At 38.0% G+C, this 288,358-nt stretch overlaps 2 protein-coding genes across 13 annotated transcripts; both read left to right on the top strand.

Moving 5' to 3' along the window:
• Positions 1 to 69,352: 69,352 nt before the first annotated feature.
• Positions 69,353 to 197,304, top strand: ERBIN (erbb2 interacting protein). 8 transcript variants are annotated; one of them, XM_061393394.1, is made up of 27 exons: positions 69,353 to 69,443; positions 113,957 to 114,004; positions 120,972 to 121,169; positions 124,674 to 124,791; positions 135,336 to 135,414; positions 137,840 to 137,929; positions 140,030 to 140,086; positions 144,739 to 144,802; positions 146,922 to 146,996; positions 148,794 to 148,938; positions 150,222 to 150,294; positions 150,601 to 150,730; positions 151,038 to 151,153; positions 152,615 to 152,684; positions 162,469 to 162,568; positions 166,203 to 166,324; positions 167,944 to 168,117; positions 169,177 to 169,362; positions 172,864 to 172,978; positions 175,592 to 175,775; positions 177,465 to 179,010; positions 182,925 to 183,068; positions 185,621 to 185,740; positions 188,187 to 188,315; positions 189,399 to 189,491; positions 189,979 to 190,053; positions 195,212 to 197,304. In XM_061393394.1, the coding sequence occupies exons 3-27, from the start codon at positions 120,981 to 120,983 to the stop codon at positions 195,317 to 195,319; spliced, it is 4,302 nt and encodes a 1,433-aa protein (XP_061249378.1). In that variant the 5' UTR covers positions 69,353 to 69,443; positions 113,957 to 114,004; positions 120,972 to 120,980; the 3' UTR covers positions 195,320 to 197,304. The 8 variants fall into 8 exon arrangements, with proteins under 8 accessions (XP_061249378.1, XP_061249377.1, XP_061249380.1 ...); XM_061393393.1 differs by having other exon boundaries at positions 188,106 to 188,315; XM_061393396.1 differs by lacking the exon at positions 182,925 to 183,068 and having other exon boundaries at positions 188,106 to 188,315.
• A 45,555-nt stretch (positions 197,305 to 242,859) lies between these two features.
• On the top strand, positions 242,860 to 287,973 carry SREK1 (splicing regulatory glutamic acid and lysine rich protein 1). 5 transcript variants are annotated; one of them, XM_061393391.1, is made up of 13 exons: positions 243,205 to 243,925; positions 253,661 to 253,794; positions 259,020 to 259,143; positions 259,425 to 259,540; positions 265,606 to 265,770; positions 265,916 to 266,094; positions 267,154 to 267,284; positions 268,156 to 268,270; positions 274,178 to 274,297; positions 274,661 to 275,047; positions 279,119 to 279,214; positions 284,585 to 284,729; positions 285,796 to 287,973. In XM_061393391.1, exons 4-13 carry the CDS (start codon positions 259,478 to 259,480, stop codon positions 285,943 to 285,945), a joined length of 1,551 nt encoding a protein of 516 aa, XP_061249375.1. In that variant the 5' UTR covers positions 243,205 to 243,925; positions 253,661 to 253,794; positions 259,020 to 259,143; positions 259,425 to 259,477; the 3' UTR covers positions 285,946 to 287,973. The 5 variants fall into 5 exon arrangements, with proteins under 5 accessions (XP_061249372.1, XP_061249371.1, XP_061249375.1 ...); XM_061393389.1 differs by having other exon boundaries at positions 256,280 to 259,143; XM_061393388.1 differs by lacking the exons at positions 243,205 to 243,925; positions 259,020 to 259,143 and adding an exon at positions 242,860 to 243,196 and having other exon boundaries at positions 284,588 to 284,729.
• Positions 287,974 to 288,358: the final 385 nt, after the last annotated feature.

Raw genomic sequence — 288,358 nt, 5'->3', positions numbered from 1 at the left:
CATGTATAAGAATTTCCTTCCTTTTTAAAGCTGAATAATATCCCATCGTATAACTATACCACGTTTCATTTATCCATTCATTTTGTTGATGGACATTTGGATTGTTTTCACCTTTTATCTATTGTGAGTAATACTCCTAAGAACTTTAATGGGTGAATATTTGCCCAGGTTCCTGGTTTTAGTTCTTTTGGTTATACATCCAGAAATGGAATTGCTAGATCATGTGTTAATTTCATGCGTCTTTTTTTTTTTTTAACTGCCGTATTGTTTCCCAGAGCAGCATTTCCCATCAGTGATGCAGGATTCCAATTTCTCCACATCCTTACCCACACTTGATATTTTGTTTGGTTGTTAGTAATGGCCATCTTAACGGGTGTGAAGTGATACCTCACTGTGGGTTTGATTTGCGTTTCCCTAACAAGTAGTGATGTTGAGCATCTCTTCATGTACTTATTGTCCGTTTATATACATCTTCTTTGAGGAAATGTCTATTTAGGTTCTTCACCCATTTTTAAATTGGATGATTTGGGGATTTTTTTGTTGTTGAATTGTAGGAGTTTTTTTATGTATTGTAGATATTAATTTCTTTTCAGATATGAGTTGCAAATATTTTCTCCTGAAAAACAATTAAGTTGACGTGTTTTAATTTTTTTTGCAAGCCAGAACATGTATATTTTATGACTAAATAAGTGACACATGCTCAAGGTGTCGTTTCAGAAAACTTTTCAAAAAACCAAAGGAATAAAAAAGTAAAAATTACTCAAAACCCCACAACTCAGAGATAAAAGCATACTTTGGTGTATATATCCTTCCAGATTTTATCCTAAGCATGTGGAACATTTTTTTACAACACAGATTACAACTCTATTGTATAACTTTTCCTTAACAATACACACAGATATTCATATTATTCTAACGCACTACAAAGTTCTCCATTGAATAGATGTATCATAAAGTATTTAATCAGTCCACCAGTGAGAAGAGATTTAGATGGCTCCTAACTCATCATTGTTGTGAACAGTGCTTTATGAAAACCTTTTATGTAGGTCTTGCATCTTTGTCCAGTTTGTTCACTTGGGATAAATTCCCAGAAGTTGAATTTCTGGGCCAAAGGATATGCATATTTAAAATTTTGGTAGCCTATACATTGCCAGTCTACCTTCCAGAAAGGCTGAACTAGCTGACGTTCTGACTGTGTCTGAGAACGCCCGTTGTTCCACACTCTTGCCAAACTGGCATACTTTCAACAATGGTAAAAATTTGTTCTTGTCTATTTTTCTCCTGCGAATCTTGCCAACGTGCATGATGTGAAACTAAATGAGAGGAATATAAAGTTGACAGATGGGAAGTATTTTGGTCACTCTACTCTTTTATCTGAAGCACACCATTTTCCCCTCAAAGCAAATGTGATAGATAAGCCCTCTCATTTTTTAGTATAAGTTCTAGGAAGTAATTTCCTAAGTGGATTGATTCCTTAGAGAACGTCTCTGAGGATGTAGAAATTACTCAAACCAAATGTGCTTTGGGTTGATAGAGGAGATACTTTTTTTTCTATGTAACAGTATCCATCTTTCTTTAAAAGATGTGAAGTGTTTTTATACTATCCAAAGTGTCATACTATAGCCTATTCTGAATGTACTCATTTGATGGAAATTCCTACAGGGGAATTTTCTCCTAACCTGGTTTTATGATTTAAAAAATTGTAAGTTGAGGCATAATTTATACTCAATGTGAATAAATTTTTCTCTTTAAAATCTGATTGTAAACAACTGCAACATTTTAAGATAGCCCTTTCACCACAAATTAAGGAGAGAGGAATATATATTTAAACATGCTGTCTTTGAGAAAGCACACAAAAAAAGGATAGAGCTTTGAATTCAGCTATTTCACATCCTGAATATAAGATCTCAAGCACATAACATGATATGCTGTTTCCTCATCTGATTACCTAGAAATATGAAATCTGTTCAGCCTTCTCCAGAGAGATGTTGAAAAGAGGGGCATGTCCCAGTACTCTAGTGATTTGGATTATACATTTAAATAAATATGTATCCAGTCAAATATATTGAATTTACTTATGTCTGACCTTGAAGTTTTGGTGCCCAAGGGAGGGTCTTTTTCAAATGAAAACATACAAGTCAGATGAATGCTTTACTACGTAAAATTGTCCTCTTGTTTTGGCATGAATATCAATTAAAAGCATTTTGAAATTGTTCAGCTTCACTGACAGCATTATTGAATATGACATGATAAAAAGCCAGAAAATAGTTAAGATAATTATAAAATGCAAACTGTATATTAATAATCCCTTTTATTTTTTCCTTTTCAGCCACTTAATAAATTGAGTGTATTAGATAATTATAAATGTGATACTCTCAATGTTAGCAAATCATGTTTTTTAAAAGGCATACCATGTATACCTATGGCTGATTCATGTTGAGGTTTGACATAGAACAGCAAAATCCTGTAAAGCAATTATCCTTCAATAAAAACTAAATTAATTTTTTTTTAAAGCCATACCAATTATACTGTTTTGAGGAAAGGAAAAGATCATTCCAAATTCTGTTATCGTAGTAACAAAACTACAAAAAGTCACAGTTTTGTATATTCCCTCCTAGTCTCTATTCTACTATGTTTTTCCTGCATTGTACTGGTTAGGAGTGAATTTGTGTCCCACTCAGATCTATCTCGGAGAAGGCGATGGCACCCCACTCCAGTACTCTTGCCTGGAAAATCCCATGGGTGGAGGAGCCTGGTGGGCTGCAGTCCATGGGGTCACTAAGAGTTGAACACGACTAAGCGACTTCACTTTTACTTTTTACTTTCATGCACTGGAGAAGGAAATGGCAACCCACTCCAGTGTTCTTGTCTGAAGAATCCCAGGGACGGGGGAGCCTGGTGGGCTGCCGTCTATGGGGTCACACAGAGTCAGACATGACTGAAGTGACTTAGCAGTAGCAGCAGATCTATCTGGGCTTCCCTGATGGCTGAGCTGGTAAAGAATCTACCTGCAGTGTAGGATACATGGGTTTGATCCCTGGTTTGGGGAGATCCCTGGAAGAAGGTATTCTGGCCTGGAGAATTCCATGGACTACAGTCCATGAGGTCACAAAGAGTTTGACTGACTGAGCGACTTTCACTTTCACATTTATCTATTCCCCAAGACAGCCCCTTGGGCCTCTCCCCCTTTACTCTCTTGCTCCTTGGGGGAAATAAAACATTTTCTTTGGTAAAACTAAGGGAAGGAATTATTGTGTTACTCAGTCCTTCTTTCTTTCAGAGTGGCCTGTCCTTGAGGACTTTGTGATAAGCTTACTAGAGTAAACCATGTCCTTTGAAAAGGCCTGATGTTTAAGGAAATTTATTTTAATTCAATGAGGTATTAGTGAGCCCATATAACTACAGATCTATGTCACATTCTCCGACTAGCTTTATTAGTAATGAAGCTGACTTTTTAAAAAATTTATTGTGATAAAAAAGTCCATAACAAAATTTTTCATCTTAACCATTTCTGAGTGACTGATTTAGTAGTTTTAATTATATTTACATTGCTGTACAGTCTCCAGAAATTATTTTGTCTCTTAGAACTGAAATTCTCTACCCATTAATCAACAGCTCCTCATTTCCGCCTTCTCCCAGCTCAGACAACCCACCATTATACTTTCTGTTTCTGTTAACCGGGTTACTCTAGATAGCTCAGATAAGTGGAGTCATATAGTATTGTCCTTTTGTAACTGGCTCATTTCACTCAGCATAATGTCCTCAAGGTTCATCCATACTGTAGCATGTGTTAACTTTACCATCCTTTTTAGGATTAAATAATAATGGAGAAGGAAATGGTAACCCAGTCATGTCTGCTGCTCTGTGACCCCATGGACTGTAGCCCACCAGGCTCCTTTGTCCATGAGGTTTTTTCAGGTAACAATACTAGAGTGGGTTGCCATTTCCTTCTCTTCCAGGGGATCTTCCCAACCCAGGGATCAAACCCACATCTCCAGTGTCTCCTTCTTTTGTCTGGCCCGTGTCAAATAAAGCACAAGTATGAACTGAGGTAAGGAGAGAATTTATTCAAAAGGATTATTGCAACACGGGGTGGAGGACTATTGCAGTAGGGAGAGTACTTTGATCATAGGCTGTCAGGTCTGCAATCATCTCAAAGGTCTCTCTGATCGGTCCTTTTTGGTTTCTTTTTAATTGTAGTTGCTTTACTAATGTGTGTTAATTTCTTCTGTAAGCAAAGTGAATCAGCTACACCTATATACCCTCTTTTTTGGATTTCCCTCCCATATAGGTCACCACAGAGCACTGAGCAGAGTTCCCTGTGCAAGGAGTAAATGAGGATGGAAAGAATCAGGTGTGGGAGATTGGGATTGTAGATAGAGTTATCAGACAGTTAGTAGGTCAGGGATTTTTCCCCAGAGATCAGCTGATTGTCAGAGGGGGCAGTTAAGGAAGGGTTATTCCCTGTTCTCATGCTCAGTGGTAGGTGGAGTTCTGGGACCAAGTTCAAGGAGAAGGAGATAAACCTGACTAAAGTCTATTCAAGTTGAGTTAGCAGGTATTTTGCCCAGCTTAGCTGGGAACTAACAGCTCAGCTAATCAGTTTGAGACAAAGAATAGGAAGTTAGAGAGTCTGTGTCTGGCCTTGTCATAGGTAGACAAGGGGGTCCTGAGTCCTGTCTAAGTCATGTGGGTAAGGGTTCTTTGCCGTAAAACGTTCCCTGCAACACAAAGGTGAGTGGGTGTGTGTATGAGGAGATAGTGTTCCAAGAGCAAGGGGCTTAGGTGATTTCAACACTGTCACAATACTCTTGGCCACTGCATATGGTAACAGAACATCCCTTGTGGTGAATCCACTTCTTCATTTGGTTTGAGTGAAGTGGATCCCACTTGGTTCCTTATATGGAAGGGTGTCCAGCCCAGGCTTTACCCATGCCCTGCCAATTCAAGTATGTTATTTTTTGGTTACCATCAGTGATCCACAAAGCCAGTGGAGGTGATGGAATTCCAGCTGAGCTATTTCAAATCCTGAAAGATGATGCTGTTAAAATGCTGTAGTCAATATGCCAGCAAATCAGGAAAACTCAGCAGTGGCCACAGGACTGGAAAAGGTCAGTTTTCATTCCAGTTCCTAAGGACAGTACCAAAGAATGTTCAAACCACAGTACAGTTGGGCTCATTTCCCATGGTACCAAGGTTATGCTCAAAATCCTTCAAGCTAGGCTTTAGCAGTACATGAACCGAAAACTTTGAGATGTACAAGCTGAATTTAGAAAGGGCAGAGGAACAAGAGATCAAATTGTCAACATTCAATGGATTACAGAGAAAGCAAGGGAGTTCCAGAAAAACATTTACTTCTGCTTCATTGACTATGATAAAGCCTTTGACTACATGGACTACAAAAAATGATGGAAAATTCCTGAAGAGATGGCAATACCAGACCTCCTTACCTGTCTCCTGAGAAATCTGTATGTGGTCACGAAGCAACAGTTAGAACCTGACATGGAACAACTGACTGGTTCACTATTAGGAAAGGAATACATCAAGGCTGCAATATTGTCACCTTGTTTATTTAGCTTATACGCAGAGTACAGCATGCAAAATGCTGAGCTGGATGAATCACAAGCTGGAATCAAGATTGTGGGGAAAAATATCAAAACCTCAGACATGCAGATGATATCACTCTAAAGGCAGAGAGTGAAGAGGAACTAAAGAGCATCTTCATGAAGGTGGAAGAGGAGAATGAAAAAGCTGGCTTAAAACTCAACATTCAAAAAACTAAGATCATGACATTTGGTCCCATCACTTCATGGCAAATAGTTGGGGGAAAAATGGAAACAATGACAGACTTTACTTTCTTGGGTCCAAAAATCACTGCAGACAGTGACTGCAACCATGAAATTAAAAGATACTTGCTCCTTGGAGGGAAAGCTTTGACAAACCTAGTTCAGTGCAGTTCAGTCGCTCAGTCGTGTTTGACTCTTTGTGACCCTATAGATGGCAGCACACAAGGCCTCCATGTCCATCACCAACTCCTGGAGTTTACTCAAACCTAGACAAACTTAGACAGAATATTAAAAAAAAAAAAAAAAAGACATTACTTTTGCAACAAAGGTCCATATAGTCAAAGCTATGGTTTTTCCAGTAGTCATGTATGGGTGCAAGAGTTGAACCATAAAGTAAGCTGAGCACCAAAAAAATTGATGCTTTCAAATTGTGGTGTTGCAGAAGACTCTTGAGAGTTCCTTGGACTGCAAGGAGATCTAACCAGTCAGTCCTAAAGGAAATCAACCCTGAATATTCATTGCAAGGACTGATCCCGAAACTGAAGCTCCATTACTTTGGCCACCTGATGTGAAGAGAAGACTCACTGGAAAAGACCCTGATGCTGGGAAAGGTTGAAGGTAGAAGAGGTGACAGAGAATGAGGTGGTTAGATAGCATCACTGATTCAGTGGACATAAATTTGAGCAAACTCTGGGAGAGAGTTAAGGACAGGGAAGCCTGGCATGCTACAGTCCATGGGGTTGCAAAGAGTTGGACAGGACTTAACTGAACAACAGCAGCATCAATGATCCAGCATAGAGTACATGATCCAAGCAAGACCGTGGGTCTCCTAGACTTGATCACATGCATGGAAGTAGAGAGAACCCTGACGTTATGAAAGCCCCTGTACCCAGAGTCCAGTTTAGTTCCTCCTTCAGTCTTTCCAGTTATGTGAACCAATAAAACCCCCTTTTGCTTAACTATGTAGCATTTTTTTTCCCCAAAATAACTGCACTGTAGCCTCTGGAGACCTTGGTTGCCTTGGAATGGTTGAAAGGCCCTGCCTACCTCTTATGAAAAATTGCAAGGGTCTCATTTTAATTCCAAGCGAGGGAATGTTGACTACAGAATTCTGGCTACACTTCAAACTTGAGTAATTCCATCTGCCCTCTCTAAAAACTTTTCCTACAAGAATATTCAATATTCTTAACTTCCTTTACTAGACTTCTAAGCATCATCTTCGCCATCATTTTTCACTCTTCAAAGACAAGTCCTAAATATGGGAGGAGGGTTTGGAATATAATATTCCAACTCAAATTTTGGAAAAGAAACCCTGGTTTTCAAGAAAAATGCAGCGACAAAGCCCCAAATGTTAAATTGGTTTTTAATAAGTTTTGTGGGCAATAGATTAACCTAAGGAACAGAAGGGATTGTTTCATGAGTATTCAGGGAGAGTGCACGTTAAGGCATCACAGAAGAAATGTAATGTGATATTAATATGAATAATGAAGTTTTGCTTACATTTTCCTAAACTTCAAAAGACATTTTCATTTAATAACTGGCTTGTTCTGATAAAGTCATGACAGAACATGAAAAGGATTTTAACTGCTTTAATAATTAAGGGGAAAAAATAAGTAGCAGCTACTCTTCATAAGTAAATGTGGAAAAAAATATCTAATTCGACAAATATTTCTGGAGTGTGAGGCACCAGGCTACAGCCATGAACAACACAGACAAAAATCTCTGCCCTCACAAAGCTTCTAGTGAAAAAATGCACCAGTAAAATAACAGTGACAAAGCTCCAGTAATAAACTCATCTGGGTTCCTAGGGCAGGAGGACCTCCAGTCTGCTCTTTTTTTGCATCTCTCTGCCAATTAGAAATTGTCCCACACTGAAATGTTACAGTGATCATCTCTTGAGTAATTTTTGGTTTCTCCTTAAATTTTTTTTGTATTTTCTAAATATATGACAATGAGGCTTTTTATTTATTGGCTGCACTGGGTCCTGATTGCTGTGCGTGGGCTTTTCTCTAATTGCGGTGAGTGGGGTCTTCTCTTTCTTGCATTGTGTTGGCTTCTCATTGTTGGGGAGCACAGGCTCTAGGTGCATGGGCTCCAATAGGTGTGGCACTCCAGCTTCAGTAGTTGTGGCTCGAAGGCTCTAGAGAGCAGGTTCAGTGGTTGTGGCTTGCCCGTGGCCTTAGTTGCTCCAAAGCATGTGGAATCTTCCCAGACCAGGGATCAAACCTGTGTCCCTTGTATTGGCGGGCAGATTCTTATCCACTGTACCACCAGGGAAGTCTGAGGCTCTTTTTAATTAAAAAAAAAAAAAGATCCTTATTAAAGGAGAAAAAAACCTGACAAATTAGGTGTTCAGATTATTAAATCTTGGCAGGGGGAGGCTGACCTAAACACCTTCTCTGGGCACCTTACTGCCTCTCCTGAACTGAAAAAGACTCTTAAAAAAGCAGCAATGTTGCTTTCACTTTGGGATACTCTCCCCCTCCCATCTCTTATTCTTGAGCCCACCTGAAATATTCTAAAGCAGCCTCTTTTACAGCTTCACATACCTTTTAAAATTCCTTTGTAAATATTTAGAATGCCTAAAGACCTATCTCTTCCTTGCTTCTTTCCCTTTGTCTTATCTACCTGGTTCTTCTGTCCTTTTACCTACAGAGATCACCGGCTGTTCTGCCTCTCGGCAGACCAGATAAACCTTATTTACTCAGTATTGCCCCTGTCACTTCCATTTCTAGCTTCCACTTTCCCTTAAATTGAACTCTTCACTCTGAGTTACCATGGCATTTCCTGATAAAATGCCAGTCTAAATTGAATCATATCGCTTATGTTTATAAAAGCTGCTTAATAAATTTGTAAAAGAACCTTTTGCCCCTGGTGGGCTGAAGCATTCTGTTATAGACTTTGAGGCCATACGGTCATCAGAGAAAATTCTGGAGTCTTTTTGTTTGTTTTACAATTGCTCCCCTGGTAGTTCAGCTGGTAAAGAATCAGCTTGCAATTAAGGAGACCTGGGTTTGATCCTGTGTTGGGAAGATCTCCTGGAGGAGGGAATGGCAACCCACTCCAGTATTGTTGCCTGGAGAATCCCCATGGAGAGAGGAGTCTGTGCTGGCTGTGCTGAGTCCCTCAGTGGTGTCTGACTCTTTGAGACCCCGTGGACTGTAGCCCGCCAGGCTCCTCTGTCCACAGGGATTCTCCAGGCAAGAATACTGGAGTGGGTTGCCGCGCTTTCCTCCAGGGGATCTTCCCAACCCAGGGATCGAACCTAGGTCTCCTGCATTTCAAGCAGATTCTTTACCGCCTGAGCCACCAGGGAAGCCATTGGGTTGCAAAGAGTCGGACATGATTGAGGGACTAAGCACAGCACACAATCAAAATTTTATTCTTAAAATCAATTATTGCTTCAAACCTTTCTCTTTTCTCTTAGTTTAAAGAAATTTTTACTCTTTTCCCTATTCTTTTTTTTTTTTTCGCTTAAATTGACCCCCACTATGGAAGTTGTGGCACCCCACTGCAGAACTCTTGCCTGGAAAATCCCATGGATGGAGGAGCCTGGTAGGCTGCAGTCCATGGGGTCGTGAAGAGTCGAGTCAGACACGACTGAGCGACTTCACTTTCACTTTTCACTTTCATGCATTGGAGAAGGAAATGGCAACCCACTCCAATGTTCTTGCCTGGAGAATCCCAGGGACAGGGGAGCCTGGAGGGCTGCCGTCTATGGGGTCGCACAGGGTCGGACACGACTGAGGTGACTTAGCAGCAGCAGCAGCATAGAAGTTGCATTGACTTTTATCAAGGCAAAGGGAGAATTCATTTGACATTTGGGTGAGATTTTTTTTTTAATTATTTTATTTACTTTTTTCAAATTGTTTATGTATACTTATTATGCTTTTTTAAAACTTTGAAAATGTTATCAATATACAGTATAAAATATGCTAATCTACAGTGTAGAGCTCAATTATTTTTTACCTAGCTCCCTATGCCCCACCTTTGCCTGAGGTAATCACTTTTCTGGTTTCTATTACAATTGATTAGTTTTGCCTGTCTTTGAACTTGAAATAACTAGAATCATTCATTATTTACTTTTTTACGTTGGATCTTTTAGCTCAACACTCTGTCCCTGATGGATTATATCATTGTTCTCTTTATTGCTATGTGGTTATTTCATTAAATAAATATACTTTAGCTTATATATGCTTTCTCTCATTGAGGTTGTTTTCAGTTTTTGTCTATTATGAAAAAAGTGGCCATGAATATCCCTATACATGTTTTTTGGTGGACATATGCATTCATTTCTCTTGGGCATATAGTAAGGAGTGGAATTGCTTGGTCACAGAGTGGACATATCTTCAGCTTTAGTCAAATTGTTGGTGTGTTTAAATAGCAAAAAAATTGAAAAGGCACAAAAGATTATCCAGTGAAAATTATCTCTCCCATCCCTATCTCAGTTTCAAAGTTCTCTTTTCCAGAGGCAACCAATATTACCAGTTTATTGTGTATTCCTCCAGAAATACACTTTGTGTATAGAAACATATATATATATATATATATATATATATATATATATATATATATATATATATATATAGTCTCCTGTTTACACCAAAAAATGGCAACCAACTCCAGCGTTCTTGCCTGGAGAATCCCAGGGACGGCAGAGCCTGGTGGGCTGCCATCTATGGGGTCGCAGAGAGTCGGACACGACTGAAGTGACTTAGCAGTTACACCAAAACCACAACACCATACTAACTCTTTGGTCAACAACTGTGAATTAATCAACCCCAGAAAAAATGGTCAAGGTATTTCAGGCAGTAATTTGTTCAGAGTGGACTATAAATCTGCAGCTAGATAATTCAGGTAGCTCGGTGGACTGACTGAGGTGAACTCAGGCAATGTTCAGGGGCTGCCGACAGAGGATGCTGAAATGGTGACTATATGCCAGATCCTAAAAGGCTTTGAATGCCGTTCTAAGAAGTATGGGTGTTATCCTGAAGAAAATAAGGAACCAGGGAATGATTTTGAGTGGAGGGAGATGGGACAGGGGGATGGAAGAATTGGATTTGTGATTTTAAAGATCTTTGTGGAGGATTAAAGGGAGGAAGAGGAGACTGCTGACTATGAAATGATAGTCCAAACATCACTTGTTATGGTGGTTTAGTCCCTAAGTCATGTCTGATTCTTACAACCCCATGGACAGTAGCCCACCAGACTCCTTTATCCATGGGATTTTCCAGGCAAAAGTACTGGAGTGGGGTTGCCATTTCACAGTATGAGAATGGTGACAAAAACATGTTAAGACTTGATTACTAGTAAAGGTGGGTGGTAAGGAAGAATTGAGAGATATGGGTGTATTGAGTATACAACTGTTTTGGAAAGGGGAAAATAAGGAATTCAGCTCAGACATTTTGTGTGTGACTCCCAAATATGATTTTCAGAGATGCTGATTTTAATTTTCCTGAAGTAATAACAAACCATATTGATATAGTTAATTAAAACTGATTTGGGTAATTTCTAAACCTTCTCTTCAATGTTCACTGATTTCCTGGGAGCCCTGTTGCACCAGCTCTGACCCAGCCACACTTTCACATGGATGTTCATAGGAAAATTCCATCCAGGATAGGCAGATTATTGTCTAATTTGATTCTCATATCTTTTTCTCCCAGCAGAATTAAGGAGGAGATTAATGGTCAAAATAGAAACAGCTGTAAGAGAGTAAAAAATAATTTGAAGCACACATAATTGACCTTAGAATAATTAGATTATTAGAAAAAATAAGCTTATTTATTTCTGAAATATAATTTTACCCCAAAATGGAAAAATTAAGGCATGAGGGGTATTATAACCCAGTCACTTCAGTGCAACCACTGCAAACATCATGAAATACTATATTCTATCAATTTCTTTCCTAGCCCCCTTTTGACATAACTATAAACCATACTGTAATCATTAATAGAATAAAATATATAGTGGTATCCTAGTGGCATAAGATAATATTTTAAAGGCCTTAGAGGAAATTGAATATAAAGTAAATTATCATTGTCCTCTCCTTAACCTGGTATAAAGTGTTACTCTCTTTAAGGAAACAGAAGAAAATGTGGGTACAGTTGCAGTTAACTAATATATAAACAGGAAGTAGCATAGTCCCTGAGACAGCTAGGCTTATTAGCACTGAAATGGAACCTACAACAGTTTTTTAAGTTAGTAAGATTTTTTTTAACTTGTATAAGTTATGTGGTATCATAATATGAAAAGAGCATTGGCCTTGGGGTACAGTCCTAGCTTTGGCATCACCTGTGTGGTCTGGGGTTTACTTTAACCTCTGTGTTAAATCAGGTCAGATTCTGCCTTGTGCTGTCCCTGCATGCTCTGGTATCACCCCGTTTGTCCACCCCTGCTCTGTGCCCACCCCTGGAACTAGGGGTGTGATCACCCCTCTCCAAACCCAAAGATCATGAGTCAAGGAGGTGCACCAAAGAAAATTCCATGGGGTGGATTATTACCAGAAGGGGAAATTGATTCTGGGTGGAAGAAAACACTAGATGTCCATCATATCCAACTGGGGTCTTAGTTTCTTTATCTGAAAAATGATGGGTGTGTGCATGCTTAGGGGTTTGGTGTCGAAGGGTCTATTCCTTCATCTGTCTAGATCAGTCTTCACAGGATTGAAAACACAGTGTTGTTGAGGTTATAGTATGAGAAAAACTGTGTTCCTCTCTTTGACTTCTAATGCGGGGTACCTCTTCCTTGTGACTTTAGGGCAGTTTCACGAGTTTAGACCAGGAGTTTTATAGCAGGTTCCTGAGTGACTTTCCTGTTTTTGTGAGCTGTCTGTGTATACTTCCTGCAAAGAGACTGCTTTATTATTAGCAACACATGCCCTGAAATAACATCCTTCTTTGACCCCATCACCGTTTTTATCTTCAGACAGGCTATAAAGTGTTACCAGGTGTTAAGAATAGTTTATTCTTCAGAGTGCAGTTGCCAAACTGAATTTATTTCTACTCAAACTGGATAGGGCGTGACTAATACAATGACTCCCCCAAATTCAAGTTTTCCACAAACTGTCTTTTAATTTACAACTCTGGGAGGGGGGATTGTATCAAAGGAATGTGCAAACACGATTGAAACATAATTTTAACCAACAACTGTTTCTTTCCTATCTCTACCTCAATGATTATTTTTAATGGAACTGGGTCTAGCAAGATAATTCTGGCAGGACCTTTAAACTCTATAATACACAGAGATGATGTCTCATAAAAAGTTTCCTGCTCTAAAATTCTAACAGCAAATTTGTCTATTTATTATCTTTATTGACAAACTACAATACTAATAACAATAGTGGCTCCCTGTCTCAGAAGTTTGTTGGGTTGGGTAAAATGAAGTTTTTGTTGTTGTTTAGTCACTAAGTCATAAATGAGATTAATGGATATAAAATACTTGGCACAGTATCTGTCACAGACCAAGTGGTCATAAATGCTAGCTCTTGTGATTATCTGTGAAGGGAATATAAAACCTACCATAGAGGGTTGTTCTAAAGTTCAAAAAGGATGGAACATATAAAGTGCTTAACACAGTGCTTGGTACACAGAAAACACTTGGAAATAGTTTCTGCTGCTGCTACTAATAAGTCTGTGGTTGTTTTCAAGGTGTAATAGTGTTGCCCAAATCAGTAGCTAGCAATATTTACCCTGTTCATGAATGAAAAAATCTTCTGACTAGAATATCAGTTTTGATCTATTTATTATAAATAACACAATGAAAAACACACCCAAACTCTGCCATGTAGCTGCTAAGAAAATTCTTAATTCAATTTCTTATCTTTAAAAGGGGCTATGATGCTTTTGAACTGTGGTGTTGGAGAAGACCCTTGAAAGTCCGTTGGACTGCAAGGAGATCCAACCAGTCCATTCTGAAGGAGATCAACCCTGGGTGTTCTTTGGAAGGAATGATGCTAAAGCTGAAACTCCAGTACTTTGGCCACCCCATGCGAAGAGTTGGCTCATTGGAAAAGACTCTGATGCTGGGAGGGATTGGGGGCAGGAGGAGAAGGGGACGACAGAGGATGAGATGGCTGAATGGCATCACTGACTCGATGGATGTGAGTCTGAGTGAACTCCGGGAGTTGGTGATGGACAGGGAGGCCTGGGGTGCTGCAATTCATGGGGTCGCATAGAGTCGGACATGACTGAGCGACTGAACTGAACTGAACTGATCATAATGCTTACATTACATACTTAGCATGAAACTATTGTAAAAGATCGTGTAACATTGGGTTAATTAATGAACTTTGCAAAAGGTCAGAAGAATAACTATATAAAAATAATAATTTCTTGATTATTGTGCATCTACTAAACATTAAACCTATGTTAAGTGCTTCGTTTACATTATCTCATTTAATCCTCACAATAATCCCATGAAGTAGTTACTATTTTTATTTTTATTTTACAAACAAGGATGAAAGTTGATAGTTGCCTGCAAAGCTGATATGCATACCTGATGTGTAAAGCCAAGATGTGTTGTTAGAATAAAGTTCTTTGGAATTCTTAGGATACAATAACTTGCTTGGCTGAGCAGTGTACAAAACATGCTGTTGTTTAGTCACTAAGTCGTGTCTGACCCTTTTGTGACTCCATGGACTGTAGCCCACCAGGCTCCTCTCTCTATGGGATTTTCCAGGCAAGAACATTGGAGTGGGTTGCCATTTCCTTCTCTGGGGGATCTTCCTGACCCAGGGATGGAACTCGGGTCTCCTGCATTGCAGTCAGATTCTTTACCGCTGAGCTACCTGTGGAAGCCCACAAATGTGGGTACTGATTTACAAATTGAGGATGCAAGTGAGGATACAAATTAACATCTGTTCAGACTCCAGATTGCTCTTAATGTCTCTGCACATGCAATGTATTATTATTATTTTGTATGTTAATAGCATAAGTGAGTTTAATGACATGGTGATATAGAAAGAATATCTGTGTAATTACTTCAAAGTTATTGACTGACATGTTTTACATATTCATTTCTGATATTTTTAAGGGAACAGTACTAAATAAAAATAATGACTACCTCCTACACATGTGTGTATAAAAATGATCATTTTCTAGGAAAACATGGGACTGACTCCTTTTCCAAACAGAATCCGTGTCAACCAGTGGCTCTTGTATCTAGTCTAGAAGCCATCCATTTGATGGACATAGACTTTCACAGGAGAAACAGAGGAGCCCTTTCTTCCAAGGAGATTACCACTCTTATTTGGGTCAAATAAAATGGAGTCTGGAAGAGCTACTCACTCCTAACTGGGCATTTAAATCTCATGAGAAAAGGTGGAGCGTGGTCAAGCATGTGGCAACTTTCTCATTACTGCTGAGAAAATTGATTTAGTTATTATGTTAAATATCTTTTAATTTTCAATCCATCTCATTGGTGCCAGCCCAAAATAACTATTTTGGTTTAGACTATAATTCTTTCTTTTCTTTTTTTTTTTTTTTTTACTTTCTGACCCCCAACCCTCAGATGTGTGATCTTTGTTCCCTGACTAGGGATTGAACCAGAACCCCAGCACTGGAAGCACAGAGTCTTAACCACTGGACCACTAGGGGAGTCCTTAGACTGTAATTCTTATACTCTTATAAATAAAATAGTCCAAAGTGCTAATGACTGAGCTTTCACACTGCTAGACTCTTAGAGTCTTTGGAAGCAGATGCTGTGAAACTTGTGATCTAGGTGGGTACTGAGCTTTGCTGCTCGCTTAGGCTGAGTTTTGAACAACAAACAATCTCAAATCTAATAACTATACTATATTTTAGCTGTCAATCTATAATTACCCACCAGAAAACCAAGACTGTTAGTTTTTAACGAGGTAGAACCAGTAGCAGGCTTGAGCAGCTGGAGAGAGACAATTGTTAAATATTCAGCAGTTTGAGTGCAGATTTTTACAACTTGGTAGCGGAGAAGGCAATGGCACCCCACTCCAGTACTCTTGCCTGGAAAATCCCATGGACAGAGGAACCTGATAGGCTACAGTCCATGGGGTCGCTAAGGGTCAGACACAACTGAGCGACTTCACTTTCACTTTTCACTTTCGTGCATTGGAGAAGGAAATGGCAACCCACTCCAGTGTTCTTGCCGGGAGAATCCCAGGGATGGGGGAGCCTGCTGAGCTGCCGTCTATGGGGTCGCACAGAGTCGGACACACTGAAGCGACTTAGCAGCAGCAGCAGCCTAAAATTAGCCACAATGGGAGTATTTACACCACAGAAGTTGGCAAACACTGCAGATTCACCCCCTTACAACTGGTTTCCACCCCAAAGTTCTGGTTTGCCTTCACACCTTGGGTCGAGCCATCCTGTGTCCAGTGAAATGTCAGGAAACCAACCCCAGACCTGATGTTCTGTTGCCATTTATCAGCAACCTGCTTTTCATCATACCTAGAAAATTAGCAACCCAGGTAAATGTGAAACTCAGAACACCAATATTGAAAGCTCAGTTTTCATCTCTGAAAGGCAGAAGTTCACTTTAAAGTGTCAGCTGCAGCTTGGCAGTGCTGGCTGACATGGAACACTAAAATATCCCAAGGTCTATGGGAAGTGAATGACTCATTCCCCTGGTCAGCAAAGTGAGGAGACATTCATCCCTCAAAGTATTATGGGATTTTCCTTCCAGTATTATTAATCACAATGAATATGTTTAAAGATTATGTTTTACTAAGACGGGAGAAATTAGACCTCATGCAACTGAAATAACTGAAGAACAATTCTCCACTGGACTGGGTTAGTCATTATTCTGCTAATACTGCCTCATGTAAATCCTGCCTTCTCTGTGTATCAGCCAGGCCAAAGCTGCTCTAACTTGTACATTTCATCTTCCAGAGAATGTTCTAAGAATGATGTTTATTTTATTTGTTTTCTGCAGACTTACCGGGCCTCTATTTAATTCACTTCAGGCTTACCTACTGTTTGACTCAAGTCCATGAATACTTATGTTTCTTTGTCTTTGTGGTTTAAGGTATAGAAGTGGAATTAAGCCCTGGAATACAATCCAGTGTCTTTGCCAAGAAAAGAAGTAAAAATTCTTTCAGACTAGTACTATAACACTAGTGAGACATCCCCCAAACATAGAATCCATATCATGCTTTCAAGGAGCCTCAGAAAAGCAAGCTACCTCAGGCATCTTTATGAGATGGATGGGCATGGAGTTCAGGAGCTTTTAAAAATTAACATTTAAAGCAGGAACTCTTTCTCCTCCACAGTGACATAGATATTCTTATTTGAGCTAAGTTTTTCTGTTGGTTTGGTCTGGGTTTTGGGGTTTTGTTTTTGAAGTATAGTTGATTTACATACAATGTTGTGTCAATTTCTGCTGTACTGCAAAGTGATTCAGTTATACATAAAAATATATACATTTAAAAAATATTCCTTCCCATCATGGTTTATCATAGTATATTGAATATAGTCCTCTGTGCTATACGATAGGACCCTGTTGTTTATCCATTTTCTATATAATGGCTTACATCTCCTAACCCCAAACTCGCAGTCTGTCCCTTCCCCAGCCCTCTAGCCTTAGCAACCACAAGCCTGTTCTCTGTCTCTGTGAGTCTGTTTCTGATTCACAGTTAGGTTCGTTTGTGTCATATTTCAGATTCCACATGTAAGTGATGTCACATGGTGTTTGTCTTTCTCCTTCTGGCTTACTTCACTTAGGATGATAATCTCTGGGTCCATGCATGTTGCTGCAGATGACGCTAGTTTTTTCTTTTGGGGCAGAGTGGCCTTCCCTCCTGCGTATGGACCACATCTTCTTTATCCATTCATCTGTCAGTGACATTCAGGTTGTCTCCCCGTCACGACTATTGTGAATAGTGCTGCTATGAACATAAGGTGCATGTATCTTTTTGGATTATAGTTTTGTCCAGATATATTCCCGGGAGTGGGATTGCTGGATCATATGGCAACTTTAGTTTTAGTTTTTTGAGGTACTTCCATACTGTTTGCCAGAGTGGTTACACTAATTTACATTCCCACCAATAGTGCAAGAGGGTTCCCTTTTCTCCATATCCTCTCTAGCATTTGTTATTTGTAGAGGTTTTTTAAAAATATATTTTATTTATTTTTAACTGATGGATAATTGCTTTACAATATTGTGTTGGTTTCTGCCACACATCAATATGAATCAGCCATAGGTATACATATGTCCCTTCCCTCTTTACCCTCCTTCCCACCTCCCACGCCATCCCACCAAGGATAGCCATTCTGAACAGTGAGAGGTAGTACCTCATTGTAGTTTTGATTTGAGTTTCTCTAATAACTAGCCAGTCCATTCTGAAGGAGATCAGCCCTGGGATTTCTTTGGAAAGAATGATGCTAAAGCTGAAACTCCGGTACTTTGGCCACCTCATGCAAAGAGTTGACTCATTGGAAAAGACTCTGATGCTGGGAGGGATTGGGGGCAGGAGGAGAAGGGGACGACAGAGGATGAGATGGCTGGATGGCATCACTGACTCTATGGACATGAGTCTGAGTGAACTCCGGGAGTTGGTGATGGATAGGGAGGCCTGGCGTGCTGCGATTCATGGGGTCCCAAAGAGTCGGACACGACTGAGCGACTGAACTGAACTGAACTGAATAACTAGCAATGTTGAGCATCTTTTCATGTGCTTATTGGCCATTTGTATTTCTTTAGAGAAATGTCTATTTAGGTCTTCTGCCCATATTCTGATTGGGTTGTTCTTTGTTACTGAGTTGAATGAGCCTTTCGTATATTTTGGAGATTATGCCCTTGTCAGTTAAAGTAGGAATTCTTGATTGTGATTCACATTAGAATCATGTAAGAGGGCTTTAGAAAAGAAATCTCAGGCTCAGACCAATTAAAATGAGAATTTGGGGCATGGGACTCAGACATTGATAGTTTTTAAAGCTCTCTAGATGATTTATATGTGCACCAAGGTTTGAGAACCATTGACCTAAAGCAATAAGATTAGTTTTCTGCCAGGTGAGATTTGTTCTGTTTAGTCACCTTCCTAATACACGAGAAACCTTTATTTCCTTAGTGTCTGATTACCCAGTTGTTGGCTTTAAGACTTTAAATAGACAATGAATCATGCATTACAAAGAATGATCTAGAATTAGCCAGCTACTTCACATACCACAGCTATGATCATGTCACATTCTAACTCAAAAAGTTTCTTTGTTGATAAGATCTGGTATTGGTGAAGGTACAGAGAAAAAAAGCATTTAAACATCTTTTTTGAAAGCATGAATTGATACAATTTTCTCAGAAGAAAATTTGAAACTTTATATCAAGTTTTAATATGAGTATATTCAGCAATTCCACTTTTAGGAATTTAGCCTAAAGGAGTAAATTGGTAAGTGTAAGAAGATAATTAAAGATATTTATCACAACATTGGCTATGTTAATGTATATTTTCTAGATTTTTTTTCATTTAACTGCATCCAAGTTTTGAAAAGCTTGAAGGTGTACAAAGGTCTTCATGGCATGTATTAACATGCAAAAGTATTCATGATATATTACTCAGTGAAAAAAAAAAGCAAGTAACCAAAAAGTGTGTATAGTGTAATCCACTAATGTTCAAAGTAAATCTACGTTTTTATTAATTTTTAAAGGTTGGAAGGTAATACCCTAACTAGTAACAGTGATTATTTCTGATAAGTAAAATTATGGTCTGATGCGAGGGAGGAGAACTTATGCCTCTTCTTTCTACACTTCTGTATTGCTTAAGTTTGTTTTAATGTACATGTTTATCATAATTTAAATAATTTAAACGTGTTAAATCATTTATGACTCACCATTTTCTGTAAAATAAAGTCTAAACTCCTTAGCTTTATAAACACTCAACAATTTGTCTCCGAACCACTTTTGCCAATCTTTAAGAAAGTTTGTGGGTAGAATTGAGTTTCACCTTCCCTCTCCTGCTTATACTCACTTAAGCCCAGCTATTCTCACCAAACTGGCATTCATGTTTTCAACCTTTGGGAGTGCCCCTTTCTTTGCTTGGAATGCTCTCTCGCTCTTACTCTCCATTCACTAAAATCCAACTGAAAATGAAGCTCAGATCAAGTAGAACTCCCCCTCCTATGAATTCCTATATTATGCAATATCTGATACTCAACAAAATTGTTATTGAATGAACAAATGGATCTTCACAGCCAAGTTTCTGTTTAGTTTTCTCATTTGTAACATGGGTACATACTACCCATTATATTAGATTATTGTGAGGATTATGATAATTATGAAAAGTTCTTAAGACAACACCAGAACATAGTAATTCATAGTTCAAAAACTGTCATTATGATTATCTTTTTTTCATCTACTGACATGTCCTCTCTCCATCTAGATGGTCAAATCCCGGATGGCAGAAACTGCATATCATGTATACTAGCTTCCTTCTCCAAACTCTATGTAGTAGAGCTCCATATGAAACACACTTCATATTTACTGTTAATAGTGACAAAGAAGATTATGAAATATACATAACCTTCTAACCTTCAAAGAAATAAATCTCTTAGTTTGGAAAATACTATGACTTCAAGGCACCAAGAATAACATGGTAACATGGAATTATCACAGTAAAACATTACTGAGATGAAATATACAAATAAAACAATATATTCTTTCTTCAGTGAAATCACAGAAAATAGAGATAGATCATTCTTTGAACTCTATTTTCACAAACATAGTCAATACACACAAGATGCTAGACAATACTAGTGAATTATTTACAGAAAACACCAGATGAATTTGGTTTATTTAGTCTCTTGTTGGCAGATAGCACATTGTGCTTCTGCAGAAGGCTCCATGTGTTCTAGAATTTTAACATAATGGGACTTTATACACTGTCATAGAAATAGAATGCTCTAGTGCAGAGACACAGCAGGAATGACCAAGTCTTGCTATGTTTAGTTCCTCACATTGTCCACTTCAAAATCACTGCTAGATTACAGCCTTCAAATTTCAGTCAAGGTACTGGCAGCTTGATTGGAACAGTTTCTGTTCCCACTTAATCCCACCGGACAGATATGATCTGCGTGGCGCGGCACAGTGCCATTGAAACAACTGGAGTCACCTGATACAGTACATTAGCCTAGAGCAAATAAAGTCAGATTGTTATTTTCTCTTTGGAGGCCTAAAAAATATTTTTCTGAGCACGGCTTCTTATTTGGTTTGTGTGTTTGCTCAGTACTTTATAGTTAAACGGACTTTGTCCCTCAGCAGTGTGTAACTCCAATTATGTCCAGTAATCTAGAAAGTCAATCAAACTGTGGAGAAAGGATACAAAGAAGCCTTAAATATTTTGTTTAAACTTCAGTCTTGGACATGTATGTGTGTGTGCTCAAGTCGTGTATGACTCTTTGCGACCTCATGGACTGTAGCCTTCCAGGCTTCCCTGTCCATGGAATTTTCCAGGCAACAATACTGGAGTGAGTTTCCATTTCCTACTCCAGGGGATCTTTCCAACCCACGGATCAAACCCACATCTCCTGCATCTCCTATCTTGGCAAGTGGATTCTTTAACTTGAGGAGAGGGATAAATTGGGAAATTGGGATTGACGTTTACACACTGCTATATGTAAAAAGGGGCTTCCCCGGTGGCTCAGATGGTGAAGGACCTGCCTGTAATTCAAGAGACCTGGGTTCAATTCCTGGGTCAGAAAGATCCCCTGGAGAAGGGAATGGCAGCCCACTCCAGTATTCTTGCCTAGAGAATCTCAAGGACAGAGGATCCTGGCAGACTACAGTCCATGGGGTCTCAAAGAGTCAGACACGACTGAGCAACTAACACACACATATATAAAATGGATAACTAATGAGGACCTACTATATAGCACAGGGAACTCTGCTCAATACTCTGTAATAATCTAAATGGGAATTGAATCTAAAAAAGAGTCGCTTCAGTCATGTCCAGCCCTTTGTGACCCCATGGACTGTAGTCTGGACTGTATATATGGACTGTGAATACACACACACACATGTGGGTGGGTATATATATCATTAAAACTGATTCACTTTGCTGTACACTTGACACTAACACACCATTGTAAATCTGCTACACTCCAATAAAAATTGAAAAAATAACTTGAAACTTACATTTGTAACTAGTTCAGCAACCTTTTGATTGAGAGTCAAAGCCTTCATAGTTGGTCTGCTGATTATTCACAATCATTTTTTTGTTTCTTTAAGAAGTGAGGTACTCCAACCAACCAATAAAATAATCAGGAAACCAAAACCCCAGCCAGCATATAGGATTTGAGATAATTTATGTAAAATGTATATACTAGGAAAAAAGGCAGAGTTAGGGAAACTCTTAATTGGCGGGTTAAAAAAAAAGTTTGCAGAATAATGTTTATTATAGTCTATTCCAGTAAAGGCCAACAACCCACAGACCTACCCCTGCCTACTGGTACACATAGTGAATAAACAGGGAGACAAGCACAGAAGGCTGGAAACTCAAGAAGATGAAGAATATGGAGTATGGCAAGGGAGGATGAAAATAATCAGGTTTTTTTTTTTTTTAGGTATTTTTGTATTATAATGGGCTTTCCTGATAGAACAGTTGATAAAGAATCTAACTGTGATGAAGGGGACAAGGAGATTTAGGGTCAATCCCTGGGTCAGGTAGATCCCCTGGAGGAGGAAATGGCAACCCACTCCAGTATTCTTGCCTGGAGAATCCTATGGACAGAGGAGCCTTGTGGGCTACAGTCCATGGGGTCGCAAAGAGTCAACACAACTGAGTGACTAAACATGCACTATTATAATGAATTATTATTGAAACATATTGTCAGTTTGACAATATGGAATAGATAGATTGCATTACTAGAATACTAAAAAGAATCTACAGGAAAGTTATTAGAATTAATAAAATAATTTAGTAAGATTGCTAGAGAAAAATCAAAATATGTTGTATTTGTAAACACCAGCAGCAAGCTGTTGCAAAACACCATTCACAATAGCAGTAAAAATTATAAAATACCTGTACAGAGGTGATTATAAACTTACTGAGCGACATTAAGGAAGATTTCAATATCCAGAGAGATAAACCATCTTCTTAGGTAGAAAGACTCAATATATTAAGAATATTCTCATAAAATTGACTTGTAGCTACAGTGCAGGAATACTATTATGACAACACAGTGTTGGTAGATAGACAAATTACAGACCAGTGGAACAGCCTGGAGAGCCCGGAAACAAAACTACACATTATGATAAAATGTCATAAAACAGCTAAAAAAACTTGTCTTGCTCTGAGTTATGTACTCTCCCTGATCAAGTGGGATTATAAAGATCTGGCCCTCTAGTCCAAATGGGTCAACTCTGAAGCGTCTCAGCTTTCCAGTTCCTTGCCTGGTGACCTGAGGCTTTTCTTGAGACTGTATCACAGTCCAACTTCTCCCTCTATCCTATCCCACCTCATTCCTTTCCCTTCCACACGTGCTGATCCTAAGAGTACTCCCTAAGAAACTTTCCACACAAAATCTCTACTTCCCTGGTAGGATGTACATTTATACCAGTATTTTATAAAACCGTTTGAAGTTAATTGATAAAGCTGCAGTTGCATATGCTTTACAATTTATTCCATTCCTAGGTATATACTCTAGAGAAACTCTTCCACAAAATTTTACTACAGGGTTTTTCTTAGTGGAAAGAGATAGCCATATGGGGTTTCTCAGGTCCTGGAAAAGACTACCTCAAACAAGAACAAAACCCAAAGATTGTTCCCATAAAATGAAGGGTTAACTTGTCTGGGAAGGCTAAGGGCTGAGAGATTTGATGAATTCAATGAATGCTGATTGAATCAAGAATAGTTGCACGTCCATAGAAGGGGAACCTAGCAGTGGGTTCTGCAGCCTGCTCAGGGGTTGAACGGGTGAGTGAGAAGGAAGCCGAGAGGTTGGTCCAAGTAAGGAAATGGCAACAGCAAAGGCTTTCTAAACACTGGCCAAAGCAGAGGAGTCAAGTAAGCAGTTAGAATATTGCTACAGAGAATAAGGCCGGAAATGGAGTATCCCAAAAAACATTTAAAACGATGCAGACTTGATATGTCAGAAAGATGAGCCTTGAACAATTGTGAGCAGAGGAGGAACTTCCTGGAAACGGTATTTCAGGAAGGGAAATCCAGCAGCAGTTCCTGGCGTCCCTAGGCAAAGTATTTTCACCTTCATAAACAGGTACTCTTGGACAGGCTAAAAAGAAAAATGCTTCCCAATAAATGGCATTGACGAATAAGACCAGTAGGTAGCTTGGGGTAATTTCTAAATTAATTACTGGACTTCTATTTGCTTGCCCAGTTTGGTGCTGGTCTCTGCTGAGTAGTGTGGTCTCTAAGGCAGCTGCTGTTTCCGACAGCATTGTTCTCTCTGCTTGCTAAAATGGTTAACGTTGTCCTTAAATGACTGCACTTAAATGAGAGCCACTCTGTCCTTCTGGTTACAATAGCATCTATGTCTGACCTGAGACAAGCCTTGCTTACATTCATGTGTCTACCGATTGCCGTGAGGGTCCATCCAGCCCTCCTATGCCAGTGACACATGTTTTTCTCAAAGCTAAAAGCTATGAAGGTAATGAACAAAGTCTCAGATCCTAAGAAGGTTCAATATTGCTTTTGTTTTGAGTGCCTATTACCTCTTTGGAAGACACTTGATTAAAATACAATGTAATGGGTCTAGGGTTTCAGGTTAATCCCTTGGTGAGAGTTAGTTTGCTTTGGTCTCTGTGGCTGCAGATGGTATTTCTAATGACTACTCTGGCTCCTTTCACAAAAATGGGGCCACAGAACAATTCTTAGCTGTAGTCTAATTCCACTGAAGATTCTGGAGCTAATCCTGTTTTTAGACCAGGGGAATCACAGAACCTGGCCAATTAGCTTCATGGTATTCCACAAAAATCATTGCTATTTCTGATCCTTTTTTGTTCTGGCAACTTCCAGGCAAGAAAGAACTCTGGTCTAGCTTTTTGTGGCCAAGTCTCTTTAGTCTCTATAAGTACCTAGTCTCGTCTCTGTAGATAACCCTTTGCTTTTGGGCTCCAGATATGCCCCTCTCACTCCCAAATTTCAGGAAATGGAGTTCCGTCTATACCCAGCCCCCTTGCCTGGGACTGTCTTATGTGCCGCTGCATCCCTGGCACCAGACACCGTGGCAAAGGCAAGATTGCCGCTCCCTACACTGTTTCCTGAGGAAGAGGAGTGCAGACATAATCTGGCCAGGGTGTTTGGGCTGTATAACTTGTGTGCTATGAGTGTACATGTGTGTGTGTGTGTGTATAAAAGAAATGGGGTTAAAAATAAGTAGATTCTTTTTCTACTTCTTTTTGAAGTGTCTCATATATAAGGGGCTTCTCTGGTAGCTCAGCTGGTAAAGAATCTGTCTGCAATGCAGGAGACCCCAGTTGGATTCCTGGGCCAGGAAGATCCCCTGGAAGAGGGCATGGCAACCCACTCCGGTATTCTTGCCAGGAGAATCCCCATGGCTACAGTCCACGGGGTCGCAAAGAGCTGGACATGACTGAGCAACTAAGCACAGCACAACACATACATAAAGTATGGCACAGTGATAAAGAATCCACCTGCCAATGCAGAAGAATAGGTTTGATCCCTAAGTCAGGAAGAACCCTAGAGAAGGAAATGGCAACCCACTCCAGTATTCCTGCCTGGAGAATCCCATGAACAGAGGAGCCTGGTAGGCTACAGTACATAGGGTCACAAAGAGTCAGACATGACTGAATGACCAAACACGCATGCATGCATACATAAAGCATACAAGTTTAAATGCTTGGTTTAATGAATTTTTGCATATTGGAGACACCCAGGTAATCCCTACGCAGATCAAGATGTGGAATCCTTCCCACACCCCAGAAGGATGTCCTGAATTCCTTCCCAGGCAGTGTCTAACACCCTCACCGGCCTGGACTCAGAGATGACTGCTATTCTGACTTTAATCACCATATGTTAGTTCTGCTGTTCTTGAACTTGATATAAACGGAGTCACACAATATGCTCTTTTTATGTCTGGCTTCTCTTGCTCACTGTATGTCTGTTGAGATCCATGTTGTTAGTCTATATTATTTTAATCGGTTAATTTTCCTTGGGCTTATCTCCCCTTGGCTCATTTCCCCACTGGGGTGGTGAAACCAAGATTCATCTCTGAAACCAGAGGAGAGAGCATGCTTTCAGGGTAAGACTTTAGGTCAGAGGAGAAGTGGTCTCTGGCTCCCCACCATTTACCCAGCTGTAGGACTTGTGGTTGCAATGTAGACTTTAGGACCAAAGCTTGATAGTGATTTTCCTGGAGTGTTGGAGAAGGTGCATGGATGGTAAGCACATTTTCCATCTTGCCTTGATTAGACTGTTTCACTTATCTTCCCTTATTGCATTCCTCTGAATGTGACACATGCTCATGGTTCTCCCCAGAGCATGTGATTTTCTGTGAATGTCTAACTATAGATCCTGCTAATTCCTAACCTATTTACTGTTCTCATTCCTGACCAAGAAATCAAACAGGATAACTGACTTAGATAAAATCCCCTATTATTCATCCAAAAGCAAGTCCTACTGAAAGGGAGTGGTGCATAGCATCCTTATTGTGGACAAAAGGCAGCACACTAATTTAGCAAAAAATTTATTATCTTGATGTCAGCTCTTGTGCTAGTTTTCCAGAAGAAGCATTAGCTTTCTGCCACTTTGTTCTTTCTCCATGTGTAAGTAATTAATTCAGATCCTGGTAAAAAGCTTTTTATTCCTCCTATCCTATGCATTTAAACACTGTTAGATAAAACTATTTTGATAGCTTCTCATTTTATAAGATGGAACTACGATTCCAGTCTTTTCTCTGTCTATCCCCTGATTGCACATCCCCCTCAAAGTGGAGCAGAGAAAAAAAGAACAGAGGCCTTCTGGCATCTTCTATTCAGCCTTTAGTTCATCTTTGGTTCAATCTTCCTAGAGCTTCTGTTGCACAAATCCCTCATTGTCACTTCTTCATTGAGTTTCTTTTCCCAGTAAGTAACCAACCTTTTCTACAACTATTTCTTCTGGAAAGGTGACTCCTTAGCTACTTACTTATGGAGAAAAATGTATATGTGTTGAGGAGGTGGGGGATGGTTGTGGGTATGTGTGTGTCTCCAATGGAACTCTAGTTATTGTTGGCTTTTTTTATTTCATTTTGAAGAAACCTTCACATTTCACTTTCATTCTGGTACTGATGTTGTCACAGGTGATTTAAGAAGAACTTGGCTAATCTACACCCAAGTTGTACAATATTTATTCATCTGTCTTCCTCATTAGCCTTCCTAGAATAGGACTGTCTTTCCTGTCTGACTCCTGACCTAGCCGTGTACTTGGTGAAAAATCAGCTTCTCAGTACAAGACAGCTTCTTGTGTCAGCAGAAACGCAGAGACTTCCAGGACATGGACCAGAGGAGCAGACAGAGCTCATTTACCCTTTACCCTGGCTTGGAAAATCTATGGCTGCTCTGCTGCCAGTAGCCATTTGTCACTTGATTCATACCCAACACGAAGGGAAAATAAATTCAGTATAACTTTCCTTGACACAGAATCAAATAGACAGGATGTTCTAATGAATTTTTTTTTTTTTTTTGGTCACTGTTTCATAAAGAGCTTAGGACTCCCAGAAGGAGTGAAATAAAAGCCTTGTTGAACGATAAGGCTCTTCCCTTCATTCATTACTATTCAGCCACATTGTCTGAGAGCTGATTATGCGCTGGGCACTGGGAAGACAAAGGTTAGTGAGGAAAGGATCCTTGGTTTCAAGAGGGAGACTGACAGTCTGGAGAGGCAGACTGACATGCTGACATAATTGACAATTCAGTACGACGTAGTGAGTGCTATAGTGAAACGAATAAACTCAGAGCTATGGTGACTCAGAGAGGCCAAGGGCCAACTCTGCCTGGGCCATCTATGGACACACGTGGGCACAATTAGCAAAAGAAGTTGGCAGGGACTTCTCTGATGGTCCAGTGGTAAGATTCCGAGCTCCCAATGCAGGGGGCCCAAGTTCGATCCCTGGTCAGGGAACTAGATTGCACATGCCAAAACTAAGGCCTGGCACAGCCAGATAAATAAATAAATTTAAAAAAAAAAAGAAGTTGGCAGGGACTTCCCTGGTGGTCCAGTGGCTAAGACTCCACTCTCCCAACGCAAGGGGCTTGGGTTTGATTGCTGGTCAGGGAACTAGATTCCACGTGTTGCACCTAAGAGTTCACATGCCGCAGCTAAGGATTCTGCATCCTGCAGCGGAGACTGAAGATCGTGCATGCTGCAACTAAGACCCAGCACAACCAAATAAATAAAAATAATTTTTTTTAAAAAAGTAAAAAGAGGTTTGTAGACCGAGGAAGACTCAAGAAAGCAGGATTCCCTATAACCAGTATTCACAGTTTGGGAACACTGGGAGGTGCACTCTGGGACAGAGCTTAGTGCTAGGGATGTTCACTAGCAGAGAGAAAGGAAGATTGGGCAGAGAGGGAAGGTCAAGCTGTGATGCAAGTCTGGCAGCTTTAGCCCATTCCTTGGGGAGCTCTGGAGCAGAAACCATTTCCCCAAGTTGTCCCACACTGGGCCACATTAGCCAGGCCTTGATCTCCCCTCCATCAGTTACTGGATACGGGTACCCCAGAAGGATGGGGGAAAGTGGATCTCTGCAGCCGACGCAACCCCTACAAGATCTGACAGTTGCATGCCCAGACTACCCCTTGTGCTACTTGGATCCACCGCATCCTGTGTGTCCAGTGGGCCTCTCTCCCTTAAAAGGGGAAAGCTGGTGGAACAAACAATACCCCTTGCTGCTAAGACTGGTCTTGGTCCTGTCGCTGATATTTTATTTTAATTTCTCCTCCACTAACCTTTATAGAAAACCCTGGATCTCAGCTAGCATCTCTGATGGTTTGGGTGACTTTCATGGTGGCATGATCCAGTTCTCATTCCTGAGGAGAGTGAGACCTTCATCTCTACGCCCTTCTCTGGCTAAGGATACTTCTCTCGTCTATTTTCATCATACTTTGGTGAGAGTATAACAAGAGGTGCTCAAGGAGATCACCTAAGCTCCACAATATGTTCCTCCATGCCCTGGTTGTATAGAAGCGGCCCTGTCTCCTCTTGACCATCAGAGTTAATTGGTGGTTTAGTCGCTAAGTTATGTCCAACTCTTGCGACCCCATGGGCAGAGGAGCCTGGCAGGCTACAGTCCATGGGATTCTCCAGGCAAGAATACTGGAGTAGGTCTCCAGTGTTCATTACGCTTCCTAAATAGGGACTCTTCTTCTTACTTGCTGGTCTCTCTGCACAAGGAGCTTAAAATGCTCAGGCATAGCCTCTGTCTGGTTCAATGGGACTCTCACTGTGTTTCCTAGGGGAACTGTTCCTCCTTTGGGGATCAGAAGCTCTGACCCTGCAGAGCCAAATGTAATGAGACTGAACAGCATGAATTCTCTAGGTGGGTTATTGTGAGTGATGGTGACTAGGGTCATTCCTGCTTTGATTCCTTGGTTCCCAGCGCCATGAATTTTCCTAGTACAGATGTTGAACCCTGGAGGAAAATGCCCCTCTCTTATAAAGTGTTGACTCTGAATTGGCACTCAAGCATATCTTTACAAACCATTCCAATTCTCTTTCTGGTCAGCACCTTCTGGTTGGTGTTGTAAGTGACAAGTAGTTTGGAGAATTCCATGGTCATGGGCCTACTCTCGCATTTCCTTTGCTGTAAGTGGGTTCCCCTGATCTCACAACTGTTACGAGGGATCTCGTGTTGGTGGAACAAGCACTCCATAAACTCTTGGAGAGTTATGCTGACAGAGGCTGTGTAAGTAGGAAAAGTTAACATATATCCAGAATATTTGCCTCTTATTAACAGGAAAATATTGAGTAGAAGGGGCCCAATGTATTCAACTTCTTACTGAGTGGCTCTTCAGTCTCTTTGGGGATAGTCTTGCCCTGGTGACCCTGTTGGCTTCTGTTGCTGACATGTTGCCCATTTGTCAGTGACACTTAGATCAGATCTGGCAAGTGGCAGCCCATGAGATTGGGTTCCCCCATGACTCTGTGTTCATGTGCCCGTTACATCAGCACTGGTTTGGCAGATGAAGTAGACAGACTGACATCAACCAGCGAAGCCATCTTATCTCTTTGGTTGCTTAGAATCTCTTGCATGGTGAATCGTCCCCAGTGGGCATTAATGTGTGGTACAAAGATCTTTACATTCATGCCCATTCTCATCTGTCCATTATGTATGGATGAGAAATACTGTCAGTTCAGTTCAGTTCAGTTGCTCAGTGGTGTCTGACTCTTTGCGACCCCATGAATTGCAGCATGCCAGGCCTCCCTGTCCATCACCAACTCCCAGAGTTCACTCAGACTCATGTCCATCGAGTCAGTGATGCCATCTAGCCATCTCATCTTCTGTCGTCCCCTTCTCCTCCTGCCCCCAGTCCCTCCGAGCATCAGGGTCTTTTCCAATGAGTCAACTTTTCACATGAGGTGGCCAAAGTACTGGAGTTTCAGCTTCAGCATCATTCCCTCCAAAGAAATCCCAGGGCTGATCTCCTTCAGAATGGACTGGTTGGATCTCCTTGCAGTCCAAGGGACTCTCAAGAGTCTTCTCCAACACCACAGTTCAAAAGCATCAATTCTTTGGTGCTCAGCTTTCTTCACAGTCCAACTCTCAAATCCATACATGACCACTGGAAAAACCATAGCCTTGATTAGACGGACCTTTGTTGGCAAAGACACCCCAAATCAATTATTTCCACTTTAACCTCTGGAAACTCATTATTCAAACTTTCCCAATCTAACCTTTGGATACTTTCGAATTGTGCTTGAGAAGACTTGGATAGCAGGGAGATCAAACCAGTCAATCCTAAAGGAAATCAACCCTGAATATTCTTTGGAAGGATTGATGCTGAAGCTCTAATTAGCTCTAATACTTTGACCACCTAATGCAAAGAGCCGACTCATTGGAAAAGATCCTGATGCTGGGAAAGATTGAGGGCAGGAAGCGAGGATGTGGGTGACAGAGGATGAGATGATTGGATAGTGTCACTGACTCAATGGATATGAGTTTGAGCAAACTCCGGGAGATAGTGAAGGGCGAAGAAGCCTAGTGCGCTGCAGTCCATGGGGTCGCAGAGAGCTGGACACGACTTAGTGACTGAACAACAACAACAAACCTTCGGATAACTTTCTCCACCAGAGCTAGAAGAGCAGAATTGAGTGTCAGGATAGCAAAATTGATGTCAAGATTCTTTTCAACTGTTTTTAGAAAAAACACTGTTTAAGCCTGTTCTGTATAAAAGGTCAGTAATTTACTACTTCTACTTTGTCTTCAAATATTCTAAAACCTTTGTCCCTAATGTTGTTTATCTTTGAGGAATGTCAAACTGTATTTGATTTTAAGAATGTGTAACTTGGCAGGGCAGACAAAAGTATTACACCTTAGATTAATATCCATTACAGGAAGGTGAGTGAAAAACCAAGTGTTCTTATTCTTTTTTTTTTTGGGGGGGGGGGGACTAGGGACCTGGCCCTTCGGTGAAAACTTCCGGCAGAACTATCCCATGGGAATGGGGGTGTTCTTATTCTGAGGGAAGATTTTCAACTTGAATTTTTGGGCCATTCAAAAAATACTGTGAATCAACCTTACCTTTTATGTTTTTATAGATATCTCATATTATGTAAATATCTCTAATATTAAAACTATTAAAATGTTATAAATTTCATTTCTGAAAACTAGTCTCCCATCTCATTTTGTATTCTAACAAAAGATAAAACTATCTGTGACACTTACAATAAAAAATATATTCTTGTAGAATAAAAGGTTGTTTATTAGAAAGAAGTTATCTAACCAGTTAGGCCTGTGGTGGTTGCATAAACAGGACCATGTTCCCTTTTAATGTCAGGATCCTACAAACCCTGTCGCCCATGGGGAAACCAAAAGTACAATCCACCTTGGCTCATGGATTTATAAGGATAGTCTCCCTAGTAATCTTGTTTTGATGTATAAAATGAAAGATTTCGCCATTGTCAGAAGTCTTGATGATCAGCATCTCCCCATTTTAGCTACTTTCACCAATTAATTCTATAATTATTAAAGCAAAATACTGATAAAGCTCACTATATATGCCTTGAACAGAGGTATAAAGAACTTTCTGTAGCTGTTTATTTCCTTCAAGAGATCCTGGGTAGTATAGAAGTATTTTCTGAAATGCTTGTTTAATTGTATTTCTTTTGTCTTGGTTTTGGACCATTAATCACAATACTCCCCCTCTTGTTTCTACCTGACTTTTTTTTCTGTTTTTCTCTCCTCTTTGGTTTCTATATCCCATTCATACCCCTAAGTTGAAGAAAGCCCAAGAAAGCAAAAGAAAAGGTTCAGTTGAAATGGTGAAATACTTTGTACTAGAGACAGAGGTCTATGTGCTGTTTCACTGATATCCCCTAGTATTCCACCTGTATTATTCTCTTTTACTATTTGCTGTTGTTAGAAATAAAAATTCAGTGCATGAATTTCAGCATCAAGAAAAATCATGAATGCGCTTCATTGAAATTTAACCTAGTTGGACACCAATGAATGTATCTAGGATACCAATCGCTTATCAAATAAAAAGAAAAAATTAAGAATTAATTTTCTTTAACCCAGTAGGCTTAGTTGGAGAAGGCAATGGCACCCCACTCCAGTACTCTTGCCTGGAGAATCCCATGGATGGAGGAGCCTGGTAGGCTGCTGTCCATGGGGTCGCACAGAGTCGGACACGACTGAGCGACTTCACTTTCACTTTTCACTTTCATGCATTGGAGAAGGAAATGGCAACCCACTCCAGTGTTCTTGCCTGGAGAATCCCAGGGACGGGGAAGCCTGGTGGGCTGCCATCTATGGGGTCTTACAGAGTCGGACACGACTGAAGTGACTTAGCAGCAGCAGCAGTAGGCTTAGTTGATGAAGAAAGGTTCTTCTTCACAGAAGAATTTCTATTAATAAATGTAGAAGGAATAATAAGAAATAATTATTTGAAACCCATGAAAAACTAGTTCAGGCAAAGATCATCTGTGGTTACTACCATTAGTTGAAAAGCTGATGGGGAACTTTACCACGGAGGAATCAGGCTGTCACCGCATGAACCCTTTAGTAATCTTAAGAGGCATTATTAAGAGTGGAACAATCAGGCATCGTGGGCCTCCTCGTATGACGTAATAGAAGACTCCCAGTATTTCCCATGTTGTGTTCGTGCAGCAACACTTTTTTTTATTGAAGCTGGATATAAACAAAGCTCTACAAGTTAGGAAATATGGGAGACAGAGAAATAAGTTGAATAATATCACAAAGGAGCAAACACATAATTTCAGAATGTGCAATATTCTTCACAGCAACTTAACTCATTTCTGAAATTACAGTCTCTTGGTATCTTCAGGGGATTGGTTCAAAGATCCCTGCAGACACCAAAATTTAAGAAAGCTCAAATCCCTTATATAATATAGTAAAGAATTAGCATATAACCAACTTATATCCTCCTGTATAGTTTAATTCATTTCTAGCGCAAGGTAAATACCAAGGCCAAGACAAATGCTATGTGAATAGTTGTAAATGCTATGAAAATAGTTGCCAGTGCATGGAAAATTCAAGTTTTGCTTTCTGGAACTTTCTGGATTTTTTTCCTAGATAGTCTTGATCCATGGTTAAATCCAAGAATGCAGAACCCACAGATATGGAGGGCCCACTGTAGTTAACAGCAATGGATGAAGATAAAGGGGAACAGCTAGAACAATAAACAAATGCCACGTGTCTGGGAATTTTATTAAGGAATGGATTTTAGATAATATGAAGGTGCAATTTTTAAGTTTTTGGTTATGATTATGATTTTAAACTTTTATTTTTAGAGTTTCATAGGTAAAGCACACAGGAGTGAGACTTACTTTATGAAAGTTTGGCAGACACAAAAAAGATCACAAAGTTTTTATCATTATAATTACATATAACTGTAATCAAGGTGTAAATGGAGGTTTATTGTACTATATTGCTATGCTTCTCTGTGTTTGGAACTTTTTTACAATAAAGGTTCAGATGTGGAAGAGAGAAAAAGACAAAGTATGAATATATACTAATATGAAAGAGCATATAAACTTTGAAAACTGAAAACCTAAGCTTAGACAACTTTAATTTTTTCCAGGAGCTCGCAAGTTCCAAATATTCTATTATGGAGGAAAAGCATTCCATGAGAAAATGATACAATGAAATTTGTGTGTATGTGTATATTTTTATATCTGTAAGTCCTTAAATAGCAGGCAACAAATGCAGTCTTCAGCAAAACTATAACGATCATATAGCCAGATAGGTTCCTAGCAGACAGCCCACATGCAGTATATGAAATAAATATTTTAATCTTACTGCATTTTTTAAGATCCCTCAAATGTAGTCATTTAAAAATAACTCAGTCCTTGCCAGTGTAAACACCAAACAAATATAGAGATATATCCCAGAACAGATGTCTTATTATTAGTTCGCTATAATTGTATACGTGGAAATGTAAATGTACCAAACCGAAGAACTGGTTTGGTACCTTGCCCTACATTACAAAATGCCAGATCCCTGGGAATTAGAAGACCTGAGATTCATCCCTCCCATGCCTCTGACGTATTCTATGACCTTGGGCATGTTCATTCATTTCTCTTGGCCTTGTTCCCCCATTTTTGAATGTGCGTAACACTTTCCATCTACCTACCTTGGGGAAATGATGAGGACTAATGAGAAAACACCAGTGAAGTGCTTTGAGCTCCTCAGGAAAAAATACATTTTTTCAGTACATCAGTATATTACATTTTTATTCTGACAGAACCATACAAAGTTTCTAAATTATAGATAACAAATCAAGTTTTATAATCATCAACAAACGCTGTGTTGATAACATTTCCTAGCAAGGAATGCTGTCCAAATAACTTTAATTGCACTCAGATTCAATTCACTTTTAAACCTCACAGTTTCACTAGAAAGGCTGTATAAATTGTAATTAAACAGAGAAGATTTGCAAGATTTCAGATGTTCACCTAAAGGTCTAGAGTGAAAGGTTTTAAAACCTGAGTTCTGGTTGGATGTGATTGTTATAAATTCTGATGTTAATTGTGATAACCACCTGGGAGCAGAATAGGTTAAAATTTGTAATTAACTTTAGTTCTTAAACAAAATTACTTTCTAATCTCCCATTGGGTAGGAACAGTGAAAAAATAAAAGTGTGCAGGGAATATTGATTCTTTGGCTAGACTCACTAATGCAGGGGATGTTTTTAAGTTTCCTTCAATTAAGGAAATAAAATGTATAATAAATGCATTTTAATAAGTCAGCAATTCATTGTGAGTATTGAAATGCTGCAAAGCACAGATGAATGGTTTTAATTTAAGGAAAAGAAGTTAAAAATCTTTGTCTTTTTTTCCCACTTTTAACTCCTTCCTCCTCAGTCTATAAGTTTAAGGATATTTAGGTAAAGTCAATTACATGTGAGAACCCTCCATTGTCTTCCCGGAGCGCTGATGATTAAACCCAAACTCCCTGGCACTGGCCATAGGCCTTACATAGCCAGCCCCTGCCACCTCCTTGCTCTCATCTGTACCTATCCCCCTTGTTCCCATTGTTCTTTCTTCTGTCCCTTGAACTTGCAGATTCAGCCTTTTACTTGCTATTCCTTCCAACAGGATTATTCTTCCTTCCTTTCTTTACATGCCCATCTTCTTTTCACCATTCAGTTCTCAGTTCAGATGTCACCTTAGTTCAGAGGCCTTAGCTGACCCCTTATTGTCAGCAGCCACTTCCCACCCCTACCTCCTAGCACATCGCCATACTCAGACATCATAGCATTGATCATTTCTGATTTTATTTTATTGATTTATGTGTTTGTCATCTGACCCTTCTCTTTTATTCAGTAGGGGCATTGTCTCTTCTTCACCTCTGTTTCTGATATGTTCCTGTAAAAATATTCTAACTATTCAATCTGTGCATTCAACAACTCAGTCACTGCATTGTTCTCTACCAGTAATCTTTATCTCTTCTGACCTATCTGTTTTTGTGGAATCTAAGGTTGAAACCATCTAATCCCTAGAAGAATGCTCCAAAGAAGAGAACATTAGGAAACTCATTTTACCTAGTTACTAAGCCATTTTAAAGATGAAGTTTCTTCTGTCAGAATCAGGAATTAAGGGAAAGTAACATGTTTCAGACTGATACGGGAACTTAATCTAGATTAGGCCCTCCATCAAAAGTCAGAGTCCTGATTTTCCCCAATCTGGACTACGTCTGAAGGTTTACTTGCTAATGTAAGTAGTCGGAGTAAGTGTGTAGTTGCTCAGTCGTGCCTGACCCTTTGTGACCCCATGGACTGCAGCCCACCAGGCTCCTCTGTCCATGAGATTTTCCAGGCAAGGATACTGGAGTGGGTTGCCATTTCCTTCTCCATGACAAGCTTTATTTACAAATGTTCTAGTAGCCAGGGAAACTGTTACTCCTACTTTATTCATTAGCTCAACAAATGTTCAGCTCAGTTCAGTTCAGTCGCTCAGTCATGTCTGACTCTTTGCGACCCCATGGACTGCAGCACGCCAGGCCTCCCTGTCCATCACCAACTCCCGGAGCTTGCTCATACTCACGTCCATCGAGTCGGTGATGCCATCCAACCATCTTGTCCAATGTTGTCCCCTTCTCCTGCCTTCAGTCTTTCCCAGCATCAGGGTCTTTCCCAGTGAGTCAGTTCTTCACATCAGATGGCCAAAGTATTGGGAGTTTCAGCTTCAGCATGAGTCCTTGCAATGAATACTCAGGACTGATTTCCTTTAGGATTGACTGGTTGGAGCTCCTTGGAGTCCAAGGGACTCTCAAGAGTCTTCTCCAACACCACAGTTCAAAAGCATCATTTCTTTGGCACTCAGCTTTGTGTATGGTCCAACTCTCACATGCATACATGACTATTGAAAAAACCATAGCTTTGACTAGACGGACCTTTGTCAGTAAAGTAAAATACACTGTCTATGTTGGTCATAGCTTTTCTTCCAAGAAGCAAGCATCTTTTAATTTCATGGCTGCAGTCACCATCTTCAGTGATTTTGGAGCCCAAGAAAATAAAGTCTGTCAATGTTTCCACTGTTTCCCCATCTATCTGCCATGAAGTGATGGGACCGGATGCCACGATCTTTGTTTTTTGAATGTTGAGTTCTAAGCCAGCTTTTTCATTCTCCTCTTTCACTTTCATCAAGAGACTCTTTAGTTCTTCTTCACTTTCTGCCATAAGGGTGATGTCATCTGCATATCTGAGGTTATTGGTATTTCTCCTGGCAGTCTTGATTCCAGCTTGTGCTTCATCCAGCCCAGCATTTCCCATGAGGTACTCTGCATAGATGTTAAATAAACAGTGTAACAATATACAGCCTTGACGTACTCCTTTCCAAATTTGGAACCAGTCCATTGTTCCATGTCCAGTTCTAACTGTTGCTTCTTGACCTGCATACAGATTTCTCAGGAGACAGGTAAAGTGGTCTGGTATTTCCATCTCTTTTCCATAGTTTGTTGTGATCCAGGGAAACTGTTAAGGCTTTGGCATAGTCAACAAAGCAGAAGTAGATGTTTTTCTGGAACTCTCTTGCTTTTTCTATGATCCAACAGATGTTGGCAATTTGATCTCTGGTTTCTCTGCCTTTTCTAAAACCAGCTTGAACATCTGGAAGTTCTCAGTTCATGTACTATTGAAACCTCACTTGGAGAATTTTGAGCATTACTTTGCTACCATGTGAGATGAGTGCAATTGTACAGTAGTTTGAGCATTCTTTGGCATTGCCCTTCTTTGGGATTAGAATGAAAACTGACCTTTTCCAATCCTGTGGCCATTGCTGAGTTTTCCAAGTTTGCTGGCATATTGAGTGCAATACTTTAACAGCAAATGTTAATTGAGATCTTACTGGTTGCAGAACTTTACTGGTTTCTTTGTAAGACAAGATCACTTTACAAGAAATAAAAAGGTAAAAGATACTGTATTTGTCCTTAGAGGGCTAAAAATCTAGTAGGGGAACACAGAGAAGTAAAAAAATATATATATATGTTAGTATGGAGTAAGTATGGAGCGTCAGGAGTAAGAAGGGGCCCCTGACTAAGTCTGCTGCTGCTGCTGCTGCTAAGTCACTTCAGTCGTGTCCGACTCTGTTCGACCCCATAGAGGGCAGCCCACCAGGCTCCCCCATCCCTGGGATTCTCCAGGCAAGAACACTGGAGTGGGTTGACATTTCCTTCTCCAATGCATGAAAGTGAAAAGTGAAGGTGAAGTCACTCAGTCCTGTCCGATTTGTAGTGACCCCATGGACTGCAGCCTACCAGGCTCCTCCATCCATGGGATTTTCCAGGCAAGAGTACTGGAGTGGGGTGCCATTACACCCCCCTAGACTAAGTCTAGAGGGGTGTAATACTAAAAAGGCTTCCTGGGGAACATGGCACTTACACCAAGCTCTGAGACTGAGTGTAGTTGATAACCAATATTAGATGATACAGAAAAGCCAGAGTGTTCCAAGTGGCAAGTGTAGTATATACAAAGACCAGGAAATTATAGAGCCAGCGAAAAAGAAACCCACTAGCTATATAGCAAGGCCTGAGAGGAGGAGAGATAAGAAGGGATGAAGCTCAGACATAAGTGGGGACCAGATTATGAAAATTTTATAATCTGGTGTGTGAGGTGTGTTGGCATATCCAAATTGAGATGTCTAGCCAGCAGTTGGTCATCTTGGGCTTAGAAGAGATGTAGATCAGGAGCCCCTGGCATAGAGATGGTGGCTGGAGCCATTGAAGTGGATAAGAGTTACTGTTCTTCATGGAGGCATGTTGGAAAAAGGAACTGGTTAATTTTTTAAACACCACTCTCTTTCATGAAAATGGCTAACAATATAAATGTGTTATCAAAAAGACAACACTGAAGCAGTGTACCATTATTGCTATCAGAATTTACAGTCTTTTAAGTTCAAGGCTAAGTGCCCAAGATTCAGCAAGTATAAAATGACCATGTGGCAAGTAGGTAAGAATATTTTCTTGCACAGAGAATATAGCCAATATTTTATGATAACTATAAATGGAGTATAATGTTTAAAAATTATGAATCTCTCTGTTGTACATCAGAAACTTATACAATATTATATGTCAATTATACCTCAATAAAAGAAATCAATAAAAGTGCACTTCAAAAAGACACATACACCCCTATGTTCAGCCTAAATATGCATTGACAGGTGAATGGATAAAGAAGAAGATGTGGTGTGTGTGTATATATATACATATATATGTGTATATATATATAAAGTGGAATGTTGGCCATCAAAAAGAATGAAATAATGCCATTTGCAGCAACATGGGTGGAACTAAAGATTATCCTACTAAATGAAGTAAGTCAGAAAGAGAAAGACAAATACCATATTATATCACTTATATGTGGAATCTAAAATAGGATACAAATGAAAATATATACAAAACAGAATCAGACTTAAAGACGTAGATAACAGCCTAGTGGTTGCCAAGGGAGTGGGAGGTGGGGGAGGAAAGGAGTGGAGTTTGAGATTAGCAGATGCCAACAATTATATACAGGATGGATAAACAACAAAGTCCGTCTGTATAGCACTGGGGACTATATTCACTATCATGTGACAAACCATAATGGAGAAGAACATGAAAAAGAGTAAATATATATGATTAGCTGAGTCACTTTGTTGTATAGAAGAAATTGATATAACATTGTAAATCAACTATACTTCAATAAAATTTTTTAAAAATCATTAAACAACAAAAAAACAGTTTTTTCTTTTTGAAGAGTTCTATATGGCAACCCACTCCAGTACTCTTGCCTGGAGAATCCCTTGGACAGAGGAGCCTGGTGGGTTATACTCCATGGGGTCGCAGAGTTGGACACGACTGAGCGACTGGCACACACATACATACTACTAATTGGGGCTTCTCTGGTGGCTCAGATGGTAAAGAATCTGCCTGCAACGTGAGAGACTTGAGTTCGATCCCTGGGTCAGGAAGATTCCCTGGAGAAACAAATGGCTAACCACTCCGGTATTCTTGCCTAGAGAATCCCATGTTCAGAGGAGCATGGTGGGCTACAGTCCATGGGGTCGCAGAGATGGACACAACTAAGCGACTCCTCATACATCATACGATACATTACTAAAGGAGGGAGTCCATGTTTCTTCTACTTAATTAGCTTTTCTAAAAGTGCTTTGAGATGTTCGAATGTTGATTGTATTGGCTCTTTCTCCCCAAGGTATAACCTCTGTCCTGTCCCTTCAGGGAATTAAGTGCTCCTCTGAACCAGTAAGGCAGCTCTGAGGCAAAACTGTCAAGAACTGAAGTTAACTTAGCTTTACTCAAAGTGCCATTTTCCAAGATGCTTGTCTATGTGTTTATAAAGAAAAGGGATCCATAAGATCTGGAGAATTTTGTTTGCACAAGAAATGTTACAGACAAAAGAAACATAAGGAAAAATCTATTCTTGGGTCATTTTGTTTTTTCTCGGGCACCATGAGCCTGACAAGGAAAGAACATTTACTGAACACCCCCTAAGCAAGTTTCCCACCATTAACAAATAAATTTAATTAGTCACCAAATCTAGTACCATCTGCCGACTCTCGGAAAGTGATTTCTGTAATGTTCTATTTGTGTTAGAAAGGGCAGTTATGTCAGAGACACTAATTCATTTTCTGATTATACGAAAACACATAAGGACAGGTGAAAACAAAAGGAATATAGCCTCTATATATTCTTAAGGAATATAGCCTTCCAAAGGTTTCTATGGAATTTCATCTGGAAGGAAGACTGGCGATATTGTGCAAAGACTAGAAGCAGAGTCATTAATACTAGGCTCAAAGAGATAGAGGATGGGCCCCAAAGTTAAGACAAGAATGTGTTGACGCATTTCATAAATTGAGAACTCAGAGACTGCAAGCATCTAGCAGAGAAGCAAAAATGTGTTCAATACAGCATATTTTTTAAAAATGTGTTTATTTATGGCTGTGCCGCCTCAGTTTTCTCTAGTTGGGAGGCGGGGGGTGGGGGGGATATTTCCTAGTTGCAATGCATGGGCTTCTCATTGCGGTGGCTTCTCTTGTTGCAGAGCACCAGCTGTAGGTGCGTGGGCTTCAGTAATTTAGTGTGTGGGCTCAGAAGTTGCACCTCCAGGGCTCTAGAGCACAGGCTCAGCTGTTGTGGCTCACAGGCTTAGCTACTCCATGGTATATGGGATCTTCCTGGATCAGGGTCCAAACACGTGTCTCCTGCGTTGTCAGGTAGATGCCTAACCACTGAGCTACAAGGGAAGCCCCACAACATACTTACTTTTTAAAGATTATTAATTTTTGTTGATGATATAAAAAATATAGCCCTCCCTCTTGTAGAAACACTGGGGAAAAGTGAAAGAAGAAAAGAAAAATTAATCATAATTCCGCATCCCAGCAACATTAACATTTTACAGTATTTTCTTTCATTTTTTTTCCTTCAAACAAATGCATGTTTTTATGTGTATGCATGTACTTAAGACACAGCTTCTTCCATATTATAATGTATCCAAAATTATGATGTTTTCAAATTGTTGGCTATTATATTTTCATGTTTGCTTCTGCCTTGTAAAGAAAAGATAATCTTTGTCATCTTAAAATTGAGAAACTACAAACTTACGATTTTATAGGAATTGAGTTTCAACTATTTTATTCAGAGGTAAAAGTATGTGCTCATATTAGGACAAAATATGATAAATTGGAAAAAGTTTATTTTGGAGTATTTTGGGGAGAAGTAGGAACTGTAAGAAAAAGAGTGATGAGCAGGGCTAGACTGGGAGTTTGGGCTTGACATGAACACACTGCTAAATTTAAAATAAATAATAAGGACCTACTGTAAAAAACTTTTTTTTCAAAAGAAAGAAAAAGAATGGTGGAGAGTAAAAGGTAATTTCAGGAAAATTTCATGAAGTTCTAATCAAATACAATTAGATGTCCAGGTATTCTTATACCATAGAATTCTCTAACGGCAGAGCCAGCCTTATTAATACATGTCCTGGACACAAATCTATTCTCAGCGGGGAGGAAGCATTCTAATGCTTTCCTTCCAGGAATTCACCAAAGACAATATTCATGAACAAAACTATATTAACACAATTTAATAAATTAAACTGATAAGATCCCTCTTATCTGATGTTCCTGGCAGGCAAATCTCCGTTACCAAATATGACAATCTTATTTTTCGACACATAAGAAAGAATAGTTCCTCTCTCCCGAATAGTCCTCTAATTGACTTAAGTGTTTATCCATTCTGAGATTTGTGCTAAGGTCTGGGGGTATAACTGTGAGCACAAGCATACAGCCCCTGTCTTCATGGAGGTGATAGTCTTGTGTGGGAAACAAGAAAAGTAAAATAAATCCAGGGTAATGAAAAATAGACAACGAAAGGAAGTACAGAGGACTCTGGAGATACCTGGGAGGGCTTCTCAGCCCAGAGTTTGGGGGTTGAGAGGCTTTCCAGGGGAGGTGATATCTATAGGAGCTCAAGAATAGGAATAAGCCAGGCAAAATGGTACAACAGACCCTTCCAGGAGAAAGAGAGGGCCAAGGATAGGAAGACTGGAGCACAGAAGTGAGGGTGGCAAGAGATGATGATGAAGAGGTAGGACATGCATCCTGAAAGACTTGGGTCTGGACTTCTTCCTAAGGACAATGGTGACATGATTACATCACTGGCCACAATGTGGAGAATAAATTGGAGAGAAAGGAGACTGAAGGTAGACCATTGAGGAGTCTGGGGAGGTAACCACGAGAGGTTATCTGATACCCCAGGTTAAGGTAGTCGCAATGGGAATGGAGAAAATTGGACACATTGAGAGGTCTTCACTTACATTGTTAGTCACTCAGTCGTGCCTGACTCTGTGACCCCACCAGGCTCCTCTGTCCGTGGAAATCTCCAGGCAAGAATACTGGAGTGGGGACTTCCCTCATTGTCCAGTGGCTAGGGCTCTACACTCCCCGTGCGGCGGGGCATGGGTTTGATCCCTTGTTGGGGAACTAGATCCCACATGCCACAACTAAAACCCAGCACAGCCTAATAAATGATCTGAAAAAAAAGTTGTTTTTTTTCTTTTTTTAAATAAGAATACTGGAGTGAGTTGCCATTCCCTTCTCCAGGAGATCTTCCCAACCCAAGGGTCAAACTCACATCTCCTGCATTACAGGCAGATGCTTTACCATCTGAGCCACCAGAAAAGCCTTGTCAAAAGGAACATGTTAAAACAGGATCCAAATTATGTGGGAAAGGAGGGAAATTAAAACAGTCAGATGGATGGGAAGATGTATATACAGCCTTTCAAACTTTTGATATTGATTTAAACAGGAATAAAAGATTACCATTTTATTAATAATTTTAAGTTGAGTAAGTAATGCATACACATGTTATAGAATTTCAAGTAGTTTCAAAAGGGATAAAATGAAAATTCTCTTTTCCACCCCAACACCTGCCCTTTAGGTCTCCCTCCTAGGCAATTACTACTAATTTCTTGTATCTTTTCCCAAAGATATGTTGTACATAAAGAGACATATATTATAGCATAGTATCTTGATATTTAGTATTTTCTTTAGAAATTTCAGGTCTATGAATATCCTCATAAAATTTTTGGCAAATTATTCAATGATATGTGAAATTTTCATAACATATCAGTATATTTTTGACAACAATATAATTCTTTTCCAGATAAGCAGATCTTATTTTACATTTAAATAAATGTTTAGGAGCTTTTAGGAGTCTATGACCTAAAATGTTTCATAAATACCTTGAGAGCTAGAATAAGACATACTTATCAGTTGTCCCGCCACTGTCTCGAATTTCCTATTCTTTCACTATTCTGTACACTTCTTGTTCAAGTCTAGTCAAACAGAGGACCCCTCACTACACCCAATATTCTCTTCTCTCAACCCCAGCCGTGTTGTGTGAAACAGTGTGCAATTTTTTCCCCAAAAATCATCTCTGTTCTTTTCTTCAAAGTACTTACAAAAAAAAAAAAAAACTCTTTCAAGAAATTGACCCTAAAGCACCCCAACCTTTGGAGATCATTTAAAGTGACTCATGGATATTGTGGATTCCTTATCTTTGTTGTATTTTTGCTCCGTTTTCTTCTCAAGTCCAAGAACTCTGAATTTTTTGAAGAAAAGTACCTTCTCTTCAGTGTGTAAACACCACTGCAATAGATACCTCCTAATGGTTGAGTTCTTCCTCTCAGTAACCCAAAGTGCCCCCTACAAGTTTCCACCCATTTGCATGTCTTCTTTACAGAATGAGTAATTCCTTTTTCTGTATAACAGCTGTTCACGTGCAGCCCACAGTCATGCCCCACACACATTATTGCCTATTCACGTCCAGGTAAAACTCTTCTAGTTTCTTCACCTTTTTCTTGGATAATACATTCTTTTTTAGTCTTTCGGCTGACATCAGTTGTGTTCAGGTGTTTCTAGATAATTCATTGTCTTGATTATCTTATATTTTTGCTTATCAATATCTGGCCTAGCAGGACTCCCATAACCAAATAACAATGTTCCATCACAGAGTAAATCCCCTTTCCTCACTAGTAGTACCCAGGGCTGGATCCAGGCCAGGATTTTTAGGTTGGCTGTGGGAGTGAACCTTGCTGGCTTGTGTCTCTGAGTTACAATCAGACATTCAATGGCCACTTCCCATGTAAGTATGAACAGAAGTAAGAGACAATCCAAAATGTCAAGGAAGGGGAATAGTCAGAGGGTGAGAATTGGACCTGAAATAAAAGATTAGTAATTCTGAATGGTTAAATGGGAGGTCCTTAATCTGTTCACTTCTTGTCTGTATGAAGTGAACCCTATAGGTGTCCAGTGACAATAAAACACAGAAACACAGGGACAAGGAGCTGAATCTTTTTTACAACATCCTGTCCAAGACATTGGTCAGGGAGTGAAAAATGAAAGGTGCTGAGCTGGTTTGAACAGGACTTTTACTACTTCAAGCAAGATATTCTACGTTGATTAATGTAGCCTCAGATGGTGGTCACTTTTTAGTAGTACATCACACAACGGGCTCAGCCGAGATTGTGGTCAGCCAAAGCTCTCAGGTCTCTTGTATGAACTGTGGCTATCAGCAGTACACAATCCTGCAGTTTTGCAATTTCTTTTTCCTCTTAAATTCAGGAAATTATATTCATCCTTATTAGCATTTCTTTTCTAATCATTCTACCTGGTTTAGAAGTAAAGTGCTTTGAAATTAAACAGCCTGAACTCAGAACTCAGCTCATCCATTATCTGGCTCTCTTTCTTGGGCAAAATACTTTACGTTGCTAATATTATTTTCTTAAATAACATTTATTTCTTACTAATGGTACTGACTTTGTTCCGTTTTGCCATCCATCCATTAATTTACTCATACATTCAACAAATGTGCACTTTCCTTGCACCAGGTACTGTTAGGTGTGCAATAGATGCCCTTTCCAGAGGTCTTCATTAATTCACACTTAAATTCAAGGATCAACCTCTTGATATGGTAAGACATATCTCTTAACCTCAACTTTTTCTCTAGGTGGGTAAGTAGATAGAAATCTGTTACTGAACATGCAAAGAGTATGATTGCTGGATCTGATATAAATACAACTGAGTAAACATTTTCCCAGTCCACATCTATACAACATTTTGTTAAATGTTTTACACATAACAGAGTTTAGGACCAGTCAGTGTGATTAATGGAAGAATGAGAAGAAATGCATTAACATATGTATTCTCCTAAAGAATGTGTATTTTCTAGCCTGTGTTGTGTTCAGAGAATCATTGTTTTTAATAGCCTTAAACTTGAAACAACTGAACAGTAGAGAAATTAATTGAGATATATTAACTCATTGAAATAATACATAACAATGAAAATAACAAATTACAGTTACGCACAACAACTTGGATGAATTTCACAAAATAATGTTGAGTGAGAGAAGCCAGACACAAAGTGTGCGTGCATGCTAAGTCACTTCAGTCATATCTGATTCTTCGCGACACTCTGGGCTGTAGGCAGCCAGGCTCCTCTGTCCATGGGATTCTCCAGCCAAGAATACTGGAGTGGGTTGCCATGCCCTTCTCCAGGTGATCTCCCAACCCAGGGATCAAACTCTCATCTCTTACACTCTTGCATTGGCAGATGGGTTCATTACCACTAGTGTCTTGGGAAGCCCCAGACACAAAATAACACCCATTAAATTTTTCCACTTAAAGCATAAAAACAGGCAAAAGTTATCTGTAGGATGGAAATCAGTCCAGTAGTATCCTTGGAGGAGGTCGTGACTGAAAGGAGCCATGGGAGGTTTAGCCTATATTTTGTGGTAGAGGTCTTTAGAGTACTGATTCGTATACCACCCTGCTTAAGACTTTCAGATCGAAATAAGATTTTTTTCCACAAAATATATTCAAGAAATGTAAAGAAGACTAAACCATATTTTGCCTAAATAAGTCAGCAACACCACCCAATTTATGTTTAAGTTAGATGTGATTATCGCTTCTTTTTAAAAATCCTTTCTCGTCATCAATGTATCTTCTCAGGCCCAATCTGCTTTTTGAGATTTGGTTGCATGACCAAAGCATCTGGCAGCCTTTCTGGTAGACCAGCTGTCAATGAATGAAAAACAAGCAAGCTCTCATTGCACAATGTGTATCAAGTCATTCCGTTCTATAAAGGGAATACTGATTTGATCTTCAGTAGCTGGGGTCTGGTGGCAGGATGGTGATTGTAACTATGTCTGGTATTTATATCAACCTTAATAACTCACTGTGTACCAGTTGAGAACCTTGGTTCTAATAAGTTGGTCCCAGCCCTATATTTAATTTCTGTAAATTACTTGTTGTCTCCACTGCAAATTAACGGCAATAAATTTTCTTTTTCCTGGGCCAGCTTCTTGTTGTAGTCTCTTAGGTCACTCTCCCTCCCATCTTGCTAGTATGTGCCAGCAGAAATAACACACTAATTTTGATATTGCTGTAAATCAGTGCTTTTTAATTGGGACTGACTTTGTCCCCCTGGGGGACATTTTTGGTTGTCACAGCTAACATCTGGTGATAGAAGCCAGGGATGCTGCTAATATCATATAATGCACAGAGTACCCATAAAGAATTATCAGTTTCAAAAGGTCAATAGCCTTAAAGCTGAGAAATTCTGATAAATAAGGATAAAATAGGGAAGTGATTACAATTAACAAATACATGTCAAACTGAAGTATGAGTAACAGGAGTTATCTCTGTGTTCGATTCTCTATTCCATTGCTTTCCTCTATGAACAAGGAAAATGAATACTGACTATATGTTCATCATTCCTTGTGCACACCTTTTAGTGGGAGATACCCCTTCTTTTCAAATGAGAATGTCTAATGCTGGGCATTTGCATGATGGCTGAGGCATATTTATGGGCAGTGGAAATTCACGTGAACATTTCATAGAGCCTTAACCAAGACTGTGGAAAATATTCTCAACATTAAGTCTTTTGGACTTCAAAAAGTTCAATTCTTGGATATTTTGGTTTCTGAACACTCATCCAATTTTTATGTGTTCGTCCTACACCCCCAAAGACCTGTTTCAGTCTCCTTCCTCTTTTGACCCTGATTAACTGAGTTTCTTGCATGCTCAGACTTCAGTTCTGCATGACTGGACAAATTCCTGAAATGAACCTAACCTTCTCATCCTCCTTCTAAAAGTGTTGTTAATATTGAATAATTTTTAATGACTTTTCACATTTCTTTCAGAAGTGAGCTTGTAGTGCTCTTAAATGGACATTTATCTCAACGGTTCTAGAAAGAGCATTTCTTCTTTTAAATGAATACATCAAATTTTATTTGGGAAAATTAAGTCAATACAATGTAAAAGTATAAGCGGGCTCCTTGTAGAGACATTTTTTTTCATTTGTGGCTGTTTGCACTTCAAACCCTAAGTAGCTTACTGCATCGCAAAGTTGAGTCTTCAGTGTCTCAAGGTCAGTGAAAAGTCCCAAAGAAATGTGCTGCTATTAATAGTCCCCGCAGGACTGGTTCAGATTTGACATTTATAACGCCATCTAAAGGAAGGGATTGGTTCTAGGATTCTTGAGGTGGTGTGTGTGCTCAGTCATGTCCAACTCTTTGTGACCACATGGACTGCAGCCCACCAGGCTCCTCTGTCTATGGGATGTTCCAGGAAAGAATACTGGAGTAGGTAGCTATTTCCTATTCCAGGGGATCTTCCCGACTCATTGAATCCCCATCTCAGGAGCACTAAGCCATGCCTGGAAAAAAAAAAAAAAAGAGGGGGCCCACATTTTACAAACTCTTAACCGGAACTCACATCTGATGATTTTGGAGTAGGAGCAAGAAGTAGGGAGTAGGTTTTAGAGCCAGCGTGTTGCCCTGGGAATATGCTAACAAACCTCAATTTAAGTTTCTAAGTTGGAAGGAGAATATGTGAGTTGACTATGTTTGTTTGTTTGTTTGTTTAATTTATTGATGTATATATAGTTGATTTAAAATGTTTTGTTTCTGCTGTACAGCAAAGTGACTCAGTTATACATATGTTAATATGTTTTTCATATTGTTTTCCATTAAGTTTTATCACAGGATATTGTAATAGAGTTCCATGTGCTAAATAGGACCTTGTTGTTTATCCATCCTATATATAAAAGTTTGTATCTGCTAATTCCAAACTTCCAGTCCTTCCCTCTCCCATCCCACCTCCCACTTGGCAACCACAAATCTAATCTCTATGTCTATAAATCTGTTTTGTTTCATAGATATGTTCATTGGTGTCACATTTTAGATTTCACATACAAGTGATATCGTATGGTATTTATCCTTCTGATTTTCTTTTCTTAGTAATCTCCAGGTCCATCCGCGCTATGTTTCTTAAACTCAGGCCTAACCTGAACCCTGGTCCTCTCCCTAGACCCTGGAGACGCAGAAGGTACTGGGTATAGAAAAATAATGACGTGATTTTTTTTCTCCAACATTTCCAGAAAACTGCTGATTCCACCTTGGAAAAAATGTGTTCAGAATCCTAAATTGTACCTTCTTGTCGACATTTTCTCTAACAGAAATAGAGTAAGTGTACCATGATTATCATTATTTGACATGACTATAAAAATAATTATAATCACGGCAATGATTTCCATGAAAGCTCAATTAACCAATTTTAAACATAGCAGAAACACAAAAGCTTAATAAAGTAAACGTGGGAGACTTCTTAAGTAAACTTATAGCTGGAAAGTTTTGAAAGACTTTTTATAACCACAGAGATGCTGTGTTGTAAGTTCCATATGGCAATGCAGAGCTAGTAGAGTCAAACTGTTATCACGTGGTATGAAGGGCAGTGATTGGGTGTCAAATAGACCTTGGGTCAAGCCTTGATTTTGTTACTTACTATCTGAGTGATCTTTTATAAATGACTTCAGCTTTCTGAGCCTTAACTTCACATTCAAAATGGAGACAATAATGGTACTATCTCAGGGACTTTTGAGAATATTAAATGACTTATTGTGTATAAAATCCTATTCAGTCCCTTAGTATTAGTTTATATTTATTTCTCCTAGATACCAAGCAAGTAATCATGCTTTGGATACCTGTTAACAGAACATAAGTATGACAAGATCATGGTATTTAGTAAGTTTAATTTAATGACTAGAGATAATCTGGAGTAATATTTTTTTTACCCCATTTATTTATTTATTGTAGTAAAATATACATAAAACTTCCTATTTTAACTATTTTTAAGATTACAATTCACTGACATTAATTACATTCACAATGTTGTGCAACCATCACCACAATCCATTTATAGAAATGTTTCATCATCCGAAACAAAAATTCTATACTGGTGACAATAATTTGGGGATTCCCTAGTGGCTCAGACAGTAAAGAATCCACCTGCAATGCAGGAAACTCAAGTAAGATCCCTGTGTCTCGAGGATCCCCTGGAGAATGGAATGCCTACCCACTCCAGTATTCTTGCCTGGAGAATTCCATGGACAGAGGAGCCTGGTGGGCTAAAAGAGTCAGACACAACTGAGTGACTAACACAACAATGGCAATAATTTATGTATTCATTTTAAAGTGATTTTTAAAATATTTTATATAATGGTAATCACATTTTCTTTACTACTGTGTATGTTCAATTCAGTTCAGTCACTCAGTCATGTCTGACTCTTTGCGACCCCCTGAACTGCAGCACGCCAGGCCTCCCTGTTCATCACCAACTCCCGGAGTTTACCCAAACTCATGTCCATTGAATCGGTGATGCCATCCAACCATCTCATACTAACCATACATACATACATACATTCTAACTAACCATACATACATATATACTAACTAACCATACATACATACATACTGTGTATGTACGTCATCACTATAGAAAGTTAGGAAATATAGGTAAAAATGAAAAAAATCATTGGAAATTTCATTCTTCACAAACACATAACATTAATATTTTACTATATCATATCACAAATTTTCCTCTTGCAAGCATATATATAATGGAATGCTATTATGAATTCTATTTTCTAACCATTAAAAAAAATCTTTTGGCTTCATGATACACAGCACCTGGGGCAAATGACCACTGAGAAGAGAAGCAGAGAATTACTTTTCCACTTCAAAAAAGACTGACAGGGAAGCAATGAGACAAAGGCAAAAATGACTTGTTTTTATGAAGACTGCTTCATTTAGAGACTAATTATTCCTCAATCTACAGCTGTTGTGATCCTAAGAATTCCTGTAGTAAATCAGCCTGAAGTCTAATTGCCATCTCTCCTAGTGTTTCAAAGCAAGTAAATAAATGAAAATCTTTTAAAAACCTAACATTCAAACCCTACCTAATAATGATTATCTCAAAAAGGAATGAACAGGGTGGTGGGAAAAGAAATGAAATTACTTCTCTGAAAGTATCTTGTTATATAGTTTAGCCATGTAATGTACATAAATATTTAACATATTTGAAAAAGAAAATTTAAATCGATCTATAAAAATTAAAAACAGACTGAAATAAACAAACCAAACTCACATGAAGTAAATTAATGAATCAAAACAAATAAACTCAATATCCAATCAGTAACACAAAGTAACAACTAAAAAGATACAAGAAAAATAATTATTTCAACAGTATACCTTAACAGAACATGTTCTAAGAACAAATAAAGGTACAAAGAAAACACAAACTGCATTATGCATTTACTTGTTAGACGCAAAATTGTTATTATTATATTGAAACTATTTAAAATATACTATCAGTTCAGTTCAGTTGCTCAGTCGTGTCCGACTCTTTGTGACCCCATGAATCGCAGCACGCCAGGCCTCCCTGTCCATCACCAACTCCCAGAGTTCACTCAAAATGATGATGATCACATCCATCGAGTCGGTGATGCCATCCAGCCATCTCATCCTCTGTCGTCCTCTTCTCCTCCTGCCCCGAATCCCTCCCAGCATCAGAGTCTTTTCCATTGAGTCAACTCTTCGCATGAGGTGGCCAAAGTACTGGAGTTTCAGCTTTAGCATCATTCCTTCCAAAGAACACCCAGGGCTGATCTCCTTTAGAATGGACTGGGTGGATCTCCTTGCAGTCCAAGGGACTCAAGAGTCTTCTCCAACACCACAGTTCAAAAGCATCAATTCTTAGGTGCTCAGCTTTCTTCACAGTCCAACTCTCACATCCATACATGACCACTGGAAAAACCATAGCCTTGACTAGACGGACCTTTGTTGGCAAAGTAATGTCTCTGCTTTTGAATATGCTATCTAGGTTGGTCATAACTTTCCTCCCAAGGAGTAAGCGTCTTTTAATTTCATGGCTGCAGTCACCATCTGCAGTGATTTTGGAGCCCAAAAAAATAAAGTCTGACACTGTTTCCACTGTTTCCCCATCTATTTCCCATGAAGTGATGGGACCAGATGCCATGATTTAGTTTTTTGAATGTTGAGTTTTAAGCCAGCTTTTCATTCCTCTTTCACCCTCATCAAAAGGCTCTTTAGTTCCTCTTCGCTTTCTACCTTAGAATGGTATAATCTGCACATCTGAGGTTGCTGATATTTCTCCTGGCAATCTTCATTCCAGCTTTTACTTCGTCCAGTCTGGCATTTCTCATGATGTACTCTGCATAGAAGTTAAATAAGCAGGGTGACAATACAGCCTTGTTGTACGCCTTTCTCAATTTTGAACCAATCCATTGTTCCATATTCAGTTCTGTTACTTCTTGACCTGCATAGAGGTTTATCAGGAGGCAGGTAAGGTGGTCTTGTATCCCAGTTAAAGGCTTTAGCAGAGTGAATGAAGCAGAAACAGATGTTTTTTTGAAGTCCCCTTGCTTCTTCTATGTTCCAACGAATGTTGGCAATTTGATCTCTGGTTCCTCTGCCTTTTCTAAATCCAGGTTGTACATCAGGAAGTTCTGGGTTCATGTATTGTTGAAGCCTATCTTGAATGATTTTGAGCATTGCCTTGCTAGCATGTGAAATGAGCACAATTATACAGTAGTTTGGGCATTCTTTGGCATTGTTATTCTTTGGGACTGGAATGAAAACTGACCTTTACCAGTTCTGTGTCCACTGCTGAGTTTTCCAAATTTACTGACATATTGAGTACAGCATTTTAACAGCATCATCTTTTAGGATTTTAAATAGCTCAGCTGGGATCAATCTTAGCATCACTAAAAGTGAAACAACCAGAGAATTCCCTGGTGATCCAGTGGTTAGAATGCTATGCTTCCATTGTAGGAGGCACAGGTTTGATCCTTGGTCAGGGAACTAAGATTCCATAAGCCTGGTGGCATGGCCAAGAGTAAAAAAGATGGAACAACCAGATATTGCATGCCTCCTGAAGTGATACATTGCTAACAATACAATACTTATCAAGTATCCCTGTGGAGGGCAAAAAATTGACTCAGAGTCTAATCAATCCTTTTGATCTAACTTTCATTTATAGGACTACAGGGGATAAAGGAGCCAGTTAAATGACACTGCAAGGAAACAAACATTCCTGAGACTGCTTATCTAATTTCTGCAACTAGTTAATGGCAGAAGGGAAAGGGGAGGAGTGGGAGTGACTGTTTAGACAAAAAGAGGCAAAGAGGCACAGCAACCAAACACTGTGTGTAGACATTATTTGTATCATTATTCTAAGAAATCATGTAAAATCATGTTTTTGAGGCAATCATCACATTTGATTATGCTCTAGATTTTAAATGATCCCAGAAAATTATTGTTAATTTTGTTAAGTGTGATAATGACATATTGGTTATGTAAGAAAATGTCTGTTTTTAAAGATATTCTTACTGAAGCATCAGGCTTCCCCAATGGCTCAGTGCTAAAAGAATCCACTTGCAATGCAGGAGACGCTGGAGAAGCGGCTTTGATCCTGGGTTGGGAAGATCCCCTGGAAGAGGAAATAACTACTCACTCCAGTATTCTTGCCTGGGAAATCCCATGGAGAGAGAAGCCTGCTGGGCCACAGTCCATGCGTCTGCAAAGAGCTGGATACAACGGGGTAACTGAACACACGCACACACACTGAAGCATCATATGACACTTGACATGACACAATATCTGTGATTAAGTTTAAAATATTTCAGCAAAGGAAAAAATGGGGAGAAGCAAGTGAAGCAAGTGTGGGAAAAATTTTAATGTGTTGAATCTGGGTAATTATACATGAAAGTTCATTATATGACCTCTAGAATGTATTTGAAAATTTTCAATACCCCTGGCCAAAGTTTTTAACTAAAAAGTTTTTATATGTTTTGGTTACTGTTGCTATGTAATATATCATCCTCTGAGCCGGAAGTTTGGGAAGAGCTGTCTGGGCAGTCCTGGCTCTACAGTTTCTCATGTGTTGATGGCTGGAACTGCACCAGAATTGGGGTGGGAGACAGGGGCAGTGCAGGGCAGAGTAGTAAGAGAGGCTGGAATAGCTAGAGACTGGCCAGGCAGCTCTCCCTCTTTCTCAATTCCTATATGTCACCACAGGGCCTCTCCATGCGGTCTCTCCATGTAGGTGAATTTGACCTTTCTCACACTTCATTAAGTGTGAGGGCAGATAGAGTATTTACTTGGTAGCTGATGTTTTCAAAAGCCAGTATTTCAGTGAGCACAGTGGAAGCACACTTCATTTTACGCCCTCACCTGGGAAGTCTCAGGAGTGTCATTTCCTCTGTATTCCAGTGGTTGAAGCAGAAGAAAAAGCTAGCCCATTTTTAAGGAGAAAGTTCATAGATTGCATTTTTTGGTGAGAGGAATGTCAAAGAATTTGTAGACGCATTTAAAAACTGCCACATCATCCCACACATCTGGTGAACAGTCCTCAAAGCAAAAGACCACAAAAGAATTGACAGTCTCTTTATCATGGTTATTCATAAATAGGGACTTTTTCTGATTCCTGAGACCATGGAACAACTGATTCCTTCTGAAATTCCCATATAGCTGTCAGAGTAATCTTAAAACTTCATAACTTGGTATCTTTTAAATTACCTTATGAGGTACCACATGTGAAATATTCAGCCCACTACTGGGTCCACAGATGCCGGTCACATCTGATACATGTTTAAATTACTTGGAAGTTTTTACTGAATTTCTTAATGGTGAGCATACCATCAATGAGTTATAGTTGGGGTGATGTGATTCTCTGAAAGGCTTGTCATTCTTACAGTTTGTAGGAGAAATGGAACCTCTGTAGAAACTAAAATTCATTCTAAAATGTTGCAGTTGGGTGATAGTTGGAGATAACAAGAAGTGAGCTGTTGCACAGGCCAGAGTGCCTATTTTCTTTTCCATTTTGTTTTTACTTTTTATCCGTTTTCTCCTTTCCCTGATTGCCTTTTTATAAACTTTCCCAAGCTACAGAAAAATAGGAGCATCTCCCTTATGCGAAGTATGAATGTGTCACGCCCACGCTTTTTATAGAATACTAATGATGTTTGGAATGCAGTCTGTTTTAAAATATTTCTGAACATTAAGCAAAACATATGCCAGATTTCTGTGTCTATAAGAAGCTTCAGATTTTCTTTTTAAATTTTAAAAGTCAAAGATGACTTTAAATTATTATGAAATGCATTCATAATATAAATTAATGTACAATTCCCAAACTGATAGAAGCAATACAGATAATTTTTATAGCTATGCAAGGAAAGAAAATCTAATATTCTCTTTCCCTTAAAATTTAATATTCTAATATTTTCTTTCCCCTTAAAGTTCCTTTAAAATTATAAGTCACATAAGAAATGGGCTAATTGTAAGTTATGACTATACATTTATTAAAATACTTTGTTAATTTTCATTGACATTACTGTTTTACTTAACAATTACATTGTGTGTTCATACTCTTCATTGATATAGACTGCCTAGCCTTTCAACCATTATATAAAATTCAATGCCTTCACTTTTCCTATTTAGACAATTTTATTTACCTAGAAATATTTGTGTAATTGATATTTAGTTCCACATATCTTGGTCTGATAAGTTTAAGAACTCCATGCTTCCAATCAATGATGTATCATACGGCATAAAATTTCAGAGGGTCAAAGCCTTCTGACTGAATTCAGTTGTGATTTTTATATTGCACGCAAAACTCTCTCTATATATATATATGTATATACCTATATGTGTCAGACACGACTGAGCGACTTCACTTTGACTTTTCACTTTCATGCATTGGAGGAGGAAATGGCAACCCACTCCAGTGTTCTTGTCTGGAGAATTCCATGGACAGAGGAGCCTGGTGGGCTGCTGTCTCTGGGGTCGCACAGAGTCGGACACGACTGAAGCGACTTAGCAGCAGCAGCAGCATGCATGCTAAGTCACTTCAGTTGTGTCCAACTGTTTGTGACCCTATGAACTGTAGCCCACCAGGCTCCTCTATCCATGGGATTCTCCAGGTCAGAATACTGGAGTGAGTTGCCATGCCCTCCTCCACGCTATCTTCCTGCTTTAGGGATCGAACCCAAGTCTCCTGAGGCTCCTACGTTGCAAGCAGATTCTTTATCACTGAGCCACCAGGGAAGCCCATGTACATATATATACATGTATATATATAATTGCAAGCAGATGAGTTTAAAATGATCTAAAAGTCTCTCATTCTCTCCAAAATGTCTTATTTACCTTTGAAATCATGTTCTATGAGAAAAATGCATTTTTGTAGATGACATTTTATTGAAATAAAGGGTAGACCCAAAAAAAAGGAGGAGTGCTACATATATTTTCTTTATTACATTCTTTGTAGGATATGTTCTGGCAAAATAGAAAGCACTACAGAAATCATTTAACTGAGGAAGAAATTCTACTCTGCACAAAACGCTCATTGATGTCAGTGGGAGTTCTGTGAATGGAACAAATGTTGAACTTGACCCTGTAATGTTTAAACTGCAATCCTCCCTACTCTTGGCAGAGCCTGGCTTCCCACTGAAAAGCCTTGTAGACTGTGCAGGGATTACACAGCGGGTTAATAGTCTAGTTTTTCGCTTCTTTTGGAACAACAGATGAAACACATAATACCTTCTTTTAGGACTATTATGAACTTTTCAACACAAAAGACTTTAAATGAAGTGATGTGAGAAAGTAAAAGGTAGAGTCTGTAGATGAAAATTTACATTGATAATGATTTTTAAACTATCTTTTCTACTACTGAATCAGAAGCATCAATGAGTCATATATACACTGCCGAAAAAGAGAACACCAAGATGCTGGACACCACTTAGCATATCAATATTGAAGCCATGCTTACTCTTTGTTTTATTCCATTAGACATATGTAAAGAATGATTATCAGTAAGATTCCAATGCAAATGTTTTTGGTAATATGAGATGGAATAATTATAGATGAGGTCAAGAGAAAACACAGTCTGATAAACACATCAAGGTAAATTACTGTAGTATCAAATTGGAATGGCTCATTTTTAACTCAGTCTCACAAATAAAGAATGTGTGACAACTCTAGTTATGGGTCTAGCACACTCATTTATTGATGCTACAAAATAATGAGCATTATGTTCTGGAGAAAAGTCTTTGAAATCACCTAGCCTTTAGAGTGGAGAAGGCAATGACAACCCACTTGGCAAATCCCATGGATGGAGGAGCCTGGTAGGCTGCAGTCCATGGGGTCGCTAAGGGTCGGACACAACTGGGCCACTTCACTTTCACTTTTCATTTTCATGCATTGGAGAAGGAAACGGCAACCCACTCCAGTATTCTTGCCTGGGGAATCCCAGGGACGGGGGAGCCTGTTGGGCTGCCGTCTATGGGGTTGCACACAGTCGGACATGACTGAAGCGACTTAGCAGCAGCAGCAGCAGTAGCCTCTAGAGTTATACCCAGGCAGTTGAATAACACCATTATCAGGTTCTTATTTTTAGTAGTCTGTACTTGATAGGATATTTTCCACTTATTTTGTATGCTTTTCAGCAATACGTACACATTGCCTTTATAAGAGAAAGAAGAGAAGAAAAGCAAGAGACCAACTTTTGTTTTAAAGGAGCAGAGGAAGAGGAAGACAAAGAAACAGGAAGTATTTCGAGATGAAATTAAAGCTGCTTTTGTTTTTATTTTACAGAAGGTTGTGAATTACAAGAGAAAAAAAATCCCCCATGACTAAAAGTGAAAATGTTGGCTTTTATATGATGTGGAAAATCTATTGGTACAGGTATTAAAAGTACTTACAGTACTGCATAGAACTGAATAGTTGGCACTTAACACTTTAGTCTCAGATTGCAGGGTTCATATTCCAGCTCTACAACTTCCTATGTTATCTTGCATAAGGTTATCTACTAACTAGATACATAATTTATTATTCTGATAAGGGTGTATTCAAGAAGAGGAGGGAGTGGAGAGCTTGGGAGAAGGTTTCGGAGGCCAGGCTGTGCTGCCTGGACCAGCTGTAGGAGTCAGTAATAGTCACCCCTCGGTGTCTGCCAGGAGCGGGAGGCGGGGGTGGTTGGTTCCAGGCTGCCTGCAAATACTCAAATCTGCGGATGCTCAAGTCCCTTATATAAAATGGCACAGGAGAGTCAGTTCTCCCTACCCACAGATGTGGAACCACGGATGACACTGTACTTGCTTCCACAAGTAGCTGAGAAGGACACTTGGGAGCCATAAGCCTCCAGGTGTCCCAAGGCAGTTTCAGAGTATCCCTTGGTTCCAGGACTTTTCTACCCGGGGCGCTCCTGGTGCGGTAGGACCCCATTTCCTGGGAATATCAGACTCACTCAGAAACGGAATGGTCTCTATAAGTTTTTGTTCTTTTTTAACCAATTCACAACTGTTGATTGATAGACAGATAAAGGGATATATTATAGTTTTTTTTTTAATTCTTTTGGCCACACCAGTGGATTGCTTGTAGGATCTTATTTCCACCACCAGGGATTGAAGCCCTGCCCCCTGCAGTGGAAGCTCAGAATCCTGGACTGCCAGGGATTCCCTAGACTCTATTTTAGTTTATCCACACTCCTCTTACTGTCCGTGTGATTTTTTTTTAACTACCCCCTCCATATATAATATATTGAAATGAATCTGATTTTCTGGCTTTAGGAGAGTTTAAACAAAATTTTTTTTATCTACTTGTTCTTTCCAGTGGTTTTTAACTCTCATTTTTCTTCTCCCTTAATCTGTTGTGTTTCATACAAATATTTCAATCTTTTAAAAATATTTTACTTATTCCTAGTATTCCTAGTTTTAGGTGTGCATTTGTCTTTTTTTTTTAATTATCTATTTATTTATGGCTGTGCTGGGTCTTCATTACCTTAAGCTTTTCTTTAGTTGTGGCGAGCGGGGGCTACATCTAGTTGCAATGTGCAGGCTTCTCATTGCAGGGGTTTCTCTTGTTGCCGAACGTGCACTCAGTGGTTACAGCTCCCGGGCTCTAGAACACAGGCTCAGGAGTTGGTGCACGGGCTTAGTTGCTCAGCAGCATGTGGGATCTTCCGGGACCAGGGATGGAACCCAAATCTCCTGCATTGGCAGACAGATTCTTTACCACTGAGCCACCAGGGAAGCCCCTGCATCAGTCTTTTTTAAGAAATTATTTTAAGCCTACTTTTTTCTCAATTACTCCTACCTGATTCCATATTTTGTCTCTATTACTTGTCTTTATAATTGTTGGCAGGAAGCAAGTTCAAGAAGTGTGAATGGTTGAGAGTCCCCCTTACAGAGCAGAAGAGAGGCTTCCTTTTGTTCCTTTCCTCTCTCCTGTGCTATTTTTGCACTTGATCCTTCACAGGGTTCTCCAGCCCCAACAGAACCGTATTCCAGGGACCTAGGGGAACTGGGGATTAATTTCTTTCAGGGCCTTAAACTCACTACACAAACAGCATTTGAATTTTTTTTTTAATTGAAGTATAGTTGACTTATAATATTGTGTTAGTTTCAGATGAACAGCAAAGTAATTCGGATATGGATATGCACATATATTCTTTTTCCCTTTTCAAATTCTTTTCCATTATAGCTTATTACAAGATACTGAGTATAGTTCCTTGTGCTCTGCATGAGGTCCTTGTTGATTATCTGTTTTATACATAGCGGTGTGTATATGTTAATCCCGTGTGTTTGTGTGTGTATGTGTGTGTGCTCAGTCATGTCCAGCTCTTTGCAACCCTATGGACTGCAGTCCACCAGGCTCCTCTGTCCATGGGATATTTCAGGCAAGAATACTGGAATGGGTTGCCATTTCCTCCTCCAGGGGATCTTCCTGACCCAGTGAACAAACTCACGTCTCCTGCGTCTCCTGCATTGCAGACAGATTCTTTACCACTTGAGCCACCTGGGAAGCCTGTTAATCCCAAGCTTCTAATTTATTACCACTCGCCCAAACAGCACTTTCAATTTGCTAGGACAATTTGCTACCATCTCACCATGTTCCCTGGTGGCTCAGAGGTTAAAGCATCTGCCTGCAATGTGGGAGACCTGAGTTCAATCCCTGGGTCAGGAAGACCCCTTGGAGAAGGAAATGGCAACCCACTCCAGTACTCTTGCCTGGAAAACCCCATGGACAGAGGAACCTGGTGTGCTGCAGTCCTATGGGGTCACTAAGAGTCAGACACGACTGAGCGACTTCCCTTTCACTTTTCACTTTCATGCATTGGAGAAGGAAATAGCAACCCACTCCACTGTTCTTGCCTGGAGAATCCCAGGGACGGGGGAGCCTGGTGGGCTGCTGTCTATGGGGTCACACAGAGTCGGACACCACTGAAGCGACTTAGCAGCAGCAGCAGCAGATTGGTTCAAGGTCAAGGTCATAGGAGCACCCTTTGATGCATCAAACTGGAGTTCCTTTAGCTCACTGAAAATGAGCTATCACCCCAACTACAGTAACAATAGCAAGACCTAGCTAGGGTTTCAGTTATGCTGGTTTTTAATTGGAGTTTCTCTTCACCTGCTTTTCAGGGCCCTTACATGTTTCAAAAGTTTATTCCTTTTCGTATTTTGTGTGTATGTGTATTGGTGGGTTTATATATTTTGTAAATACTTCTATATTGGATTGTTACCTTCTTCTAGAATTGTAAGAACTCTTTACATATTATGGATATTAGTTATTCTTTCTTATATATATATTTTCTCTCAAACTGCCATTTGTCTTTTAACTTTGTTTACAGTGTCTTTTCATGTTGCAGTTTCTATGTGCTGCCAAAGTGATACACACTAAACACATACTGGCAGGAAGAGAACTGGGCTCTAATTATGGTTCTGCTGCTGCTGCTGCTGCTGCTGCTGCTGCTAAGTCGCTTCAGTCGTGACCGACTCTGCGAGACCCCATAGATGGCAGCCCACCAGGCTCCCCCGTCCCTGGGATTCTCCAGGCAAGAACACTGGAGTGGGTTGCCATTTCCTTCTCCAATGCATGAAAGTGAAAAGTGAAAGTGAAGTTGCTCAGTCGTGTCGGACTCTTAGTGACCCCATGGACTGCAGCCCACCAGGCTCCTCCGTCCATGGGATTTTCCAGGCAAGAGTACTGGAGTGGGGTGCCATTGCCTTCTAAGATCTCAGTTCAGTTCAGTTCAGTCGCTCAGTCGTGTCCGACTCTTTGCGACCCCATGAATCACAGCACACCAGGCCTCCCTGTCCATCACCAACTCCCGGAGTTCACTCAGACTCACATCCATCGAGTCAGTGATGCCATCCAGCCATCTCATCCTCTGTCATCCTCTTCTCCTCCTGCCCCCAATCCCTCCCAGCATCAGAGACTTTTCCAATGAGTCAACTCTTTGCATGAGGTGGCCAAAGTACTGGAGTTTCAGCTTTAGCATCGTTCCTTCCAAAGTACACCTGGGGCTGATCTCCTTCAGAATGGACTGGTTGGATCTCCTTGCAGTCCAAAGGACTCGAAAGAGTCTTCTCCAATACCACAGTTCAAAAGCATCAATTCTTCGGCACTCAGCTTTCTTCACAGTCCAACTCTCACATCCATACATGACCACTGGAAAAACCATAGCCTTGACTAGACGGACCTTTGTTGGCAAAGTAATGTCTCTGCTTTTGAATATGCTATCTAGTTTGGTCATAACTTTTCTTCCAAGGAGTAAGCATCTTTTAATTTCATGGCTGCAGTCACCATCTGCAGTGATTTCGGAGTCCAAAAAAATAAAGTCTGACACTGTTTCCACTGTTTCCCCGTCTATTTCCCATGAAGTGATGGGACCAGATGCCATGATCTTCATTTCCTGAATGTTGAGTTTTAAGTCAACTTTTTCACTCTCCTCTTTCACCTTCATCAAGAGGCTTTTTAGTTCCTCTTCACTTTCTGCCATAAGGGTGGTGTCATCTGCATATCTGAGGTTACTGATATTTCTCCCAGCAATCTTGATTCCAGCTTGTGCTTCTTCCAGCCCAGTGTTTCTCATGATGTACTCTGCATAGAAGTTAAATAAGCAGGGTGACAATATACAGCCTTGATGTGCTCCTTTTCCTATTTGGAACCAGTCTGTTGTTCATGTCCAGTTCTAACTGTTGCTTCCTGACCTGCATACAGATTTCTTAAGAGGCAGGTCAGGTGGTCTGGTATTCCTGTCTCTTTCAGAATTTTCCACAGTTGATTGTGATCCACACAGTCAAAGGCTTTGGCATAGTCAATAAAGCAGAAATAGATGTTTTTCTGGAACTCTCTTGCTTTTTTGATGATCCAGCGGATGTTGGCAATTTGGTCTCTGGTTGCTCTGCCTTTTCTAAAATCAGCTTGAACAACTGGAAGTTCATGGTTCATGTATTGCTGAAGCCTGGCTTGGAGAATTTTGAGCATTACTTTACTAGTGTGTGAGATGAGTGCAGTTCTAAGGTCTACTTCCTGCATATTCAAACACTACTGAAAGTTCTTAGATTCTAAAGTTTCAAAAGCTTATTTTCTTTAAGTAGGCCAAACATTCTCCCTGAAACTATCACTTCTAATTTGCCTAGCGACATTTTCATAATGTAAAATCTAGCCAGTGTTTAAACTATTAAAACTGAATTTTTGGCATCCGAATTAATGTCTTAAATTTTTATATAAAATTTGATGAGTTTATATCTACCTGCTCTTACACGATATAGACTTTTAAAGAGAATGTGTGTTTAGTCGCTCAGTCATGTCTGACTTTTTGTGACCCTTTGTACTGTAGCCTGCCAGGCTCCTCTGTCCATGGGATTTTTCAGGCAAGAACACTGGAGTGGGTTGCTGTTTCCTTCTCCAGAGGATCTTCTTGACCGAAGGATTGAACTTGCATCTCCTGTGTCTCCTGCATTGCAGGTGAACTTTTTATAGAGAATAGACACTGCATTTAATATGTAATCTAAAATATGCATATCATAGAGCTACTAAGTCAATGGACACTGAATATGGCTTATGATATTTTATTTGATGATAACGATGAAATGTAGCACTATAGATGTAAGAGAAAAAAACAGCTTTTGTTTATATAGTATGCTTTCAAGTCCATCATCTCATTTGGTGCCCACAGTAACCCTATGAGGTAGATAAGACAGAGCTTTATTTTCCATTTGATAGATCATGAACTATTGCACATGATTAAATGATTTTTCCAAGGTCACCAGCTAGTAAATGCTAATGCCTCTGCCAGAACTTTTCTGAAAGATGACAATATTGACAAGAAAGAATCTATAGTCTAGGTTTCATTATTAAGGAAGACAAAATAGAAATATCAGTTGTCTATGACTAAGGGTGGCTAGAAATCAGGTAAATGAAAGAAAATGTCAAGAATGAAAAAGAAAAATTACATTGAAAATTATAAAATATTTGAAGGCTATTTCTTCTCAATATATTTACTTCTTCATAAAAAAGTGCAAACCTTTTAAAAAGAAATGACATTTTTATTAGTAGTTTGGTATGTGGTATAGCAGGAAATATGAAAAATGTACTATATAAAGTTTTATATAGGAAAACAAAAACCCTCAAAGGGAGGTTCCCCAAGATAGAAGGAAGAGAAATATAGCATCTGTTTTAAAGGAAAAAATGGAAGAACAAGAAAATTAAAAGTAATTAAAAACTAAGAGCACTAGAATACTCTATGATCTGACGGTTGACATAAATTTAATGGCATAAAAACAGAGATTGGACAAGGAAAACAGAGAAGAAACATTTTAAACTATGCTATCCAGATCAGCATTTTTGAAGGATAGTTGCAGTCAATTCCCAGAAAATAAATTTCTTTCCAAAGGAAGAAAGTATGTTAAAGTATATTCAGAATTATTATAGAAAATTCAATTGAGATACATTATTTTCCAAATACTGATTAAGCTAGATTTAGGTGAGATTTATTCAGTATTCTGATTATATGGCCATCATCAACAAAGAGAGATGATATTTTACTTTGATATAGGAATAATTTGCTGCTTAACTGAAAAACAAATGAAAACAAGGTTTTATGAAACACAGTTGGCATTTCAGAGCAGGGCATTTAGCCTTATCCTACATCTCAAGTTATGCTTAATACCCATGTACTGGCTATTTTTTTTTTTTTGGCATATTTGATGTTAAACAGTTTTTTTTTAAGTACTATAGAAAAAAAGGGCTTCCCCAGTGGCTCAGCGGTAAAGAATCTGCCTGCAATGTAGGAGTAGCAGGAGACACAGCTTTGATTCCTGGGTGGGAAAGATCCCCTGGAGTAGGAAATGGCAACCCACTCCAGTATTCTTGCCTGGAGGATGTACAGAGGAGCCTGGCAGGCTACAGTCCATGGGGTTGCAAAGAGTCAGACACGACTGAAGCAACAGCATGCACACATGCATAGAAAAAAATGTAAAGTTATAAGTGGCCTTAAAGGAGCAGGAGAACAGCAATTTCATTACCCAAAGGAAATACTAAGTGAAAGCCTGCATGGAAGGACAATAAGCAGCAGTATTTAATCTTTTCTTTTGTTGACACCGTTAACACTTACACTGTTAGCATTTAGAAAGAAGTGTGCATATTGTGATATAATTAAAACAGATTGTGATTCATATCAGGGAAGACCTGAGAGGGGAAGTATATCAGAATATGGTAATAAAGTTGGAAATTATTAAGGTGACTATTTGCCTCAGTTGGCCCAGAACAGTCCTGGTTTTACATTTCTTGTCCCCGTGTAATTATTATTGTCTGTTTTCACTCTCAAAAGTGTTCTGTGTTGGATGATACACTGTATGGTCACCTTAGAAGTGGGGGCAGCATGGTAAATATTATCAGTGCATTTTTATTGCACTACTAATAACACCTAACACATTTGAGTCTGCCTAGCAATTTATGAGCACTGTCTTACATAGTCCTTCCAATAGTCTATGAGACAGTTAGTATTATAGTCCCCATTCTAGAGATGAGGGAGCTCAAGCTTATGTTTATAGATATTCAGTAACTTGGCCAAGGTTATACAGTAGCCATTCTTAATTCAAGCAGTCTTGTTTCAGAGGTCACAAGAATAATCACCATGCACCATTTATTTTCTCCATACTTTTAAAAATTTCATAAGACATCTGAAAATTTAGATGTCTGAAAAAATAGGCTACCAAATGTATAAGATAGAAAAAAATTATCAAGCACATATTGGGGGGAATACTTCAAAACCTTTTCATAAGTTGAGGCAGACTTCCCTGTGATTCATAAAATATTATTGAAAATAGGTGTGAAAGAAAGAAATATGCTATTGGAGGGATGATTCCATTCCCTGTATATTATAAAATCCTTAATTTTGCTTCCTGTATGTACTTCCTCTTTTGAGCCCAAAGTCCTTTCTCACACGCTTGCCACCTTAACCTCTTGCCCCCTCTATCTAGGCACTAAGATGGAAGTGAAAATAGGAAAGTCAGTTCCTACTAAAAATACATGTTATAATGCATTTTGATCTACTTCATCTAAAGCTTCTAGACATTTTTTTCCCCAAGTATAACACCATTCTAGCTCAAAAATTAATTTTTCCCGAAACTGCTATGATAAAAACTTTGGTTTTTAGGTAACCAATTATTTACAGTTGTTGAGAACAGGAGAAAAGAAGAACGAGCACCCTAAACTTTTCCTCACCTTCTGCTAACTTTGTGCCCACAGTGCTTTTGCACAGCTGCTGGCCAGGCATGGGGGAAATGACAGGGGAATTCTTTTTAAAACAGTGGGTAGGCTCTCTGCATCTCCCCCAAACCCCTACCCCGCCACCACATGCAGGCTATGTGCATTCCCTGGAAGATTTAAGGTCTTACAGCTGTCCTTCAGATAGGTGGCTTATCTCTAATAGACCTTTCCTGAGCCCAGCCATTGGGAAGAGGAATCTCTAAGAAGGAATTCCTGCTTTCACAGAGAATTATTTAGAGAATCACAATGGGGAAGATTGAGCTATACTATCAACAAATATTTATTAGTTTACTCTCTAAGGCGGTCCTGGAGTTCAGTTAATTATTACCGAGTCACAGGCACTCTTATTTAAAGTGGGGTTTAAGTTCTCCTTTTAAGCATAAATTGAAATGTTAAGTCCATCTTAGGTCAACTATAGTAGGATTTTCAAAACAAACTAATCTGTATAGCACAGAACAGAAATGCCTTGTATAAAAAGAACAAATGGAAGATTTAGCTCTATCTGTATGTGCTGCTTATATGAGTTAGAACTAAGTAGTCATTGATGAATAATAAAGATGAATCATTATTTTTGATTATTGAGTACCCTGATCATAAGACTGTCTTTTCACCTTTCTGTGTGAATTTCTGCTGAAGAAACTTTGCAAAGGGGCTATTAAATATGTCAAAATAGGTGTTTTTTTTTTTTTTTTTAATTTGTCTGTACCACATGGTTTGTGGGATCTTAGTTCCCCCACCAGGGATGGAACTCAGATCCCTGCAGTGCAAGTGCCAAATGCTAATTACTGGACTGCTAGGGAACTGCCCCAAATGGGTGACATCGATAAGTGCGTCCTGGCTTCCATTCTGTTAAGGCCGGTGTTTTGGGGCTCATTCTAGCAGTATGAGTAAGTAGGACTTATTTAACAATCATTTGGGAGGGGGGCACTTTATTGTCTCTACCACTCTACTCTCTGTGGATGGCCCCAAAGAATGAAACCACATTTCCCTCTCCTGTCTACTCAGCATCAGCATATGCTATCTCTATATTCCCTTCCATCAAAAGCTGCTTTGGGGAAACAATCTGATGAATTGGTATAAATGACTAATAAGGCTTAAAATATTACCTTTCCCCCGGATTATGTCTTTGTGCTAGAGAAATAAACCACTCAAAGGGATTAAACTCTAGTGGCAAAACTTCAGGTGAATTGGAGGAGGGGTTTTGGGTTATAGGTACTTTTCTAAGCCTCATAGTAATCACCCAGATAGGTCCAGATTGGAACCTATTGGAACCAGTAGGAGTCTAAGGTTAAAAAAAAAAAAAGAGGCTAGGGGGACAGGGCAGGTTCTAGCCCACAGACTGGTCTGGTCCTATTTATTTAGGTTGAGGATTGGGACCAGGAAGGGGAAGTTAGGTCTACCTGAATCTATGAGGCCACATTCAAAGGAGTCTTGAACCAACCTCAGACCAGATGCAACACTCGAATCCCAGAAGCCATCCGGTCTCGCTCTGATCTGGGAGACTCTCCATCCTGGCTTGCTTTAGGAGAGAGAGCTCTACCACAGTCTGGGCAAACTCAAAGCAGTTTTTGAAAGTGGGGTAGGAGATTTTTCCTGTGGTGATTAAAATTAGCTTATATAATACGCTTACTTTTATACAATGGCCAAAATGGATAACTAGCTTGGTATTACTAGTATACCCGGCTGCCGTTTCTCTTCCTAACTTCCAGTTTAATGCTTTTACCTTCAGTTCAGCACTGAATAAGCCCGAACACTTTGGCACTATCTGTGAACCTTCTACTTCTGCTCTTAGGCTAAAGCCCTAGGTCTGTTAATTCTTGCAGTCCTGAAGTAGTTAATAGCTCCCCACCCTCATAGAATGTCTTGAACGTCTCCCAGGTTATTTCAAGTGTTTGTCACTAGAGTACACCTCACTTTGGTAAATAATTCTTTGATGGACTTCATCAACTCCTTCCTTTGGATCCAAGCCAAAATCATCTGTAGGGCATACAGCTCTTTATTCAAACTTGGTTATAAATAATTATCTCTGGAACACAGAAGGAAGAACTGAAGCAATGACTTCAGGGACACAGAGTTAGACTAATTACCATCCTTGTACGCTGTTAAGTACAGCAGAGACTGGGGGCGGGGAATGGTTTGTTTCGTATCTATTGCGTTCCTTCTCGGGGTAAAACAAGGCCGTCTTGTCTGTTAACATATGTAAGGCAGTAACTGCAAAAACTGTGCAATGTTATGGTTGAGGCGTTTTATGCCATATGTGTTGATAGAATGCCTAAGCAGCTCTCTCCGCAATAAACGCAAACGCTGCCAGGCTGAATCACTAGGGCCAGCGAAATTCAACGACTGCACCACCGAAACCTCCAGGGTTGGAAGCCTACGTCGCGTATCGGAGTGTATCCAATATTTCCTCTAACAAAGGCATTATCTTGAGGCAATTTCGAGGGCCATTTTCCCCCTCCCAGGGCTAGCTTTGTCTCCCCACCCGTGTGAGGCTGAGACTCGGAGGAGCTGCGTTGCTGAGCGAGCAAGCTCGGAGCAAGGGCCGGCGTGGGAAGCTTCTCCGAGCTGCCGCTGTGGTTTCCTGCAAACCGAGCGTGCCATTAGAGGAAGTTGGAGTGCTGCAGTTGAAAGAGATACCTGCAGCCTTGAAATCGGGGTTGGACTTGAACCGATCACTGTCGTACAAAGAAACTCAATCGGCCGGGGTGGCGGAGGCCTGGAGACTCTCGGTCTCCCAAGCTAGGCACCGGGCAAGCCGGGCTCCACTTCGTCGGAGTCCCCCACCCTGAGGAGCCGGGGAGCGGCAGGCAGGCCTCTGGGGCCTGGGCTGCAGCGGGCCTCACCAGCGAACCCCCGGCCGCCACCAGCCCCGCCCCCCGGTCCCCGGCCCGCCGCCCCCCGCCGCCGACGTCGGCCCGCACCGCCCCCGCGCGCGGTGACTGGCTCGCGCCGGCCTCCAGCCTGGCTGTTGGCGGTTGGGGCGAAGCCCGCGGGAGGCCGCCCCGCCCCCGCCGCGGAGCCGCCGCCGCGCGCTGCTCTTCCCCCCTCGCCGCCGGGGCGGTGGCGCTGTTGCCGCCGCGGCCTGTGAGGCAGTGACTCCCCGGCGCCCCAGCCCCCTTCCTCCTCCTTTCTCTCCGCTCCCTCCCTCCCCTCCCCGCCCCTCGCAGTCTCTCGCTCGAGTGAATGTGGCGCGGCGGCGCGGGACGCAGCCTCGGCCCCTGCCGCGGCCCCGCGAGCTCCTGAGGAGACGAAGCAGCCGCCTGCCCTCAGCCTTTGCGCTTCCCGGGGGAGCCACCGCCGCCTGGGAAGAAGAACGAGGAGGGGCGCGAGGGGACGGCGGCGGGAAAACGGGAGGAGGAGGAGAAGAGGGCTTGAGGGCGAGGAGGGAAGGCGGGGAGGGACGGACGGAAGGACGGACAGCCCGACGGACGGCCCGGGTAGGGGGCCGCCATCGAGCCAGCCCGGCCCCTCGGCTCCGGCTCGGGGCGGCCGCGGCGGCGGCGGCGGCGGCGCAGGCGAAGGGCGCGGCAGGCTCTATCGAGACAATAACCCCGCCGCCCGGCTCCGGGGGCGGCGGCGAGGAGGAGGTGGCGGCCTAGCGCGACCGCGGCTCTCCCAGCGCCGCGGCGACGTCTTCGCCCCCGCCGGCCGGGTTCGGCCGCCGTCGGGTATCGGGGCGCGCGGGTCGCCCGGAGTCCCAGGCTCGGGGCGGACGCCCCCTCCCCTCGCCCTCCCCGGCGCGCGTGGAGCTGGTTTTCCGGGTTCCCCTGGACCGAGCTGGATCCTGCTGTTCGCCAAGGCAGGAAGTGAGTTTCGCACGGTAATTCCGGGCGGTGTCACGAGTGAAAAGTTTTTTTTTCGGCGGGGATCCTAGTTGGGGCTGGGAAACTCCTGCAAAACTCGAGACCGGGAAACCAGCCCGCGCGTCCCAGCCCCCACCAAAGCCACCTACTCTTCCTACTGCGGGAGGCCACTCCACATCCGCTCTCACCGGAGAGAGAAATTGGGCTGGATCCGAAGTGACTAATGAAGGGAAGGAAATCATGTCAGGCGAAGCCTTGAAAAAGCTGCCTTGAGACACTGCCCGACCGAAAGGTAAATTTCACGAGAAGTGTCTACGAGCCACAAAGCTCCCGGGCCAGAAAAGAGAGGAAACTTTAGTATTTTTCGTTTTTTTCTCAAGTTCCCCTAAATTCTTTTCTCATGTCGAACGGAAAAGTGTTTTAGGTGCTGAGTAGTAAGATGTTACTCCCTCTTTGGTTATTTTAGAAGAGGTTGTAAGAATGAGGTGGGACGAAAAGTTTTAAGCAATCCGAAGGAAGAGTGCCTTTGTTTGGCACAAGGTCCAGAAGTCTTAGATTCCTGGAACATATACACTGTGTATATTTCTGATTCATTAAGTTTGTGAACCTGGCAACTTTTGTTTTGGAAGAAAGTTAGGTCCCTGCGGGGAGCGATTTGCTGCTGCTGAGATGGCTGCCACATTTGTTTATACTGTTACCGATTAGTTGGCCTTCGCGTTTAATTGTATCTATATGGATTTGTTTTTAGTAGCAGTCTTTATGGATATATTTCATTGAGTTTTATGAAACAGAAACCTTTGCCATTCTTAGGCGTTTTTCTAGGTGGGTAATAAGTAGATTTCTTCAGTAACTTGTTCCTTTCAGACATTTAGAACTTGATCATATTTGTTTGGTTAATCAATTGAAAACAACGGTCGGCTAGATTTTTCTTGTTAACTGCGAGTAGAAAGAAAAAGGAGGGAGGAAGTATTGTCGATAAAGAGTGTTAACAATTAAAAACACACGTAAACACCTGTGAAATAGTTTGGTTTGTTGGGACTTAGGTGCAATTCAGAAGAGGACACAGAGGAAGGAAAGTAAAACGCTTACAATTTTCATGGGCATCACAGTGATTGTGATAAACATCTGTGCTTTTGGAATAGTACAGTATTTACATTTTTGTGTTGGCCCGAATGTTTTGGCCGCCTAAGAGCTGATGAGTATCTACGGTGGGGCAGGGGTTATTGAAGCATGGGAGACATTCCACCAGTCAGTCATAAATACAAACACTTCTGAACCAATCGGTAGTCTTTATAGATCAAACCAGTTTTGGTCGCAGCAAACACAAAACGGTTTCTTCAGTGGTGTTTTAATGTGTCTTTTTAAGGTTGGTTTTTTTCCGTTTGTACTTTTGTGGTAAAGGGAGGTGAAAGATTATACTATGCTTTTGAATAAATATTAAATAAGTATGGTATTTGGTTGGTAGGCATATCTTAAATATAAACGGATGTTTAATTGCCCATGCTACCTCAGGAAAGAATAGTTGGCTTTCTTTAGTTCAAAGGAGAGAAAAGTTAGGTCATAAAGGACTGGATCAAATTATTTCACAAATACATTTCAAAATGGGAATCTTTCACCTCTGTTTTGAATTTTTCCCTAAAGCTTAATCTCTAGAACGCCTTTAAAATTTTTTTAAATTGTTGCTAAGATTTGTGAACCATCAGGTAATTCCTGTTAAGTCAAAGTAACTTTATCAGGAAATTTAAAGTAGTTAACTGATCTACTTTATGATTTTGGAACATATCATTAGGCAACGAAAGAGGTTATTCTTGGGCATCTGAAAGAGGGGAACAAAATAAATGGCATTGAACTTCAGTCTCCTTATATGGTTTATACTTGGCTTCAGAGCAACAAAGCCATAATAGAGCAAGTCTTTTATAGAGAGCTATCACTTTGCAAAAATGTTTCTCTGCATTAGTAAATTTTACTTATAGAAAGAGTTATAGCCCTGGAAAATACCTACTTAAATCCCTGTTTTTAGATATAGTTCTTGATTTTTCTTTTTCCCTTGGGGGACCAATAGTATGTTTAAATGCAGACTGAGTTTGGTATTGAATTAACTTAAAGGAATTTTAGGTTTTAATATATTATCAAACTATATTTTTCAAAATCTTGTTTAAAATGTGACAGTGGTTTAAAAAGATTAAAAAAATGATAATTAAAATATTTTAAAATGGCTTCAAAATTTGGATATTCTTAATAATCTAAGAGTTTTCTTGATTAAATTGGCAAGTCTAGAGTACTTCCAAGGTGTCTGTACAAAATGCACACTGAGTGGCACTGTTTATTGAAGGCACTCAAGAGTTTTCCATGTTGATAAACTTAATCTTTCAACTAATTGATTCAAATATTATATTATGAAGTCTGCCTATTGTTTGAGAACAAGCTATTGCAAATTTTTCATGTCTAAAAAGCTTACAGAGGTTTAGATATAGAAAGCAAATTTTTTATTGCATGTTTTTTCTTAATAAAGTGGTAACTATAATTAGTGATATTTCATATGTATTGTTGGTAAATCTCTAAAATTCAGCTATTTTAGTGATATTGGTATTGAGCTCTTGGTAGAAACAACACCTTACTATAAGACAGACATGAAAATTTCAGAACATTAGGTGCATATTTGGCCATTTATTTTAAATAATTGCTTATAGATGACACAGTTTAGAGTTTAAGTTGTTTTTGGTTTAGAAATAGATTATGGCAGTGTTTATTAAGTATTTGGGCTAATGCAGATTTTAGTAATGGTGGGTAGGAAAGTAATTTTTCCTTTTGTAATTGCTACTTATCTAGATTGTCTTTAAACAGACTTTGTTGACTGCATTTTTATTTTGACTCTTGCTCATCCATTTCTCTATCACGTCGTGTTTTTTTGGGGGGCGGGGAACACATATGTTATAAATTCCTAAAGAAGCCTTTCTCTTTTCCTTTCCTGATAACATATATTGTACCTGTGTTTAGTTCTTCATAAGAAATTATTCAGTTTTTGAATGCACACTATTTACCACGAAAAAATCTGTGTGTGAATTATGCTCTATAATACCTACTTTCGAATTGTCTAAGGAAATAAGCTCAACATTTCTGCTTTCCACTTTTTCTGTAATTTTACTCCCTATTATTTTTTATTTCTTTGTGCCTGTAATCACTTGAATGGTAGTACGCCCATCAGATTTAACTTTTAATTTTTTCTGTCTTGTTTCCTAATTGTAAAGGAGAAATCTAGCTTTACTCAGCATTCTTCTGTAATTCCTTTATCTTCCTATTTTTATAGTTAGCTTCATTTACTTCCCCTATTCACTCCATGTTCAGCTTCTGTTTTTTTAATTATACTTTGCTCGTCTCCCATTTCTGAACTTTACCAGTTTATGCTGACCGCTTCAAAAATTGTTTAAAAGATGAGTAGAAGACATTTATTTGGTCAGTTCCACTGAACTTTCAACATCCCTTTTCATTCCCACTCAGTTTACATGCCAATATTTAACCTAATACTCCTCAGTATATTTTAATTTTACTTTGTTTCTTCATTTCTTTTTTCTCTTCAATATCCCTAAAATTACCTCTGTTAAGATAATATCATGTTATTAGGTATTCTTACGTTAATTAACCCCCTTTACCTTCTTGCTTTATTATGCTTTTGGCCTCTTAGAGCACTAAAGCTTATACTACTGTATCTCCCTTCTCTATTCCTTTCCTTCTTCTCAGATTAGGTGTCATATTTGTCAGTGTCTACATTTTTGAAATTGCCTTCTTTTATCTTGTTATGAAATAGCATGAAATTCTGTCACTTACTTTATTCTTCTCACTTCAAATTTTTCCAGGTACCATTGGATGAAGGCCATGCCAGGCTTTATAATTGACAGTGTATAGAAAAAAAAAGAATAGAATATCTAAAAATTAAGTTAATAAAAGAAGATTCTACTTATCTGGAGATTATTTACTTGTAGAATGTGGTATAAAAAATTGAAAATAACAAAGATATTTAAGTAATCAAAATAGATGTAATAAAATCTGGGGGCTTCATTCCTAGGGGCATCCTTATTCACAGCGCATTTGTTTTTGATTATACTGAGCTGTTTCTTGCCTTTCATGTACTAGAAGAGGTGAGAAAGCACATTGACAACATCATGAAGCTAGGGACTATGCTACAATGAGAGAATAGAAAAGTGGAAAAAAGATTAACTTAGAAAACAGAGTAGTCTCACATTGCAAGGAATATAGCCTATGTTTTGTAATAACTAAATGGAAAGTAACCTTTAAAAATTGTATAAAAATAAAAAATTTAAATAATCTCAGCTTGCCTAGAGTGCCGTATACATTTTATTTGTCGTTAGGAGGATTCACTCAATTATAGCATAGTAAAATTACAAGTAATAGTAATTAGCCCTAAAGCAGCTGTTTTCAAACTTTTTATTCTTAGGATTCCTTTACTCTTAAAATTTGCTGAGAACCACACAGAGCTTTAGTTTACATGGGTTATATTTATTTTATTTCCTGTATTACAGAGTTTAACAAATTAAATAAACCATTGTGTGTTAGTGTAACACTTTTAACAAAAATATAACTGTTTCCCAAAACAAATAGTGGCATTATTATATGTATTTGTAAGGCTCTTGTGTCTGGTTGAATAGAAAACAGTTTGATTCTCATATCTGCTTCAGCATTCAATCTTGCAGTATACCGTTTTGGTTGAAGTATATGAAGAAAATCCAGTATCATACAGACATATGGTTGGAAAAGGGAGAGAGATTTTAGCCAAAACTTGGCAAGTGGTAGTTGGTTCAACCTGCAGTGTTGAATCTGAAATCATGTTAATGAATTTCCATTTCTTGTTTCCTGAAAGTCCATGGTGTAGCTTGCACTTAGAATGAATCTTTTACCTGTTTACGATTTTGTAACACCATGTATTGGTTGTTTGGGAAATATTGGTTCGTTGAGTTAGTACATTTTTCCCCAAAAGTTGACACATTTCATTTTGCAGTAATAAAATCAGAAAACTTGTTAATGTCACAAGTGATCTCATTAATATGAAGCTGTCAAGCTCAGGGTGGCAGATACAAGTTTTCCACAATTCTGAATTTTCACTTGGAAGCTCAAATACTAATCATTGGTAACAAATACTGTCAGTGTTTTCCCCTTGAAGTTACAGGCTTACTTGGTTTATTTTTGAGAAAATGTCTGCCAAATTCTTAAATCTGTATAACCATAGTTTCTCATTCTCTTTAAGGTCAAAATGTTGTTCCATTTAAAAAAAAAAAAAAAGGCTAGTTTACTTTATAAGTCTAAGTCCTTTTCCTCAAGATTGCCAATTCTCTACAGAATATGAAGAAGACATATATTGAAGAGTTGAGAATAAAATTATTATTTTTTTTGGAGGGGAAATTCTGTGGCAGTCCAGTGGTTAGGACTCCATGCTTTTACTGCTGATGGTCCAAATTTGATCCATGCCGAAAAAGTTATTTTTTTATTGCTTCATTAAAGATATCCTTGAGTGTTTGAAAAGAAATCTGTGAGTATATAATGCTGCTAGTCTAGCTTAATTTCACTGCCTGTGTGCTAAGGTACTAGAGATTTTACCTACCATTGTGTCAGTATAGTGGGAAAGGGTAAATGATGTTTTAATATTAGGATGAAATAGTTTAGACCTTGAAAATTCCTTGAAAGTGTCTCAGGACTTCCCTGGCCCATTGCTCACACTTTGAGAACTTAGGTGGATGTTGGGACTGTGGAGCTCTTGTTATTTGATGTTTCCCCATCCCCCCATTCTGGGAGACTCCTCTGGCGTGATTGTTTAGTTCATTAATTTGGTCTTCAGTTCTTTTTAATTATTACATTACTTTTGGGGAAGAAAAGTAGAGTTTCTAAGAACTCTTGCCTTTTTTTTTTTTTAAATAGGAATTGATTTTTATTTTTTAGTTTATTTTTGGTCGACATGTATTTGAATCTCTGCTACGTATATTGTGTGTGTGTGTGTGCGCGCGCGCGCACTCATCTGTGTCGGTCTCTTTGTGACCCCATGGACTGTAGCCTGCAAGGCTCCTCTGTCCTTGGAATTTTCCAGGCAAGAGTACTAGAGTGGGTTGCCGTTTCCTCTGCCAGGGGATCTTCCTGACCCAGGGATTGAACCCAGTCAAGATATATATTACTTTTACATTATCTTGTTTTTGCTCTATTAAAAAATAGGAAGTTTGTTCCTATTGTGCTTGGAATTTATATCATGCTTTTGGTCTTTCCTCAGATGTTAGATTTTTCAAAGTTTTATATTACGGTGCAGACTATACTGTATTGGTCATTTAAGTATTTCCCCAGGCCAAGTGAGTCCCTGTTCTTCTGTCTTTGGTCTGGTTAGCTAATGGGTTTCTCCTTAGGGTAGCTTGTCCTCTTACACGTATTTCCTGTCCCTTGGGAAATTATATTCCCCTATTTTCACAGTTAAACTGTCCAAGTGTCGTAAACCCACAGTATAGAGAGAGCTCCATGGCTGGAGGCCTTAGCCATGCAGCTGTTCTACTATGGTTTTATTACCTGGCTCACTGCCCAGGACACACTTCTCCCAATTCTTCTTGCTAAGAAAAACTTACCCTTTTTGGAGATCCCACTTTATGCTTGTTTTGTGTATCTGGTTCTTCAAATGTGCTTGTTGTCTACCCTACCCTCCCACCAACTCCATGTCCCAATCCACTTTTTCTTTTGTGCAAATTCCTTTCTGTTCTTTTCTGAAGATGTACCGCTCTTAGGTTTTTACTTTGCCAACAAAGGTCCATCTAGTCAAGGCTATGGTTTTTCCTGTGGTCATGTATAGACGTGAGAGTTGGACTGTGAAGAAAGCTGAGTGCCGAAGAATTGATGCTTTTGAAGTGTGGTGTTGGAGAAGACTCTTGAGAGTCCCTTGGACTGCAAGGAGATCCAGCCAGTCCATCCTAAAGGTGATCAGTCCTGGGTATTCATTGGAAGGACTGATTCTAAAGCTGAAACTCCAGTACTTTGGCCACCTCATGCGAAGAGTTGACTCATTGAAAAAGACCTTGATGCTGGGAGGGATTGGGGGCAGGAGGAGAAGGGGACGACAGAGGATGAGATGGCTGGATGGCATCACCGACTCCATGGACATGAGTTTGAGTGAACTCCGGGAGTTGGTGATGGACAGGGAGGCCTGGCGTGCTGCAATTCGTGGGGTTGCAAAGAGTCGGACACAACTGAGCGACTGAACTGATAGACATTTTTAAGCTTTTAAAAAATTTTAAACACGTCTTTATTAGTCAAAATAGGAACCATTGCAATCAACATATTTTTGCCAGTGAGAAATAAGTTTGTTTATTGCTGTCCATGCTTTGGGAATTGGCAGACTCTTGGAAAGCATTTTCTTTCTTTTTTTCCTCCATACTTGAAACTTTTTATTTTATGTTGGAGTACAGCTGATAAGCAGTGTGGTTGTAGTTTAGGTGAACAGGGAAGAGACTCAGCCATATGTGTACATGTTTCCATTCTCCCCCAACCACCCTCCTATCCAGGGATTTTTTTGGTAATTTTTTTCGTATTTTAAAATTTGGAACAATGACAGATACACAGAAAAGTTGGAAGCATAGTGCAAATAACTTTTTTGTTCCTGTCTACCTGATGCCTCATCACCTCTAAATACTTTAATGCTTATTTCCTACAAATAAGGGCATTCTCCTACATAATAACATCATAACTATCAAAATTAGGAAGTTAATAATCCATTACTAACATCTCAATTTGACAAGTCACTCTAATGTCTTTTAGATTAAAAGTATCCAGTTTAGAATCATACATACATATAATGTAATCATACATTACATTTAGTTATATTCTTTAGTCTTCTTTAATCTGGAACAATTTTAATTGATCTTTACTTTCAGGGGATTTGATACTTTAAAGATTATAGATCTTTTTTAAAAATAAACCTTAATTTGCATTTTTTCTGACATTTAATTAGATTTTGATTAGAGTTTCATGGCAGGATTATCATGGAAGTGATTTTGGATTCTTGTATCTTATTAGGTGGCAAGCAATTTCAGTTGTCCCATTACTGATAGGAATTGGTTATGTAACTAAGATTGTAACTGCTAGACATCTATGTCAAGGTACTCCTTCTTCATTTGTAATTATTTTTATTTTTTTTAAATTTAATGTATTTGATTTTATTTTTTTAATTTTATTTTATTTTTAAACTTTACATAATTGTATTAGTTTTGCCAAATATCTCATTTGTAATTATTAAATATTTTGGGACTGAGTATTGAAACTATGTAAATATTTTGTTCCTCATCAGATTTTTAATTTATTTATTTACATCTGTCTATTCATGATTACCTGTTATATTCACTGATTTATAATCCATTATCATTTATTGTGATGCTCAAATTGTTGATTTTGCTGGTGAGAACCCCTTCCAGCTGGTTTATTTTCTTTTTGACTTAACTTTTATTTTCTTTCTTCCTTCTTTGAGCACTTTTTTTGTATCTAGCGCAATATGCTGTTCCAGACTTACCTTCTAACCTGCTGCTTCAGTTATTTTTGGTGGAAAGTGGTACTTAGAAGCCAAAATCAGGGCACTTCTTGTACTTGCTGCTCTTGGGGTGTTGCTGCTCCTGGCCTTCTTAGTGTATAGAACTAGGGAATATTTTTATGTGCACAGACATTCATATGTATATTTCTGTAAATACAGAATGATTTCACAATGATACTGCCAATTCTAGTCTAGCACCGCAGAGTTCACTCTAGTGTTTTCCCTTTCCATATTTGTAACCTTTCTCTGCTAGTGAGAACTAGTTTTGTTTCTGTACTTCTTTTTTTGGTGAGTGAGATGAGGTAAGCATTTGATAAGACAGACATTTTTAGCTACAAGGCCCTGTAGTTCAGTTAATTTTTGAAGTATTTATAAAGGGATAAAATTCTAAAATGTAGCACATTGTAAAATACACTTGGGCAAAATATATCATTCCATAGTAATTCCAGGTTACTGTATGAAAGGGGGATGGAATGAATCAGTACTTTTATAGTGTAGATTGAATAGGTTACTTGTGGAGATAATGTTGGGGCTTGATTTTAGTATGAATGCAGTGATTTTGGTGCAACTGTGTTTTTCCATATGAAAGTTTTATTTTTACATAATTCCAAAGTTTGGACTTACCTTACCTTACCTTCTTGATAATTGTGTCCTTGGAATTTCAATCTGTAGACCAGTAGACCAATTCTAGAATCCTGTGCGGTGGGGTGAGAGAAAGTTGTGTCATTTGTATTAGGGCTAACACAAGAAACCTGTAATCTCAAAATGAATCTCCTTACCAAGGCTGTCACCTAGTCTAGAATAACTTAGTTTGACTTGCTCCATCTCTGAAGATTATGGAAGTGATTTTAGAGGTATATTGGGATATTATTTTGTGACTAGAATAGATTTATTCTCAGTCTTCTAGGAAAAGATAAGAATCCTGGCAGCAACAAATGGATTCTTTGGGTGCCCTGTTAATTTCTGGAGACTTCAAAAGATTTAGTTGATTGTCCTGGGGCTAACTGCAGAATATTAGCATGTGTATAGTAGATGCAGTTCAACCCATCAGAGATACCTGATAGCAACATAATGTCCTGTCTGCTCTTTCTTTTGAAAACTGTTCCTAAACCAGAAACAGTCTGGGAGTCTGTCTTCTTTATCTCTTTGAACTTGATTACCGAAATGAGTACCATTTCTATCAGTTCTGTCTTTTAGGTATGTGTAGAGTGAAATACTTCAGGGTAGGGCTTCCCTAGTGGCTCAGATGGTAACGAATCTACCTGCAATGCAGGAGACCCAGGTTTGATCCCTGGGTCAGGAAGATCCCTGGAGAAGGAAATGACAGCCCATTCCAGTATTCATGCCTGGAAAATTCCATAGAGGAGCCTGGTGGACTACAGTCCGTGAGGTCTCAAAAGAGTTGGACACAACCGAGCAATTAACACTTTCAGGCTTGGAGGGCTGGACAAGGTACAAGCAGTGAGAGACTTTTGTTAGGTAAAGCACTAAAACAGTTACCTTAATTTTTTTTTATTGTTTATAAAATACAGAAATTTATAATATAGAAGATGAAAATTCCATATACTTCTATCTCCCAGAGATTCCCAGTGTGTTGTGTGTTCTTCTGGAGACTTCTATATGTATTCTAACATGTAAGTGTACATATATGTACATGTTTAAGTATCTTTAGATAAAAATGGAAGATGAAGTATTTCAATGTAAGAGATTATAGTAGGTATGTATGTATACGTTAATTAGCATTAATATTTCTAGGTTGTTACACATGTCGATGAAAAATTAATCAGTTGGTTTAAGAATTGGAAAATTTTATTCATGCCAAATTTAAGGACTATAACCCAGAAAGAGCATCTCAGAAAGCTCTGAGAACTGTCCCGCCCATTAGAAGTCAACACATGGTTTATATAAGCTTTTTTGAGACAGCGGGCTGTACATTAAATGAAGTATTATTGGCAGTTTACATAATCCAAAGTTAAGCACCATCGTGGTGGGTCATGTGACCCTTTATAAGATCAAGAAGGAATATTACCCTTTGAGTTGTCCTGTTGTTGGGAGAATGGTGGTTTTTTTGGCTACGCTGGGCCTTCATTGCTGTGCATGGGCTTTCTCTGATTGTGGTGAGTGGAGGCTGCTCTCTGGTTGCAGTGCACAGGCTGCTCGTGGCGGTGGCTTGTCTGGTTGCCAGCACAGTCTCTCGGGCTCGCAGGCTTCAGTAGTTGCAGCCCATGGGTTTAGTTGCCCCGTGGCATGTGGAATCTTCCTGGACCAGGAATCAAACCTGCATTGTCAGGCTGATTCTTAACCACTGGGCATCCAGGAGAATGTTGCTGTTTATGGTTGAGCAGGTATGCCTGTTGATAGGGGAGGTTTGGTCAAAATGCAAAATGAGGATACACAACGTACAGAGACTAAAGGGTAGAGAAAGTTTATGTTTAAATTTTTCTTGGCATAAATATGAATTTTATTTTATATTCATGACAGCGCTGTACAAAATATAGGTTTATTCTTATACTCTTTTTAAAAATAATTACACTTACTTTTGGCTGTCCTGGGTCTTCGTCATTGCGCAGGCTTTTCTGTGGTTGAGGCAAGCAGGGACTACTCTCTAATTGAGGTGCATGGGCTTCTCAGTGTGGTGGCTTTCCTTATTGTGGAGCATAGGCTCTAGGCACACAAGCTTCAGTACTTGCAGCACATGGGCTCAGTATTTGCTGCTCCTGGCCTTCAGAGCACCGGCTCAGTAGTTGGGGCACATGGGCATAGTTGTTCCGCAGCATGTGGGATCTTCTGAGATCCGGGATTGAACCCATGTCTCCTGCATTGGCAAGTAGATTGTTTACCCCTGAGCCCTCAGAGAAGCCCCTATTCTTGTATTCCTTGTATGTAAGTTTTTACACTGTTATATAGATTTTTTTTTTTTTTGGTGGATAAATACCAAAAGTGCATTTGCTGTATGTATAGTTGAAATTGATTGATAGATTCTCTCTGAAGAGTTTGTATCCGTTTATACTTCACCTGACCTGCCTCTTGAGAAATCTGTATGCAGGTCAGGAAGCAAGAGTTAGAACTGGACATGGAACAACAGACTGGTTCCAAATAGGAAAAGGAGCACATCAAGGCTGTATATTGTCACCCTGCTTATTTAACTTATATGCAGAGTACATCATGAGAAATGCTGGACTGGAAGAAACACAAGCTGGAATCAAGATTGCAAGGAGAAATATCAATAACCTCAGATATGCCGATGACACCATCCTTATGGCAGAAAGTGAAGAGGAACTAAAAAGCCTCTTGATGAAAGTGAAAGAGGAGAGTGAAAAAGTTGGCTTAAAGCTCAACATTCAGAAAACGAAGATCATGGCCTCTGGTCCCATCACTTCATGGGAAATAGATGGGGAAACAGTGGAAACAGGGGCAGACTTTATTTTTCTGGGCTCCAAAATCACTACAGATGGTGACTGCAGCCATGAAATTAAAAGATGCTTACTCCTTGGAAGGAAAGTTATGTCCAACCTAGATAGCACATTCAAAAGCAGAGACATTACTTTGCCAACAAAGGTCTGGCTAGTCAAGGCTATGGTTTTTCCTGTGGTCATGTATAGATGTGAGAGTTGGACTGTGAAGAAGGCTGAGCGCTGAAGAATTGATGCTTTTGAACTGTGGTGTTGGAGAAGACTCTTGAGAGTCCCTTGGACTGCAAGGAGATCCATCCAGTCCATTCTGAAGGAGATCAGCTCTGGGATTTCTTTGGAAGGAATGATGCTAAAGCTGAAACTCCAGTACTTTGGCCACCTCATGCGAAGAGTTGATTCATTGGAAAAGACTGATGCTGGGAGGGATTGGGGGCAGGAGGAGAAGGGGACGACAGAGGATGAGATGGCTGGATGGCATCACTGACTCAATGGACGTGAGTCTGAGTGAACTCTGGGAGTTGGTGATGGACAGGGAGGCCTGGCATGCTGCGATTCATGGGGTCACAAAGAGTCGGACACAACTGAGTGACTGAACTGAACTGAACTGATACTTCACCAATAGCATATGAGAGTACCTCATGATAAGTATTCTTGAACAAATTGAATATTAGCTATCCTAAAATATTTGTATAAATCTGAGACAGGCAGTGTAGTATGGCTTATATATAATTTAGGCTTCGGAGTCAGATTGCTACTTACTGATTGTGACTGCCAAGTTAAATGTAAAAATTATTTTAGAAATATTACATATTTGTATGTCATTTGTGTTGTACATGAATTTAGTTGATTTGTTGCTTATATACTTTGGTTGTGTTGTTTGCTATATAGTAGTTTAAATTTTAATATAGTCAAGTTTGTCAGTTTTTATGCATTTTTGGGTTTAATGGTATTCTAGGAAGGATTAATGCCAGGATTATAAAAATAATAACTTGTTTTCTTACTTTGGCTTAAGGAGTGAAGTAATTATCGAGATTGATTCTCTCCACATTTCTAACCAGGTGAAACACCATTTGTTGAATAAATCATCTTTTTACTTCTAAAAATTCTATCTTTATCAATAGTAAATTCCCAAATACACTTAATCTTTATCAAGGTCTTCTTTTTTATTTTTTAATATTATGCTATCTTGATTCTCCCCTCCCCCATTATAATATTCTTAATATCTGGAAGTGTCAGTTTATTACTCTACTTTTGAAAAAATTTGCCAGGTGGACTTGAATCATTAAGTTCTAAAAATACTTCTTGTGTTCATCTTGATTGAGAATGCTTGAATTTATACATTAGTTTAAGAAGTAATTGATACCATTAGAATAGCATAGCTCTTTCTAGGAAAGTAAATTTTCCATTTATTTAACACTTTATGCTCTTCAGTTGATTTTACGATTTTCTTCTTGTTATATCCAGTGGTTTGTTTGTTGTTTTTTTTTTTTTTAGTATGTGTAATACTGTGAGGAATTATGTTGGTTTTTGTTGTTAAGCTTATTTCCAAAAAACTTAATGGAGGGGAAGGTGAGAGCTGCTGTTGCTGTGAATGGGGCTATTTCTTTAATTGTATTCTTATCTGGATACTTAAATAGAAGGAGGAGATTGATTTCTCATGTTTATTACCTACTGCATTCTACTGAAGACTTTAAAAAATCACTAATACGTTTTTAGATGGTATGCTTGGATCTTCTAGGTATATAATTATAAATGAACCAGTAATAGCACCTTTTAAAAAATTGAATAATTATTAAATTGTATATTCTCATGTTTCATAAGTTAATATGGATACTCACAAGTATTTAATAACCTGTCTTTTTTAAATGAAAAATTCTTCCCTTGTTTTCTTTCATTGTTGAGATCATCCTCCAAGATTAGGATAACAGTCTGATTAATCTTCAAAAGGGGGATTTTTATTATTGCCCAGGAGTTTCCATTTAATCATACTACACTTTCTTCCTCTAGCATTGTCTGACTGAGTGAATGGGAAAGGGAACAAGAAAACTTGCTAAACTCTTGAGGTTGATTTAAGTAGAAGTTGGTTCCTTCTATCACTGTTCTGCCCTTTAACTGCCTGTTGACAGTAATTTCAGTGGTATGAGAATGGCTTCTTGAATATTGTTTTTCCTTGACTGCTTTTTGATTTATTTCTGAGAAAAATGCTACTACTTACAAACATTTCCCTTGAACTCTTAGTATGTTACTGTGATGCACAGTAGTAATTATGTATATCTTTTAATGATAGTTATTTTGGTCCTTTATTTGATTGTAATATTAAACTCCAGCTTTGTAGTTTATACACATAGTAAATGTTTCCCAAGAGATCTTTGCCACTGCTTACTGCACCCTAGGGCAGCAGCCCCCAACCTTTTTGGCACCAGGGACCAGTTTCGTGGAACACAATTTTTCTATAGACTGGAGGCCGGGGCAGGGTGGTTTCAGGGTGATTCAAGGCATCACATTTATCGTGCACTTCATTTCTATTACTATTAAGTTATGCTATATAATGAAATTATTATACAAGTCACCATAATGCAGAGTCAGTGGGATCCCTGAAGTTGTTTTACTGCAACTAGACGGTCCCATCTGGGGGTGATGGGAGACAGTGAAACAAAAGTGTGTCCAGTCTTTGTCCAGTCTACTCTGTAATCTTGTTGTGGTTGCTTCACTGCAGAAAACCCTGCTTCACAAAGATAGGGTGTTGAAAGTGGAAGCAGGCTTTTCTGTGCTTTTGTGGAAATCTAAGGTATTCTGCCTTGATTTTAGAGTGGATGGAGATTTGAAGTCGTCTCATACTTTTAGGGGAGAAGGCAATGGCACCCCACTCCAGTACTCTTACCTGGAGAATCCCATGGACAGAGGAGCCTGGTAGGCTGCAGTCCATGGGGTCGCGAAGAGTCAGACGACTGAGCCACTTCCCTTTCACTTTTCACTGTCATGCATTGGAGAAGGAAATGGCAACCCACTCCAGTATTCTTGCCTGGAGAATCCCAGGGACGGGGGAGCCGGGTGGGCTGTCGTCTGTGGGGTCGCACAGAGTCGGACACGACTGAAGCGACTTCGCAGCAGCAGCATACTTTTAGGACCACTGTTGTTTGCGGTCTCCAGCAGTTGATCTTTTCTAGCTTGGACAAAGTAAGTTCACCTGACTCATTCACAAATGGGTTGTGGATCCATTCTTTTCCAGTATTGGGGTTGTGGTTGAGAAATAATGGTCAAACTCTTTTGAAAGCTGACATAGGTGATAACATGGCTTGGGAGAAAGAAGGCCCAGGCTCAGTCTCTTTCACAATCTCTACTAATGTTTGAAACGTGAAAAATCCCAATGTCCACTCATCGCCCCATAATTCTAGTTTAGCTTTGAGTACAGCCACTTTGTCTGCCAACTGGAACACAGTTGTTCTCCCTAAAGTGACAGATAGAGTTCATTGAGCAGGTTGAAAATGTCACACAAGCAAGTTTTGCGACCCATTTTGTGTCACTGAAATGTGCTGCAGTGGTGACTGTTTTTCTAAAACAAATCTCTGGAGTGGCTCTCGTAATTTAGAAGCTCTGGCCAGTGAGCCACTTTTAGAATGCCATTTCACTTCTGTGTATAAGAGAAGATGTGTGTGCCCTGCATCCATGTCCTCTCAGAGCTGCATGAACAGACGTGAGTTAAGGGCATATACTTTAAGGTGGTTGACAATTTTAATCACATCTTGCAAAATGTTAAGTTCAGGTGACATTTTTTGGCTAGCCAGCATTTCTTTATGGATGACACAGTGCATAGACTCTCATTCTGAAGCTACGTCTTTGACCTGAGTAACTGTCTAGTCATGGCAGCTGGTCAGTCTGTGCATATGCTGACACAGAATGACCTATTCAGTTTTCATGATATCTAATCATTCAAAGACTGCAACTGTGGTGGTGTTGGCAACAAAAGTGCATATAACATATCCTCGTGCACATCCTCCTGAAAATACAGCTCACAGAAACAAGTGTTGTTGCCTTGTCAACCTGGATTGCTTACTACAGTGACTCATTAATCCTCTCTAACAGTTGTGCCTCAGCATCCCCTGCTATTTCATCAGTTCATCTAGTTAACGGTGCTAGCCAAAAGAGGAACGCATGCCACCTTTTGAATTGCAGTCTCTCCTAAAAAGTTCTCTTCGCTAATAGTAAAAGCTTCTTTGCTTTGATAAGGTGGTTAGGCAGTAAGAATGATGCTCTCAGTGTAGACGCAAGTAATGAAGTGGTGGACTTCAGTAATTGCTTCTGTTCATCATGTTCATGTTTCTTTATTTTGAGAAGTTCTTCGTAATTTTTTACTTTTGAAAAATTCCAAAGGCTTGTCTTTTAATGTAGAGTGCTTGGTCTCCATGTGGCAAAGCAGTTTTGAAGGTTTCATGGCTTTGTTGGATAGTTGGTCACCACATATTAGTCAAAGAGGCTTGGAGAATGTGAATCACCTGTTGCAGTGAACCCACAATTAAGTAGGACTCTTGGTATTTTCCAACTTTCTTTTTGTTGGCAGTCTTAGAGTCTTTTGCTGTCTCATCATCAGATCTTTCCTTCTTTTCAAAGAAGCTTTGTTTGTGTTTTGCTCATTTTGGCTAGAGTTAGCTTGTGGGCTTACAGAAACTGTGACTGAGATAAGTATGCAGTGCAGGAGAGAGGCATGGACAGAAATGGTAAATAATTGGCGGGCCACATGTGGACTAAAGTAAGTGTTGGATTCTGACTTAAAGCTTGCCACCAGATGTAGCTGTATAATTGAAGTACGTCAACTCACTTGCCACTATAAAGTCTGCCACCAGATGCAGCTCAGTTATGACTTGCCATTCGTGGATATAATTTTGGTAGGAGTCTGCAAGCAATTGATTTCTTATGGTCTCTGTGCAGTCAAACCTCTCTGCTGATGATAATCCATATTTGCAGGTGCTCCCCACAGTGACTCACCTCCACCTCAACTCCACCTCAGATCATCAGGCATTGGCTCCTCAAAAGGAGCATGCAACATAGACCCCTTGAACGCATAGTTTAGAGTAGGGTTTGTGGTCCTGTGAGAATCTAAGGCTGCCACTGATCTGATAGGAGGCAGAGCTCATGTGATAATTGGAGTGATGGGGAGCAGCCTGCGGCTCACCTCCTGCTGTGTGGCCTGATTCTTAATGGGCCACAGACCAGTACCAGTCATGCCCAGGGGTTGGGGACCCTTGCCGTTGGGTTTATTTTTGTTAGTTTTATGTATCAGTGACCTTGATCTAATGTGGAAAATTCTGAAAGAGATAGGAATACAAGACCACCTGACCTGCCTCTTAAGAAATCTGTATGCAGGTCAGGAAGCAACAGTTAGAACTGGACATGAACAACAGACTGGTTCCAAATAGGAAGAGGAGTTCATCAAGGCTGTATGTTGTCACCCTGCTTATTTAACTTATATGCCGGGTACATCATGAGAAACACTGGACTGGAAGAAACACAAGCTGGAATCAAGATTGCCAGGAGAAATATCAATAACCTCAGATTTGCCGATGACACCATCCTTATGGCAGAAAGTGAAGAGGAACTAAGCCTCTTGATGAAAGTGAAAGTGGAGAGTGAAAAAGTTGGCTTAAAACTCAACATTCAGAAAATGAAGATCATGGCATCCGGTCCCATCACTTCATGGGAAGTAGGTGGGGAAACAGTGGAAACAGTGTCAGACTTTATTTTTCTGGGCTCCAAAATCACTGCAGATGGTAACTGCAGCCATGAAATTAAAAGACCCTTATTCCTTGGAAGGAAAGTTATGACCAACCTAGACAGCATATTCAAAAGCAGAGACATTACTTTGCCAACAAAGGTCCGGCTAGTCAAGGCTATGGTTTTTCCAGTGGTCGTGTATGGATGTGAGAGTTGGACTGTGAAGAAGGCTGAGCACCGAAGAATTGATGCTTTTGAACTGTGGTGTTGGAGAAGACTCTTGAGAGTCCCTTGGACTGCAAGGAGATCCAACCAGTCCATTCTGAAGGAGATCAGCCCTGGGATTTCTTTGGAGGGAATGATGCTGAAGCTGAAACTCCAGTACTTTGGCCACCTCATGTGAAGAGTTGACTCAATGGAAAAGACTGATGCTGGGAGGGATTGGGGGCTGGAGGAGAAGGGGACGACAGAGGATGAGATGGCTGGATGGCATCACTGACTCGATGGATGTGAGTCTGAGTGAACTCTGGGAGTTGGTGATGGACAGGGAGGCTTGGGGTGCTGCGATTCATGGGGTTGCAAAGAGTCAGACACAACTGAGTGACTGAACTGAACTGAACTGAATAGGTAATTTGGTGTAAATAAAAGATGTCCCCAGAATGGTGATATTTTCCTTAGATTCAGTGGATTTTATCACTGAAAGTGGCTTGCTGCTTCTGCTAAGTCGCTTCAGTCGTGTCCGACTCTGTGCACGGCAGCCCACCAGGCTCCCTCGTCCCTGGGATTCTCCAGGCAAGAACAGTGGAGTGGGTTGCCATTTCCTTCTCCAGTGCACCAAAGTGAAAAGTGAAAGTGAAGTTGCTCAGTCATGTCCGACTCGTAGCGACCCCATGGACTGCAGCCTACCAGGCTCCTCCGTCCATGGGATTTTTCAGTCAAGAGTACTGGAGTGGGGTGCCATTGCTTACTAATAGTCTAATCTAAGTAACCATTCTTTTATCTTTAACAGAAGAGGAAACTTTTGATCCAAAGAGGGGGATAAAATCCTAGAGGTCATGTAGTTTATTACTGACATAATAATGAGATTCAAAAAATAAATCTAGGGAAATCCCTGGCAGTCCAGTGGTGCTTTCACTGGTGTGGGCCCAGGTTCAGCCCGGTTAGGAAACTAAGATCCCACAGACTACTTGGCACCAAAAAAAAAAAAAAAAAGAATCCAGGTTCCCTGACTCTGTGGCTTTCCCTTATATCAGAATTTTCCTAGATGTGTTCTGAAATAGTCTCTGTAGAAGAACAGTATTTTTAAAAAATTTGCCAAATGTTTATTTTTGCCTTCTTTCAGTTCTCATCTTCCCTGTCCCTTCCTCAGCTTTACTGAGATATAATTAACATGTAAGCGTTTTGATTTGATACACATATATTGCAATATGACTACCATCTTGGAGTTAGCTAATACCTCCATCACCTCATGTAATTACTTTTTCCTTTTTGTGTATTTAAGACCCACTCTCAGCAATTTTCAAGTATGTAGTGTTTGTCAGTTATAATCAATCACAGCGCTGTGCATTAGATTGCCCCAAACTAAATCCTTCCTTCCTACTCACTAACCCCACCTGCTCCCGAGAGACCCTGCTTTCAGTTCTTCTGGGTGTATACCCAGAAACAGAATTGTTGAAACATATAATAATTTCATTTTTAGTTTTTTGATGAACTGCCATATTTTACACAGTTGGCTGTACTATTTTACATTTCAGCCAGCAGAGCCCAAGTGGTCTAATAAGAGGTTTAATTTCAGTTCATCCTTGTCAGCACTTACTTTCTGTTTTGTTTTACTTTTTGGATAGTAGCCATCCTAATGTGTGTGAAGATGGTATCTCATCTTTTTGATTTACATTTCCTTAATGACAGCAATATTGAACATAGTTCCAAATGCTTATTTATGTTTTCTTCGGAGAAATGTCTTTGTCCATTTTTGAATCATGTTGTTCTGTTGAACTTTGAGTGCTCTGTATTCTGGATGTTAATCCCTTATCCAGATGCATGATTTGCAGATACTTTGTCTCATTTTGTTGCCTTTTTTTTCTGTTGATAGTGGCTTGAGGCACAAACATTTTTTTAATTTTTGTGAAATCCAGTTGTCTGGTTTTTTCTTTATTGCCTCCGCTTTTGGTGTCATAGCCAGTAACTCATTGCCAAATCCAGTGTTGGGAAGTTTTGCCCCATTTTTTCGAGAGTGTAGTTTGGATTTGTAACATTTAACAAGGGTTTAGCTTAAATAACATGGACTGTTTCGTATTGTTTTCTATTTATTTTTGGATATTTTGGTTTGCTTAACTAAATTGTCTCTTTTTAAAATCAAAGTAAAAATGCTAGCGTTCTTCTCTCTTCCCCTAGTTTATAGATAGTGCATTTCAGGTTTCTCTTTGAATTAAGCCTTTTATTTTGAAATAATTGTAAATTCACCTGCAGTTTTACAAAATAATATAGTGAGATTTTCCCCTTGAGACAGTATCTTCAAGAATTTGTAACTATGGTATCACAACTAGGATTTTGAAATTGATAGGATACAAAATAGATCCATTGTCACAGGAATCCCTGTTGTTGTCACCCTTTTATTATTACTATGACTTCCTCCTCCCATTCCTCTCCCTCCATTTTTGTCTTTTCAAAACTGTGTAAGTGAAATCATATATAACTTTTGGGATTGGCTGATTGCCTAATTCCCTGGAGAATTCATCAGACTTGTTGCTTATAGCAACAACTCATTGATTTTTATTGCTGAGTGGTATTCCACAGTATGGATGCCCTGTTGTTGATCAGTTGTTGAGTCTTGAACGATTCTTTGCGACCCCATGGACTGTAGCACGCCAGGCTTCCTTGTCCTTTACTGTCTCCCAGAGTTTGTTCAAACTCATGTCCATTGAGTCAGTGATGCCGTCCAACCATCTCATCCTGTGTCATCCCTTTCTCCTCCTGTCCTCAGTCTTTCTCAGCATCAGTGTCTTTTCCAGTGAGTGGGTTCTTCGCATCAGGTGGCCAAAGTATTGAAGCTTCAGCATCTGTCCTTCCAATGAATATTCAGGGTTGATTTCCTTCAGGATTGACTGGTTTGATGTCCTTGTGTCCTTCTCTTTCTCTTGAGAGAAGACTCTCGAGTCTTCTTCAGCACCACAGTTTGAAAGCACTACCAGTTTGTTTAACCATTTCATGTTGAAGGACGTCTAGGTTGTTTCCAGTTTTGGGCTATTATGAATAAAGTTGCTATGAGTATTCGTGTATGGTTTTTTCTGTGAAGGTAAGTTCTCATTTTTCTGGGATAAATGTCAAAAAGTGTAATTAATGTGTTGTTTTAATTTTATAAGAAGCTGTCAGCGTGTTTTCCAGAGTGGCCATACTGGTTTGCATTATTCTCACCAGCAGTGTATGAGAGATCCAATTTTTTCCCACTTTTTTTAAAACCAGTATTTGATGGTGTTACTGTTTGTTCCTTTCTTACTGTTTTTGTCTTAGCCATTCTTTTTTGGTACATAGTGGTATCTCATCATATCTTACTTTTAGCCTAATAGCAAATGATGTTGAATATTTTCCGTGTGATTATTCATCATCTGTGTATTTCTTCAGTGCAGTGTCCATGATTTTTGTCCACTTACTAATTGGGTTTTTTTTTTTTTTTTTTTACTGTTGAATTTTGAGAGTTCTTTATAATTCTAGAACTGATCCTTTCTTAATATGTGGTTTGCAAATATTTTTTCCCCCTTTCTATAGCTTGTCTTTTCTGTTTTTTTATAACCAAGCCTTTTGCAGAGCAGGTTTTAGTTTCACGAGGTCCAATTTATCACTCTTTATAGTTTGTGCTTAATACACTTTGCCTATCCTTATATTCTGAAAATTTTCTCATGTGTTTTTCTGAAAGGTTTATCATTTTACATTTAAATCTGTAATCCATTTTGACTCAGTTTTTTTTTTTTATAAGGTATGAGATTTAAGTCAAGGATATTTTTTTGGCCTCTTGGTGTCTAACTGCTATAGCACCATCTCTTGAAAAGGCTGTATTCTTTCTCTCTTGAATTGCTTGGGAATATATGTGTGTGACATAAGGAGAGGTATGAAATAGATAATAAAAATCATATGCAGTTTTACCACAAAGATAATTACTGCTAATATTTTTATGTGTGTGTTTCTAGTCTGTTCTTAAGCCTGTGTATATGTTATACTTTCCGTTTAAAAAAAAAAATTGTTCCTAACTTTGTTCTCTTTTAATTATGAGTTGTTTTCCATTTCTGCATAAAAAGACACCATTTTAATGATTGTATAATTTTCTTTTATGTGACTCTGGTGTAGTGTATCACTGATTGGATTTTATAGTGTTTCCATCTGTTACTTTCATAGCATACTATTTAAGACATAATAGATTCTCAGCATATACTTGATAAATTAATTTAGCCCTACTCATCATACCTTAAAAAGACAAAACAAAGTTCTACTTTTTAAGTTACTGTCTTATGCCATGCATTGGATTATAAAATAGTTTTGAGCCCTTTCTTCAGAATAGTGTTTATTCTTTGAATTGTATACAAGGTGAAAAGGTTCCAGTGTATCACTTTATGGCATACAGTTTTTGTCTGCACTATACTGCTTCTCCTATAGAGTCTGCTCACCATGTAGGAGCAAGAATTTGAGGTAGATTTTTGGTCGATAATATAAAGTCTAGATTATATTTTCTTCTAGCTTCAGATATTAGATATAACTACACACATGAGCATCTACTTTGTGCTAAGAATAAGAACTGTTGTAAGCTCAGCAGAGGACAAAGAACAGATATTTGAGGTCCTACTTTCCTAGTCTGTAAGTAGCCCTGCCTTTGATCTGGTAAACAAGTGAGCTGAGGCACATAGGCATTCTTTGGCCTGATTGTTACGTCATCAGCTTCTGTACGTAGGCCGTTAGTTTTCTTTGTGACTTTCTAGCATTTTGTGGATCTGTTTGGGGATCTTGTCAAATGATAATTCAAAGGCAGCCTTAACATTTTTTCTTTTATTTTTTTCACTGTATGATATAATTATTTATTAAGATCCCTGTCTGTTTAGTTTAACCTTTCTTTTCGTTTTTCTTTTTTTACTGTTTCTTCTTAAAAATAAGATTTGAGGTGACTTTTAATAGCATGTGAATACTAGTTAATAGAAATAAAAAAATCAGATACAAAGAAAGGAGTGAGTTATATATACCTTATATAACTTTTAGGTAATTTAGCTGTGATAGAACATCAGGTTTAGCTAAGCTTCCTGGGAGCCAAGGTTCTCATTATCCTAAATAAATATTGGATTGGCAAAAAAACTCTTTTGGTGTTTTAAGTATAAATAAAAGATACATTGTTCATTTTCATCAAGAACTTTATTGAATAATATATTCAGCATTTTGTTCTACATTCTGCCATTTTTCAGACAACTTTATAATTCCTTCTTCCCAAAACTTTTTATCATTTTGAGCAAAGAGCTCTTCCAGGTGTCAAATTTTAGAGTCTTCTGGGAATTGAAATTTATTCCATTAAGAGAATTTTGTAAAGACCAAAGTAAATGCATATCTGAAGGTGCAATGTCTGGTGAATATGGCGGATGAATCAGAACTTCCAGCCAAGGTGTAACAGTTTTTGCCTGGTTGTCAAATCAAAGGTCTTGCAGTATGGTAATGGAATATTATGTGTTTTCTGTTGACTACTCCTAGATGCTTTCATCACATACTGCCTTCAGTTGATCTAATTGAAAGCAGTACTTGTTGGACTTAATTGGTTTTCTAGAAGGAACTCATAATAAAGGACTCCCTTCCAATCCCACTATACATCATCATCTTTGAATGAAAACTGGCCTTTGGTGTGGTTGTTGGTGGTTCATTTCATTTTTCCCATGATCTTTTGCAGTCCACATTATTGTGCCCACTTTTCATCATCCATCACGGTTTTTTGTTTTTTTTTTTTTAATGGAGAGTTTTCATTACGTTTCACTAGAGAATCGCATGTGGAAACACAGTCAAGAAGGTCTTTTTCACTTCCCTTACATGGAACCCAACCATCAAAGTGAGTAACATAATCAAGCTGGTGCAAATGATTTTCAGTGCTTGATATGGATATTTTGAGTGTGTTGGCTATCTCCCTGCATGGTATAACGTTGATTGTTCTCAGTTAATCTCTCAATTTGATCACTATTAACTTCAGCTCGCCTACCCAACCATGGAGAATTGTCCAGTGAGAAATCTCCCAAGAAATTTGGCAAAACACTTGTGACTTGTATAGTCGGTAACAGCACCTTCTCCATACATTTCACAAATCTTTTATTTTTTTTTTGCATTTCACTTGTGTTTTTACCTTTCTTGAAATAATAAAGCATAATATGCTGAAATATTGCTTTTTCCCATTCCATCTTCAATATTAAAATGGCTATACAAAAAATTCACCAAGTTGATAAGTTTTTTTAAAAAATGTACACTGCTGTGACAGCTGTCACAATACAGTCTTAATAAAGTTGTTTTGAATAAAGTTTTAGACAACTAAGCACTACGAGAGCCATCTTATGGGAAAAACCAAAGGCAACTTCTGGCCAGCCTATCACAACCCAACACATCACAAATTATCCAGATGATTGGAAGATTTTCTTTGCGTTAACTTCTAAATGATTTTTAAAATGTGAATTCTCTTGAGTAAGAGCTATTGAGCAATGACTGTACAGTATCATTGACAGTAATTTAATAGCACATATTCTATAGCTCTCAGACTCTTTTATTAAATATATATTTTAATAAAAATAGGATAATATACCAAAAAATCTTAGTAAAGATGGATCATATATGAGAGTGGGCTAATGTGCTTCAAGATTTTATGTGTGCATATGTACACAAACACACAGAGCATATACATACATATGTATTTATACATACGTATATTTTTGCTACTCTTATTTGATAAGGTCAAAATATACATAGGTGCAGACAGTATTTCTTATACTCTTCTTACCATCATTGTTCTAATTTGTAGTTTTGCTGGTTGAGTAGCAGACAATTTCAGGATTTTTCTTTCTAATGAATGGTATATCAGAATTCTATATTCTTATTTATTTAGCTTCCGAAATCATTGAGAAAGTGGTATGTTTATTGTCAGATTAAGAAAGTTGGTAAGCATTTATATCTGACTGGCCAGTGTTCCTTCTTTACAAGGGGTACTTGCTATTATAAAGCTTGTAGTTTCCTCAGGAGGCAGGTTTAGAGCTGTTACTGGCATCTAATGCAGGTGCTTTACTGAAACCACTAAAATACCAAACAGTATGGTACAGATGATTTTGACTAACGGATTTTCAAGATTCCTGAGTATAAACAATCACGTGTCTACTGTAAAAAAAAAAAAAATCCTTATAGTCTCAGGGAATGTCAGATTTGGGGCAGCATGGTGTCTTGTTTGTTTGAGTTGTCTTTAAAAAAGGGACAAATTTTTCAGGTAGTTGAAAGACTTAGAGTCAGGTGGCATTACTATGATGGCTTTATTGACTACACTAAAGCCTTTGACTGTGGATCACAACAAAGTGTGGAACGTTCTTAAAGAGATGGGACCACCTGACCTGCTTCCTGAGAAATCTGTATGCAGGTCAAGAAGCAACAGTTAGAACTGGATGTGGAACAACAGACTGTTTCCAAATCAGGAAAGGTGTAAGTCAAGGCTATATGTTGTCACCCACTTATTTAACTTATATGCGGAGTACCTCATGTGAAATGCTGGGCTGGATGAAGCACAAGCTGGAATCAAGATTGCTGGGATACATCGCTCATTATTCAGTTCAGTTCAGTTTAGTTGCCCAGTCGTATCCGACTCTTTGCGACCCAGTGAATCGCAGCATGCCACGCCTCCCTGTCCATCACCAACTCCCAGAGTTCACTCAGACTCACGTCCATCAAGTTGGTGATGCCATCCAGCCATCTCATTCTCTGTCGTCCCCTTCTCCTCCTGCCCCCAATCCCTCCCGGCATCAGGGTCTTTTCCAGTGAGTCGGCTCTTCGCATGAGATGGCCAAAGTATTGGAGTTTCAGCTTCAGCATCAGTCCTTCCAATGAACACCCAGGACTGATCTCCTTTAGGATGGATTGGTTAGATCTCCTTGCAGTCCAAGGGACTCAAGAGTCCTCTCCAGCATCACAGTTCAAAAGCATCAATTCTTCGGTGCTCAGCTTTCTTCACAGTCCAACTCTCACATCCATACACGACCACAGGAAAAACCATTGCCTTGACTAGACGGACCTTTGTTGGCAAAGTAATGTCTCTGCTTTTGAATATGCTATCTAGGTTGGTCCTAACTTTCCTTCCAAGGAGTAAGCGTCTTTTAATTTCATGGCTGCAGTCACCATCTGCAGTGATTTTGGAGCCCCCAAAAATAAAGTCTGACACTGTTTCCACTCATTAGGCAAATCAAAACTACAATGAGATAACACCTCACATCAGTCAGAATGGCCCTCATCAAAAAGTCTACATAGAATAAATGCTGGAAAGGGTGTAGAGAAAAGGGAACACTCTTGCACTGTTGGTGGAATCTAAATTGATATAGCCACTATGGAAGACAATATGGAAATTCCTTAAAAAACTAGAAATAAAACCACCATATGACCCAGCAATCCCACTCCTAGGCATATACCCTGAGGAAACCAAAATTGAAGGAGATACATGTATCCCATTGTTCATTGCAGCACTATTTACAATAACTAGAACATGGAAGAAACCTAGATGTCCATCAACAGATGAATGGATAAAGAAGTTGTGGGAAATATACACAATGGAATATCACTCAGCCATAAAAAGGAACACATTTGAGTCAGTTGTAATGAGGGGGATGAACCTAGAACCTCTTAAGAGTAAAGTGAGTCAGAAAGAGAAAGATAAATACCATATTCTAATACATATATACAGAATCTAGAGAACTCATCCTGAAGAATTTACTTACAGGGCAGCAATGGAGAAACAGACATAGAAAATAGACTTATGGACATGGGGAGAGAGGAGGAGAGGGTGAGATGTATGGAAAGAGTAACATGGAAACTTAGATTACCATATGTAAAATACATAGCCAATGGGAATTTGCTGTAAGGCTCAGGAAACTAAAACGGGCTGTGTTTCAACCTGGAGGGGTGAGATGCCGAGGGAGGTGGGAGGGAGTTTCAAAAGGGAGGGGAATATATGTATACCTATGGGAATTGATGCTTTTGAACTGTGATGTTGGAGAAGACTCTTGAGAGTCCCTTGGACTGCAAGGAGATCCAGTCCATCCTAAAGGAGATCAGTCCTGGGTGTTCACTGGAAGGACTAATGTTGAAGCCGAAACTCCAGTACTTTGGCCATCTCATGTGAAGAGCTGACTTATTTGAAAAGACCCTGATGCTGGGAAAGATTGAGGGCAGGGAGAGAAGGGGACGACAGAGTATGAGATGGTTGGATGGCATCACCGACTCAATGGACATGGGTTTGAGTGGACCACAGAGTTGGTGATGGACAGGGAGGCCTGGCGTGCTGCGGTTCATGGGATTGCAAAGAGCTGGACACGACTGAGTAACTGAACTGAACTGATGGCTGATTCATTTTGAGGTTTGACAGAAAACAGTAAAATTCTGTAAAGCAATTATCCTTCAATAAAAAATGATTAAAAAAGAAAACACTATGGTTAAAAAAAATTGCTGGGAGAAATAGCGATAACCTCAGATATGCAGATGACACCACCCTTATGGCAGGAAGGGAAGAACTAAAGAGCCTGTTGATGAAAGTGAAAGAGGAGAGAGCAAGAGTTGGCTTAAAACTCAACATTCAGAAAACTAAAATCATGGCATCTGATCCCATCATTTCATTGCAAATAGATGGGTAAACAATGGAAACAGTGAAAGACTTTATTTTGGGGGCTCCAAAATCACTGCAGATGTTGACTGCAGCCATGAAATTAAAAGGCACGTGCTCCTTGGAAGAAAAGCTGTGACCAACCTAGACAGAATATTAAAAAGCAGAGATACTACTTTTGCAACAAAGGTCCGTCTAGTCAAGGCTATGGTTTTTCCAGTAGTCATGTATGGATGTGAGAGTTAGACGGTGAAGAAAGCTGAGCGCCGAAGAATTGATACTTTTCAACTGTGGTATTGGAGAAGACTCTTGAGAATCCCTTGGACTGCAAAGAGACCCAACCAGTCCATCCTAAAGGAAATCAGTCCTGAATATTCATTGGAAGGACTGATGCTGAAGTGGAAACTCCCAATTCTTTGACCACCTGATACAAAAAATTGACTTATTGGAAAAGACCCTGATGCTGAGAAAGATTGAAGGCGGGAGAAGGGGACAACAGAGGATGAGATGGTTGGATGGCATCACCAACTTGCTGGACATGAGTTTGGGTAAGCTCCAGGAGTTGGTGATGGACAGGGAGGCCTGGCATGCTGCAGTCCATGGGGTCACAAAGAGTCAGACACGACTGAGCGACTGAACTGAGAGTTGGGTATTCTTTAAGTGGTTGCATGTTGGAATGAGGACCACTGACGGAGATTGTAATTGTTCTAGTTAATGTATTTCCATTCTTTTTTCCATAGTAAGTAAAACATCAGGACTAGTTGTTCTTTTTTAAGATAGACTTTTTTTTTTTAAGAGCAGTTTTATGTTCACAGCCAAATTGAGCATAAGGTGCAGAGATTTCCTATATACTCCATGTTCCCACACTTGCATAACCTCCCCTATTATCACCATCCCCCACCAGCGTGGTACTTTGTTATGGTTAGTGAACCTACAGTGACACATAATTATCACCCACAGTTCTTAATTTACATTTGAGTTCACTGTTCGTGTATCGTGCATTCTAGGCATTTGGTCAAATGTATAATGGCATATGGAGAAGGCAATGGCACCCCACTCCAGTACTCTTGCCTGGAAAATCCCATGGACAGAGGAGCCCGGTAGGCTGCAGTCCACGGGGTCGCAAAGAGTTGGACACGACTGAGCGACTTCACTTTTACTTTTCACTTTCATGCGTTGGAGAAGGAAATGGCAACCCACTCCAGTGTTCTTGCCTGGAGAATCCCAGGGACGGGGGAGCCTGGTGGGCTGCCATCTATGGGGTGGCACAGAGTCGGACACGACTGAAGCGACTTAGCAGCAGCAGCAGCAGCAGCAGCAGCATAATGGCATATATTCATCAGTATGGTACTATGCAGGGTAGTTTCACTGCCCTAAAAATCCTCTGTGTTCTGCCTTTTCATCCGTCTCCCATGCCCCATCCTTGGAAACCTCTAATTTATTTACTGTCTCCCTAGTTTTCCCTTTTCTGGAATATCATGTGTTTGGAATCACATGTATGTGTATGGTCTTTTCAGAGTTCTTTGCAGTACACCTCTTAAGGTTCCTCCATGGCTTGATAGCACATTTCTTCTTAACCTCTGAATAATCCATTGTCTTTGTGTACCATTCACCTGTTGAAGGACATCTTGGTTGCTTTCAAGTGGTGGCAGTTACGAAGAAAGCTGCTATAAGCGTCTCTGTGCAGGTTTTTTTTTTCTTTGTGGTCATAAGATTCCAGTACCTTTGGATAAATACCAAAGAGCATGATTGCTGCACTGTATGGTAAGAGTATGTTAAGTTTCATAAGAAACTACCACACTCTTCCACAATGGCTGTACTGTTTTTCACTTCCACCAGTATTGAATGAGAGTTTCACATCCTCACCAGCATTTGGTATTGTCAGTGTTGCAGATTTTGGCTATTCTAAATAGGTTTACAGTGGTTTCTCGTTTTAATTTGTATTTCCGTGATGACTTATGATGTGGAGCATCTTTTCATATGCTTATTTTTCGTCTGTATATCTTCTTTGGTGATGTGAGAATGTTAGGATCTTTGGCAATTTTTAATCGGGTTGTTTGTTTTCTCTGTTTGATTTTCAGAGTTCTTTGTGTATTTTGGATGACAGTCCTTTATCAGGTGTGTCTTTTGCAAATACAGTCCTCCCACTCACATATGCTGTGGCTTGGTTCCAGAACCCTCCCTTGCCCCAAGATACCAAAATGTGAAGGTCGCTTATGTAAAATAGCACGGTATTTGCATGTAACCATGGCATATCCTCCCTGTATACTTTAAATCATCTTGGGTTACTTATAAGCCTAATACAATGTAAAAACTGTGTAAATAGTTGTAAGTACAATGTAAATGTAATGTAAATTGTTGCCAACTTGTGGCAAATTCAGGTTTTGCTTTTTGAAATTTTCTGGACTTTTCTTTTTTCAAATATCCAAGGTTGGTTGAATCTCAGAGTACAGAAACTGTGAATATGAAGGATTAGCTCTATTTTCTGCCAGTGTTTTGCTTGTCATTCATTCTCTTCACATTGTCTTTTGCAGAGCAGATTTGTAATTTTAAGCAAGTCCACCTTATCAATTATTTCTTTCATGGATTGTGCCTTTGATGTTGTCTTGAAAAAAATCATCACCATACCCTAGGTGGTCATATAGGTTTTCTTCTATGTTATCTTCTAGGAGTTTTATAGTTTCATATTTTACATTTAGGCCTGTGATCCATTTGGGGTTAATTTTTGTGACAGTTCTAAGGTCTGTGTTGAGGTTCACTCCTTTGCATGTGATTGATCGTTCTGGTACCATTTGTTGACAAGACTGGTGCCTTTGTATCACCTTAAGGGCCATATTATTTAAATTGCATGAAGGTAATATTTTATGGATTTGTGGTTGCCTTTTTTTAGAGAAAGGAAGGGTCATTGTGAACTGTGAGGTTATTTGGCGTCTGCTGTGTCATTTCTTCCATCATCCATTTTGATAGAGAATATTTCTATTGAAATTTTAGAATTGTTTCTACCCTTAGGCCATGGGGTTTTATTGCAAAAGACTCCCAAACTCATATGCCTGTAAGTATTTTCTTAAGAATATTGAAAGTGTGATTCTTATGTCTGTCCTTGACAGTTTTGGACCGAAGGTGTCCTTACATTCATTGAGAATCATTGATGAAATGGAACACGATTACACTTGGAGCTTTCAGATTTGCCTCTTATTTGTCCTGTAACCTTTGTTTATATTTAAATGTGTATATAATACCTAATTTGGAGGGATGTCAGAGTTCAGTATGTGAATGAACTTGGTACAAAGCACCTGGTAGTCCTTAGCTGTTCTAACAATATTTTCCCACTTTCTTTTCTACAGAAAATTTTAAAGAAGTTTGTTACTTAAAACAGTATTTTCAGAACTTGCCTGGTTGTCCAGTGGCTGAGACTCTGCACTCCCAGTGCAGGGGGTCCCAGGTTCCATCCCTGGTCGAAAAAGATGCCACATGCTGCAGCTAAGACCTGGTACAGCCAAATAAACAAATATTTAAAAGACAAAACAAAACAGTATTTTCAAAAGTAATGTTTGAAAACCTAAGGCTAATTTCACACATTATATATTAGATAAGTCCAAGAGGATTTAGGTATAGGTAGCACAGTACTTTCAAAAGTAAGTAAGACCTTAGGTCTCCTGCATTGGCAGGCAGATTCTTTACCACTAGTGCCACCATATTAATAATTAAACTTAAAATCCTCTGTTACAAGGTGTTAAGACTGATCTGATTTTCTTTGAAAGGTTTGTGGTGGTTATAATAATAATCAGGCTAAGTTAAACACATTAGCTTTACAGAAAAATAATGATTTCATTCTGGCCTCGTGTGTTTATAGGTGTGTATATTTGCTGATTTCTATCTTTTTCTGCTCTTTGCTCATGGTTCCTTCTCTAAAGCTTCTTTTCTCTTGAACTTAAGAAAGAATATAAAGAAATTACCTTAAGAAGTTAGGGCCTTGTCTTCACTAAGTAGGTTGCATTCTAATAGAGATTGTTTGGAGAAAGTCCAAAAATATAATAAATAACTAATGGTGGACTTTCAAGCACTGTGGCACTTGTGTGCCAGGATTCACAAATCAGGTCACGCTTTTCAACAGATTTGACTCTGTTTCTAGGGCAGTGTACACATTGCACAAAAGCATTTTATTTATAGACAGCTTTATTTAAAATGGACTTCCCTGGTGGCTCAGACAGTAAAGTGTCTGCCTACAGTGCGGGAGACTTGGGTTCGATCCCTGGGTCAGGAAAATCTTCTGGCGAAGGAAATGGTAACCCACTCGAGTACTCTTGCCTGGAAAATCCCATGGACGGAGGAGCGAAGTAGACTACAGTCCATGGGGTCGCAAAGAGTCAGACACGACTGAGCGACTGAGCGATTCACCTTATTTAAAACACCACTTAAAGAACCAGAGAAGTAATTAGCATAGTGAAGTATTAGGTGGAAAAGAGGAGTCAGTAGTAAGGTAAAAGTACTGAGCAAAGCTTTGACTCAGTAAAGTTATAAATTGGGATTCGATTAGGGGGTTGCACAGAAGTAACTTAAGTTTTTAAAGGGAGAAGGAAGGTAGGAAAATAAATTTCTGTGGAAAGAAAGATCCGTTTCAGACCCAGGGATCAAACCTAGGTCTCCCACACTGCAGGCAGATTCTTTACCGTCTGAGCCACTGGGAAAGCCCAAATAATAAATGATAAAGTTCACCTGTTTATAAAGTGTACACTCCAGTAATTTTTAGTACATTTGCAAGGTCCTACAGCCATCATCATGTGGTTCCAAAAAATCTCATCACTGCCCCAAGCCCCATACATGTTAGCAGTCACTCCTGTTTTCCTTTGCCCCTAGACCCTGGAACCACAAATCTGCTTTCTGTTTCTATTAATTTGCCTGTTTGAACAGTTCATAAAAATGGTTTTATAAAATATATGGCCTTTGTATCTGGCTTCTTTACCCTGGCATAATGTTTCCAAGGTTCATCCATGTTGTATCATGTATCAGTAGTTCATCTCTTTATATAATAGCTGAATAATACATATTTCATTGTATGAATATAAAACATTTTGCTTATCCATTCATTGCTTATGTGTATTAGATTATTTCCCCTTTTTTGTCCACTATGGATAAAAATCCCATGGACAGAGGAGCCTGGTAGGCTGCAGTCCATGGGGTCGCAAAGAGTCGGACACAACTGAGCGACTTCTTTCTTTCTTTCATGGATAATGCTGTTATGAACATTAGTTACAAGGTTTTCTGAAAGCAGATGTTTTCAGTCCTCTTGATTAAATACCCAGGAATAGAATTGCTGGGTTATATGGTAACTATGTTTAACTTTTTGGAAGAATTGCCAAATTGTTTTTCAGAAGTGACTGCAGTAATTTACATTTACATCAGTGATGTATGAGGGTTTTAATTTCTCCACATCGGTCCTGATACCTGGCTTTTTTATTAAGCTATCCCTAGTTGGTGTAAAATTTTAACCTCTTTGCGGTTTTAATTTCTGTTTCCCTAATAACTAAGGGTGTGGATCATCTTTCTACGTGCATATTGGCCATTAACATATCTTTGGAGACATGTTTCTTCAAATCCTTTGCTCATTGTTAAGTTTTGTTGTTTGTATTTTTAGTGAATGTGAACAACAGTAATTTCTGTGCTGTGGGAGGCCAGCTGGACCAGAAAGCAAGCAAGAGCTAGTAGTTTGGGAAAGTTAACGCCCATAGAAGCAGTGCTTAACCAGTAGGAAACAGGAGCAGATGTATAACAGCTTGCCTCTCATCTTATGGACAGACAATTTTGAGACCCCCATGTACTTCTCAGAGAATTTAAAGAGAATGAACCCCAGTTATCCCTAGGTTAGGGATGACTTCAGTAATATACCGTTTCTTATATTGGCTTTTCCTCCCCATCACATACTCTAACTGCTGTTTAGGTCGTTTCTTAGATGGACTATCTGCATTCAAATCCTTATCTTAACCTTTGTTTTTGATAGAACCCAAACTAAGACAGGTATCATTAGAGTGCTTAGTATTGAAAGACTTGGTAATATTTCAACATTTGAAACTGGATCATCAACAAGAGCGTGAGTATAGATAGAGAAGAGGGTGAATATCTGCATTCTTCATCACTCTAATGTGTTGACGTTGATATAAAGTGGAGTAATTATCAAAGGATACTGTGATGTGGCCAGTGGTGTAGGAACAAAATCAGGAGGATGTCATGTCTTGGAAGCTAAGTGAAGAAAATACCTGAAGTAGTGGGAAGTAATGCTACTACTAAGTCAAGGGAGAGAGGAGCTTAGAGTTGTCTGTTGGATTTGGCAATAGGTAAGCCATTAATGTTTATTGCACAGACTAAAAAAACAATAAACACATCTACAGAAAAACATCCATTTCTGCTTTTTTGACTGTGTGGATCACAATAAACTGTGGAAAATTCAGAAACAGATGGGAATACCAGACCACCTTACCTGCCTCTTGAGAAACCTGTATGCAGGTCAGGAAGCAACAGTTAGAACTGGATATGGAACAACAGACTGGTTCCAAATAGGAAAAAGAGTACGTCAAGGCTGTACATTGTTACCCTGCTTATTTAACTTATATGCAGAGTACATCATGAGAAATGCTGGGCTGGAGGAAGCACAAGCTGGAATCAAGATTGCCGGGAGAAATATCAGTAACTTCAGATATGCAGATGACACCACCCTTCTGGCAGAAAGTGAAGAAGAACTAAAGAGCCTCTTGATGAAAGTGAAAGAGGAGAGTGCAAAAATTGGCTTAAAGCTCAACATTCAGAAAACAAAGATCATGGCATCTGGTCTGATCGCTTCATGGAAAATAGATGGGGAAACAGTGGAAACAGTGTCAGACTTTATTTTGGGGGGCTCCAAAATCACTGCAGATGGTGACTGCAGCCATGAAATTAAAAGACGCTTACTCCTTAGAAGGAGTGTTATGACCAACCTAGATAGCATATTCAAAAGTAGAGCCATTACTTTGCCAACAAAGGTCCATCTAGTCAAGGCTATGGTTTTTTCAGTGGCCATGTATGGATGTGAGAATTAGACTCTAAAGAAAGCTGAGTGCCAAAGAATTGATGCTTTTGAACTGTGGTGTTGGAGAAGACTCTTGAGAGTCCCTTGGACTGCAAGGAGATCCAACCAGTCCATCCTAAAGGAGATCAGTCCTGGGTATTCATTGGAAAGACTGATGCTGAAGCTGAAACTCCCAAAACTTTGGCCATCTCATGCGAAGAGCTGACTCATTGGAAAAGACCCTGATGCTGGGAAAGATTTAGGGCAGGAGGAGAAGGGAATGACAGAGGATGAGATGGTTGGATGGCATCACCAACTCAATGGACATGGGTTTGGATGGACTCTGGGAATTGGTGATGGACAGGGAGGCCTGGTGTGCCGCAGTTCATGGGGTTGCAAAGAGTTGGACATGACTGAGCAACTGAACTGAACTGAGGCCATTAATGACCTAGGAAGAACAGTTTCCATTGAAGTGATGGGGGACAAAAGTGTGATTCCAGTGAGTTTGAGAAAAATTGATGAAATAGTTGGTTAGAGTGTGTATAGACAACTTGTTTGGAATTTTGTTGTAAAGGAGAGCAGAGAAATGGGTTGATAACTGGAGAGATACCTTCAGAAGAGATCCTTTTTAAGATGAGAGGGAAAATACACCTACTCAGTGTCTCATATTGCTGTGTGTGGTCAAAATCAGTTGATTCTTAGGATATGTTAGAGAATTAACATTCTCTTTGGTTTATTTGACCATCTTGTTCTGTACCCGTCAAGGCTTACAAACCATGTGTCAAGAGTCTGCAAAGGAAATTGTTATAAGTCATTAGCAGAATCTAAGAAGATTGGGATTTACTCTGGCATAGAGATGAATACCAGGAAGTAAAGAGAAATAAGGGAATACGTACAAGGAAGTTAGTCCTGCCACAGGATTGTGTTTGGGAATAGTTTAGAATCTGGTCAAGGCTATATGAGAAAGTATTTCTAGGTTTGAAATAATGCCAAGATTTAATTTATTACATTAAGTGCAACATCATTGTGAATATGTTTGTGGTGCATATTTCTACAGTGTCTCTGTGCACAGCTTTTATTGACCTGTTGTTGAAAGAACCAACTGTGTGTTACAAAAAGTTGAAATCTCCTCACAGACCTTCAGTATTCCTATTTTTGGCACAGTTTTCACCTTCTCTAAGTTTGGTTCTGAGCCATACTAAAACCTCCCTCTACTTCCTCCCTCTGATTTTAGAATGATCTGATGTTAGGTTTTCAGAGTTAAATAAATCAATTCTGTCTGGGATGTTTGCATTTGTAGTCTTATTTCTAATTGTGGAATGAAGATCTTTTTGTAAGAATAATTAGGCCCTCTTTCTGTTTTGTAAATTGTAATTCCTTCTAAACTGAGATAGAGGAGAATTTTGAAGATTTTTCTTCTACCTTTACCAAATTTGTTTCACAGAAGGGTGAAACAGACTGAATCTCTTCCATGGGAGTGTCTTATCTATAAACAGAACTATGTATCTACGCTGGGCATCTCCTTTCCTGCTTCTAGTTAGCGTGTTGTTGTTTAGTCTCTTGGTCTGAGTCTTTGCGACCCCATGAAAGTGCATGCGAGTTAGCATATGGGAGCGCACAAAAACTTTCTGGTCCCCTGGTGAGAATAAGAAAAACAAAAATCGCATTAAAAAAAATTAGAGGTAGCAAAAAATCAGTGGAATCAAGGAAGCCTTGGTGAACTGATTTCCAGAGATACATGAACTTCTCATAGGTGAGTCAAGAGTGTGGCAGCTTCCCAGCCTGGTTTCAGTATAGAATGAAGCAGTAAATGGAAAGACTGAAGGGCTGAAGATAAATCATCCAATCTTCAAGAGACACTGTGGGCTTTTGGGGAAAGGGTGGGTATCTGACAAAGCCCCAAAGCAAAATTAAATCATTGAGCCTGATAATTTTATCTACCTTGAATTTTGCTTAAAGAGGAGTACAGGAGGGGTTGAAAAACCTAAAGAAATGTATAGTTCTGCAAATTCTAATGGTTCTTGAATTATGGGACACTGCTGGCGTTGAATCTAAAGGTAAACCAAACCCAAAATATGCAGAACTGTAGCCCAATTTCTTCCTATCTCAGATTTTGACAAGATCAAAAAGATATGACTGGTTGAGGATGAGAAGTTGGGGATTGAATTGATCACAGAAAAATTCACTCTGATTGAAGGCAGGAGGAGAAGGGGACGATAGAGGATGAGATGGTTGGATGGCATCACCAACTCAATGGACATGATTTTGAGTGAGTTGATTTTGAGTGAGTGAGCTCTGGGAGTTGTTGTTGGACTGGGAAGCCTGGTGTGCTGCAGTCCATGGGTTGCAAAGAATCAGACATGACTGAGCAACTGAAGCTGCAGTCTGAAAGCTGCAGAACTGAAAGCTGCAGCCAGTTTCAGCTCAAATTGAATCTGCTAGAAATCTGAATTATCCGTGACTCATTCTAACTAGGGGTTTCCCATGTAGCTCAATGGTAAAGAATCTGCCTGCCAATACAGGAGACACAAGGGTAGGAAATGGCAAGGCACTCTAGCATTCTTGCCTGGAAAATTCCATGGGCAGAGGAGCGTGGCGGGCTGCAGTCCATGGGGTTATAAAGAGTCTGACATGACTGAGCGACTGATTGAGCATGCATGCATACATCCTAACTGAGAGAAGAGCATAATTCTCTGAGAAATAAAGAAAACTTAACAGTTTTACGCTCATTTCTCAACCCTCATTTTATAAAAAGGATTTAGAATACTATGAAAAAATATGAAACATAAAACAGGAAAATATGATTATATAATTAAGAGAAAACAGTGAACAGACTTCTTAGATGACCCAGAGTTAGGAGTCAGTGAGTTAGGAGACAGTTATTTTAAAGCAGGATAGCATGTGAGGGATTGAGTATTTCAGGAGAGTGATGGAAACTTTGGAAAAATGCCAAATGCATATTCTAGAACTAAAAAATGCAATATCTTTAAAAACATTGCTCAAATGGCCTTGATAGCAAATCTGTTATAAGAAATAGACCGTAAGAAATGGTGAGTGTGTGAATAAATACAGATGTCTGTTTTCTGGTCTTTAAATTTATATAAGTGACAGTTAATGTGTGTGTGTGTGAGTGTGCATGCGTGCACACTCAGGTGTTTCCAACTCTTTGAGACCCCATGCACTGCGTCACCATCAGTCCTTCCAAAGAATATTCAGGACTGACTTCGTTTAGGATTGACTGGTTTGATCTCCTTGCTGTCCAAGTGACCTGACAGACTTATCTGACATGAAATTTTCCAGGCAGCAATACTGGAGTCGGTTGCCATTTCCTACTCTACACCTCCTGTGTTGGCAGGCACATTCTTTACCCCCGCACCACCTGGGAAGCCCTGGGATTTATAACATATGGAAGTAAAGTTTATGACCATAGCATGAAACATGAAAGTATAAACAAACACATTATACTTTTTTGCATTTGTTATATATAAAATTATATATGTAATTAGAATAGTATAATATTATTTGAAGGTGGACTATGATGAATTAAGAATATGTGCTGTACATTCCTAGAGCAGCCAAAATACATGTGTTGTGTGTGTATGACTTAAAAGTCCGCACAATGAGATTATATAGGGAAATAACTATATTTGGAGGCAGGAAAACAGGAACAAAGAACAAGTTAAAAATAAATAGTAATGCAATAAACTTAAATTATACAAGTAATTATATTAAATACAAATGGTCTAAGCCAAGCATTGAAACATAGAAATGGTCAGGTTGGATAAAATAGCAAGAATCAACTATATGCTTTGTACAAATGGGCAATTTGAAAACAAATTTGGTTAAAAGCAATAGTGGAAAAAGGTATACTAACACTTATCAAAAGAAAGTTGTTATAGCAAAATATACTTTAAGGATTATTAGTAGAGTAAAAGGACATTTTATAATGATAAAAGGATCCATTTATCAAGAAGATATAAGAACCCTAAATGTATATTTACAAAATATTCAGAATACATGAAATAAAATTTGATAGAAATAAAAGGAGAAATGGACATTTATACTTAGAGATTTCAGTACTTTTCAGTAATTAGTAGAAAAAGAATACCATAAATTAGGAAGGGTATGGAAGATTTGAACACCACTGTCAATCAGTTTCACATGACATTTTTTAAATACTAAGCCCAAGAGATGCAGAATGTGACATTTAAATATACATGAAACACCAAGGTAGATCTCATGTGAGGATGTCAAAACTTCAACATACTGTGGAAGACTTGAAATTATAATATTTTCTTTGTCTACAGTGAAATTAAGTTAGAAATCAATAACAAATGAGAATTCAGTTCAGTTGCTCAGTTCTGTCCAACTCTTTGTGACCCCATGGACTGCAGCATGCCAGGCCTCCATGTCCATCACCAACTCCTGGAGCTTACTCAAACTCATGTCAATGAAGTCGGTGATGCTGTCCAACCATCTCATCCTCTGTTGTCCCCTTCTCCTCACGGCTTCAGTCTTTCTTTCAGGGTCTTTTCCAAAGAGTCAGTTCTTTGCATCAAGTGGCCAAAGTATTGGTGTTTTCAGCTTCACCATCAGTCCGTCCAAAGAATATTCAGGACTGACTTCCTTTAGGATTGACTGGTTTGATCTCCTTGCTGTCCAAGTGACTCTCAAGAGTCTTCTCCAGTGGCATAGTTCAAAAGCATCAATTCTTTGGCACTCAGCTTTCTCTTTATAGTCCAGCTCTCATATCCATACATGACTACTGGAAAAACCATAGCTTTAACTTGACAGACCTTTGTTGGCAAAGCAATAGCTCTGCTTTTTAATATTCTGTCTAGGTCGGTCATAGCTTTTTTTCCAAGGAGCAAGAAGAGTCTCTTAATTTCATGGCTGCAGTCACCATCTGTGGTGATTTTGAAGCCCCCCAAAATTGTCTCTCATTTTTTCCATTGTTTCCCCATCTATTTGCCATGAAGTAATGGAATTAGGAGATCCCTGAATGGTGGTGTTTTTTGTTTTTTTTTAGCCATACCATGAAGCTTGCGGGATCTTAGTTTCCTGGCCAGGGATTGAACCCTAGGCACTTGGCAGTGGAAGCTCAGAGTCCTAACCACTGAACTCTTAGAGAATTCCCAGTCTGAATGTTTTAAAATTAAGGTGATTCTGAATAACTCATGGTTAAAAGAATAAATCAAATGGAAAATGAACATTTTAAACAAATGGAAAGACAACATATCAACATTTATGAAGTGAACTTCAGAATTCATAGCTTTAAATCTTGAAGAAGAAGAAAATATTAGAATCATTACTTAATAAGTTTTAGCCTAAGAGAAAAAGACAAATTCAAAACAAATAAAAAGGCAGAAAATATAGAGAAAATGGAAATGAGCGAAATGGAAAATGTCCCATGTAAATGAACAAATTGTAAAATTTTCTCATTGGAAAAAAATCAGTATAATTGGTAAACTTAATGTTTAGAGCAATTTATATAACTCTTGAACTTGTGAATCAGCATGTGGTCTTTTATCCCTGGCTTCTTTATGGCATCATGTCCTCAGGGCTGCATTCAAGGAAGGTAAAGCAGTAGTAGTAAATCTTCTTGAGGCAGAGGCACTGTTCTTTGCTTAACTTCTGCCACACTGAGTTGGCATAAGCAAGTCATTGTTGTTTAGTCACCAAGTCACTTCTGACTCTCTTGTGACCCCATGGGGCTGTAGCCTGCCAAGGCTCCTCTGTCCATGGGATTTCCTAGGCAGAAATACTGGAGTGGGTTGCCATCTCCTCCTCCAGTCAGCCCAATTTCAAGCAGTGGGGAATAGACTCTGGATCTCTTAATCTTGGTGGTGAAAGGCATTGTGGCCCTGTTTCTTGATTCATAGTGGTTAAATCTCAGGTCAGAGGTCTGGGATTTTACCCTATTTACAAGGTACTGTGTTAACTTGCCAGAAAACACAAACCAGAGACAAAGGGTTTATTACTCCCTGGAAAGCAAGCAGCCACCAGGGCAGTACTTGTTTTGGTTACTTGAGCCTGAATCTTCATAGGGCTTCACAGTGAAGGTCAGATGGGACCTGCACAGGTAGTAGTGTGCACTGAAGAAGGGAACCCTGAATTGGGAAACCTGACCACACATAGGACCACTCATGACTTGTCCTGTCCTCAGGAGAGTGAGAAAGAGAAACCTTACCTTTACTCTGGAATTTAAACAAATCTTCTCTGGCGGCAGGGGATGAGATGATTAGATAGCATCACCAACTCAATGGACATGAATTTGGGCAAACTCCAGGAGACGGTGAAGGACAGGGAAGGTGTGCTGGTGTGCTGCAGTCCACAGGGTCACAAAGTGTTGGCCATGATTTAGCGACTAAACAGTGAACAACGATCTCTGGAGAGAAGACATTGAACTGCCTCAGTGTTGCTAAATGTTATTATCTGGAATGTATCCTTATATAAACATCTTAAATTGGCTGTAAATGACATTGTTCAGAGAACCCAGGCTATGCAGAAATGTGAGATGCTCATGGAGAATTATTTTCTTATATAGTGTATCTGCTTGCACAATAATATGCATTCTTCCCATATACAAAATCTTATCACTCTTCTCACTAGAGTGTCATGTCAGACTTGAGTCCAGTATCTTTATCATCTAACCAAGGTCCAAATACAGATAAGGCTCTGCTATGCCATTTTGTAATTAGAGAAATGCAAAACAAAAATACAGTGAGATACTGATCTTTACCTACTACATAGATTAAGAAAGACTGAGAATATCAAGTGTTGGCGAAAATTTAATTGGAACTCTGGGAGTGGTAAGTGGTAAAACTACTTTCTAAAATGATTTGTTTATTTTTTAAGAATAAAATTAAACGTGCCTATAGACTCAGTTCAGTTCAGTCACTCAGTTGTATCCCACTCTTTGTGACCCCATGGACCGTAGCATGCCAGGCTTCCCTGTCCATCACCAACTCCTGGAGCTTGCTCAAAGTCATGTCCATCAAGTCGGTGATGCCATCCAACCATCTGATCCTCTGCCATCCCCTACTCCTCCTGCCTTCAATCTTTCCCAGCATCAGGGTCTTTTCCAGAGTCAGTTCTTCACATCAGGTGGCCAAAGTATTGGAACTTCAGCTTTAGTGTCAGTCCTTCCAATGAATATTAAGGGTTGATTTCCTTTAGGATTGACCGGTTGCAGTCCAAGGGATTCTCAAGAGTCTTTTCCAACACCACAGTTCAAAAGCATCAATTCTTTGACACTTAGCTTTCTTTATGAACTGTGATCTAGCAATTTCACTCCCCTTTATTTACCTGCAAGAACTGAAGCCTACATTCTCATTAATACTTGTACACAAATGTCATAGCACTCTTATCTAGGACAGGTTGTCTTGGTGAGGGTATTGACTGGAAAGTGGCACATAGGAATTTTTCTTGGATGAGGAAAGATTTTATATCTTGATTGCTGTTGGTTATATGGATGTATGCATTGCCAAACTATACTTTAAAGGTCTATTTTATTATGTAAATTATGTAAAAATATAAAAGTGGAAATTTCTGCAGCTGTGGGAACTCCTTATAACTTCAATATGTATGTCAATTGCTTTATTCGACCTTAAGTTTTTTTAACATATATATGCTAACCATTGTTTGATATAAAAGTTTGTTTGGTTAACGTTGCTGGCATTGACGAAACTTTCTATCAGCATTCAGAAAACTAAGGTCATGGCATCTGGTCCCATCACTTCATGGAAAATAGATGGGAAACAGTGAAAACAGTGTCAGACTTTATTTTTGGGGGCTCCAAAATCACTTCAGATGATGTTTGCAGCCATGAAATTAAAAGACGCTTACTCCTTGGAAGGCAAGTTATGACCAACTTAGATAGCATAATTCAAAAGCAGAGACATTACTTTGCCAACAAAAGTCCGTCTAGTCAAGGCTATGGTTTTTCCTGTGGTCATGTATGGATGTGAGAGTTGGACTGTGAAGAAGGCTGAGCGCCGAAGAATTGATGCTTTTGAACTGTGGTGTTGGAGAAGACTCTTGAGAGTCCCCTGGACTTCAAAGAGATCCAACCAGTCCATTCTAAAGGAGATCAGTCCTGTGTGTTCATTGGAAGGACTGATGCTGAAGCTGAAACTCCAATACTCTGCCACCTGATGAGAAGAGTTGACTCATTGGAAAAGACCCTGATGCTGGGAGGGATTGAGGGCAGGAGGAGAAGGGGATGACAGAGGATGAGATGGCTGGATGGCATCACTGACTCGATGGACATGAGTGTGTGTAAACTCCAGGAGTTGGTGATGGACAGGGAGGCCTGGCATGCTGCGATTCATGGGGTCGCAAAGAGTCGGACACGCCTGAGTGACTGAACTGAACTGAACTGAGCAGGGGTCAGACAGCAATGCTGACCTTAAGAGACATGTAGCTATTTCATCAGCCTTCTTTCCTCACCTCTTGCTGTATGTGCTGTAAGGCATAGCACATTTTATACATATAATTATTTTTATCCTTCAGGATCAAGTGCTCCTTTACAGTATTTGTTTTTTTCATTACATAAGTTTCTTACCTTTTTATTCTTGTTCTTTTACATATAACTATTTTCATTGTTTACTAGCATGTACTTATAGGTAATGGGTTAATAATGTTCATAAAGTTCCTCAGAAGTAAGCACAGTTTGTATCAAATACAGATTAGTAAATATGATAGCCATAATTAAACTAAAATCTTTCAGAACAACTAAACACCATCTGATAGCTATGGGCATGCCTGAGGAGCCTTTGTTGTGCATTTTAACTTCTGAACTCTTATTTAAAAAGATCATTCCAACATAAGATTTCTCTTAAATCTAGCCAAGTATAACTTGTGATCTCTTCAGATCCATAGGGAAGTATACATACTATATTTTTTAAAACTTTTACAGTGATTTCACTTTTCAGTTACAAATATTTCCCAAATGAGAGTTTATCAAAAAAAGAATGGGAAGGGGAAAAGATGGTAATTTGAATATAGATATACGACTGTGGATTATTGTTGAAACTGTTAGGGGGAAAAAAATCACATCAGCATTTTCTTTATGATAAAGAATCTTCAATTATAGCTAATCTTCTAAATCTGAATCTCTAAGGGAGAAGCTACAGTAATCTGTAGTTTTGAAAAATAACCCTAAGGTGTACCATGGCACCCAAGGTTTTTTTTGGGTCCATGAGCAACTTTTTTCTTTTAACTGGCTGGAAACTTTGTTGGGATGGTCTATGAATGGTTTTCCAAATCTGTTTATAAAAATGTATCTTTCTTTTACTAGATTATTCCCTACACATCCACTATTGTGAGTCTTGACTTGCCATCTATTCTCACTCCTCCTGTATTTTTCAGTGTCCTTAATAACTGAACTACCTGGGTTGTCTATATTTGCTATGATGTTATCCTTCTCCTATTTCTTGAATCCCCTACAAACAGCATTTTGTCTCTATTACTCCTCAGTAAGATAATCAGTGACCTTTACCTTATTAAACAGTGGCAATTAAAGTTCTTACTAACATAGTTGATAACTTCCTCCTTGAAATAATTTTTTCCATTTAGCTTTTAGAATATACTTTGGGTGAATGAGGGGTGCTTTCTCTTGACTCACTGCCTCGTTTCAGTGTCCTTTGCTTGTTCTCTTCTCTTCTTTATGACCTCTATTTTTATAGTATCTCAGGGTTCAACCATTGAATTTGTTTTCTTCCTTCATTCCTTTCTTTTTGAACCTGTACTCTTCTATCCACGTTGATGCCCTTGATTCTTTCATGTAATTTATAACTTTGTTAATTTTTTAATATTTATTTAGTTATTTGGCTGTGTCAGGTCTTAGTTGCAGCACTCAGGATCTGTGGGTCCCAGAGCATGTGGGCTTAGTTGCTCAGTGGCATGTGGGATCTTAGTTCCCTGACCAGGGATTGAATCTCTGTCCCCTGCATTGAAAGGCAGATTCTTTACATTGCACCACCAAGGAAGTCCCTAATTTCATTACTTTAAATATCTCTAAACAGATAACTTCCAAAAAACATCTGTTTCCTTATCTAGGGACGGGCGTGAACATGATGACTATGAATCAACAAGCATGAGGATTAAAAGCCTACCAATAAGGCTGATAAAATAGAAAGACAAAGCAGGCTGGGGTCTCTTAACAGCACAGCTGAGCCAAGATTATTTTTATTGTTAATTTTGTTTCTTTTTTTCATTTTCATAGAATGTTGGCTCAATTAAGAAACATCAGGGAGATAAATTCAACCCAGTGGTAAGTAGTTTTAATTTCTTTTGTTAGAAAGTGTTTGCATTATTACTATGCCTTTTATTTGGTTGGTGCCTCTTCCTCCACTGTTTTTGTATCTGCCGTTTTAAGCCTGATTTATAAAGTGGCTCTTAAATCACAGCACTAAAAGTTTAATGAACAGTCCCCATGTGGATCACTTCCTGTTCAGATCAAGTCAGTCTTTCTCCCTGTGCTTTACTTCCTTGCAGTATTGTATAAGGGAGGATCTCTTTGAATTTGGTTACTCATTTCTCTCTCATGTGGTGCTTTCCTCCTCTGACGTCAATAATTAAGGTCCCCCTCCTTTCTTATCAATTAGCAGTTTTAGTCTGCTAAATTAGGATCCATTTTTGTATTTGTTCAAGGACCACTGAATTTATTCTGAGGTCTCAATTGTCCTTTTCACTGCCTCTGTCCACAGGAAGTTCTGTTTTGTTTTGTTTTTTAATTCTCAAAGTTTTCATTTGAAATATAAACTCTTTGCGGTTTCCTAAAGCTAGGTATCTAGTTTTTTTTTTTCTGAATTCACATTCTTTTCTGAGAAGTTCTGCAGTATTATTAGGACTACAGAAACGTCTTAGAGGTCATTTTACTTCCATTAGCAATTATTCTGCCCTGTAAATTGCCTTCTACCTCAAGTGCCCTGCACATACGATTTAATATACTAAATAATATACTAAAATAAATATACTCTTCTTTTTTTCTGACCACTCTGTGTAGCACAGGAGATCTTAATTTCCAGACCAGGGATTGAAGCCATGCTGTCTTTATAAGGAGTGTGGAGTCTTAAGCGCTGGACCACCAGGGAAATCCCCCACTCTTAAATCATTGTATTTGGTAACAGTGTGTCATGTTCCATTATTCTCAGCTGGGAGTTACGCTTTCAAATCCATTATGATTTCTGGAAAATGGATTTTTTTAGGACATATTTTGCAAATTATTGAATACTATCATATATAAGTATAAGCATATAGTAGTTATAATATGAACCAGAGTAATAGTTTGAAGTATTATATTAGTGCTGTCTCTACAGTAATAGAAATGTTCCTTATCTTTTTTTACTCAGTATGGTATCCATTAGCCACCTGTGAGTATTGAGCATTTACAATATAGTCAGTGTGACTAAGAAACTAGATTTAAAATTTCATTTGATTTAACTTGAATTTTCAGGTTAAAATGCCACTCTGTCTACCATATTGGACAAAGCAGATAGTTTTTTCCCCACTTTTCTTAAATGTCCCCCCTAAGTCATTATCAGTTGAAAAAGAAAGTGTATATTCATTTTTAGAATCTTTTTTTCATTATCTCATTAAACATACAAGTATAAGCTAGATTCCCCTTTAGTGATTAAATTCTTATTAGGTCAATAAAACTGCTTTTTCTGAGTAAAATGCACCTTCATAAAACTGTGGTGTGGGAGAAGACTCTTGAGAGTCCCTTGGACTGCAAGATCAGCCCTTGATGTTCTTTGGAAGGAATGATGCTAAAGCTGAAACTCCAGTACTTTGGCCACCTGATGCGAAGAGTTGACTCATTGGAAAAGACTCTGAGCTGGGAGGGATTGGGGGCAGGAGGAGAAGGGGACGACAGAGGATGAGATGGCTGGATGGCATCACCGACTCGATGGACATGAGTCTGAGTGAACTCCGGGAGTTTGTGATGAACAGGGAGGCCTGGCGTGGTGTGATTCATGGGGTCACAAAGAGTTGGACAGGACTGAGTGACTGAACTGAACTGAACTGAAGCATATTCAGTAAACTTTATTGACAAAGTAACTTTTTTTTTTATTGAGGTATAGTTTATATATAACATTACATTAGTTTCAAGTATATGACATAATGATTAGTATTTGTATATGTTGGACGAAGAAGGCAATGGCACCCCACTCCACTACTCTTGCATGGAAAATCCCATGGATGGAGGAGCCTGATAGGCTGCAGTCCATGGGGTCGCTGAGGGTCTGACGCTATTGAGCGACTTCACTTTCACTTTTCACTTTCATGCACTAGAGAAGGAAATGGCAACCCACTCCAGTGTTCTTGCCTGGAGAATCCCAGGGACGGGGGAGCCTGGTGGGCTGCCGTCTATGGGGTCGCACAGAGTCGGCCACAACTGAAGCGACTTAGCATATGTTGGAAAATGATCCTTATAATATGTCTAGCAACCATCCATCACCATACATAGAAGCAATTTGTGTGTGTGTGTGATGAGAGCTTTCAATCTACTGTCTTAGCAACTTGCAGATATGCAGTACAGTATTATTAGCTGTAGTCACCATGCTGTACATTACATCCCCGTGACACAGAAATTTTAGATAGAAACATTTGATGTTTGACATTATTAGTGTAAGGAAGGAAAAATTTTCCCTTCCCCCTGTTAGGGTTCCTGGCTGGGTCTGAAAATTTAACTGACAAAGACAGATTAACAGGAGAAAAATGTATTCATTTGTTTAATGTAAGTTTTAAAGGACACAGGGAGCCTTTGTAAGGAAAGGAAGACCCAAAGAAACAGTTAAACAAGTATTTTTATGTGATGTTTGATGAAGTGGACTGTTGTGTAGAAATACAATAGGTCAAAGAGTAAATGTAGTAAACGGGGAGATTTAGCAGGCCCTGTTCATTAGAATTTCTCTCCCTTCGTCTTTAGAGATACCTTCTAGTATAAAGAGGACCCCTTTAACAGAAACATGTTTATGACCTGTTTCGGGGGGAAAGGCACAGAGATCAGAGTGACCTTCCTGCTTCTGCTATTTTCTCAAATTCCTTTAGGTTAAGATACTAAGTATTCCCTGAGTACCGTATTTTGTCCTGAACTCCCATCAGTTGTTTGTCTCTATAAACCCTAAAGGAGAAGTATGTAGTAAAGACCAATTGATGTTTGATTTCTGAGATGAGTATATCCTAATATATTGAGAAATAGTATAGTGCAGTATGAGTACAGAATCAGTTTCTTTATGGAAAATGGGGATGACAATAGTACATGCCTTAAGATACATGAGGATGAAATGAGAATAAGCATATAGTTTATATGAAGAATTTAGCACAGTGCCTGGTGCACATGGTGATTAAGTAAGAATAGTCAGATTTTTTTTTCTTTACTTGCTAGGGAAATACTTAACCCTTACTGTCAAACACTTTAAGAATATGATATAATTTGAAGAGTTAGAATCAATGCCTTGCAGATTCATGTTGGAGCCTGAGGCAAAAGAGAAAAATTAGTCATACTGATTCTGTCTTTACTTTTAAATTAACTGTGGATTAATGAATTATTTTTCCAAGAGTTTGATTTTTTACAAAAATGTTGCATTAAAATAGTTTGATTACTGAAGGGTTTTACTGTGTCTGAGGCATTTGCCTCACTGGCTTTAACCTAGTCTTGGCTCTGGGTAGAAGTAATCTAATACTTTAATGGAGTCTTCTGCCTAGGGCAAGAATATATTATTATTTTGCAAAGAATTGATAACATTAATTAGAAGTCATTCTTATTTTATTGAGATGGGCTTTTTCTTTTAGTAAATTAATGTTAACCTCCTAGTTGGAATTAACCTCTGTATGTATGTATGTGTTCTTAATAAAACTAGCCTTGAAAATTTTCACTAATTCAGAATTGAATCTTTCCCCCAGTTAGATTGAAATGAAGTCTGCACTGGTGGGCTGCCGTCTATGGAGTTGCACAGAGTCGGACATGACTTAAGCGACTTAGCAGCAGCAGCAGCACTTTATTGAAGCAAGTTTCTTCTCTAGTGTGTAACCTTAAGCAAATATAAAATCTGTACACTTTAGAAAAATTAAAAGAACAGCATTAATTGAAACAAAATATACTTCGCATAGATAGGAATTCTGATGTGGGAGAGTTACAGGAAAGTTAAATGGCTGGTTAGGGAGACCTGAAAATATCTTTGCACTCCCACTTTTCTACTCAGAATTGCATATAGTCAAGTTCTTAATTAAGAAGCAGCTCTTAATCAGAAGTTAAATAAATTTCTTTGTTATATTAGGGTTTTTCTTGTTGATGAGCAGACTTATAAAGCCTAGTTCTTTTCAGTTCAGTTCAGTAGCTCCGTCCTGTCCGACTCTTGGCGATCCCATGGACAGCAGCACTCCAGGCTTCCCTGTCCATCGCCAACTCCCGGAGCTTGCTTAAACTCATGTCCATCAAGTCAGTGATGCCATCCAACCATCATCCTCTGTCATCCTTTCTCCTCCTGCCTTCAATCTTTCCCAGCAACAGCATCTTTTCCAATGAGTCAGTTCTTCCAAGGTGGCCAAAGTATTGGAGTTTCATCTTCAGCATCAGTCCTGCCAATGAATATTCAGGGTTGATTCCCTTTAGGATTGACTGATTGGATGACCTTGCAGTCCAAGGGACTCTCAAGAGTCTTCTCCAACACCACAGTTCAAAAGCATCAATTCTTCAGTGCTCAGCTTTCTTTATGGTCCAACTCTCACATCCATACGTGACTACTGGAAAAACCATAGCTTTGACTAGACGGACCTTTGTCAGCACAGTAATGTCTCTGCTTTTTAATATGCTGTCTATGTTTGTCATAACTTTTCTTCCAAGGAGCAAGCGTCTTTTAATTTCATGGCTGCAGTCACCATCTTCAGTGATTTTGGAGCCCAAGAAAATAAAGTCTCTCACTGTTTCCATTGTTTCCCCATCTGTTTGTCATGAAATGATGGGATCGGATGCCATGATCTTAGTTTTCTGAATGTTGAGTTTTAAGCCAGCTTTTTTACTCTCCTCTTTCACTTTCATCAAGAGGCTCCTCAGTTCTTCTTGGCTTTCTGCCATAAGGGAGGTGTCATTCTGAAATGGTTCTTTTAGAAGCATATAAATGGTTACTTTGAACTGTGGTGTTGGAGAAGACTCTTGAGAGTCCTTTGGACAGCACAGAGATCAAACCAGTCAATCCTAAAGGAAATCAACCCTGAATATTCATTAGAGGGACTGATGGTGAAACTGAAGCTTCAATACTTTGGCCACATGATGTGAAGAGCCAACTCATTAGAAAAGATCCTGATGCTGGGAAAGATTGATGGAGGAGAAAACGACAGAGGATGAGATGGTTGGATGGCATCACCAACTCAATGGACATGAGTTTGAGTAAGCTCCAGGAGGTGGTGATGGACAGGGAGGCCTGGTGTACTGCAGTCCATGGGATTGAAAACATTTGGACACAACTGTGCGACTGAACAAACAACAACAACAAATGGTTACTTTTAGGATCATTTTGTGAAGTACAAAAGTGCTTGAGTTTATTTTTAAATTCACTATAAATTTGAGTGTGAAGTGAAATGGACCTTAAAAAGCATTACTATGAATAAAGATAATGGAGGGGATGGAATTCCAGCTGAGTTATTTCAAATCCTAAAAGATGATGATGTTAAAGTGCTGCACTCAATATGTCAGCAAGTTTGGAAAACTCAGCAGTGGCCACCAGACTGGAAAATATGTTTTCATTCCAATCCCAAACAACATTCAAATTACAGTTTAATTGTGCTCATTTCACATGCTAGGAAGATTATGCTCTAAGTCCTTCAAGCTAGGCCTTAGCAGCAGTACGTGAACTAAGAGCTTCCAGATGTACAAGCTGGATTTAGAAAAGGCAGAGGAACCAGAGATCAAATTGTCAACATTCATTGGATCATAGAGAAAGCAAGGAAATTCCAGAAAAACATCTATTTCTGCTTTATTGACTATGCTAAAGCCTTTGACTGTGAATCACAGCAAACTGTGGACAATTCTTAAAGAGATGAAAATACCAGACTACCTTACCTGCCTCCTGAGAAACCTGTATGCAGGTCAAGAAGCAATAGCTAGAACCGGACATGGAACAACAGATTGGTTCAAAATTGGGAAAGTAGTGAGACAAGACTGTATATTGTTACCCTGCTTATTTAACTTCTCTGCAGAGTACATTATGCAAAATGCTGGGCTGGATGAATATCAAGCTAGAATATCAAGCTCGATTGCCAGGAGAAATATCAACAACCTCATCGTATGCAAATAATACCATCTTAATGGCAGAGAGTGAAGAGAAACTAAAGAGCCTCTTGATGAATGTGAGAGAAGAGAGTGAAAAAGCTGGCTTAAAACTTCAACATTAAAAAAGCTAAGATCATGGTATCCGGTCCCATCACTTCATGACAAATAGAAGGGGGAAATGTGGAAGCAGTGACAGACATTTTTTTCCTTGAGTTCCAGATTCACTGTGGACAGTGACTGTAACCATGAAAAAGACGCTTGCTCCTTGGACGGAAAGCTGTGACCAACCTAAACAGCATATTAAAAAGCAGAGACATCACTTTGCCAACAAAGGCGTGGATAGTCAAAGCTATGGTTTTTCCAGTGGTCATGTGAGAATTGGACCATAAAGAAAACCGAGCACTGAAGAATTGATGCTTTCGAAGTGTGATGTTGGAGAATACTCTTGAGAGTCTCCTGGACTGCAAGATCAAACCAGTCAATCCTACAGGAAATCAGCCCTGAGTATTCATTGGAAGGACTGATGCTGAAGCTGAAGCTCCAATACTTTGGTCACTTGATGCAAAGAGCCAGCTCACTGGGAAAGACCCAGCTCACTGGGAAAGACCCTGTTGCTGGGCAGAAGGAGAAGGGGGCGGCAGAGGTTGAGATGTGTGGATAGCATCACTGACTCAATGGACATGAATGGTTCTGAGTAAACTCCAGGAGATGGTGAAGGACAGGAGAGCCTGGCATCCTATAGTCCATGGGATCACAAAGAGTCAGATAGGACTTAGTGACTGAACAACAACAACAAATATAAAAAATTTGATAGGAAAGCAGTGTAAATGCATTCTGTTGAGTGTGTTTACAGAAGGGAATATTTATCTGTGAGGTATAAACTCTGAGAATTGAACTGGAATAGTTTGTTTTGAAAAATTGTTATAATGCTTTTACTAAACTTATTTTTGTTTGCATATTTCAGTGTCTAAAAATGACTACAAAACGAAGTTTATTTGTGCGGTTGGTACCATGTCGTTGTCTTCGAGGAGAAGAGGAGACTGTCACTACTCTTGATTATTCTCATTGCAGTTTGGAACAGGTTCCCAAAGAGATTTTTACTTTTGAGAAAACTTTGGAGGAGCTCTACTTAGATGCTAATCAGATTGAAGAGCTTCCAAAGGTATGTTAATCTGATCTTTCAAGAATTGCCTTTGGTTATTTTTATGCCTAGAAATATGATATTCCTAGTGTTGCCATAATGCTGATACATATGTATATATTATTGCCCCTGTTTTGGTTTAATTTCATCTTTAGGATATGTAACACAATTCAGGTTTTTTAAATTGAATTTTTAACCTTTATCTCTTGAAGTTAATTGCTTTATCTTTTCAAGTTAATGGCTTATTTATGCAAATAATTTAAAATTTTATATTTAATTCCAGGCTTGTTAGAGCCACTAAGGTAGATAGTAAAGTGAAGTGAAAGTCACTCAGTCATGTCCAGCTCTTTGGGACCTCATGGACTATACAATCCATGAAATTCTCAAGGCCAGAATACTGGAGTGGGTAGCAGTTCCCTTCTCCAGGGATCATTCCAACCCAGGGATCGAACCCAGGTCTCCTGCATTGCAGGCGGATTCTTTACCAAATGAGCCACCAGGGAAGCCCAAGAATACTGGAGTGGGTAGCAGTTCCCTTCTCCAGGGGATCTTCCCAACCCAGGAATTGAACTGGAGTTTCCTGCATTGCAGGCGGATTCTTTACCAGCTGAGCTACCAGGGAAGCCCAAAGTAGATAATAAGACTCTATAGTTTCTGCAGCCAACAGATTTACCTAGACAAAGAATTGAAATTAATGTTTTTCTAGTTTTCATGAGTTTTTGGTCTAGTAATTGAGGATAAATTGTCCTTTTAGTTATCACATCAGAATTTTGTTTTTTTAACAGCTTTGCAGAGGTACTATTCTGTTTTCCCCATTTCAGTTTTGTTTGGAAGGGCTTTGGAGGACCTATTGTTTCTGAAATATAGGAACAACTAGCAGGAGAAAGTTGGTTTGTTGCCATGAAACATCCTCTCCCATTAACAACTTGCTTGCTAAGATATTTTAGTTGTTACTTCTTTTTTTCCCTTAAATTCTAACCTGACTTCATCCCCTACTCAGTTTCTTATTTTTGCAGAGAAAGTTGCAATAGTTTTACCACCCAAACAACAGTGTTTTTTAAGCTGTGGGTGTAGACTCATTAGTGGCTCATAAAAATCAATTTAGTATATGGGGCATTTCCAAAAAATAAACTCTTATTTGGACTGGCAGATTTAGAAGACAAAAAATATAAGACATCCAATTAAATTACAAATTTCAAATAAATAGTAATTTTTTAGTGTAAGTGTGTTTCATGCAGTGTATAGGACACCTCTCTCACTAAAAAAATTATTGTTTATCTGAACTTCAAGTTTAACCAGGCATCCTGTATTTTATTTGGTAACCCTATCTATCATAGAGTAAAAAATAGGGAGTGTTGCCTGTATCTATTGTAACATAAAACATTTGTTTTAGATTTATGTGTGTATTTATATATATCCCGGATTGCAACATTGTTTTGAAAGAGTTGCTGTTTGGGTGGCTAGTATAGTAGTAAAATCATTCTGAAAGCCAGCACCATCTGAGATTGTCTTATAAAGAAATCTTTATATAGCTATGGATAAAATATTAGAAGTTGTGGGTTGCGTGATCATGAATTTCTTCCCTAGGTTGTGATAGGGTGCTTTGTAATTGACTGTTTGCTTGCGTGTTATTTTTCAGCAGGGAATTTATCTTCCTTAGCTAGGTCTCCTAGAGAAAATGGAAGACCAAAATTAGTCCCATTTTCTAATGACCACCAGTGAGGTCTCATTTTGGGAACTGTGTTGAAAAGAGAGAGGGATGCTATGATAATGCAAATAACTGAATCACTTATCATGCCTAGCAATTTTCCATTTTTGGAAGAATGCTCTCCTTAAATAGGATTTATTCAGTGCCATCCTGCACACAGTTTTGTTTTTTCCTAAAGATTTTACTTTTTAAAGCAATTCTAGATCCACAGCAAAACTAAGAGGCAAGTATAGAGATTTCCCAAGGCCACATAATGGCTCAGATGGTAACGAATCTGTGTGCAGTGCAGGAGACCCAGGTTCAATCCTTGGGTCATCGGGAATATCTTCTGGAGAAGGGAATGGCAACCCACTAGTATTCTTGCCTGGAGAATTCCATGGACAGAGGAGCCTGGCCAGCTACAGTCCGTGGGGTCACAAAGAGTTAGACATGACTAGGTGACTAACACATGCACATAGATTTACCAAATATGTAACCTGTCCCCACACATGCATGGCTTCCACCGTTATCAGCATCCCTGCTTTGGTACCAGAGTGATTAAACCACCATAGTACTTAGAACTGATGAACCTGTGTTGAAAAATCATAATCACCCAAAGTCCATAGTTGACATTATGGTTTGCTCTTGGTGTAGTGCAGTCTGTGGATAGCACAATGCATATAATGACATGTATTCATCATTATGCAATCAAACATAGTATTTTCAGTACCTAAAAATCCTCTGTACTCTGCAAAGGTTTTTTTTTTTTTTTTTTTTTTTTTTAATATGAAGCTTAGAAGTAGCCCATGTACTTACTGCTGCTGCTGCTGCTAAGTCACATCAGTCGTGAACGACTCTGTGCGACCCCATAGATGGTGGCCCACCAGGCTCCCATCCCTGGGATTCTCCGGGCAAGAGTACTGGAGTGGGTTGCCATTTCCTTCTCCAATGCATGAAAGTGAAAAGTGAAAGTGAGGTCGCTCAGTCTCGTACGACTCTTCGAGATCCCATGGACTGTAGCCTACCAGGCTCCTTCGTCCATGGGATTTTGCAGGCACAGGCAAGAGTACTGGAGTGGGTTGCCATTACCTTCTCTGGTACTTACTGCCTTTGGTTAAATATATTTAAGTCCCATTTTCATTATTGTGATTTTAGCATAACACTATGTTTGCTCCCTTATTTTATTTTTCTCTCAAATCAGAGTTCTATGTTTTAATTCATTTAAAACCAATTTTACATATTTGAATTTATATAAATTCAGCTTATAAACTTACATTTTGGAATAAGGATACTTGAAACATAAGATCCAAAGTGAAAGTGAAAGGGTTAGTTGCTCACTTGTGTCTGACTCTTTGCTATCCCATGGACCATAGCCCACCAGGCTCCTCTGTCCATGCAGCTCTCCAGTCAATAATACTGGAGTGGGTAGCCATTCCCTTCTCCAGGGAATCTTCCTGACCCAGGGATTGAACCTGGGTCTCCTGAATTGCAAGCAGATTCTTTACCATCTGAGCCATTGGGGAAGCCCTTTTAGTTTACTAGATTTAGCAGCCACTTATTTCTCATGACCCTAACAGAAAATACACCATATGCTAGATTTTGTTAAGTGCATTTTGCCCAGGGTAGAAGTATGAGGATGTAAATCATTCTGAGTAGTCCAATTGTATTCAAATATATAATAGCATAAAATAATAAGAGGTCTTCTCTGGTATGTGTGTAGGTATAATTCATTCAGTTTTAATGATGTTAATAATATTTGTCTTTCTAACGGTTAATAAATGAAATATTTAAGGAAACTGAAGGAATAATCAACATCCTTCTCTACCTTGTTTCAACAGCAACTTTTTAACTGTCAGTCTCTACACAAACTGAGTTTGCCAGATAATGATTTAACAGCATTACCAGCATCTATTGCAAATCTCATCAATCTCAGGGAACTGGATGTCAGCAAGAATGGTAAGATTCTTTCTTTCTAAATTTTTGTGCTTGGGGAACATGTTAAATAAATAAAATTTCTTTTGTATTTTACCAGATAAAAAAGAATTTTAAAAGTCAGATTGCAGTCTGTTATATTAGTTTTTTTATATATATGTATAAATCTATGAGAATTTAAAGCAAAGTGAAGAATAAGTATAAACGTTTTTAAATAGCTTTAATCGAAATGCTGTGGATATGTGCATGCACATCTGTGTCCTTAAATCTTTTTTCATATATATATTTACTGCCATGTTTGTGATGATGAGAAACTAGTAACAAGTAGCTGTAATGTCGATTGTTAATAACACATTTTGAATCATCTGTAAGCATGGACTGTAATGTAGCTCCTAATGATACTGACGTAAAATATTTACAGTGTAATGTTAAAGTTTAAAAAAAAGTTGTGCTACATTAATGAATTGAACATCAGCAAATACTTATTGAGAGACTACTCTGTGCCAAATACTTTATTAGGAGCTTGGGTTACAAATTAATGATGAAAAGTAAAAGGACATAGTCACTGTTCTCTTGGGGTACATTGTCTTGGTTTTGTGTGCTTAGTTTGAACATTAAAGTGTGGAAGAGATGTTCCAAATTGTTAATTCCTTACCTTGAAGTGAGAGAGAAGTAACACTTAAAAATTTTAGAGTGAGCATATTACAATATATTGGAATAATATTAGAATAAGCATTTCCCAAGACCAAGGAAATCCTTATACATAACCACAATATCATTATCACTCAAGAAATTTGACACCATATTTTCCCCTGTTGCCTAGTAATGCCCTTTTTAGCTATTTGCCCAACCTACACCAAGTTAAAGATCACATGTAGCTTTCAGTTGTGTCTCTTTGATCTTTTAAAACCAGCTTGTCCATCTTTTTGTGACATTGTTGTTTTTGTAGAGTTCAGATCAGCTGACTTTTAGTTGTTAAGAGTTTTCTTCTCATGATTTTATTTTAGGTTAATTAATTTCCTCAGCTTCTTCAAGGGCAGTTTGAAATTTGTCTCCATTCCTCATGCTTAATAGAGTGGCAAGTATTGCGTAAATTCCAAAGAAAATGAACTTGATCCATTACCATTGTAGCTGTACATACACTGACAGTTAAGTAGCATTGTAGAAATTTGGAATTGTGACATTAGAAGTCATTAAGTGTAACCTTCCACTCTGAAGGGTTATCTCTTCTACTTTTTGGTGTTAAGGGTAAAATCACATATACAAAGGCTAGTAACCAATGTTATTAGTCTTCATAGTATGAAACTGTTCCTTGGCTCAATAATGTACATGCTTTATTCTCCTCCTGAAAATGCAGTAATTCCAGACTTACTTCTCTAAACTTGAGAATTGTGCAGTTTACGCCCTACAACATCATTCAATCAGTATCTTAGACTTTCATGCAAAGAATAACGTGTTTGAGTTATGACAACCCATTGGACTGTAGTGTTTCTTTTTTTTTCATTCTAGCTTCAACAGTTCTTTGTGGATTATTGAAAACCTGCTTTGTACAATTCTGTCAGCTTGTGAGTGTTTTTTGAAGAGTTAGAATTTCTATGTGACCAAAAGATTTAGGATAAGCACTTAAGTATTCTTCTCTGAAAGAGAATGGCATTAGTTATTGTTATCAGTAAAATCTTACAATTTATTTCATTAAAAATTAAGCTGATTTTGTCTATTCTTTTCTTCTCTTTCTATGTGATCACATCTATTTTTTAAATGGCAGAATCAGTCCCTTGCCTTTTATTTGTTTTCTTCTCTTCTTAGTCTTAAACTGATGTCTAAATGCAACTGCATTTCATTGATGATGAACAAAGTAAGTGAAGAGAGACAAGAAACTATGATTATGTCAGAACCATTCCTTGACTGACAAAAATTCTAGTACTTCTAATTCCTAATCTAATAGTCATCATTACGACTGATGTAATTAACCCATTTTACTTTTATAGAGTTGAGAGTATTTTAATTAACTTGTGTAAGCCTCAAGTATATGCTTATACGAGTCTACATTATTATTACTTTTTGGCTGTGCCTTATGGCTTGTGGGATATCAGTTTTCTGACTACAGACTGAACCCAGGCCACAGCAGTGAAAGCCCAGAATCCTAACCACTAGGCCACCAGAGAACTCCAAGTCTGCATTATTGAAAACAGGAATATATTACACATATTACAGCATGATGTGGTTGATTATGAGAATTTTGAGTTTCATTATTTGTACATTTAAGTTAACAGCTTGCTTAAAAGAAAGGATAGCACGTTAAATGAAAGCAGTGTTTATCAAATTTTGGAATTACTTTTATTTAGTATTAAGATGGCCATTATGTTAGAGATGGATGAGTTTCATCTTTTATTCTGAATGAGAAAATTGAATTACCCCTAAATATACTCCAGTGTTCTTGCCTGGAGAATCCCAGGGACAGGGGAGCCTAGTGGGCTGCCATCTATGGGGTCGCACAGAGTCGGACACGACTGAAGCGACTTAGCAGCAGCAGCATACCCCTAAATATTTTCTCTGTTACAACATCTCATTATGTTAAATGTTGCATAAGATTCTTTAATCTTGTATCCAAGTTCTAGTATTCTTATCCTTTTAGGTGTTTTTATCAGTTCAATCTAATGATATTCTATCTTAATATAACAGGTATTTTTTTCATGTTTACTATCTATATGACCCCTGCTTGGAAGGAGGCAGGAAACATTGTGGCATGCTTTATTAGTGTTTCAGCAAGCTGTATTTATTTAAAAGCACTTGTTTTAGGATTCTTTACTTTCATATTTTCTTAGTTTCTGATATTCTAATATTTCTTCCAGTGTTTCTCACTGGCAAGTAATATGGCTTAGTGATTAAAACATTTGTTTAGAAAGAGAAAAATTGAATTGTATTCTGATCATTATTTCTTTATTTGCCATGTTGCTATATTTGGAAATTAATCTCATTCTCAGTTAGACTATACATAATTTCATCAATATTACCACTTCCCGTTCTGCCTCATGAGACTGCTAACCACATTGTGGACCAGTGTGTATACAGGAAGTATATAAATTTAAGGTGTTGATATTTGTCTTCATTTTGTAAGGAATTCACTTTTTATCATTTGATAATAAAACTAAAGTCTTAATTTATGAGTGTTAATTTGTCCTTTTTCTTGTCTAAAGTTTTGGTATTGTTAGCTTTTTAAAGAAAGGAAAATCTCACCAGGCTACTATGCCAAGTCACTGCAAATAGCAACTGGTGTTAGAGAAATTAACATTTAACATCCATTGTGTTCATGTGGCTTCTTCTTTTTTTTTTTTTCTTTTTTGCTGCCCTGTGTAGCATGTGGGATCTTAGTTCCCTAATCAGGGGTTGAACCCCCACATCTCCTGCATAGCAAGATGAATTCTTAGCCACTAGACTGCCAGAGAAGTCCTGGCCTGTTTTCTTGAGCAGACTATTAGAGATGATGATTAAAATAATTTGCAAAAGGGGTTGATAGAGAAAGCTGATGGAGAGAGAAAAGAAACGAAGACTATCTAGCTATCAGTTCTCTCTATAAAAGCACACTGAATAAAAACTAGGAATTTTAATGCAGAGAAACCAGAAAGAGTAGTTCAGATCTTTCTGTCTGATACGGGAATGCTGGAGAGGTTAATTATGCCTTTTTAAAACTGAGTCAAAACATTCAGAAAGAATGGGTTGAACGTTTATGGGTCAAAACAGGAAGCATTTCCTTGAATCTGAGAAAATCTGATGATTGGGGACAAAGTATTGGAAAAGGCTCTTCACTTTTAAGTTCAAAGAAGTTATATTGATTACAAGGGATTATTGATTACTGGGGAAATCACTGACTTTTTTCTGTTTTAAAATTTCTAAAGTTGTTGATTTGCTTAATAGTTAATGTTGCTTAAATTCAGCTGTTTTAATAAATCAGATTATTTAAGATAACGAAAGAAGAAAAATCATGTGTTAAACTGACATGGAACTTAAAAAACATAGTCTGGTGATCACTGGTCACTGCTAAGTGTGTTGTTAATGTAGACCATAAGTGGGGTGTACAGTCACTGTGCCTTACCATAGGCCTTAGCACTCACTGTGTTATACCTGGTGCTAACCATACATCTGTTATCCCCTAGCCAGTATAGTCATTTAAGTTTGCAATTTCTGGTTCAGACTCTTGACTGGAAATCAGTGTTACATTCTGTACTATTTGTTACCATAGTCTTTAAAACACAGAAACAGTAAAGAACCACTATTAACTTACATTGTACATTTGGGTCATTGGAGGGATATTGATGCCCTCCAAACAAAGATCCCCAGGATTACCTGTGATTGAGCCATGGGGATGGAAGGCGAGTCGCAGCGGGTGCTAAAAGACTTTATTACAGGATTTGGGCTTGTACTTGATGATTGGAAGAGGATTTAAGAATATGAGCATTTGCTATGGATGGAATGCCGTCAAGAAGTATAATTCTGTGACTGAGAATATTAATAAATGTTATCTATAGGGAGGGCAGATTAGAGCAAAGCTAAAGCTATAAGCACTAAAGCAGCAGCAGTCACACGTTAGAAGAAGGGATGGCTTGGACAAGATTCACATTTTGTCTTTGTTAAGTCGTGATTACAAATACACTTTTGTCTTGATCTCTTGTGGTTAAAGAGTGGCCTCCTTTAATATTGGTATTATGTGAAATTGCTTAGTTCAACAGGGAAATACCAAGGTCTCCCTTTGATTGCATCTTGTTCATAGAAAGACCAAGGACTAGCTGATGGTACCAGGCTAGTTCTTCGATTAGATTTCAGGAGGTATTTTCTCTTTCTCAGCAGTAAAAAGAGAACTCTAATGTATAACCAAAATAGATTAATCTGAGCAGGATAGCCATGTTTAATAGTATCTTCATTTTATTAAATTTCAGCCACAGAGTCAAATTTTTATGACAAGAGTATATGACAAAGAAAGAATACTGTTGAAGTCAAGTGAGAATGAAAAAGGAACAGGTAGTTGAAATTGCTAAAGAATTAAGTAATTCATGATAAAATTCAGGTTATGCATGCTTTATGTATGAGGATGAAAGAGCCATCTTTGGAGACAAGCTAACACAAGCATTGAGCTTAGGCCTCATTGAGAAAGTGAGAACAAGAATTTGGTGGAAGTGAGGAAGTTAGTGATGCAGATATCTAAGGTAAGAATGTACCAGAAAGAAGAAACAGCCAGTGTACAGTTTGTAAGGTGAGAGTGTCCATGGCATGTATGAGAAACAGAAGACTATAGTAGCTAAAACATAGTGAGCAAGATGGGAGTGATAGGAATAGAGGTCAGAAAGGTAGGGATTTGGAGCAAAAAGACAATGTAGAGCCGTAGCTTTGACATTTACTCTCATTCAAGTGGAATCACTTGGAAGGGTTTGAGTCAGGTCATTCAGAGCATAATCTGACTTGCATTTTATTTTTATTTTTTTATGTTTTTTAAAAATTTATTTTAATTGGAAGCTAATTACTTTACAGTATTGTAGTGTTTTTTGCCATACATTGACATGAATCAGCCATGGATTTATGTGTTCCCCATCCTGAACCCCCCTTCCACCTCCCTTCCCATCCCATCCCTCTGTGTCATCCCAGTGCACCAGCCCTGAGCACCCTGTCTCATGCATTAAACCTGGACTGGCGAGCTGTTTCACATATGATAATATACATGTTTCAATGCTGTTCTCTCAGATCATCCCTTGCCCTCTCCCACAGAGTCCAAAAGACTGTTCTATGTCTCTTTTGCTGTCTTGCGTATAGGGTTATCCTTATCATCTTTCTGAACTCCGTATATATGTGTTAGTATACTGTATTGGTGTTTTTATTTCTGACTTACTTCACTCTGTATAATAGGCTCCAGTTTCATCCACCTCATTAGAACTGATTCAGATGTATTTTTTTTAATGGCTGAGTAATATTCTATTGTGTATATGTACCACAGCTTTCTTATCCGTTCGTCTGCCAATGGACATCTAGGTTGCTTCCATGTCCTGGCTATTATAAACAGTGCTGCGATGAACATTGGGGTACATGTGTCTCTTTCAGTTCTGGTTTCCTCGGTGTATATGCCCAGCAGTGGGATTGCTGGGTCCTATGGCAGTTCTATTACCAGTTTTTTAAGGAATCTCCACACTGTTCTCTATAGTGGCTGTACTAGTTTGTGTTCCCACCAACAGTGTAAGAGGGTTCCCTTTTCTCCACACTGTCTCCTGCATTTATTGCTTGTAGACTTTTGGATCGCAGCCATTCTGACTGGCGTGAGATGGTACCTCATAGTGGTTTTGATTTGCATTTCTCTGATAATGAGTGATGTTGAGCATCTTTTCATGTGTTTGTTAGCCATCTGTATGTCTTCTTTGGAGAAATATCTGTTTAGTTATTTGGCCCATTTTTTGATTGGGTCGTTTATTTTTCTGGAATTGAGCTGTAGGAGTTGCTTGTATATTTTAGAGATTAATTCTTTGTCAGTTGCTTCATTTGCTATTATTTTCTCCCATTCTGAAGGCTGTCTTTTCACTTTGTTTATAGTTTCCTTTGTTGTGCAAAAGCTTTTAATTTTAATTAGGTCCCATTTGTTTATTTTTGCTTTTATTTCCATTACTCTGGGAGGTGGGCCATAGAGGATCTTGCTGTGATTTATGTTGGAGAGAGTTTTGCCTATGTTTTCCTCTGGGAGTTTTATAGTTTTGGTCTTACATTTAGATCTTTAATCCATTTTGAATTTATTTTTGTGTATGGTGTTAGAGAATGTTCTAATTTCATTATTTTACATGTAGCTGTACAGTTTTCCCAGTGCTGTTTATTGAAGAGACTGTCTTTTCTCGATTGTTTATTCTCACCTCTTTTGTTGTAGATGAATTGATCATAGGTCTGTGGGTTTATTTCTGGACTTTCTGTACTGTTCCATTGATCTGTATTTCTGTTTTTGTGCCAATACCATACTGTTTTTATTAACGTAGCTGTGTAGTATAGTCTGAAGTCAGGGCGATTGATTTTCCTCCATGGAGGGGAGAGGGACCAATTAGGGGCATGAGAGTAAGAAATATAATCTACTGTGTGGTGGTGCTAGTGGTAAAGAACCTGCCTGCCCTTTCAGGAGACATAAGAGATGTAGGTTCAATGCCTGCGTTAGTAAGGTTCCCTGGAGGAGGGCATGGCAACATACTCCAGTATTCTTGCCTGGAGAATCCCATGGACACAGGAGCCTGGCAGGCTGTAGTGGATAGGGTTGCACAGAGTCGGACATGACTGAAGTGACTCAGCGTGGCACACACATGTATAAAACAGATAAGCATCAAGGGTATATTTTATATTACAGGGAATTATAGCCTTTATCTTGTAATAACTTTTAATGGAGTATAATCTGTAAAAAAATACTGAATCACTATTCTGTCCACCTAAGATGTAATACAGTAAGTCAGCTATACTTAAGTTTAGATAGATCAATAAATGTGAAAATGTGTTCATCTCTAGGAAAATAGCTCAGTTGGCAAAGAATCTGCCTGCAATGCAGGAGACCCTGATTCGATTCCTGGGTCAGGCAGATCGAATGGAGAAGGGATAGACTACCCACTCCAGTATTCTTGGGTCTCCCTTGTGGCTCAGCTGGTAAAGAATCCACCTGTAATGCAGGAGACCTGGGTTTGATCCCTGGGTTGGGAAGATCCCTTGGAGAAGGGAAAGGCTACCCCCTCTAATATTTTGGGCTGGAGAATTCCAGGGACTGCATAGTCCATGGGGTCGCAAAGAGTCGAACATGACTGAGAGACTTTCACTTTTACTTTCTAGGAAAGATCAGTAAAGTATCTAGTTTTAGTTAATGTCTTGTTTATATCTGTGAGGTTCAACCCTCTCAGAAAGTGTTTATTGGGAAAAAGTAAAGATATCATCAAAAGTTGACAAGATATGAATAGGTATTATAGTATGAAAATTGTTATTGCCACCTTGGTAAAGAATTTGGAAGCTATTGAGTGACACTGATAACTATGTACCATGTCCTATTCCAGTAGTGCACAAGAGAGGCAAAGATTCTCCCCTCACACAACAAGTACTTCTAAAGATAAATACGTTAATCTGCCTGCATTGTCCCAGGTATCACTGGGTTTCTTTACTTTTTGCCCTCTGTGTTTCATAATGGCTAGTTTCTGTTACTGTGTCTTCTGTCTCATTGACATTTTCTCCTGCAGTGACTAATCTTTAAATCCTATCCTGTGGTTTTTTCATTTAGATGTATTGTTTTTATCATTTGTAAAGTTTCCATTTCTTACATTTAACCTTTTCCTCCCCATCATTTTGTTCATTTTTTCCCTTTAAGTACCATAGCTGTTTTAAAGTCATTTTTTAAAAATCTTGTTATCTAAGTAGAGAATAATACAGTAAACCTGATGTGCCTATCAACCAGAACTGTAATATACCAATCAGTATGTTACATGTATACCTCATACTTTGCCAAACAATCTCTCTCATACATAAATATTTCAAGATGAAGCCACTCTACTATTAACCACAATTTATAGAAGACAGCTAACAGTAATTCCTTAATATTGTTAGATGTCCATCAGTGTTAACATTTTCTGATTTGAATCTTTACATGAACTCTGTAAATTCTAGCAAAAGTTCTTTAAAATGAACCATCTTGAAACTTTTAGGGAAATTGACTTTTAATAACAACAACAATGATAAAAATCTTTCCTTAACCATTGAGCCCAGATTTTTGAAGTTGTTATTGAGATGATTGTAGAGTTACATGCATTTTTAAGAAACAGTACAAATTGGTACTCTTGTACTTACCACCTAGTTTCCCCCATTGGTAATAATTGCAGTTATATAGAACAGCAGTGATATTGACTGATAATGGTATGGCCTCCCAGTCTTACTCAGCTGTCTTCCGTTTGTGTGCCTGCATGTCTGTGTGTAGTAGTGATGGTAGTAGTAGGTTTAGATGTTGACCATAGGCAGTTCTCTTTGGTCTCCTCTTATCTGGGTGGTTATTCAGTTTTTCTTTAACTTTTTTAACCTGGATAGTTTTGATGATTACTGGCCAGTTCTGTAGGACTGCTCTTCATGTGGATTTGTTTGATATTTGCTGATGGTTAAATTCAGGTTGGTGTCTGGGGAAGGAATGTGACATAGGTGTTGTGCCCCTTCTCAGTGCATCTGAAGATGAGTTGCTCTGTGATGATACTGGTAATTGCTGCCTTTTAAATCGTTGAAGTGGTTGGTGCCTGTGAGAGTTCTTTACTCTTTCCCCTCTTAAAAAATAATATGTGTTTTGGGGGAGAAGCTTTGAAACGATATCGATATATTGTTTTTCTTCATTCTTTTACCCACTAATTTTAGCATCCATTGCTAAGTTTTGACTGATCAGTTATTGCTGTAGTATTTGCCAGTTGATGATTTTGTATTATTTCATTTTTCATCATCTGAAATTCTGTGGTTGGCTCTGTAATAAACTTGCTTAGAATAGTACATTCATGAGGTTGACAGAGCCTTAAGTGATCCTCCAGTGTCAGCCCTTTGGAGTAATCATGTGTTAGTGAAGGAATGAGTTTTCTATTAATAGAATTTTGGGAACATTTTTTTTTTAAGTTATTAATTTGCATTCCTCTAGTCTGGATTACAACAGTACTACTTAAAGTTGGTCTGTGGATTGTTGCTAACTCAACTATTGTTGCTATATTTTTGCTGAGACAAGTTGAGGTAAGATTAAGTGCCTAGAAACTTCTACCATAATTTGACTTGTCACGTTCGTGTTGTATTTTGCAGAAGTATTGATGTATAACTGCCTCAGGCATGTCCATTGGCATATCTGATGCACATTCTCTATCATACCTCTTCTATCTTCAGCTTTGCCTTCAGCTTTGTTACCCTATATGTATTAGAGGCCAGCTCAATCTGGAACCCAGGATTTAAAAAGTAATGCCTCTTTTATACACTACTATATAAAAATTTGATAAATAATAAGGACCATAAGGACCTCTTGTATAGCACAAGGAACTCTTCTTAATATTCTGTAATGACCTATATAGGAAAAGAGTCTTTAAAAAATGAATATATGTATATGTTTAACTGATTCACTTTTATTGTACAGCAGAAATTAACACATTATAAATCAACTATACTCCAATGAAAATTTTTTTAAAGTAGTGCCTCTTTTTATGTGAAAACACAGAAAGAATGCTGATTATTCTGAATTTTGTGTCCCTAACACCACACAGAGAAGGCACTGATTTTCTGATGAACAGCGAGAAGGAAAGGAGGGTAAAACTAAACGAGATAGTTTGTTGTTCAGTTTCTTAGTCATGTCTGATAATGAGCAGTAGTCATAAAGAGGCGAAACAGAAGAGAGAAATTGTTGTGGAGGTGATTCTGTTTGGTTGACATTGGTGTTGCCAGTTTATCGAGATTCTACTCTGTTGATAAATTTTGAATCTGTAAAGTGTACATTAATTATTAATATTGTTATGATTTTCTCCTTTGTAATTAATAGATTCTTTACAGTTAATGATTATTTGTTCATTTTCTAGGAATACAAGAGTTTCCAGAAAATATAAAAAATTGTAAAGTTTTGACAGTTGTGGAGGCCAGTGTAAATCCTATTTCCAAGTAAGTTCTTCTCTGTTGAATTATAGTATGTCAATAAAGCAACTATGATAAAGTAGAATACTACTTTCTACATTTTAATCAACAGTTAATATCAGTCTTAAATCTATACAAAATTTTAGTTTTAGATTAAAAAGGAGCCTTTTTAATACTCTTCCCAACCCCGTATATTACAAAGGTAAATTTGACATCCATACAGATAATGCAAGTGGTGTTCTCCAAGTCCTGTGGTTAGTTAATGTCAAAAATGAGACTAGGATCTAGGCCTCCTTAGCTCAGTGTTACTTGTGCAATATAAGAATGTCTTCACTTGCACATCCAATGTGTGGCACACTCAAAATTTTGAAAATAAGAGAAACTGAAAAGTCAAAAAGCTAAAAACAAAAAAGGAAAAAGCTAGGTGATTGGTTGTATTATATACCAAAGGTCACACATATTCTTTTGTGATCATAATGGCTTGAAGCAGAATGCTTTCCTAGTAACAGAGCTGTTAAATTTTGAAAAAATAGAATGACAAAGCAAAAGATGAATATTGTAAAGCATAGCTTAGTATAGCTAAAATGAAAGTTGAAACCAGCTTTCTCATAATTACAGCAAATCCCCTACATATGAACGAGTTGCTTCTGAGAGCACATTCATAAGGCTAGTTTATTCATAAGTTAGCCTAGATACCCAATTAACACAATCAACTATACAGTACTATACTGTAATAGGTTTATAATACTTTCCACACATAAATACATAAAAAACAAACAAAATATACAGATAACATTTTTAATCTTACAGTATAGTACCTAGAAAAATACAGTCCTACCAGCTCCGTCACTGCTGCTTTTATGCTTGCTTCTGCACATCCTGGGCTTGAAATAAAGATACCATACTACTTCTGTACTAAATATCATACTCTTCAGTAAAGTACACAGAACCATACCAGTTGTAGAGGACGCATGCTTATGACAGTGTATTCCAGACACGTGAACTCTTAGGTTTGAACCTGCAGATGCATGTTCACATCTTTGAAAGCTCACAACTTCAAGGTTTGTATGTACAAACTTAAAAGGTTTTTCCAAACATAGACAAACATGTAAAGGCAAACATGTAAAGATGATGTTTTACCTTTACCTGAAAATACTATTCTAGCATCAAGTTCTAGATCTGTAATTTATTTTGTTAGCCAGAGGAAATAAAAGCAAAGTTATTTATAGGTTCTTATATGACCCTAAATGTCACTCAGCTTTTAATATTAGTTCTCATTTGGTCATTATAAAATTATATGATCTTTATTTGATTATTTAGGGACTACATATTGAAATGGAAAATAATTGAAACCAGTAGTTCTCAAATGGGGACAGTTTTGCTGTTAACAGTCATTTGGTAAATTCTGAAGACATTTTTTGGTTTACACAACTTGTGGTGGGCAGTGCTAGCTAGCTTCAAGCGATTTAGAGGTTTACACAACTTACGGTGGTGGAAAGTGCTAGCTTCAGGTGATTTAGAGGCTAAGGTGCTAATGCAGAAGACAGCCTCCTGGCAACACAAAACTATCCGGCCCTAAAAGTCAGCTGGAGAAGGCAATGGCACCCTACTCCAGTACTCTTGCCTGGCAAATCCCATGGACGGAGGAGCCTGGAAGGCTGCAGTCCATGGGGTCGCTGAGGGTCAGACACGACTGAGCAACTTCACTTTCATGCATTGGAGAAGGAAATGGCAACCCACTCCAGTGTTCTTGCCTGGAGAATCCCAGGGACGGGGGAGCCTGCTGGGCTGCCATCTATGGGGTCGTACAGAGTCCGACACGACTGAAGCGACTTAGCAGCAGCAGCAAAAGTCAGCTGGCTTACCAGGCAGCTCAGTGGTAAAGAATTCACCTGCCAGTGTGGGAGTTGCAGGTTCAATCCCTGGGTGGGGAAGATCCCCTGGAGATGGATATAGCAGCTCATTCCAGTTTTCTTGCCTGGGAAAATCCCATGGACAGAGGAGCCTGGCGGGCTGCAGTCCATGGGATTACAAGAATTGAACACGACTTAGCAACTAAGCAACAACAAAAGTCAATACTGTCAAAGTTTAGAATTCTTTATCTAGTCCTTTCAATTTATGTTAGATAAGGTGAGTTTCAAGAGTGCCTGCTGATGTCATAGTCATGTCCTAAATACATTTCTCTGTGTTGAGGTTCATTCATAGTTGACTGTTATGTGCAGATTTTATCTTACTGAGACAAATACTGCTTTACTTCCTTTTTACAAAATGATAAAGAAACAAACATTGAAGCTGTAAGTTATTATAAAAGGTAAATCTCAATTTGAGGATCACTCATAAAAGAGATAGCTGTTATCTGTTAAGAACATGTGTTGGTTAGACTGTTTCTTAGATTTTAATAGCTAAAATTCTGCATATGAATTAAATTTAAATCCTGGTTTATTTTATATAGGCTTCCTGATGGATTTTCTCAGCTGTTAAACTTAACCCAGTTATATCTGAATGATGCTTTCCTTGAGTTCTTGCCAGCTAATTTTGGCAGGTAAGTTATAGTTTCTTCTAAAACCTTCTCTTGTTAGCTGTTAACAAAACTTTTGCAAAGTTTACCAGACTACAGGTTGCTTTAGCAATACTGTTAATTACAGTTTCTTGGGCTCTTCTTTTGTAATTATTTCCAATCATTGTAGTTTTTATAGTTTCTTCAGCACTTGTTATTTTGACTTTAAATTTATTTTCCCAAATAAAAATAAGCAGTGAAAATTTAAAAGAAAAAAGTATTTTAAGACTTGGTTTTAAAGTACATAAAAATAAGGAGTTTAAATTGGAATAATTTTTGTATATTTGAGATAGAATGCTTTATTCTCAGCACTTACATATTTTTAAAATGATCTAATTATTGGTTTATCTGTCTTCTTCACTGGAATCGAAGTTCTAGAGAAAAGAAAAATGTGTTTCTGGGATCCAGCCCGTTGCTCCCTCCTTAAATTTGTGCTTCTTGCTGTATTATATTCCCTGAGTAATTTTTCTAATGAAAAGATGAATCAGTAAATGAACAGTAGGTATTAAATTATTATTGTGTTCAAATTAATTACTAGAGAAAGTGCTATCCAAATATGTGTTAATATGGCAATGTTCTTTTTTTTTCTTAAAGAGAGATATATCATATGGTCTCACTTAGATGTGAAATCTAAAATAACCACCGAAACCCCAACCTCATAAATACAGAGAAAAGATTGGTGTTTGCCAGAAGTGGAGTGGTGGGTAGAGATGGGCAGAATGAGTGAAGGTAGTCAAATGATACAAACCTCCAGTTTATAAAATAAATCATGGGGATGCAAAGTCCTGGTGATTATCGTTAACCATACTATATTGTGTATTTGAAAGTTTCTTCAGAGAATACATCTTAAAAGTCATCTTAAGAAGAAACATTTTTTTTTTATATAATTAAGTATAGTGACAAATGTTAACTAGACTTGTTTTGGTAACCATTTCACAATGTAGTTGACCCTGGAACAATGCAGGGGTTAGGGGTGCCGATCCTCCCAACACCGTAGAACTCTGCATATAATTTACAGTTGGCCCTCCACAGCTATAGTTCCTTAGTATCCAGGGTTCCAAATCCATTAGATTCAACCAACCACAGATTGTGTGGTACCATAGTATTTACTGTTGGGAAAAAAATCTGTATATGAGTGGATTCACACAGTTGAAACCCATGTTTTTCAAGGGTTAACCGTGGGTTAACTTTAGCTCAAGTGGTTACTCCATCTTCTGATGCCATGTTCAACGATGTATATACAGACATCAAATCATTATGTTATATACCTGAAACCAACAAAATGTTGTTTGTTAATTGTACTTGAATAAAGTAAAAAGAATTTGGGGCATTGTTGTAGCCCAGTGAACTGTGGGACCCACATTATAATGCTTTATATTTTTATATATATACACATATATATGGATCTATGTACACACATATATACACATACACATATGTGTATGTGTATACATACATACATTTCATGTACTTGTTAGATTTCTGTGTCTGGCATTTGGACCACTTTTTTAAATTGAAATATATTTGGCATGTAACACTCTGTAAGTTTAAAGTATACACCCTGCTGACCTGATATGTTGTATATTTTAATATGGTTGCCACTTGCAGCATTAGCAAGCACTTCTGGACCAGTTCTTCTGCTCATTTATCCTCTAATTTTATTGGAACGTGCATCACTGAAGTGCCAGAGGATTTCTCCCTATCCATGTCCTGTTCTGTTTCTTTATTTTTCTCTCTCAGACCTAAACTATAGACTTAAATTATTGTTCTCTAATCTACTAATGACTAATAATTTGGGGGAGGATTTCATTAAAATGCACAAAGTTTATTACGATTGACATTAGGGGACAGTTATTTTGGCTATGTTTAGAAATATTTATTGCAGCTTCTCCCCCATTAATTCTGAGGAGCAAAAATAGTATTTTCTGTCTTTGTATTTTTGTGTAATTTTTAACACTAAATTCTACACATTGTAATTACACAATGAATATTGGTTACTTTAAATCTTTAGAGGATGACATTAATTCATTAATTAAATTCTTCATCTTTGTCATAGATGCTTGATTTATTTTATTTATTTTGCAGATTAACTAAACTCCAAATATTAGAACTTAGAGAAAACCAGTTGAAAATGTTGCCAAAGTAAGTAAAGGTGTTATCTTTTCCAAAATTTAGTTCGGCATTTTAAATTCTTAGAGAAATATTAATTCTCTATTATCTAAAATATGAGTACAAATTATTTTAAAAGACTTACATTTGTGGTCATTGTATTTTAATTAGTGGTGTTCAATATAACAATCTATACATCTCTCAGTATTTCTTAGTGATTTCATAGCTTTCTAGAACTCAGTCTTATGCAACAAAAGTCAAAATAATAAGTATGTAAAGCTCACCTGAGTCCCAAATAAAGGTCCCCATTTCTATACTAGAGTTCTTTCTTAGTACTCCTTAAAGAGATCCATCAAGTCTTCTATGTGAAGTCTGATTAGTTCTCAGAACTTGTATGGTTTTAGTCAGTTGTAAATTAGAAATGGAATGGAAGGCCCCCTACTGGTAAGCTAACATCAGGAGGAGATGACAGTCCAAGAGCAAAAAATAAAATGAAAATAGATCTACAGACTCAAAATGCACTAGTCTACATCCTTTATTGAAGATATGTCTTAAAACATCCTGATTCACTACTCTGTTTTTATAGTTTCAGTTCAGTTCAGTCTCTCAGTTGTGTCCAACTCTTTGCGACCCCATGAATTGCAGCATGCCAGGCCTCCCTGTCCATCACCAACTCCTGGAGTTCACTCAGACTCAGGTCCATTGAGTCACTGATGCCATCCAGCCATCTCATCCTCTGTCGTTCTCTTCTCCTCCTGCCCCCAATCCCTCCCAGCATCAGAGTCTTTTCCAGTGAGTCAGCTCTTTGCATGAAGTGGCCAAAGTACTGGAGTTTCAGCTTTAGCATCATTCCTTCCAAAGAAATCCCAGGGGTGATCTCCTTCAGAATGGATTGGTTGGATCTCCTTGCAGTCCAAGGGACTCTCAAGAGTCTTCTCCAACACCACAGTTCAAAAGCATCAATTCTTCGGCGCTCAGCCTTCTTCACAGTCCAACTCTCACATCCATACACGACCACTTTTATAGTTTGCTGCTAAGTCACTTCAGTCTTGTCCGACTCTGTGCGACCCCATAGACGGAAGCCCACCAGGCTCCCCCGTCCCTGGGATTCTCCAGGCAAGAACATTGGAGTGGGTTGCCATTTCCTTCTCCAGTGCATGAAAGTGAAAAGTGAAAGTGAAGTTGCTCAGTCGTGCCCAACTCTTTGACTCTTTGCAACTCTATGGACTGCAGCCTACCAGGCTCCTCTGTCCGTGGGATTTTCCAGGCAAGAGTACTGGAGTAGGTTGCCATTTCCTTCTCCATTTTATAGTTTAGGCAGTGGCAAACTACAGACTGGTTAAGTTTGGCCCAGTGCCTATTTTTTCCTAAATAAATTTCATTAGAGTCGCATTCATTCATTCACTCACATGTTGTTTATAGCTGCTTTTGCTCTACTGTGGTAGAGTCAAGTAGCTGTGACAGAGACTATATGCAGAGCTTAAAATATCTGACCCTTACAGAAAACTTCCCAGTCTCCTGTTGCAATTTATTTGTCAAGTGTTGTCACCTCTTGATAGAAGCATCTCCCATTTTCCAGGATTTCGTTGTTCTGTGTACTCAACTTTTGTAGCATCTTATTTATATCAGTTAAGATATTTACCACATTAGTCTAATTTTTAAAATACATTTTCCTCTCTTTCTACCTGGCTAGCATATTCTCATGTGCACATGTACTTGGTCCTTCTTCCCCACTCCAGCCCGAGTATAAATCTCTGAGGGCAAGAAGCGCACATGGTTTTGATTCCCAAAAGACTGAGATGATTACAGTGTATGTTGTTAGTTGTTAGTATAAATTAAAATGAGAATTATCTTCATTAAAATTCAAAAAGGTTTGACTTTTTGGAGATTTGGTATTGGCATTGATGAATCCTTAGCTCAGAATTTGACTGTTAAGAGATTTGAATAATCTGGGTATAAATTGTTTACTGAAATAGCTAAGCCTGCAGTTAATATGGTGTCTTTGATATCATAGGTAATTCACTTATTTTATCTCCTTATATTTTAATTTTAACCTCAGATTGGACTCTCTCATGTATTTGCAAATGTAATTCTTTATTGCTTTTTTAAAGACATGATTATAATATTTGAGGCCTCACAGATTAAAAAGAGGCCATGGTTTTATGTGTCAGGAAAGTCATGGGCATCAGGTTATGTGAGTAGATCTTTTTATGATCAAAGATTTGAACAGTGAAAAAGCTATTTTAAATATATAGTTCAGTGAAATTTAATACCATGTTAATCCTGGAGGGCCCAGTACCAAAAACACAAATGATGTATATTTCCCCTCTGAGACAGGAGAAGAGAAGGTAAAAATGAGTTAAATACGAAGAAAGTTTAGAGATAAGCAGAAGGAAATTTGAGGGATGGTTGCTTTTACTTTCTCCTTGAAGTAGGAAGCTGGATCTTAAATGAAGTAGGACCAAATACACCCATGTTAGCTACAGCAAGTTGAGATGGAGATGCTTTTAAAATTTTACAATGTATTTCATCTTTTTTATTACATATCTGTCATTTATGTTTTCCTAAATCAGTTTTAAAACTTAGATTTTTAAGGATGTTGTTTATAATTGAGTTTTCCAGTGTAAAGGTTTTTATACCCTTAAAAAAATAAAAATTACCCTTGTTGATATAAAGTGAATTGCTACATGTGAATTTTCTGTGTTATCATTATAACAATATTGAATTAAGAAAAATAAGACCATATTTTCTTTTTTCAGTCTTACTCCCTCCGCACAGCTCTCTTTACCTTTCTCACATATGAACCTGGTGTAGTATTATGGATGTAGGAATTAGTATCTAATCTTTCTTGAGAAAGATCCTGGAAACACCTTTTCACTTTGTAGTAAAGCAAATTGGAACTGAATTACAGGTTTTCTGGACAAAGACAGATATGAGTAAAGGAAGTCAAATTTTTATACTTCATAGAACCTGAAAATAGGCACTCAGAGAATCAAAGTTAAAGCAACTTTGAGAAAAATTGGTACTGGGAGATGAATTAAATTAAAGGAGTGTTGATGAAATGGCATATTTAAAATGAAAGGGTTTGGGAAAATTAGCTTTCTGTAATATTAGGTGAGTAACATAATAATTGGGCTTCCCAGGTGGCGCTAGTGGTAAAGAACCTGCCTGCCATGCAGGTAGACATAAGAGACCCAGGTTCAGTCCCTGGGCCGGGAAGATACCCTGAAGAAGGAAATGGCAACCCATTCCAATATTCTTGCCTGGAGAATCCCATGGACAGAGGAGCCTGGTGGGCTGCAGTCCATGGGGTCGCACAGAGTGGGACACGACTGAAGCGACTTAGCACACATGCACAACATAATAAATTACTTTACAATTATTATATGCTTTTTTTTTTTCACTAAAAAACCAGGGAGATTTAAGCTGATTTTATTTTACTTTCTATTACTAATTTGTTGAATGTCAAGAGAAGATAGAAATAATGTGTTCTTATGTCATAATTTAAGGAGCCTGTTGGTTTTTAATGATGTTAATTTTCCAGTTAACACATTGATAATATTGATGATATGATGATTCTATTTTGCCATATGCAAAAAAGATTTAATATAGTTCCTAAGGAGTTCCCTAGTGTGGTCTGTTGGTTAGGATTCAGCACTTTTACTGCTGTGTTCAGGGTTCAGTCACTAGTCGGGGAACCTCCCCCAGGTCACGTGGGATGGTGTGCCCTCCGATTTTTTTTTAATTTAATGTAGTTCCTTATCTGGGTACCTGGTAGCAATCTATTAAATAATAGGTTTTTCTAAAAATAATAATTTTAGAGTATAAATATATTTGAATTAATTAATAGTTCACTTTAAGAAGCGCCTTTATTGAAGGAATATAAAATACAACTTAGTTTATTTCATCATGAAATTAGTTTGTATATTCAAGTTTCTGTAATGGCAGAGAACTGTTGGTATTGAGTTGAAAGTTTAAAAATGGTATATTGTAGCTTTAATTTAAAATAAATACAGTCTCCTAATTATATTTTTGATTCATGCAAAACGTTGTTGTGAATTGTATTGAATTTAATTTGAAAGTGTGGAGAACAATGTAATATCTACTGTTCTTGGAATTTTCAGTTAATTATCTTAAAGTTTTTTACAAATACACCATCAGTCTTGAAAAATGGTAGTAATTAATATGAAGCTACCTAACAATCTAATCATTAGTTGATTTATACTATCTAAGAAGTTATTCTCTGAAAAAGACAAAAAATGCAAAGTGAATTACTGGTATTCTGGTCTGTGTAATTACTGCAATTACATCTTAAGAATATAAATAACCTGGGATTTCCCTGATGGCTCAGTGTTTTAAGACTCCACACGTCCAATGCAGGGGGCGCAGGCTCAATCCCTGGTTGGGGAACTAAGATCCCACATACTGTGGGGCATGGCCAAAAAGTAAAATAAAAAAGAATAGAAATAACCTGGAGAGAAGCCAAAATCAGAGAATAATTAATAACTTATTTCATTTTTATTTAGAAATTAAATGTGACTTGTTTCTTAGAAAATCATTATTTTTGTTTTGTCAACATTTGAAAGTCTATATGTTATTAGGTAATACATAAGAATATTTTACAAGTTTCCTTTTAATTGTTTTTTTTTTGTATACTTAATACCTTATTACTCCATTGTGCATAGAACAATGAATAGACTGACCCAGCTGGAAAGACTGGACTTGGGAAGTAATGAATTCACAGAAGTGGTAAGTTCTCACCAACCTTACTATCCATAAGTCATTCATTTGATCAAGAAAAAATGTGAAAATTAAGGTATTTATTTCTTTGCATTTTTAAAGTATAAAATCAGATAAAGATACACACATATTTTGGAGAGACAAGATATAAAAATTTTTGACAGGATAATTGAACAGATAACATCTAATAGGAGTGAGGGTAAAAATGTAAAATTAATGAGAAGCCCATGGAAAAGGTAATTAATAGTTTTGGGCACAGAAAGTAGAAATTCTGAAAGATTATAAGGGAAAAGCTTTCATCAGACTAGAATGCATCAGGAAAATAACTTGAGTCAAAAATAACTTCATGGGAATATTGCTTAGGAATTTATTCAGTAGTAGCATACTTCTCTATAATTTTACTTAATAGCTAAAAGAAAAAACATTGAATGAAACAGCTGTTATTTTCGAGTTGGTAATGAGACCTCTGGATTGCGTTTTTGCTTTGTTTTCAAAGTAGTATGATGCTGAATCGAAAAGAATATAAGCAATTTGTTGTCTTCAGTCATTGCTCCAAGAGAACTCAGATAATAAGCTAGATATTTGTTTTTTGAAGAGAAGCTCCTTAACTTGAAAAATCATCATTGAAATTTTTACACTGTGTTTACAAGTTTTTTTTTTTTTAATTGTTGCAAGTTTCAAGTGATAGTCACAAACAAGAGTTTCTCAGCACTGTTGCTGCATAATTGTCCTGTGGAAATTGTATTAGCTCACTAAATAGCTTTTCAGCTGAAGTCACTGGAGGAGCATGGTGGTTTTGGGTATCTCATATTTTTTCTAAAATAGTCTTTCATATTCTGTATTTTAATTGAAGCTGGTATATGATGAATCTTACTGTGTTTTGTAGATGTTTTACTCTTTTTAAAAAAATGCATATTCTGTGCTTCGTAAATTATCTGTTACATATTTTCTCAGTATTTGTCTTTACATGTATGAATCTATTGCCATATTAACTATTTTAAGTTTCTAAATTGCTGTTAATTTTATAAATCAGAGCAGAATTCAAAATCATTAAATTTTGGACCATTTCCTTCTTCCAGTATTACACATTTTTAAAAAAATTACTTTACAGTTGTAACAGGTAATGCACAAAAGGGGCTTCCTAGGTGGCTCAGTAGTAAAGAATCTGCCAGTACCGGAGACGCGAGTTCAATTCCTTGGGTGGGAACATCCCCTGGAGAAGTAAATGGCAACCCACTCCAGTATTCTTGCCTGGGAAACCCATGGACAGAGGAGCTTGGCAGGCTACAGTCCATAGGGTCGCAAAGAGTCAGATACAACTGAGCATACACATGCAAAGCACAAAGAGACTTTTTTAATCCAAGTTACACCTAGAATTCTTACTTATATGTTAATAGTAAATCTGAGTGACATGCCTTGTATGTGTTACTCATGTTATAGTAATGAGATATGATGACACCTCAATGCCATCATAATGTCAATGATTGGACACAGGTTTGTGGGTTAATGGAAATATCTTTAAAGGATTCATTCAGAAGAGCCTCCAAGGGTGAATAACCTAAGGGTAAATTTTGCCTGAATACCAAGTCCATTAAGTCACTTTAATTTTTTGGTCCTCAACACAAAACAGTATTCTATGTAATTACTAGAAGCTTAAAATAGCACAGTAGGTTTGTTATGCCTTGGTTTACATACTTTTCCTTATGATTGGGTTTTTAAGATGTAGCTTGCCTTCTTTTTTCCTCCCTCTTAGTCATCAGGGAATAACTTTTCTTTAAGATTTCCTAAAATTCTACATCTTTTTGTGGATAATGATTGAGAGTATACTTTTATTGTATTCTTGAAAGTAATGGATCTTATTAATTGTGTAAATACTTTAACCTGTTATGTAATCAAAAGCTTAATTTATACAATCTGCTATTATGGAATGTCTTTAGTAATATTTGTGTAATAACTATAACACAGTGGAAAGACTTGAGTTTTGGCTCTGCTTTTTTCCCCCTCGTAATTTAAAAAAATGTCTTTAAAACTGAAAGTTATTATTAGAAATACCCAGGGGAGCTTCTTTTGCCAAATAAATATATTCAAATAAATTAATGTATCTCCTCCTCCACTTCCATTTAAACAGCCTGAAGTACTTGAGCAGCTAAGTGGATTGAAAGAATTTTGGATGGATGGTAATAGACTGACTTTTATTCCAGGGGTGTGTATATCAAATTTTAAAGACTTTGCTTATTGCTGTCTGTCCTTTGCATTTTTACGAATTATACATTTTAAGTACGTTTAATCAGTTTAAAATGATTATTCTTAATACTGTTAAATAGAAGCAAATTACATTTTTTTATTGTCAATACTTTTTTTTTTAACAATGTGTTTTAGGTGTACAGTAAAGTGAATCAGTTATACATATTCATATATCCACTCTTTTTTAGACTCATTTCCCACATAGATCATTATTGAGTAGAGTTGCCTGTGCTATACAGTAGGTCCTTATTAGTTACATGTTTTATATATAGTGGTGTGTATATGTCAATCCACATCTCCAGATTTATCCCTTGACCCCTTTCCCCCGGTAACCATAAGTTTGTTTTCTACATGTGTAACTCTATTTCTGTTCTGTAAATAGGCCATTAGTACCATCTTTTTTTTTAGATACCACATACTAGTGATATCATATGATATATGTCTTTCTCTAACTTACTTCACTCATTGTGACAGTATCTAGGTTCACCCACGTTGCTGCAAATGACATTATTTCTTTCTTTTTGATTGCTGAGTAATATTCCATTGTATATATGTACAACGTCTTTATCCATTGCTCTGTTGGTAGACATTTAGGTTGCTTCCATGTCTTGGCCATCGTAAATAGTGCAGTAAAGTTTGGGGTGTATGTATCTTTTTGAATTGTGGTTTTCTCCAGATATATTGCCAGGAGTGGGATTGCTGGATCATATTGTAGTTCTATATTTAGTTTTTGAAGGAACCTCCTTAGTGTTCTCCATAATGGTTGTACCAATTTACATTTCCATCAGCAGTGTATGAGGTCTCCCTTTTCTCCATGCCTTTTCCAGCATATATTATATATAGATTTTTTATTTATAGATTTTTAATGATGGCCATTCTGACTATATGTGAAGTGATAACCTCATTGTAATTTTCATTTTCATTTCTCTGATAATTAATGATGTCAAGCATCTTTTCATATGCCTTATAACCATCTGTATGACTTCTTTGGAGGAATGTCTATTTAAATCTTCCACGCATTTTTCGATTCGGTTTGTCAACACATTTCTTGATTAAAATTTTTATATTTCTATAATAGATTTTTGTAAAACACAGTTGACTTGTGTACAACTCAGGGATTAGGAGCACCAACCCTTTACACAGTGGAAAAAATCTGTGTAATTTATAGTCAGCTTTCCCTATTTGAAATTCCTTCATAACAAGGATTCGTCCTCAGGGTCTGATGTTCTGCATCCACAGATTGAACCAACTACAATGGAATACTGTAGTATTTACTGTTGAAAAAAATCCATGTGTAAATGGGTCTGTGAAGTTCTGTGTTGTTCAAGGGTCAACTTTAAGTCTCTTTCTAATGTCATGGAGTATGTCCTTCCCAGGGGTTGCAGTTGACTTTGTATCCTGTTTCATTTTGCCCAGGGAATTGTTGAAATAGGCTATTTTCCATGTAGTTTCTTAGCAGCTGACATTGTGTTTATTCTCAGACCTAAAGCCATATGCATCCCCATATGTACTAACTCCCTTGCAAATGATGGGCAGCTAAATTCCCAAAGAAAATTATGTACTTGTCACTCTGCTAGGCTAAAATAGTAGGAGCTTTTAGCTTTTACTGATTGTATCACTAATGGCATTAAAAATTATGAACCTATCATATAAACATTTAATTATAAATTATAATTTGTGACTAAGTTTCTTATCTAAACTTTTCACAAACTGCTATTGACAGAGTCCTTAAATTTCCTTTTTTTTAAACTTACAGTTTATTGGTAGTTTGAAACAGCTCACATATTTGGATATTTCTAAAAATAATATTGAGATGGTTGAAGAAGGAATTTCAGGATGTGAAAACCTTCAAGATCTCCTGTTATCAAGCAATTCACTTCAACAACTGCCGGAGACTATTGGTTTGTACTGATTTCTAATTCATGTGATTAAAATTTGCTAGTATACAATCTGAGAAACTTATTGCCATTGCTTGATTCAAAGCTTCCATATATCAAATTTTATTTATAAGATAGTTTCTGAAGTCACAGATCCTATTTGAATTTTTCCTGTTGTGATCAGTTACTCAGTTTACTCTTTTGTTGACATTACTGTTTTTCTTTAAGGAAATGTCATTTTTGTCACTGTAATAAAGTTTGAATCCTTTAAAAGATTACCCAAATTCTCTTTAACTCTTGATCATGGCCCTTACCTAGTAACTTTTTCCTGTCTTAACTTCATTTTAGACTTACAAGAAGACAGCTGTATGAGCAAAATCCTTTGAAAATTATACGGTTGACCCTTCAGCAATGATGGTGGTTAGGGGGCCAACCTTCTGCAGTGGGAAAATCTCATATAATTTATAGATGTACTTTTGTATTCACATTTATTTCCTCCCTATCCATGGTTCTGCCTCTGTGTATTCAACCAACTGTGGGTCATGCAGTACTCTAGTAGTAAATTGAAAAGTTCACATACATGTAAGTGGATCCATACACTTCAAAACCTGTGTTGTTCAAGGGTCAACTGTATTTATATAGTTACTTATCTGGTGGTGCATCAAGGGAGTTGAATTATCTTATCAATACCCAAAAACTTACATATTGGCATCTCCATGATGTTTGAATATAAAAATCAGAAATATTTTTACATATTTTTCAATTGAATTACATAATTGTTATAGCTCAGGTTGTGTTTTGCAAATTCTCCTATAATTTTTCCAATGCTTTTTATTTTAAATTAAACCTCATTTTTATTGTTTTAGTATTTAGTATACTTACAGTATGTAGAATAGCTTGTTATACTCTTAGGAAAAAACTACCTTTGGACTACCACTTCTTTAATCCTTTGATACCATAAGTCTGTGCTGTGTATCTTCACTGTGATGGCACAGAATTGCTTCAAGGAGCATGGCTACAACAGTGAGCAAAGGAGACAAAAAGGACATACTCTTATGAAGCTTACATTTTAGTGAGGCCTAAATGGATAAATATATACTAATGTTAAGAGGTAATATGTATGTGAAACTTGTAAATACAGGGTAAGGGCATGGAGAGATGGTAGGGTTGGGGTGGTGTCTCTATGAGATAGCTTGGCTTTTTAAAAGTTCTTTATGATACATGTCAAATGTAATATGTGCTCACTTGACTGTTGATTGACTTCTAGTTCAAGATGAAAAATTGTTTATTATTTCTTCCCTTAATAGGTTCATTGAAGAATGTAACAACTCTTAAAATAGATGAAAATCAGTTAATGTATCTACCAGACTCTATAGGAGGGTAAGATTTTTGTGTATTAAAAGAACTAGAAGATTTTTCTTTCAGTTCAGCATCCTATATAATTTTTCAGATAATTATTAACATCAATAGGAGATTCTAAAAACATTTAAATAAGCAATTGGCTGCAGGTTGGATTTATTTATAATGAAGATAGGTCAGTTTTTCTACAGGTGAACTTTAGCTTAGTAGAAATAGATTTTTTTCTAGGTTTGTTAAAGTCAAGTTCAAATGGTCATATGTTCTTGAGTTTTGGATTATATACAGGAAATTTTTTGTTAAATTATGTGTTTTCTTTTTTAATTAAAGATTAGTATCAATAGAAGAACTGGATTGTAGCTTCAATGAACTTGAAGCTTTGCCTTCGTCTATTGGGCAGCTTACTAATATAAGAACCTTTGCTGCGGATCATAATTACTTACAACAGTTACCCCCAGAGGTACTGTATTTAAATTTTATTTTGAATTTTTATTTTTTCTAATTATTAATTATAGGTGTCCAGTGTGGTTTTCTTTAGTTTATTTCAGAGATAATTATGTAACTAAGTTATGTATTTTCTGGGTAATAATTATATTGATTTGCTAATACTTTTGTTCATATGTGAAAGTTAATAATTGAAAAGGAAAAATGTAATTACTTTTATACATGAGAAGAGTATTTTTATTACTTTTGAAAATGATACTTCAGTTACATTTATTAAGCAGTAGGCTAAAGTTTTAATCCATAATTCTCTGTTTCTCTTTCAGATTGGAAGTTGGAAAAATATAACTGTGCTATTTCTCCATTCTAATAAACTTGAGACACTTCCAGAGGAAATGGGTGATATGCAAAAATTAAAAGTCATCAATTTGAGTGACAATAGGTTTGTAACAGTGTAATTCACCATTTGGCTTATAGAAGACATCTATTGGATGAAATTAAAGTTCCATTATATGTGATAGAAAATCTAATACATGTTTTTCTTTGCATATATAGTCTTGGGTTTTGTGTAGAATTTTTATTTGAAAGAATAATTTTACCTGATATTAATTATGATACAGTGGTTGTTTTGGTTTATTTTATGTTGACTTTTGCTGTATAGTCTTAATTATCTTCTTATGATAGCCATTTTTATTCCTAAAGTCAGATTTTTGCTCTAATACAGCTGTTGAACAAAGCAGCTTTTAATCTTACCTACTCCTTGTATTAATCTGGGCAGACGTGTGATTAGACACCCACTCAAATAATTTGGACAACACAGCCAAGGTACAAAGCAAATAGATCACTAGGGATGCTAAATTGAAGCAATGGTTAAGAACAAATGTCTATAATTTTTTCTGGTGTAAAGAGACTAATAGTGATAAAAGAATATTTGTAGAGCATTTTTACATTTTGTTTTTGTTGTATCTTAAAAGTATTCAAAATAATCCTAATAATAAAACAGGTATTCCCATTTTATGGAGGGAAAAAAATTAAGACTCAGATTTAAGGTGATTCACATTGCTTATAAAATAGAGCTTTTAGTGTAAATTTGGTTTTCTGACTAGGGTATTCAGACTGTTCACACCTTCCTCCTTTTAAATTGTTAATTATAGCTATGCAGTGTGGTTTCAAACTAAATCCCTTTTAAAATTAAATTCTTTCAGCTCATACTTTATACCCTAAAACTAGAGCCCTAAGTTCCAACACCTTGAGTTTCAGAGACCTAGATTCCCTAGGTTCCTTTGAAATTAGGCATAGAAGAATAAACATAAGATGGAAAATTTAAATAGTCATTTTGTTTTAAATAGGGTCCTGTTTCAAGTTAGCATTGTACTAAGTATCTCTGTTACTTAATTTTCACTCATTATAATGTTAAAATAGTCTTGAGTATGAAAGTGCTGGCTCACAGTGAAATAAAAAGAGTACAATATTTATAACATAACAAACTCTTATTAAGAGTGGTTCCTATAACAATTTGTTCTCTCTAGCAAATAAAACACCCAAAGCAATTTTATGAAATATTATTTGTTTAATTTGTCCTTGCCTTTGCATTAAAGTATGGATAGTTGCTAGATTTCCCTAGGTAATTTTTTTGAGGTTATTAAATTATCCAATTTTCCCCCCAACCAAATTGATTCAACAGAAGATTTGTATTTTTAAAATTAATTCTTATAAAACTGGATAGTATTATGTCTTATGTCCTGTTCAAAGACCTATAATTGATTTTCTCCTGAATTAAATATTTTTTTCCTATTTTCATATGCAATAACATAACATTATGTAGAAGACCATTAGATCCAGTTCTCATTTTAACATTTCTCATTTTTAAAGTTTAATTTTCGTTTGCATTTTTTTCCCACAGATTAAAAAATTTGCCCTTTAGCTTTACAAAGCTACAGCAATTGACTGCTATGTGGCTCTCAGATAATCAGGTAGGCATTCTGATTTTGTAAATTGATTATGCATTCTAATTTATTTAGGACTATTTAAGAGTAGTTCTAATCTGATACACATGTAAAAACATACAGATACAGATCATTTTTGTGAAATATGTGTATTCATGAAGTCCTTTTTGGCCTGACTTTTCCTAAATTTGTAAAAGAATACATTAGGACAAAATCTTCCCTAAGTTTTTAATGTTTTCATAGAGACTCTCTGTAGTTTACATCTGTATACATTTGGTAATTTAAATTATGTTTCTAATCAAACACTTTGACAAACCTTAGAGAGGTATTTCTAAGGAATTAAGAGTTGTTCCTTGAAATTTTCTTTGGCAGACATTTATTAAAAGCTTATAGTAGGATGTGAACAACTCTGGGAGCCAGTTAGACTGATGAAGCAGATAGAATCTTCTTAGGTTCTCATTGAGTTCACATTCTCATGGGAGACACCCGAGATAAATTAATAACTAAGTAATAATGTTTCAGAACTACAGAGAAAGAGTTTGCTAGGCATCGGAACAGTAGCAGGGTTGGAGTAAATATACTATTTTAAATTGAGTGATTTAGGAAATACCTGTCTGAAGAAGGGAACAGTAGAGCAGTTTCTCAAATGAAATTAAGAGCGAGCCATGATGTGAGTTGGGTGAGGGGTGCATTTAAAGAATACTAAGAATAAAGATCCCAATATTGGAATGAGCTCAGTGTGACTGAGGAACAAATGAAAGCCCAGAGGACTGGAATGTAATAAGCAAGGGAGAAAACATATACAGTTAGATCCGGAGAGGAAAACTGAGAGTAGATCACCTAGGACCTTGTAGGCCATGCTAATCCCTTGGGGTTTTACTCTGAGGTAGAAAGAAATATTGGAGAAGGCAATGGCAAACCACTCCAGTACTCTTGCCTGGAAAATCCCATGGACGGAGGAGCCTGGTAGGCTGCAGTCCATGTGGTCGCTAGGAATCAGACACGACTGAGCGACTTCACTTTCACTTTGCACTTTTATGCATTGGAGAAGGAAATGGCAACCCACTCCAATGTTCTTGCCTGGAGAATCCCAGGGACGGGGGAGCCTGGTGGGCTGCCATCTCTGGGGTCGCACAGAGTCGGACATGACTGAAGCGACTTAGCAGCAGCAGCAGCAGAAAGAAATCTGTTGAAGTATTTCATTCTAGGAAATAATGAGATATGATTTACATTTTTCAAAGATCGTTCTGGCTGCTTTGTGAAGAATGGACTGTGGGTGCTGAGGGTGAGGGTGGGATATTCTGTATTGGAAGCAAAAGTTAAGTAAGAAAGCTGTTGCAGTTAGTTTAGAAGGACATGTTGCTGGATTTCACCTAATACGATAGGAGTGGAGATTGTGAGGAGAGCTTCGATTTGGGATGCATTTTTAAGAAAGCTATCGCCAGAGGGACTTACTGATGGACTAAATATGGAACTTCAGAGAAAGAACTGAAACAAGTATGACTTTTAGGTTTTTAACCTCAGGAAGTACAATATTGGAGTTGCCATTTTCTGAGATAGAAAAGATGGGAGAGGAGTAAGTTTGGGGATAAAGTTAATAGTTTGATTTTATGAACGTCAAGTCATTAGTTGAGTATCTATAATTGCAACTCAGGTATTGGCTGGAGATAAAATTTGGGAGTCAGCATTGTGCAAAGGGAATTTTATACCATGGAAGTACATTCAGTTACTAGAAAAGATAGAGAAGAAGGTCAAACATTGAACTCAGAAATGAAAAGGGATCCCAGAAAGAAAATAAAAAGCAGCAGCCAACAAGAGAATGTGTTATCTAGAGAGACATATGAAGAAAGTACTTCAGGAAAGATGAACTAAGTCAGGTGTTTTTGATGAATTAGGTATATGAGGACTGCTAATTGGCCATTGGGTTTATTAAGATAGATGTAGTTATTGATGTTGAAGAGTAATAGTTTTAGTGGAATGGTGAGGGTTAAAGTTTGATTTAAGTGTATTATAGTGCATGGAAAGAAAGAAGGCTGGGGCAATGAACATATCTTAGTAGCCTAGCTAAGTTTCATTGTGTAGACTGTTGTTAAGCTTGTTTTAATGGATAAGAAATCTCTTGTATAATGTCACCATAATAATGGATTGTAGGTCCTGAACAAAAAGAAAAGAATAAGGACTACCTCATCTGTAATTATGAGGAAACCATTTTTTCTGTATCTATTCTCAAGTATTTCTTACTAGTAAATGTTTTTAAACAAAACAGAATATAAAATTTACTGATCCATTTAATAAGTTAATGCTTAGTGTCTGAGCAATACTTTATGATTTATCTAAAGCTGTGTTTTCCCATGGAAGGCTTAGATACACAAGTCTCATATGATAGTCCTAAATTCCATCATCAAATTTGCTTGGGAGACATGTTATATCCCTCTTTTGCATTATGTTAGCAACCCTGATGTGTTCTGATAGTAAAGAAACCCTCTTGTCTATATTTCAGAATTCTCTAAACTTCCTAACTAAGAAACCCTTTCCCCCAACTCTTAATAATATCTTAAAAACCTTAAGTTGATATTGCTCCACATTTATGAATCAGTCTGTATATCTATTTGTTCTATGAATTAGAAAAAGAAGTATTAAAATGATACTTTTGTTTTCATTAGAACTTGAACACAAGTGATTACTACATCTATTAAATGTGTCAGTTCATGTATATATACATGTGTGTGTATATATGTATATCTCTTTTACTTGAATATTTACATTTTAAGTCTGATATGAAGTTTAGCTGCTGGACTCACAAAATGTTTAAACATCTGCTGGGCTCTGGCTCAAGTACCTATTACAACAATATGAATGAGACATGGCTCTTGGTCTTGAGGACTCTGAACTGTTAGTATATTAGAACTGCTATGGATAAATTGTGCCAGATGACTTATTAAGGTGAAATTAATAGCATAGTGTGTGTACAGTGTTCTCTCATTCACCTCTTCTTGTACCTCATTTGTAAATTACTTTTAAAATTATGATATGGGGCTTTGTTTTCCTTAGTCTAGCAAAGTAATAAATAGTAAAACATATGTGATGTGGCTATAAAACCTCCCTTACAGTATGAGGTAGTCATTTCCATGTAAAAGGTTGAAATGTAGGGGAGAAAAATATGTGAAAGTTGTTTGATTATAAATTATGAAAATAAATTGCTTCTGGACATTTCACTGACCATGAAGAAAATAAACCTATAGGCAGTACATGCAGTAACATAATCTTTCATAAGTCTCTGCTGCTGCTAAGTTGCTTCAGTCGTGTCCGACTCTGTGCGACCCCATAGACAGCAACCCACCAGGCTCCCCCGTCCCTGGGATTCTCCAGGCAAGAACACTGGAGTGGGTTGCCATTTCTGTCCCCAATGTGTGAAAGTGAAGTTGCTCAGTTGTGTCTGACCTCAGCGACCCCATGGACTGCAGCCTTCCAGGCTCCTCCATCCATGGGATTTTCCAGGCAAGAGTACTGGAGTGGGGTGCCATTGCCTTCTCCGTCATAAGTCTCTAGAAGGTCCAAACAAAACAGTTGATCGTTCATCCCTCATTCATTTTGTCATTCTTATTCAGGAACCATTTATTGAACAACTACTCTGTGCCAGGCAAACTAAGATGGGCCAAATAAGGGTATTAAGAAAGTTGTTTTAATACAGTATGGTAAAAGACTTGATAGGCTTCAGGATCAGAGAAGGGGCACGTCACTTGGGGATATAAAGGCCAGTTTCCCAGAGGAGGAAATGCCTGCTGTGCCTAAAAGAAGAATAAATCTTCTCAAGAGAGTAATAGTATTAAACGATGAAAGAGGAAGAGTGTTCTGGTTAGAAGGGATATCAGCAACCTAAGCACTTATTAGTAAAGCAGTGTCATCAGTGTCTCTACAAGTGGTTTTATGACTAGAGCATAACCTGTAAGGTGGAAGAGTTGGACATGAGGCCCCAGAGGTAGACACAGACCAGGTCATGGAGGATCTTATATGCCATACAAAGGAACTTGCATTATGTATCAAGGATGACAAACAGATTTTTTAAATTTTACATGTCAACTTTGATAAATTATAATTTTTAAAAGGATTCTAAAGCCATATTTAGGCTCAGAGGAAAATTGTTGTGCTTAGGTTCAGTGTAATTTATTGGCTTTACTAGGACACTTGATAGTGAAAAGGTCCTCTATGATAATTGTCAGAATGAATAGTAAGTGTAAAAATAGGAATGTCCCAGGCAAATTGAATGTTTGATCATTATAGTTAAAATCAATTATTCATATATGTAATCAGTTTAAGAGAAGTGATCCTGGGATACATGCCAGCACTACTATAGGAGATAAGGAACCTGTGTAACATACAGGCAGGCAAGTGGCATGGTCAGATGGATCTATTAGAAAGGCTTTGGGGTCTGCATTATGGAAGATGGATTTAGCAGGGGTTATGCCAGTGGGAAGGCCTACTGAAGGCCATTGCCATACTCAGGTCAACAGAAAATGTTGGCTGAAGTAAAGCGGTGATGACAGAGCCAGTGAAAAGACTGTATTTAGGACATAACTTTAAACATCACATCAATAGAATGTGTGGAAAATGCATGTATGTGAGAAGAAAAGGAGTAAAGGCAAACATCAGCCTCAGAGGTATACCCTGAGTGACTAGGTGGATACTGATTCCATAACGGAGAACCACAAGAGAAGGAAATATGTTTATATAAAGGTATTAAGTTCTAGTTAGGTTTATTGGGTTTGAAGTACCTTTGGTATATTGAGTTGACACTCAGAACAATTCGAGTGACCTTGAACCACTACCATGTCCACCACCTGCCACCTTGTTTTAAACTAAGGTTTCTGTGCTCTTGGTTTCTCCATTCTTTTAATTTTTAACCTCCAAGGATTTCTTAAAATTGCTCTTGAAAACCTAATTTCTTTTTTCACAGTACTGCTATATATTTATTCCTTTTATTTGTAAGATTTATAGAAGACTTGTAGCATAAGAAGAGATATCAGCCCATCATCTTAATCACTTTTTCTTGGGAGTGGTTTCATAGCTTTTTATTATTTTCTCAAAGGGGATTGTTGTCAAATTATTTTTTTAATGTTGCTGCTGCTGCTAAGTCACTTCAGTCGTGTCCGACTCTGTGAGACCCCATAGACGGCAGTCCACCAGGCTCCTCTGTCCCTGGGATTCTCCAGGCAAAAATACTGGAGTGGGTTGCCGTTTCCTTCTCTTTTTAATGTTAGGGATGGATTAATCCTGTGGAATACTAACATTTAAGTGGCAAACAGGTTACTAGGCTTTGAAGGAGTGGCTATAGAGGTAGAAAGAGAACTATATGACAGTGTTTTTTAAGATAAGGATGAAACAGCTGGCCTGAAGAAAGGAGTTGCAACAGGATAAATGCTAATGAGAGATTAGTTCAAATGAAGTCTGAAAAACATCAGTTATATTTTGGCAAGTCATACCTATCTTGCCAACTTACCTTGGCTATAGCTAATGCAGTTTTAGAAGTATATGTCAAATACCAGATTGAAGTAGTTTAAGGAATAAATAAATGACTGAATGGAAGTCTATGGTTATTGATTAGTCTTTTAAGAAGGTTGGATAAGAGAAAAAAGGAATAGAACAGAAAGAAATTGGTAACTAGGGGCAAGGTAAGAGAGCATGTTTATTAGTTGTTGGAAAGAGGCTGTATGGAGATTGGGATTAAGGATATTAGAGAGTGATGGATAACTGGAGTGGAAGCTGATGGAATCAAAAGCTCTGGCAAGTATTCGTACATTCTTGAAGGGATCTTGGGTGTGAAGTTTGTGAGAGGAAGGGCTAAAAATGTACGTGGTAAAATTCTTAGAATGTAACATTTTCCAAACTCTTAGGAGTTCTTGAATCCTATTTTCATTAAAAATTGTTTTCAAAGATACTATCTTCTTCAAAATTCAATTTAGGAAGTGTGGAAGAATTTTCAAGCAGCATTGGGAGTCTTAAAGTTTTTACCACAACCTTGTTAATACGAATTTGCTCAACCGTGTGATATAGAGAAAGCATGCAGTTGGAATAATTCTGGGTTGTACTTTGTCAACCCAGGTGCAAGAGAAGGCCAATGCAACAAGGAGGTCTTGGTAATTGGCAGGAAATTGGTTATAAAGAGATAAGGTGAGGTATGGAAAGAGAAGCCAAGACAGGAAAGAATGATAGTGATAAAGTTGAAAGTTGAAGAGAGTGACAGTCTTGGTGGGATTGATGAGCAAGTAGGTAGGAGCAATGAAATGAGGAGTCTGCATGAAGTCTGTGTTACATGCTCTGCTGGTTGTCTTTTGACTGAGCACTCCTTAGTTTCCTTTTCAGGAATTTTTTTCTGCCAGTATCTTTTATGTTGAAGCCCCTCATGGTGCTCTAGGCTCTGGTTTATTTACTTTCTCTATACCAGTTACTGACTCTCTTAGTAGTGTTAGTGGCTCTGTCGTGTTTGACTCTGTGATCCCATGGACGGTAGCCCACCAGGCTCCTCTGTCCATGGGATTCTCCAGGCAAGAACACTGGAGTAGGTAGCCATTCCCTTCTCCAAAGGATCTTCCCAGCCCAGGGATCGAACCCAGGTCTCCTGCATTGCAGGCAGATTCTTTACCATTTGAACTACAGATACCAGTTACTGACTATATCATCATTATTTTTAATAATTGTCTTCAGCCCAGTTCTCTTTCCTTAACTTCACACTCGCTGCTTAACACTGCGCCTTAGATGTCTCAAATTCAACCAGCCTAAAACTGAATATTTCATCTTCTGCTTCAGATCTTTTTCTTTTCCAGGGTTCCCTAGGTCAGTAAAAAGGACTTGCTGGAGACAGAGATCTGAGAATGTAATTTTTAACTACTGATTCTCCCTATACTTCAGTGCAGTGAATCACCAAACTGTCTAGGCTTAACCATTAAATATTAATATATCAGATGTTTCTGTGCTTTGCTTTATCCCTGCTCCTCCTTCCCTTAAATAGAGTCCACCATCATCTTTCGGTTAGACCTGCACTGTCCAAAACAATAGTCATTGTGACTAGTCCAAATTGAGATGTGCTATCAGTGTAAAATACACATTAAATTTTCTACACTTAGTATGAACAGAGTGTAAAATCAATCACAATTTTTATTATTGATTACACATTAAAATGACAGTATTTTGAATAAGTTTAGATTAAATACATTGTCAAAATTAATTTAATCTCTTTTTAGAAACGTGGCTACCAGAAAACTGTAAATTATCTATGGTTCTCATTTTTTATCTCATATTATATTTCTGTTGGATAGTGTTGCCTTAAGATCATTGAGATAGCTTCCTGAGAGGTCTCTTCCTCCAGTGTTGCCACAGCGTCTAATCTTCTATCACCCTAGTTCATTCAGAACCACACTATAACTCAACTGATCTTTGAGTCTTGTTATTGTCTAGTTTTATCTCCTCCCCTCACATCTTTATTCTCATTTCCCCAAATGAGTTCTGTGCTCCTGGAGCATTCTTCCTTCTTCTTCTTACCTGTTAACGTCTATTCATCCTCATCGAGGAGAGCTTTCTTTCAGGAATGCTTTCCTCATCACTCAAGACTGGTAAGCAAATACCTCCTTCTTTGTGTTTTCTTAGCACCCTGTACCCTCTCTACCTAGCTCTTACATTGTATTGTAGTTTATTTTGTTGTCTCTGTCCCTCCTCTCATATACTGTAAGCTCTACAGAATCAGTAAAGACGGTTTGCTCACCACTCTATACCTAGTGCCTGTCATAGTGCTTTGCATATAGGAGGCACTTAGAAAATACTTGTTGAACAAGTAATTTTAGATTTCAGAGCAGGAACATTTAACAGGCTATATTAGAGAAATTATGACAAAGGAGTAGAAGGATATAACTGGATAACTGGATAATTGGAAATAGATCATTGGAGTTAAGTATTTAGGGAATGGAGAGTTAAGTATTTAGGGAATAAATAGTTCTCAATCTCTTTCTGTCTGCTCTCAATAAAAGATGATTCGTTTTCTTATAGTGCATTTATTGAAATAAAAATCACGTACTGTACAGCTCACCTAAAGTGCATAATTCTGAGGTTTTAATATATTCATAGAATTGTACAACCGTTGCCACAGTTAATTTTGAACTTTTTTAGGAGTGTGATTAGTTTTTTAGAAGCCTCTCAGATAATTTTTTAACATAAATTTTACCTTTAAAAATTTATTTATTTATTTAGTCACATCACATAACATGTGATATTCCCCAACCAAGGATCAAACCCAGAACCCTGACCACTGGACTGCTGGAGAATTCCCATCCCAGATAATTTTTTTTAACTTTGTCTTTTATGTAACTACCTGTGTAATTAAATTTAGTTGTGTTCTTTTCTTTTTTTTTGGCCATGCCACACAGCTTGCATGATCTCAGTTCTCCAACCTGGGATTGAACCATAGCAGTGAAAGCCCAACATCCTAACTACATGGCCACCAGGGAATTCCCTCCCAGATAATTTTGATATTTCCACCTAAGTAGATTTCTTTGCTTCTTCCAACCCACTTCTCATCTACTGAGAAATCATTGGGCTAACAGTATGGCTGTGTCATTTTTATATCTATAGAATTACACATTACTATTGAAGGATTTGGCATAAAAGAGTCAGAAGAAGTTGGATACTACTAGAAGGTCATTGAGAGACATATATTAGGAAAGGAGCTTGAGTGAAGCAGGGCTTAATCTTTCTCAAAAGAAGGGGTGTTTATACTTGAAAGAGAAGTAATGATCTTGTAGCATTTGTAAACTATCTCCACCTACTGAACTAGGATTTATGCAGTGTGGGAGAAGCAGCAACTTGTATCTGAAAAGGCTATAGGGCAGTGCTGTCTTTGGGAAGGGAGTACGTCTACCATTGCTATTATCTGAGAAGGCCAAGAAAGTTCTCACTGATGATGTTTGAGACACAGGGCAGTATCTTTACTGTGAAACAAGGATAGGGGCACAGAGGAAATAACTGAATGGAAGTAAGATTATAGGATGACATTAGCTAGTGGCACAGTTTTCACAGGAGTAAGTCCAAAGACTTAATTGGTGGAGTGGCAGGTTGAGGGGAGAATTGGATTGTTCCTGCTTGTCTGGAGTTAGCCAAGGCTTAGATTGGTAGAATGTTAGGTCAATAGGCTGGCAAAAATATTAGTTATTTTAAGAAGTAAATTGAGAACACTTAATAACTAGTTAGGGGAAAAGTCGTAAGGAAAAATGAGATCTGAAATAATTGGAGTTTCCAGCTCTGCCCGTGAGTAACTTGGTGTTGAATCAATGGAGAAAGGAGACACAGGGATAAGAGAGAAAAGAAAAGGTTACAGCCTACTGTTTGTACTCTGTTTTCAGCTAAAATAAACCTGCAAATAACTAGACTAAACCTCTTAACTCGTTTCTGCAAAAGCATCTTCTCCAAGGGGAATGCTAGTAGGGGCAAAATAACATAAAATGAAGAGGCTTAGTTTTTGGTGTTATTAAAATCACTGTGATAAGTAATTATTGGACTGTGGATATATGTAATGTACTTAATATATGAGAACTTTTAAAACTATTGATAGTGATAATTGCAATACAGTATGAGTTTGCTTTGTATTAAAAGCTAAATTTTATTTTTTAGTTTTGTAAAAGGTTTCAAATCAATGTTTAAAGTTTTATTATGTATATTAAAATTTTTTGTAACCTAGAAAAAATGATGAGTACTTATTCAGAAGTATTGCTCAATATGTATTTGTTATAGGATTATTGAAAATTAAATATTTATTTTCTTTTCCTAGTCCAAACCCCTGATACCTCTTCAAAAAGAGACTGATTCAGAGACCCAGAAAATGGTGCTTACTAACTACATGTTCCCTCAGCAGCCAAGAACTGAGGATGGTAGGAATTTAAGAATCTCTTTTCTTTAAAAAAAAAAAAAAACTAATAACTGATAAAGTATAGCAAAGATGTGAATTGAATTTTAAGTCTCAAAGACTTTTACTAGTTTGAAGAAAATTTAGAGAATTGGTTAATGAAGTTCTCTGAAAATGGGAAAATAAGGCAGCATCTCAGAGTTATATATAGTTGAATTTAGAGGTATATCTATACCATGTTTCCTTAAATGATTCCTTTGATTTTGTTAGATGCATTTTAGTGTGGGGAGACTTCAACAGAAAAGTATGAGATAAGTTCATAATATTCTGAGTTCCCTTAGAGTTCATGTGTAAAGTATTTCACTATGGGTATAATGAGAGCACTATAACTAGTATACTCAGAGTACTGAATCAGAAACTACATTTTGAATGGTCAGGCAGCTGAATTTCTTTTTAACTGAAAGAGAAGCATTTTCCTTTATCACAGTGTCTGAGAAATAAATAAGTCAGAAAACATAATGTGCTTAAGGTGGAATTTTTCATACTTTGAGAGTAGACACTTCACATTTAATTCATTCTATTTTTATTACCACGCATGTGCCAGGAATTGTGTTAGATCTAAGTATTTAAGATCTTTGCCCCACCCCTGGCTGCTTCTTGAGGCATGTGGGGTGTTTGTTCCCCAACCAGGTATTGAACCCATGTCCTGTGCATTGCAAGCACAGAGTCTTGTAACAACTGGATCGCCAGAGAAGTCCCAGATCTAAGTATTTAAGATCTTAAATACTTAATTTCAAGAAGCTCATGATGTGACAGGGGGATAATGATGGGTAAATTTGAAAGAGAAGGTGTGGTATCTTGAGCCTGGTTAGAGGAATCAGTCTTAAACAGGAAAATCGGAAAGAATGGATCCATATAACAATGAATTTATAACTAACAGGATATTGGGGAGCAGCATCAGTCTGAGGGTTTTTATTATATTTACTTTCTCAGTGAAGTCAAAGAGAAAATTGCCTGAAAAGGTTGGGGGAAGGGCATTTGAGGTAAGTGGTGGTGATTTTGTGTGGGAGAGCAGGCTGACTTGGAATGAATTCCTGAGCAGTGTTGAAGATGGAACAAAGAGTAAGGAATACCATAAATTTGTAGTGGTTCTAAACCACAAGGTTATATCATTTTTCTCTGGTTGAATTCCAAGGCTCAGAAGGTAGGTGATTGAAATACCATGTTACAGGATTTACTGGGTAGGTATGACTTAAGGAAAGGGGGAAAAAAGATGAGAGTGGTACAAATAATATGTCATGAAATCTAAGGTGAATAGAGAAGGGAGTAAAAGAATTCTTTTACAGGAAGGAAAGGAAATGAGGTTAAGGAACTCAACACTTACCAGCAATAATAAGTGAATGATTTAGAAGGACAAATGGAGTGGTCAGGTATTACACAAGCTAAGGTCTTGAGGAGTACCATGATTTTGAATCACATGGGTGAGATGCAGATGGACACTGAAATTGAGGACATCAAGAAATTATGAAATTGTATTGTATTGTGTTATTGGGGTCATCACACATTTGTCATCATTCAGGATTTTGGCAGGTCTTAGGTAGATAGGGCTTTCCTGATAGCTCAGTTGGTAAAGAATCCGCCTGCAATGCAGGAGACCCGGGATCGATTCCTGGGTCAGGAAAATTGCTGGAGAAGGGATAGGCTACCCACTCCAGTATTCTTGGGCTTCCCTGGTGCCTTATTTGGTAAAGAATCTGCCTGCAGTGTGGGAAACCTGGGTTCAATCCCTGGGTTGGGAAGATCCCCTGGAGAAGGGACAGGCTACCCACTCCAGTATTCTGGCCTAGAGAATTCCATGGACTGTGTATAGTCCATGGGATTGCAAAGAATCAGACACAACCGAGTGACTTTCACTTATGACATATAGGTAGAGAGAAACATGCTATGCAAATGCTAGAATCCCGAATGAATATGCCAGTGTGATCAGATCTAGTGGCCTCTAAAATGCAGAAAAAGTAATGTTACTGCCTGATGCCCTGAATCTCAAAAGATGTGAGATTTATACTAAAGGGTAGAAAGTATAGGTGAACAGAAGTTGACAGTAGTGAGAGGAATGGTAAAAGTTACTTTCCTTGGGGTTCTGAAAAAATTCTGATGTAAAATTGCTTTGATATAATCTAAAACTCTTAGAGATCTTTGGGCTGGGCTGAGGATTGGGAGTCTTAACCCTCATCCTCACCTCTAGTACATAACGAACAGTATTGGAATTAGGAAGACAAGTTCTGAGTGCCAAACCTTGAATGAAATATTTATATAATTACCATGTTACTTTTTGTAGGGAATTGCACAAAGTCACACATCTGTAGTGTTTTATTAGATTCTCTTCAAGAATGCTTCTGGTAGCAGAACAACCCTAAGATGGGAGGGGAAATCCTCTCTCTCAATCCTGGAAGTAGACTTTGTTGGAAACTGCTTGGCTCTGCTTGCTTTTCCGAGTATACCACAGAAAGTATGTCAGGAAGGCTTCCCAGGAATTTGAACCTCGTTGCACAAACAAACACTGTAATTCATTTAATATTAAGCAACAACACAAAGCAAGTAAAAAATTTTGAACTGAGTAATTAAAACAAATAAAAAGGTAAATAAAGTTTTATTCCTGTTGTTAGTATTTGGTTTCATGGTATTCTTCCTGTGGATATGAGCTTAAAGAAGGGTAGGAAGCCCAAAAGAAGGATTAAAAATAAATAATTATGCCGGTTTTGTGGAAATAATCAAACTGACTGTATTTGGATTATCTGTTTTTCTATTAACTAAAAAGGTGCTTTTAATCTCTTTTGTTTTCTTTTAATGGGCAGAAAATAAGTTGTGATTTTTTTTTTTAATTGCACAAACTTCTTTAAGGTGATATATATTAATCCATAATGACTTTGTGCAATTAAATGGATTTGTGCAATGGATTAATGTATAATGATATATATTAATCTGTTGGTCAAATGGATCGATTTTTTAAGCCTTACCTTTTGTTTTCGTTGCCTAAGAGGAAACAAAAAACTTTGACAGCTGTTAAGTCTTTAATATTGTATCAGATAGCAGGCAGGATATGTAAGTGTTGAGTTTGTTAAATTTTAAATTTTCCTTAGTTTTGATATAAAGAATATCTTGCAATCACTTTGTTTACATAGTCAAACTATGTATAATGTTTAATGCAAGTAGGGGCCATCAGGGTAGTCATTTTTTACCAAAATATTTCCATTTTTCTGTGTTAACTCCCTTCCTCTAGTACATAATAAACAATATTGGAATTAAGATTTCTGAATGCCAAAACTTGAATGAAATGATTTGTGTATTACCATGTTATTTTTTGTAGGGAACTACACACAATTACGTATCTATAGTGTGCTAATTATATTGTATTCTCTTCAGAAATCTTTCTCATAAAAAAACAAAACAAATCAGCTTTAAGAAAGAAAAGATGTGTGACTGCTGTTGTGAAGAAATGTTAGAAATACAGCCTAGTTGTTAGTGTAGCATTTATAGCTGCTGACATCGACAGTCTTGATTTATTATAATGAACATCTCATAAAATTATGAGCAAGTAACAGTTTTTCATAATTATAGTAAAATATAGTGGGGTTTTGTTTGTTTCTGTTTTTCTCTAGTTATGTTTATATCAGATAATGAAAGTTTTAATCCTTCATTGTGGGAGGAACAGAGAAAACAGCGAGCTCAAGTGGCGTTTGAATGTGATGAAGACAAAGATGAAAGGGAGGCACCTCCCAGAGTGAGTCTGTTCTTTTTTCCTTCAAATTTTAAACAGATCTCTTAAATTTTAAATAAGTTGCATGTATGCTAAATCGTTTCAGTCCTGTCTGACTCTTTGCGACCCTGTGGACCATAAGCCTACCAGGCTCCTCTGTCCATGGGATCCTCCCAGCAAGAATCCTGGAGTGGGTTGCCAGGGGATCCCTCCTCCAGGGGACCCCACCTCCAGGGGACCCCTCCTCCAGGGATCCTTTCAACCCTGTGTCTCCTACTGTATCCTGCATTGGCAGGCGGGCTCTTTACCACTAGCACCACCTGGGAAGCCTGCATTTATTAGGTACTATATAGCTCATCTGTGCTATTTTCAGAGAAGGCAATGGCACCCCACTCCAGTACTCTTGCCTGGAAAATCCCATGGATGGAGGAGCCTGGAGGGCTGCAGTCCATGGGGTCGCTGAGGGTCGGACAGGACTGAGCGACTTCACTTTCACTTTTCACTTTCATGCATTGGAGAAGGAAATGGCAACCCACTCCAGTGTTCTTGCCTGGAGAATCCCAGGGACCGGGCATCCTGGTGGGCTGCCGTCTATGGGGTCGCACAGAGTCGGACACGACTGAAGTGACTCAGCAGCAGCATATAGCTCATCTGTGCTATTTTCAGAGATACAAAGAAGTATTTGTTTCATTCCTTACCCTCAAGGCGCTTGAAATTTTATTGATCCACTACATTTATGATGTGAAAGTATTTGAGAATAATATAAAATTGTGTGAATAAAAAACAAATTTCATAGTGTACATAAATAAAAGAGCAAAACAGATTATTGTTTCCCCCTTTCCTTTCTTTAATTATTTATTTATATATTAAAGGGATGAACAACTCTTTGAGGGGAACATTTTGTTTCTTTATGAGACTGTGTTGTAGTAATAGAAGTAGCAAATACACATTTCCAAGTTAGTTATGGATGTGATTATTTTTCCCTTGTATAATAAAGCTGGCTGAATTCTAGAAAATGATGATTAGGCTGATCTTAGAGTTGTTTGGTTTCTGGCACATAAGTCATCATAATGTAGGAATTTTATGTCTGTTTGCATAATTATCTAGCTGGAAAACATGTATCTGTTTCAAAGCCAAGTGCAGTGTTGGCAATATCCATACCATATATCTCCAAATGGAATATATTTAAGTCTACTAAAAAAAGCTTTTAAAACATTGAAATCTGTAACTGTGAAGTTTTTTTTTTTTTTTTACTATCAATAAAACCATACATTTATTGATCTAAAATGCTTTCAAAGGCCTATCATCTGTCTTCACAGTTACGTTATGAGCTAGGTATGTAGTATAATTAAGATGGACTATAGATTAAATTTTGAGATTGGTGTTAGAAATATTTATCTGTAGATAACTAATAGGAACCTTCTGTATAGAGAGGGACCTCTACTCAATACTCTGTAATGGCGTATATGGGAAACCTGAAAAAGAGTCCATCTGTGTATAGGCGTAGCTGATTCAGTTAGCTCTACAGCAGAAAATAACACAACATTGTAAATCAACTATACTCCAATAAACGTTTTTTTAAAGAAATACCTGTATTTTGAATTGTGAGATAATTTAATTTATCTCTTATTTTATTTCTGTAGGAGGGAAATTTGAAGAGATATCCAACACCATATCCGGATGAGCTTAAGAATATGGTCAAAACTGTTCAAACCATTGTACATAGATTAAAAGATGAAGAGACTAATGAAGACTCTGGAAAAGATTTGAAACCACATGAAGATCAGCAAGTTGTAAATAATGATGTGGGTGTGAAGGTTAGAAAGCTCAATTTAAAAACATTGACTAAAGTCTATTTTCAGTTCTTTAAAATTTTTAAATGATAATTGATACAATGATCCTTTTTGTATACACCAAAATACACTCCCAGACTTGGGGAGTATTCTCAGATTGTTGTTGTTGTTCAGTCATATCCAACTCTTTGCATCCCCATGGATGGCAGCATGCCAGGCTTCCGTGTCCTTCACTATCTCCCAGAGTTTGCTCAGACTCATGTCCATTGAGTCAGTGATGCCATCTAACCATCTCATCCTCTGCTGCCCCTATCTCCTCCTACCCTCAATCTTTCCCAGCATCAGGGTCTTTTCCAGTGAGTTGGCTCTTCACATCAGGTGACCAGAGTTTTCACATACCTGAACTAAAAGCTATCATAGTGAGCAAACTGAAATGCTATTATTACCACTTCAGTTGTGGTTACAGACTGTCCAGATGGGCAGGAGAGTGTCAGCATAGCTTTTGAACTAACATTGCCTGAACAAAGAATAAGATAATGAATGTCAGAAAGTTCATGGTTATAGGAATGCTTTTTCCCCTGGTAATATTTGATCCATTCTACCCAGTTTTCATTTTAAATGTAATTACTGTGACAGATCATTGACGTTTCCCTAGGATGTTTCCGAAACCTACACAGATCCCTAAATTGTGTGTTCCTTTAATGAACTTTCCCCTCTGCATCTGTATCACAGAAACAGAAGTTTTATCCTGTCACTGAAGTTTCTATTCGTTCCACAAAGAGCAGGAAAAAATCGAACCTTCCTGAGTTTGCACATGCCAAGTGACTCACTCATAAATAGCAGCTTTGCACCTTCTAGGATGAAATGGAACCTTAGCTAAATTGTCAAGTTTAATGTGGCTCATGGACCTTTGTGACTGCCTGTTCCCACAGTGAGCGTTTTCTCTCTCAGTGCTACAGATTTCCGTGTTTAAAACTTCTTCAGTTTACCCATAATAGGAATATACTTTTAAATTTTCATCTGAACTTTAATATAGTAATAGGTGTAAAGAATGTGAGTTCTTTTATCTTTTCTTTTGCTTAGACTTCTGAAAGTATCACTCCAGTAAGAAGCAAAGCTGATGAAAAAGAAAAGTATATAGTAGGAAACTCTATACAGAAGACCAATGAACCTGAAGCTGAGGTCAGTTCTGGAAATCTGCCAGTGACTGCAAATGTGAAAGCCTCTGAGAACTTGAAGCATATTGTTAATCATGATGATGTTTTTGAGGTATGGCTTTATGATTATTCTGGAGTAATGTTAAATGATAAGAATTTAACATTTCATTGTTGCTAACTAAAGGTAGGGGAAACCTGATACCAATAGCAGAAAATATACTAATACAGTTTTGCCATTGAGAAATTTCATCGTATTTGTTTACCACTCATTTATCACTTAAGCTTCAACATTGGAGTACAGAGGTTATAAAAATTTTTACTATTTAAATTAGATTGTGGCAGTTCTAATTCTGTAAAATTTATAATAGCAATTGCTTTAATCTCAGTAACTTAAAAATGAAAAAGTTGCTGTTGGTTTACCAAATAATAAGTCAGTTATTTGACTTATTTAGGCATTTATCATTGATTGTAAAGTTTTTTTTTTTTTCCTTGAATATCTGAGACTTTTAAAAGAGATTTTTCCCTTGGATCAATAAAAGCTTTTTTTTTTTTTTTTTTAAAGCAGCTTTATTGAGGTATAACTCATATACTATACAACTCACTCATTTAAATAAAGGGTGCAGTTCAGTGGCTTTTAGTGTACTGAAAGTTGTGCAATCCTCACCACAAACACTTTTGGAACATTTTGATTACCCTAAAAGAAAGCCCGTACTTCTTAGTTGTCTCCCTACAATGTCTATATCCTCCTCCCCAGTCCTGAGCAACTAGTAGTCTTCGCCTCTAGATTTGTCTGTTCTTGGCATTTCATATAAATGTAATCATACAGTTTGTAGTCTTTGTTTCATTTAACACAATATCATCAAGATTATTCATATTGTAGCACAGGTCAGTACTTCATCCATTTTTTTTTAATGTCTGTATATTTCATTGTCATTGTCCATTATGAACATTTGAGTTATTTCCACATTTTGTCTCTAATGATGAGTGAGGTTCCTTTGAATATTTGTATAAAAGTTTTTGTGTGGATATATATTTTCTTTTCTCTTGGGTATAGTTTATACCCAAAGAAAATACATCCTCTTTCTTCTAGAGTTGATTTGCTAGATTGTATGGTAACTCTATGTTTAACTGTTTGAGAAACTGCCAGTTTTCCAAAAGTGATTGCACCATTCTACATTCGCCTCATAAACTGCTGGAGGTATTAAGTTTTATAGAAATTTAGAAAGAGGTATTTTCTGGCTATAAAGAACCACAGATGCTTTGAGGTGAAGGAAACGTTTAACTTGTATTTTGAAGTATTTCAGTTAACAGAAATAGGAGAATTGAATGAAATGTGAAAAGAATATGAGAGCAAAAGAACCGCCTTTAGAAAATGTAGGAAAGAGCATTGGTCAGACCATCTGACCAAATGTATCAGGGGATATAGTTAATGAAATAAAATTAGTAGAGTAGATTGTTTCCTGATAGCTATGCTGAGAAATCTGGACTTAATGTTCTATACTATAGTCTTTGGGGAGCCACTGAACATTTTTTAGCGGAATTATCTACATTAAACATAATCATTGTAACTTCCCTGGTGGCCTAGTGGTTAAGACTCCATGCTTCCAATTCAAGGGACACAGGTTTGCTCATTGGTTGCAGAACTAAGACCCCACATGGTGTGGGGCATGGTCAAAATAAATAAAAAGTTTTAATTAAAATAAACATAATCATTGGGGAAAAAATGCAGTAGCTATGGGGGAAAGAGAAAGGAAAGAATATGAGCAAACTGCAGGAAAATTAATTGACATGAGCAAAGGAAACAGAAAGGTGGTGGGAGGTTTAGGAGACTAGAGTTCGCAGAAGCCCAGGTATAATATAGTCTCATGGAGAAGAAGGTCTGGTCAGCAGTTTAGATGCTGCAGATATCAAAAGGCTGAGACAAACCTCCTCGTCCTGTTATCTCATTGTTTGTATTCATTGTACCAGTCAAGTTCTGTTAATGGTAATAAAATTTCTGCCCAGTTCTTTTTTTTTTCTGTACTAGCTATTACTGCCATTGCAGGACAGGTGTAGTCTTTTTTGTTCAAGACTATTGCTATACCCAGTTTTCTTTCTGCCAGTCTCTCTTTCTATAAACCTTTAATATCAGAGTTATTATTTTAAAAGATAATCTGCCTTGTGAGTTTCTAGCTTGGCAACTTTCAGTAATGTACTTTCAGTAATTGTACTTTCAGTAATGTACTTTAAGCATGTACTTAATTGAGTTCATACTCAGAGCATAACCTTTTACTATGCAATCCAGTCTGCCTTTTCTGTTTCTCCTGCCCCTTTTCCTAAATTTCAGCTTCATGGAGCTGACTTGCCATACATTTTCTTATTTCCATGTTTCCCTCTACTCAGAATGCTATTTACCTCTTAACTTACCCTTGAAGACTAAACCCAATTTACATTTCTCACCCTTAACTACTTAGCAGTCTAAATCCATTGTAGTAGAGTCTGGAACAGGGTTGGCAGACTATGGCCTGTTGCCCCAAGCTGGCCCACTGCCTATTTTCATATGGCTTGCAAGCTAAGAACAGCTTTACATTATTGAACATTGAATAAAGGTCAAAAGAAAAAGCATATTTTGTGAAATATGAAAAATTAGATGACATTTAGTTTCACTGGCACACGGCCATGGTAATTTGCTTACATATTGTCTGTGGCTACTTTTATGCCAGAGCAGCAGAATTGGTTGGTTGAAACAGAATGTGTGGCTTGCAAAGTATAAAATATTTATTATCTGGCCTTTTTATTGAAATAGTTTTCTGATTTCAGTTCATATTTTATTATGACACTTAAACCACTTAGAAATCTTAGTATTTTTAATAGAATACTGTTTTAAGACCTTTTATTTATTTTCATTATATTAGCTAAAAATAAACTGCAGAAGATCTGATTTTATGTCTATTATATACAATGTTAAAATCTTGCTATTAATACTTGTTGACCGCAGAGTCTCTTTGTATGTGCTAACAGCACTCAGTGGTAAATTGCATGGGACAATTGCCAAATATCAGAGAAAAAAATCATGGAGTGTAATAAAAGATTCTGTCTTCAAATTGGACAGAAATTGCCATTAATTTATCTTGGTGGAAGAGCATCTCAGTCCTTCTGATTCCTTGGAACCTGGTGGTCCTTGAAGGAATAAATTTAAGAACTAGGAATACACTTTTTGTTAGAGCATTTTCACTAAACTGCTCTAACAAATGCTAAAACTAGCACTAAAACAAATGCTAAAACTAGCATTTTCACTAGTTTTTCACCAGCAGGGATTGTGTTTTACTCATTTTTGTTTCTCTGGCACTTGATAATAGTACCAGGTACATACTAATCATTAATACAGTTGAATTAAGGACCACACAGAAAATTATACCTTAGACACTTTGGTGTAGTGTTAATAATTTCCATAGTTTTATTGCCATGTCTTGAAAAATTTAAGTCACATACTAGTTTTATTCAGTTACCGTAAAAAGCTTTTATGCCTGTGTCAAGTATTTTCTCTTTGAAGTTCATATAACTTAATATTTATTCATTTAAAGAAACCAAAATTTATTTTTGTTAATATTTTTCTCTTTTTTCTCCAAATTAGGAATCTGAAGAACTTTCTTCTGATGAAGAGATGAAAATGGCAGAGATGCGACCACCATTAATTGAAACCTCTATTAACCAGCCCAAAGTGGTAGCACTTAGTAGTAACAAAAAAGGTTAGATGTCAAAAGATAGCTCGCTAGGAACAGAAATGGACTGAATAAAATTTATAAATTTTTTTTTCAAATAAATTTTCACTAAATTTTACTATGTTATTTAAAATACTTTTCAGAAGCAATTTTTAAAACATGTCTTTGTAAAGGGTCTATTCCTTATCTCTCGTTTTTAAAGAAAAATCTTGGTGGATCTCTTCCTTCATTCATGCAAGTTTACTTACATGACATGGATTTTTTAGGCAGATAAGCCTGGATTATGATTCCATCTCTACCACTTGTTTGCTGTATGATCTTTGAGCTCCTTAATTTTTTCCATGTGTATACATCTAACTGGGCTTCCCAGATGGTGCTAGTGGTTAAGAACCCACCTGGCAAGGCAGGAGACATAAGAGATGTGGATTTGATCCCTGGGTCGAGAAGATCCTCTAGAGGAGGACACAGCAACCCACTCCAGTATTTTTGTCTGGGGAATCCCATGGACAGAGGAGTCTGGCGGGCTACAAGTCCATTGGGCTGCAAAGAGTCAGACATGACTGAAGTGATTTAGCACGCATACATCTAACTAGACATACAATTAAGCTAATGAAAGATTTTGAGAATTTCAAATATATTGGGTTAGTGTACTCAGATCTAGCAAAGTACCTTATGTATAACAGATGCTTGTTGTTATTTTATCTGTTAAGGAACTTTTTTTTTTTAATATACCCCCTCACCTCTATCGAACATAGAATCTCAGACTCTCAGAAATGAAAGACAACTCGGAGAGTAGCTATCCCTTCCTTTTATCCTTCCCTCACTCTTCTCCACCAAATGTCTGAAAATGTCTACATTATCTCCACCAAAGATTTATCCAGTCTGTACCTTTATATCATTGATGAAACTTACTGGCAAGGTGGCCCTTTAAAGGATAGCTTGGGGTTTCATAATAATGGTAGTGATATTTGTTACTAATTGTTACTATGCTAAATAGTTTACATATTATTATCTAATTGTCACAGTTATCCCATGAGAAGGAAGTCAGTTCAGTTCAGTTTAGTCGCTCAGTCGTGTCCGACTCTTTGCGACCCCATGAATCGCAGCACTCCAGGCCTCCCTGTCCATCACCAGCTCCCAGAGTTCACCCAGACTCACGTCCATCGAGTCGGTGATGCCATCCAGCCATCTCATCCTCTGTCATCCCCTTCTCCTCCTGCCCTCAATCTTTCCCAGCATCAGGGTCTTTTCCAATATTAGTCAGCTGTTCGCATGAGGTGGCCAAAGTATTGGAGTTTCAGCCTCAGCATCAGTCCTTCCAACAAACACCCAGGACTGGTCTCCTTTAGGATGGACTGGTTGGATCTCCTTGCAGTCCAAGGGACTCAAGAGTCTTCTCCAACACCACACTTCAAAACCATCAATTCTTTGGCGCTCAGCTTTCTTCACAGTCCAACTCTCACATCCATACATGACCACAGGAAAAACCATAGCCTTGACTAGACGGACCTTGTTGGCAAAGTAATGTCTCTGCTTTTCAATATGCTATCTAGGTTAGTCATAACTTTCCTTCCAAGGAGTAAGCGTCTTTTAATTTCATGGTTGCAGTCACCATCTGTAGTGATTTTGGAGCCCCCCCAAAATAAAGTCTGATACTGTTTCCAGTGTTTCCCCATTTATTTCCCATGAAGTGATGGGACCAGGTACCGTGATCTTCGTTTTCTGAATGTTGAGCTTTACGCCAGCTTTTTCACTCTCCTCTTTCACTTTCATCAAGAGGAGAAAGAAGTAGGAGAATGTAAATAGGAGAGAACTTAAGTGCCATGTAGTTTAACAGTATATTAAAAATTCAGATTCTCAGACCCAAACACCTTAAAGCAGAAGTTATAGAGACCCATGTGCTACCAGGCCTATAGGGTTGTAAATATACTAAGTTACTATCTTTTTATCACTACTTTAAAAAAATGGTACTTTTTATTACTACCTGCCTAAAGTGGAATATGAATATTATCTGTTTGTTTATATAGTTGTTGCAAAACCATCTCACATATTGAGAATTCACTATTCATATATAGTTCTTTGAAATGATATTAGAAAGGGGAAAGCTGACCTTGGGAAAATTTCTGGATTTGTGTGGTGTTTCTTTTTTGGTTAACTATGCTGCTCATTTTTATTATCAGAATAGGTAAAAACAATTCCATACATGTATGAAATCATTTATACCCCAGATAATAAGTTTATTGAGATTATGAACTATAGTATATATTTCTTACTGTTACAACTTTTTAAAACTAAATTCATGGAAAACAATATTCACTAAAACGGCCTAAAATGGCCTTAAAAACATTATGTAATAACATTTGTGTCAGTAGTTTAAATCAGCTTCTGGGTAACTCTATCGTTGTTCATATTTAAAAAAGAAACTATAGGTATCACTAAAAACTAACTGAAGGTATCACTGTTTTTAAATTCTTGAATCTTTGTATGTATTAGGACTGAATTTTCTGAGGTGAGCCTCTGGTTATCTTCTATCCATATAATTCCTTATCTTATATATTGAGCCAAGACAATATAAATGCCATTTTTCATTACTGGAAATTCTATGTGGCTTTATCAGTAGCTTTATTTTTTTTCTTACAGATGATACAAAGGATACAGATTCTTTATCAGATGAAGTCACACACAATAGCAATCAGAATAACAGCAACTGTTCTTCTCCATCTCGGATGTCTGATTCAGTTTCTCTTAATACTGATAGCAGTCAAGATACCTCACTCTGCTCTCCAGTGAAACAAACACATATTGGTATTAATTCCAAAATCAGGTTTGTGACCATCTTAACGAGATAATTTATTTGTATAATACATAGAGATGGCAAGGCAAATAAATATATACTATTTATATTATATTATTAAATATATATTATTAAAACATAAAAGACTTTACAAATTACAGAAGTGGTTCAGACAGTATATAATTTCTTCCCCAGTTTATTTACTAATTGCTTAGCTTTTATACATTTCCCTGGATTGGGAAGATCGGCTGGTAGAGGGCATGGCAACCCACTTCAGTATTGTTGCCTGGGGATTGTCCATGAATGGAGGAGCCTGGCGGGCTACAGTCCATGAGGTTGCAAAGAGTTGGACAAGACTGAGTGACTAAGCAGAGCACAGCACATACATTTTCATCTTAGTCTTTTAAATGAAAAGACTTAAAATATATTCTAATTCTCTTCATTAAAAGGTTGAACAGTTTTATAATGTTTTTTAATATAGCCTGTTTAGAATAATTCAAGTTAAAGGGTTATGCTTGATAGAAGGATTTGGATTACTGCTGAATCCAAACCTTATTGTATGGATATTATTAACTGAATTTTAGAGTTATAGAGTACTTAAATTCTGGGTATATTTAAGTCAGATTTTTCTATATATTGATTTGCATTACTTTAAAAGGAAGATGAATTTTATGTCTCACATTGAGTTTTAACTCTTATGTAGTTATATTTAAGATTAATCACTTACACCCTTCCTCTGAATTTGAGGCTAAAATCTAGTGTGGTAAAATATTACTTTTATAACCTCTTGGATGTTAAAATAATGGTTAATTTGTTGAAAAGTAAAATTTGATATAGTTGGCAAGTAGTTAAGTATTTTCTAAATCATGTGTTTTGTAATGAAATAAAGGCTAAGAAAGGGATATAGCCATACCTTCTTTGGTTGTATTTCTAATAATATTTTCTGTTATCTAATCAGAAGGTCAGTATTAAAAAATATTTGTTGAAATGTAACTTACATATTTACACAAAAGAATACAAATATGTTTTATTATTATCAAATAGAAATAAAATATCTTCTATAATTTTGGAATGTCATGTTTTATAAATATTTGCTAAACACAATGTAGTCACTTAAGAAAATAATTATATTTAGTTTCTTTTTTGATCTTCATACTTTGTAGATCTTTGAGTGATTGTTTAGTTCTTTGTATAATTTCCTTATATATATTTGGATATAATAATACTTAATATAATTGATCAATACTGTGAGGTTTTGAATTATTCATAAAAATATTCTGTGCTCTTACTCAGCTATTCAACCTATTGCCCTTATCTCCATGTATGTACCTATCTTTCAAGCATTTCGTATTTTAGAACATTCATGCAAAGGTGCAGCAGTAGAAGGGAATTATTTCATTATAAAATATGCACATTTTTCTTCATTGTTTAGCTCTATTAAACTGTATTGTGTTACAGTGATTATGGTAGTGGCAATAATTAATCTTATCTGCACTTTGATTAGTATGTTTTACTTGTCTCTATTTAATATAAATCTCTTATTATTTGACTGTTACAATAGTATTTTAAAATTACATGCTTGATACTAAAATGTCTTTTATCTGTGACTCCCATCAACACTCTTATCTCTGTGTATTTACACAGTAGCTTGTTGTTAATATTCCCCATGACTAAAAACTGGGCTTTATGATGTTTGTGATAAAATTATCTTTCTTTTAGGCAAGAAGATGAAAATTTTAACAGTCTTTTACAAAATGGAGATATTTTAAATCATTCAACAGAGGAAAAAATCAAAGTTCCTGATAAAAAAGATTTTAACTTACCTGAGTATGATTTGAATATTGAAGAGAGGTTAGTTCTTATTGAAAAAGGTGTTGACTCAACAGCCACATCTGATGAATCTCACAAATTAGACCATATCAATATGAATCTAAATAAACTTGTAACTAATGATACATTTCAACCAGAGATAGTGGAAAGATCAAAGACACAAGATACAGCGCTTGGAATGGGCTTTTTAAGCAATAATGCTAAAGGAGAAGCTGAGCACTTGGAAAATGGAAACAAGTTTCCTAATGTTGAATGCATAAATAAGGTAAATGGACATTCTGAGGAAACTCCCCAGTCTCCTAGGAGGACCGAGCCACATGACACTGATTCTTCTGTTGATGTGGGTCATTCCAAAAGCACTGAAGACCTCTCCCCTCAGAAAAGTGGGCCAATTGGACCTGTTGTGAAATCTCATAGCATAACTAATATGGAAACTGGAGGGCTAAAAATCTATGACATTCTGAGTGATAATGGACCTCAGCAGCCAAGTGCCACAGCTAAAGTAACATCTACTATTGATGGAAAAAATATAGTCAGGAGCAAGTCAGCTACGCTTTTATATGATCAACCATTGCAAGTATTTACTGGTTCTTCTTCATCTTCTGATTTAATATCGGGTGCAAAGGCAATTTTCAAGTTTGATTCAAATCACAATCCTGAAGAACCACACATAAGAGGTCCCACAACAAGTGGCCCCCAGTCTGTGCCTCAGATGTATGGTCCTCCGCAGTATAATATTCAGTACAGTGGCAGTGCTGCAGTCAAGGACACTTTGTGGCACTCCAAACAAAATCCCCAAGTAGATCCTGTCAGTTTTCCCTCACAGCGCTTTCCTAGATCAGAGAGTACAGAAAGTCACAGTTACGCTAAACATTCTGCCAATCTGAATTTCTCTAATCATAACAATGTTCGAGCTAATACTGGGTATCATTTACACCAGAGACTTGGTCCAGGAAGACATGGGGACATGTGGGCCATCTCACCAAATGACCGACTCATTCCTGGAGCAACTCGAACTACAATTCAGCGACAGAGCAGTGTGTCCTCAGCAGCCTCTGTAAATCTTGGTGAGCCAGGTTCCACGAGGCGGACCCAAGTTCCTGAAGGAGATTATTTGTCATACAGAGAGTTACATTCAGTGGGACGAACTCCTCCAATGATGTCAGGATCACAGAGACCTCTTTCTGCACGAACCTACAGCGTTGATGGTCCACATGCCTCAAGGCCTCAGAGTGCTCGACCCTCTGTTAGTGAGATACCAGAGAGAACTATGTCAGTTAGTGACTTCAGTTACTCACGGACTAGTCCTTCAAAAAGACCAAATACAAGGGTTGGTTCTGAGCATTCGTTACTAGATCCTCCGGGAAAAAGTAAAGTTCCTCATGATTGGCGAGAACAAGTACTACGACACATTGAGGCCAAAAAATTAGAAAAGGTAATTAAACATGAATTTTTCATTTGCCTCTTCATGAATTTACTAATTTTCCTTTAAAATTTTTGGCGTACTTTGTTTTTTAAGCAAGATGAAATAAGATACTCTGAATTATTGAATACATACTTATTATATTCTAGAAGTTTTTCCTTGGTAGTGAGATTAGAGGTCCAAGTTGAGACCCAGGCTCAAAATAGTTGCGATAGTGATAGGAACTTCTTTCCTGTTACTCCTTAATGTTTTCTAATGGGCTTACATTCTTTTGTGTATCTTAGATTGCGCCGCACATACTACAAATAATACATGTATATACATGTTTACCTCTGTTCAGTATTTCCTGACTTCCTGCTCATCTATTAATAATTAATTATGTAAATATGTGTATAAAAACAGCAATTCACTATATAGTTAACAGAATAACAAGAAATGTATTATAAATGTATATCTTTCCCCTAAGATTTTTTTTCCCAGTTCATGTTGTATAACTAACACTGTCACTGACTCAGATGGCTTCTGGCATGGCATTTACTATTGACTCTCCTATATTGCATTTCTGGCCTGTTTGAACTCAGGTGTCTGTGGCTCTAATATAGTTAGGAGATTGTTGTTAAGTAACTTAAGCTCATGTAGATGAGCTTTTGTAACTTTATATGTAGATATTACTCTTTTGAAAAGAGAGAAATGTTTTAAAAAAAAATTAACCTTAAAACTGATATATTAGGACAGTTCTGTGGCCCAAATATATATGGCATATTCATTCTGCAAGATTCAGCTTCATATCTCTCAGCGGATTTTACCCAAGAATTATTTCAGCTTTGTTTATTGATATAAGATATTTTAATAGGAGCTAGTGTATAGAACCTCAATAAATTCTTGAAGTCAAAATGTTTGGAAATCAATGCCTAAAATTAGGATTAATACCTTATATCAATTCACATTGAACCTTTGTTTCTAATAATTAGCTCTTTTAAATTCTGTAGCTTTAAATAGCTGAGCATCTATAGCATTAGGCAGCTTCATTGTCATATATCCATTTTGTTTCAGCTGTAATTCTGTACATTCTGTTGAGGCTCTTGAATTTGTGTACTTTATCTGAGGAATTTGGAAGTTTCTTAAGTAAAGGAGTAACATAGCTGTTTTATAAATAAACTTCTGGTGATGGTGTGTAACTGGATTTGCGGAGGAAGAAGCTATAGTTATAGTTAAGTTGATTGAGTTATGAGACTGTCTTACAGTCCTGAGAATAAGTAGAATGAGAAATGTATCAGTGGAATTGAGACAAAATAAATTCAAGAGGCAGTTCTGGGATAGACTTTATAAGGGTTTTCTCTGATGGGAATATTCCTGTAATCATTCATTGAGGAAAATGGATTAAACTTGAGGTTGGTACCTTCAATAATTGTTTTTTGGGGAATTGATTTTTGGGGAATGCCATTAACTAGATATTGATGAGGAATAGCAGATTTGGAGGACTAGATGAGTTTGGTTATCTTAATGTTGTTGTTAGTTGACATCTCAGATGGCTATTCTCCACTATTTTCCTGTCAGAGATTTGTCTGGACTTTAGTAATTAGGAAGCAAGGATTAGCCATCTCATTGTTCTTGTACTTTTCTGCTTTTTATGTTTAGAATTTACTGTATGATTGCTTGGAGAATACATGGCAGTTGTTTCCCAGTTTGCCCACTGGTAATTTAGAGATGAGAATTAACTCATTGAAATTAGGAAAAAGCTTTAGAGGACACAGGGCAACATAATTTAGACCCCAGACTTGAAAGCATTGGCTGAAAATGGTGGATGGTGATGGGAGATCTCTATTTGTTCCTCTGCATCTCCCCCTCTCTTCCTTAAACATAATTCTAATGGCACGGTGGGCATTTGAAAATTTTTCTCAGGGGATTTCACAATGCCTGCCCTACCTCAAGAGGAAAAGGTGCTGCTCTGCCCAGCTGGGAGTTTAATAGTAAAACAGAAAGCAATTAGTTATTGAAGCTCACTTGGCTTTTTTAAGTAGTAACCCCTCCTTCCCAACTTCCCCCAAAACTGTACCTGGAACACAAACATAGAAAATAGATCTTACCTCAGAAACCTCAAGACTGACTGAGTTAAACTTAGCAACAGATAGTGCAAAGGAATAAAAATTTGTAAAATTATTCCTAATGTCAATATTTGTCAGTATTCCTTATTATATTAAAAACTGATAAGAAGCACTCCATATGATTAACAACATGATAATTTCCATTTTTACTTGCTGTTATACAACTATTAACATGTAGCAAACAACGTCCAGGACATACGTTCAGCACTTAATTGAACGTTGCACAATGTGTTGATCTGTTTTGATAGGGTGCAGTTTTATGTGGGCGTCTCTCTCTACAGGCCTAAATTCAAAGTCAGACCTATTCCGAACTTTTAGCCTTCTTACTCAGTGAAATATTTACAAAAACCTCATATATGTTCAAAGATGACAGCAAAGACTTTGTTCCAAGATTAACATATTATTAAAGAGAGTTAATCGGACCACTCAAGTTAACATGTAAAACTGAGTTGTAATGCACGAACGTGTGTTTTTTTCATGTTTCTGTGTGCGATTATGTGTATAATTTATTTTTATTTTTTAATCAGATGTTTGGGGAACCTATGACTTGCCTCTGCCAAATCCTTATTCTTTGTGAAATGCTTTGAGAAAGTACGAGCCTGGCCTATTCAGCTTTTCCCTTGGTCTTTACTTTAGAATTCACAAAACACCTAAATTTGTTCGTGTAGTTTTATAGATTCTTTTCATTCTGAAATGTCATATTGCTTCTTTGTATAAGAGATCAACTTCATAATCTGGAGAAAGTAAATTCTTCCTTTCTTCCTTTATTATGGCCATAACAAGCATTTGTGTATTTCTTACTAAGAAGCCATGTTCAAAATGAGGTTTCTCTTGGTTTGACAATCAGACCTTCAGTGTTTAGGGACATGACTAAAAGCATCCACATGTGAAAGTACAGTAGTGAACTCTGGGAATAACCAAGCAAGAACAGGGAGAATCAGGCAGTGCTTTTATTGAAGTACATTGTTCAGGCAACTCTGGGATTGGCGATTAGGCATTTATATAAACTCAGTCATGGAAGGCGTCTGTCAGTGAAACTTGAAGGCTTCTTGAAGGTTAAACAGCAGAGCCACTACTGACTTCAAAAAATACAATCACCTTTAATATCTATTTGAATGGGAAAAGAGTTTTGCATGTACATTTTCTAGATTTATTGGAATTTTTTTCCTGATAATTGCAGAGCAGTAGGAGGAGCCTTTTAAATATTATACCCTAAAAGTCTGTGTGTGTGTTAAACTTTGCTTTAAGACATTTTTTTAAGTGTGGAAGGTAATTTTTATTAGAAATTACAAGAGCCAAGTATTTTTTTGCAAATACATTTTGTGCTTTATTATGTATTTACTTAAGACAATTTCTATAGAATGAAGCATTCTTTCTATAAAACCATTTTGACTTAGAAATAACTGAGTGTTGGTAAAGTTTGTCTTTACAAAGAAATTAGTTTGTGTTCTGTGTGTAACCATATACATACAAATACATCTGGATGTGACATCAATTCCTATTTTCTGATGAACTTCTAATAAGATAGGTTAGGAGTAAAACATAATAGCCTAAGAGCAGCTGTATGTTTGCACTTTCTTTTTTGGTGTTTAAACATGTAAATGGTTGGGTTTACATATAATTTATGTGTGTATACATATATGTTTTCATGTAAATATATGGTAAATAGTTCCAATTTCTTTCAATGTCTCTGAAAATTCAGTGTTGCATGGTATTCCTGCGTGATCTGGGGGTTACTTATATATGTCTATGTGTATAACGTGTCTTGTGAATTTTGCATGCTACACTAATCTCTGTTAAATCTATCCCCTCTTTATTCAGAGCATGCTGTCAAGGTCCTTTAATTCCAATTTTACTGCTGTAAGCAACTTTCACTATGGCAGCTCTAGGGATCTGCATGGCAGCCAGGGCAGTCTCGCCTTGAGTGTTGCAGACGGAAGAGGTTCTGGTGGGCACACTTTTCGAGTGAGTACCTGCAGTAGATCAGTACTTCAGTACATAAATGAGAAAGAAGCCCACATTTCATGTTACCCAAGTGTTGTTGACCAGAGTGTTTGAATATCCACTTACATAACAAATCACCTGCCACTGGCATTAGTTTCTGCAAAAATCCCTGGGTCAATAATGTTTAACAGTTCTAGAAAATAAATCTGTACTGTGGGTTAATAAATACCTTGATTACCTCCCAGTTCTTCCATGGCTTAGTTGTAAAGCTCTGCAAAGCTGATTTAGGCTTTACCTCTTAAGTTTCTGTGGTCATAACTAAAGGTGTAGTCAGCTCTTATTTATGTAAAAAGGGGTGAGCAATAGGAGTTGAAGAAGTTTTTTAAAAATTCTTTTTCTTTGCAGCGCTCTCTTAAAATTAGCTTGCTTTCCCTAACTCAGCGTTTTAATGCTGTGCCATGCATAATACCTAGAGGGGTTGTAGGAAAGAATAATTTTCACTTTAGTGACTGAGAGTTGGCAAATAAATACCTGGAACTAAGTTTAATCATAATTTGCAGAATATGATTAAATGTGAGGCTGGAGAAATTGCAATAAGTACCAGTGAAAAGGCAAAACCCAAATCCATTAACACCCACCTAATCATTGTGGGAAGAAGGAAGGTTTATTCTTAATGAAAGTTAAGGGTAGCAGATAAGAAGGACAGAAAAGGAGAAAGAACAGAACAACTCTGGCTGTTATAAAACTTTATATGTCTTTCCATAACAACTTGAGGTGGTAGCATGACCTCTGAGTAAATACTTCCTCTGCCCTTCTTCCATCCTGAAAAGACCTTTCTCCCTTTGTAATGCTTACTCTCTCCCACACAGTTTTATTTCCATACTGACCCTGCTTCTGGGTCCTTTGCTTTTTACTTGAGCGTCCCCATTCTCACCACCCCCAGTCCCCTACTACTTTTTCATACACTCCTGGCTTTAGTCTGTTGTTTTCTCGGATAGGGGCAGTATCCTGGGTTCACTTTGCTCTGCCTGCACCTCACTCAGCTTGCTGTCCTCTGTCACCTGCTGACACTTGGTTTCTGTGTTACATGTTAGTGGCAGCAATCATTTTGTAACTTAGCAGCTTGAAACAGGGAGAGAGGAGATGATGGCTAGTAAGCCCTGCATTTCTGGTGCTCTTTGCAGCTGAAGCCATGGGGTTATTAACTCAGGGATAATCTTTATAGTCATCTAGAGCAATTGTTTTTTACAAATTCTTGATCAGTAATATCTTTTGCTTGTTATTATTAAATTCAGAGTCTTTGAGTCTGTTGCACTTTAACTTTTTATCCATAATGTACTTGTTCATTTAAAGATATAGTTGTACATTCACACTTGAGTTTAAACTTCAAGCTGTGAGTTAAGTTGATGATTACACATTTCTGAAAACACATCTCAAAAATAGAAAAGGCAAATAAAGTATTCACTGTATAAATACGCAAAATCAGATCAAACTACATCTAAAAATACTAAGCCAGGACTTCCCTGGTGGTCCTGTGGTTAAGACTCCAGGGAACTAAGATCCACATGCTGTACAGCACAGCCAAAAGAAAAACAAAACAACAAAAAACAAACAAAAACCCACTAAGCCATAATTTGAACTAGTAACAGACTGCACATGATAGCTTTGTCACAGATATGGTTCCTAAGACTAAATTACAAACACTTAGATTCGTATGTATCCTGTGGCATATAATAGTGAAGTAGATTTCACATTATTTTTCAAAATGCTGATATATTGAGTTGGCCAGAAAGTTTGTTTGGGTTTTTACATAACGCCTTTTGTAGAAGTTTGCATATCTGTGTTGCCAGCCATAACACTTTTTTGAAGGTAACAATACTGCTATTTATCAGAATCTGTTTAGTTTTCTAAAATATAGCTTTGTGTGTTTAGAATTAAATTAAAGTGAAAAATAGACACGTAAGACTGTATATTTATTGATATTGCTCATCATTAAGAAGTAAATCCTGGATGATACTATGCTGTTAAAAGAACAGCAGTTAATTTTTTTCTTTTTAACTAAAACTTTTTTCTGTACTCAACAGGAGTACATATATTTTAGCTGCTCTTAAAATTTGGGCGTCTTAATTTGGATTAATAACTAAACTTACTGCTGCAAATGTTAAAAGCTAGGTATTACTGTAAATAAAATCATAAAAGCATCATGAATATCTTAACTATATATTCAGGTGTACTTTTTACACATTATAAGAATAAACATTTTGCCACGTAACTTTGAAAGACTGTTAAAAGTACTAATTTTTTTCCAGTTTTAGAGATATAACTGACATATAACCTTGTGTTAGTTCAAGGTATACATGATGATGGTTTGATGCATGTATGTATTGTACAGTGATTACCACAATAAATCTAGTTAACAGCCCTTATAAAGGTGCAGTTGTGATGGTAATGTTTGATTAAGTTCTTCGTCTTTCCATTGTCTATCAGTATCTCCTCTTAAGTGTCATCACTGTTTTGGTTTCACATCTTAAAGATCATTATTTGTTTATTTTTTATTTCCCCCTCATTTGAAGCATCCCCAGACATCTTGTCCAGGAGATCCTTGTCAAGATGATATATTCATTTCAGGACAGCAGAACTACCCATCAGCTACACTTAGTCACAAAGATGTTCTTCCAGACAGCCTGATGAAAGTAGGTGCTCAGGGAATGAAGTAGTATCTGTGAGCTTACTGTGTTTTACAGCTTTTGAACTAGAAATATGCTTTAACAGTGAAAATGCTTTTGTGAGGACCTTTCCCTCTTGATTAGTAAGTTTTTTTTTTAATAATTGAGAAATAATATATAAAATTTCACTCTGCTGTTAGTTTATTCCATGATTTTGTCCACACTGAAGAATCATTTTGTTAATGTTGGATTTCTGTAGTATCATCTTGTCTTTTGAATCAAAGGCTTTTGGGCATTCCTGATAGTAAACTGTTTGGAGAGTTAAACATGAACCTGTCTTAAGCTCGTCATTGGATGGTGAAGGCGTTTTAACAGATAATACTTCTAATGCAACTGGAAGTCACCTTGAAAGACTTTTATATATGATAGAATAGATGATGGTTGTAGTCTTATTACTTTTAAACTAAAGCGTCACTCATTTAGAGAGTACTTTTTTGTCTCCAGTGCTGGATACGTAATTCTTTTCTTTAGTATTTTCCTCAGTTGTTCTTTTATCTTAACTAAGCCTATATCCCTAGTATAACCAGATATAATTGTGAAGCACAGTTATATATTATATAAACTTTGGCATTGTCCTTGAGAGTAGGAACCCAGCCATTTAAGTTTGCACATATTTATTTATTTTACCCTTTCTGGTTGCTTTTCTTTTAATTGAGCTCTCCTATCCAGTTGCTTTTTAATATCCATTTTGTAGTTTTGGTTCCCGAGTTTGTTTTATGTGTTTTATTCTCCCGAGTAATCTGCTAATCACAGTTTAGTATGTTCCTTGGCAGTGTTTAACACTGATGTAGAATGTCAAGTATGCCTGAGTTCTATGTGTCAGGGAGTCTTAAGAATGAGTCAGAAGCAGTTATTGTCTAGAGGATTCTCCCTAGGAGAAAGGTATTGAATCTGCCCATAGGAGTAAATTGTATTAGCATGGAGAAAAGCAAGTGCTATCTACAGAGTGTGCATAAAAAAATAGCTGCAATCTCATGGACAGAGGAGCCTGGAGGGCTATAGTATGTGAGGTTGCAAAGAGGCAAATACAACTGAACACACACACACAGTATTTAAGTGCTCCTGGACAGATTAATTGCTTCAGGTCTAGTGACCAAGTGGTAAACAAGCACAGTTTAAAAAACAGAGAATACAGCACTTCTTTCTCCTCTCTAACCAATATAAGATTTGTGATAGAGGGTTATCTTTGTGCCCTGTCATAAAATACCCAGACTTCATATTTTACCAAGTTCTCAAGTATAATACAGTGAAAAAGAGAACTTTCTGTTTAAGTAAAAATATTCTTCACCAAAACCAAACTTTGTGTTCCTCAGCAAGATGCACATAAGATAAATAGTTGTGAAATTGTTGTCTTAATCTTTTCCCAAACTTTTCTACTTGGGGCAATTTTAGGGAAACAGGACTCAGATAATTTCCCTCGCAGTTTTTCTGTAATTTCCTTATGGGTTAATAGTTAACAGTGAAGTTTTAAATGATTGAATAGCTTAAATGTATTTATTTTCTCTTCTACACAAAAATCTCTTTATATGCATATATTTATAATGTAAATATAACCTTTTTTTTTTCAGATAGATTCCTTACACTAACAGAATAAGCTATTATCACATTTCCACGAAGATTATTTTTAAGTCTAAAAGACAAGAGTCTTTAAAACAAAGATAATTCTTTAACAGCAACAAAATAATCTGGACTTTTTTGTTTAGTCTGTGAAAAGTAAAATGTCAAGGTTTAACTTTTGTGGCTCACGCTCTATGGAATTAGTATTTAGAGAGTTTAAAATTTCATAACTTGAGACACACACACACACACAAAAGGAATAAATCAGTTTTCTATTGCATTGCTGGATTGGCTTTTTAATTCTGGAAAGGAAAGAATAGAAGTAGAAGAATATACTCAGATTATGAAAAAATTCTACCACAAAAAAACAGCAAATGCATCTTTTGAGTATATGTGAGAGACTAAGTATAGGAAAAGATTCCCTTTTAATGGGCTTACTTAAATTCTAAAATTTTGGCATACTGTTTTATCATTTTAACACTGGGTTACGGTTACAGAAAAGCAAACAATTTTAAATGTAGATGTGATTAATTTGAAGCTTTAAAAGAGTGAATCTATCAGCAAGCATCAGGCAGACTTAGAATTAAGACATTAACAGGGTTTTTCTTTTCCTTTTAAAAGTGTAAAATCAGAACAAAAAATGGCATACATGGCATGATAATGTGATTTAGAATGTTAAACTCAAGTGCTTTTGTAATGCTCCAAGAAGAAAATCCAAATATTTGTTATAAGACATTATTATTAGTCATTTTAAGACACTTCATGTTTTTCTTAGATGCCTTTGAGTAATGGACAGATGGGCCAGCCTCTCAGGCCTCAGGCAAATTATAGTCAAATACATCACCCCCTTCCTCAGGCATCTGTGGCAAGGCATCCCTCTAGAGAACAACTAATTGATTACTTGATGCTGAAAGTGGCCCACCAGCCTCCATACACACAGCCCCATTGTTCTCCTAGACAAGGCCATGAACTGGCAAGGCAAGAGGTAAGAATGATCAAGACTGTTTGGATTATGAGACTAAGCTTTTAATGTATTTTATAGGCTATTTAATTATAGCAATAAATCCATATAGAATTTTAACATAGTTTTTACCATTTTGTTTAATAGTTTGGTTTCATGTTAAGTTTATAAGGTATTAAACTTTGTGGTTTAACTTGACTGTATGATTCCCCCGCCCATTCTGATAAATTGACATGGGATATAGCGTTGACGGCATGATTTATTTTCCCTAAGGTGGTTGTTTTTCCAAACTGGTTGATGATGTTCCAATAATCAAATGTTCTTCAGGAATATAAATAGTAGACCTTTAAACTTTAAAGGTGTATTATATCTGCTGATTGTTATTTGATACTTGGTTTCTGAAACTGGACTATAGTCTCCAAAGAGCTTTGAGAATTAAATCTTAGAAACTGCTTTCAAAGTCAACAGTCATATATTCATGTATTTTGATAGTTTATTAATAAAATAATATCATTAGAAACTTAGAGAAATGTATCATTCATTTTGTTTTAGTTTCTGGAGAAAGAGAGTGTTTTACAACAAAATTTAGCTCTTGCCTCTTTTTCTATAGCTTGGTTGTAAAAAATAATACTAATTGATCATCAATCCTAGCTCCTTTGAAGGGTATAAACAGATTCAGGAAAGAAGTTAGCCTCCTAACAACCACCCAGGGATCTTTTATATGTCTTATGAAACATAGTCAGAAATATTGTGTAATTTAGATGTTTGCAAATGGAAATTGATAATAAAGTACATGTTTTGTGTGTATGCTCTATGTCATTAGAGTCTGTGATGTCCAAAATATATAAAGTCAACATTAATTGGTTGCATAATCCTCATAAGATAGCAATAGATTGATTTAGGAGCTATGCTTTATAATCTTAGCTGTGCCTTTAACTCACTAACTCATTAACATATTATTTCACATTGTAGTTTCATTTCATCTGCCCAAATATTTATTTTTGGTGAATTCCTACATATTTATGTTTTCTTGAACTTAATTTACCATATGAATATCATTGTAACTTTTCCTGATACAGCAATAAGTTTATTTTTGTGTTAACTCAGATTCGAGTAAGAGTTGAAAAGGATCCAGAACTTGGATTTAGCATATCAGGAGGGGTTGGGGGAAGAGGAAACCCATTCAGACCTGATGACGATGTGAGTTTTGTTTATATATCCTTGAAATGCCCATTAATTTTTATTCTCTAAATTAATGCCTTTTATGCATAAGTAAAAATCTAACATATTTATTTAAATCTAGATAGATGTCACCATATGATTTCCCTGTTCAGCTTTTAGTTTTGAAGTGTGATCAGTACAAATTAATTGTTTGAGGAATACAAATTTAACTCCAAAATATTAATCTTCTTTATATTGTGAAGTGACATTTTAATTGTTAATACTTTTCTACACATCTATATATGTACTTTTTTTTTTATCACTTTAACAAAAAATCACTGTACTACTGTAAGAATCACCAGAAGCACAAATAACATAGCATTATCACAGTATTGGAGAAGACAGGGAGAAACCTTGTACCACAATTCAAATATTTGCATACTATAAAAAAGATTGCTCCTTGTTACTCTTCTTTTTATGCATACTTCTTTCCAATAAATAATTATCTTTTTTGTTGTTATTAAAGGGTATATTTGTAACAAGGGTACAGCCTGAAGGACCAGCATCAAAATTACTGCAGCCAGGTGATAAAATTATTCAGGTAACTTAAGACACATCTTTCATTATATTCTTTTTTTTTTCTTTATAATATCTGAACTCATCAAATGCCAGAGTAGAAAGTAAGCATTTTATGAAGTTATCTTTAGATATTTGTGATTGAACAGAGGCATTTTTCATAGGCTGCTCCCTAGTGCTTTCATAGCTTAAAATACTTCTGCCTTATACCTTGGAAAATCATACTAATCATTTTAAATACACCTTAGCAGTTTTGAAATATTTCCTAGCCTTTTGATTAAGTTTATGAATGTTGTAGTTCAGTCGTGTCAGACTCTTTGGGAATCCATAGACTGCAGCACAACAGGCTTCCCTGTCCTTCACCATCTCCTGGAGCTTGCTCACACTCATGTCCATTGAGTCGGTGATGCCATCCAACCATTAATGGCACGAACAAGTTGTGCAAGTTATGAATGTTTGCTTGTTCTAAAATAAGATGAGAAAGAATCCCTTTTGTGGGTTATGAGAATTAAAAGATTTAATTTAAGAAGTATTGAGAGGCATTTAGAACGTGTATCTGGTGTACAGTAAGACCTCATTAAATGTTTAACCTATCACAAGAAGTATAGTGTTCTTGCTTTGATGGCTCCTAGGCAAGTGGGAAGACTGGACCTCAACCTCTTCTCAGTTCAGTCAGTTCAGTCAGTCATGTCTGACTCTTCGAGACCCCATGGACTGCAGCACGCCAGGCCTCCCTGTCAATCACTAACTCCTGGAGTTTACTCAGACTCATGTCCATTGATCAGTGATGCCATCCAAACATCTCATCCTCTGTTGTCCCCTTCTCCTCCTGCCTTCAACTTTTCCCAGCACCAGGGTCTTTTCAAATGTGTCAGTTCTTCAAATCAGGTGGCCAGAGTATTGGGTTTCAGCTTCAGCATCAGTCCTTCCAAAGAATATTTAGGACTGATTTCCTTTAGGATTGACTGGTTGGATCTCCTTGCAGTCCAAGGGTCTCTCAAGAGTCTTCTCCAACACCACACTTCAAAAAGCATCAATTCTTCAGCGTTCAGCTTTCTTTATAGTCCAACTCTCACATCCATACATGACCACTGGAAAACCAGTAGCTTTGATTAGACAGACCTTTGGTGGCAAAGTAATGTCTCTGTTTTTTAATACTGTCTAGGTTGGTCATAACTTTTCTTCCAAGGAGTAAGTGTCTTTGAATTTCAAGCTGCAGTCACCATCTGCAGTATTTTGGAGCCCAAGAAAATAAAGTCTGTCACTGGTTCCACTGTTTCCCCATCTATTTGCCATGAAGTGATGGAACCAGATGCCATAATCTTCTGTTCAGTTCAGTCACTCAGTTGTCTGTGACTCTGCAACCCCATGGACTGCAGCACATCAAGCCTCCCTGTCCATTATGAACTCCCGGAGTTTACTCAAACTCAACGTCCATTGCGTCAGAGATGCCATCCAATCATCTCATTCACTGTTATCCCCTCATCCTCCTGCCTTCAACATTTCCCAACATCAGGGTCTTTTCAAATGAGTCAATTCTTCGCATCAGGTGGCCAAAGTATTGGAGTTTCAGCTTCAACATCAGTCCTTCCAATGAACACTCAGGACTGATCTCCTTTAGGATGGACTGGTGTGATCTCCTTGCAGTCCAAGGGACTCTCGAGAGTCTTCTCCAACACCACAGTTCAAAAGCATCAGTTCTTTGGTGTTCAGCTTTCTTTATAGTCCAACTCTCACATCCATACATAACTACTGGAAAAACCAATGCCTTGACTAGACGGACCTTTGTTGGCAAAGTAGTGTCTCTGCTTTTTAATGTGCTGTCTAGGTTGGTCATAACATTCCTTCCAAGGAGTAAGCGTCTTTTAATTTCATGGCTACAGTCACCAACTGCAGTGATGGCTGCATCTCTACCATCTGGAGCCCCAAAAAATAAAATCTGCCACTATTTCCACTGTATCCCCATCTATTTGCTGTGAAGTGATGGTACCAGATTCCATGACCTTAGTTTTCTAAATGTTGAGTTTTAAGCCAACTTTTTCACTCTCCACTTTCACTTTCATAAAGAGGCTCTTTAGTTCCTCTTCACTTTCTGCCATAAGGGGGGTATCATCTGCATATCGGAGGTTATTGATATTTCTCCCGGCAATCTTGATTCCAGCTTGTGCTTCATCCAGCCCAGCTTTCTCATGATTTACTCTGCATATAAGTTAAATGAGCAGGGCGACAGTATACAGCCTTGACATACTCCTTATCCTATTTGGAACCAGTCTGTTGTTCCATGTCCAGTTCTGTTGCTTCCTGACCTGCATACAGATTTATCAAGAGGCAGATCAGGTGGTCTGGTATTCCCATCTCTTGAAGAATTTTCCACAGTTTATTGTGATCCAAACAGTCAAAGGCTTTGGCATAGTGAATAAAGCAGAAATATATGTTTTTCTGGAATTCTCTTGTTTTTTCCATGATTCAGCGGATGTTGACAATTTGATCTCTGGTTCCTCTGCCTTTTCTAAATCCAGCTTCAACATCTGGAAATTCACAATTCATGTATTTCTGAAGCCTGGCTTTGAGAATTTTGAGCATTATTTACTAGCATGTGAGATGAATGTAATTGTGCAGTAGTTTGAGCATTTGAGCACTTTGGCATTGCCTTTCTTTGGGATTGGAATGAAAACTGACCTTTTCCAGTCCTGTGGCCACTGCTGAGTTTTCCAAATTTGCTGGCATATAGAGTGCAGCACTTTCACAGCATCATCTTTTAGGATTTGAAAGAGCTCAACTGGAATTCCATCACCTCCACTAGCTTTGTTTGTAGTTTCCTAAGGCTCACTTGTGGAGAAGGCAATGGCACCCCACTCCAGTACTTTTGCCTGGAAAATCCCATGGACAGAGGAGCATGGTAGGCTGCAGTCCATGGGGTCGCTAGAGTCGGACACGACTTCACTTTCACTTTCACATTTCGCTTTTCTTGCATTGGAGAAGGAAATGGCAACCCACTCCAGTGTTCTTGCCTGGAGAATCCCAGGGACGGGGAAGCCTGGTGGGCTGCTGACTCTGGGGTCGCACAGAGTTGGACACGACTGAAGTGACTTAGCAGCAGCAGCAGCAAGGCTCACTTGACTTCACGTTTCAGGATGTCTGTCTCTAGGTGAGTGATCACACCATTGTGATTATCTGCGTTGTGAAGATCTTTTTTGTACAGTTCTGTGCATTCTTGCCACCTCTTAATATCTTCTGCTTCTATTAGATCCTTACCATTTCTGTGCTTTATTGAGCCCATCTTTGCATGAAATGTTCGCTTGGTATCTCTAATTTTCTTGAAGAGATCTCTAGTCTGTCCCATTCTGTTGTTTTCCTCTATTTCTTTGCACTGATCAATGAGGAAGGCTTTCTTATCTTTCCTTGCTATTCTTTGGAACTCTGCATTCAAATGGGTATATCTTTACTTTTCTCCTTTGCCTTTCGCTTCTCTTCTTTTCCCAGCTCTTTGTAAGGCCTCCTCAGACAATCATTTTGCCTTTTTGCTTTTCTTTTTCTTGAGGATGATCTTGATCACTGCCTCCTGTACAATATCATGAACCTCTGTCCATAGTTCATCAAACACTCTTGTCAGATCTAGTCCCTTAAATCTATTTCTCACTTCCACTGTATAATCATAAGGGATTTGATTTCGATCATACCTGAATGGTCTAGTGGTTTTCCCTACTTTCTTCAATTTAAGTCTGAATTTGGCAATACGGAGTTCATGATCTGAGCCACAGTCAGCTCCCGGTCTTGTTTTTGCTGACTATATAGAGCTTCTCCATCTTTGGCTGCAAAGAATATAATCAGTCTGATTTCGGTGTTGACCACCTGGTGAATGTTGAGTTTTAAGCCAGCTTTTTCAGTCTCCTCTTTCACTTTCATCAAGAGGCTCTTTAGTTCGTCTTCGTTTTCTGCCATAAGGGTGGTGTCATCTGCATGTCTGAGGTCATTGATATTTCTCCCGGCAATCTTGATTCCAGCTTGTGCTTCATCCAGCCCAGCGTTTCTCATGATGTGCTTTGCATATAAGTTTAAATAAGCAGGGTGACGGTATACAGCCTTAACATACTCCTTTCCCTGTTTGGAACTGGTCTGTTGTTCCGTGTCTAGTTCTAACTGTTGCTTCCTGACCTGCATACAGATTTCTCAAGAGGCAGGTCAGGTGGCCTGGTATTCCCATCTCTTGAAGATTTTTCCAGAGTTTGTTGTGGTCCACACAATCAAAGGCTTTGGCATAGTCAGTGAAGCAAAAGTAGATATTGTCCTGTAACTCTCCTGCTTTTTCTATGATCCAGCAGATTTTGGCAATTTGACCTCTGATTCCTCTGCCTTTTCTAAATCCAGCTTGAACATCTGGAAGTTCACAGTTCACGTACTGTTGAAGCCTGGCTTGGAGAATTTTGAGCATTACTTCACTAGTGTGTGAGATGAGTGCAATTGTGTGGCAGTTTGAGCATTCTTTGGCATTACCTTTCTTTGGGATTGGAATAAAAATACCTTTTCCAGTCCTGTGGCCACTGCTGAGTTGTCCAAATTTGCTGGCATATTGAGTGCAGCTCTTTCACAGCATCATCTTTTAGGATTTGAAATAGTTCATCTGGAATTCCATCACCTCCACTAGTTTTGTTCGTAGTGATGCTTCCCAAAGCCCACTTGACTTCACATTCCAGAATGTCAGGCTATAGGTTGGTGATCACACCATCGTGATTATCTGGGTCGTAAAGATCTTTTTTGTATAGTTCTTCTGTGTATTCTTGCCACCTCTTCTTAACAGCTTCTGCTTCCGTTAGATCCATGCCACTTCTGTCCTTTATTGTGCCTCTTCTACCACCCTTGTAACTTGGCAACCTCAGTTTCACCGTAGTGTATACACTCAACGCTATGTCTGATACTATGTCTTAGACAAGTGCTTTCTAATATCAGGATTGCTACATAAGAATCATCTGAAAAAGTGGACGAGATCCAGGTTCCTCGGTCCTGCCTTTTGAGCTTTTATTTCCATAGAGATGGGGTGGAGCCCAGGAGTGTAGATGTTGTTTTAAATTGCCAAAATGATTCTTATTTTCTGCCAGATTTGTGGACTATCTGGCAGGAATTTAAATGTGCAAACACAAATTATTATGAAAAAAAATTTTAAGTCTTTTTCTTCTCTCTTCTAGGCTAACGGCTACAGTTTTATCAATATTGAACATGGACAAGCAGTGTCCTTGCTAAAAACTTTCCAGAACACAGTAGAACTCATCATCTTAAGAGAGGTTTCCTCATAAGAGCCGTGGACTTAAAAAACAGAGAGAGAGCAAGATTTATTGGAAGATACTTGCAGGGGAAATTAATATTTTGACTATTTTTATATATAAAGAAGAACTCAAAAATATTATGTTCAAATTTGTACATTAATGAAATAATGGAACTTGTGATTAGAGGGAAAGAACCACTGTACAGTATATGGGGGAGACTATTGAATTCATACCATATAAAACTTCTCGTTAGGTTTTTAAACATAGCAATCAAGGCTACAAAAACAGATGTATGTTGTTTTTGTATAGAGTGTAGGTTTATTTTTGGATTTCATACTCATGATTGAACTCTGTGCAAGGCTCTAGTTAGCCTTGATTGTAGCCCAGAGACAGATGGCAGAGCTGTCTATCTCATAGCTTTTATGCCCTTATTTTTATTCAACTTGTATTAATGTTTTTCTGCTGAAACTTTTCTTTTAATGTGGGCAAGAGATTCGAAGTGTTGGCTTTTGCAATGTGCATATTGAACTGAAGAGTGAGTAGGTGAAGGTGGCGAGGTGGGTTCCCTTTCCAAGGCCAGATTAAAACAGTGATTTTCTTTAAAAATCTGGAAGCAAAGAATGAAAAAACAGTTGTTAATGTGTTCTTATTAATAGAATAATGCAATAAAATGTGATGTCTTTTTAAAGAAAAAAGACAATAAATTGTGTTTTATGAGCTCTATAGGATTTGTTCTTGTCATAGCCTTTGACTATACAGTTGCTACTAGTGAATCAATTTTCAATTTTTTAGTCAAAGGAAATTTTTAACTCTACTGTAGATGCATGTCCATGCATTCTCTTTCTTTCTTTATTTTTGGTCCATACATTTTCTGTGTTGCAGAAATCTCTTGATTTTTTTTTTTTTTTTTTTGCAAATGGTGGTACTTGCAATCTGTTTTATAATTAGTACTCCATTTTAAAGTTAATTTATAATTTTTACTTTAAGCAACAAATGAAACTAAAATGGCCAGTTTTGAGATTGTGTTGCTGTAACAGAAAATGTGAGAAGATTTTGGAAGGCCTCTTGATGTTGTTTGGCCTCACATTGCCTTGGTAAAGTAGAAGGAAAGAGTGTGCATGGAGCTAGGAAACCAAAGCGAGTCTGTGAAACTGGCATAGTGATAGAGAACTGCTGTGGAGAATTGAGAGCAAAGGGGTGGGCCCCTGAGGCCTACCAGTGTGTAATGGTGTTCAAAAAAAGGGCTGTTCCTACAGGTAACATTAAATGTGAACTCAACACTTCAGAGTCTTTGAAGGGTTTCTAAATGTATGTGTAATAGTGTTTTACCACCAACTGCCTTTGTTCCTCGTTAAGTGTAACAAATATTTGATAGAGTTTATGAATTTTGTTCAGACCATTACTTTTATTTCTTTTTGTTCTATGTAATCAAATAAAATGTGGATAACATGCAATGGTGAGAATTAACGCATAGTTATTTGGACCAGAAAAAAGTGCCATAGAAGACCAAGAACTGTTTTAGTCGAGGCTAGTCTGGAGCCTTTCTTTAGAGCAATATTCAGTTATTACAATCCATTTTTAATTACTAAGAATATAATTTTGGAATTTTTAATCTGTTATGCTTTGTTCTTCAACCTTGTTTGAAGGTAAAGTCTTTTATAGGACTAGCAAAAATAGTAATCTACATTATTTTTGCAAAAGTGAGTTGAATTCGTTTGTTTCTTGCTAGTCATCGTAAATAGGCAGTACTTTTTAAAAGATGTGAACTCCAATACTGCACTTCTTTCAAGATGTTATCAATTGATTATTGTACTGTATAGTTTTAATAATATTGATTGAAACCCTTTAACAGCTCTTTGTAAATTTTAACTCATTTTAGTTGATTTTCAGTACTATTTGCATAGGAATTGATTTTTATGAATATAGTAGAAAAATGTGCTGTATTTTGATAAAATTCATTTATTGTATGTGTGTTGTAATCTCTAAAAAAATGACAAACAGCTTCTTTAAGACAAGCCTCGGTGTCCCCTTTATTCATAGTTTATTTTAAAATACTAATTTTGGCATTCTAAAATTATTCCCATCTTGTTTTGGTTTCAGTCGATTTTTCACAGTCTTATTCTGTTTCCTGGTAACTCAGCTGGTAAAGAATCTGCCTGCAGTGCAAGAGACCCCAGTTCAATTCCTCGGTTGGGAAGATCCACTGGAGAAGGGACAGGCTACCGACTCTAGTATTCTTGGACTTCCCTGGTGGCTCAGCTGGTAAAGAATCTGCCAGCAATTTGGTAGACCTGGGTTCGATCCTTGGATTGGAAAGATCCCCTGGAGAAGGGACTGGCTACCCACTCCAGTATTCTGGCCTGGAGAATTCCATGGACTGTGTGGTCCATGGGGCTGCAAAGAGTTGGACCCAGCTGAGCGACTTGTGCTTTTCATAAAAATAAGTATAATTATGATATTTTTTTACTTCTTTACCTTGAATCAGATACACAGGCTATGATTTTGGAAAGGGAAATAGACCACAAAGAACAATTGATTTATCAGTGATCAAACTTAAGTTAGTTCTCTGTATATTATACTGAAATACTACAAGTGCAACAAGTAGTATATGCACTAGTATTCTAGTTAATTAAAAAAAATTTTTTAATGTTCTCATAACACTAAGTCAAAGAAGAAAGTTTGTTACCAAGATAAGTAACATGACATATAAAAAACTGAAAATAGTTTTGTACTTAAATGGATAGCCAAAGTTTTTTCTAAACTACTGGAAAATTAGAATTAAATAATAACGCTTCATTAGAATTTCTGTTTTGATAGTGATAAAATTTAAATATTTGAATAAAAGTAAAAATTTAAATCTTCTGAAGAAATAGGATGAGTAATTTGTAGTTAAAGCCCATGCCCATAATTGACATACTTATTTTTAATAAGTATTATGTAGCAAGTCATTAAAACCAAAACTATCTTATTTTTAGTAAGAGTTTAAAATTGACCACCCTAAAATTTGAAACAATTAAAAATTATTATATGTCCATAATAGAATTGTTTACACAAACTACAGTTTTATGCTGATTAAAGAATCATTGGTTCCTCTGAGTCCATGAAATTCTAAAATTCCCTACATACTTATTTTGTAAATATTTTTCTGATCTCTTTGGACTTAAAGATGTATATATACTTGAAAAATTCTTCAAACACAAACATCACCATGAACAGAAGTAAAGTTTTAGATATTTGCTGTGCTTAAAAGAAAATCCTATTAGCGTTTGTAAAACATTCTAAACTTTTGTTATACATCTAGATTGTTAGAAATAGCACAGTGAATAGATAAATAAACTAATGCTATTTAAAGTGTGATTTAGAAATTTCAGGGTGAGAAAAATTGTCATAAAAAGACAGCTATTTTCTTTAACCATTTAGTCCCATGTATCCCTGGGTTTGAAGGAAATACAGATTTACCTTACTGTTGTTAACTTCTGAAGGAAGCCGTAGGTGGGACTGGAGTGTTTTTTACTTAGTTCAAGGTTGGTGATCAATCAGTCATATCTATTTGAAAAGATTTTTTTTTCATTATTTGAAGTTCTTATTAGCTATCCTTATCTAATGTATAATAAATAGATTTCTTATGAAAGAGATTAAAGTTAAAATTAATTTTGTTTTGTCAAAAGCATTAATAAATACACATAGTTGATGATGTACAGAGAACAAGAAACTACTTTTAAAAGATACACTAGATTATATAAACAGCCAGCCCAAACCTTTAGGTAATCCCTTTGATTCTAAAAGAGAATTTAGACAAAGTTGACCATCTTAACATCTAAAGCTATAGTTTCTTTACCTCTGCAGAAATTTTAAGCCCAGGGGATAGCAAGCACAGTCATTTATAGCTTTAGAAAATGTGTAAGAGAATGCTATCTTCTTTTTAGGACTTTGCATTCTCTTTGTGAAGCAGTTTGCAAAATTAAAATTTATAGTCCCCAAAAATGTTCACTGGTGGCTCAGATGGTAAAGAATCTGCCTGCAACATGGGAGACCTGCGTTTGGTCTCTGGGTTGGGACGATCCCCTGGAGAAGGGAATGACTACGCACTCCAGTATTCTTGCCTGGAGAATTCCATGGACAAGAGGAGCCTAACATGCTACAGTCCATAGGGTCACAAAGAGTTAGACATGACTGACTAATGCTTTCACTTTCAAAAAGGTACAGTCCTAAAATTTAAGCAGAATTCTCAACTGTGAAAGTTTATTTGGGAAAAATACCTCAGTAGAATCTACTCAGGTTTTATTTTAGAGAACGATTAAGGTACTCCTGAACCTTTCTGTGGGAGTCTTAAGAAAGAGGCTGAAAAATGGTATTACTGATACCATTCCCACTTCAATTAAAACAAGGAGGGACAATTACAATATCTCGTGGGCTTTCATCTGGCCAATATAACTTCTAAAACCGTCCTCAGTATAATTTCAGAATGAAGTATGAGAAGCTCATGTATCACTGGTGAATTAAAAAGTATAAGCTATAAAATTATGCTTTCTTCCCCACCACCCTGTGACTTAATAGAGCTATTTTTATTTTCTATGAAGAAGATTGTTGACAAATAGTTTTCCACTAACTACCTTCCTTAAATCTAATCAAACCAATTTTGTTCCTCCAAGAAAGAGCTTTAGAAGAATCTTTTTACGTGTTCATCCCAACTAATTTCCTTGACAGAACACTAAGAAAAATAAACTAAAGTGAAGAAATCAAATAAAAATTAAAGTCAAAGAAAAATTAGTATGTGGAGCATGAGTTTTTAGGATGGATAATTGTAGGGCTCCCCTTCTTCATGAAGGGCAAAACCTAATGCTCAGAACTAATGCCATCCTGGAATGGATGATAAAACATTTCTTTCATATTAGGATCATCCTTCAAAAGAGCGTTGGTTTCCCCTAGAACCATGTGCACGTTTATCTCCCAAAGGAAATTGTTCAAGGTTGCATATTGATTCATGCTTTTGCTTCCCTTCCCATGCACACCCCTAGAAGTCACAAACATTATTAATACTCTGATAGGTGAAGGTATTTAAATTTCCAAAGTTTGGGGAAACAGGAGTGCAGTGGACAGATAAACTTTGAAGAGTTGTTGGAAGACCTAGGACAGATAGGGACAGAAGACTACCACGGAAGGTGAATTTGACTTCAAGGAAACCTAAAAAGTAGAGAAGGACAATGAAAGATTTCTTGTAACGATTGGGTGCTGTATCATGAGACTGTTCAGGATAACAACCATTTTTATGGCAAGCAGTGTGCAGGAGATGTCTGACTCAGGACAGCAGCAGCAAGTGTGGGTGCATAGATTAGAAAGAAACAAGTGCGGTCATTTTGAAGTGGCAGTTTAATGTCCCCGTCACCCACCATCAGTGCGGGTATTTTGAGAAGGTTATTCACTTATCGCAGTCAGATACTATGATGACAACAATAGTTAGCAAACAATTGAAAAACAACATCGTGAAGAAAGCAAAGAAAATATTTGAAAGCAGTGTCTTCTGATGGGTAAGTGAGTATGTTGAATTTACAAAACAAGCTTAGGAACATTTAAATATCTTTATATGTAAAGTAGAATTTACCACAAATTCAACAGTTGTGCTGAGAAGTAGGAAGTATACATCTAAAGAGCAAATCACCCCGTCTAGATTTGGATCCCATAGAATAGGAGGCAAAATAATTAAATAGTGTGATGTGAGATGAGAAGTCTTCATGCTCCAACTTGGATCCAATAGGAAAGAGAGGCGATACATACAGAATGAGAAATCATTCTCACTTGAAATTATTCAAAAGTTTCCAAGTTCTGAAGCACAACATAGGTCCGCAGATCAAATTTGGTCCATTCATAACTCAACAAAAACTGTAACTTGCATACACTTCTAAATACATCTTCATGACATTCAGAGCAGGTATAAAGGACACCATGCAAAGTTCCAAAATGTTAAAGAAGTTCCTTGCAAATTGAACAAAATCAAGTTGACTTTAAAATTTTTCATCAGCATATATCCAAAACTTGTAAGTTGTTTCAGCCTGAGAACAAAATACAGTTTCAGAAATCCAAGGTTTCAAAATTTACCTCCCATATAACCTTTCCAAAAGGTGTACCAGAAGATTGGACTTCGTGGTGGTCTCGTGGTTAGGACTCTGTGCTTCCTCTGCAGGGGGCATGGGTTTGATCTCTGGTCAGGGAACTAAGATCCCACATGCTACATGGTACAGACAAAAACCATTTTTTTTAATGTAAACGAAAAAGATGTACTAGGGAATATATTGGAATAAAGTGAAAATTTAATCTCAAAAGTAGATTGGGATCCAAGATCTAATGGAACCAAAACCTCTTGTAGTAGAGCAGAGATAAGTGTACTTAATATTGATAATAATGTGGATATGAAATAGAAGATTCTAAGTTGGAATTCATGTGGTGAATAGTGTTAACACAAAGAATAGACATTTAGTATTATGCGTGTTTGTGTTTTCTACTTACACAAGTAAATGCAGCAGGCTCTTGATCTTTTCTGTCACACATGATGTGTATACATACAGTTTGATTCCACTACCTTTGGCTTATCCATTTTTACAGTGAAGGACGCTTCTGATGCCTCCACATCACCTCCCTCCTGCCATAAACACCACAGTGGTGAGTATCTGCATTCATTTCATTCTTTTGAAACTGAGAATTTGTCTAGAATATATACCTAGGAGTACAATGGCTTAGTCATAGATACTATTAATTTCACAGAATACCGCTAAAACCATCTTCCACAAAGTCTGCATCAGTTGATACTCTCACTAGCTAAATATGGATCTCATTTCCCTGCATATTTGCAAGTAGTATTATGTGACTTTCTAACTTTTGCATGTTTGATGAATATAACATTCTATTTGACATTGGTTTAAATTTCATTCCTTTAATTACTTGTGAGTTTGACAAGTACATATACTTGTTAGCCATTAAGGTTTGCCATTATATAATCATCCTATTCCTGGTGCCCATTTTTCTTTACAAGGCTGATTGGTAGTAGTTCCTTGTCTATTCTAAATATTCTCCTTTCATTTTAGGCATTGCAAATATCTATTCCCAGTCTAGATTGTTTAACTTTGTTAATGGTGTGTTTTAGAAAAAAAAGTTTAATATAGATGAAGATAAATTAGCATGCTTTATTCTTAAGTTTTCCCTGTTGCTGTATCAAAAAGCTATTTTCTCACATTTACTTCTACTAGTTAGCTATTTATTATTAATATTCAGATTTTAATCCTTTGAAGTCCATATGGTATATGATCTAATGTTGGGATCAGCCTCCTTGTTTACATCATGTACTAAACAAGCTTATTTTCTATTGATCTGTGTTGCAGTCATTATTATATATCAGATATATCTCCATGCACAGACTTTCCAAGCTCTCTGTAGTATTCTTTTGGTTTGTTTTTCTGTTCTTATACCTACACTTTTTTTTTCCCCCCAGCAAGTGTAAAAGCTTTTAAGGAACATAGATCATCTAGATTTTTCCATTAACATTTTTCTATTATTAGCTTTTATTTTATGTACTGCTGCTGTTGCTGCTGCTAAGTCGCTTCAGTCGTGTCCGACTCTGTGCCACCCCATAGATGGCAGCCCACCAGGCTCCCCCGTCCCTGGGATTCTCCAGGCAAGAACACTGGAGTGGGTTGCCATTTCCTTCTCCAATGCATGAAAGTGAAAAGTGAAAGTGAAGTCGCTCAGTTGTGTCCGACTCTTCGAGACCCCGTGGACTGCAGCCCACCAGGCTCCTCCATCCATGGGATTTTCCAGGCAAGAGTACTGCAGTGGGGTGCCATTGCCTTCTCCCATTTTATGTACTACATTTCTTTATTAACTAAAACTATACATATCTATATTAGTTTCAGTCCCTGATAAACCCAGTTAATATTCTTGGATTCTGGGAATTTCCTCTAGATCTACACTAAAAATCCTCTAATGTTTTCTGAAGCTCACTTGAGTAGGTTTCTGTTTTGTGCAACTCAGTGATACATAAAACTTTCCAAACAAAGGCTCAGAGATGTAGGACATTCAGGGAACAATGGAGTGAAGCTATTGGGTTGTGAAACACCAGAAAATTTAAATGTAGTCATTTACTCGAAAATAAAATCTTTGGTAAGAGCCTGCCTCGTGTACTCTTAGCCTTTGTCACATCCTTAGCTAATGAGAGAAGAGACTGGCATTAGAACAAGAGTTCCATTTTTACCTTTAAGAGGGGTCAGAGAACACTTCTATGCCAAGATTTACTATAGGTTCTGGAAACACTTGAGGTTAGACTCTAGCATCTCTGGAAGTACCCATATCACCAACATAAGATATGACTGGTGTGGTAGGCAGAATTCTCACAAAGTATCCGTGATTCTGATCCCTGACATATGTATCTTTGTGTAATTCCTTCCCCTTGAATATGGGTAGAACCTGTGATTTGGCTTCTAATTAATCAAATATAGCAAATTGTAAAGGTTTTGTGGATGAAATTAAAATACCTAATCAGTTTCCTTTAAATGAATCAAAAGGGAGATTATCCTTTATGGACCCAGCCTAGTCAGATGAGAACTTTAAAAGAGGGTCAAGCTCAGAAGTAATGGGCTTCCCAGGTGACCCAATGGTAAAGAATCTGCCTGCCAATGCAGGAGATACCAGAGACATGGCTTCGATCCTTAGGTCAGGACGATGCCCTGGAGGAGGAAATGGCAACCCACTCCAGTATTCTTGCCTGGAAAATCCCATGGACAGGGGAGCCTGGTGGGGTCGCTCAGAGTCAGACATGATTGAGCACACACACATACAACACCAGAATAATATCAGTAAGGTGGTGGAATAGGGAGCCCTAGACTCTCATCCTTTTGTGGATGCACAACAGTACACAGACCAAACACTTACATGAGAGAGCAGAAAACAAGTTAAAAGGCTCCTGCACCCCAGGCAAGGTGCAAAGATAACCACAGCAAACCCTGGTACGAAAATCTGGGACACTTACTGCAGAAATCAAAGAACTAAAGCCTCTTAATGAAAGTGAAAGAGGAGAGTGGAAAAAGTTGGCTTAACACTCAGCATTCAAAAATTAAGATCATGGCATCTGGTGCCATCACTTCATGACAAATAGATGGGGAAACAATGGAAACAGAGACTTTATTTTCTTGGGCTCCAAAATCACTGCAGATGGTGACTGCAGTCATGAAATTAAAAGACGCTTACTCCTCAGAAGCGTTGTCTATGACCAACCTAGACAGCACATTAAAAAACAGAGACATTACTTTGCCAATAAAGGTCCGTCTAGTCAAAGCTATGGTTTTTCCAGTGGTCATATATGGATGTAAAACTTGGACTATAAAGAAAGCTGAGCGCCAAAGAATTGATACTTTTGAACTGTGGTGTTGGAGAAGACTCTTGAGAGTCCCTTGCAAGGAGATCCAACCAGTCAATCCTAAAGGAAATCAGTCCTGAATATTCATTGGAAGGACTAATGCTGAACCTGAAACTACAATACTTTGGCCACCTGATAGGAAGAACTGACTCATTGGAAAAGACCCTGATGCTGGGAAAGATCGAAGTCAGGAGAAGAAGGGGACAACAGAGGATGAGATGGTTAGATGGCATCGCTGACTTGATGGACCTGAGTTTGAGCAAGCTCTGGGAGTTGGTGATGGACAGAGAAGCCTGGCATGCTGCAGTCCATGGGGTTGCAAAGAGTCGGACACGACTAGTGACTGAACTGAACTCAACTGAATTTGCCAGAGCCCTTTATGCTGTGCAGTGTGATTTGGAGAAAACCCTCAGATCCCATCTACTGCATGGGGAGAGAAAAGAACAGAACATACGTCTAACATTCTGACTTTTATTAACCTTTTAAAATATCTATTTGGCTGTGCTAGTTCTTAGTTGCTGCATGTGGGATCTTTAGTTGTGGTATGTGAAATCTCAGTTGCAGCATGTGGGACCTAGTTCCCTGACCAGGGACCAAACGTGGGCCCCCTGCATTGGGAGCTTGGAGTTTCAGCCATTGGATCACCAGGGAAGTCCCTAACATTGTGACTTTTAGTGGGTGCTGTATGAGGGACTGATTACTGTCTTGCCTGAATCTAAGGCAGGAACAAGGTGCAAGCTTGTGCGTCTTAGAGAACAATCAGTATACACCAGAGTGCAGTACCACAGACAGACATGTGGAACTGCAATAAGCAATGATATCTCTGCTTACTGTAGCACTAGGGAGTCCCTAGTGTGGACAAATGCGAGAGAACTGAGTAGAAACCAGCTCTCTCCTCATTTAGGAGATTACATAGATAAGCCCAGAGAGAATGCATCCACAGAAAATGCTTGAGAGGTCTTCAGAACCTCTAATCAGTTTGAGTAGAGAAAATCCTCTCTATACAGAACCAAACTGCAAGTCTAAAAGAGTTTGTTGGTTTGTCAAATGCCAAAATCCCAACAAGAAACATGCAGAGAAACAGGAAACATGGCACATTTAATGGAACAAGTGGTCTTCACAAAGTGACCTTAAAGAAACGGAGATATACAAATTACCAGACAAATAACAAACTATCATTATAGGGGTGCTCAATGAATTAAAAGAGAGCACAGGGAGACAGCTAAATAAAAGAAAAATGATTCATTAACAAAATGAGAATACTGAGCAAGAGAAACAATGAAGAAGACAAATATTCTGAAACTAACATAACTGAATTAGAAAATTCACTAGAGGGACTCAACAGCAACTTTGACCAGGCAAAAGAGTCAGCAAATTCATAGATACAATATTGAAATTATTGTGGCAGAGCAGAAAAAAAAGAAACAATAATGAAGAAAAATGAAGAGAGCCTGGGAGACTTATGAAATACCATCAAGCAGAAAAACATATGCATTATTGGAGTGCCAGAAGGAGAAGAAAGAGAAGAGCAGAGAATCTATTTTAAGAAATAGTGGCTCCTAAATTCCCAAATCTGACATAGAGATGGATATACAGATTCAAGAACCTCAAAGAACTCCAACTAGGATAAGTCTGAAGACTTACCAAGACACATCATAAACTGTCATAGGACACTGACAAAGAATCTTGAAAGCAGCACAAAAATATGATTCATTGCATACAATTCCTTTAGATTGTAAGCAGATTTCCTAACACAAAACTTGCAGGCTAGAAGGGAGTGGGATAATATATTCAAAAGTACTGAAAGAAAAAAATCAGCAACCAAGTACTGTCCTTTAAAACCAATGGAGAAATTAAGACTTTCCCAGATAACCAAAAGCTGAGGGAGTTCGTGGCTATTAGACTGGCCTTATAGAAAATGCTTTAAGTGAAGTGAAAGCCGCTCAGTCGTTTCCGACTCTTTGTGACCCCATGGACTGTAGCCCACCAGGCTCCTCTGTCCATGGAATTCTCGAGGCCAGAATTCTGAAATTGTAGCCCTTCCCTTCCCCAGGGGATCTTCCTAACCCAGGGATCGAACCCAGGTCCCCCACATCGCAGGAGGATTCTTTACCAGCTGAGCCACCAGTTTAGTTCAGTTCAGTTAAGTCGCTCAGTCATGTCCGACTCTTTGTGACCCCATGAATCATAGCACGCCAGGCCTCCCTGTCCATCCCCAACTCCCGGAGTTCACCGAGACTCACGTCCATCGGGTCAGTGATGCCATCCAGCCATCTCATCCTCTGTCGTCCCCTTCTCCTCCTGCCCCCAATCCCTCCCAGCATCAGAGTCTTTTCCAATGAGTCAACTCTTCACATGAGGTGGCCAAAGTACTGGAGTTTCAGCTTTAGCATCATTCCTTCCAAAGAAATCCCAGGGCTGATCTCCTTCAGAATGGACTGGTTGCATCTCCTTGCAGTCCAAGGGACTCTCAAGAGTCTTCTCCAACACCACAGTTCAAAAGCATCAATTCTTCGGCACTCAGCCTTCTTCACAGTCCAACTCTCACATCCATACATGACCACAGGAAAAACCATAGCCTTGACTAGACGAACCTTTGTTGGCAAAGTAATGTCTCTGCTTTTGAATATGCTATCTAGGTTGGTCATAACTTTCCTTCCAAGGAGTAAGCATCTTTTAATTTCATGGCTGCAGTCACCATCTGCAGTGATTTTGGAGCCTCAAAAAATAAAGTCTGACACTGTCTCCACTGTTTCCCCATCTATTTCCCATGAAGTGATGGGACCAGATGCCATGATCTTCGTTTTATGAATGTTGAGCTTTAAGCCAACTTTTTCACTTTCCACTTTCACTTTCATCAAGAGGCTTTTTAGTTCCTCTTCACTTTCTGCCATAAGGGTGGTGTCATCTGCATATCTGAGGTTATTGATATTTCTCCCAGCAATCTTGATTCCAGCTTATGTTTCTTCCAGTCCAGCGTTTCTCATGATGTACTCTGCATATAGGTTAAATAAGCAGGGTGACAGTATACAGCCTTGATGTACTCCTTTTCCTATTTGGAACCAGTCTGTTGTTCCATGTCCAGTTCTAACTGTTGCTTCCTGACCTGCATACAGATTTCTCAAGAGGCAGATCAGGTGGTCTGGTATTCCCATCTCTTTCATAATTTTCCACAGTTTATTGTGATCCACACAGTCAAAGGCTTTGGCATAGTCAATAAAGCAGAAGTGCTTAAATGAGTCCTTTAAGTTGAAGTGAAAGAGTTGATAAGCAACACCACAAGACCATATGATAATATAAAACTCCTGGTAAAGTAAAATACATAGACAAATACAGAATCTTGTAATATTTAATGTAGGTGTGTGAATAACTTTACTATCTGGTAAATACTTAAAAACAAATAGTCATTATAAATCCCTGTTAATGGATGCACAGCATTTTAAAGAAGCTAATTTTGTCATCAATAATATTAAGAAGGGTGACAGAAATATACAGGACTGTGCGTGTGTGTGCTCAGTGTTATATGATTCTGTGACCCCCACGGACTGTAGCCCACCAGGCTCCTCTGTCTATGGAATTTTTCCGGCAAGAATACTGGAATGGGTTGCCATTTCCTACTCCTGGGGATCTTCCTGACCCAGGAATCAAACTCTTGTCTCTTGCATCTCCTGCATTGACAGGTGGATTTTTTTTATCACTGTGCCACTTGGGAAGACCAAGTTTTTATATACAATTAAAGGTGTTATCAGTTTAGGGACTTCCCTGGTGGTCCAGTGGTTAAGAATCTGCCTTCCAATGCAATGAACATGGGCTAGATCCCTGGTTGGAGAATTAAGATCCCACATGCCTCGAGGAACTAAGCCCATATGCCACAACTAGAGAAGCCCATGCGTCGCAACAGAAGAACCCACCATGCTGCAACTAAGACTAAACACAGCCAAATAATTAATAAACGAATGAATGAATTTTAAAAATGGTGTTATCAGTTTAAAATTGATTGTTAACACTTTTATTTTATTACAATGGTGATCACAAAGAAAATATCTAAATAGTATACATACAGAGAAATGAGAAGAGGATCAAAACATAAAAAATTAAAATCACTATAAAAAATTAAAATCGATGAAACAGAAAAGGTAGCAAGGAGAGAAAGGAGGGATAAAGAAGCTATAGGATATATGGGAAGCCATTAACAAAGTGGCAATAGTAAGCCTTCTGCAAGTAGTTACTTTGAATGTGAATGGATAAAATGCGCTGTTAGGGAAATTAAAAAGGAGAAAGTCTTGTTCAGGCTTCAGAAGCAGGAGAGTGGGCCTCTGACCTGCTCACCTGCCCAGACACTGCCCATATTCCATGCCTGCCTGCACGCACAGTAAGTCAGTCAACACTTTAGATAAGAAAGGGAGTGGTTCTTGAGCCCCAGGAGGTCTGGCCGAGCCCCTGGGGTCTAACAAAATCCTATGACTCACAAGGTGAAAGAAACAACATTGTAAAAAAGGTTAAAGTAAAACCAGAGCTGCATTTTTGCTTACAAGCTGGTAATATCATTCTACAATCTGGGATTTTAAGCAGGAGCCCCCAAAACTGCAGTTTGAGTGGATGCACCGCCTAGGACTCTTTCTCAACTGGGGGTCCAGATTAAACCAAATAACCTTCTATAAAAATTGAAATTGTCTGTGTATGTAACAAGTGGTTTTTTGATGAATCCTTCGAACATAAAAGTAAATCTTTCAGCAATACGTGCACCAGTTAAAAGATGTAGACGGATTTATTGGATAAAAAAGATACAACCACATGCTCTTTACATTTTAGATCTAAGGACGACACACATAGGCTGGAAGTGAAAGGATACAAAAAGATATTCCATGCAAATGGGAACCTAAGAACAGGAGTCAGTTCAGTTCAGTCACTCAGTTGTGTCCAGCTCTTTGTGACCCCATGGACTCAGGCACACCAGACTTCCCTGTCCATCACCAACTCCCAGAGCTTGCTCAAACTCATGTCCATCCAGTTGGTGATGCCATCCAACCATCTCATCCTTTGTCATCCTATTCTCCTCCTGTCTTCAATCTTTCCCAGCATCAGTATCTTTTCTAGTGAGTCAGTTCTTCACATCAGGTGGAATCAGGTGGCCAAAGTATTGGAGTTTCAGCTTCAGCATCAGTCCTTCCAATGAATATTCAGGACTGATTTCCTTTAGGACTGACTGGTTTCAAAGAAGAAAGAAAGCATGAGAATTTTTTTTTTTTACAGTATGAAAAGGCAAAAAAAAAAAAAAACAGGACTGGCAATACCTTTATCAGACAAAATAGGAAGAACTTTATATAACCATAAAAGGGTCAATTTGCTAGGAAGCTACTGTAACAATTATAAATAGATATGCCTGTTATTCAAGCTCCCAAACATTGAAAGGAGAAATAGCAAAATAATCAGAGTAGACCTCAGTACTGTGCTTTCATTTATAGATAGAACAAGATCAATAAGGAAACAGAAGAGATGAAAACCATCACTATGGAACCATCAGACCTAAACAGACGTAGACAGAAAAATGCACCTAACAACAGAATACACATTCTTCTCAAGTGCGTGTGGAATATTCTTCAAAACAGAACACAAGTTAAATGATAAATCTGAGAAGAAATGTTCAGAAATCAGATAAGTGCCTTCCCTGACCACAACGGAATCAAGCTAGAAATCAACAGCAGAAGAAAAACAGGAAAATCCACAAAAATGTGGAAATTAAACAGCACACATTTAAATAACCAGTGAGTTAAAGAAGAAAGCATGAAAAAAATTTAGAAAATATCTGAAGTCAAATGAAAACAAAAACACAACATATGAAAACTTACAGTAAAATCAGTACTAAAATGGAAGTTTATAACAGTTAATGCTTACATTAAAAAAGAAGAAAACCCCAACCTAATCTTACACTTCAAGGATCTAGAAAAAGAACAAACTCAAAGTTAGCAGATGGAAGAAAATTAGAGCTAAAGATTAGAGCAGAGACAAATGAAATAGAGAATAGAAAAAAGGAATAAAGGAAAAAGTCAATGAAACCATGAGTTTTTTTTTTTTTTTAAGATCAATGAAAACAGCAAACCTTGACTAAGGGAAAAGAAAAAGATTCAAGTGACTTAAAAATGTAAGAGGAGACATTACAACTAATGCCATGAAATAAAAAGGATCATAAGATAATTTATAGGGGCTTCCCAAGGTGGTGCAATGGTAAAGAATCTGCCTGCCAATGCAGGGGACACAGGTTCTATCCCTGGGTCAGGAAGATCCCCTGGAGGAGGAAATGGCAACCCATTCCAGTATTCTTGCCTGGAAAATTCCATGGACAGAGGAGCTGGTGGGCTGCAGTCCATGGGGTCGGAAAGAATTGGACATGACTGAGTGAGTACGCACACATGTAAGATAACTATGAACAGTTATACAGCAACAAATTCAATAACCTAGAAGAAACAGATAAATTCCTAGAAATATACAATTTATCAAGATTGAGTCATGAAGAAGCAAAATCTGAACAGAGCTATAAACAGTAAAGAGAGTAAGATTGAATTAGTAATAAAAACCTCCCAGGAAAGTAAAGCCCAGAACCAGATGGTTTTACTGGAGAATTCTAACAAACATTCAAAGAAAAATTAACACCAATTCTTCTCAACCTCTCCCAAAGATTTGAAGAGGAGAGCACACACCCAAACTCATTCAATGAGGCCAGAATTATCCTTATACCAAAATCTAAGATACCAGAAGAAAAGAAAACTACAGACCAATCTCCCTGTGAATATTGACACAAAAAATCTTAACAAAATAGTAGCAAACAAAATTCAACAACATTTATAAGGTTTATATACCATGACTAAGTGGGATTTATACCTGGAGTGAAGGATGTTTGAACATATGAAAATAATCATTGTAATATACATGTAATTTTATAAAACAGATCAGAACCATGTGGTCATCATCATAAATGCAAAAAGAGCATTTAACAAAACTCAACACTCTTTTGTAATTAAAAAAAAAACTCAACAAACTACAAATAAAGGAAACTACCTCAATATAATAAAAGCCATATATGAAAAGCCCACAGCTAACATCATACTCAATGACTCAAAGCTTTTCATCTAAGATCAGGAATAAGACAAGGATGCCCATTCTCACTATGACTAATCAGCATAGCACTAGAAGTTCTAGCCAGAGAAATTGGACAATAAAAATATATAAAAGTCATCCAAATTATAAAAGGGAATTACCTCCATTTGCAGATGGCATAATTTTACATATCGAAATCTGTAAAAATAACACACACAATCACAACTAACAATTTCAGTAAAGTTGCAGAATCCAAAAGTCAGTCACATTTACTAAAGTATCAAAGGAAAAAATAGGAATAAATTTTAACTAAGGAAGTGAAAGACTCATACATTGAAAAGTATAAAATATGCAGATTTCTTTTGGTGATAGGCTTTCTTTATGGTCCAGCTCACTCAGCCATTAAAAAGAATACATTTGAATCAGTTCCAATGAGGTGGATGAAACTGGAGCCTATTATACAGAGTGAAGTAAGCCAGAAGGAAAAACACCAATACAGTATACTAACGCATATATATGGAATTTAGAAAGATGGTAACGATAACCCTGTATACGAGACAGCAAAAGAGACACTGATGTATAGAACAGGCTTATGGACTCTGTGGGAGAGGGAGAGGGTGGGAAGATTTGGGAGAGTGGCATTGAAACATGTGAAATGTCATGTATGAAACGAAAAAAAAAAAAAAAAAAGACTGTGGACCAACATAAAGATAGATATAAAAACCAACGGAGGAGAGCAGAAAGCCCAGAAAAAAAAATACTGCATATGTGACTAAATAATATCTGACAAAGATACAAAGACTACACACAGGGAAAGGACAACAAACAGTTAAGGAAAAAGTGGATATTTACATGCAAAAGAAACGAAGTTAGATGGTTTACCTTACACCATATAAAAATTAACTTGAAGTAAAGACCCAAATAAAACACCTAAAACTATAAAACTGCTAGAAGAAAATAAGGGACAGCTTAAGGGTATTAGATTTAGCGATGATTTCTTTGATATGACTCCAAAAGTACAGTCAACAAAATAAAAAATTGACAAATAGGACCTCATCAAACTTAAAAACTTCTTTACATTAGAGCAAACAGCAGAATGAAAAGGCATCATATGGAAGGGAAAAAAATAATTGCAAATCATGAATCTGACAAGAGGTTAATATCCAAAACATATAAGGAACTCCTACAAACTCAATAGCAACAAAAACAACCCAATGGAAAAATGGACAAAGGGCTTGAATAAACATTCTCCAAAGAGAATATGCACATGGATGCTGAGTGCTTAGCTGAGCTACTCCATGGTACTGCTGCCTCAGCATCCGTTGTGTTTAGTCAAGTGGCCCTCAGAGACCATAAATTCTGCTTGCCTATGCATGCAAGCCCATGCCCTAGATTGGACCACAAAGTCACAAGCAAATACAAGGCCTAATATAATTTCCCCAACAGCCTATGATTAGGTCTGTGTACCAGCGTCTGTATGCTTTATGTGCCCCTTACATACAACCCCTGAGAGGCTTATAAAAACCACATTTCTTTGGTTTGAATTAATCAACCCATCCTTAGCCAAAGAAACCCAAAGCACTTTCAGTTCACTTCAGTACAGTCTGTCAGTTGTGTCCGACTCTTTGCGACCCCATGAATCGCAGTACGCCAGGCCTCCCTGTCCGTCACCAACTCCCAGAGTTCACCCAGACTCATGTGCATCGAGTTGGTGATGCCATCCAGCCATCTCATCCTCTGTTGTCCCCTTCACCTCCTGCCCCCAATCCCTCCCAGCATCAGAGTCTTTTCCAATGAATCAACTCTTTGCATGAGGTGGCCAAAGTACTGGAGTTTCAGCCTCAGCATCAGTCCTTCCAACAAACACCCAGGACTGTCGGTCTCCTTCAGAATGGACTGGTTGGATCTCCTTGCAGTCCAAGGGACTCTCAAGAGTCTTCTCCAACACCACAGTTCAAAAGCATCAATTCTTCAGCGCTCAGCTTTCTTCACAGTCCAACTCTCACATCCATACATGACCACAGGAAAAACCACAGCCTTGACTAGACGGAACTTTGTTGGCAAAGTAATGTCTCTGCTTTTTAATATGCTATCTAGGTTGGTCATAACTTTTCTTCCAAGGAGTAAGTGTCCTTTAATTTCATGGTTGCAATCACCATCTGCAGTGATTTTGGAGCCCCTCAAAATACAGTCTGACACTGTTTCCACTGTTTCCCCATCTATTTCCCATGAAGTGATGGGACCAGATGCCATGATCTTAGTTTTCTGAATGTTGAGCTCTAAGCCAACTTTTTCACTCTCCTTTTTCGCTGTCATCAAGAGGCTTTTTAGTTCCTCTTCACTTTCTGCCATAAGGGTGGTGTCATCTGCATGTCTGAGGTTATTGATATTTCTCCTGGCAATCTTGATTCCACTTTACCCAGTTCTTAATAAAGGCATGTGCTCCAAGTTCTGCCTCCCTGCACACAGCCTTGACCTCCCTCTGTGATCTCTGGGGGCATGCAGTGTACTTCCCCCAAAATCTGTAATAGACTTTCTGTTTCAATTTCTCTTGCTGAACCTTGGCTCAGCATTCTGTGATCCACTTTAAAAATGTTGATTAAACAAAGTTGTAACAATGGCCAATGAGAACATGAAGAGATGTTCAATGTTGCTAATCATTATGGGAATTCAAAACAAAAACACAATGAAATAGGCCTAATGACCTATCCAGTGAACACTGTCAAAAGAACAAAAAATAACAAGTGTTGAAGAGGATGTGGAGAAGTTGGAATTCTGTTTATCTGTTGGTGGTAATGTAAAATTGAGGAGACATTATGGAAAACAGTATAGAAGTTTCTAAAAAATTAAAATAGAATTACCATATGATCCTGCAATCTGGGGGAGATATATATATATATATATATATGCGTATGTGTGTGTGTATGTGTGTGTGTATATATATCCCTGGATATATATCCTAAGGAACTCAAAGCAGGATTTCCAAGAGATATTTGCACACCCATGTTCATCACAGCATTATTCCCTGTAGCCAAAATGTGGAAGCAAGCAAAATCTCTATAGACAAAAGAATGGATAAGAAATGTGGCATATACAACAATGGAATATGATGCCACCTTTAAAAGGAAAGAAACCCTGTAATACCATGGGTTAATTTTGAAGACATTAAGCTGAGAGAAATAAGCCAGTCACGAAAGGACTAATACTGTATAATCCCACTCATATGAAGTTTCTAAAGTAGTCAAATCATTCAAATCATAGAAACAGAAAATACATTAATAGTTACCAAGGGCCACATGAAGGGAGGAGGGCTAATTTAGTTCTAAGGGAGTATAGCATTTCAATGTTACAAGTAAAATTTCTAGAAACCTGTTGTGCAACCATGCAAGTAAACACTACTTAACTGTACACTTAAAGATGGTTATGTGTTTTAATTTAATCTTTCCACATCCCATTTGAATGCAGAGTTCCAAAGAATAGTAAGGAGAGATAAGAAAGCCATCCTCAGTGATCAATGCAAAGAAATAGAGGAAAACAACAGAATGGGAAAGACTAGAGATCTCTTCAAGAAAATTAGAGATACCAAGAGAACATTTCATGCAAAGATCGGCACAATAAAGGACAGAAATGGTATGGACCTAACAGAAACAGAAGATATTAAGAAAAGGTGGCAAGAATACACAGAACTACAATAAAGATCTTTATGACCCAGATAACCACAATGGTGTGATCACTCACCTAGAGCCAGACTTCCTGGAATTCAAACTCAAGGGGGCCTTAGGAAGCATCACTACGAACAAAGCTAGTAGAGGTGATGGAATTCCAGTTGAGCTATTTCAAATCCTAAAAGATGATGCCAGCAAATTTGGAAAACTCAGCAGTGGCCACAGGACTGGAAAAGCTCAGTTTTCATTCGAATCCCAAAGAAAGGTAATGCCCAATAATGCTCAAACCACCACACAATTGCACTCATCTCACACGCTAGTAAAGTAATGCTCAAGATTCTCCAAGCCAGGCTTCAACAGTAGGTGAACTGTGAACTTCCAGATGTTCAAGCTGGTTTTAGAAAAGGCAGAGGAACCAGAGATCAAATTGCCAATATCTGCTGGATCATGGAAAAAGCAAGAGAGTTACTGAAAAATGTCTACTTCTGCTTTATTGACTACGCCAAAGTCTTTGACTGTGTGGATCACAACAAACTGTGGAAAATTCTGAAAGAGATGAGAATACCAGACCACCTGACCTGCTTCCTGAGAAATCTGTGTGCAGGTCAAGAAGCAACAGTTAGAACTGGACATGGAACAGTACACTGGTTCCAGATTGGGAAAAGAGTATGTCAAGGTTGTATATTGTCACCCTGCTTATTTAACTTATATGCAGAGTACATCATGAGAAATGCTGGACTGGATGAAGCACAAGCTGGAATCAAGATTGCCAGGAGAAATATCAATAACCTCAGATATGCAGATGACACCACTGCTGCTGCTGCTGCTAAGTCGCTTCAGTCGTGTCCGACTCTGTGCGACCCCAGAGACGGCAGCCCAGCAGGCTCCCTCGTCCCTGGGATTCTCCAGGCAAGAACACTGGAGTGGGTTGCCATTTGCTTCTCCAATGCATGAAAGTGAACAGTGAAAGTGAAGTCACTCAGTCGTGTCTGACTATTAGCGACCCCATGGACTGCAGCCTACCAGGCTCCTCTGTCCATGGGATTTTCCAGGCAAGAGTACTGGAGTGGAGTGCCATTGCCTTCTCCCAGATGACACCACACTTACGGCAAAAAGCAAAGAAGAACTAAAGAGCCTCTTGATGAAAGTGAAAGAGGAGAGTGAAAAAGTTGGCTTAACACTCAGCATTCAGAAAACTAAGATCATGGCATCTGGTCCCATCACTTAATGGTAAATAGAGGGGAAACAATGGAAACAGTGAGAGACTATTTTGGGGGGCTCCAAAATCACTGTAGATGGTGACTGCAGCCATAAAATTAAGAAATGCTTTCTCCTTGGAAGAAAAGCTATGACCAACCTAGACAGCATATTAAAAAGAAGAGACATTACTTTGCCAACAAAGGTCCATCTAGTCAAAGCTATGGGTTTTCCAGTAGTCATGTATGGTTGTGAAAGTTGGACTATAAAGAAAGCTGAGTGCCAAAGAATTGATGCTTTTGAACTGTGGTGTTGGAGAAGACTCTTGAGAGTCCCTTGGACTGCAAGGAGATCCACCCAATACATCCTAAAGGAGATCAGTCCTGAATATTCATTGGAAGGACTGATGCTGAACCTGAAATTCCAATACTTTGGCCATCTGATGGGAAGAACTGACTCACTGGAAAAGACCCTGATGCTAGGAAAGATTGAAGGCAGAAGGAGAAGGGGATAACAGGATGAGATGGTTGGATGGCATCACTAACTGGATGGACATTAGTTTGAGTAATCTCTGGGAGTTGGTGATGGACAGGGAAGCCTGATGTGCTGCAGTCCATGGGGTCACAAAGAGTTGGACACCACTGAGCTACTGAAATGGACAATTAAAAAAAGAGGTCAAGTCCCCAGGTAAAACATTATATTTATAAATATTAAATTTCTCTTTGTAAGCTGAGGTTTATCACTTGTACCTATTGAGATCTTTCTGAGTCCTTCTTCTGCAAACGAATGATGTTGCTATTGTTAACCAAATCAGGTCCAGTAACTCACTGCACTTGTTGCTTGAAAATCAATACCCAAGAGAGAGAAAAATGTTAGGAGAAAGGAAAAGTGAAAGTGAAGTTGTGATCCCATGGACTGTAGCCTACCAGGCTCCTCTGTCCATGGAATTTTCCAAGAAGAGTACTGGAGTGGGTTGCCATTTCCTTCTCTAGGCGATCTTCTTGATCCAGGGATCAAACCTGGGTATTCCGCATTGCAGGCAGATGCTTTACCATCTGAGCCACCAGGAGAAAGGAAAGTTGCTTTTTATCAGAATACGTGAAAGTTTTTGAAGGAAATAAGGGAAGCAATCTCAGAGTCATCTCCATCCCCCACTGTGTGCAGTCTTGTCAACTTCTGATTTTTCTTTGTATTCTATCTTGTTTTACACTGTTTGTTCACAAGATTACTGAAGGGGAAGCCAGGAAAGCTTTCTGGTCATCTGTTACTTATTTTTCATTTCTACTTCTTTGATCTATAGAAAAAACCAACTTATTAGACAAAGTATTGTGTGATCAAAAGATCTGAAAGATGCATTAAGGGTGGAGATGAGTAGAGCATGAGGGTACCTGGTTTAAGGTTTAGTGAAAAGACAAAAAGAGCGCCTCCTGCAGGGATCTCTTTCCTACAAAGATCACTTGGCTGCAATGCCTGCTAACAATGCACTCCACAAGGATGATGTACATGCCTTTTTTCCCTCCCTAGGTAATGTGAAAAACGCACTGTTTTGGGCTTCCCTGGTGGTCCAGTGGTTAAGAGTTGATCTGCCAATGCAGGGGATGTGGGTTCAATCACTGGTATAGGAAGATCCCACACACCATGAGGCAATCAAGCCTGCATGCCTAGAGCCCGTGCTCTGCAACAAGAGAAGGCCCACATGCAGCAACAAAGACCCAGCACAGCCATAAATATATAAATCTTTTTAAAAATGCACCGTTTTGTGCTTCATAGTCCCTCTTTCATTCCAAAAGGTGGGCTTCTAGATCCTTCATGGAACAAGAGCCTCACATTAGATGTGAACTCAATCTCTCTGTCATGTAGATCCTGTTTGAATGGCAAGCACCAGTAACAGTTAGTCACATTTCAAAGGAAATCCCAAGCAGACGTTATTCCTGTCAGTGCCCTCTCTCCTGACACCCACATATCCCTCTATGGAGAAAGTCAAGTTCTGTCTCCAGTTACTTCTTCCCAAGCATTCTTGCAGAGCCACTGTGAGCAGGACGTAGGTTACCCACTGTCCCCTTTCCAGCTGTCTTGAATTCTAGAGCTACCATTTAGCCAACACTGGCTGTGTGAACCTAGGGAAATTCTTTAACATTTCTGTACCTCATTTCCCAGCCTGTGAAATAGGAATAGCAGTACTTAATGGATGACATGTTATCAAGAAAGAAAGGAAAGCAAAATTTTCTTTTCATAATGTATTTTTATAGCTAGTATGAGATAGATAATGAAATGGAAGTGTTACAGAATTGAAGAGATTTGTTAGAGACAGAAAGATGGATTGACAGGCAGGTGGACACCAGGCCTTCTTTGAAAAAGAGACATGAAGCAAGAGAGGCTCTCCTGTTGACCTAGAAGGGGCCACATTGTGAGCTGCCTGTGGAGAGGGGCAGCCTCTAGGAGCAGACACCTTAGTTCAACAGTTGTGAAGAACTGCATTCTGCTAGGAACCTTAATGAGCTTTAAGAGGACACCAAACTTCAGATGAGAAGAGAGCCCAGCTGCATTGACTGCAACCGGTGGGACTCCTAAGCCATAGGAACTGTGAGATAGTACGTGTGCGGTGTTTTAAGCTGCTAAGTTTGTAGTCGCAGCAGGAGAGACTTAATACATCTGGCAGTCGTTCAGTTTCTACGTCTTCTTTCCAAGAGCTGGAGAGGAGCCTGTTTGAGAGCCTAAGCCCTGGCCTTAACTTTGTGCCTAGAACCACATTTGCAAAGTCACCCACCCCTCCCCACTCCATTGGATCAGACCCTCTTGACTGATACTAGCTCTGGCAGGCCTTGTTAGGTGTGTTGATAGGGAAAGCACCCTTCCATCAGACATGAGAGCATCCAGAATATCACCCAGAAAAGATATATATAACAAGCAGGACCATTGATGCTATGCAAAGGATTTTATTTTGAGAACAATAGTGAGTGACATAAATAATTTTATTTGAACTTTAGAAAGTTTACTTTGCTGTATATAAAATGGATGTAGTAGCAGTGGTAAAGAACCCACCTATCAATGGAAGAGATGTAAGAGACGCAGGTTCGATCCCTGGGTCAGGAAGATCCCCTGGAGAAGGAAATGGCAACCCACTCCAGTATTCTTGTCTGGAGAATTCCATGGACAGAAGAGCCTGGCAGGCTACAGTCGATGGGGTCCCAAAGACTCAGACACGGCTGAAGTGTCTGAAGCATGCCACAGCATCTTAAAGTTAGTGACATGGATAGGTGGTTGATGTAAAACCCAAAACAGAGATGACATTGGCACCAGCCAAGGTACTGGAAATGGAAGTTACAGGAGGGGATCTCTATATACAACATACTTAGGCAAGGCCAGGTTAACAAATGTGGACGGGGAGATGAGGCAGTTAGAAGGCAAAATCAAGGGACAAGTTCTGACTGCAGTTGGAGGATAGGTGGTAAAGCCACTAACTGAAACCAGGAATAATAGATTGTCTTGCACTTGCTTAGTTTGGAGCATTTGGAAATGCCACCTGGCACTCAGGAAAAGTAGTAGGAGAGAGAGCGTGTTAGAGGCCTCCAGTTTGTTACTGTCATCACAGTGTCAGACACAAGGAAATAGTCCTCAGCATGCCTTATCTGAACTCTGACCTTTCCAAGAATTTTGTATTTAAAAGTTATATTACATAATTTAGTAACAACTTATTTATTCTCGTATTGTCATGTGTATTATTTAGTCCTGTTTCCAAAACTATCGGAAACCCCTTAATGGAAGAATCTTTTATATCCACTCTGGTATTCTGGCACTGCAGCGGGTATTGCAGTGGGTACTGTGTTTCTACTTCTACACAGTAGAAAAGACTGTTGTTGCTCCACAGTGGATTTTACACTTTATCCATGCAAGAGAAGAGTCAGAGATAGAGAGAAAAGAGGTCAAGAGATCAGATGTATATGGAATGTTTGTGTAGGACCTATTAGGCCATTGTAAAGATGAGTTTGGTTTTTACTGAGGGAGAGAGTATGAAAAGAAAGTGATAAATGCCATGAGGAGAGATGTAGGAGAAAGAGCTATGGGCATTCACTGGAAGCCCCAAGTTGACTTGCAGCACGATCAGTCATGCTTTGAAAACAAAAATTTTGTTATGTACATATTAAAGCACTCCATGTTTCAGTTCAATAAATATTTGTAGATGATGAGTAAATTATGCGGGTGCTGTTCAGATGGTGGCTTGGTATCATACAAATTGCAACATTTCACATTAGCAACATTTCCAAGCATGAGAATACATTCATGGAAAAACTGCCATCAGCCGACTGTCAAAAGTGAATCCAAAATTGGCTGCTGAGCCCCAGAGAGGGTTATAATGAATCTGCTCTTGGCTTTAAGAAAAAGTAGTTAAGATGTCTTCTGACAGGCAAATCCTGGATGGCACTTCTTTAACTGATTGAGGTATTATCAGCACCGTATGCTAGAGCATTAGCCAGCTCCTGCTGCCGGCAGTCAGACTTGCCTACGCTGTGCCAAAAATCCCATCTGTTCTCGATCCTCAGTTTCTTTACAACCCAGTAGCATGTTTCATTTTCTTTAGGAACAAAGGCAAAGACTCTCTAACTACTATATTCATGGTTTAAAAATGGATTGGATTTAACTGGTTACATTTTTCAAGTATTATTTACTGATACAGATGCTAGGGTACAGAATATCAGCTTTTCTCCCTCAATAAGGTTTGTGTGTGTGTGTGTGTGTGTGGCTGCGCTGGGTCTTTGCTGCTGTGAGCAGGCTTTCTCTAGTTGTGGGTGGGAGCGGCTCTGGTTGCAGTGTGCAGGCTGCTCCTTGCACTGGGTTCCCTCTCGTCGTGGCGCATCAGCTCTAGGGTGCGCAGACTTCAGTAGCTGCAGCACACAGGCTCGGTGGCTGGGGTTCCTGGGCTCTAAAGCACAGGCTCAGCAGTCGTGGTCAACAGACTCAGTTGCCCCAAGACATGTGTGCTGTTCCTGGACCAAAGCCAACTGGTGTCCCCTGCATTGCAAGGCAGTCTCTCAACCACTGGACCACCAGGAAATCCCCCTCAATAGTTTTGAACACTTTCTTGCTACTGTGTTACGAGCATGTTATAAAGAAGTACGTAATCTTCCTTTTCTTTTTTAAATTTTTTCAAATTTTATTTTATTTTTAAACTTTACATAATTGTATTAGTTTTGCTGTAATCTTCCATTTTTAAGTATCATTATTTGTGCTACCACTTTGAAGAGATACTACTAAGAAGCTAAGAATTTCATTTATCAAGCATTTATTATAAAATACAACCCTGGATCGGGAAGATCCCCTAGGGGAGGAAATGGAAACCCACTCCAGTATTCTTGCCTGGAGAATTCCATGGACAGAGGAGCCTGGCGGGCTACAGTCCACAGGATCACAAAGAGTAGGACACATCCGAGTGACTAACACATAATGTATATTGAAACATTTTATTTTATTTAAAAAAAAATTTTTTTTGAAACATTTTAAAAGAGGGAAAGATTCCACTGGATTAGTACATTAGAAAAATAAAACGTTTGTTTATTTGTATTTAATAAATTCCCTGGGCATCTTTTATTTTGGTTAGTAACAACAAAATTCTAAATTCTTCCATCATTCTGAAAATCCAGAAAAAGAAGTATTCTGTAACAATCAGAAATAATCTAGATATTATTTATTTCTAGACAATTTTCAAAAACTTTTATTGCCTAATTTGCTTTAAATTCTGCTGAATGTAAAAGAGACAGGTTACAAATTAGCATTTTGTGTTTTAAACTGGTTGTTGTCAGACAAAAGTGAGAACCATGATGTCACTGAACCTTACGAAGTCCTTTTGGTGTTCATGGCAGTACTATATGTGAAGCAAAATACTGTAGCAGCCCAAGTGGGCCATAACATGAGAATAATTAAATAAAGCAAGTACTTGGTCTATTGAATAAATCATTAAAATGATAATCAGGAAGACAAGAAAACAGCGTAGAAAAATAGGAAGGCAACATAGATAAATATCATGTTAAGTAGGAAAGACAATTTATAAAATTATATATATCCCATGATTGCCCACTACATAAATGTTATATAAAGGTCAGAATGTGCCTTTGTAGAAAGTCCTTCCCCTATTATCATCAGTTCAGTTCAGTTCAGTTCAGTCGCTCAGTCGTGTCCGACTCTTTGGGACCCCATGAATCACAGCACGCCAGGCCTCCCTGTCCATCACCAACTCCCGGAGTTCACTCAGACTGATGTCCATTGAGTCAGTGATGCCATCCAGCCATCTCATCCTCTGTCATCCCCTTCTCCTCCTGCCCCCAATCCCTCCCAGCATCAGAGACTTTTCCGATGAGTCAACTCTTCGCATGAGGTAGCCAAAGTACTGGAGTTTCAGCTTTAGCATCATTCCTTCCAAAGAAATCCCAGGGCTGATCTCCTTCAGAATAGACTGGTTGGATCTCCTTGCAGTCCAAGGGACTCTCAAGAGTCTTCTCCAACACCACACTTCAAAAGCATCAATTCTTTGGCGCTCAGCTTTCTTCACAGTCCAACTCTCACATCCATACATGACCACTGGAAAAACCATAGCCTTGACTAGATGGACCTTTGTTGGCAAAGTAATGTCTCTGCTTTTGAAATATGCTATCTAGGTTGGTCATAACTTTCCTTCCAAGAAGACAGCGTCTTTTAATCTCATGGCTGCAGTCACCATCTGCAGTGATTTTGGAGCCCCAAAAAATAAAGTCTGACACTGTTTCCACCGTTTCCCCATCTATTTCCACCGTTTCCCCATCTATTTCCCATGACGTGATGGGATTGGATGCCATGATCTTCGTTTTCTGAATGTTGAGCTTTAAGCCAACTTTTTCACTCTCCACTTTCACTTTCATCAAGAGGCTTTTTAGTTCCTCTTCACTTTCTGCCATAAGGGTGGTGTCATCTGCATATCTGAGTTATTGATATTTCTCCGGGCAATCTTGATTCCAGCTTGTGCTTCTTCCAGCCCACCCAGTGTTTCTCATGATGTACTCTGCATATAAGTTTGGAGAAGGCAATGGCACCCCACTCCAGTACTCTTGCCTGGGAAATCCCAGGGACGGGGGAGCCTGATGGTCTGCCATCTATGGGGTCCTGAAGAGTCAGACAGGACTGAAGCGACTTAGCAGCAGTAGCAGCATATAAGTTAAATAAGCAGGGTGACAATATGCAGCCTTGACGTACTCCTTTTCCTATTTGGAACCAGTCTGTTGTTCCATGTCCAGTTCTAACTGTTGCTTCCTGACCTGCATACAGATTTCTCAAGAGGCAGGTCAGGTGGTCTGGTATTCCCATCTCTTTCAGAATTTTCCACAGTTTATTGTGATCCACACAGTCAAAGGCTTTGGCATAGTCAATAAAGCAGAAATAAGATATTTTTCTGGAACTCTTGCTTTTTCCATGATCCAGCGGATGTTGGCAATTTGATCTCTGGTTCCTCTGCCTTTTCTGAAACTGGCTTAAACATCAGGAAGTTCATGGTTCACGTATTGCTGAAGCCTGGCTTGGAGAATTTTGAGCATTACTTTACTAGCCTGTGAGATGAGCGGAATTGTGCGGTAGTTTGAGCATTCTTTGGCATTGCCTTTCTTTGGGATTGGAATGAAAACTGACCTTTTCCAGTCCTGTGGCCACTGCTGAGTTCTCCAAATTTGCTGGCATATTGAGTGCAGCACTTTCACAGCATCATCTTTCAGGATTTGAAAGAGCTCAACTGGAATTCCATCACCTCCACTAGCTTTGTTCCTAGTGATGCTTTCTAAGGCCCACTTGACTTCACATTCCAGGAAGTCTGGCTCTAGGTGAGTGATCACACCATCATGATTATCTGGGTCGTGAAGCTCTTTTTTGTACAGTTCTTCTGTGTATTCTTGCCACCTTTTCTTAATATCTTCTGCTTCTGTTAGGTCCATATCATTTCTGTCCTTTATTGAGCCCATCTTTGCATGAAATGTTCACTTGGTATCTCTAATTTTCTTGACGAGATCTCTCGTCTTTCCCATTCTGTTGTTTTCCTCTATTTCTTTGCATTGATTGCTGAGGAAGGCTTTCATATCTCTTCTTGCTATTCTTTGGAACTCTGCATTCAGATGCTTATATCTTTCCTTTTCTCCCTTGCTTTTCGCTTCTCTTCTTTTCACAGCTATTTGTAAGGCCTCCCCAGACAGCCATTTTGCTTTTTTGTATTTCTTTTCCATGGGGATGGTCTTGATCCCTGTCTCCAATTGTTGTTTTTCTAAATGTTCCAGGGAAAAAGTCTCTAGTCGTCATTATCAAACGTGATAGCAAATATTTGAGCACCAGTAATTAGCAGAGGAGTTGAAAGCAGGAATTATAGGCCCAAATGATGATGTGGGCAACTCCATCCACAGGCTCCCTGCCTCCCCCAACCAATCCCTCAGCAAGAGAGTGCATGCACAAGGAGAGCCCTGGACTTCACTTCAGAAATTTTAGCAACACACTGGAACAAAAGACCTGAGAATACCCCCCATAAGGGGGAGGAGAGATTGCTTCATTTTGCCTGCATCATTCCCTCCATCAAGCCAGCACAGCTGACCACCAAGAGGGAACTGGCCAGCTAGAAAGAGTTCCTCTCAACAGGCCAGGAAAAAAAGAACAGGGTGAGCCCCCTGCTCCCCCAGACTTTCTGGACACTACAGTTCCCTCTTCCAGTCTCTATGAATTGACTTGGGAAAGAGAAGAATAATCATATGCCAACAAATTGGGTAACCTAAAATAAATAGATAAACTTCTAGCAACATAGATACTACCATGACTGAATCATGAAGAAACAGAAAATCTGAACAGACCTACGACTAATAAGGTGATTGACTTAGTAATTCAAAGCCTTCCAATACATAAAGCTCAGACCAGATGGTTTCACTGGAGAGTACTACCAAACATTTAAAGACGAATTAACATCAGTCCTTCTCAATCTCTTCCAAAAAACTGAAGAGGTGGAAACACTCCTAAATTCATTTTGTAAGGCCAGCAATATACTGATACCAGAACCAGACAAGGACACTATAAGAAAAGAAAATTACAGACCAATATCCCTGATGAGCATAGATGCAAAAATTCTCAACCAAATATCAGTAAACCAAATTCAGTCCAAATTCAACACATTAAGAGTCTCCTATACTATGATCAAAGTGGGATTATTCCTGGTATGCAAGGATGGTTCAACAAACATAAATTAAACCCACCACATTACAGAATGAAAGATAAAAATCATATGACTATCTTGATGTAGAAATAGCATGTGACAAAATGCAACATCCTTTTATGATAAAAACACTCAATAAAATGGGTATAGAAGAAATGTATCTTAACATAATCAAGATCATGCATGACAAACCCACAGCCAACATTATACTCATATATAATGAGTAATGATGAAAGGTTGAAAGCTTTTCCTCTAAGACAAGACATGAGTACCCAAACTCACCACACCTATTCAGCACAGGACTAGAAGTTCTAACTAGCACAATCAGGCAAGAAAAAGAAACAGAAGCTATTCACACCAGAAAAGGAGAGGTGAAATTATTTTTGTTTGCAGATGGTATAACCTTAAATATGGAAAATTCTAAAGATTCCACCAAAAAACTGTTGGAACTAAATACTGAATTCAGTATAGTTGCAGCATACAAAATCAACATACAGAAATGAGTTACCAACAGCCATACATCTTAAAAAGAAATAAAGAGACCAAGCTCACTCACAATATCATCAAAAGCAATAAAATGTTAATACTTAGGGATAATTTTAACCAAGGGTATGAGAGATCTATACACTGAAAAATATAAGACTTTAATGAAAAAAAGGAAGACACAAAAAATGGAAAGATTTTTTCAAATATTAGAAAAATTATTTTATTTAAAATAAATATTTAAAATAATATCTAAAATATTCTAATATTAAATATTAGAAAAATTAATCTTGTTAAAATGTTCATACCAAAGTCATCTATTGATTAATGTAAACCCTATCAAAATTTTAATGAAATTTTTTGACAGGAATAGGATAATCCTAAAAATTTGAATTGAACCACAAAAGATTCCAAATAGCCAAAGTAATCCTGAGAAAGAAGAACAAAGTTCGAGCCATCACACTTCCTAATTTCAAACTATACTCAGAACTATTGTAATAAAAAGTATGATGTTGGTACAAAAATAGACACCTAGGGCACTTCCCCCAGGGTCCTGTGGTCGGTAATCTGCCCTGCAACGCAGGGGACATGGGTTTGATCCCTGGTCGGGGAACAGATCCTTCGTGCCTTGGGGCAGCTGGGCCCATGTGTTACAATTACTGAGCCTCCACACCACAACTAAGACCTGACACAGCTAAATAAATAAACATTAAAAAAAAGACACCCCGACCAATGGAACAGTATCAGGAGCCCAGAAGCAAATCCTCACAGACTCAGTCAGTTAACATTTGACAAGGGAGCCAAGAACACACAAGAGGGAAAGGAAGATCTCTCAATAAATAGTTTTGGGAAAAGTGGATACTGTCATGCATAAGAATGAAATTGGATCCTTATCTTACACCACTCAAAAATTAACTCGAAATAGATTAAATTTATTAAACATAAAACCGGAAATAATAAAACTGCAAGAAGAAAATATAGGAAAAACCTTTTTATATGGGTCATGGCAGTGATTTTTAAAATATGAAACCTAGATCATAAGCAACCAAATAAATAAATATATGAGACTACATCAAATTAAAGGGTTTTTACATAGAAAATGAAATGATCAACAAAGTGAAAAGACAACATACAGAATGGGAGAAAATCTTTTCAAATCATATATCTGATAGGGGTTAAAATGTACAATATATAAGGAATTCATACAACCCCATTACTATATATATATATACTATACACTATATATATATATATATATATATATATATATATATATATAAGATTAAAAAATGGGCAGAGGAACAGAATAGACATTTTTTCCCAACAAGACATACAAATGACCAACAGGTACATAAAAAGATGCTTAATATTAGTAATCATCAGGGAAATGCAAACAAAATCACAAGAGGATATGACCTTACATCAAAAAGATAAGAGATAATTAGCGTTGGTGAGGATGTGAAGAAAAGGGAATCCTTGTGTGCTGTTGGTGGAAATGTGAATTGGCATAGCCACTATGGAAAACAGTATGGACATTCCTTAAGAGATTAGAAATGATCCAGCCATCCCTTTTCTGGGTATACACCCAAGAGAAATGAAATCAGGATCTTGAAAATGCCTGAACTCCTATGTTCACAGAAGCATTATTCACAACAACCAAGATATGGAAATAACCTAAGTGTCTGCTAATGGATGACTGGATAAGGATGTGAGATAGTGTGTGTGTACTGTATGATATCACTTACACGTGTAATCTAAAAAGCTGAACATGCAGAAAGAGTAGAATGGTGATTACCAGGGACTGAGTGGGTGGAGAAGTTGGGGTGAAAGTCACTCAGTTGTGTCTGACTCTTTGTGACCACATCGACTATAGTCTGCTAGACTTCTCTGTCCATGGGATTTTCCAAGAATACTGGAGCAGGTTGCCATTCCCTTCTCCAGGGGATCTTCCTGACCCAGGGATTGAATGTAGGTCTTCCACATTGCAAGTGGATTCTTTCCTGGGCAAGCCACCAGGCAGTTTCGCTGGAAATGGGGAGATGCTGGTAAAAGGGTATAGACTTCTAGTTATAAGACAAATAAGTTGTGGAGATCTAATGTTCAGGATGGGCTTCCCAGGTGGCTCAGTGGTAAAGAATCTGCCTGCCAAGCAAGAGACAGAGAAGATGCAGGTTTGATCCCTGGGTCAGGAAGATCTCATGGAGAAGGAAATGGCAATTCATTCCAGTATTCTTGACTGGCAAATCTCATGGACAGAGGAGGCTCCAGTCCGTGGAGTTGCAAAGAGTTGGACATGACTTAGCAACTACACCATCACCACCAATTTTGCTGTTGTTCAGTTGCTAAGTCATATTCAACTCTTTGCAATCCCATAGACTGAATAGCAAGGAGAGATAAGAAAGCCTCTCTAAGCAATCAATGCAAAGAAATAGAGGAAAACAACAGAATGGGAAAGACTAGAGATCTCTTGAAGGATATTAGAGATACCAAGGGAACATTTCATGCAAAGATGGGCTCGATAAAGGACAGAAATGGTATGGACCTGTATAGAAGCAGAAGATATTAAGAAGAGGTGGCAAGAATACACAGAAGAACTGAACAAAAAAGAGCTTCATGACCCAGATAATCACGATGGTGTGATCACTCACCTAGAGCCAGACTTCCTGGAATGTGAAGTCAAGTGGGCCTTAGAAAGCACCACTAGGAACAAAGCTAGTGGAGGTGATGGAATTCCAGTTGAGCTCTTTCAAATCCTGAAAGATGATGCTGTGAAAGTGCTGCACTCAATATGCCAGCAAATTTGGAGAACTCAGCAGTGGCCACAGGACTGGAAAAGGTCAGTTTTCATTCCAATCCCAAAGAAAGGCAGTGCCAAAGAATGCTCAAACTACCGCACAATTCTGCTCATCTCACAGGCTAGTAAAGTGATGCTCAAAATTCTCCAAGCCAAGCTTTAGCAGTACATGAACCGTGAACTTCCAGATGTTCAAGCCGGTTTTAGAAAAGGCAGAGGAACCAGAGGTCAAATTTCAACATCTGCTGGATCATGGAAAAAGCAAGAGAGTTCCAGAAAAACGTCTATTTCTGCTTTATTGACTATGCCAAAGCCTTTGACTGTGTGGATCACAATAAACTGTGGTAAATTCTTCAAAAGATGAGAATACCAGACCACCTGACCTGCCTCTTGAGAAATCTGTATGCAGGTCAGGAAGCAATAGAACTGGACATGGAACAACAGACTGGTTCCAAATAGGAAAAGGAGTACGTCAAGGCTGCATATTGTCACCCTGCTTATTTAACTTATATGCAGAATACATCGTGAGAAACGCTGGGCTGGAAGAAGCACAAGCTGGAATCAAGATTGCCGGGAGAAATATCAATAACCTCAGATATGCAGATGACACGACCTTTATGGCAGAAAGTGAAGAGGAACTAAAAAGCCTCTTGATGAAAGTGAAAGAGGAGAGAGAAAAAGATGGCTTAAAGCTCAACATTCAGAATACTAAGATCATGGCATCTGGTCCCATCACTTCATGGCAGATAGATGGGGAAACAGTGGAAACAGTATCAGACTTTTTATTTTTGGGGGCTCCAAAATCACTGCAGATGGTGACTGCAGCCATGAAATTAAAAGACGCTTACTCCTTGGAAGAAAAGTTATGACCAACCTAGATAGCATATTGAAAAGCAGAGATAGTACTTTGCCAACAAGGTCCGTCTAGTCAAGGCTATGGTTTTTCCAGTGGTCATGTATGGATGTGAGAGTTGGACTGTGAAGAAAGCTGAGCACTGAAGAATTGATGCTTTTGAACTGTGGTGTTGGAGGAGACTCTTGAGAGTCCCTTGGACTGCAAGGAGATCCAACCAGTCCATTCTGAAGGAGATCAGCCCTGGGATTTCTTTGGAAGGAATGATGCTAAAGCTGAAACTCCAGTACTTTGGCCACCTCATGCGAAGAGTTGACTCATTGGAAAAGACTCTGATGGTGACAGGGATTGGGGGCAGGAGGAGAACGGACGACAGAGGATGAGATGGCTGGATGGCACCGACTCGATGGACGTGGGTTTGATTGAACCCCGGGAGTTGGTGATGGACAGGGAGGCCTGGCGTGCTGCGATTCAGGGGTCGCAAAGAGTCGGACACGACTGAGCGACTGAACTGAACTGAACTGAGACTGCGGTGTGCCTGTCCTTCACTGTCTCTCGGAGTTTGCTCAAGTTCATTTCCATTGAGTCGGTGGTGCCATCCAACCATCCCATCCTGCCCTCAGTCTTTCCCAGCATCAGGGTCTTTTCCAGTGTGTCAGGTGTTCACCTTCCGCAAGTGGCCAAAACACTGGAGCTTCAGCTTCAGCATCAGTCCTTCCACTGAAATTCAGGGTTGATTTCCTTTAGGATTGACTAGTTTGATCTCCTTGCTATCCAAGGGCCTCTCAAGAATCTTCTCCAGCACCACAGTTCGAAAGCTTCAGTTCTTTAGCACTCAGCCTTCTTTATGGTCCACCTTTCACATCCATACATGACTACTGGAAAAACCATGGCTTCGACTACATGGACCTTTGTTGGCAAAGTGATGTGCACCAGTGTACAGCATGGTGAGTCTGATTAATAAACTGTTCTGCATACTTGAAAGTTGCTAATTTTTTTAAATGCTAAGTTCAAATGTGTTTTTTGATAATATAAAAAAGTAATCCTTGAAAATCTGAATACTTACCAGGAAAACACACAATAACTTAAGTATTAAATATCTGTATGAAATAACTGTTGCAAAAAATAACTGTTGATAAAAAATGTACATTTAGGACATGTGGTTATTTAAAGAAAACAAAAAAGGAAAAAATAAAGAGGGTCGATCTTAAATGTTCTCACCACAAATAGAAAAAATAATTAGGTGATACTAGGGAGGCGAGAGCTAATGCTATGGGAGAGAAATGACACAATAGATGTGCATTAAATCAATGCTTTGTACACTTTAAATGTACATAATGTTTTATGTCAATTGTAACTCAGTAAAGCTAGGAAAAATGAAAGCAGGCATTGTGTATAATTCAAAACCAAATATGATATTTGAGGCAGTTCTTTTGAAAAGGATTGAAATATTAACATAATTATGGTTTTGAATTTACTGTACAAGAAAGTTATTTTCTATACACAACGATTTCTCTTAATTTCTCCAATATTCTTTGTCTGTAAGTTAATAAATATATCCATTTTGAAATTCAGTGTGATCATCTTGAGTGTTTCCACAAGCACCCTTTTTGACACAAAAGGTGACCTTCGCTTTTATTATGGTCTAATTATAACCCCGAGGGAGCTCTGCCATATGTTATTGGGAAGTTGTTTTCCTCCAGACTTTGACTAGATCCCAGATCCTATCTGACCCGATTGTTTGTAGTAAAAGTTTTCCTGAGGTTGTTTCTAAACTTTAAAAAATGTAATTTATTTTATCCTAATTGTGCTTCATAAGATTCTAGAACACAGCTAAATACTAAACGAGTATTTTTCTTTTTCTTTTTGGCTGTGTCCCATGGCTGCAGTGAAAGCACAAAGTCTTGACCACTGAACTGCCAGGAAGTTCCCTAAATGTGTATTTAAACTCATCTTAAACACTGAATTAAGAGATCTCAGTTCGGACACAAGTTTTATAAGCAAACTGGGGATCCATTCCACCTTTGACACAGTATTTAGCTTGTGTGCATGATAACCATAAATTTCACAGATACCTAAGTTGTCAATTTAATAAACTAACAGTGGAAAAGCATTTCGTTGGTAAAACATTTCCTGAGCTCTCCTTATTTTTGCTTGCTTTAGATGATTTTTCAAATTTGTAACAAATTTCTCCTTAGCAAAAACATTTTTAAAAAATTCACTGAAATGAGGATCACAGTAATCAGACTCATTTTTTGTTTTTTTGCTAACAACAAACATAGCACTGTCATATAAAAAGATAAATTAATGCTGTTAAATTGTGTCTTTGAAAAAAGATTATCTCCTTGAGATTAGTTTATTGACCAAGACTGTCCTACAGGACTTACTGAAATTATACACATATTTATATCTGTGCTCTGCAGTATGGTAGCCACAAAGTGGCTGTTGAACATTAAAATATGGCTAGTGTGACTGGTTGGAGAAGGCAATGGCACCCCACTCCAGTACTCTTGCCTGGAAAATCCCATGGACGGAGGGGCCTGGTAGGCTGCAGTCCATGGGGTCTCGAAGAGTCAGACATGACTGAGCGACTTCACTTTCACTTTTCACTTTCATGCATTGGAGAAGGAAATGGCAACTCACTCTGGTGTTCTTGTCTGGAGAATCCCAGGGACGGGGAGCCTGGTGGGCTGCTGTCTATGGGGTCGCACAGAGTCGGATACAACTGAAGCAACAGCAGCAGCAGCAGTGTGCCTGGTGAGCTGAATCTCTTATATGTATTTAATTTTAATTTATTTACATTTAAATAGCAGTGATGATATTGGATCGGTCTAGATCAATGAGAGTATTTGTGTTGAGGAACAGCATGGGCTTGTCTCAAATGCTGAGTGCAATTGGGCAAGTTCCCTGTATTCACTTCTCTGTTTTTTGAAACAAATGCTGAGGATTTAGCTTGTTTTCTTCTCCTATTTGGGTTTCCCCAATGGCTCAGCAGTAAAGAATCCGCCTGCAATGCTGGAGACACAGAAGGCTCGGGTTTGATCCCTGAGTCAGAAAGATCTCCTGGAGTAGGAAATGGCAACCCATTCTAGTATTCTTGCCTGGAAAAAATCTCATGGACATAGGAGCCTCATGGGCTACAGTCCATGAGGTCCCAAAGAGTTGGACACAGCTAAGTGACTAAGCACAAGCAAGCCTCTCCTATTTAAATTGTCCTGGGCTTCCCTGGTAGCTTAGATGGTAAACAGTCTGCCTGCAATGTGGGAGAGCTGGGTTCAATCCCTGGGTAGGGAAGATCCCCTGGAGAAGGAAATGACAACCGCCTATAGTATTCTTGCCTGGAGAATCTCATGGACAGAGGAGCCTGGCAGGCTACAGTCCATGGGGTCACAAAGAGTCAGACACAACTGAAGGACTAACTCACTTTTTTCACTTTCATACTCAATTCATTCATTCAAAGAGCAAATATTTATTTAACATTAATTATGTGCTATGCACTCTGCTAGATGCTAAGGGGTGAAAAATGAGCAAGACAGGTCCTTGCCCACAAGGAACTTATAGTCTAATAGGGGAAGAAAGATTAGAAAATACATAAATAAATGTGATAGAGGTAGCACAGGGCCCAGTGTGGCCACAAAGGAAGGGATTGTTCAAAGTCCCCGGAGAAGATAGGAAAGGCTTCACAGAGGATGTTGTGAGCCATGAAAAATGAGCAGGCATTTATAGGTGAACAAACGAGGGAAGGCATTTGTTATGTGTTGAACCATGTGCCTACTGAATTCGTAGGTTGAAATCCTCATCTCTAGTACCTCAAGGTGTGACCTTGTTTGCAAATAGGGTCACTGTTGATGTAATTAAAATGAAGTTACACTAGAGGACAAACCCCTAATCCAATATGACTGGTATTCTTTTTCTTTAACATATTTTTAAAATTCTTTAAAAAACAATTTTAAGTTTTTAAAAATATTTATTTTAATTAATTGATTGATTTGGCTGTGCTGAGTGTTAGCTGTGTGGGATCTTCAGGTGTGGCACGTGGGATCTAGTTCCCTGAACAGGGATGGAAACTGGGGCCCCTGCTTTGAGAGCATGGAGTCTTAGCCACTGGATCACCAGGGAAGTCCTGACTGGTATTCTTATAAAAAGTAAAAACTTGGACACACAGACACACACAAGGAGAATATCTTGAAGATTGTGGATTGCCAAAAGTCAGGGAACTACCAGAGTCTAGAGGTGATGCTTGAAACAGGTCCTCCCTAGTGCCTACAGAGGGAGCTTAGGCTGCCTGACCTGTTAATCTCAGACTTCAGGCTCCTAGAACTCTGAGACGATACATTACTATTGTTAAAGCCACTCAATCACAGTCTGTAATATTGTTGTCCCCCCTTATTCATGGGGGATACGGTCCATCTGCAGGAGATGCCTAAAACTGAGGACAATGCCGAACCCTATATGTACTGTGTTTTTTCCTATACATACACACCAATTGTAAAGTTTGATTTATAATCAAGCATCATAAGAGATTCTCCCAATATCCAGCATCACTAATCTTGCACTTTGGGGCCATTATTAAAGAAAATAAATGTTACTTGAATACAAGCACTGCGTTTCCATAATAGCTGATCTGATAACCAACACTGCTACTAAGTGACTAACTGAGTGAGGTATGCTGGACAAAGAGATGATTCACATTCTGGGTGGGATGGAGCAGGATGGTGTGAGGCACCATCATGTTATTCCAAATGATGTGCAATTTAAAATTTATGAATTGTTTGTTCCTGGAATTTTCCATTAAATAATTTCAGAATGCAATCGACTGTGGATAACTGAAACCACAGATAATGGGGAAGCTACTGGTGCTTTGTTGTAGCAGGCCCATCAAACTCTTATAGCATTCCTGATTGAGGAAGCAGTGTTGTGAAAGCAAAGCAGATAGGCCATGGAAGATATTTTTTAAAGTTCTGTTGTTTGTTTACCTAACTCAGCATTTTAGAAGGGAAACAAGCAAGCAAGCATCAGCCTGAGTATGACTATTTCTAAGTGTTTTCCTACTCTTGGAAAAACAAAAGCTAAAAATGTAATAATGTCTGAGGCAAAACCGGGAGTATGTTTCTGCTAAAACATATCATGAATCAGAAAATGTTTACTGGCCCTCATAAGTCAGAAGAAAGTTTTTGTTTATTAAAAATTGTCTCCCTACATAAAGTAGTTATACCATTGCTAATGAGACCTCCTTCCCCCCAATTTCCTGTGTAGATCATATTAAAAAAATACAAGAAAGCAACGTTTTCTATTTCTGATGTACCAACTTTGGGAAGAGAGTTCATGAGCAGGAGCTGGGTGGCTGCAGTTAGAACTGTATTAATCTTGGCTGGATGGTGCCCTAAGATCCAATTTCACTCTTCCTATTATCACTGGGATGAGGGGGAGATTAGGATCTGAGAGCCCAGAGTCCAGAAGGCTCAAGTAACATTTTAACTCCTGGAAGCCACATCCCTTTTGAAGGAAGAATTGTCAGAACAGAGTCTTCTAGCCAGGATTCAGCAGTGAGAGAATGGGCGACTGAGTGTTTAGGACATCAGTCTCTTCCTTTCTGTCCAGGCAGCAGTAAGTGCCAAGCATTCATTGACTCACCGGAATGTGTCTGGAACAATGAACTGTGAATTGCATTAAGTCATGTATGTGGTGCAACTGTCATTCTGCAACAAGTGTGAATAACAGTAGGATACCTTGGAGGAAACAGATGTTGCCTAACAAGGCTGAAGCATAAGATGCAAGGCAGGTGAGGGTTTGAAGGAATATGTACAAGTCAAGCGCCTTCCCAGGTGGCTCAGACAGTAAGGAATATGCCCACAGTGTGGGAGACCTGGGTTCAGTCCCTGGGTCGGGAAAGATACCCTGGAGAAGGGAATGGCTACCCACACCAGTATTCTTGCCTGGAGAATTCCATGGACAGAGGAGCCTGGGGGGCGGGGGGGACCTAAAGTCCATGGGTCGTCAAAAAGAGTCGGACATGCCTGAGCAACTAACTCATGCATATAAAAGTAAAGACATTGAAAAGTACAAAATTACAGCAGGTTTGATATAGGCATCAGTAAATAAAAAGGGATCACTTTCAGAATTTTGAGTTTGAACAGTTTTTCGGACATTCAAGGGGAGATGACTAGAAGGCAGTTACATATACAAATCTTTAGTTAGGGTAGGTGTGATAGTGTGATTTATAATGAGATGCATTTATTTGTTTTCTGGCACAGAGCTCCAAAACCATTGGAATTTCTTAAGTGATGAGAGACATAAAAGTATCTTTTTTTATGTTACTGTGGTGACTTTGAGGAAAGCATCTAGGTAACCTAAAGATAGGGGCTGGTTGCCAGGCAACTCAACCTTAAGATTAGAGGACTGGAACTGTCAGTGCCGGCCCCCAACCCCTTCACTCACCTCTGGGGAGGAGACAGGGGCTAGACCAGTAAATTCAATCAATCATGACTATGTAATGTAGCCTCCATAAACCCCCAAAGCCTCCATAAAAACCCAAAAGAATGATTAACATGTTGCATTCCTTGTACTAAATCCATTTCTAGCAATACTTTACTGACAGCAGAGTGAAGAGCTTTGGGCATTTCATAGTGGAAAATTCTACTTCGATTTTTATTGTTCTGTTAAGTTTTTAAGAAGGACAGCTAGGTCTAAATAGTCAACCAGGGTAAGACTATAACATGGCTGCTCTTAAAATTTGCAAATATTCCTATGAATCCCTGGGGGAATAAATTCTATAAGAATGTTTATTCCTTAAAAGTTTTAATAAATGTATCTTTGATGTTTCCTCCAAAACTTATTGAAATAGGTCAGGAAAAAAATTTTCTTTAATTTGGCTCATTAGAAGACCACATTCTATACTAAAGGCTAAGAAACTGTCTTGCATGTCAGATTTTATTAATATACAGTGGGAACTACAGTGAGCAGAATTCCCTGGGACATAGGATAGATAGCATGATTGAGAAATAAACATATTGTTTTAATTAAAAAAAACCCAAAAAACCTCTATGTTGGTCTTAACAGTCTTCTGTGTATATGTCAGTTCAGTTCAGTCGCTCAGTCATGTCTCACTCTTTGTGACCCCATGGACCGCAGCACGCCAGGCCTCCCTGTCCATCACCAACTCCCAGAGTCCACCCAAACCCATGTCCACTGAGTTGGTGATGCCATCCAACCATCTCATCCTCTGTTGTCCCCTTCTCCTCCTGCCTTCAATCTTTCCCAGCACCAGGGTCTTTTCCAATGAGTCAGCTCTTCGCATGAGGTGGCCAAAGTACTGGAGTTTCAGCTTTAGCATCAGTCCTTCCAATGAACACTCAGGACTGATCTCCTTTAGAATGGACTGGTTGGATCTCCTTGCAGTCCAAGGGACTCTCAAGAGTCTTCTCCAACACCACAGTTCAAAAGCATCAACTCTTCGGTGCTCAGCTTTCTTTATAGTCCAACTCTCACATCCATACATGACTACTGGAAAAAAACCATAGCCTTGATGTAGTTACTTTGAAATTCTTTTGTTATGACCTATTAGGCAACATAACGGCTTCCCCTGGTGACTCAGATGTGAAGAATCTGCCTCTCAGTGCAGGAGATGCGGGTTTGATCACTGTGGGAGGAACCGGCAACCCACTCCAGAATCCCGACCTGGGAAATCCCATGAACAGAGGAACCTGGTGGGCTGCAATCCATAGTTGTAAAAAAGTTGGACACAACTTGGCAACTAAACAACAACAATTAGGCACCTAGCTGAGTATCTGACCAAGAGAAATGTTAAATAAACAATGTGATTTATTCTCCCATGAAAGGGAAACTAGGTGGCTGAGAAACAGGGATTGGGAAAGACAAACTGTATCTTCCCTTTTTGAATACCCACTTAAGCAGCTGTTAACATATACCCTTTCGAGAGATTCACAGATGAATCAGAGGAAGTAATAGCGATACTGTGACCTTTGCCTCTCTAAACTGGTTCACCTAGTTGCTGCCTCAGTAGTCAGTTACACCTCTACAGTTAGGCACGCTGTATTCCTGATTTTGTCATCCCTGCAGAATTTGACCCTTTTTAATCATTCTTTCCTCCCTTCTCTTCATTTTTCCTCATTAGAACTTTTTCTTCCTTTAACTTTTGTGACTGTCCTCCCTTCTAATTTTCCTCCTGGCTTGGTTTTGTTTTTGGCTGTTTGTTGTATTTGTCCTTTTAATGTTACTGGATGCATTTCCCTTGCCTGGCTAACTGTATCTACTTTCAAGTTTAAATCACATACTTGGTAGCTCAGATGGTAAAGAGTCTGCCTGCAACGTGGGAGACCCAGGTTTGATCCCTGGGTCAGGAAGATCCTCTGTAGAAGGAAATGGCAACCCATTCCAGTATTCTTGCTTGGAAAATCCCATGGATGGAGAAGCCTGGCAGGCTACAGTCCATGGGGTCACAAAGAGTCAGACATGACTGGGTGACTTCACTTTTCACTTTTTCACTTTATCTTTGTTCTAGACATTTTCCTTAAATTTCATTTCAGGAACTTGTCCATGATGGATTTCAATATTTTTTTCCCTTCTTCTCTACAAATCTGCTCTTCCTTTTTATTTCTGGTCCTGAACTAGGGTACTATTACATAGTCCCTCAGGCCAGAAACAAATTCCTCCCTCTGCTTTACCATCAGTGGTAGATTACTAAGTCTACTAAATAATGTTTTATAACCTTCTAAACCAGTGGTGCTCAAAAGGGCTTCTTGGATCACTGGCAGCCCCATCACCTGGGAACTTGTTGAAATTAAAATTTTCAGTACCCATCCTCCCACCACATCCGCAGATGTACTAGATCAGAATATCTGGGGATGGAGCCATCAGTCTGTGTGTGTTTTTTTTTTTTAAATATTTATTTATGTTTATTTATCTGGCTGCACAGGGTCTTAGTTGTGGCATGTGGGATCTAGTTCCCCAACCAGGGATCAAACTCAGGGCCCCCAGCATTGAGAGCTCCGAGTCTTAGCCACTGGACCACTGGGGCGAGTCCCCACCAGTCTGTTTTAACGTGCCCTTCAGATGATTTTGATGCACGTGAAAGTCTCAGGACCAGTGTTCTAAACAGGTGGTAGTTAATACTGGGATCCATGGTTGGGCTTAAGGAAGATCAAAAAGCACTTGTAATTGTATCTAAAACCAAGTGTATGTACATATATATTTTTCTGAATCAATGGCTTTCATTTCGTTTATTTTTAAAAGTGTTCAATGACCCCCCAATTTAGAACTGTGCCTTGCTTTCATTACTACCACCACTTATCCTTTGAACCCGTCCCTTTTATCTTTAGTTTCCACCTTTTTCAACATGTCTCCATTTCTCAGGGATGGCAATCACTCTAGGAATCTGACATATTCACGCTTTTGTTCAAACATCTTCAGTGGCTCCCAACAACTAGTGATGAAGTGCCCTCTCAGCATGACAAACAGTATCTTTCAGGAAGGCGTATTCTTTCCTGTGTGTCTCTAGTTATTCTTCAGCCCTTGGACTGCAATACTAAACTCTGAATATTGTGGAGCTCACCTGGCTCTCGTATCTTCCTATTTTGCATGTTCTTAACCTCAGTTTAGAGTCTGTCACTGCTCCTCCCTCCCTCCTTGCCTGGCTAATTCCTACTTGTTCAAGATTAAGTGCAAACAGCATCTCTTCTGGGAAGCCTTCAGTTGGCACTAAGTTTAAGCAGCCTTAGTGTATGCTCCCAATTCTCCTTGTGCTTATCCCTCTGGTAGTAATTCTCAAACATTTTGGTGTTAGGACCCCTTTATACTCTTAAAAATTATTGAAGACCCTAAAAGATTTATGGGGTATCTGTACATATTTATCACATTAGAAATTAAATCTGTAAAATTTAATATTTAAAAACCCATTTAAAAATAATTATAAACCCATTATGTACTTACATAAATGATAAATTTTTTAGCCTGCTCCCAAATGGCTGTGGTGGAGAAGGCAATGGCACCCCACTCCAGTACTCTTGCCTGGAAAATCCCATGGACAGAGAAGCTTGGTAGGCTGCAGTCCATGGGGTCACTAAGAGTCAGACATGACTGAGCGACTTCACTTTCACTTTTCACTTTCATGCATTGGAGAAGGAAATGGCAACCCACTCCAGTGTTCTTGCCTGGAGAATCCCAGGGATGGGGAGCCTGGTGGGCTGCCATCTGTGGCGTCACACAGAGTCGGACACGACTGAAGCGACTTAGCAGCAGCAGTGGCAGCAAATGGCTGTGGAGCTAAATTATGCATTTTTATGGTAAAGTGATATTTTCCAAAAAGAATTTTGAGAAGAGTGGCATTGCTTTACATTTTTCAAAGCTCTTTGATGTCTGGCTTAATAGAAGACAGCTGGATTTCCCTATCTGTTTGTGCATTCAATCTGTGTGATATGTTTTGGTTGAAACATATGAAGAAAATCTGGTCTCACACAGATAAGTCGTTGGAAAAGGGAAAACTATTTTCATTATCTTTCTAGATGATATGAGATATCTCGTTTGATAACTATCCCAAACTGGACATGAGATTGTTTCCTAGAGTGCAATTACAACATGGATAGAATCTGAAACCATATCAATTAACTTGTTGCATTTTGCTACAGTAAAATCCATGGGTCCATCTTCCACTTTGATAACTCTTTTTAATTTTGTAATAGCATGTATTGGTTCTGTTGAAAACTGCTTCATTGAGCTACAGAGATTTTCAAATGGGCAATTATAATCACTATATAATGTGAAAAAACACATTTGTTAATATCACTGGTGTTTTTAGCAGAAAAGTTTAAATACTGGAAAGCTGTCAAGCTCTAGATGGTGGATACAAATTTTTAAAAATTTGCATTTTTGAGTGAAAACTCCAACAATCACACAAGAGCATGTTCTGGAGATGCATGATCCTACTTGGGCATGCAGCAGAAGTACTTCCCAATTCTTCACGTATTAAAAAGAGGTGGGGGACTTCCCTGTTGGTCCAGTGGCTAAGACTCAGGGCTTCCAATGAAGCGGTTAGGTGAGTCTGATTCCTGGTTGAGGAACTAAGATCCTACCTACATGCTGTGCAGTGAGGCCAAAAAAAAAAAAAACTAAATTAAAAAAAAAAGGTTTTATAAAAAAAAAAAGGCGTATGCTAGGGTGAAGATTTAGTAAAATTAATACTTTTTACTACTTTTCCAAAGACAATTACTTATTTATTTTTGGCTGCGCAGAGTCTTCATTACTGCGCGTAGGCTTTCTCGAGTTGTGGCCAACGGGCTATTCTGCAGTTTGGGAGCACACGTTTCACACTGTGGCAGCTTTTCTTGTTGCAGAGCGTGCGCTCTAGGTTGCACAGGCCCAGCAGTTTTGGCGTTAATGCTTTGTTGCCCCACAGCATGTGGAATCTTCCCCCGACCAGGGACCCATGTCCCCTGCATTGGTAGGCGGATTATTAACCACTGCACCACCAGGGAACTCTGTCAAGTTCCTTAAACTAGCTTATTAAAAAAACCCCATATATTGTGTATGCTATGAGTGCAAGGAGAATACAAAATACCACTACAGTGTTAGTGTTAGTCGCTCAGTCGTGTCCGACTCTTCCTGACCCTATGGACTAGAACCCGCCAGACTCCTCTGTCCATGGGGATTTCCAGGCAAGAATATTGGAGTGGGTTGCCATTTCCTCCTCCAGAGGATATTCCCGATCCAGAGATTGAACCCGGGTCTCCTACACAGCAGGCATATTCTTTAACGTCTGAGTCACAGGAAAGTCCTTGAATTCCACTACAGTAAGTCCCCCAGTTAAGAAAAAGTTCCGTTCTAAGAGCATTTAAGTCCGATTTGTTTATAAGTCCAGCAAAGTTATCCTAGGTACCCAACTCATGCAATTGACTATATAGTACTGTACTGTAAGAGGTTTATAATACTTTATGCACAAATAATACATAAAAAAACTAATAAACACACACAAGAAATACAGTACCTTGTAAAGCGTAGTAGTACTGCCAGTATACCTGGCATACAGGGACACTTGGCATCTTTCAAAGTTTGTAACTCAAAAGCTCATACGTAGAGGGACTCACTGTAGTTGTGCAGTTTGACACCACTGCCTTGATTTCTGCTAAGGTGCTGGCTTTACACCATCAGTGCAATTCTCAACAAAGTGAAGAAAATCAAGTCTTCATATTGTAAAAATGCTTTTGACCGTACAGATTCATTGAAAAGGCCCCCAGGACCTTCCAGGTTTTGCGGATGGCATTTTGGGAACAGCTGCCCTATTTTCACATACTACTGTTACTTGTGTCTCGTTAGGTTGCAAAGTCTGTGTGGATCTTCTGTAACTGTCCTTAATGTGTTCGTGTCTGTCTGGTACTTAACACTCAAATATTAATACCTGCGGAATGAGCTAAAAAATGTTACAAACGACAACCGCATAGCCTTCATCATACTGCCTTAATTCCATCTAAATTTACATGTTTCGTAAAATTTTCTGAGTTTTTTTACGAATGGGACGCCGGTCAATTTGTTTTTTTATATAGGTGGGGAGGAGGAGCTGCGTGAATATAATACTGACACGTTATAGTTCAACCAAGTATTTAACTGCGATGCTCGAGAGTCATCCCTTCTTAACAGCTTTGCAGCAGCAGGCCTCTTGACTTCCCAGTCTTAGCTACTATAAAGACCGGAAAGAGGTGGTTCTCTTGTGTCTACAGGAGCACAAGAATTTGATGGAGTCGTAACCAGGGAAACCCTCAATCAAAATCTTGGCGGGGAGAAGTGCAGTAGGACCAACAGCCTTACACACCCGGGAGACCCAGGCTGCAGCCTCGCGAGATCCGCTGGGTTGCCAGGGCGACGCTTCCGGCTGGCGCGCGCAGCCCGGAGAGCAGGGGAGTTGTGAAATGGGCGGCTAGACCTGCCCGTTGCCGTGAATTCGCCCGCGGGAGCGCGCTCGCGGCCGCGCGATCTCCGCTTTCCCGGCTCCGTCGCTGACGCGTTGTAGACGTTGGGGAGGGAGGCAGCGGCAGCGCGGATCAGGATGAACAGCGCCGGCAGCTTCGGCTTGGGCTTAGGCTTCGGCCTCACCCCTACGGCGGTGATTCAGGTGACAAATCTGTCCTCTGCGGTGACGAGCGAGCAGATGCGGACGCTTTTTTCCTTCCTAGGAGAAATCGAGGAGCTGCGGCTCTACCCGCCCGAGTAAGTGCTCGAGCTCGACTGGGGGAGGGGCGCGGGCCCGAGCGAGACCTCGGGAACCCAGGCGTGGGGGAGAGCGCGGACGGGGGCGCGCTGCCCCGTCACGTGACCACCGGGTTTCCCTTGGTGCCCATGTTTGATTGGGGCACCGCGGCCCCAGCCCCCGGCTTCTGTTTTCCTGGTTAGTCGACTTTCGGAGGTTAATCTTTGCACAGAATCCTTACAAAGGACTTAGAGGGGTTGCCTTTTCGTGCCTCCCGGCCAGTGGTCGTCGCCGAGTCCTCGAATTAAGTGCCGGGCTTCCCCCGTTTTTTTCCCTAACTTAAGATGGCCGCAGGTGGGCCCGGAATAGTCCTCATGGCAAGCGCCTGATGGGTTTTTTGCAATGGAAAATCGCGGAGACTGCGCCTGAGAAACTATCCGATTCTTAGGGCCTCAGTGTTGGGCCGTTGTTGCCTACGGCTGATGACAAATAGAATTAGGGTTATAGTTGTTCCTGGGCCTGTGTTCACAAATTTAGCATCTAAAGAGGTTAATCTAACCGAGCCCATCCATGTTGTTAAAGATTCATGTCTGTTCACCCTTTTGGCATCGGATTAAAATTTCCTCCTAGAAGGTCACACTGCCCTGAACCTTTCAGAAAAAACAGTAATCTGTGCAGGATTATTCCTGCTGTATACTTCTAGAAATCCAGATTTGGGATGGCATTCTCTGTTATCAGACACTTCCCAGGTAGTGTACTTTGAAGTAAGATTTCCCTTGTACGGTAGTATCAGCTCACAAAATTTGTAAGAGGTTTCAGGGTTGTTTATTTTCTTACGGGCATAAACTTTTAAAAACTAGTGTCCAGAATATGAAAATTTATCAGTGTTTTGTTCATTTCATCAAAATCGTTTGAAGAAAGGGATAGTAGTTGCCTAAGATTTCTGTTATTAAAAAAATTGTGTTTGATTTTTGGGGGTATTTCATAGTGATGAATGTAGATCTATTTTCCTTTAGTTTTCTCTCTCTCTATACCGCATTGCTACTGCATAGATAGTGATAAAAGTTGGTGTTGGATTTTTAAATTTTACTTAAGTTTTTCTTCTCATTTTTGTTTCAAAGTATTTCATGCATACAGAAATGCTGAAAGAATAACTCCCATGTTCCCTTCATCTGTATTTATAGTTAGCCACAGATTTCTGTCTCCCTCTCCCCACCTCTACATACACATCCCTTGACAATTCACTCCTCAACAATTAAATGTGAATCTCTTATGTATATGTCCTACTTTACCACAGTGCTGTTAATGTATCCAAGAAATACTTGACAATATATAACATCTAAATTTTTTCAGTTAGTGTGACGCCTTTTCTCCATTTTCTTTTTCTGATTTAGAAATAATCAGAGATCACTCTGTACGTTTGATTATTTTCTTTAATCTAGAACTAAAGAAATCTTTAGGATTACTCCCCCTCTGCCCCCTCACGCCGGTTTTTTTCCCCAGTCATCTTTTTAAAAGTTTTTCATGACATTGATATTTTGTCTTGTAGTTTGTGTTGTAAAATGATTCATCTTGGCTATATAAATTGTTTCCACATGAATAGATTCAGTAATAACAGTTTTGCCAAAAATAGTTCATAAGTGGGTGCACATACATCTGTATTGACTCCTCATCACATATATAGCTTTGGTTAGCTTATATAACTTCTGAAAGTGCTTTAAGCTTTCTCTTCATTTAGACACTCAGAACATTTCTGAATAATTGAGAACTGTTTGGAGGGTTGCTGTATTCTGAACGAATTGGCATCAAATAGTAAAATATTTTGTACATAAACCTTTGTAAACTAACCTTGCTTTCAAGGTTGTGATAATGTGTCTTATGGGCAGAAGAAATACATCACAGAATATTCTTCATTGAGAACATAACACCACTCACATGGTTGAAAAATGCGTTTGGGTGGCAATATGCTGCCAGTTATCTGACATTTAGTAAAATGGGCTATTTTTTGAAATCAGATGTTAGTTGCTTGGAGTTTAAAAGTGTAAGAGAATAAAAAAGCTGGTTACTTAAACAGTGCATTGAAACAGAATTACTGTGTCACCAGCTGTAATGCATTTTGCAGAATTGTAGCATAAATGTAATACACCTAGGCCAGGCAAAATCTTTGACCAGTTATTCTATATTTGCAGTTCCCCTATTCCTGTTTTTCACAAGTATTAACATGCTTTTCTAGTGGTGTGTTTTCTGTTTGCTCTGTAGTTAAGTTGTCATAAGCTGGTCCTTACATTCTGTTTGCAAATTTGGGCTGAAATGTATAAATATGCAATAGTAGTAGGTATTTTGAAGACAATTCTTTTTTCAGTGTTGTGGAAATGGTATTTTATGATTAATCTTTGAAAGCTGAGTAGAAATTGATTTGTTTTAAATTTGGAACTGTATTTCTTTAATAGAATGTGAGAATAGTTTCTCATTTACATTTTAAGGATGCAATTGCTAATATGAAAATTCAGGTTTTAAATTAAATTTTCTTTTTTTGGCATGAGGCCGTAATTCAATTTCTGTTTAAACATTTAAGAATTGGAGTAGACATTCATTGTAAATATTAAAAATTGTTATTTGTGCTGCTATATGACAAATATCCAGACTTTTAATTTTAGTACAATTTAGTACTGTTTAGTACAAATGAATCTCATACATCTTGAAAACCTATTTACAATGGTAAGAAATTTTTGTCTTTTTTTCAGTAAGCTGTTTATAGAGGTATAATGTGTAGAAAAGTGCATGGGTAAGGGTATACAGCTTGATGAATGTTCACAAAGTGAACAGATCCAGCACGTGGATAGGATTCTCTGCGCCCTAGAAGTTCTCCTGTGCCCCCTCAAGTGCACAATACCTATAGGGTAACCTAGTCTCATTTCTGCCATCAACCCCGTGTTGATTTTTTTTTTTTTGGCTTGTGGGTTTTCTTCACTTCTCTGGTCTTCAAAAGCATTGATAAGGTAAAAGCTGTCAAATAGCTAAAAGTATAACCTGTATCGGAGAAGGCAATGGCACCCCACTCCAGTGCTCTTGCTTGGAAAATCCCATGGACGGAGGAGCCTGGTAGGCTGCAATCCATGGGGTCGATAAGAGTCGGACACTACTGAGCGACTTCCGTTTCACTTTTCACTTTCATACATTGGAGAAGGAAATGGCAACGCACTCCAGTGTTCTTGCCTGGAGAATCCCAGGGACGGGAAGCCTGGTGGGCTGCCGTCTATGGGGTCACACAGAGTCGGACACAACTGAAGTGACTTAGCATAGCATAGCATAGCATAACCTGTATAGTCACATTATGAAAAATTCAGACAATGGAACACTGCCAGTGACCCTAGGGCCCTGTCAAAGCCTTTCTCCATTTCCAAGTGTTTTCCTTCAGTCGTTTTTATATACATTTATCTTAATATGAATGAGTTGAGTGAAAGTCGCTCAGTCTTGTCCGACTCTTTGTGACCCCATGAACTATACAGTCCCAGTCCATGGAATTCTCCAGGCCAGAATACTGGAGTGGGTAGCCGTTCTCTTTGCCAGGGGATCTTCACAATCCAGGGATCAAACCCAGGTTTCCTGCATTGCAGGCGGATTCTTTACCAGATGAGCCACCAGGGAAACCCAAGAAGACTGGAGTGGGTAGCCTATCCCTTCTCCAGCAGATCTTCCTGACCTAGGAATTGAACTGGGGTCTCTTGAATTGCAGGCGGATTCTTTACCAACTGAGCTATTGGGGAATCCCTTATCTTAATCTACTGTAGTCAAAAGAATATATACACTGTTCCTGTCAACTTTTTCTACTCAGTAAGCATTTTTCATATTGCTGTGTTTTATTTATTGTAATAATATTTAAAGTCTCAAGTGTGTATGTGTGTGTTTGAAATTCTGTCATTGGGTTTTAGCTAGAAGTATTTGAAAATGTGTATTTTTGATTGTCCACTGTGATTGGAGGGCCTCTGGCATTTAGTGGGTGTCAGTAAATCATAAGGAAGTCTTATAGAAAGGACAATTGAGCCATCCATAGTATCACTGGAGACCTGTTGAGAAATTGTTAAGCTAAGCCAAGTCACTTCAGTCGTGTCCGACTCTGTGCGGCCCCGTAGACGGCAGCCCACCAGGCTCCCTCGTCCCTGGGATTCTCCAGGCAAGAACACTGGAGTGGGTTGCCATTTCCTTCTCCAGTGCATGGAAGTGAAAAGTGAAAGTGAAGTCGCTCAGTCGTGTCTGGCTCTTAGCGACCCCATGGACTGCAGCCCACCAGGCTCCTCCATCATGGGATTTTCCAGGCAAGAGTAGTGGAGTGGGGTGCCATTGCCTTCTCCAAGAAATTGTTATGTATCAGTTAATATTTTCATACATAGAACTACATACTTTGTCCATGCTTTGCATTATATCTTTTTTGATAGATTCTCAGAGGATGTCTAGAAATATAATAAAGTGTTGGAAAATCATAGTGTTACCACATTGAGTATTTTTTTAAAGATTGTACAGTGCTGTCACCATGTTTAGTGGAAAATTAGATAACCAGTTATGTGTGTGCATGCTTAGTTGTGTCTGAATCTTTGCCATCCTGTGGACTGTTTCCCCACCTCTGTCCGTGAAATTTTCCAGGCAAGAATACTGGAATGTGTTGCCATTTCCTATTCCAGGGGCTATTCTTGACTCAGGGATTGAACCTGAGTCTGCTATGGCTCCTGCATTGGCAAGCAGATTTTTTTACCGCTGCGCCACCTGGGAAGCCCAGATAACCAGTTAGGATCCAAGAAATTTAACTGATGCTCAAAAACTTGGTTCTGTGATTTGTGCATTAAACTCTCAGTGAAAAATTCTAATTTTTTTTTTTTGAAAAGTAATTGTAGAAGGTTTTTATTTAAAAAAATGATTTAACAAATGAGGTCAATATAAAATCTGCTATATTTGAGTACTGTTACTTTCTTTAGAGAAACATGTTTAGACCAATAACATATTTAACCCCTTTTAAAAATTAAAACTGTAGGTCAGGATTGCATTTGAAATGATAATCATATTTAATTTTTAAAAAAGTAAACCTTATTTAACAGCATAGATACACTAGAGAGAAAAATCTAAACATAAGATTTGGAAATCTGCTGCTGCTACTGCTGCTAAGTTGCTTCAGTCGTGTCTGACTCTCTGCGACCCCATAGACGGCAGCCCACCAGGCTCCGCTGTCCCTGGGATTCTCCAGATAAGAACACTGGAGTGGGGTGCCATTTCCTTCTCCAATGCATGAAAGTGAAGTCGCTCAGTCATGTCTGACTCTTTGCGTGACCCCATGGACTGCAGCCCACCAGGCTCGTCCGTCCATGGGATTTTTCCAGGCAAGAGTACTGGAGTGGGGTGCCATTGCCTTCTCCGTTTGGAAATATATTCATTTATAAATATACATACAAAGTTGTTTGCTGAGATATTTGTATTTAGGCCTGCCACTGTATCGTTTTTGGCTTCCCAGGTGGCTCAGTGGGTAAAGAATCTGCCTGCAATGCAGGTGACACAGAAGACTCAGGTTCGTTCTCTGGGGTTGGGAAGATCCGTGGAGGAGTGCATGGCAACCCACTCCAGTATTCTTGCTTGGAGAATCCCATGGACAGAGGAGGCTGGTGAGCTATGGTCCATAGGGTCACAGAGTCAGACATGACCCAGATGATTGAGCATGTACACACACTGTATCTTTTTAGCTTATAATATTCAAAATAAAGGAATGTTACTACTTCTGAAAAGCTTCTATGTTTACATTTTTATAAAGTAGATACTGTGTTGATTTTACTCTCCATTTAAGGAAGGTAATTGGAGATGGTGAAGAAAATTGCTTTTAGCACTAGGATCCATTCTTTTATGGTAATGCTGTTCAGAACAGACTGGCATCTTTTTACCAGGTTTTGGGCTTCTGAAATCTCCATAGCATATGGTTTATTAACCAGTCCCACATTTCTTACTCCTGTGGGTGTTTTAAATTTGAAATGATGTGTTTCAAGCGGGGTATTTGGAATTGTTTGCAGTTTACAACAGTGATGATTCAGATTTCCATTCTTTTACAGAAGGATCTGTCAATTTAGGAAATAGTTTCATTGGTAGCTTGTTAGTTTCTTCAAGTGCTAAAAGAGTTTATACTTGTTGCAATTGCTAGGGCCTTCATAGCTCCTTGTAATCATAGATTTGTTTTGGGGGGCGGGGGAGGGGGGGGTGGCACGCTGCCAAGGACAGAAGGTGTTACTAATCTAGCTCAGGAAGAGACATTGTTAAAAAGATGGTTTCCCTAAGTAGTACAATACAGACTAGGCCTCCTGGAAACTGGGACTGGGAGCCAGGAAGGTATCAGCACCCAAGGCCACCATCTGCTTATTCCTGTCAGGATTTATTGTCAGCTTGGTTGTTTCTCTGTATCTGCTCAGTTTCTCTGCAGACCTGCACTCACTCATCTGGCATCTGGCCCAAACCCTCACTCTACATGACTTTTCAGCCCAAGAGAGAGAATGTGATTGTTCAAGTTCATTTGGTCAGGCCTCCCGAATTATAGGTTTTGGGTTAGCTGGTGAAATGGGCCCTTGTGCCGTGTCACTAATCAGTTGTGTCTTAAAGCTTGCTAGGTCTGTTCGGGGTTTCACATAAGGGAACTGCTGAAAATATATAGGATGTCTTGGTAGCACATGTAAGAGGGTACTTAGTTACTTTGATTTTTTAAAATGACTTTCCAGAAGACTTTGAAACTTGAGCCTTGAAGAAAAGTGGAAGGGGAGTAAGAGCATATCATAGCCAAGTGAGACAGCAGGCTCAAAGGCGGCTCTGTTGGCGCAGAATGTGTCCTGGGGACGGCAAGTGTTTTTATGCCTGGATTTTTAAAATGATGAGGCAAGAAAAGAAGGATGGCTCTGAGGAAATTGAAGCATGACATGAAAAAATTTAGGGTTTAGAAAGATTATTTTAATAGCTTTTGTGGAAGATTGTTAAATAAAGAGTTGTGATTGGAGGCAGTGTGATTGGTTAGTAATCCCAGTGAGAAATGATAAGGATTTGAATGAAGGCATTGATAATGAGAATATTGAAAGAATTTGTTGTTTTGTCCCTCAGATGTGTCTGACTCTTTGCAACCCCATGGGCTGCAGCACGACAGGCTTCCCTGTCCTTGACTGTCTCCCAGAGTTTGCTCAGATTCATGTCTGTTGAGTCTGTGATTCCACCCAACCATCTCATCCTGTCGCCCCCCTTTGCCTCCTGCCCTCTATCTTTCCCAGTGTCAGGGTCTTTTCCAGTGAGTCGGCTCTTCACATCGGGTGGCCAAAGGATTGGAACTTCAGCATCAGTCCTTCCAAAGAATATTCAGAGTTAATTTCTTTTAGGATTAACTGGTTTGATCTCCTTGCTGTCCAGAGGACTCTCAAGTGTCTTCTCCAGCACCACAGTTCGAGAGCATCAATTCTTCGGCGCTCAGCCTTCCTTGTGTTCCAACTCTCACATCCGTACACAACTGCTGGAAAAAAACCATAGTTTTGACTAGACGAATGTTTGTCGGCAAAGTGATGTCTCTACTTTTTGATATGCTGTCTAGGTTTGTCATAGCTTTTGTCCACAGTGATTTTGGAGTCCAAGAAAATAGTCTCACTGTTTCCATTGTGTCCCCATGTATCTGCCAGAAAGTGATGGGACTGGAAGCCATGATCGTAGTTTTTGGAGTGTTGAGTTTTAAGAATTAATGTGACAAATATTTGGGAGGCCATTTTCATAGGATATGAAGACCAGTTGGATGAAAAAGAAGGACGAAGGATCAAGGATGGAAACCCATAAATCTCAGTAGTTTAATAAAAACAAGATCATTTTTTATACTAAATTGATGGGGTTGGTGATGAAGCTGATGTATCAGCCACCCATCTCTTTGATGTTGCTGGTCACTGTGGCAGAGGGACAGAACAGAGCAGTGACCCTTAAAGCTCCTGAATAGGAATACATTTCAGTTCTGCTCATATTTAATTGACCAAATTGCACAGCCATACCTAACTTCAAGGAAAAAAAGAAATAGAATTTTATTATGTAGCCAGAAGGAAATTTGGAAATATTTGGTGAACAGTACTAATGATGGTCACATTAGTAACTCCCAGATTTCTGACTTAGGTGATGTGGTAGTATCCTTAACTGAGATATGAATTAGGACAAAGTGCTGGATTGGTATAGAGGAAGGTGATGAATTTAAGAATAAGTTCAGTGGTGGGCCCTGTGACCATCACCATGCAGTATTCCAGCAGGCACTTAGATATAGGAGTTTAGAGCTCTTAGAAAGGCCTGAATTAGTGATCTTGTAATACCCAGGTGAGTGAAGTCTGGACGCAAGATGTATTTGTTGTTGCGGTTTAGTCGCTAAGTCACGTCTGACTCTTCTGTGACCTCATGGACTGTAGCCCAGCATGTTCCTCTGCCCATGGGATTTCACAGGCAAAAATACTGGAGTAGGTTGTCATTTCCTTCTCCAGGTATCTTCCCAACCCAGGGATGCAACCCACATCTCCTGCTTTGGCAGGCAGGGTTTTTTCACTGCACCGCCAGGGAAGCCCACAGATTGTTTATCATCTCATGACAAATACATACAGTGCTTCACTTATGTGTTGAGTAGGGGGAGGTTGAAAGGATTGGCTTGAAGCTTGAATTGGATGGCTTTAGGCAGGAAAGACGGAGAAGGCAATGGCACCCCACTCCAGTACTCTTGCCTGGCAAATCCCATGGATGGAGGAGCCTGGTAGGCTGCACTCCATGGGGTCGCTAAGAGTCGGACACGACTGAGCGACTTCACTTTCACTTTTCACTTTCGTGCTTTGGAGAAGGAAATGGCAACCCACTCCAGTGTTCTTGCCTGGAGAATCCCAGGGACGGGGGAGCCTGGTAGGCTGCAGTCCATGGGGTCGCACAGTCGGACATGACTGAGCGACTTCACTTTCACGCATTGGAGAAGGAAATGGCAACTCACTCCAGTGTTCTTGCCTGGGGAATCCCAGGGACAGGGGAGTCTGGTGGGCTGCCGTCTCTGGGGTTGCACAGAGTCAGACACGACTGAAGCGACTTAAGCATTAGCAGCAGCAGCAGGCAGGAAAGAACTTAATTCAGTTGAGTGAAAAAGAGGTAGAGTTTTATTTTTATTTTAGCTTCTTTAATTAGCCTGATTAAGTTATGTTAATAATAATATATCAACATATAGTTTCAAGTTCTAAATGCAGATATATTTTATCTTAGTGTTTGGTTAATATCATAACTACATTTAGCCATTATCAAAGTGGATTTTTTGCTATGTTTAAGTTTTTAATTTTAAGAAGCAATGGATATTTATGAAATTACAAATAGATAGTACATTAAAGTGGCTTTAAAGTTCTTGATTAACTGAATGCTTAAGGTTACATGAGATTTGGAATTGGATAATTAGACTTTAAATCTCATCTTTGCCTTTTACTAGGTCTAGATTGTGGTCACCTTCCTTGACCTGTTTTGTCAACTAAAGTAAATTACGATTATTGCCTAAGTCATATTTGGTATTTTTCAAATGATCTTTTTTAGTGTGACAGATTGAATGTTTTCAAGGATTGTACATTTATATATACATGTATATATAGGTTGTGCCTTTTTTCACTTGCTGAAGACAATTACAGATTTTAGTTGAACACAGTTATGGGTAGGTTGAGAAAATGATTCTTTATGAGGATATAGTGTATTTTGAACTCTAACATGATGGATTCATATTATGGAAAAATTGCTTTCATCTGTGCTGTGTCTGGCTTCTTTTTAATGTAGTCTTGCCCAGATTAAATCTAGTAGGACTTGTAAGAATCTATTCTCTTTTATCCAATAAAATATATAAATTTTGTTTGTAAAACTGTTTGTCTGGGAAACCACAATGCTGCCTAATCTGAAGTTGTCTGGTATATGCAAAATAACTTAATTTTAATTCCAGGTTTTCTGATTGTTTTTAGATGTTTGTGAAGTTTTTAGTGATTTTAAATGTCAGGAATCATGTTAGGGAGGATTGGAAGTAGTTACAAAATTTGAAGTCTTGAGAGTTGGGGCTTTTTTTATGAAAGAGATTTTGCTGATTGATGCACCAGTTAAACATCCTTGGGTTAAGTCAGCTATTTTCACATTTCACTAAAGTTAAGAATGTGTTAAGTTTCAGGTTTTTAACAAACAGGGCTGTAGGCCTGTCTAGATTTCTCTTTAGTCTTTGCAGCAAATCACCATCAAAAGACTTAAGTTCTGGTATTTCATGTCTTAGCAACAAAAATTCCTGTGTTGATTATGTAAAGATCTAAAAGACTACGTTCTGGAATTTCATGCCTTAGCAGCAGAAATTCCTGTCTTGATTGTGTAAGATTATGTAAAGATCTAAAAAAGAAATGGTAAATGAAAATGAAAAAGCCAGCCTAATGTTTATTAGTCCAATTGTTTTTCTTTTTATCTTGCAGCAACGCACCTCTTGCTTTTTCTTCCAAAGTATGTTATGTTAAGTTTCGTGATCCATCAAGTGTTGGTGTGGCCCAGCATCTAACTAACACGGTTTTTATTGACAGAGCTCTGATAGTTGTTCCTTGTGCAGAAGGTTGGTATCGCATATGATTCTGTAAGTTACTTTAATCTCTGTCCTGTCCATTACTGCCACTGGCTTTCCTAGAAATTGGCAAGTGGATATGGCATGTGTGTGTAAGAATGAAATTGGGAGATGGAAAGGATTTTACCTAATAATAAAATATATTAAAATGGTTACTTTATTATGTATATTTGAGATATTATAGCTAGACATTAAAATTTTTTAAATTGCTTGCCTTCTTTGGTTTACTTTGCTTTGTTGTATTTAATTTGCAAGTTTAAAGCAAGCTTTCTGAAATTAAATTGGTAGAGGAGATTATTTAAAATGTGTAAATAAGTGATCCTTTGCCTTTGTGTATACAATATTAATGAAATTTTATAAATAAAACAGTGTACACATTTTGCTAAGTGGGGGTTAGGTGGTAATTATGTTAAAGAAAAATATTCATATTTTAAGGTTTACAGTATCTTCTTAAGGTAATTTACCTTTTTAATGAAACCATTATTTCTTATTCACTGTAATTGTTTGCTGTGCAACTGAAATTTATTTTACTGACCTCTTTTGCTGGTGGGTTGGGGGAGTGGAGGTAGGGTTGGGGGTGGTGATGGCAATTAAAGAAAAACAATGGAAAACAATTTTCCAAAGCATCCATCAAGGAAATAGTTGTTTGAAGGGGTAACAAGGCCAAAGGCCTTACAGTAATTCATTAATTTATGACAACCTGCTTTAAGAGCTAATTATTATTAATGCTTATTTTTTTTAGTAACTTAGTTTACAGAGCCACTAACATATAATAGGCTGTGCTGAATTTGAAAGTTCTAGTGTGTAATTAACTTTTATTCAGAGCACTGATTGTAGCATATGTACATGGATTTTATAATTGGTTATTATAATTTAAATGTCTTTAAAATATATTTTCACTGGTGGCTTGTGGTAACTGTTTTACAACATAAAATTTTTACCTGAAACAGTCTAATGAGTTTTCATATGTAATGCTTTAAAACCATTTTTAGAAACCAGGCTACCATTAAAGTAGTGTATAGTAAACAGTTTGCTGCCCTTTCAGGTGTTTTTGCATATTCCAGAATGCCTGTTCTGGGATGTCAAAAACAGTACAGTCAGATACAGTGATGTTATTTTTGAAGTCCCAGAACAGGACCTTCTGGAGTTTTTCAGATAAATTTCAAAGTGTTTTTCCCATGCCTGGGTATTAGAGTGGGGTAGGGAGAATAAAAACTGAAGTTAATTATTTGCTTAAATCTATTCTTATCTACTAATCTGTAAGCGTACAACGATCCTACAATTGGAGAACAAGGTGAGAAAAGAGCTGGTAATGGTTTAGTTTGCACACCAAGTTCATACCAATTTCATACCAAGTAACTGCATGGGAAAAAAATAAGTAGAAGGTTTATTAATAGGAATATTAATTGTATCAAAAATTATGCCACCAGCAGCACAGATCTTGTGTGATTTTTAGCTTATTATTGAACTGGAAGGAAGAATTTTGTTAGTGTGGCTCTGCTGGAACCTTGCTGTATTCCCATAGGATTTTTCAAATATTTGAAAAGTGACCATTGTTTGTTATAAATGTTCAAGATTATGGGCATATAGAGGTTCCTTTTTTTATCTGTTTTACTTGATAGAATTAACTGCATATTTATTGTAATGACTTGAATATTTTTAGTATTAACATTTTGAGACAAAATTTCGCTATTTTTGAACATGAAAATTCATATTTTTATTCCAGTTTAGTTGTATTTTAGAACACGAACCTATAAAATAATTGATACTGGAAAAACATTCAGATACACATTTTTCATTGAACTAGTACAACAGAGATGAATTCATAGAACCTGAAGAATGTCACAGTGAGCTACTGAAAGATCTGATTATGCACTGCAAACAAAGTAATAATGTATTGTATTAAAGATAGGGAAGTAAATTAGAAGTAAATCAAAGGAAAGAGTTCCAGTGGAGTAAGTTCTGTAAGAGCAGCTGTACTGCTGCTCCGTAAGCAGTCTTCTATTTACTTCACTGATTGTATTCTTTCCTTGATGGTATAGAAACAGCATTATGAAAGAAGTGAAAGAACCATAGCAGAAAGTTGTAAGACTTTTTTTTCAGTTTCTTTCAATTTGCTGTTTTTTTGTTTGTTTTTAATTCAGACTGTAGTATTGTGAGAAGATCCTAAGCTGTTTAAGGTTGGATGTGTAATAGTTTCACACATATTAAGCGTTAGCTATTGTTAATAAAACATGCCACTTCAAAATAAAATGTTTTACTTTCATTATACTTGTCCAGGTATGACCTCTTTTTGTTGTTGCGTGCATCTCAGATTTCTTTTTATAAATGTTAACACTTAGAAAAGATAAGGTCAAAGATAGGGTGTCAACCTAATCATCAGTCATAAGTTTATGTCCACATTTTCTGGTAGATGGATTTTGACTATTAATTTGGTTTTGTATGTTTTCTCTATGTGATATTTGTGCATTATTAGATGACTAGACTGGCCAAGGCAGACCTGTTACACTTGCCTGAGTTAGGCATTGTTTGCCATGCCACTAAACCTGCCGTCAAGTGAAACCTTCATTGGGGAAATGAGATCGGAGTCTGAACCGCAGAAGATGGACGCCCTGTCTCTGTTTTTTATTGTTTTACTTTAATTTCATTTCTTTTTCTTTATTTTGTCCCTTTTTTTTTGTTTTGTTTTGTTTTGTTTTGTTAAATCTCTTTCACTTTAACTTGTGAGCTGGTTTTCCAGTTCTTTGTAAATGGTATTCCATTAAGAGTTCATAACATTGCATTGCAAATTATATTGGGAGATGATTAGTAGAACTCATCCTCAACATAAAATAAGTTTTCACAGTAAATTAGTATACAGTTTCATGAAGCTCAGTGCTAGTTTCAATTGGTGTTTATAAACTGATCGGGTACATTTTGTTCCCGAAACACTAAAACAGTGGTGAGATTCTTATTTAGGAGCATGTTTTTGATCTCAGTGTAACATTTTTGCAGTTTTCTGCCAAGTCTGCAACTCTCATAAAGACCAACTAATAACTTTGAATTTTCGTCCTTCTCCCTTAGAATTTGAGGCATACACAATCATCAAGGAAAATAAGTAAATTTCTTATAACATTCTGAGGGTAGAGAACAAGAAGAGACTTTTCACTTTTATGATAGTTATTTATTGTAGAAAATAGCATTGATTTAAAAACAAAACACTTTTAGTTGCCTATGTGGGGAATGAATACTTGAGAAACTGTTGAATATTTACTTGCGTGTGTATTTCTTTGCTTGAATCTTTGGTTGAAAAATGTTCAGAGATAACTTGTTTCTAAGTAGATTCTGAGATTAGGATGCATGAGAGACACTCACTGTTTTCCTCTCAGTTGTCTTTGATGAGTACAGTTTGGGAAAAATGCTAAGTACTTAATTTGCTTTATGCTTTTATACATTCTGATAATATTTGGAGGATAAATTTGGTAGAATTTTATCTTGGAAATTAAGCAATGGGATTTTTAGATTATCTTTAATTGTAATAAGAATAATAAATATTGTGCTTTTAGTTAGACTTAATACTTAAAATAGTTCATTATGTTGTGAGAGGCAGTGAAAGTCAGATATCCTACTGACAACTTTTTAAGCCAAAAGCGAATGACTTTAAGTAATCAACTTTTGGCCTAGGTTAAATACCCTTTTTGTTGGTATAGTCTTCCTGCACTGTTTTGTGTGTATAGTTTTGCTTATTTAATCAACAGGTAATCTTAAATTGAGACATTACTAAATTGGAATTTTTTTAGGTACATGAATTAGGGTAGTAGAGCATAGGATTTGTACCTTAGGACCTCAGTTGATTTATCAAGATGTGTTCAGGTTTTACGAATATTTAAAAAAGAAAGAATACTTATTTTCACAAGATAAAACAGGTTTGATACCAATGTAAATAGTATAGTATATATGTGAATATACAGATACATGTCTTAATGCTAGTAACTAATAAATACAAAATAAATTATTATTTGATGTTTTCAAGTAAGATCCTCCCACCTTTTACTCTTTATGCATGTTAAAATCTGTGCTTATGCAGTATTTACTGAAATAATAAAATGACTTTGTTTTTGAAATTAGTAAATTAAGGTTATATAGACTTAGAATAAATAGACATTTGCTAAAGCTAAGAAAGTGTAATTTTTCTATTCCTGTGAATAAGGTATAACCACTATTTAAAGCAAATTTTAAAATTCACCTTGAATTCCATCCACATTTAGAAGTGCATTCAATAAGTTTTTTTAGAGATTTATCCCTGCACATCTGGTTGTATTAAGTAGAATTTTAGCACTGAAACCCAGCATTGTGCTTTCTTGAAAATTTACTCCATATGCTAGTTGCAATTTGATGTGACTTTGTACAGTGTTTTAAATTACTTTGAAGAATTCATAATAGAAATGTTTGGTCAAATAACACATAATTATATATGAGTAGTTCTTCTGAAATTGCTATGTATAGTCAATTTTTCTTAGAAGTTTTCTTTTTCAAAGAGTTAAGAGAAAGCAGAAAAAAATGTGTGAAAGTCATAGTCTTTATCAAAACTGATTGATTAGAATTCAGTAATTAAATGTGGCAAATTGATGGACTTAATTCAGAGTAAATTTTCATTTTTTTACTTGTAGGGATTTCTTCTTAGTGTCTAGGATTATTTTAATGTTACTGTTATTATTATTAGGCACTTAAGCTGCTTAAGGAAGACATTTAGGCATTAACCACCCCTCTTCAGATAAGTATACATAAATTGGTTGTAAAAGTCAGTAATTTAAGAAGTTTCCTGAGACTCTGGAAAGTTTTTTTAGTTATTTTCAAAAATGATAGTTTCCCAAGATATATATATTCTTTGGAACTGGATTCTTTTGGTCATCTCTGACATTGTTGGTGAGATGCCTTGTTAACTGAATGGGTGTAGGCTTCCTTTTCAATTGAAGCTGGTTACATGCAGTAGCTTTTGTTTTTTTCTGTCTACTTGAAATTAAATGGAATCTATTGGAAGATTATCAAAATTGTTTGCATCCCAAGTAGGTAGTTTAAATTAACAGGATAGGGACACTCGGGAATAAATTTCAATTCGCACATATTTGTTTTTTTCTTTTTCTTTTTTTTGACTAATTTGGTTATTTGCCATTTCTGGGGATTAAACTTTAAAAAATGTTCTTCTTTTCTGTATCTGATGTTCTGTGTGCTATTAGTGATGCAGCCAACACGAACGGTTGTCATGTGTAACACAACTTTCGATCACCGCGAAAACACCGTCCTGGAAAAGCGTCCATGCTTGATATCGTTTGGTTCATGAACATTAAGTTTCCAGTACAGGTGACCCATAGCTCAAAGTGTTAAATAATTGTCTACATTATTCAGTTTTTAAAATAATATTCCATTAATGAGATTGTTAGTCTTTGAAATTTTGCTCACTTTTATTTTTCCTAGTAGAGCAGGGTAAAAGGAAAGACTTAAGTTCTTATTTATTTCTTTATATGGATCTGATAGATTCATTTATTATTATTATTTTTTAAGTGCAAGGGTAATTGTAAAATCATAGTGTAAAGTTGTGTGGTGTTTCTGCTTTCTGTAATGTTTGGAACTTGCCTCTGCAGGTAAAATCCCAGAGGAAGCTAAAGCCCTCTCTTTATTGGCTCCTGCTCCAACCATGACAAGTCTGATGCCCGGTGCAGGCTTGCTTCCCATACCGACTCCAAATCCCTTAACTACAGTGAGTATGAGATGAGACACCCTCTTCTAAAAGGGGTAAACATTTAACTGTGTAATCGGCTAAGTAAAGAGCTTAGAAAATTCTTTTTTTTTTTTTGTAAAGAGTTTAGAAAACTATTTCTATTTTATTTTTATTAATTTATTTTTTGGTTGCGTCACCCAGCATGTGGCGTCTTAGTTCCCCAACCAGGGGCTGAACCTGCACTCCCTGCATTGGGAGCGCAGAGTCTTAGCCACTGGACCACCAGGCAAGTCACTGTTTCTTTTTTATTTTTATTTATTTATGTATTTATTTATTTTTAAATTTTTTTAAATTTCTTTTTTAAATACAGTTTTTTTAATGGAGAGGATTTAATTGAAATGTCTGCCTAATTTTTTCCTCGTCACTGACCTGAAATGCCTTTTGGAATTGTTCATGAAGTAATTGGGGATTCATTTAAATTTGAGAACTGAAGTTTATTCTTCATTAGTAAATCAGTTACTAAAACCCAGCATTGTAGATAGCATGAGGAATTGGAGAGTCTAGGTACCTGTATTTCCCAGTTCAGGAGGACTAAATTCATTTGAAAAATATGAAATAATTTACTACCTTGATAATGGAAAAAAAACATCTCAGAGAAGCTTTTGTCTGATACTGAGAAAATGTAACATGGTAAAAATAGTTTCTCGTTAACTAAGTGTAATTTAATGCTTCCTCTGTGATTTCCAAGTGGTGTTAAAAAAAAGACGTGCTGTTACTGAGTTCTTGGTATATATAAAAGATTCTGGCCATTTTAAAAGAGGAGTCATTTTTCTGCAAAAATAAACCCAAGACAAAATGCAAAACTCACTTTAATTGAAAGTTGTGTTTAGCTTTGTGGTACTGGGTTATTAAGGAGTGAATCAGTAAACTTTATGATTATAGTTACTTAATTTATCCAAGTTTTAGAAGTGGTTTTTGAAACTTGGAAGTGCAAGATTTTAGGATTTTTACATGCCATTGTTCTACTGGAGACCTGTGTTATGATCCATGGAGGGAAAGTGCCTTTTACTTTAACATCTGATCATTTGAATTGGACTTTTTAGAAATTTGAGTTTGGGTATGTTTTGGCATTTTTAAGATTAATTCCTGAATTACTGTCTTTTCCCCCCCCTCCTCAGAAAATACTGTCTTGCTATTTTGAATATTTTTAGGTTTATTTATCAACAGTATAACGTCTTTATTATTTAATTTGTTGCTTTGATGAGAAATGATTCCTTTTAATTCAGCTGTAGATATCTATTATTATATAACTTCATGAAGTTATAAAACACGGGAAAGGTGGCCCATTGTGATTTGGCTCCTGGCTACTTCTCTGACCTTTGTTCCCTACTTGTTTCCCCTCTACTTCAGTCATATTGACCTTGTTTTTTGGATATACCAAATATATTTCTGCCTTGGAATATTTATTTATTCTCTGCCTAGAACATTTCTTTTCTAGACATTAAAAAGATTCACTCTTTGATAAGAGTGAATGAAACCTTTCATAAGGTTTCTACTTAATAGGGAGATTAAGATTAAGTTTATGTAATCTTCAGGGAGGTTGAGGTTTTATATTGGGTTTTATATTCAGAAGGCAGAAGTTTTATATTGGGAGTCCAGATCATCTTTATCCTCTCAAAGACTGAAAGGGCACTCTTTTAAGTATTGGGTTGACCAAATAGTTTGTGTGGGTTTTTTATAACATCTTACAGAAAAACCTGAACAAACTTTTTGGCTAACCCAATATTTAGGTTATTTGGACCAGGGCCACCTAATCTAAAGAAGGGTAGTTGTATTGTTACAGAGCAGCCATATCCAGTAGATCTTTCTGCTATGATGGAGATGTCTGAATCTCTACTATGTAGTATAGAAACCATTAGCAGCGTGTGGCTATTGAGCACTTGAAATTTGGTGTGACTGAGGCACTGAATTCTAATTAAAATTCAGATAGCTCTGTGTAATCGATGGTTACCATGTCAAATGGCACAAGTGTTGAAGAATGGTATAGTGCAAAGAAGACAGAGACAAAAAAAGTTTTCTGAAGAAAAAAAGACTGAATGGTCTTTACATTTGAGAAACGAAGGGCTTGAGTTAGATGATTTGGAAAATCCCACTCCAGATCTATAATTATACGTCCCAGTGGAGAAGGAATACCTGGAAAAGTCTGTTTTAAATCCATGCAGAACTAACAAGACTCATACTTGTGATTTAGCTTAGTTTATATAATAATTCTCTTGCACAGTAGGAAAAAATTGAAGGTGGGACCCTCAATCATCTGAATGTTAGACTATCAGAGATGAGATAGGAGAAAAAGGAGTGTCATTAGAGGCAACATGTGGAGAGAGGCTAGATCATTCATGCGTTTTGAACTAAAGATATTTTCTACAATGTTATGATAATTGGAAATGATGATAGCAACAAATCTAAGGTCTGTGAGCAGCAAGATACCACAGATTATGTTAATAAAAACTATGAAGGAAAAAACAGTGATGCAGTAGGGAGGAAATGTGGCTCTCCATAAGGTCAGGGAAAACTTGGAGAGGATGACTGACCTGATGGTTGAAGAGTTCAGCCAGCAGAAACTCGGGGAAGAGCTTTTTAGGGTAGATGGAATGCCAGGTAAAAAGCCCTGAGTGAGAAAAACTTGTGTGTTCAAGGTACAGAATGGTTTGGTGGCAGGGTAGGGGTTTAAGGAGGTAGGGTAGTAGTTGTTTTGAGATTAGAGGGGCAGGTAAGGGCACTGCTTATGTAAGGCTCTTTAGGCCACAGAAGGAAGTTTGAATTTTATTCTAAAGGGTTTTAAGCAGAGATAAAACTTGATGTTTTAAAAAGATCACACATGGGTTGCTACGACAAGCATAAGTGATATTGATTTCATAAACTAGTAGTTTTGCCTTTAGAAAGCATTGTTAAAATTTTAGTAGTTTTGCAACAGTATAACAATATATAGTTGGTTAACTTAATTGACTTAAATTGCACAGGTGAAAATGAAAGTAGCGTTTTTGTTTCTTAAAAAGTCTTCTCATGATTCTGTAGAATGTTTCATTTTCAGATTCTCAGATCTATCTTTTTAAGTTTAAATTCACACTAAAGCATGTTTCTTAATGTTTAAACTAAAAACTACTGCAAATAGGTAAGAATTGACAGGGTTTCCAGTTCAAGATGGCAGAGTAAAAGAACATTCACTCATCTCCTGCAAAAGCACCAAAATTGCAGCTAGCTGTTGGACAACCATCCACTGGAGGACGCTGGAACCCACCAAAAAAAGATACTCCACGTCCAAAGACAGGAAGCCACAATGAGATGGTAGGAGGGGCACAATGACGATAAATCCCATACCCACCAGGTGGGCAGCCCACAAACTGGAGAATAGTAATAGCAAAGAAGTTCTCCCACTGTTGTGAAGGTTCTGAGTCCCACGTCAGGCTTCCCAGCTAGGGGATCCAACAAAGGGACTAGGATTCCCCAGGGTATCTGACTTTGAAGGCCAGTGGGATTTGATTACAGGACTTCACAGGACGGGGGGAAACAGAGACTCCACTCTTAGCAGAAACAAAATCTTGTGTATGCCAAGACCCTGTGGGACAGAGCAGTGACCCCACAGGAGACTGACCAGATCTGCCTGCTAGTGTCGGAGGGTCTGCTGTGGTGGTGTGGATTGGCAGTGGCGTGCCGTGGGGATGGGGACACAGGCAGCAGCAGTCCTGGAAGGGGCCCTTTGGTGTAAGTCCTCTTGGACGTCATGATTAACCCAACCATAGAGCCCATGTTTGGCTGTGTCATCTCAGGCCAAACAACAAACAGAGAAGGAGCGCAAACACCCCCATTGGCAGGTAATTGGATTAAAATTTTACTGAACATGACCCTGCCCACCAGAGCAAGTCCCTGTTTTTCCTGCCACCAGTCCTTCCCATCAGGAAGCTTGTACAAGCCTCTTAGTCTCATCTACCAGAGGGCAGACAGAAGAAGCAAGAACACAGTACCTCAGTGGCTAGAACCAAAACCACACCATAGAAAGTTAACCAGGATGAAAAAGCAGAGGGTTTTGTCTCACATGAATGGACAGGGTAAAACTCCAGAAAAACAAGCAAATGAAGTGGAGATAGACAGCCTTCCAGAAAAAGAATTCAGAATAATGATAGTGAAGATGATCTAGGATCTTGGATAAAGAGTGGAAGAAAAGATTGAGAAGATGCAAGAAATGTTTCCCAAGAAACTAGAAGAACTAAAGTATACACCGAGAGGAACAATACACTAGAGGGAATTAATAGGATAGCTGATGCAGAAGAATGGATAAGTGACCTGAAAGACAGAATAGTGGAAATCACTGCCACAGAACAGAATATAGAAAAACAAATGAAAATAAATGAAGACAACCTACGAGACCTCTGGGACAACATTAAATGCACCAACATTCTCATTATAGGGGTCCCAGAAGAAGAAAGAGAGAAAGGACCTGAGAAAATATTTGAAGAAATAATAGCTGAAAAGTTCCCTAAGATGGAAAAAGAAGTAGTCAACCAAGTCCAGGAAGCAGAAAGAGTCTCAGGCAGGATAAACCCAAGGAGGAACACACTGAAACACACAGTAATCAAAATGATGAAAATTAAAAACGAAGATAAAATAGTAAAAGAAAGGAAAAATGACAAATAAGATAAAATGGAACTCCCATAAGTTATCAGCTAATTTCTCAGTAGAAACCTCTATAAGCCAGAAGGGAATGGTGTGATACATTTAAAGTGATGAAAGGGAAGAACCTATAACCAAGAATAGTTTACTTAGCAAGACTCTTGTTCAGATTTGATGGAGAAATGAAAAGCTTTCCAGACAAGCAGAAGTTAAGAGAATTCAGCACCACCAAACAAGCTTTACAACAAATACTAAAGGAAATTCTCTAGGCAGGAAACACGAGAAAGAAAAGACCTACTAGAATAAATGCAAAACAGTTAAGAAAATGCTAAAAAAAAAAATGGTAATAGGATCACTGTTGTTCACTCGCCCAGTCCTATCTGACTTTTTGTGACCCCGTGGACTTCAGCACGCCTGGCCTTCCTGTCCCTCACCATCTCCCAGAGTTTGCCTGAGTTCATGTTCATTGCATCGGTGATTCCATCCTGCCATCTGATCCTCGGACACCCTCTTCTTCTGCCCTTGATCTTTCCCAGCATCAGGGACTTTTCCAGTGAGTCGTCTGTGTGTGTCAGATGACCAAAATACTGTAGCTTCAGCTTCAGCATGGAGGAGGGAATGACAAGCCACCCAGTGTACTTGCCATGAGAACGTCATGAACTGTGTAAAAGGCCAAATAGGATCATACATAGTGATAATTACTTTACATGGAAATGGATTAAATGCACCAACCAAAGACAGACTTGCTGGACAGATGAGAACATGTGCACGTACACACTTCCACTCAGCACGTCACTGTACTTAATCCCCCAAGTTGTATGTAATTATTTTATATTGTTAGGTTAATCAAGCTTCCCTTACAGCTTGCAGTTGTAATTATCTTTTACTTTTTGTCTGGCTATTGATTGTGAAAACTGATCTTTTACTGTTGTGACTATGTAACTATTATTCAGTTAATATCATTGTATCATGATTGGTCAACAGAAAAGAATAGAATTCTCAATTACTAAAACTACCATTTAATAGAAAAAAAAATAGTAAGAATTCACTGTTTGTTTTTAATGTTAAGTTTAGAATTAAAATACCCAGATAGTTACGAAATACATTAAGAAATACATTCTTGTTACATTGAAAACCACTGTGACGTTACTGTGATTAATTCAGATGTGTACCTGGCTTAAATTAGGAGTCCCTAGTCTCTTCCCAGTCTTACTGAATTGATCAGTATTCTTCAAGACGAGAGGCTAGTAATGTTTCTTTGTTTGCTTGTTTTGTTTTTTAAGTGAACTTTTATTGGAGTGTTGTTTCTTTATAATGTGTTTCTACTGAACAGTAAAATGAACCAGCTATATGTATACATTATCCCCTCTTTGGATTTCTTGATAATGGTAATTTTGACACTAACAGAAAATACCTGCTATGTTTATTTTTTATAGCTGGGCGTTTCCCTTAGCAGTTTGGGAGCTATACCAGCAGCAGCCCTAGACCCCAACATTGCAACCCTTGGAGAGATACCACAGCCACCACTGATGGGGAATGTGGATCCTTCTAAAATTGATGAAATTAGGAGAACAGTCTATGTTGGCAATTTGAATTCCCAGGTAACTAATAGAAGAAGAAATCGAGTGTTGGGACCTTTTATCTTTTCCCCTTTCTTAAAAATCATATCAGTTGGTAAAGTAATATTTACCAGATTTTTTTTTAAGAAGAATATACTTTATTAAAACTGTTACTTTGTTTCTTCAGACAACCACAGCTGATCAGCTACTTGAATTTTTTAAACAAGTTGGAGAAGTGAAGTTTGTTCGGATGGCAGGTGATGAGACTCAGCCAACTCGGTTTGCTTTTGTGGAATTTGCAGACCAAAATTCTGTACCAAGGGCCCTTGCTTTTAATGGAGTTATGTTTGGAGACAGGCCACTGAAGTAAGAAACACTAAACAAAGAAATTTTAATGATTCTGAAAATTTTTTAAGTGTTTTTTATGTAATTAAGTTTTTTTTTTCTTTTTAATAGTAATTGGCAATTTGTGGAAAGGAAGACTGTGTTAAGTATAAATGAAACACATGAGATATTTACCATTTTAGCTTTTAAAGTCGCATTTGAAGACATGTTACTTTCTAGTTTATAAGGTCTAGTTTAATACTAGCATATTTATACCATACATATTGATTGTAGCTCTTTTTCCATAGGCTTTAACAAGTCAGGTTAGTTTTGCATTATTATGATAGACTAATGGGCAGTCTAACATATGAATTGAATTTACAGTAATATAGAAATAGAATTTTGGTAAATCCAGAATCTCAGAAATGTTTAAAAATTAAACATTTTAAGGCTTGCTTGCATTCTTGTTTGCAAAGTGAAAAATTGATAGAACCTTTTAGATACTCCAGACCAGAAATTCTATTTCATGTAGATTATTGAGGTGACAGTTTTATTTGAATTCTGTAGATAACGATCTTAACTATGCAGTTTGGTCAGGAGTCTGCTATTAGAGGATAAGAAATGATGTTCTTAGTGAATGCTTGTCTTTTCACCATGCTAAAGTGAGACACACCAAATTCATTTATGTGCCTCAGAGAAACCACTCTTAGCCATGAAGGGAGAGGTATTTATAATCTAAGAATAGAAATGACTCATTTTAATACTGGTGTTACCATTCTAATGTATTTTAATCCTAAGCTGTGTGGTAAAGCTGTTGTCCTGGTCTGTTGAGGTTGTCAAAGAAGTTAGCTAGGGCTCAGTTTTTCTTTTTATTTTTCCCCTTGCTTTTGCCTTTGTTAGCAAGAGATGATGGCAGATGGAAATGAGATGAATCATGGTTTTGAGGTTGGTTTTGGTTATTCTATATTTAGCTATATTATTCTTCATGTGCTTTTGAGATGTCCTCAGATTTGTAAATATATGTACCTTATAAGCAGTTAATTGTTTCAGGTTTTGTAAAATATGGTGTGTATTTGTGATATGCTAATATTTTTAATTTAGAATAAATCACTCCAACAATGCAATAGTAAAACCCCCTGAGATGACACCTCAGGCTGCAGCTAAGGAGTTAGAAGAAGTAATGAAGCGAGTACGAGAGGCTCAGTCCTTTATCTCAGCAGCTATCGAACCAGGTAAGGCCACAGCGTTGTTACATAGGTCATAGTTGATGATCATAGACTCTTAGAACTGAAAGGAATTTTAGAAATTATCTGTTCAGTCCCTTCATTTTACAATAAGAAGACTGAAACTCAAAGTGTAAGTGACTTAACTAGCACCAAAGGTTGAAGAACTATTTAGCACAAATGTCTTTTTCCATGATACTGAATTGAGGTACATTAGCTTGAGTTAAATCAGTTCTTTATATTTTAATAGCAAAATCAGTGTACAGAACTGATTTGCTTAAAGCAAAGTATAAATGTTATTTGTGAGACTAAAGACAAGAATAAATATATTTTAAATGTTATGATTAAGCAGATTTCATTTTTCCTTCAAAGTTTTAATTTTAAAAATAGACAACAGAGACCACAATTTAGGAAAAATAGAGACTATTTTAGCAAGGTAAAGGAACATCTCTTCAATCTTTTGTGTTGCTAACTATAAAAATCCAACCTAAAAATGTCTAGATGGTTTACATTTGAGCAAATTTTCAAATTAGCACTCAGAACTTAAACTTCAATTCTAGGAAAATAAATGGAAAAAGGATTTAAAATCACTGTCATAGGAATTACAGACATGTTATAATCGTACATTATGGCAGCAACAAAATACTACGAACAGCTGTTTATAATCATCTGGTTTATATGTACTGCTGCAGGGTGGCTGCACTCAACGAGTTTATGCAATGACTTTCTTGGATGTTTCTGAAGGATAATTGCACAGGAGGAGGATGTACAGAGAGTAGGCCCCTTGCACTATATGTGGTACATTCCACTTGTGCCTGATTATTAACTGGGATCTTTAATTGTTCTGAGCTTACACTGCAAAGTGGTTTTTTCCTCCCAGAGTCTGGAAAGAGCAATGAAAGAAAAGGCGGTCGATCTCGTTCCCACACTCGTTCAAAATCCAGGTCTAGCTCAAAATCCCGTTCTCGAAGGAAAAGGTCGCAGTCAAAACACAGGTGAGAATTTCTGCTGTCATATTTTTAATGTTTGTTTGTTTTTGTATTTACCATGGTTAAGATTTTCTTGAGTTTTTGTCCAAGTTTCAGAGTTTAGAAATTTCACTGGTATTCATCAGAAATAATGGTTACTATTAGATGTTGCTTTAATTATAGCAGTATACTTAAGAATGAAGTTTTATCTAGTAAATACATACTTTCAACTAATTTTTAGTTTTAGAAGTTGATTTTTTATCTTAAGGTGTTCTGTTCTTGACTTTTCTAAGAATTAACTAGTGTAAAGAATTGGCAGAAATTTTTCTTTCTTCAGGTTGGGAAAAGGGAACATATGGTGCTGAAAGTGCTGGTAAAGTTGCATTTTTGTTCCCCAAAAGGTCTGGGAAGTACTACCCCAGATCTAGATTTCAAGTAGTTGCCTTTCTCTAGTACTCTGCATCAAATGAAGTCCTTTAAGCCTTTGTACTCTTGGTGATAGAGCTGCCTCCACCCACTTTGGGACCTGAAACATAGGAGTAACTTGCAGTTCTAATGGCACCTATTGTATTGTGCTTCAACTTTGTTTCTATTCTTTTTTTGTTTTGTTTTTTTAATTTAATTTAATTTTATTTTATTTTTAAACTTTACATAATTGTATTAATTTTGCCAAATATCAAAATGAATCTGCCACAGGTATACATGTGTTCCCCATCCTGAACCCTCCTCCCTCCTCCCTCCCCATACCATCCCTCTGGGTCGTCCCAGTGCACTAGCCCCAAGCATCCAGTATCGTGCATCGAACCTGGACTGGCATCTCGTTTCATACATGATATTTTACATGTTTCAATGCCATTCTCCCAAATCTTCCCACCCTCTCCCTCTGCAACAGAGTCCATAAGACTGTTCTATACATCAGTGTCTCTTTTGCTGTCTCGTACACAGGGTTATTGTTACCATCTTTCTAAATTCCATGTATATGTGTTAGTATACTGTATTGGTGTTTTTCCTTCTGGCTTACTTCATTTTGTATAATAGGTTCCAGTTTCATCCACCTCATTAGAACTGTTTTCTATTCTGTTTATCTTATTTTTGAGCATGGCTCTCTCATTTTAATGTTCTTTTAAAAATATGTTGTATGTGGTGCAAAGGGGATCTCAAAATATAAACTTGATTGAAAGTAACCTAAGAATCAGGTCGAACATGGTAAGTTTTATTGTATTCTTTAAGATGAGGAGGGAGCTGTTACTGAAATGTGAAAATGGATACAGTGGATCCTAATTGTATGTATATGTACATACATATTCATACTCTCTGAAGAGAAGACATAGAAAAGAGTGTGTGTGCATGTTTGTTGGGAGTATTAGAGAAGGAGGATTTCAGGGGAGGGCAAAAAGGACCAGTATGTTCTTTGTTGAACTTCATCAGCAAGCTCAGTTTAGTCTTAATTTCCTGTGCTAATCAAGGAGTTGAGGCAATGGGATAGGAAAATATGATATTCTTTTTTAAAATTTATTTCTTATTGAAGTGTAGTTGGATTACAGTGTTGTGTTGATTACTTCTGGACAGCTGAAGTGACTCAGTTATACGTATATGTACATTCTTTTTCATGTGGTTTGTCACAGGATGTTGAATATAGTTTCCTATGCTCTACGGTAGGACCTTGTTTATCCATTCTAGACATACCAGTTTGCATCTGCTAATCCCAAACTACCACTCCTGCCCTCTCCCACCCCCTTTCCCTTGGCAACCACCATACTGTTCTCTGTGTCCCTGATTTTATTTCTGTTTTTCATAGATAGGTTCGTTTTTATCATATTTTAGATTCCACGTGTGTTATTGTATGGTATTTGTTTTTCTCTTTCTGATTTACCTCACACAGAATGGTGATCTCTAATTGCAGATATTCTTAATTAGACTAGTAAACTATACTTTTAGCTGTACTGGTGTATACTTCCCTATTATTATTAGATTGCAAAACTCCTTTTAGAATTTGGTTTTACTCTTTATCCAAGGCTGTACAGTAAGGCAAGTTCATGTCTAAGAGAAGGAAATTGTTTCATGTATGAGGAAGAAGGCAGTGTAGCAGAAACTCAGTGGTACTAGGTTATGGATATTTCTATAGGTCAACAGAGTGGTAAAAGTAAAGGAGATCAAGAAAGTATAGGAGTGAGTGAAAGAGTAATAACTTTCTGAGGAAGAAAAAGACCAGTGACTTGACTCTTAAATTGTGTTAATAGAGCCATACTGTTAATAGAGCCATATTCCATATCTGTTAATGGTATTCTGTAGCTGGAAAAAAGCAGAACTTAATGATTAATATCATTAATTGCTTGATAATTTCTGTGAAGTTTTCTCTGTTGGGACATATAATTTATCTGTTTTAAGGTTTTTACTCATCATTTTAAGTGTATTTGGATATTTTCCCCTTCCAAGGGTTAGAAATTTGTTAATTATTTTTATTCATGGGAGTTTCATGGAGGTCTGTCTAATGATATAGAGTGAGAAATTAATTGTTCTTGGCTGGCTCACATGCAGACACGCCTCATTTGTTATACTCGGCTTTATTATGCTTTCACAGATATTGTTGTTTTTAACAAATTGAAAGTTTGTGGCAGTCCTGCATTGTCAGATGATGATCAGCATTTTTAGCAATTAAATGTTGTTGGCCAAAAAGTTCATTCAGGTTTTCTGTAAGATGTTAGGGAAGGACCTGAATGAACTTTCTGGCCAACACATTTTAAATTAAGGTATGTACTTTTTTTTTGGTAACACAGTGCTGCTGCACACTTAACACTGTAGAGTAAATGTAACTTGTATATGCAGTGGGAAGCCAAAAAGTTCCTTGGACTTGCTTTATTGTGATGTTCCTTTTGTTGCTGTGGTCTGGAATCTGACCCACAATATTTCTTGAGGTACACCTGTATGTCTTTTTTATCAGCATATACTGTTCTTATACAAGAAGCCTTTACTAAAATCTTAAAGAAATGCAAAAGAGGATGAATTTTGTTGAAAAAAAGGTTCCTCAACCAAAAACATTGGACTTAAGGAACTCCCTCCCCCTCTCCACTGTAGGAAATGCCATACATTTCGTGGTTCCTCTCTCCTTCTAGTGGGATTGGGCACCTTCAGCTCTTTCTCTGGCCCACTAGACCTAGCCAAGAGTGGAGGTTGCAGGATCCCTTTTCTCGAAGGCCCATCTTTTTCTACCTTGGAGAAGGCAATGGCACTCCACTCCAGTACTCTTGCCTGGAGAATCCCATGGATGGAGGAGCCTGGTAGGCTGCAGTCCATGGGGTCGCTAGGAGTCGGACACGACTGAGTGACTTCACGTTCACTTTTCACTTTCATGTATTGGAGAAGGAAATGGCAACCCACTCCAGTGTTCTTGCCTGGAGAATCCCAGGGACGGGGGAGCCTGGTGGGCTGCCGTCTATGGAGTCGCACAGAGTCGGACATGACTGAAGCGACTTAGCAGCAGCAGCAGTGTTGTAATACTTCTAGGACCTTCCCCTGATCTTTTCCCTATTCCTCCCTTCTCTCTGTAGGAGGGAGTAAGGAGTTATTTGTTATTGTCTTGGCTAGGACTGGGAAGATGTGTTTCCACTCTGTCCAAATTTTTATTGTTTTTTTTTTCATAGGGTCAGGGTTAGAAAAGGTGGGTAGTACTCTATTGTAAAGTTATAACTTTTACAGACCAGCATAGGAACTGTAAGACATTTTATAATATTTTAATGGGAAGCAACTGACTTACAAATGAACTTTGATGCAACATCATGGTAAGTTGCCCTTTATTTACAATTTAACCTGTAAGTGCAATTTTGTACATTTATGCTAAAATGAGAACTGCTAATGATGGCTCACATCTTTATCTTTGATTGGAGTAGTCTTGCTCTTGACTTACAGCTTTTAGCTTTCCTAATCAGAATACTTAAAGGCAACTAGTGGGTGACATAGACATGAAATCTTTATTGTCAAAATTAAAATACAGTAATTACTCTTGAGCAGTGAGTTTCAAACTCTGAGTACCCACAGTGTAAAGTGGGAAGCCAAGCGGTCATTGCTTTTTTGTGTTTTGCTTTGCTTTTGTTTCTTTTTTTGTTTGTTTTTTTTGGTGAGTGCTTTTTTATCATTAACTTTTATTTGTTAGGGCTATGGTTAATTTTTATTAAGAGTTTCTTAATTAAGACTGGAAAGCGCTATTTGAGGAAAACAAAATTATTATTATTTTTTTTAGCAAAGTTAACAGGACTATTAAGTACATAGAGGCAAAGGCCCTTTAAAACATTACCCTTATGTGGATGGCTGTAAATGGACTTAAAAACGTTGTAAGTTTGGCAGGTTTTCTCTAGTAGCTACTACTTGACCCTAGTGTCTCATAGGTTATTGGTGATAAAGATTTCAACTCACTAATAGTTATTTTCTTAGATTAAAATGTGGTATGAAGATAAATGAGATGGTTAGATAGGATCACTGACTCAACTGACATGAATTTGAGCAAACTTCAGGAGATAGTGAAGGACAGGGAAGCCTGGCGTGCTTTCCTGTGTCACGAGGAGTTGGACACAACTTAGGGACCGAATAGCGTAAAGATAAAAGTTTAATTTTTAAAGCCATGTAATAGATGAATGATCTAGTTGAAAATTAACTGTTGGAAAACAAATTTTAGCTAACTGAAAAATGTGTTTTATGAACAAGATTTTATTTTTAATTGAGGATTGTTTGTAGATTTTTTTGGTTTCATAGCATTCTACAAGCATTTAACTATATGTATTTCTTCTATAAACTTGTTTTAACTTAATTCATGAAAATATTACTATCAAGATGAGTCTTAATTATGTAAGGCATCCTTATAGAAGTTCATTTTACCTTCTTGGAATAATTTTTCATTTATGTTAATTGTTGATGATGATGTAGATATTGAGAGTAGGAGTTTTAACCATTTATTCTGCACCAGGAACGGTTAGTTTTCCATACATCATCTGTTCTAACCATCATGGCAGTCATAAGAGGTGTAGGTATGATTTTTACTCCAGTTTTTAGATGAAGAAACTCAGGCTTAGAGAGGTTAAGTGATTAACCAGAGTTCTCTCAGCTGTTGTGTGGCAGAACTGAGTGTCAGAGCCAGATTGTCTGTCTCCAAAACCAGTGAGTCTCATCACTTGTTGTATGCATTCAGTTTTGTCATATTTTAATGAATAGTTCCTAGCATACCTCAATATGAAAAATGTCACTTATATATGCTATTTAGTTGGGAGAAGAGCCTAGAGAATTTTAGAATTGGAAGAACAGTTATTTTTCCTCCAAGAATTCTAGTAATAATGGTTTCTTTTAATACTTCTGTATATGTAATTATAAAATCAGGGCCTTTGCAAATTGAGTATTTGATTATATTTAGCGTTCACTCATGAGTAAGGTGTTTGGTCTCCTGTCACACTAGCACCATCATTAGTACCGTGCTTTCTTACACATTCTTCTTAGTATGTGTTATGACAAACAACACACAGCTGTTTATAGAAACCACTGAACCATATAACCACCACTCCCTGTCAAGATAAGGTGTAACCACAAGCAGTCATATTACATGCAAGTCAGGAGTTAAAGACAATTTATGATATGGAAATATGGACCAAGAGAAATCATCTGTACTAATTGAAGCATGTAGTACTTAGCAAAGGAAAGTCACACCTGAAACCATCAGCTTGTCTGACGTAGGAAATAGCTTAACTTCTTTCTCTATTTCTGTCTTTGTATTCTGGGCAATAAACTGGTAAAGTTTCCAGTAAATTATGTCAGATAAGCTATCTGAAGTGTTATGTAAAGAGAGTTTAAAAATACTGATAAATACTGTCAAGTTTGGTTTTAAAATTCTCCCATTTGAAATTGAAATTCTGAGACTAAGTTTTGATACTCTAACAATTTGTCTTTCTTTAGGAGTAGATCCCACAATAGATCACGTTCAAGACAAAAAGATAGACGTAGATCTAAGAGTCCTCATAAAAAACGCTCTAAATCAAGGGAGAGGCGAAAGTCAAGGAGTCGCTCACGTTCACGGTGAGTTTTTTGAATTTAAGGGTAGTTTTCTCATGACCTCATTTGTTAAAAATCTGTTGTAGTTTAAAATTTGAATGAAAGAAATTGAACTTTTTTTTGATCGTTTAAGTAATAATTTAATGTCAATTGTCATTCATTTGAATCTGATGGTTACTATGACTTATGAGATTTCCAGACTACTTAATTCAGCCTGGTAATTGTTTCATTTAGCTTCATGTACGTAGAAAGTATGTAGACATTTGTATGTAATGTCTTTTAGCTGTTATCAGTTGTTTTGATAATTGTTGAGGAAACAATGAGGTCCTTTTTGGGGAGTAGAATTGTTTTAGTTGTGAATTTATTTATTTATTTTTATTTTTAAAGGGACAAAAGAAAAGATACCCGAGAAAAAATCAAGGAAAAGGAAAGAGTGAAAGAAAAAGATAGAGAAAAGGAAAGGGAAAAAGAAAGAGACAGGGAAAAGGAACGTGAAAAAGAAAAGGAACGGGGTAAAAACAAAGATAAAGACCGAGATAAAGAACGGGAAAAGGACCGAGATAAAGAGAAGGACAAAGAGAAGGACAAAGAGAGAGAGCGGGACAAAGACCATGAAAAGGAACGAGACAAAGAAAAGGAGAAGGAACAAGACAAAGAAAAGGAACGAGAAAAGGACAGATCCAAAGAGACAGATGAGAAAAGAAAGAAGGATAAAAAGTCCAGAACACCACCCAGAAGTTACAATGCATCAAGAAGATCTCGTAGTTCCAGCAGGTTTGATAATGCTTCACCTTTCTACCAAGAGGCTCATTGATGACAGTTTTCAGTGAGAGGGAAAATATTGTTATACATGGAATCAGTAAAATAATGGTAGAACATTTCTCTAGCAGAGGGATTGCTACAGTATTGAATCAGTGAGGAGGAAGAGATAATATTGGGCACAGTTTTTGGAAAAGTTAGCTGTCCTTTGTAATCCACTGCTGTAACCTGGCGGTGGTGCAGTGACTGCTGTCGCTGTTGCTTATTATTTTCTTGGAGGGTGGGATGGCAGGGGCAAGCTTTTTATTTCTGACTTGGTTTTATGTGGAAAAGTTGACTGCTTATTAGGCTTCTATATTTCTTTGGAATGAGTAGTAAATTTAATATGTAAAATTATTTTTAAGGTTGCAGTATTAGTCTTTTTTGTCATCTAAATTCATTTTTACTGCTCTATTTTGTTGAATGTGTGATGTTTAAATTTTGGTTTTCATTTCTTTGTTAAGGATTTGCTTTTTTCTTAGAACTCTTTACTAATAGGTGCACTGCCATCAGGGCTTCCCAGGTGGCACTGATGGTAAAGAACCCACCTGCCAATGCAGACGACATAGGAGACACGGGTTTGATCCCTGGGTTGGGGACATCCCCTGGAGGAGAGCATGGCAGCCTACTCCAGTATGCTTGCCTGGATATCCCATGGACAGAGGAGCTTGGCGGGCTACAGTCCAGAGGGTTGCAAAGAGTCAGATGTGACTGAAGCAAACACACACACACACACACACACACACACACACACACACAGTCCAGAGGGTTGCAAAGAGTCAGATGTGACTGAAGCAAACACGCACGCACGCACGCACGCGCACACACACACAGACTGCCACCAGGTGGCAGCAGGTTGCCATAGTAACAGCAGCAAACAAGGACCTTCCTTAATTCAGGATTATCTCAACCTGTATCCATTGCTTCAGATGATATTGTGACTATAAACAAATGGAAGTTCCTAAGTTGTGTTAAAAACTGTATCTTAAAAATACCTCAAAACATATTTTAGCAAATTTTAAAGATATTTTTGAAAGGTTTTTCATAGAGAATAATTTGAGACTGGCATGTGCATTTCCTGATGTTTTTGCTTTGTTTTAATAGCTTATTCTTAATGCTAGTCTTTGGTTACTTAATTGAAGATAATTTCTAGCATTTATTGAGTGCTTTACCATATGCCAGATTTTGTGTTTCAGCAGAGTTTTTCATGACTAATCTTATTTAATCGTCACAGTAAGCCTGTGAGAAGACTGTTATCATGGTTTTAAAACATGAAGAAACCAAAGCTCAGGAAATTTTCCATCTGCTCTGCACTTCAGTTAGAAGTGTAGTAGTACAGTAGCTCTTTCTCTTTTTTAGTGATTGTTTAAATGAAGACTCTCACTAGTACTTGGTACTGGCTTTTTCAAAAATGCCTCAGAAGTATAAAGTTGAAAGCAGCAGTATATGTTAAAATGGAACTTCAAATCAGTAGATCTCTGCTGTATTTCAGCACATTGAAACAACCTGAATAATTTCCCTCATTGCTGTAGGTGTTGGTTAAGCCTTGCGGTGTCTTTACTGCAGTTGTTTTATTGGTTGTGTTTCACACATTCTTTGATGTTTATGTTTAGACAGTGCCTTTCACAACACCAAGTAGCGTCCTGATTCTTTTCAACTTCATTTGAATTTACTTTTTCTGATGACTTCAAAATGTTTAATTTTTTCATGGACTATTTTAAGTTGCTTGATACTTAAGAAAGTGTGGATAGTCATATTCAGTCCTTAGATAACCTCTGGGGCCTGGAGAATAAATGCTGACTGATGCTGGTTCAGTCTTTTGAAATGATTCATGCTTTCAGAAGAACTTAGTGAAGAGTTAAAATTTCTTTTAGCAGTTTTCTTCCTTTCAAGTGCTCTGATTTGTTTAGTGAATAGGAAACCTGTTAACTGCTCAGAAAAATAGTCGACTTGATGTTTTTATTTCCAACATTGTCTTCTGAGCTATGTTTTTTAAAGAAAAAATTTTGATATTTAAGAACTTTTAATGCTTGAAATTACAGTCAGTAAGGATGAGACCAACAAAGGGAAAGAGAAAAAATTTATTGAGCACCTACTGTGCACCACACATTAGGCTTGGTACGTTACAGATGTTATCCTAATCCTCATAACAGCACGGTGAGACCAGAGTTGTTATTTATCCATTTATCCATTGGAAAAACTAAGACTCAGATTAAGTACTGTGACCCCAGTCGTGCAGCTGGTTAAGTGTGAAACTAAAATTTAAAGGTCAGCCTATTTAACTCCAATCTGCATACTAGTGCTGATAGCTTCCTTCTCAACTGATTATTCTGGATTGCTGTGTCTCAAGCCTGGCTCTCATTACCACTAACTGGCAGTTACTAGATGTCCACCCACACACAGTGTTCCTGAAATACAAGTAAAGAGTTACACTGATGAAGAGGGAGCCATTTTGTATAAAATGGGATACACTGGCATTCTCACACTATGAAAAAAGTTACTTCTGGGGTGTGAGGTGGGGGAAGGGGTGCTGCTCCAGAATGGTATTGATTGCATGGAATGATGTCATCCAATTTCCACAGTAGGAAGTATAATTTTGAGGTGACTTGGAGATAAAATTAGGTAATGGAGGCAAGAACCTTAGGTAGAGCAGAAATTGATTTGTGTTCTCAAAGTTCTTGAACTCTTCCAGTCTTCACATCTACTGTGTATACCACATGTAAGCATTGTCTAGTTTTTTATTTTATAGATGAAAAAAGTACACAAAATATTTCATTAGCCTAGAATCAATTTACTGACACATAAGGGAACTTGAAGTCTAGAGCATTTGGTTGTTTCAGTTCTGGGGCCACTTATTATCAAAGCTTCTTGTGAGATAGATCATTGGCTGCATTAGTCATTTAAGAAATAAATCCTCATACCTCATCACCTGAATAGACATCTTGCAGTTCATTGTTTCTAAGCTGACCACTCTTACAAATGACATAATTTGTTAGATAGCCTCACTGACTCAGTGATCGTGAATTTGAGCAAACTCCAGGAGATACTGAAGGACAGGGAAGTCTGGTGTGCTACAGTCCATCGGGTTGCAAAGTGTTAGACATGACTTAGTGACTGAACACACACATAAAATTATTATTAAAAGTATGTGTCATTCAGTAATATTTTAAGCAAAATAGTTTTTAATAAAAAAGTTTTTAATAATGTTAATCTATTTAATAATTTTTTACTTCATCATATTTAAATCCCAGTTTTTAAGTAATTTCCTTATATCTGAGTAACTTGTATGCTTAATTTTAAATGACTAAAACAACAATAATGAAGTGGTAGGTGGTTGAGGGGGTAAAAGCAGTTTATCTGTGAAGCGAACTAATGTAAATACTCCTTAAAGAGGCATTCTGCACGCTCGGGTTTAGAAAGGCTGTATGTTGCAAGCCTATTTATCTTTCACTTCTTGAAAAGGGCCTATTAACTTGTTAAGAAAAAATAATCCACAGTGGGGCAGCAAGGAGCTAGATGCATGACAGAGGATCTGGACAGCAACATGCTTTAGGTGTTGAGGAAGAAAATATGTTAAATGTAAGAGAGAATATGAAACATCCATTAATATTTTTTCTGCTCTAGAAATTTCTGTCCAAATAAATCACACGTAAAGGAGATCATCTTTTTATTTATTTATTTTTTTAACTTCACAACATTGCATTGGTTTTGCCACATATCAGAATGAATCCGCCACAGGCATACATGCGTTCCCCATCCTGAACCCTCCTCCCTCCTCCCTCCCCATGCTTGGGGCTGGTGCACTAGGAGATCATCTTTTTAAAATGAAATCTTAAGAGATGTTTTCGCTTGTCTGTTGAATTTATGGTTCATCATTTGACCTGTACTAAAATTAGATAATAGAATATTTTCATGAAAGACATTAGTTTAAACTGACCTTTAAAGAATACTCTTCACTTGAGAGCATTCCAGACCCTTTTGCTTTTGTGTATTTGAATTAATCTTCCTGAAGTTACTGGTTTTTAAAATGACATTCTTGACTTTCAGGGAAAGGCGTAGGAGGAGGAGCAGGAGTTCTTCCAGGTCACCAAGAACATCAAAAACCATAAAAAGGAAATCTTCTAGGTCTCCATCCCCCAGGAGGTAGGTTGAAAACATGTTCTAGAACTGAGGAGGAAGCAGGGGGGGGTTTTCTCTTCAGTCTGTTATTTTTATAAGTTTATATTTTGAGTGAGTAACATGTAATATATTAGTTTGGTTTAGAAATCTGGAGAATACAAAAAGTTATGAATAGATCTTAACTTCCATGATATGTGCGCCTATCCTGTCCCCACAAGTAACGACTTTATTAGTTTTTTGGTATATCCTTCCAGTTTTGTATATAGGAGCAGATGAGAATATATAATGTTTTTTTTCATGTTCTACAAAAGGTAGTGCAAAATGTACACTGTTGTACAGTTGCTTTTGTCACTTAACTACCAGAAGAACTTTGTGTATTCATCAGAGTGATGCTCATCCCTTTTCACAACTGCATGGTCTTCCGTTGTGTGTTATGAAACCAGCCTACAGTAACTGAATAGGTTCTCTTAATTTTCTTTTTATAAATTACGTAAGTCTGTAATGAATAGCTTTGGATTTACATAATTTTGTAGTGTGCCAGTGTCAACTTGAAAAAGTGCACAATGTGAGGGTTGTGAGTTAAGTTTTGTTTGGGGCAACGTGAGGACTGCAGCCGGGGAGACAGCACCTCGGATAGCGCTGAGAGACTGCTCCAAAGAGGCGGGGAGGAGGACAGAATATATGTGACTTTGGTAAAGGGAGAGTGCATGCAATCAAGCACGTTTATTTTTACTTTTTTACAAAGTTTCTGCTGGTCTGGTGAAATTTCTGCTAGTCACAAGAAACAGTCGTCACCATGAAGGGCTTCAGTGCTTTTCTAGATAGGAGTAGATGTAAGAATTGGGCTCATAAAATCGGCTCCTGAAAATATCTTACTCTGTGAAGATCTGTCGTGTCCATTTTCCCGGAGCACAGAGTGCCTCATTTCTGCTCTCCACCCTGGGCTTCCTCAGAGGGTGTTGGAGGGCAGCGGCTGCAGCAGCACACGATCTAATCCTTGTAGAGGTAGATGGCAAGCACCCCTGGCATGTGCCAGTCCGTGGATGACACCAGTATGCAGAGACAGTTTCTGTAAATGGTATTGGTGGGCCAGGGGGTGAGTGTTGTTGTGGTTTGAGAGATACTTCCTTCTGTGTTGTCCTTCATAAAGGTTGGTGGCAGCTTGCACTTTAACCAGCTGCATTTGAGATGCTTATTTCCCTGTAGCTCCTGCAGATTGTTTCCAAAGTTGTGGATTTTGGTCTATCTGAGAGATGAGAAATGGTACCAGTATAAAGTTATTTTCAGTGCATTTTTCTTAAGAGTGAAGGTGACCATCTCTTCATATATTTGAAGGCCATTTGTATTTCCTTTTCTATGAATTGTATACATTGCGCATTTTTTATGGGCTCTCTTTTTATTTTTTCTATTTTCAGGAATTCTTTCTATATTGTGAGATGATTCTTCAGTGACTTGGTTTCAAGTATTATTCCTAGTTTGTCATTTCTTGGAAATTGTTTATGAGACTTAATTTTATAGAGATTTTTGACTTACGTAGTTTAATTCCTCAAGTTTTTTTCTTTTGTGACTTTTCCATTTTGAGTCTTACAGGTAGAAGAGTCTTGGCTATTCCAAGATTATAGTAAAATTCCTTCATTGCTGCTTTTTTGTACTTTTATACTTTTAATTTTTGCATTTACATCTTTGATCTATTGGTTTTTCCTTGTTTGCAGTATGGCACATGGATACGATTTTATTTTTCCAAATGCTTCTTTATTTTCCAATATCATTAAAAACCCAATTTCCTTAACACTTACCCCGTGTTTCCTTTGCCATATACTAAATTTTCCTGTTTGTCTTGGAGTCTGTTTCTGGGCCTTATGTGGTATTGGATTGGCTTGACTGATGATTGTGTACCAGTAGTGCCCCATGCTTTTAATTATACGGATTGTATAATATTTTTAAATATTCAGTAAGGTCTTTATTTCCCCAGGTGGTACAGTTGGTAAAGAATCTGCCTGCCAGTGCAGGAGACATAAGAGACGCGGGTTCCATCCCTGGGTTGGGAAAATCCCTTTGAGTAGGAAATGGCAGTCCACTCCAGTATTCTTGCCTGGAGAATCCCATGGACAGACGAACCTGGCGGGCTACAGTCTATGGGGTTACAAAGAGTTGGACACAACTGAGCACGTGCACACACGCGCGCACACACACACACACACACACACACACACTTTTCCATACCTCTCATTTCTCTTTTTTTGAGCTTTCTTGATCATGCTTGTGTGTTTATTTTTCTGCTTGACCTTAAGAGTTAGTTTGACTGTGTTCTAGAAGTAAAACCTACTGATAATTTGTGTTATAGTATGATTAAATTTATTAATGGGGAAATTGATGAATAGATTTATTAATAAATAAAACTGTATGAAGGTGAGTCTTTCTATCCAGGAACATGGCCTACTTACTCAGGCCATCCTTAGTGTTTTTCATGAATGTTTCAGTGTTTATTTCAAACAGATTTTATGCATTTTCAAGGTCTAATTTTAGATATATGTTGCTTTTTTGTTCTTGTAAATGAAGTCTTTCATTATGTCATATAATTGGAGATTAGGTTTATACATAGGAAGGTTAGTGATTTCTGTATATATATTTTTTCATCCCACTATCTTCCTAATGGGTCATAATTTTTCACTTGGTTTTCCAGGTAGAGAAAAGAGGAATTTATAAAAAGTTTTGCCCAGGGTAGAAGGAACATGCTTCCCAGCAGAGATCTTTTGTTTATTTGTTTGTGGGTTATTATTTTTAGATGAGAATAAAAGGAAGGTGTGGGATATTGAGGAGGTGGGACAGATTTTTAAAAAATACTTTGCTCACGAAAGTAAAACCTTTTATCAACTGTAAACTCAAATTAAACAAAAAGATATATTTAGAACATTTCACCTCCTTCCAGATTCCTTCTACTTTAACATCCACTTTCTATAAGTGATAAATTGTTTTATCCTTCCTTGTGTTTCTTTTTTGCAAAATTAAGCAGATACATGTATTTAAATTTTTCCTTTTCTTCCAAAAGACAACATTGACAATATATGCTGTGTGTGTGTGTCTGTATGTGGTCAGCAACTCTACCCAACCTCAGTTCCATTTTGACTTAAAATTTGTTAAATTGAAGAAGTAATTTACATAACATAAAATTCACCCTTTTAAATGTGCATTTTAGTGATGTTTAGTAATTTTTGTTGCATTTTTCTCAAAAGAGTTCACAGTTTTGTGCAGCCATCACTGCTAGTTCCAGAAAATTTCTTTCAGTTTAGAAGAAAGCCTGTACCCATTAGCAGTTACTCTCCATGGCTCCAGACAGCCACTAACCTACTTCTTGTCTCTGGATTGCCTATTATGGCCGTTTCATATAGACTCACAGTATGTGTGGTTTTGTATCTGACTTCTTTGAATGTAATGTTTTCAAGGTTCATACATATTACAGTATGAATCAGTACTTCATTCCTTTTTAATGGATGAGTAATATTCCAATGAATGGGTAAAACCAGGTTTTGTTATTTAACCATTCATTAGTTGATGGACGTTTAGTATTATTCCTGGGTTTTTCGCTATTGTAAATAATGCTGCCGTGAGCATTTGTTTGCAGGTATTTATTTATTTATTTATGGCTGCACTGGTCGGCTTTGCTTTGCTTGGGCTTCCTCTAGTTGGAGAGAGTGGGAGCTGCTCTGTATTGCGGTGCACGGGCTTCTCATTGTGGTGGCTTCTCTTGTTGTGGGCACAGGCTCTAGGTATGCAGGCTTCAGCAGTTGCAGCATGCAGTCTCAGCAGTGGTGGCACATGGGCTTAGTTGCTTCACGGCGTGTAGAATCTTCCCGGATGAGGGATCAAAGCCACGTCCCCTGCACTGGCAGGCAAATTCTTACCCACTGTATCACCAACAAAAGTTCTGCTTACTGTAGTTTTGTAATAAGTTTTAACATCAGGAACTGTCTTCCGATTTTGTTGTTAAAGGTGGTTTTGGCTATTTGATGTCCCTGGAGATTCTATATGATTTTTAGGATGGGCTTTTTTCTATTTCTGCTAACAATGCCAATGCGATTTAGATGGGGATTGCATTGAATTTGTAGATCACGTTGAATACGATTGTTACCTTAACTATTTTAAGTCTTCTGATTCAAGAACATGGGGTGTGTTTCCATTTTATTTATGCATTTATTTCTTTTGGCAAATTTTTTGCCCTTTTGGTTAAATACATTGCTAAGGAATCCCGATCTTTTTGCAGTTGTTTCCTTGACTTTTAAGAGTTATATGTAAAGATAAACATATATACATAAGTATGTTGTAAATATATTTTTCTTGGTTTGTCATTTTTCTTTTGAATATGCTAGCAGTGTTTTTTTGCTTTGCTTTGCAAAAGTTTATGTAGGCATACGTATGAATCTTTTATTGTACTTGGAATTTTAGTTATGGTTCAAAAATCTTCCCTTTCATTCAAGTTTGAGAGAAATTCACTTACATTTTCTTGTAATACTTGTATTATTTCATTAAAAAAATTTAGGTCTCTAATCCATTTGGATTTATTTATGTGAATAAGATACGGACCCACTTTTATCATTTTCTGAATAATAATCCAATTGTTCCAGGTCTTTATCTTTTCCCCTATGATTTGAGATGCTTTATTGAATTTTCACATGTACTTGGGTCTGTTTCTTAAGTGTTTTTGTTTGTTTGCCTGGTCTTAGTGTTTATTTTAAAGCTACTCATAATTAAGACAAAGAATTCTGTATTAGGGTTAATTATTTTGAGTTGAAGATGGCTTGTTACGCTTCTGATATGAAGTGCATCGTTTTTTTCCCCTCTAATTTTAGGGATATGTTGTTTCTGCAAATGGAACGCCTCCAGTCCATCTTCGGCTTAGCGTTCGCTCTTGAATTGGTGGGTGGGACTTTGTGAATGAGAGGAGGGCACATGGTGTCATTGGTTATTTGAAGTTCCAGGTTTTTGTAAGTCATGCAGTCTTGCCTGAGAAGTCATTCAGCCTTATCTGATTCTTTTATCTTTTTTTAATTATTTTCTGGTTATTCATTTTTTGCTTTGAAAAGAAGGGGTAAAAGTATTATGTATTTGATTTTGTTTTATCCTAATTACAGTAGATAAATAAACCTTGAATGTTTTAAAACTAAGAAATTGGTAATACAAGATTGCGCCTCTGCAGAAATGACTGTGTGTCTTTAAAAAGTTAACTGGGTGTGGGATTGAGGTGGTGGGTTACAGGACTCATGTACGTTACTTGGTCCACCAGGTTACTGATACGCTTGTTTACAATGCATTAGTATTAGGTAAGAATATTTAGTTAACAATATACTGGGTATTTACTTTTTAAGATGTTAACTGACATTATTAATACTCCTATAGCAGAAATAAGAAGGATAAAAAGAGGGAAAAAGAAAAGGACCACATCAGTGAAAGAAGAGAGAGAGAGCGTTCAGCTTCTACAAGGAAGAGCTCTAATGATAGAGAAGGGAAGGACAAGGTGGAGAAGAACAATACTTCACTTAAAGTAAGCAAGTCTTTCCATGTTTAGGGTTTAAATAGTAAGTATGAGATTGTTCTTTATTTCATAGAGAGAGTAACTTTAGACAAAGCTCCTTGAGGGCAACAGTGTTTTTGGTACTACTTATTTAATATTTGTTATATCAGCAGTTTTTTCACCTAGTTTTTGAAGATAAGAACTAATTAATGTTAACTAGTGTAAACAGTTGCATTCCTTATCTTATTCACAGAATGGCATACAATAAAAATTTTAACAAGGTACAGGAGTATTTCTACTTGTTCACATTTTCCTCACTGCATTTGTTTTAGCAAATTTGACAGATGATGTTATCATTGGTTTTGTGATAATATACCAATTGTTAGGTTTGTTGAATTAGAATAATTAATGGAAACCAAATTCCATCAAGTAAGGATTTTGAGGGAGGGGCTAAATATTGTAAATACTTGTGAATTAGGTTATTTTCCTTATACTGGTAAGTAATATTTGTGTTTTATGAAGTCTGGTGCTTTCATCTTACAATTTTATTTATTCCCATACTGCTAGAAGTTTATCATCATTGTCAGTAACATTGCTAATATCTCCTGAGCACTTGATACATTCCAGACACTGTCCCACATGCTCTCTTTAATTCTTGGTTGAGGACTGAATTTGGACTGTTCTTGAACAGTCTTTGGTAGGAAGAACAGTGACTTCCTTTTCTACATTCCCTTGTTTTTGCTTATTTGGTATCCAGATTACAAGTCTATCCTGGCCTCTGTGGGAACTGTTTTACTTTCAGCAGATCTCTTCCACTTTTTCAAGTCAGGCAGCAACGTTTGTTGAATTCTTCCATAGAATTTCTGTGTACCTGTTTTATTCCAACTGAGTCTCCGTGGGTTGTCCCATCTTAGAAGTACAAAGGACATATCGATACATGTTTGCATATACTATTTATTTGAAAAGGTAAATGGGAGAAAATACCCAGTTTGACTAATACACAAAAGGTAAAGTTACATATTTTAGCCAGAACTAGATGTAATAGCTGGCAGCTCTTGAGAAAAATATTAAATGTATACCTAAATACTCATTGTAGGAGAAGGAGCACAATAAAGAACCAGATTCAAGCGTGGGCAAAGAAGTGGATGACAAGGATGCACCACGGACTGAGGAAAACAAAGTACAGCAAAATGGGAACTGTCAGCCCAACGAAGAAAACCTCTCTGCCAAAACGGAAGCAGTATAGGACCGACAAACGCACCTACACACACGCTGGAATAGAATCCAAAGCTGTTAATTCTCTCAGCAAGATGTTAAAAGTGAAGAAATCCAGTAGAGCATAAAGATACGAGCTAACGGCTTTTCTAGTTGTTAGGAGACTTTGTGGCCATCTTGTTACTGAGTAAGAAAACAAGCATGGACATCATGACGATAACAGGTGTGACCCAAACTCCTCATCCTCTAAATCTGTGCGTTTCCATGGCGGCTGACACCGTTGTCACGTGGTTTGTTAGTGTTTGCCAAGAACCATTACAAATAAATGGGACGTTAAAGATCTAAATTTGTTATACTATCCATTAAGACTGGAGATAAGCTTTGGAGGCTCTTTTAAGAAATGCTAGAAACTGATTTTGTATTATTTTACTTTTTTTTTAATTTCAATATATACAAATTGATAATGTGCTTGAAATCGGTGCAAATATGTACACACCCTTGTAAGTGCAGAGTTTGTAAGAAGTTTTAACATTTACTTCACAGGATTTATAGTGATTGTGTTAAATTCTCACTGTTGTGTTTTCTTTTGCTCACAGTTTAGGACAGTGGTTTTTCTTTAAAATAGTTTTACAGATTAAAGTTGCTTAAATAAGTGGATTACAAACCAACTGACAATGCATGCTACTGTTCTCTTTCAAAAGGAAGAACAACTGTGTTGAATACTAATGACATATTAGTATTCAGTGTTTAGAATCATTGGGTCTCCCCACATAGTAAGCATTTCTTTTTGAACTTTCTTGACATTTCCGAGCTTATTATGAACAATATTGCAGTGTGTGTTGTCAGCTGTAGGTGGTAAAGGTGCCATTTATAAAAAGAAAGCTGGGTTTTCAAAATGGGCTATGGGAGCACAAGCTGAAGCTTTAGTGCCTTCTACAACGTGGTATACTGTTTTCTAGAATTTTATATGAGCTAGTCATTCTCAATTCATATGGAATTTAGATGGGTATTTCATTCCCTCCCATAGAAAAGTGTGAAAGTGATATGTCAGAAGAGTTCTTCCTTACCTAATATGAGAGGGAAGTCTGTTTTAAGAATGACTTCAGCGCTTGAAACAACAGTGCAGTTGTGGGACCATCAGTTTTATACTGTGATAACTGAAAATGAAGCAGCATGTTCTCACTTTACTTAAAGCAAGACCCTTTAGTTGTCTCCAGTGGATGGCCTTAATTATTACCTCTCAATCATCTTCTCAAAATGATGTGCTGAAATTGTGCTTAAAGGAGAGTACGTGAGGTTATTTGTTTTATGTGTGAAGTATGTTTACTTGAGCTTAAAATATAGGTCATCCTGCATTGTTAGGCACACTTTTTGCAGAAAGTATGCAGGTAGTAAAATGACAGCATTGCTAATGCTTCCCCCAACCACAGCTTATAGTTTCAGAACTCTTTTCATTGTTCCATTTCCAAAAGTTATACCTTTTAATTAGCATGTTATTAAAAAAAATCAAGTATAATTATTTTAATGCAGTCTAATACAATCAAATTACTCAGTTGCCTTACCTCATGGGGAAGAGTTACTTATAAATTTAAAGAGCTGAGTAACACATCAGTTACTTGGTTTCAACTTGAGTTTTCTTTTAATGCTAATACTATTGAAACTTAAGTATTTGGTGGAGAATGGAAGGAATTGCCCTTATTCCAAGTAATGAAGCCCGGTTTGATTATGAAGCTGCTTAACTACTCTTCATGTGTTCACAATTACTGTGTTTTTGTTTTTTTTTCCTCTTTGTCACTATGTACATTAAAATTTTTGAAAATGCTTTACTATGTAAAGTATAGATGGTCATTTTAATCATTCAACCACATACGGTTGGCTGGTAAACAGCTTATTTTGATACAGGAATGCTTGGGTGCATATGGAAAGATTGTGAAGGAGTGTGTGTCTTGCATTAAAGCTTCTTATTTATGATATGTAAGTAGAATAGAACAAATGTTGTTTGAATCTTTGTTATTTTTAGTACCATTTCTCTAATAAAGCTAAGTATTTTAGAGGAAAATATTTGTTCATGCATTTCAAAACAGCATCTTAGGTTTATCCTGTTCTTGTTTTAGTTGGCATAGCTATGGAGATTGTTTTGGTATGGAGAGTGCATGTTTGTGTGGTGTCTATAGAGCAATCAGTTAAAGTTGAGTATTTTCTTGTGCTCTGTACTCTATTAAATGTTTGGTAAGTTGGTAATTAACATACGTAATCTGGTTTCTGATGCCAGTTATTTTTCTTGCTGATGATATTTATTCAGCTTTAAGATAACCATTCCAATCTTAAAAGACACTGATTTATAAAAATTGGGCTTGAGTAGGAATACCAGACAGAGATGGCAATGGCACCCCACTCCAGTACTCTTGCCTGGACAATCCCATGGACGGAGGAGCCTGGTAGGC

The sequence above is a fragment of the Bos javanicus genome, chromosome 20, assembly GCF_032452875.1.
Source record: "Bos javanicus breed banteng chromosome 20, ARS-OSU_banteng_1.0, whole genome shotgun sequence".
NCBI lineage: Eukaryota > Metazoa > Chordata > Mammalia > Artiodactyla > Bovidae > Bos > Bos javanicus.
This window is presented reverse-complemented; position numbering and strand designations above follow the sequence as displayed.

What these genes read in the sequence shown, in the direction of transcription:
- ERBIN (XM_061393393.1), top strand. Translation starts at nt 120,981, where the DNA reads ATGACTACAAAACGAAGTTTATTTGTGCGGTTGGTACCATGTCGTTGT. An exon ending in ATAATGATGTGGGTGTGAAG is followed by an intron (nt 168,118 to 169,176) that starts GTTAGAAAGCTC and finishes TCTTTTGCTTAG; the next exon opens with ACTTCTGAAAGTATCACTCC. An exon ending in CAGGTGATAAAATTATTCAG is followed by an intron (nt 190,054 to 195,211) that starts GTAACTTAAGAC and finishes TCTCTCTTCTAG; the next exon opens with GCTAACGGCTACAGTTTTAT.
- SREK1 (XM_061393387.1), top strand. Translation starts at nt 243,036, where the DNA reads ATGAACAGCGCCGGCAGCTTCGGCTTGGGCTTAGGCTTCGGCCTCACC. An exon ending in AGTTGTTCCTTGTGCAGAAG is followed by an intron (nt 253,795 to 259,424) that starts GTTGGTATCGCA and finishes TTGCCTCTGCAG; the next exon opens with GTAAAATCCCAGAGGAAGCT. An exon ending in AGAACAATACTTCACTTAAA is followed by an intron (nt 284,730 to 285,795) that starts GTAAGCAAGTCT and finishes TACTCATTGTAG; the next exon opens with GAGAAGGAGCACAATAAAGA.